Here is a 288,358-nt window from a genome sequence, read left to right as displayed (position 1 = left end):
AAAGGGCCAAGGGCTGTGTATAAATAGTCTAGTTATCATTGCAATAAAAATGATAAATGCACTGTCTGGTAGATGTCCAACACATCGACACTGTACACCAAAACCAACACCCCTCTATTTTAGCGTTGTGCATAAAAAACTAAAATGCACGCTTGAGCCCACGCGCTGTGGTTTTCTGTTCTTCACTGGGATTTGTCCTAATATTATTGAAAACCTGATGATAAACAATAGTAACAACAAAACGATGATACCGATTACTATACATTATAAATAGATAACTCATGCTGAAAAAGCAGTATACGACGCACGTCACACGTATTGCCAACAATAGAGGGTAGACACATTCACAAACAGAGTCCTACCACTCCTCTATTAACCTAGGATTCTTTTATCTTAGTTCTAGATTCTACTTCTAATAAACAGTTGCAGTTAGACCAGTTAGCACTAGAGTATCGGTCTGTCCCGAGGAGTCTTTTAGTTTTATTTCTCTTTTTTTTTACGTTATCCCTCTCCTCCGTAAAGTTCAATTGCACAATCTGAGAAAGTCACCCCAAATATTGCTGCATAATGTGCCATGACATTTCAAATTTGTTTGAATGTAAAAAAGCTGTATGAGATTGGGTTTATCGTTTTACATTTGGACCATATTTTATTTGATCTGTATATGCGACCACCCACACTGCTGCACTGGCAAAGCATCAATTAATTACAGGAACCAGTTGCACTAGGATAGCCTTCGGTCTGTAGGCCTACAGGAGGGGATTCCGTGAAGCCAGATGCAGTCTCCGCGGAACATATCCCCGACGACCAGATAGATACAGACCGATCTTTCGGGCAATTATTAATACTAGACCACCTAACTGCTAAGCTTGGTTAACCTGGTAATTTACAGTATTCAAAGGAGACCTCCGGATGATTTTCAGATTTCTACATTTGAACATCTATAAATTAGTTATAAACTGAGGACAGAGTTTCAGAATTTATGATAATTGGGATGTAAATAAGAATATTTTCAAAATTTAGAACAAATTGCATTGAACAAGGATGATGACATGGCAGAGTCACCATAAGCATGATAAGAATGCATGAGTTGGGGCTCATGGAAGCAGAACAAAAGAAAAGGCATGCATAGATTATACACAGGTGAACTCGCAAGCAAGCGGTATTGTAATGAAATTACACTGCTACATTTCTGAAATACATGTATGTGAACCTCCGCCTCCTATGTTATCATCCTTGTTCAGAGTAATTTGTTTAAGGTTTTTCAAAGTATTGTTTCTCTACTCAAGAACCATAATAAATTCCACAAATCTATACATGGAGTTGTCGATTTATGTACTAGTCTACATCACATGATGTGAAATTATGAAAATCGTCTGGAATGTCCCTTTAATAGGCAGGCAAGCAAAGTTGCTAACATGCAATTGGATATATGGGACTACTTGTACTGTCGCCGTTGCCATATCAAGACCAAGATCGCGAAAAGACGCAATGACAAAACACCATTTTGCCCCATCAATTCGCCTACGCCCTGAAGAAATTGTTATCAAGAATTCTTCTTCTACTTACACGAAACGTTTCAGACTTCGGAGCTACGATCCTTCTATTTCATTCGACCGAATATCCAGAGGCCTTATTTCCTTGTCGTCGGCTTCGCTTGTGTATTTTCAGTGGCACTGAATCTGAAGGGAAAACGTACACAAAAACTGTGATGACGTCATTGGAACTTCGTTACAACATGACGTACAATCGACCATGAAAAATGTTGCAATACTCAATGGACAATCTATGCGATTGTTCCGCATGTACTACGATTTGAAAAGAAGCAGGAGAATTGGAAAAGGAAGATATGAAGGAAAATAAAGGGGAAAAAACATGATTTTATTCATTCGTCTGTTTTCTGCCATCAAGTGGCTGCAATATATAGGGTCTACAGATAACTTAAATCAGTCGTCCCTAATCCATGGCATGACTATGAGAGTAATAGAAGCAAGAGATTGTGCCAACAAGATTAACTTCGGTTAATCTAATCGAATATTTTGAGGAAGATAAGGGGGTTTTCCTCTTTCCATTGCTATTGGAAATACCAAATGCCAAATGCCTAAACGGAACAAATTACACCCTTCGCTCATCATAATAAACCAACACGCACGTTGAGTTCTGAGATATAACAGGCCTACTCACCAACTCGTTTGTGCACCCCTTTCAAATTGAGAATCAGTTTCTTTATCATTTTCTTATTATCATTGAACTGACACTATCTGAATACTGCATACGCCGAATACTTCGCGAGGTATTTATTTTTGTGAATTTCGCGAGTCAGGTGCCATTCGCGAAATTAAAGACACGCGAAAATAATTATTGACTCTGATCCCGATGTGAATATGTGACGTACGTGTGTTCAGGACAAGACTCCACGATCGAAAATTTAAAAGGACTGTCACAGTACTGGTTGAGGTAGGGATTCATGTTTTGGACATTCCTAAGTGAGATAATGAGAAATATCTAATGAAATATGAAAGAGCATGTAATTTTATGAAGGATTCAACATTTATTTGATGAAAATAGGTTTTCAAATGGCTGAGATATCCAAAAAAGTGAAAAGGCGACAGGCCACGCCTATATTAGGACCTCTTTGTTTCGCCTTGTTTTTAGATATCTCAGCCAATTCAAAACCGATTTTCATCAATTAAACTTTTGATACCCCTTAAGATTGCATGCTCTTTGACATCTCATAGAGTGGTTTCTGAATATCTCGCAAAACGTTAAATGCTAAATCCTCACGTCGACCAGAACTGTACACACCCTTTAACCACTCGCGAAATCGTCGGGAATCCCCGGCCGATTCTCGAAAATTTAGACTCGCGAAATATTATGGCGTATACAGCATCACTGTATAGGCCTATATCTTACGTTGAACTTGAATTCAGCTATCTCTGTAATATCTGCGCAAAATCAGACAGAAATTAACACGAAAAGGGTGAGAGAAACATATGCAGGTATTTTGATCTTCTGAGTGTTGCCCAATTAAGAATCAGGTCCCCCAGCCTGCCCTTTTATAAACTTTTGCAACTTGCCAGTACTTCGTATCAAGAACCGATTCATGAAAGGTTCTGGGACTAATTACGATAGGAGTATAATTTTGGTAGAGGTCAGTGATAGGCCCTTTATAAACAAACAAACAAACAAACAAACAAACAGAATAATACACGTTTCATCCAAATCGAACATAATTGGAACAATCAAGTTCGAGTTACATAATTTCATAGTTTCTCATGTTTAAATTTGTCCCAGTAGGAGTTGCAGCTTCATGCAGAAATTAAAAAGGATCGATCGTGTCGTGTAATCACAGGTTTTTCTCGTTAATTTTGCACAGAATTATATCACAAAACAGTGATGTTTTGCGTCAATGATTTTAGCCCCCTAGAATTGGTCATCTATAGGCTGGTTGAAACAACATAGAGCAACAGCAACAACAACAAAAACAAAAATTCGCGTGAACACACACACACACACACAAACACACACACACACACACACACACAAACACACACAAAACACACAAAAAGTTTTAGGTAATCACACTGATTTCATGTCAAGAAGTAAAATATAGTAAAGAGAGGTTCAATTAGGAACGCAAGGGCATAACACCACCACCTCAACTTATTGCAATGTAATTTGGTATAACTACAGTGTATACTGTGATTAAACATCACTGCTTTGTAGGCACCTATATGAACATGTCAAAACTTCAAGCTAATCATAACTTTTTAATTTTAGGCCCGCTTTTGATGACAGCTCAACGATACCACTTCATTGATTTTGATGAGTCAATTAATAGTTCGAGTCAGGATGCAAAATTTTACTTTGGTGAAGGTTTTTAAATGTCGAGATTCATGAAAGTCGTTTGGATCATTAAGTCATAGGGGTCCCTTCTATACTTTGTCCCTGCTTCTAGGTCCCTTTTAAATACCAATATGCAATTTCAATATAATTCTACATTTCCTACTACCTACAGGGGCGGATCCAAGAATTCTATGAAGAGGGGGGGGGGGGCAAACAATATTTCTGGTGCTACTTCCGGGTTTTATTTCATTTTTCTAAAGAGGGGGTGCGCACCTGGTGTGCCCCCTCTGGATCCGCCACCGACCTATACTGGGGATGATTCCATTTGAATATTTTGTTTCTGTGTTTCTTTGTACGAGGATAGGAAAATAGAAACTTAAAAAGAAGTCGGACCCCTCCCCAGCTTGTATCTGTCACGTTTATGATTTCCCATCATGGAGCCAGTACCCACTAAGTGCTTTGCGACCTAGAGTGTGCCATTTCATATTCAATCTAAAGATACACTTATTGTAGGCCTACGATCTTCACCTCTGTGCAGATTCAAATACGATATGACTCGAATGTACTACTTTTGAATGTGGAGAGAATGTAACTTGGGAAGTAAACTTGCTTAAATTGTGACCCTCTGCATGGCCTGCGGGCCAAGTGGGTGGGGAGGGCTCAAGGGCCAGTGTCTAATGTAAACCTTTAGGGTGTCAATCCCCTCCCCACCCTCCCCCCCCCCCCCCCCCTTGGAAGGGAAGGAATTACACACATATAATGGTCACCATGGTCAGATTGATATATTGCTATATTTACACAAATGGGGGGGATGATCCATTTCTTATAAACTCAGTCATTAATTTGGATTTTTCCCCATTCTGGTTGCAAACTGTTACTTTTAGTCTCATTCCTCATTTTCTCATTTTCATGAAATACTGTTCTGTTCTGCTTGATGTATTAAATTATGTTAATGTCATTTGTTATGATTGTTATCTTGCATGTATGTGTTTACAGGGCCCTCTGGAAAACCATGCTTGATTACTGACGGGGTCACCCTGTATAAATAAAACGAAATAATAATAATGATAATAATAATCGGGTGCTGTTCGTTATTCCGAAGGTTCGCTATTCCGAAGGTTTGTTATTCCGAAGGTTCGTTAATCCTAAACACACAAATGTCCTATACCTAGAGGTTCGTTAATCCGAAAATGAAATTCGGAATAACGAATCTTTCAGAATAACAACCGGCGCACGCCCCCCCCCCCTTTATTTTTTGTTAAAAACAAAAGAAATAAAAAGAAAAAAATAAATGAAACCCGGAAGTGGCACCAGAAATATTAGTCACGCCCCCCTTTACAGAAATCCTGGATCAGCCCCTGCTAAAGAGCCTTTGGAGTAACGAACCTTCAGAATAACGAGCTGTAACCTAACAATCGTGCATGCGTCTTACTGTTCATCCATGGCAGTCTCATGAAAGTTACTGTAATATTGCATCAATTCCATCGATTTACTCTTTCCATTTCTAAAAATTGCTTATGCAGAATTTGGATATATCTTTGTTCTCTTCATCAGATTGGCATTGCACAATCTATCAACCACAGTTGAATAATGGAATAGTGCTTCATTTTGAGACATATGTAAAAAGAAGAAGTACTGGCATGAAAATAACTTATAAAAGTTACAAGTACAACATGTACGAGTCCGAGTACCAGTAGTACGATGTACCAGTTGGACAATCATTGTACACGACTATTAGGGTCCAAGGAAGTCTAACAACATTTTGTTATAGCGCCATCTAGTGACAAGCCTTTTATTCTGATGGTCATAGCCCAACTGATCATAATTCTGTGTAAATAGAGCTATGTGTCAATGAGAAAGGATGTTTCGTAGTTCCAGGGGTCGCAGAACGTTTGTTTGTTTGTTTGTTTGTTTGTTTATTTGTTTATTTGTTTGTTTGTTTGTTGTTTGATTTTAGATTCTTTATCTTAGGGTGGGTGGACTGAGGGCAATGTATAATGTGCTGGAAAGGGGTTTTTAGGTGCTAAAGATAAGGCTTTTGTGATAATTCTGTGTCCAAACCCAGGGATGCCAACCTTGTAAAGAACATTGCAGTTATTTTGAGGACTAAAAAGGCATATTTTGGTGGGAAAACAGTACTTCCCCTTTCCTGCAAAATATGTGTGTAATAATACAATTTTTGGGGAAACAGTATTTTTTTCTGAATCCCACAGATTTTTTTGTTTTTGGACAAAAAATAAGTACAAGCTACTGCCAAAAAAAAAAGAAAAAAGGTAACAGCATGGAGTTCTGAGGCGATGACATCATTATCTCTTGTCATTATTTCTCTTTATTTGGGAGCAATATCATTGTTCAATGAAAACATGTGAAATTTTGCAACTCCGTAACTTTGCAAGTTCTGTCCAATATCCTTATTATTTTGTAATAAAAGTCAACATTAACACGTTGAATTGTACTGACACAATGATGAAATTTCTAATGGTGTTTTGTCATGCATGTATCACCCTCATAAATAAAATATTGCAAAATTTGAGCACGCCTGAAGGATTTTTTTTTTTCATGTCAGCTTTATGGAAATAAAAAGATTGTTTACTAGCCATATGCCTAAGCAACTTCTTGAATATGAACTATTTACACATTCACTGTTGATAGACAAAAAATGACATTGTAAAAGTGTGAATATTTTTTATTTGTTATGAAAAGTCATGACTGTGTTTGATTTGTGATGTTTGTGCAAAATGTCTTTAGTCATTTTTGCTCTTACTCAAAATTCCTACAGGCTCTTCGAGTACAGTCACACATCATGTCACTCACCAAATCTTGACTTACTTTTCTACCGCACTGCAACAGACCTCACATACTGTTACCTTTCATTCCACCATATGGACCTACTTGGGTCTATGATTCCACCAACTCACTGGTACGTTGCATCTCATAGCAAAAACCACCACTCATACTGAACTGCATTCATCTAGAAGATTTCACCAAGACTGGCTGATTGATCAACAGAACAACATGACTACAACAAGAGATGTTCAGTGACTACTATAATCAATGAAGCTTGAAATGTCACAGTGTCTACCTTTGCTTTCTCTCATTCCATTTATAGCTTCTAAACTCTTCCATTTCTTACATAAAACTCCTGCACACAGTTAAAACTTTCACAGTTGTGTGAAAGTCAAGACAAAAAGGGACACACACATACAAGTTCTTTTCTCTCCTGTAATGCCATAAAAGAACATTTCGTTTATTGCCATAAAAATATGCAGTACTTCCCTCCTGGAAGTGCTGTTTGCTCAGTTTTTAACTCTTTTAACGATTCTGAACAAGTATACATCAAGTCTGCTTTAAATGTAACATACATGCATTGCTTTTTGAGTTAGAGTACATAGAGTCACATATTATACCACATACCAATAAATTGAACCCTTTTGTGTGTGGTGTGAGTGCCACTTGGCACAGAGAACAAAAAAACAAAACAAAACAAAGCTTTGTACACACTGTCCAAAGTCTCTACCACAAGAAAGACGTATGTTCCTTGGACAAGATAATACGTGGCATGAGGTGTGAAAAAATGTGAGCAAATGAAGTTGTTGCATTCAGACAAATGATGCAAACGCTATTGTATTTATAATGATGACATCTTTCATACAATACTGAATCCACATGAAATCATTCCGTTATAGAAATTACTGTCATTGAATATTTATGCTGAAGCCGACAATCATGCTTAACCCCACACACATTCTGTGCGTAGACAAATTTCTCGGCACCAGCGAATGCTAGTCCCAGGAAACGAGGCTGATCGACTTTGGAAGACAGGTTAGGAAACTGATATTTCTCCACTCTGAATTTTCGTTACACATGAAATTTGTACACATTCAGATTGAGAAAGAGTGGACTCATGTGGTAGTCGCATGGATAGCAAATTTGAATAGCGCCCTCCTGCAACCTTTGGGGTTGGAGGCTTTAAAAAAACCTTTGAATGATTTTATGGACAGGTCAGCTTACATGACTGCACTTGTTAATGACGGAGATAAAAATTCCTTCCATATCTTTTCGAAATGGACCCATTGGGAATCTTTATTACTCACTCTACTGGCAATCATCAAAGTGAGGTAACACAAACACTACTTTACCATCAATAGGGTAAGTAACAAACAAAGGCAGTTAGAGTCAGCCAAATAAAGATACCCTCCAATCCAAACCAAGCAAACATTAGCAAAACAACAACGCAAAACTTCTGATGAAGTGGCAACTACCGGTACTGGGAGATCCTCTTAAAAACAAAAACACAATAACATGTTACATTAACATCCCATACACCATTCACATAACAAAAATATTTTGAAAGGTCAATGAGTTTTCCCCAAGTGCCAAAACCGTAAAAACAAAAACTTAAGGCATACATTGTACAAATGACCACACCAGCCATTGCCAGAGTAGTTTACGGAATACATGTTACATGTACAATGAAAACATCTCAGCTCTTAATGAAACTATGCGTAAGAAGTTCTGTACAAACATGCACATTGCAAAATATACAAACTGGCACATATGACTTACTGTATATTCCGTACGAAACATTGAGATGAATCTGTGCAAAATGCCTTCACAATTTCTCTTCCCAATGGGGCGCACGGCTTGTTGATAATATAGCAGCAGTATGCATCCACTAAATACCAATGGTTAATTTTACAACTTAAAAACAACATTTGGATGAGGATATCCCCGGTCCCAGCAGAGGAATCGTTGTGTTATGGCAATCGGGGTGTCTGGGAAAAATTATTGGGGAGAATTCTGCTAGTTCCATACACAAAGAGCCAACTCGATATGACTCAAGACACTGATGATGGGCAGACATGCACCCAGGCAATGAATGATTTCAGTGAACCAATAGATGACACAGATTCCCTCCGACTTGATTTAACCCAGGTGCAGACCCATCCCTCCATGAAGCCTAGTCTGAACTTTTAAAGTGTAAAAAACGTAGAACTGTGGTATGACATTCATATTGGCAAGTAGCACAAGCTGCTTATTTAACATACCTAGGAATTTTGTATTCTCTCTAATGAATGATCCTAAGGGAATACTATAATCTGAGGAAAATTTGGTTGAAAAGCTAGAGCACTCGATGGTTGGTGAAGCTCATTGTGGGAAAAAAAACAATCTGAAACTTCTGAAAGATTTCTGATGCAACACACACAATATTTTGCATCAGAAAGTGTTTGAATTGAATTGGATTGAATTGGTCAAATATGTATCAAGTATAGGGACAGCACTTCACAATCTGTTTCCCTTCTTTTTTGGTGAATTTTTTGCATACATATTCCAGTTGATGAACTTCAATTTTGGCGATGAAGAAAGTCATGACATATCCTCAGTTTTAATATGTTTCACCTACTATCATCATTCACAAAATTGTGTGAACAAAATGGAAATGTTGTATAAGTTCTAGTTTAAAACTGTAGATGAATGATTTACAATAATTCCAGCCCTGGGGTCTGCATCACAGGCTTCAGGTAAACTGTTTCCCGTTAGTTCGGAACTGATCAATCCCAGCCAGTGCAGAATATCGACCACAACAGTGCTATCCCCTCTGTACAAATCATCACAATCTTGGGCAAGGCTTGAATGAATGCCTGGGAGTAAAGTCTACATGTGGCTCTTGAAGTTTCAATACAGTGAGCCTATTTGAGTCTGAGGGGTTTTACATCCATGTACCTGCACCCCTCACTAATTTTACATTGCAAGGGGTCAGAAACACATGACTTAACTCACTGCTATTTGAAGAGACAACAAACTCCAAATACTGACCTCACAACACTTCAACTTTAGCATTGTGACCCTACTGTCCCTATTGACCTGAGTTTTTTAAGACCCCTTTAAGCATGAGTGAGTGAACTTGGTAAGTACTGAACCAAAAACAGAGAAGGGAATTTCAAGAATGCTTTACAACTTGAAAAGCAGTTTTGATTTTATGCACTGTAATAGAAATATGTGGTTAAGATAGGTAAGCTTGCAAAGGAGAGCTTGTGCCTTGAACACGCATAAGATTCCAGCCATATTTTTGAGCTCAAGCCAAAGGCTACCTGGCACTCAGGTTATTCAATATCATGTGATGTGATCAGGATAAGCACGATTGAAGTGGAGTGTCAGGAGATTAGATATACCCAGACTGTATGAAACATAAATGCAAGGCTATACAACTTGCTAGTTATACATAAAAGTCCACAGAATTAAACTGAGGGATCATGGGATTACATCAGATGGGTTGGGCCCAGTTTATCAGTTGCTGGGGACTTGCATCCAATCACCTAATCGCTTTTGCTAGGGTGACTTTTTGATACAGGAAATGACGTTATCATACTGGGCAGGTAGATCTTGTGTGTGCTAACACACTGTACTGGGGATTGATGCTGTTGTCATTGTTAGTAGGACACTATCACTGCCACAAATACCCTGACAATTTGGAACGCAACATGCACCAAGTTCGTGTCAGCCTGCCGCGACTTTTGTAATGATGCTCTCGGCGTGATATTGAGCTTGTATCATTCCCATGCAGGAAGTGTTTGTGCAAAGTAGGATATTCAAGATGTGAATCCATGTACATTTATATCCTTTTAATACCTATTTTACCACCTGTTATCACATAATAGCAGGAAGAGGGTAAGTTGCATGCCCCCCCCCCCCCAATTCCTATCCTATTTTATCTCCCTACATGCCAGTATCTGTGGGAAGTTCCGCGTGGTTCATGTATAAAACTGCATTTACTTCTGATGTTCAGAAAGGAAGCCATGGTCTCATGGAGGGGAGCCTAATCTTCAATCAAAGGGCAAATTTGATATCAAAAACATCTTCCTAGTTGACAATATCCATTAAACATCACTATATTATCACGATCACAGGCAAAAATCCCCTAAAAGTGGGTTCCAGCTGACAAAAAGGGACTGCACATTTATTACTTCAAAGTCATGAGTTAAACTGAGCTTTCAACTATCATACACTTTCATCAGCTGCCATATTTTGTATTTTTCATTTTTTTGGTACTTTTCACATTCATGCTGCTATCACAAGACTAATTTGGTTGCATTGCTGCTTCTCCAGTAAGTACACTATGTTACACTGTCCCCAACACCTTTCAAAATACACCATGCTGGACCGACAAATTTTGTAGCTAAGGAACAGCATACTAAATATACTACAAGGACACTGAATACCAGTACTTTTGCAAGCATCATTCATGCAACATGCCAGTTATTCATTCGCTTTCTTGCTTGTGCTTGTTGCTGTTGTTTACTGTATGCATGTCGTGCGGAGATATGTTTATTTCAGACTATTGCACAGAAAACTTTATTTGCTTTTTAACATGTAAGGTGCAAGAGTAGAGCTACAGAACCAACGGACTATGATGACCACCGTTGTTGTTCTTATCATTGTTACAGACAAAGAGTATGTTTAAAAAGTCACTGAGCAGGGTGTAACAACCCACTAGCCTGCTTGCCACGGGCAACTAAACCTTCATGCCGGGCAAGTAAAATAAATGAGCACTTGCTTATGCACAGTATGTAAACCTTGCCCAAATACCCACTTGGGCAAGAAGAGGATTTTACTGTTGTTGGTGTTTAGTAATATCCTGTTTAGTAAGTACTGCTCATACCATCTTAACCACTACTCGTGTATTATGATACGATATAAATTCTGCGTCACACCACCTTTACACATATGGACAATTCTGACTGACGATTAATCATTCGGATGACATGTTTAATATTCATGACATAAAACGACAGATGTCTCAACTTGATAGCTTCCATAAAGTGCACACATGTGTTAAAATGCCCAGGTAACAAGCTGTTGTTTGACTGCATCATTTGTTTTGGGCACTGTCTGCACTTGGGCTGTGCAGAACAGGCGATGCAACTGGTTGCTCTCGTACCATCAGTCATAATCACCCACCACTGCAGTTCTCTCACTTTAAAAGTCACATGGAAGACAACAATTTTGAGCTTTGACTTGACGACAGCGGGTGCATCGACTGTTTCACGCAATCGTTTTGAGCAGAGAGGCAGGAATGACCCTGGAGCTGTTGCATGCACCTCTTGTACACACATAGACATACAATCACTACACAATGTGGTTGTCCGCGTCACAATACAGTCAGGCAGTCATGGTAACGACTCCCTCTTTGACAGAGTTCTCACGAAAGCACAGGGAGTGCTATGCGCAGACACACACACACGACAAACGATCACCACATGAAAAGTGTCCTCGGCGTCGTGTGTCACTCGCCAGACTGACGACTCAGCGTCCCACATCAGCTCTGCCTCGGTGGTCGCACTCTTGTCAGGAACTCTCTGGAGCTCCTTTTAAACTTCTTGACAAAATTCTCTTCACTGCTGCTATCTCTTTGACGACAAAAGGTAATGATGCTAATGATGAACCTCTCAAACGCATTTGACGGTAGGTGTCATTCCTCCAGCCAACAAGGGAGCTTACAGAGGCGCGATCGTGCTGCCCTTCCATCAGATTTTAGATGCATGTGACATCCGGCGGTCATCATCCGGACGTACACCCCATCTGGTCAAGGGTGGATGGGGGGTCCACTAGCACCAAAGTGTGTCCATTCCATCATGTCCAAAAACAGCGTCTGTGGGGAAATGGCCCGCCACAGCAATGTTGCCCGGCAGTTTTGGAAAGTGGACAAGTGTCCTCAATTGCCATTCAGCTGCTCAGCACTTGTTAAAGAGGTAGACGACCAGCTCGTACGTTGCCATGATGATTGCGGTGTTTGGGATCTGCCGAACAAGATGCGTCCCGAGACCCCCGTACAGGCCCCTGTAGCCCTCCTCTCGGAAAATGGTGAAAAGCGTCTGGAAGAATCCACGGTACTTGTCGCCCTCCTGCCGTAACCTTGTCCTTGCAACCTCTGTGGGGTGAAAAAAGAAAGTCACGATTTCAACAGTCGGAGATGGATGCCAGGCTTTCATAACTACACACTCACTCTTCTGAGAACACAGATTACCATTTTCAAAAATGATGGCTGAATCTAAAAGTAAGGTTATGTCATTGATAATTAGTAAACCTTCATTTGTAAATAAAAGAAGAGGTTTTTGTTCATTACCACAAAACCTTTCCCTAAATAACAAAGAGAATCCAAAAAGTGTCTCTTTCTGAGCATAATGTGATCTCAAAGTAACAAAGATTCCCCCTGCCTTCTCTATCCTAAAATCATAAAAGTTACAGAAGATGGGTCATAACTGAGCAAGAGCAGATAGAGCGAGAGAAAAAAAAGATATAAAGACAGGAAAGAGATAACAAATGACAATCACCATGTGGGTAGGCGAGAGTTGACGCGATGCTCTTCGACGTCGCTGCGGCAGCCATGAAGGCGAGGAAGTCCCAGGCGCTCTTGCGATCAGGCGCGCTGTAGCGGACCTCCTGGATGGACTGCTTGATCTTCTCGTAGATGACGAAGTGGATCATGGTCTCCGACAGCCCCGCGTACGAGGCGGTCACGCCCCTGTAGAACCCCCTCAGCCCCTCCGTCCTGTACACGTGCCTTGCACACTTGAACATGTTGCTGCTCTTCCCCTTCCTGCGATACGCAAATGAATGAGAAAAGAACATGAGGGGAAAACATTACCCACCGTATCCTGATAACATTTCACACATCTGCTCGTTCGGTTTCAAACACTCTTTTTCTTGTCAGCATCTTACTAATGTTTCAAGATGCACATGTCACACCTCTCATCAACAATGCATAAATTGTGAGCAGTTCGTTTGTGTTGTGCACAAAGGAAGTACATGTATCTCCTCAATGCATCCAATGATAAACAGCACAGACAGACAGCCAGAAACACACACACATCCACATAGTGTTGCAAACCTAAAACTGCCTCATCAGAAATTATACTTCTATCATAGAGACACAGGTTGGGGTAGGGACCGTAGGGAAAAGAGTTGATAATTTAAAAGCAATGGCATGATAAGAAAGTTGTGACCACCACATCTAGAGAGAGAGGGTGGCAGAGGGCGCCCTTACCTGTCATCGAGCTGCATGCGCGTCTTCACCATCCAGATGGGATTGGTTAAGGAACATGAGATGAACCCTGCAGAGAGGGGGAAAGATCAGGATGGAGAGTTCATCAACATTTCATCGTCCCATACTAGTTAGGAAGGGGCTTGTTTACCACATGGCTACATGAATTCTACCTATTTGTTTGTTTTTGTTTTCCATCTGAGAAGATGGCTGGAAAGCCCACATTCAGTTGCACTAGCTGGGTCCTGTTTCATAAAACTTGTGTTATCAGTGACAACTGCCACATTTCTGTGACAAATTAGCTCTTAGCCAATCAGATGCAAGGATTTCAGTAGCTTATAACAACTATTACAACTTGTCACTAGTAACAAGTTTTATGAAAAGGGGCCCTGGTCTTCCATCGGGTTCAGTTGTACGTACTTGGGGGGAGGGGGACTATTTCACCAAGTTACAATGTATGCACTCTAGTAGTGATGCAGCACAAACAACTGAAGGCTTATCGATGCACACAAAACATGAAGTTACTGCCACTAGAGAAAAATAATGCCTTCAGAACACTTTGTGGCGGAGGGATAATAAAACAGGCGAATATCAAAACATCAATCACTGTCCACTTTATCCTTTACCCTACAAGATCTACTGTATAAACCAATACCCATGCCACATGGCTCTATACAGAACCAACAAATTTTGCCTGCAGACAGTTGTCCCCAAGTTTGTACTTTGTTGTTGGTTTGGTAGACCCCAAGATCTTGAACATGCTGGCATCTGTGTCATCGACCACATTCATACTTACCCCCTCCCCAAATACACCAACGTCATAAACTTGGACTGTGGCCAACCAAGTGTATCATGACTGACAGGATATGATTCAACTGCCCTCGCCAAGGTCTTTACTCACTACAACTGTCTGGTAGTTCTTGAACGTTAACCACTTTCACACTGCATTGTAGAATAACATTTACACAGAGAGGCAAGCTTCCAAAAATATCAATATTTGCCCTACAACCCCCCTCCCTCCCCCTCCCCGCCTCTAAATAAAAATTTGCCATTATCGTGAGAACGCATTACTCCATAATGACAAAAAAGGCGTCTTGCACATCTACCCATGATAGCGGTCATACATGCCAAATTTTAAGTCAATTGCTAAAAAAATGCAAGAGTAGTTTGAGCCACAAGTTTTGCAACAGACCGACCGCCCGACCACCCAACCGACAGCTAAACCGACCGCCCGGCCACCCGACCTAAGAGGGATTCCTACATGTATATACGTATACCCCAATACACACTATGTGTGGGTGGGGGTATAACAACAACAACAACATAACTTAGACTGGCCATATAGGTGACAAGAGGTACTGGTTTTGCAACAAGCACCTCACAAGGGCATGTCACTATTTGCACATCATGTGATGGGCAGACCACTGTGAATGGTAGTTTTGTGCCCAGCTTTTCATACCTGCCGATCCGGCCGAGAGGAGATGAACAAGGGAAGATTCCGGCGACAACTTGGTGTTCAGGAAGTTCTTTGTGTTGGCGTAGGCGCCGAAGTAGATTGCCCTGCAACGACACATATTCAAAAAAATCACAAGATGTATTCAGAAGTCACGAGTCATATTGCTGCCCCATCAAAAGCACACATGAATACAAAATCCAATATCCACAAGGGGAAAAAAAAATCATTAAAAAATATGAATTTGGCTTGAAGTCACATGTGAAGGGGGGAGGGGTGTAAAAGAAGTAGACCATTAGTTTACTCTCTGATCAACCATAAAAGTTGAAGTTCCACTATATTCAGCTCTACATATTTGACAGACTTTGCCTGGAGCACCATTTTTTTTTTTCTGTGAGTGTCCTACAGTTTGTAGTAATCCGGGTTATACTTGCCAACCAAATTTCAAATTAATTGAATGAACAGTGGCTTGTCAACATACACTATAGCACTGGAATTCATGCACATATAAATACATCTGACAAAAAACACGCAGAAACCAAACTTAAATTTCTTGATTGTCAGTAACAAGTGAACTCACTTTGCATGGTACAGACTAGACATAAGTGTAGTATCCACAATTTTATGTTACAGATGAATATGTGCACACCTGACCACATCTACTCAGTAGCTACATTTGTAGGAATCAAATTCCAGTATCAACTACTGTGGCTTTTATCAAGGTTTACTTTAATTTTTCTTCTTCTTTTTTTTCAAGCTACAGGGGATACAAAATCCTCACTTCATTGTGCCGGCGTTATCTCAAAATAGCACATTGTATTCACTTCCTAATTGTTTTACGACACAGGAAAGACATGGCAAAGTTTGCAGGAAAAGTTGGTTCATATCTCCGCGAGGCACACTTCACTTTGCACTCCAAACTCCCAATACTGCTTGATAAGGATAACCACCAACAAAACAACTCTACTCTTTCAATCTTGTAATCATGGAAGGATAACAAATATCTGTCCTTCATGGATAAAAATCATACAACAAAGGTTCTCGTGATTGTTGTTTGCGATACACTGTACAGCTGTATCTATAATATGGGGGTATGGTGGGACTTCTGTCGAGAGACCAGTTCGTGTTCATCAAATTCAAGGTATCACAAGACCACAAGATGAAACAAATTCACTTCCATTCAATATTAACTACCACAGAAAAACTGAATACAAGGCTACACACATCTCTTGCAATTTTATAGACAGAGACCACAATGCACTGTATCTGACTTAAAGTGCTGTCACAAAATACCTGTACATACCGAGTTTTGTTTTTGGTATTTTGGTCAATTAGCTTAAACAAGCTGTAAGCACATTTTGTATACAAGTGCATGAGTGCTTGCGTGTTTGTTTGCATTATGTACATGTGTTGTACATGGACTAGTCTGTGAAAAGATCTGATCGTCCCAGTGTTTTGCAAACTTTTATTTTTCATTTTCATCACAAGCATCCATGGAAAACAATTAAGGAGTGTAACATTCACACCGACTTTGAAAACTGATCAATGAGAGTAAACAGTACAAGTAAGCAATGCTTCTATTCTTCAGCGCACAGGCCAAGAGTTCAGGGTCCCCACCTGGCAATCACAGGCCAACTGGCTAGCAGTGCTCTTTAATAGTCTTACATGTATCTTGATATACTTTGGTGCACCTTGATACACTGAGATATGGAGTATTTCATACACATGTTAGAGCTGTACCACTTAGGTAAACATTATGCATGCTCGCCCTCCTAAGAAGAACTGCAAAGAGATACCTGTGGAAATGTTACTAACAGCAACTATCTGACCCTCTGAAACCTGGATACATATTTTACCAGAAAATAATAAGACAAGACAGGATAAGTAAGAGAAAGGGAGACAGACAAACAAACAGGAACACACACACACACACACACACACACCAACCTAAACTGCAGCTAGACAAGTCCTGTTCAACACAGAGCCGGGGTTCTGCACTGTTTACAAGTGTTCTACCCATCTCTGATTCTCAGTTACTGGCACAGACAAGGTGATATTGACGAAGTGGCGGGTAAGCACCACCACCAGCATGCCTAGTGTGCATGCCGTAGGACAATAACACTCAACTGACCCAACTACTCAACCGTCACACTGTGTTCACCCGATTATCAAATCAATTGTATTTCTGCCATCAACTCAACAGCAGTTCCGCACAAAAATTTGTGTCATTGAGACCTACATTGTATTATTCTCTTGTGACCTGAGGCAGCCAACCATGATCCCAAACAAACCATGTGAAAACATGCATAGAAGAGAGCCAGTTTTATCTGGATTTTCCATGTATGGCCTAGGCACCCGTGCATAGGTTTCTCTTTGATGTGGCTCTTGAATAAGAATTTGGATGTTTGAACTTCCCTATGTACAACCTGTACATGTAGCTGTTGTTACACAAATTTAAGCCCCTTCAGTGCATGTAGAGGTGATAATGATGATCATCATACTCAAGTTAACATCAGTCTTCATAAATCCCACAACTACTGACTGTATGTGCACTTGCCAGCAAATGTTTTTGATGTAAAGTGTGCTATCATGCTTCAACATGATAGTTAACACTGCCCTCATGGAAAATGAACAGTTCCACTGGTCAGTGTTGAGCATGTAAACCTGCAATGCCTCCTGTAAAGCTATCAAAGAGACTATTATGTCACCTCCTGATGTGAATACACAGTAAAATAAATGCTGCATGCCGCAACGCTCCCATCAAAACTAAATTTATCGCACTTTGTTGTAAACTATTCCCTCCTCGACTACGCAAGGTCTTTGCCGCAGCACCTCCATGGTAGGAATCACGCACGACAAGTAAACCATGTTTACAAGCAATTTCCTGCTTGAGAGGGAGGGGAGTGTACACTTGCAATCTCTCTTAGGCCAAAGATCCCAAAGGCAGTTTAAACTCCTACGAGACTGCTGACTAAACAAATTTTGTCAATGGAAAAGTGTGCAACAGGTCGCTTAGCACCGACAAATGTCTAAAAATGAATGCATACTGAACCCACATGTGAAGAATTTGTTTAGCTTGTGCGCTGATTTTCAGTTTATAGAATACAAATTGCACATTAAGATCATGAATTTGATCTTTAACCATATATTGTACGTCCGTAAAATTTGGGTCTTCCAAAGAAGTGAAAGCATTTCAGCATTGTCAGCTGTTTATAAACTTTCCAACTGAAATAGAACAGGATCCAAGCCTTTATCAGGGTCAAGCATAAACATGCAAGAGACCAGCAGTCATGCTTTCATTGTATAGGGCCTACATGATGAGCTCTCCTTTGACCTTTCCATTGCATGACGTAAATTTTCAACTGTCCTTTCCTGTGATACTAGGACTGGACAGCAATCTTGCTAATGATAGCAATGCTGTCATTTGGAATCTAGATTGTTTTTCTTTTCCTGATGTATAATGTTGGGTAATTGGACAGTTTTGTTACATCAAGAACTCACACCCACGCTGCGTATCACTACAGTAGTACTGCAGGAAGCCTCGTACACACATGTACACATCATTCATGCACGTGCATACAGCAATGAAACAATCAACTAGAACTGCATATTGATCTTCCCCCCCCCCCCAAAACCACAACTTAGCTGAATAGAACGCCCTACGTAAAAATCCATATTAATCCCAAAATATATACAGACTCCCTCCCCCACCCCATAGATCACACAGGGGCACACAGTGTCAAGGGTCAATACACAATCATTCCCTCTCTATTGGCCGTACATTAAAACAGCTTTGTAGGTCGGTTCACTGTCAGCCACCAGGCACTGTGTTGATACGGAAAAAATACCAGTCATGTGACCAGAGTGCTGTAAACCGAAGCCCGCCGTTCCTCGCTCCAAGTGCAAGGGCGGGCGTAACAGAAGGGAAAAGTATGTGAGACCTACGTTGGTAGCTTTTTTATACCACACCCTACACCTGCTGAAACCTGATGTGCGCAAATATGAAACTTAACCTTTTCCCTACAGAAGACAATGCAAGGTGGATTCTCTTCATAGACAACACTTTTTCAGATGTTGATATGACTTCCAAAATTTCTCACTTGCTCATTACAGGGATAAGAATATTGTAAATAAAAGAATGTCTCATTACAGGAGCCAAATCAAAGCCTAAATGCACAGACTAGCAGGCAAGAACACGCTCTGAGGAAATGGTCGTAGAACTCCAAGTTGGAACATAGCCAGCGCCAAGCTATCACTTCCACCCCAGGAAGCTATTTTGCAGGAACACTATATATCCCTGGGAAATAAAACGTGGGGTTCTAAGGTACCATGATGTGCACAGATATTTTCAGTGTGAGGTCTTGGCTCCTGCTGTTTTGGTTCTTTCCTTCATATTACTTTCCTAATGCTGAACATTCTATTGCAGTGGTCAAAACAAAACAAAACAAACTCTAAACAAAAACAAACACAAAACTAAAGGGGGAGAAATAACTTTGTGAGAAGAACTTGTCACATCTGCCACTGAGTTAAGTAACAAAAGGTATTCAGACAAGGAGAACTCAGTCTTGACAGTTGATGTAAAAAAAAAAAACAACAGCAACAAACTGAACTGGCAAAGCAATGAAAAACTAACAAACTATGGCCTTGCAATGCAGTTTTGTAAGGTTTAATTTCATGCATGCACAATCGCTACGATATCAACTTAGTACCTGGATGGGGCTACTCCAACAAGGGTAGGTCCAAGACCTTTGAAGAGTGCTGTCCCTCCCTCTGCTTCAATGATTTGCCTGGGTTGGACACAGAAGGAAATAACAACCATGACAAGAAGATAATAGCTGTATGAGTTCATCATAAAAATCTGGACAATTATAAAATCAACATCTTCTTAAATTATGAAATGTGCCTATTCATCTCGGTAGTGTGACATGAAAAGGGACATAAAAGAAAAGAAACAGACTACAGTAGGTTGTGGATGTACTGTGCAACAGTTGGCTACAAACTCATAAGGGGACACAAAATAAACATACATTGAAAACTTTTTATACGCATTCTCCAGCATTTCTACAATTTAACTGCTGTCACTAGCAGAGAAAAACTTTCACTTTCAAGTCAGTTGGCTTAGAATTTTGCAGTGCATTCGAGGGGAGTGATGCAAAACAAGACCATTTTCACACGACTTCTAGTCTGCTGAATGCGTTTCGGTTCAAGCAGTGGTTCAATTCGTTCCACATGCACGCATTCTTAATAGCTATCTGGGAAATTTATTTGAAAAAATTTCTGCATCACTTTTAAAACACCTTCACGTCTGATTGATACAGAATCAGATCATGCACACTGATGAGATATTCAAAGTCTACCATTTACTGTAAAACAAGGAATGTTCGTGTGCATTTTAATTTCGGGAGAGCAAAGATTCGCAAAAGTAAAGTGCACATGAATGTTCTTGTCTACACTGTACACATTGAATGTTAGAGGCAATTCGCTAAAACTTCATGCAGCAAAAGGCTGTCGCCTCCAATTCACGAAAATTTCATGCTGTGAAAATATTGTGTTTGCCAGCATGAGCAGGCAACTTCTTTGAGCAAGCTGCCAGTGGCATCTTTACGTAGTTCAGCGAGGACAACTTTAAAAACACTCTCGCGCAACTCACTTGATGCATTTGGCAATGCTGAGGGTTCTCCTCCCACAATCCTCCAGGTGGACCACGGTGCTTCCTCCTGACGAGACGGAGATGACCTGGAGCGGCTTGAAGGTCGTCGTCGACGACTGGAGGCGGGTCTTGACTATTTCCAGCGGGCACGTTATCACTGCTCCTACTGTACCACCCACACTGCAAATATGAGAAAACAGATAACGACAATTAATAAAAGAAACCAATTGCGCATTTTTATAACAGTAGAAACAATCAGCGCTTGACATTTTATAATGGGGGCCAAGTGGTCACTAAAATTTGATGTCAGGTCACCACTGATCTCTAAAAAGGTTATCTTTTGCAGGCTTGATCGGGCAACGAAGATCCAAAATGGACTGATCATTACGTTTCCTTTTGTTTGAGGCCAATATACAACGTTGTATTTCTTTTTCAGGTCATCAGAATTTCAGATTTAAAGATCTTCAAGACCAGAATAGACCACCAGAGTGTCAAGCCCTGCAAACGTATCAAAAACAAACCCTGACATAATATCATTTCTCACGCCGTAAAATCAGGACTTGCAAAAAATCCTGTGGCACATGAATTCAGGCTCAGCTGCTGGCACTGCACAAAGTTCATGAACTTTGACAATCATTACTTGATCCACAGCAGCCTACTACAAATCATGATCCCGTATCTCCACATCCTGTCAAATGTGTACGTGTCTATAAGCTCGTACAAGAACTGCATGCAATGACAAGTTGTTGGTACATAATGTATTTTTTTATTTGTCACTCATGTTAATTAATGACAGTGCGCTTTCATTTCATAATGCTTTGAAAATGACATCAGTTCAGAAAGGCAGTGTCAGTATTTGGGTATCCCTGCAAACTTGAACGGTAGCGGGATATGCTTTTAATATGCATGGTTTATGCATGAGCCATACAATACTTTATAAAGCTACATGTACATATTGTACTCTGTACATACACATTCTGAGTTAAACCGTAATCCTGTTAATTACTTAGGTCTTTCACATGCATGATACAGTTACAATTGTAGTTCAGTTAATCTGGCAAACCATTGTTGTGCAACACAAGTTTGTCCATGATCTACATGTAGTTCCAAAGTTTGCACCATCCAATACTGACTGATAAGATAGTCAGGATACACAGGTACTGTACATTGTATATCAGGGAGGTGGGCCCTGGGTATACTGAAGTGTGTGCACTGCAGCATGCTGGTAGTGTATTGCAAACATTCCACTGATGGTGATCACCAGAAATGGCCAATCAATATTCTCCCAGAATACGTCTGTCGTCACACAGGGTGAACATTGCACAGCAACTCTTTGGAACCTTGCTGTATCCATTATACACTGATGCAACATGCAGTGGCATTACATGTAAGACTGACTGTATTGTATGATTTATTCTATAACATGCTTGGACTGTCCAAGGAGTTGGACTGTCCCAACAAAATCTACAAACTACCTCAATTCCCACATTTCCAAAGCCACAGGCCCTGTGTTGATGCACAGTCACCATTTTTTGTCATCATTTACCTAGATACATGTAGGCAGTCCACTGGATGTAATTCATGATCATACTGGTATTTGAACTCACAGCTGCTTCTGGCCAAGAAGTAAGGTTCTGTTTTTGTTTTTTTTTTTTGTTATTCCTGTATTCATCTCTACTCTGAAAACTGGGATTAGATACATCTTGTATGACAAAAATTTGAAGCTGCTGTTGGGTCAAACCACGATGTTGTCATTTGTGAAGGAATTACCCCTAATGTTAAAACATGTGCAAGTCTTTATATTCTCAAAACTGGTCCCCCGAAGCAAAATCTTGGTTTTTCAGCTCAGCAAAGTATGATTTAGAAAAGGCCAATGTGTTTGAAGGATTCCTTCTTTCTTTGTTTCAGTGTTGCTACATTTACCTAATGATGTAACTTGTTAAAGTCTTTTTTCAAAACAAAATTTTTGTTCATGCACTGGCAGTCATGAGTTGGAAGGTGTCCCTACAATAATCTTACAGGCTTTTAACAATAGGCATCAGAGTGCATTTCATGTTAATGAAGGTCTGTGTATACTCTTGGCTCATTCCACCCACTGTCAAAGGGCTTCTCTCCAAATAAGTATTCAAACTAGATTTTCTGCAGACTGATAGCATATTCCCATCAATGTCCTCACTAAAAGACAATGAAGTTTGTGTAACCTCACTGTTTCCTGTTTCCCTTTATTTCACCCCAGACATCCATACTGGCACAATACATCACTGTAGATTATAGCTAGCTAATGAATCTCACACCATTTTCACTGCGCAGTGTGTTTCCAGAGGAAGATATTATAGTCAGGACAAGTTGGCATCTACAACCAGTATGTTAGACGGATAGATCCGTCTGTCCGGAGGAGTCTTTTATATTTTTTGCGTTATGGCTCTCCTCCGTAGACACAAGAGGGGATCCGTGAAGCCAGACACAGTCTCCGCGGAACATTCCCCAATGACCAGATACAGACCGATCTTTCGGTCAACCAGTATGTATACTATTATATTTATTCTGCACAGTGAAATGCATATCACATATGTGGTAATCTTCCTTCGGTGGGTTGTTATTCGTTTGTGCTCTCCTTCATTATTTCAATCTCTCGATCAGAGAGACAGAGAGGGAAAGACTGAAGAGAACAAAAACAAACGACAAATGAGAGCCATCTAGACGAAAGTGGTGCATTCATCCCATTATAGACCCTATGCTGAATATTCATCACAGTTAATGGTGCAGAGCCTGAGGTCTAACGTTTGTTACTGATGTTTGTACGTTGTAGATCCTAGGTCAGGAGTCTACTGCAGCTGCTGGGGTAGGCTCAAGATTTTACCGAAAGATCGGTCTGTATCTGGTTGTCAGGGCCAGGGATATGTTCCGCAGAGACTGCATCTGGCTTCATGGAGGAGAGCTGATAGGTATCAAAAAAATAATAATAATAAAATACTCTGCCAGACAGACAGCTTTTCCTGTAAGATGTAGATTTTCTACTGTGATAGACTCCACATTTTTCATTTTGGTTTGTTTTTCAGCTGATTTGTTGATCAACTGGGCTAAAAATCAAACAAACTGAAGACTTCAAAATTTATTTAGAATCTATTTGTTTTATTCACCTTTTCATTCTTTTTTTTTTTTTGGGGGGGGGGGGCTTGTCACATGATTTTGGGAGAGAACCTGAGGCAGCCACAATTGTGAGAACCTCTTATTTGTTGTTGATTTTTTTTTTTTTTTTTGGGGGGGGGGGGGTTAGGCCTACTTAAACAAAAAACAACACTAGCCCCTACATATAGAGTAAGTGTTAAAGACAATTTGTTGTCTTAGTGATTTTGTGAGAGAATTAGAAGCAAAAAAAAATATATATATATGCTCCCTGGACTCTGGAGTACAATTGTACAAATACAATGTCAATGTACGTCTGGCTTCACCTTCAGGCATGGAATAACCTCCTAACATCCTAACGTTAATTGCATCCGAGGAGGACCATTCCAGCGGGAAAAAAAAAATGTAAATCCCTCCTCCTAGCTCCAGTCACACTTATTTTTGTGTCTATTAGTATAAGTAGTAGGCTCTATTAAGTTTAAAACTCTATCACTGATCATGCATGTCATGTGACAATTTTTGTTTTAAACTTTTGAAGCTGTTGCAAAGCTAATCAGTGACATCACTTGCATTAAATAATGTTTGAAGAGCATGAGCCCGACCAGACGTTGTCTGATCGTTAGTTATTGGATATGAAAAAGGGATTCCCTTCGCCCTCTCTCTCTCCCGCCTCCAGTCCCTGTAGCTCCCGCTCCAAGATCCTCCCAGCTCCCGATCCCGCCTTCGATATCAACACCGAGGTGCCCGGTCGGTGCAAGCTCGGCAGCAAGGCCAGGCAATGCAAGGCCGACCAGGTCCACCAGGGGGTGTTTCACCAGGGGGTGTTTCACAAAGAACTTTTTTATTTTCAATTCAGTCGAATTTAACATTTATTGCTGTGTGTCTTTAATTTTGACCAACTTTCTAATGAAAATGAAGCTTTCGAAGATTTTCATGTAGCCACTGGTCTCGTATACAACCAACCGCTCAGCCTTGATAATAATATCAGCACTGATCAGTGATATAGCTAGTAATTTACTGTACTCACTCACTCAAGGCTTGGGAACACATTAACCTGTGTGTGGAAGACTTACCCGCCTGCGACTACGTGAGTCATGTGCGGTGATAATGTTGGTCGATGCATTGCTCTGTGGATTGGCTCTCCAGTATTATCCTCAGTATTCTCCAGTTCACTATTCCGATGTATCCAAACGCATATGTAGACATCAAAGTGTGCTCAAATCGGTCTCGACGTCGAAGAACCAAAATATATTTTAAATGTGGTGAAAGAAGGCACTAGCTAGTCGATAGTCCCAACAAAACGGCACAAGTGAAGTGCATTAGGATTTCCGTTCGTTTGCGCTCCACGCACGATTTACATGAATGGAAATTACTCGTGTGAAATTTCAGTATGCCGTTTGCACAACCGACAAGCGCAGGCACACCACACACAAGCCAGCCAGCCATGCAACGCAACGGCGCACCCGCTTGCGTTGCGCAGTGTCTATGCATGAGTGCTTTTTTTGTGTGTTATGGTAAGGCTGGGAGCACGTGTACCGTGTGGAAAATAATGCAATGCCTTGATTGGTCAATGTGAGAAGACATTGACCAGCATGCAGAAGGTCGAGAGTTTCACGTGCTCGCTGTTCTTTGATTGGTTGATTGACAAAAGCAAACAAATATTATGCGCGCTACGCTATTACGGGCAAATTTAGGTCATGTTTACAAACATCAACGAACTTTCTAAATAAACTTGTGGGAAATTATGAAGGGGAGGAAAAATTGATACATTTTCATTTCGAAGAATCGCTGTGATACAAACTGTTGGTTTTACGAGTACAGTATTGTTTTGTAACTTGCGTACAAGTATAATGTGGTACAAACAATAGCAACGGTGGGCACACCATTTCTGAGGTACTTTATTATTTGGGAGTGATACAGTATTTCGTACCTCGTTGGGGGCTCATTACCTGAAATCTTGGGGTGTAGTTTTGCATCTTTTTGTTTTGCGATCTCCAAGTTAAAGCTAAAAGGTTTTTTTCGCGCAGAAAAAAAGAACACATAGGCAGCAGCGCAGGTATCCATTGATTTTTTTTTTTCCAGTCTATCCTCTTGAGGATCTGGCATGAAAAATGTTAATGAGGCGTATTTAAAAAAAAAAAAAAAAACACACACACACAGACATACTTTTTGTTCAAAAAAAAAAAAGGGAGGAGAAAATTAACAAAACCTGTGAGGGCCCCGTTGCTAGAAACTTCGCAGGACTTTTTGAAATGTTTTAAAAGTTGGAATCTCTTATTTTTATTTTCTTGGGAAACAAACCAGTCCTTATGGATATTCAAATGAGAGAGTTGATGTCATGCCCTCAAAATGTTATATAAAATATTAAAAATATATATTTCAGCTACGGGTACACATTCCCGTAACAAAACATATCAAAGATGGCATTGCTCTTTTTTATTTTATGGTTTCACCGGGCAATTTTGATAGTTGGAGTAATATGAAGTTTTTGTAATTTCTATTTGAAATGAATAAGACATTGCGAGAGCATGACATCTACAACTTGCGAACTTCCATATCGAATGGTCTAGAAGTGGGTTTTTTTTTCGAAACTTACAGACAATTGAGAATGTTATAACTTTCAAATTTCTTATCCGATTTTGATCATCTTTGCACTGTTCTCCATTGATTTTTTCTTTTGAAATTGATGAGACCAATGAGGAAGGAATTTCACGATGTAACGATTTCAATGATTGGAAGTACCGCGGTGGATGCCTCATTCATCATACAGGGGGTTACCCAGAAGCAAGTCAATTGTTTGTTTGCTTGTTTGTCTTTACAAAACCGTCTTAACTGGAGGGTCAGCTTTAAAAATGATAAAGATCTTTTCACTTCAGGGAAATGCTGCATTTCCGGACAGATCTTTTATAAAATTCTGGATAAAGTCATCTCTATTCCCACCTCGTTTTCACTCGCTGAGAAACGGATTAATTCCTAATTCACGCTGAATTCTCCGTAGACTGATTCCCGTTAACTGGTTTTGTTCGTTGGGTCCATTTTACCGTTACGGTGCTCTCTTGAGTTGTTTCCTTTCGCCTTACTCCTTTGTGAAAAGCTGTTCCATGGACAAACTGAAACTCAACGAGATTCATCATACGGATAACGACACAATGCCTATATCGATTTCCAAGGATTCAAGTTGCGTAATCTAACTTCTTGAAGAATGAGCGAGCATTAGTCCGCTCTTCTCCCTCTTCTATCAAATTCCCTGTTCCCTGTTTGTAACTTATAGTCCTTAGTAATAGTCTATTATATCTTGACGACTCCTAATACGGTCTATTACATCTATACCTGTCTATTATCGGTCTATCTATTTGTATGTCTGTCCGTCTGTCTATAGATATGTATCTTTCAATCATAATACTCATATCCTTATCGAAACTGCTGTATACAGGTGGATGCTGCATGCATGCCATGGTTTCTTTAGTATCCTGCAGCATAAGCAAATCCTCTTTTTTTTATGTAAAACACGATCTATCCAACCCATAAGTGCATCTATCTATCTATCTACCTATATTTCAATCTACTCTCTAAAAAAAATCGAGTGAAAATTTTCACTCTAAAAGAGTGAATACAAAAAAGAGTGAATTTCGAGTGAAATTGGAGTGAATTTGGAGTGAAAATGCTCATTTTCACTCATTTTGGAGTGACGTCAGGGATCACTCGAAGATTTTGGAGTGATCCCTGACGTCACTCCATAATGAGTGAAAATGAACATTTTCACTCAAAATTCACTCCAATTTCACTCGAAATTCACTCTTTTTTGTATTCACTCTTTTAAGAGTGAATATTTTCACTCGATTTTTTTTAGAGAGTATATAATTAAGTTTATCAGTGCAAAGATATTGAGTCTCAATTGAACCTGCGAGTGAATATGAATCGACAGCCGTCGTGAAACAAATTCAACGTCTAATACAGTATACGTTGAACTGAGAAAAAAAAATATATATATATATCATATATGTTTATATATGAACATGATAAATACGTATCTTGTGTTGTTTAAATCCATAATTAAGGGTTATAATCTTGTGCACCTTTGGTCATCATTATATGCACATATTATTTCATCATGACAAGTGTAACGAGTGTAACATGCTCTTAAGAAAAAGAAAAAAACTGATACCCGCTTCTTGAAGTAAGGCTATTGTCCGGTTAACATCACGTGGATCGAATCGATGTGGACACGTGCGAGACAAGCGTGATTTCCATTGTACCAAGGAGGTACTAGGCGAGCTCGCCTAGTACTTGATTGTACCAGGTAAGTGTGGAAACAGAGGTCAGGTCCACCTCCCTGGTGATCGATACCATAGGCCTACAATGGTGCTTTCTTGTTAAATTTTTTGGGTAGAGATGATTAAGTTTCAGGAGGCAGACGAGGCCCAAAGTTTGAACCATTGCAGAAAACTTGATATTGGGCTGAATATATTTGTCTTATATTTTTGTATTTTTTAACAAGAGAAGGGGTAAATTACTTTAGAAAAAAAAAACCATGCCAACATTGTGAAATAGTCGAAAATAATATGCATAACCCTATAACCTATCATGTGAAGCTCTTTCAACCGATCACATTGTTTTGAGGATATCATAAATTTCCTTTTGATCTAAAGTATAATCAAAAGATCAGAATGCATTTGGGTATACAAAGCTATAGGGAGGTGAGACGAAAATTTTGATACCTGACTACATAGACCTGAAGATGAAGAGGTATTACAACATGCACCTCTTTGACTAAACTGTAATTTCTAATTCAAAAGGATGATTATAGTATTGGATATAATATGTGTGTGGTAAACGTGTGTACGAGTGTGTTGTCCTTGTCATATTTTCCCGGTATACATGTGGTTCAGTGAACAGTGTCCGGGCATTAGCATTGATATTCTATTCTTTTTTTTTTCCGGACCTGCATTATCTCAATATAACTACATGAATATCTTTACAAATGACTTAAATAATCTATATCAAATATAATTGCTATAAAAAAACCTCGAATAATATATTATCTACTCATTATTTATCTTACGATCCACGTCCCACAAGCTTTGCTTTTTCAGTGGATGACTATTTTCCATAATGGAATCTATTTTCCGCACGCCCACGAAGTATATGTATTGTTACTCCTAATTATAGTATATATAATATGTTATATAATTTATCTCGGATACTATACATTAATCTTTTGCAAATGTTTGAACAATATTATTTAATGACATGTATACTTTGTACTATATGTTTTGATTTTCGTTGACTGGAAATAAACTATGATTGTATGATTGATTGATTGATTGATTGATTGATTGATTGATTGATTGATTGATTAATTGATTGATTGATTGATTGATTGATTGATTGAATGGATAATTTAGCATTTAACTTTTTCGAGATAATCTAGAAACTATACTCTATGAAATGTTAAAGAGATATTATGGTTTTGGTTGAAGTTAAAATTCAACTTTTAACTTTTGTTTTGCGAGATACTTAGAAACCACTGTATCGAATGTCTACAAAAGCATCACAAGTCTGAGAGGAATTCAACTGAGAGCATCACAAGTCTGAGAGGAATTCAACTGATTTGTTGAAAATCAGCTTTAAGTATTGTCGCTTTGTGTTTTATTCCTCATCCAGTTCAAAAACTATTTCCTTCACATAAACTTTGAATTCCTCTATACGCCCGGTTCAGATTTCAAGAGATTTCTCATTATTTAAAAAATAATAATATTCATTAAAAAAAAAACGTTGGAAACCTCAAGCCCCAACTCAGCCAAAACTGTACCATGACATGCCTTTACGAAGTCTACAATTCTATATAGTATAAAGAGGAAATCAAAGTTTATTTGATGAAAATCGGTTTTGAAATAGCTAAGACATCAAAAAACAAAGTAAAAAAAGCGATATTATAAGGTGGGTCCTATAAGTCTATCATTAGAATTATATTGCATTGTTTTTGATATCTCAGTCGTTTCAAAACCGAGTTTCATCAAATAAACTTTGAATTCCCGTCTTAGAATCTATACGCTCTTTCAGGTTTCATAAGAGGTTTCTCAGTATCTAAAAGAATGATCATCAAAAAACTTCGGAAACCTCAAGCCCAATCTCAACCAAAACTGTCCCATAGCATGCCTTTACGAAGTCTACAATAATTCTAAGAGGAATTTAAAGTTTATTTGAAGAAAATCGGTTTTGAAATGGACGACATATCCCCCCCCCAAAAAAAAAATAAATAAATAAATAAAATAAAAACGTAAAACAAGACAATCCCAATAAAAGGTCGGTCGTAAACATCTTTTATTTAGTTTTCGATATCTCTGTCATTTCAAATCTAATTTTCATCAAATAAACTTTGAATACTTTGAATTCCTCTCTGAATTTGATTCTCTTTCATATTTTATACAAGAGGTTTTTCATTACAAAAATGAAAATATTCATCAAAAAGCATTGGAAACCTCAAACCCCGTCTCAACTGAAAATTTACCATTTTTGCAGATGAAACAAAAGCAAAGCTTTGAAATAGTGCTTCGAAATAGTTCTTAAATGTGAGTTAGGGATAGAGACAACCAATATAAAAATTTCAAACAGTATCATTAATGTTCAACATTGTTTATATACAAAATGTGAACAATAGTTGTAACATAAATGTTTCCAGACTGAACCGTCTACACATATGATTTATTGAGAAAAATATACCTCCATACATTTTAGCCATTATTGCGAATTTTTTACATGGTCAGAGATGTTTTGTCATACAACTGACCTATACCAGGGCTCGACACTAACGGTGGCCCGGTGGCCCGGGGCCACCAAAATTGAAAGTCGGGCCACCAAATTTCAAAAAAGGGCAAATTTGGTGGCCCGCCTCGGGCCACCAAATTTTTTTTGAAAAGTACGTCAATTAATTCGTAACTTTTTGCGCCGGAAATTAGCAGTTATATTTGTTTAAAGGATGGATGAAAAGGACTGAATGAGTGCCTGAGAGTGACTGTTGCGAGTTTGTTGAGGTTTATTTATGAGTAGAGTTATGTCCAACTTCCAATTCTTAATATGACTGGATAAAACTTAGATATTTGACTCATTAAAAAAAAAACAGGACTTTTAATGTTTTTTTATATTTTTTTTCGGGGCCACCAAATTTTTCTCTCGGGCCACCAAAAATTTGAAATTGAGGATTTTGGTGGCCCCATCGGGCCACCAAACAAAAAAGTTAGTGTCGAGCCCTGCCTATACACATTATATATGCATCAAATTCATGAATGTGATGTCTCGGACATTTTCAAATCATTGTTCCCCATGGCAAACAGTACCGTTAAGTCAAGATAATGTGCGTGTCACCATGGTGCTCCATGGTTTGACCAGTGTCTTGCACGACAGCTAATCAGCGACTTGCTGTGATAATTATCTGTTTGTAAACGATTTAGGTCCTTGGCAAATGCCCTTGGGTAATCGGAAAAGTGGTCTCCTTGACATTTTAATGGTATATTACGATTCTTTTCGGCGTGGAGGTTATCTCTTTGTGGATCCTCACTCGCGACCGTACCTCACACGTGCTTTCGGCAGATAACTACTATACGTGTATAGCAATGTGTATTGTATAAGCACAAACAGGATCACACATGCACATCCATCGCATCTGGCATGTATACTCGGTGTTCAGCTTTGAAATACATACACTCCATTAAAAAGAAAAATCAGCATTTTAAATGTCACTTTTCCAACCATTTGATAAAATGTGGTGAACTTACATTTTGTCATAAATGGTAACTCCAATTAACGTTTTGAGTGTCAAATTTAATATTTAAAAACAAGGGATTGAGGAGTGACAACATTTAAAACGTTGATATACCATTACAATTTTCATTTTAGAATATATTCATATTATATATATATATATATATATATATATATATATATATATATATTGTTGTTGTTTAAAGACCCTTAAATGCAGGCAAAGATAGAGAAATATGAAAGAGAGATCAAACTAAGTTTATTCCAATATACAACCGGGAAATAGAGCACATGGAATAACCCTGTGTATCAATCATTCATTCATCGACAATATTTTATGTATAATGAGATGGATGTCACACCATGTCACAGTCATCATCAATATACATGAAATATTGACTGATCATCGAATATAGTTATATGGGCACCTGCAACAGGTAGAATGTCCATAACTGCATGATGACACGATATCATACTCATATAAGTAGTATTGATCTCAATTTCAGCTGCTATTTAGCAAACATAATGCTATCACCTCATCCAACCGTTAAAAGGCCTACATTATTAGTTCATAAAGGAAACACAGAAAGAACAACATTCAAGTTACATCAATTCAACATTGAATGTATACAGATAGCCAGAATACACGAAAGCCAATACCACTATATTACTATATCATACTTGACGTGATATTGATCTCAAAGAGACATGTGATGATATATATGCAATGATAATGATAACAATAGTAATGATAAAAATCATCATCTTCATCATTATCATCTTCATCATCATCCTCAACTATATCATGGTAACAAATTCTATTCATCCAGCGTTTGCTTGCTTTATCTATCACAGTCTTATTCTGTTTAACTTTGTTTTGATATTAATATATACTGGACAGCAAAAGAAAGTACCCACTTCTGTCAAATAAATATTCACTCCATAGAAATAAACAATTTCTGTGCACAGGTTTGCTGCAATATCCATCAGTATACCCAAATAGCGATTGATTAGAAAGAAAAAAAAAATGACATGCACAGCATCTTGGTCACTGAATCAAAAAATTATTTCTAGGGGGTGAATTTTTGTGCGCATGCATTTGACAGAAGTGGGTACTTTCTTTTGCTGTCCAGTTTAGATAATCTTATATAAGTCATTACCTGTAATCTGTGTAATGGTAGAAAATATAATAGAAACGGTGTTACAACCATTACTATCAATTCTTGCAATATCACAGTCATCTGGAATAGTGTTGTTTTATTTTTTTGATTATCTGTCATCATCAAATCACACAATCAAACTTCCCATAGTTGGTGAAATGCAACAAAGGGAAAAATCGACGATACCTTACAGGACGACTGGGTTACTCTAGAATCTGAAGAAACTGTTATTAATTACTCTTTGCTGTGAAACGCACTCCTTTTCGCAGCATAACGTGATAGCATGAAGTTATTGGGAATTTTTAGACGCTGCACACGATATGTCATCTGCTAATCAGGTCCTCCTGATCGGACCACGTATAGAGGATCACACTTTATACGAGAATAAACAACAGTAGTGATAACAATGATCAAACAGTGTAATATCAGGGAGGTGGGAAGACCACCTCCCTGCATGGTAATAATTACAGCAATAAACGTCAGCAGGTTATACTTATTTGGACCTCAGTCCGTCTTGGCAAGGGGCGACATGAATATGGGGGGGGGGGGGGGACATTTATACGGGCGTTGTAGGGTGTTATCTTTCGCAGTATAGGCCTAACATTTTTATAAAGGTTGGGTCAAGGGTATCATCACTTCACCTCCCTTCATGTCATGGCTTCAATGGAAAAAAAAATATCTGGGTGAAGTCCTCCTATCCGAAGTCATGGTTTGATTGTATACATGTTTTCCATTGATAATGTCTAATACCCTGCAGTTCGTCTAGTTATCAGTCCATTGTCACCTGAGGGGTGTTTCATAAAGCTGTTCGTAAAGTTACGAACGACTTATGAGCGACTGGTGATTAGTTCTTACGCTGAATTATGGAAATTCTGATAAGTATAGCACATCAGAACTGATCACCAGTCGCTCGTAAGTTGTTCGTAACTTTACGAGCAGCTTTATGAAACACCCCCCTGGTCTCATTGCCAACCGGTCTACTTCCAGATGGGCTATACAAATGCCCACTTCGTCTATAATACCTACAGTTTATTAAAAAAAAAAAAGAAATGGGGAAAATAATATCCAAGGAGGAAAAATTTTAATCAGATCATCTGGTCATTATTCGAAACAACAATTAGGCATTTAGTGGGAATTGGACCAAACGGACATTAGATAATAGTAGAAAGACTAAAGTGGAGTCGTTTAGTGGTGTTGGACCAGGGAGGTGAAAAGGAGCCTATAGGCCTACCACAAAGTAATCCCTAGTCACGGGCATTATAATCTCTTTGTCTCAAGCTATATTCGTTCTATAGACCGAGAGATGCAATCCCTTTGTCTTCAACCACCTCTCTGCTCCAAGCTGTGTTCGTTCGATGCGGAGACAGTCTCGAATTCATCAGTGCGTGCATCCTTATCGCACCCTCCTGCACAAGGAACACAATGGAAAGTTTGAGCTCACGTGTGGACCAGTGCACGTGAGACAGGTTTATACGGGCGGGAGAAGTGGGACGCGGCAGTACAATCAATAGCGGGACGGGACCCTATATCTGGCCGTTCAACTTTCACTTTTTGCGTCTGTTGCAACTGCGCGTCTGTGTGAGCTCGAGATAGCATCCCATTGTATTGCGGAATCCCAACAAGGGAGTCTGGCCTTGAGTCAAGTCGCCTGGGAACGTATACGACCGGGGCACGGGGGGGGGGGGGGGGGGGGTCAGGCTCAGGTTTGGGCGTGGTCTTGGGCCCAATTTGGACTGAATTTCGGGTCCCAAATGTATTTAGCTTATACGTTTTAATATTCGCGGATACTGTCAATGACTATGATAATAAAAGCCTTTCGATTTACGTGAGTCACCGCCATCTATAGTTACAAAGACCAAAAGTATTACACTTTGTTTATTTTGGCTGTAATTATACCCAGGGAGGTGATCACCTCCCTGTTTTACCACATCGTCACCATCATATCGCAGGAACTCGTGAATGAAATACACTGCATGAATTCTCCCTCTGGACAAAGGCCTGTGAAGGCCGCACTGATGGCTCTTCTTTCTGAACATAATTATTGTCAGTGACGCAGGGGATCCCTTCCGGATGATTACCGGTATTCCATATCAGTATCTCCTAAACTGATAAGCTGTGCTGCTCTTGTCTGTACTTTGTGGAGCAGTGATTTAAAAATGTTCGAGTTATCACATTGGTGTTTTGATGTATAATGTGTAGGTCAGCTGTATCACAAAACACCCTACAATATAATACATTTCGCATTAAAGCCCAAAATATTAGGAGATATCACTATACAATTTTTCTCAACAAACCATAACAGTAGACAGATTATTCTAGTAACGGGGCCTAACTTTCAACCATTTTATCACAACTATTGACGACATTTTGTATATTCAACAATTCTTAAAATTAGTTAGTAAGTATACTGATTGAAATTTTTACATTGTTGTTTCTGTCTCTAACTCACATTTTATAACTATTGAAGCACTAAACCTGGGATTTTGTTTCATCTGCATATGGCAAATAATGTCTTTAACATCATTGGACTGTTCAGTCGCTAACTGTATACAATCCCATGTACTCCCAAGAGTGACACAGGATCGAGTCTCTAAACTGGAACATCGCTGCATTGATTACCACTCCAATGTATTTGAAGTGTGTGCCAAGATAATGTTTATCGTACAAACTAGGAAGACAATATTCAATTATCAATTCATCTTTCAAAATGACATGCAAATCTATCGTCAAGGAAGATAATGTATTTGTATGATAATACTTACTTTTCGCCATATTCTGATCTGATAGACTTATACATGCATGAAAAGATGAGCGGAGCTTAAAGGGTTAGTACACTATTGGTGGAGACGAGATACCAAGAAAACACTTATGAAATAGTATATGGAGCATACCATTTTAAGAGGAATTCAAAGTTTATTTGATAAAAATCGGGATTTGAATATCTGAAACATCCAAAAACAAGGTAAAACAAAACGATCGTAATATAGTGTGGGTCCCACACTTATTAGGATCGCTCTGTTTTGGATGTCTCGGCCATTTCAAAACCAATTTTCATCAAATAAACATTGAATCCCTCTTGGAATTACATACTCTTTCATATTTCATAAAAGGTTTCTCACTATCTCGCCAAAAAAAAAAAAATGATAAAAACCTGAAGTTAAGGCTCAACCAAAACTAGACGATCCCTTTAATGGTGAGGACATGTGGATGCACAATGTAATAACTGCGCAAGAAACAACTGGACATGATTTATTGTCTGATGAGCACTAAAATAATCGAAAGAAGGATACTTACAGTTTATACCACATTAGTTTTATTGGTAGGAATTAATGGAAAAATCTCAGGGAGAAAAAACAAAATCAGTTTGGGGGCGGTTATAATTTCATAAACATGCATCTCTGATTTACCTTTCCATTTTGTAAGGTGTTTCCGGATTAACTCGTGTTTTGTTTTATTTCATCATTCCCTACACAATATAGCATGCCAGACATGCACTACAATCAGATTGCACAGCAAACCCCGTTCATCATCATAGGTACCAAAATGCATGCACCTGTGCAGATTTTGTGAATTAAAAAAAACTGACAGGGGTTTCAATGTCTCTGGAACTTCGCATTATGAATAGCGCAGTAGATAATATAGCAAAGGTACAATGTTGTTCACGATCATGCAGCACTCGTGTGATCTTTGAGTCCCGACATCGTGCAATTCTTCGCAAAAAACAATACAAATAAAAAAGAACAGTTTGAATGGTCATCCAATGCTCATCATGTGGACATTATCTCGTGATGATGATAATCCAGAACAAATTACATAATGGGTTCTTGCGACGATAATCCCAACAACGTGTATGAGAAAAGCATGGCGGTAAACAACAATCCAACGAAAGAACTTGTTTTAGTTTTTTTCTCTCCTCCATTCACCCAGTAAAAGATGAAAGCATTTTCAGTGAGGTCGTGATTTGAATTAAAAGAATATGAACAAAAAAAATATATACTCATTAGAAATATCGCCACACACCTGATGTCCCAAATTAACAACACTAATGGTGTGGTTTTTTTTTTTTTTGAGGAAATAAAGCCGATCTTCTGTCTAATTTCCTTCAGTTACTACCACGATGATGAACAGCTTCCATATCATACTCTTAACATTGTTTTTGGTTGGTCTGTTTTGTTTTCAACAATAATCGCAGCGGTGGGCGAAAAAATGACGGTTTAGACCTACAACAAGCCAACGAAATATATATATATATATATATATATATATATATATATATATATATATATATATATATATGAGATTAAAACCTAAAATGGCATTAAAACGCTTTATCCTGGCGAGGAAAGCGCATGTTTTTGAAACAAGACACCAAACAGGTTAGTCATCGCATTCTTCATCAGCGACCAGGATGCGATGTGATGCTAGATTAAAAATCCGTTTCTGAAGCAGAACATACACACAAGGGTATGATTGTGAATATAAATATATATATATATATATATATATGTGTGTGTGTGTGTGTGTGTGTGTGTGTGTGTGTGTCAATATATATCTGACTTTCGTTTTCAGTTTTCACGCTGTATTTTGGGAACGTATTATTTGCGATCGTTGCCATCAGTGACATGGCATAGAAGTACCAACCCTCATTTTTTTTTTGTGCATCAACATGCCTACTATTGAAAGCGGAAGAGTACCCTCTGATTTGTTTTATCAAATTATCTGTAGGCCCTAATAACATTGGATGTCTATACATGCGTAATGCGTCGAGCTGACACGATTCTTATGACCTCTTATAAATCCACTGATACGGGGTGCATGCACATAAACATGCATGCATATTATGTATGATATACCTGTAAGAGAGAATGTTTGCCTGATTCATTGAATTGCCCCCTTGTACTGCTTTCAATTATTTCTGCATGAAGGTCTGTAGAATAGGCTCTTGTAGCCGGCAAGGTCTACAGAAATAATTCTGTTTTTGTCCCTTCCCTTTAATATAGCTGCTTTCAGAATACACTCTTCATAGCATGGGCGGTGAGTGCTCAACCTCCTCCTAAAAGAAAATTTAACTTTCACATTTCTTTTACCGACATTCTTTGAAAGACATTTGAAGACATGCAGCCTTTGGTAGGAGTAAATTATAAAGGTCACAGAACCATTATTACCATGCCGCTCTATACGAATGCCCCTGCATTGGGATGATTTTCCTATTAGCGTAAAATCGTACGAACCATAATTCTACCATTTTTATCAAACCCTGACATGATTGGCTGTATTATAGATTCGAGATCTTAGAATCACAAAAACTTCCTCTGAATAGTATGCAAAATCACGAAAGTGAATGAGAAAATCACATTCATCTAAAGATTCTTCCAAAATGACACTTGCCATATCAAATCATAGAGATCGGTGTTATTGTTGATTCTCGACACCTGGGCCCTGTCTTATAAAACTTGTGATAGAAATCAATCAATCACAAATCTCTTGAAAGCTGCAATCAATCGCAACCTGTGATTGGAATTTCAATCATAACTTTTTTGTAAGATGGATTTGCATTCAATCGTAAAGTTGTGATTGATTTGAATCAATAAGAAGGTGCCCTGGCCCAATCCTTCGCTAAGCAAGTTTGCTGTGAACTGTAGTGTTTAGATGGCGCTGTTTCGCCCTTTGTCAGAATTTTTCGGCTGCAGTGGTGGGACCGGAAGCGTCACGTCAGTTGTCTTTGTTGTCAGAAAAATCGGAAATTGCTCTCTGCTGATATTCTCACGCTAAATTTGAAGACTCTTCGTCTTTAAGAAGTGACGGTAAGCTATTCGTACACTTTCATTCATGTGATCAGATCCATCTTCCATTCAATTTTTAACCCTTTTTGAACCAGCGATATGCAAGTTTCACGTGTAGTCCCATGTACTGTATTTCATGTTTTGCAATATTGACTTTGTGTTGCATTCCCACGGCGTTGGATTGCCATTCATTGCATTGTTTACCCCACCTGTGAAATTAATTTAGACTCTACTACTACCGTAACCCCAACCCTAACCCTAACCCTAACCATAACCATAACCAAAAACCCTAACCCAACGTTTTTCCCATAGGTTTAACACGCGCCATGCCCCAATCTGTGCCGTCTTAAAAAAAAAAAAAAGCTACCGGTACTAGTCTATACGTCTTCAGGTTGTATATGGCGATTTGCGCAAGGGCAAGGCTTCCCCTGAATGTATTGTCTCGATCCGGATCCTGGGAGATGTTTGCCACTGAAGTGAAGAAAAGCGTTTGTAAACTTACTCAACAAATGAATTATAAATTTACTAAATTTGATTAAAATTTAGATAGTTATTTCCAAATCCATCAATGTTTGGTAAATTTATTCTAAGTTAATAAGGTAAATGTCTTAACTACTCTATAGATTTTCCTGGTTTTGGAAGACTTGAAAAAGCTCCAAGTTGACTTTCAAAAAGATGGCGATAATTTTCGTGAGGGTTGTTTAAAAAATGGGGCGAGGCATTTTTTTTTTTTTTTTTTTTGGGGGGGGGGGGGGTATTTCTAAAAACAACAACAAAGAATAGAATGTTTTCTTTCCTCTTGTGGGCCCTTCCTTCTCTCTCTCTCCCTCCCTCTCTCTCTCTCTTTCCCTTTCTCCTTCTTTCTGTCTCTCCTTTTGAAGGTCGCCATCTCCAGTGAAATTCCGGCAATGTAGCTGTAAAGACAAACATGACATTATACTTTAATAGTAGATAAGGAAACATTTTGATGAAACATACTGTCGGGTCCGGGTCTCGAACTCACTATCAATCATGAGTATCTGAGCCCAGTGCGCTTATCATGATCGTGCTGCATGATGAGTAGCAAGGCAGAGGTAATTCATATTGAAATATAAATATACAATACATCAACTGTACTATCTATGCTCGTCATAGATGGCTCTATTTACATGGATACTTTCCTCCGAGTCGTCTGCCCTGTAATGCTTTGCAACATAAGTGCAGCCTCGGCAAATGAAGTTTCACCCCAGAACAGACTGACCTCAGACTTCTTCTAGTTTTTACTGTTTTTTCAGGCAGTTGAAGCAGTATGTGCATTTGAATACTATAATAGAAGTTTTATAGGTGTATAAAAGTCTATATCACAGGGAATTGCATAACCAAGGGGTCTGCGTCACCCTAGGACACCAGGGTCCACGTCACCCTAGGTGTAGGATGCCAGGGTCCGCGTCACCTGAGGACACTGGGGTCCATGTCGCCCTAGGACACCGGGGTCAACGTTACCCTAACTAACCCTGTCCCTAACCGTAGGACACCGGGTCTGCATATCCCTAGGACTGCAGGATCAACGTTACCCCAACACTAACCCTGACCCTAACCCTATACCCTAACCCTAATCGTGAGCTGTAATGTTAACATAACCATCAAAATAAAATTTTTCCATCCTGACTTTGGACCTGTACATGTATCTTGACTACAATTTGTACTGGCATTCTTCGTGTTCATTTCCATTTTGGTCATGCCCGCATTGTCTACTAATTGTGGCTAGTTAAATAAGGGCAAGTTACCTTCAACCGAGCGACGGACGTGCGAACGTGTACACACAGCAAAGTGCGGTGTCCATCCATCGCATCAGTCTTTGAACTGTACATTTCGCTATCAATTAGTATATCTAGTAACATCAGAATTCATCTTTTTTACAACTACACCAGGAGCTTAGTTCAGAACGAAATGATGTGGCATTATCACTCAAACGTTACGGCAAACAATTCGCTGTAAAGTACGCACAGAAATTAGGATTAATCGCTAGCAGCGTAATGTTAGTTCCACGTACGTGAAATAAAGTTGGTGAGTAAATGTTCTCTATTATCACATTTTTATAGGTTTTTATTAATTTCTGCCACTATTTCTACCTATAGACATAGATATAAATTTATATCATGAGATATATTTTCTTCTTTTTTTTTATTTTAGCAGGGGGTACATACGGAAGTCTAGCCCTGGTGTGGCTTATTTGCCACTTGTCTTATTTTGAAATTGCACATTGGAAACAGTACATCAACTGTCACTATTCAACCTGCTGAACAATACTGAGCAAAAAACATGATGCTCTTTCTTCTGATACCTTTACAAAGTCTTACCGCACTTTTGAAGGCTGAAACGGAATGCCAAAGAACTCATTATATTTTACTTTTAAAATGCCAGTTATAGCCAACGGCCTTACTTTGTACATCAACTAGAATCAGAGGAGCATAGGACTTTTCCCATTTTGACATGTGTATTGATCACCAAGGCACCCAGGGGACACATATTTCAATAAGTAGAGTGCAGATGTGCCACTCCAACTGTTAAACTTTGATTCTACAAAGGGTTTTCAAATCTGGGCAAGCAAAACGTTTTGAAGCCACCCGTTTTTCATTCCCCTCTCCCCTCTTCAAACTCATGAAGTCAACCATACATTCAATTACAGAAGCTCAAAGATAATGACTCTTCAGTGATGCTGTGCACTTTAACTTCATTTCAGCAACTTTCATTTAAATACTTAATCGAAGAAATACCAATTGATGCAATGCAACACAAACACTTGATCATACCAAGTTTGTTACTCTAATGTGTTTAAAGCATGTGAATCAGTGTGTGCTGTTTATTCAAATGATTGTGTGAATATTAAGCCCTTGATTTACATGGGAATTTCTATATCATTTTCTCATCCCTTTGGACTTCCTTTTTTGGCAAGTATAATTCATGTTTGGGCAAGTGTTCTACAAAAATGTGAAAATCTACTTGCCCGACTGGGCAAATGGTAAAGAAAAAAAAATTATGTAGCACCCTGCTGAGGGGTATAACCAGAGTGAAATAAAACCACAGACTCAGTGCCTGCAGCCACACATCAGACATACTGAGTGAGTCATCCTTCACCTCACCTCATCTTGTGATAACACACTACAACAAATTCAGCACGTCCCAAAGTCTGTTGACACTGAAGTAGAGCTACGGTGCAACAAGAAAAAAAAAGAAGAAACATCTGCAAATTATATCTCATAGTAGAAGACAACTTTCTATGCATCAGTGTCGATGGTATGAGAATGAGTCATTGACATATTCACATACACACAACATCACCCTCTCCCTGCCATTAGTGCCAAGTCTAAAAGTCCCTCCCATCAGTAAACATTGTACCGTATACTCCTCCATTAAATTGAACTGTAAAAGTGGAAATTATTTCATTGTAACTTTAATCTCATAGCTAGCTAGAACCTTGGAAACATGTACCGGTATATAATTTTGTAGTGCAAATCTGAATGGGTGTAGATAATACTTGTAGTGCTACAATGTATTTCATAAAACAATGTTCAAAATATTGTATAAAAATGACAAAAAAAGGGGTAGATATATCATTGCTCATCTTTCATTTTTCTCTGATAAGAATCTTACCATAAACCCTTCTTTTATGGTGATAGGGTAAGAACTGATTGGAGAGATGATACCATGTTTTAGCAATTTTCAGAGCTTTGTCAATTCGAGTATCATGGATTCAAGATATTCTAAGGTGAGATTATTACAGGCAAGGGGTTTTCATCTATGGTGGCATAATAGTATCACATGCATAGAATTCTTTATCTACAAATTTGTAGGACATGTCTGTGGAACTGATTTTAGAGTGATGGCTTGAATAAAACATTAAAGGAAAGAATACCAATGAGGGGCTAACAAAATGCCTGTCATGGGAAGATTGTGCAGCACAATTGAGAAGTCAAGACATTTTCCAATGTATAGATACGCTGTGCCAAGCAAACACAAAAGGTGGTTGAAAAGTGCCCCCCCCCCCCATCTTTCATTTATCAACCGCTTCCTGGAGCTGTGTCATGCACGGCTCGCTGGCGTCTTTTGAAATTTAAAAAAGAAAAAAGATGGTTTTGTGCTCTCCTCATTGAATTGAAGGGAATGTAAATCTTGCCAACCAGCAATCTCTGGCCTGGTGCAATATACCAGGTACTATGTGTGACTCTAGGAAGCCTTGTATTGATATGTAAAGTTTGGGGGATAATCACTCATCAACTGTGCAGAGAGTCCAATGTGATTTGTTCTTGTGGGTTTTGTTTTCCCTACATTTGTCTCTTCTTGATAATTCTGTAGAAAGTCTCAAAGATGGTGAGATAGGAAAGAAGTTAACTATACAAACCAGTTACTGAGCTATACTTAGAACAAAACAAAGCGAAACAAATCAAGAGCAGATGTGTTCTGCTTATCTTTTGCCTGTAAATACAGACAGTAATGTTGACAATTATGAGAGATACAATGTATTTTCTGCAGCTTCAGCAGTGATGCTACTATTTCAGACAGTATCTCTACAGGTGTTCTTCCCAAGCCGACACTAAAATATTTCATGCCCTTTAGGCTTTATTATAGATGGTAGGTATCATCTGCTAAGCATTGTTGGTGATGCATAGCAAAAACAAGTATATACTCTCTATGACTGCATAGGTGACTCATTGGAGGTGACTCATTGGAGTAAAAATAAAAATGGAATTCAGGTCTAAACTGACTGTAATAAGAATAGTGAATCCAAACAACCAAAGCAGTGAAAGCTGTACAACAGAACTAGAAGAAACAAAGGTTGTGGAGTTAAGATGTCTGATATAAACCCTGAGAATGGAGAAAGTGGCCTCAGTCACATTGGAATTCAAAAAAATGTTGTTTAGGTTCAAATTTGATACATTGTAATCGGTGTGAAAGGAAAAAAACACTGTAAATTGACTTTACCCATTGAAGACAAGTCCGGAGTGTACCTGGGCAGGTGTCCAAAGGAAATGAATGCTTTAACAATATTTGCTGATCCCCAGTGGGTTTACATTTTACATTGAAATTAACTCAAATTGTGTTCAAAATTGCTGCTGCAGTGGAACTTCATTTTTTAAAGAAAAGCCCTTCAAAGAATAGTAGCATTAAATATAATTCAAACCATTTGCCTGACATTTAAAACCAATGCAAAACTCACAAACCCTTGCTGTAGATCTCCTACTCTGGAATATCAGTCACATGGATATCACTTTGTGGGAGCACAATAATTGTAAGTGTGCCAACAATAACTGTGAGTTGTTGAGCTTTCAATGCAATAATTGCTGTCTGATAAACAGATGAACTATCATTAGATTCTCTCACATTTTGAAGAAATGTGAAGCCACATCCAAAAATTTTCAATCAAGTTTTCTGTTTGAACTTACAGTATTACCCTTCATTTGGTACAATACTAACAACATCAAAAGGCCCATTTACAGTGGTGGGCCACCCCGGGGCTCACCTACATTGTGGTACCCTACCCTGCATTTTTGTGCATTTATGCTGCTTTGATGAGCCGCACCTTATTCTTATTTCTTTCTTTTCCTTTCTTTTGGGGGGGGGGGGGGAGGGAGGGTGTGTTGGCACTTTAAATACATGTCAACATTTTTTTCTTTTTTAGATGTGATCACTATGTACAACACAGCTGATTGGGTTAAAGTGAAAACATACTAGGTAGTTCTCGTATTAGGGTTTGAGAACCCGTCTGGCACCATTTCATATGTGCTTGCAATATATCGAAAGAGTCTACCACTTGAGGAACTTACCTGGCTAATGCGATTTGCTGGGATGATGGGTTGTTTTGGAGTATTTTTAGATCGAAAGTGTAGTTGCTATACCAACTTTTATTCCAGAAGGATCCAGACTAACTTGGTCTCAGGGAAAACTCTATCCTATTTCAGACAATTTACATGCAGTTCGAGATCGCCATATTCTATACATAGGTGCCCGTAGGCACACATTAATTTTGCATGCATGCCAAAGAAGTTCTTTGATGCATGCATTATATCAACTCGGCTCATAACGCCAAGCGCTCCCATAGTACAACACTGTACAATCCAAAGGGACAACTTGGCTCCGCCGTCAAGTTGTCCCCAAGTCCGAGTTAGCATGACCTCGATCGGATAAGTTCTTAGATTGCAACCCTGTTAACCCTTTTTGGCTAATATTTTGCGTTTCCATCATTATTCAACGAATATCTTATTATTACAGTGTTATTCCACACATTTCTTAGGCAAACATATACATTTGGGGAGCATTTGACAATTTTTGCAGGCGTACTGTTTTGTATTTGGATCCAGTTTGCATTGACGTTTTAAAAAAGTGGCCTTGGGCCAGCCCAAGACTTCCTAGAGGTGGTATCAGATTGGCCCAACATTCACTTTCATTTTTCACTGCCATGCAAATTTCCTTGAAGGGAAAATCCACTTAGGTACACCTGATATTAATTAATGACTGTCAGTATGCCTTCCTGGAGTGTGATTTATAAAACAGATGACTCCTCTAACTTGATGTTAGTCATGTGATTGGTATCACACTAGGCTGAATACAGATAACACCTGAGTTAACTAGCAACATTCGAATGGACAATAAAGGCAATGATCTACTTCTCAAGACCCTTTGGTGACTTGAAGAAAATATTTATCTTTCCTATAACCTCAAGGATGAAGATAAACACTACCACTGAAGGGCAACTGCAATTTGTTGAGTGTCGGAGTCTTTAAAGGGACTGTATGGTTCTGGTTGAGGTGAGGATTTAGTTTGTAATGTTTTTGCACGATATTCTATTATTCAGAAACCACCCTATGAGATGTCAAAGAGCATACAATTCCAAGGGAATAAAAAGTTTATTTGATAAAAATCGGTTTTGAAATGACTGAGATATCCAAAAACAAAGAAAAAACGAAAGAGATCCTAATAAAAGTGTGTGACCTGTTGCCTTTCATTTTTATCGCTGTTTTGATATCTCTGCCATTTGAAAACCAATTTTTCATCAAATAAACATTGAATTCCTTTAAGAATATATGCTCTTTTATATTTCATAAGAGGTTTCTCATTATCTCACTTAGGAATGTTGTAAACCTGAATCTTCCCCTCAACCAGTACTGTACAATCCCTTTAAGGGATTGTTATTTTGTCCTCGAAAAGAAAATGATGATGATAGGGGAGAGATATTCAGACCTCACAGACTAGCATTTAATGTCCCCTATTGTGATGCAAAAAGTTTTGAACAAAACTGACTTTGTGGCAGCACTTCATGCAGTTCAAGTCCAGTGCACACTTGATCTGTGCCTTGGTAATTCAATTCATGGAGATTTGCTGGGGGGGGGGGGGGGGGGGGGGGGACAAACAAACAAAACAATATTAACGAAGAAAGCCGAGATAAGCCATTGTTTGAGTTAAACGTGCAATCCTTGCACAAGCTGGAAGTAGACGACGGCCAATGGCACGTGAGCTCCAACCGAAGGCTGTGGGCAAAGGGCAAGTTCCTCAGCTTCCTCAAGCTTCCTTCAGTGTGTGTGTTTGTGTGTGTGTGTGTGTGTGTGTGTGTGTGTGTGTGTGTTAGAAAGAGAGTCAAGGCAAAGGGCAAGCCATCAGTGTTCTATCACATGGTCATGTCTACTCTGACGTACCCCTACCACCAACCCCCCCACCCCACCTCTTTTTCCTGGGGAGCTACACGTGATCCCGGGATCACGTTTTGTCTTGAGCACTGACGTGAATTAGGCTTAGCTCAAGCCTGTCCCGTGCTTTCTTCATTGTATTTGGATGTCCCTCACCCAAGGCAAATATGTGAGCTACAAAACGTACTTAGCTTCTGCAATTTGTTAACAGCTTGACCTTGAGGGTTATCGGTAGAATGTTACAGGAAATCTTCCAGAGTACTGAAGTACTATAAAATTGTATGACTTTCATACTCGTCCAATTTCAGTGAACTCCTCGTCCCTGTACAACAATGTAACTTCCTCAGTGAGAGTAATTCTCCACATATTTCAAGATGTCCAAAAATATTTGTGTAACTTATTGGAAGTGACTAATGCTACTTGACCCCTGAAATACAAAATTTGTTAGCAAGCCATTGGATGGATTGAATCTCAGGTGTTGACCCCCCCCCCCCCCCCCCCCGAAAAAAAAAGAAGATGTTATTCACTGTCTTTATGGTTTAGCCACCCGGTATGTCATTCCAGTTGAGACAGGTAATACAGAGTGAGGTCAAAACCCTCTTACTCTATTTCAACTATGAGTATGAAAATGAGTGCTCTGATCAATTGTCACAATTACCACCACTGCCACATAAAAAGAAGTGATGGTCACATTTGTGGCTTTCTGCTACAATGTCGTTCATGTGAATATCTTCGAGTGCTACTTTGGAAGTTAGTATGGCAAGGGTTTGCTTTCCCTAAGCTTCTGATTATTTGCAAATCAGTAGCAATGGTCGCATTATTCACCTTTTCAGACAATATGGCATAGCATCCATGTGCAGAGTCTACGGGGACAGTATTTCTGTGGTGTCGTCTCTGTAGAATATTCAACAAGACATCACATCTGGCTCAGCTTTTACCTGAGAGGACCCAACATGGGGCCATGCGTATTGTCGCATTGGCATCAGCTAGCGCTGACCTTTGGGACCGTCTAGGTCATGGGTGCAAAACTTCTTCAGCTGATGAGTTCTCAGCACGTGATTTGCACTCGCAGTGTACGTGGAGCTGGAATCCATAGTGCTGACATTGATCCCTTATGTTGCAATGTACTTTACTGTAATCTGATTAAAGGGGTGGATGACAGCGAAGCAGTTTGCAATACCATTATCATCGTTCATTTTTCCGTAGTGTCAATATCTTGTGTGTCTGATAGTTTATTATACAGTGCTCAGAGAATCTTTTGTCTCATTTAATGCCCTTCTGCTTGTCAATCATGAATCAGATTCTTTTAGAATCAGAAAGACCAAAACAGGTAACCAAGTCGATGGTATCAACATGCATATAACATATGCCCTTTTGCCTCCTGAAGGATCATATTGTGTGCTTGAGACTCCCTCCAAATTACCTTCTACAACTAGTCTACATAAAACCTGCAGTATCAACCTGCAACCTTCTGACCCAGTTCTAAATCCATTATTACATGATATGTTTCGGAACAGAAAAGTGATAACTGTGCAAACATTATGTACATGCAAAGTCTCATTCATTGAATGTCTTTCTGGTCCTTGGTGCACTATTATAAGAATCAGGATGTCATTTATGAGACATTATGGACATATTGGAATGGAAATGATGAGAAATCAAATATTTGTTGTGCGTTATCTTAATTGCATGTATATCAAGGTGTGCTACTCATAAAGGAATATCTTGATCAATGACTCTGTAATTGTTTCAGGAAATACATGTATATATGGAAAAGTTACGTACCTGGGAGTATGCGCGTCAGCTTCGCACCGTATGCTAATATTTACATCTATTGATATGCTACTGATGTCATACTTGGAGTGCAAGTCCCTTGTAAAATAGCAATGTGCCTTGATGATAAGTTTATTTAGGAGGCACAGGTGGCATCAAAGGTACAGCTCAGCACAGTTTTTATAAAATGAGAGACAAGGTGTAAAGCATGCTAATGACAATGAGAATGGCTGTAGGCTATCCAAGAGAGTACACATATGCTGAGACCTCACTGTAAGATCTCCAATTATTCACATTCATGAAATTCTTTCGTTGAGATGTTTTCATTGCAACTGATTGACAGATTGCCCTACATCAATGTAAATAAGCACAGAATTTATCAGTGTTTTAGTAGTAGCCATGATGCTCGAGTATATTGTGCGCCCATGTTTTTTTATATCATGTGAGCAGGGCCCCTCGGTAGAACAGTCAACCAACTGAAAGGGCTACCCTGCTAAAATGATATTGAAATAAATAGATAAATAGATTTAAATTAGATTAGATTCATCTAACATTCCTCCATCACCTGACACACAAATCCTAACTAATTTGGATTTTTTTTTTAAAACAAATTTTGAAAGTACCTACTGGGTTTTTGCGGTGTTTAAATTTTCACGCATTTTGAGCAACCAGAAACTAGCACAAAAAAAAAAAAAAAAATTATAGCATGCAAATACGTTGCTTGCCATATGTTCAAGTAGTTGATGTTTTGATTCTGTAGAATTAAAAACAAGCGAAACTCATTTTACCCGGCGGAACCAAAAAATTACTTGTGCAAAGATATCCACTTTTACAGTAAGAAAATGTATCCTTAAAATCAAAACTGTGCGGAGGTGAAGTGATTGAGCAATGATACTTTGTAGCTCTTCCACATTGGCAAGTTACAGAAGCTGAATCTGTGAAAGGTAGGGCCTATAATGTTTTTGACTCATTTGTATCATCTACCAAACTAATGAGGGAGTTGTGAGGCAGTAACATTATCTCATCCGAGTGACATATGATCATAACCAAATGGGTTGTATCATGCTGCTTCATGAGAGTATTATAAACCTATGAACTATATGGCATGATTTGTAGTGCAACAACATTGGTTCTGTACAGTATGTTTCATTTCACTGTTAAATTCAAGGCAATGAAATGGAGCCTCTCTTTAAAATCACTTGCACCAGTGGATCATATTGTGTTGCATGGCCGAGTTCAGTGCTTGACCTGACTAACATTATCAGAGAGAGAACACGTGAAGGGAAGCGGGGAACAGTCATGAAATGTGGATGATGGCTACTGGCCGCATCACTGGCAAAGTTCAGTGCAGGCAGGCTCCCTTGGCCTACATTACATTACTGCCTTGTGTGAGGAGCCACTCGCTGAGGTGAATCACCTTGTTTACTGTGTGTGGGAATGGCTAAACTCTTCCTGTTTTGGTGACCTCATTCACATTTTGGGAAAAGCCGTGAATAACTGCCAGGAATGTAGGCCTAATGCTTGTGCAGGTGAACTTCTACAGTCTTCACAGGTCACTAGCCTGATCTAGATGATTACCGATCTAGATGTTTGCTGGTCCTTAAACATAAAAACAGAGATAAATATACAAATGATCTGACAAAATTATAGCCAGCACAAAATATGAAACAGTGTAATGAGTGGTAAATGGTTTACAATTGATTCACAGCTATGCGAGGTGTGATTGTGGGAGCATGCAAAGCTGCGCATCAATGTATCTTGTCTTTCAAATGATGTGTTTATACTGCATGAGACAAAAAAAGAGTAATATGATACACTGGCTGCTGCATGCTGACAGAAAGAATCTGGGGGGAAAAATCTGGGTAAAAATTTGAAATGTTGAAATAATGTAGATTCTATACAAGTGAAGGAAATACCACATTGTTGTATCAGTCCCTTGGGCAGAAGCAGAAATAAGTCCCACACATTAACACACTAGACCACAGTAGTTACTAGTATTGTAATCAATCTATTTGGTTTCATAACACTATAAACTTATGCCAGCCATAACTGGGGGGATTCCAAATTACCAAGTAAGAAGAAAAGATGATTCCTTGAGTTATGACATGAGCAGTACATGAAGTAACCATTGTTAGACATACTGAAACCCACCCCAGTATGGATGAAATACTGTAGAGTGCAGAACTTTTGGCATATTTTGCTTTACATCTGGCTAGCACAAATTCTAAAACCTGCAAAAATATCTTTACAATTTTCTCGGCACTTTTTGAACGGGTTGACAATTGCGCACTGCAAATTCAAGAATCCACAAATATGTTTTTGAGCAGCTCAGCGCGAAAAATAAATCTCGCAAAAATATGGACGTTAACAGTAGACAATAACATTAAAAAACAGCGGCCAAATTGAGCAGTCCACAGATTCCCCTCCCAGCATCTGTCTCAAACATGATTAATCTCTCCAACATATTGTGATGTCCAGACAGTGTACAACTTCACACCGTTTGTTTCTAATGGAGTACTCATTCAGTTTGACATTAACATTGCATCAATTCTCGTGAGAGATGTGACCGTATGGTGGTTACCAGACACTAAAATGTGGTTACTTCAAAGAGAAAGAGAGAGAGAGAAAAAAAAAAAAATTGTGAGTTCGATGCACTTAAATTCCCATGAAGTTCAGAGAGGGTAAAATTCTATATCATGTAGGTTTGAGCTCTATTGTGAGATTTAAGTGTTTTCATCAGATAAGAATGCATCTTTTCTTTTTTTCTTTTTACATAACTGCAATGTAATTTTCAAAATGTTGGGAAACAGCTTGTGTCATTCCCGGTAATGGCCTTTTCCATGGCAACTTGATAAATATCTTGAAATTGTGCTATGAAAGATTTTTACCAGTTGTATCCCTCTTCACAAACGTATTTGTAAGATCGCAGAGCTCTGCTGATCTATATTTTCAACAAACATGTCGCGGAAAAGGAACCAGTAGGAATTGAACCTGTTATCTACTGCTTTCTGGGCAGTGACACTACCACCAGGCTATCCCTGGTTGCCAGCAGTGGCATGATGAACTTGGAACAAATCCCCGAGCTCTGAAATTCTGACATTGTTGTTGAATAGTCCATAAAGCAGTGTACGACAGTTTTGAATCTCACTGGGTCCTTTTTCCAACATGTTTGTTAAAAACATAGATTAGCAGTTGTGATCTTTACAAATACCTCTTTTTTCACTTGGAAAGGGTATTTATATCTTTTTTAAATGAAAAATATGATTTTTCTGAAATATTTGACAGATCCTGTTTAATGTAGCATGTAGCATGCTTTGTGTGTACCATTTTCCCATTTTTGAACAAAAACACATGACCTTATGACCTTTTGCCCACAGAATTATTGTTGTTTTTTAATTGTGCATCAATATCTTTTGTTTGTTTGTTTTTCTGAAGAGGTTGGCAGCTCTGTTATTGTCATCTCTCATTATATTTCCACTCTGTTTCTCATGTAGGTCCATTCTCTGGGACAGTAACATTGATTGGAAGGCTACAGCATCATGACTGAGTAATCCAGAGGGCGCTGTTTGGGAGAAAATCGCCGCCGGCGATGACATGTCATCGGTGCAGACCCAGCAGAAGCAGGCGCAGCGGTACTCTGGCCCGACAGCTGCCATCATGAGGGTGTTGCTACGGAAACGCATCATCTGCAGCCTCCTCCTGCTGTGCTGCCTGGGTGTCTTGGCGTGTGAGTTTTTAAAGGAGGACCGTGTGTCTTCAGGCATTCACAGATCATGATCGTGTTTAAAATTTTGCTGTGTAAGATGCAGGTAGCCTGTAAATGTTTATAGCTGCGCTGTGGTTTCATGGACATACTCTTGTATTCAATTCTCAAGTTTTCTATTTCAGTTCTCAACCGAGCACCAAATATGATGACATCTATATGTACACACACACACATACACACACACAGACATGCACACAATTTGTATGTCAGTACGTCTGACAGAATAAATGTGTTCTGTGGGAAATGGAGGAATCTACTGGAAAGGGTCCTCATATAAATAGATGTTAATTGTGGAAGTGGAATTTCTCATGTGTGTGTGTGTGTGTGTGACCACAGGTTTTGACTTAAATACCCTAAAGTCATCTTTATCTCATAGCATCCTGTGCAATAGAGATCTTTCACTTTACAATGTGTTTTGAAAAGGATTCCGTAGTATACCTTGACAATATCAACTGCAGTGAAATTTGTTAATATGTTTATGTGGAATATAACCAAAGTTTCTGTTCAAATTCTTTTGAGAAGTATGTGCTGCCATCATATGTCCTGTCTCTTATAAATATGTCCACTAAAGGTAAGTAGCTAGTAATTTGTTGAAAATATCAGATTTATGCAGACTTAATTATTGCATTCACTCTGCCAATCTAAGCATGATTTCTATATGATTTTCTCTGTCAGTGATTGTTAAAGGTCATATACCTTATGCAAATGTTGCACAATTTTGCATGGTTGAATAATGTCTCCCAACATCATGTGTGAAATCTTTCGGGAATACACCTCAGACTTTTAAACGAACAAAGATATTAAAAACTAACCACATGTCACTCGAGAATAATGGATCAATTTTTTGTTTTATTTATTTATTCATTTATTTTTATTTTTTTTTATTTATTTTACATTTTATTTTATTTATTTATTTATTTATTTATTTATTTTTTTTTGGGGGGGGGGTCTGAATAAATTTCCTGGAAATCTATAGTATTGTTTCCCCCTCCATCATAAAGAAGTTTGCACTTGTATTATTCTGAGGAAATGTCTGAATTACTTACCTGTATAATATACTAGCTTACAAAAGGAATCTAATTTTCAGGGCTGCAGAAAGACACACAAACTTTAAGATGTGAACAGGTCCACAGAATTGTTTTTTGAATTACATTTCTCCTGCTAACCAGGGCTGACCTACGAGCAGGGCAGAGCCGACCGAGACTCCGCTGAGACCAGACAGCGCCTCCCGAACGTCCCCCCAGAGGTCAACCCAAGAGGGCAGCACCACTCGGGCGAGGTCGTCGTCAAGCAAGAGGAATCCTGGGAGCCCCAAGATGGCTTAAGGCAAAGGCAGGGCCCCCAGGCCGGTGGAGACCCTGTTGCCACAAGGAAGAAAGGTATACCATTATTACCAAGGAAGGAGGTTATGCTTTCATCGATGTTGGCTTGTTTGCTTGTCTGTGTGCAAAATAACTCAAAAAGTTGTCAATCAATCTGAATGAAACTTGCAAAAAAGTCAATAATGTCACAAGGAAGAGGTGATTAAATTTTGGTAGAAATCTGGGAATTTTTGTGGATTTTTGAAGGATATTGTAATCTTTTGGCATAAAGTGTCAATGAACTTGGGATTTTAAGCTGCGCGTACTGGAGGTTTACATATGCGCACTAAAGCACATGCTCTGCTCGGTCGAGGTACTGTGCAGCTGGAAGCTGATGACATACTGAGTAAATTAGAGACTTCTATAATGGGACATTGCATGCATGCATGGGTGGAAATAAGCTGTTGGCTTGGCGGCGGTATGTGCTCACGGAGTGCTTCTCTAGTTTCTTGTGGCATTTAAAAATATCTCTGTAGAGTACTGAAGTATGACGTCGTAGCCATTCATCTCCATAGAGAGTGGTTCTAGACAACCTCATGGTACTCAAATATCTGTGAACCCAATGTTCGCTAACCATGCTCGTGTCTGGTTCCAACCCTTGGCCCGAAACCTCGTGCAAAGGTATTTTGTGTGGAACCAGCACTAAGCTCTGTCAAAAAGACTGTGACATCATCACTTTGGTCCTCTGTAGAGTAGCAGCAGTACACATAACTTACAAAGTGTCTGTTTGAGCATCCGCAAATATCATTTAGCTTTGTATGTGTGCATATGTTGTTTCTTATCTTTTCCTTAATATTTTTTTTTATGTTGTAACATTTCTCTTCACATTAAAAACCCAGGAAAGAAAACCTGTCATCGTCTTCACCAGATACTATTCCATTAAAATAAGATATATCTATTTATACAAGATTTTCAGAAAAAAAGATGAATTGTTGCAAGTATTCAGCAAGCATAAGTCCTTGGCTTGAATATTCAAATTAGATGACAATGTCACTTACAACAACCACAACAACAACAACAAGATTTATGCAGGATGTATATTAAAGGTCCAGTTTACCTTTGGGAGCAGTGCTTTAAAAAATGTTCAAGATATCGCATAAGATGCATATGTATAGGTCTGTTGTATCACAAAATATCCTACCATACAAAATTTTGCAATAAAGCCTAAAATATGAGGAGATATCAGTATTTTTCTCAATAAACCATAACTGTAGACGGTTTAGTCTGGAAGCATTCTTATCATAACTTTAGTTCACATTTTGTGTATCTAACAATACTTAACATCGATTGTATGGATTCAAATTTATACGGTGGTTGTTTCTATCCCTTACTCACATTTTAGAACTATTTTAAAGCACTAATGCTGGGTTTTTGTTTCGTCTGCTAATGGTAAATTATGGATGTTAACCCTTTTCCCCACAGCAGATTCCCAAGACCACAAAGAGCATGATCGCCAGGGCAATGGAGAGGGGAAGAAGAAGAAGAAGAAGCCGGTGAAGAAGAAAAAAGGGGAGGAGAGACGGAGGAAGATGGGGAAGGCCGGGGAGGAGCGGGGCGCGGGGGATCTGGGAATGACGCAGCAGGAGGCGGAGCGCTGGATCCAGGAGAAGATCAAGCAGGAATACTGCAATCCACCCGACAAGAGGATATCTGGGGAGGAAGGTAACGGAATATTCCAAAACATGACGGGCTAGAGCTTAGTTTCACAAAATCACAGAAGGTGTATGCAGAACCCAGTAGGCTCCTGTGGAGATAATGGTCCATTTGCCATAGCAATGCAGACAGAGGAAAAACCACAGATATGAAATCACCAAATTAGGCTGGTATCACTCCATGAAACGTTGTGCCAAAGATCTAGTGGAAGCCTGAATGACAATGCAATAAGTAAAAAAAATCTTGAAAAATGTGAAAGTGTAAGACTATCAAATGAAGGAAGAATGAGGAGCTCTAAACACAGGCCGCCACAAAGCGCTTGGCAAGGTAAACAGTGATTTTTTTTTTCTTTTTCTTTTTCTTCCACTTGAAAACTCAAGGAGAAAAGCCTCCCATCTTCCCACCAAGCTAGACTTGGTCCATTGACAAATCGGAGGGGGGAACCAATGTCTCGGGGGTGATCAGCATTTTATAGATATGAGCATGCACACAATATGTAATGTTTGAAGTACTGCCCTCACCAGTTTTGGTTTGGAGGAAAAATAGGAACACTCTGCTGTGTTTGATAGATCATTGCCCTGACCATCTCATTGACTTGGAGACAAATGTGAATGCAGGTTGTAACTGACAGCTCATTGGCTGAAGAGGTTGCCACATTCCATTCATAAAGGATAAAAAAGAGCACAGGAATGCAGAACACAAATCTGACACATATTCTGAGCACAGAATATCCTGTTTCATATTCTTTTTTTTTTAATTTTGGTTTTGTTAGATGACAGCCAATAACAAGTGTTTTCACGGTTTTAAATCCATTTTAATAAGAATCCTGCTTGAGTAGCTGTGAATCAAAGTAATGATATTTGTCAATCATATTCATCTTTATTGTTTGCCTTGTCAAAACAATGATATTGTGATTTTAACCACAGAAAAAACAAAGATTTTACTGACTATTAGTGATGTTCCCCAAAATGCGCAGTAGTTGCAAAGCAAAAGAAATGAGTAGTGAAGATGTGCATTAATGTGTTGAAACCATTAATTATATCATGTAGCATTTCATATGTTTCTCTTGCAGGAAAATTTAAACCAGGCTACGAATTAAAAGCAGTGTATGTCGTGGCTCGACACGGAGATCGCACACCCATGACCGAATTTGTAAACATTCCGAACAGCACGTGGCACCCCCAGTGGAACTGCGACCTCCGCGAGATGAGCAACACGATGTGGAAGTCGACGATGCTGCGGGACTTCATCCAGGTGATGGAGGAGGAGCTGGAGTCGCGGCGAGGCAACATGGCGGGCGTATCGCCAAACTTTAGAACGCTCCCCATTGGGCGGAGCGGGAGGTGCTCAAAGTCTCAGCTGACTCCTGTGGGCTGGCTGCAACACATGAGGCTGGGGAAGTTCTTGCGGGGCGCGTACGGACGGACATTGGTATCCCAGGTGGAGCTTCTCACCAACGTCAGCACCTTTCGCAGTACGGTCAACTCACGCACCCAGCAGAGCGCCCTCGCCTTCATGTTCGGCTTCCTCAAGACGATAGGGCTCCGCGACACGGCGAGGATCAAATCCGTGCCCAATGTCAATTTCTGCCCCCTGGACATGTGCGCCTGTCCCGCCCTGGAGCGTCTGGTGAAAGCGAAAGAGGCGCAGCACTCCAAGACCATGCGGGGTAACGCAGGCTTCATGCGGGCCATGCAAAGCATCGCAGAGACGCTCTACGGGTCATCAAAGACCGCTCTTCTGCCGGGCATAAATGCCGTTGCAGAGATTCTTGCCACGCTGGTGTGCCACGAAAAGCCGTATCCATGCGGTTCAGGTGGCTGTGTCACTTCCATCCAGCATGCTGCCTATGCTAAGCACATTGACGAGGTGCTGGTAGCACAATCCCAAGTGGTGGACGGCATGTATGAGAAGCTGGGACGGATGTTCAGCGAACCGTTTCTCACAGAAATGACCAAAGCCATGTACAGGGTCAGCCGGGGTCAGAGCAAGCCACTCTTCGTCTTTAATTCAGGCCACGACATCACAATACGCCCCCTTATGGACGCCCTGGGGCTCGCTGGCCCCGGCTGGCCCAGCTACGCCGGCCGCGTCGTCTTCGAGATGTGGGAGCAGCCGTCCTTCAAGGAGCACGTGGTCAGGGTTCTGGCCTACGGTCATGACCAGACTGAGCGTGTGCGGTTCTGCCGGGACAAGCTGGACGAAGACGGCCTCTGTCCACTGGACGCTCTGCTGAAGTTTGTTGAGACGGAGAACATGGAGCACTTCTATGCCTCCTCCTTCCAGGAGGCGTGCAGGCAACATCCGTCCACCAAGTAGCCTGTTGTCATGGTTTCCGTCTGCATCCCGGAGGAGGCCATCAGAGAGGGGACAACTAGATTGCAGAAATGCGCATTCCTACATTCCTACCGGAGTTTGCTTGTTAAACTAGTGCACAAATTGGTGTATGGCACATCACAATGAACATCTCAGATTTGGTCTGTGCTGCACGAACGTGTTAATCTTCTGATACCTTGTCAAGAAAGAGAGAGTGGAGGAGGAAAAGTCAAACATTTTAAATCTCTTAAGATGTGCAATGTCAGTGTTTCACATCAGACATGAAAGTTGTGTGTGATTGTTATCTATTTCTGGCGACTCTGCTCATACAATCAACCAAGCTGTGTGTGCAGGTAACTGGGAAATAAGTATATGTGGCTCTGTTTGTGTGTGTGTGTGTGTGTGTATGCTCATTTCTGTTTAAATGTCAAGTACAAGACTGCACATCACACACACACACACACATGCATGCATGCATCAACCTGTGAAAGCTTATTTGTGAGGACAGTTTTTGTCTGCTTGTTAGAGAGACTAAGTTATGTGCATCAAAACAGGGTCAGCACTTCGTTAGAGTATTTGATGTGGGGGTGGGGGGTGGGGAAGGGGGTGTCCAGTGGGTTAGTAGAAAGTTCTAGCCCACATTTTAAACCACTGCAGACGACTACCAAGTCTCTGATTCACAAGGAGGCTCCCTTAAAACTTGGATGTCTCTTCATGCCTGGATAGAGAACAAGCAAGCAAATATGGTCCTGCATGTAATGTTCATGACTTTCTGTCTTTAATGTAATTCTTGCCAAAAAAGCACACCTAAATATTGTGGAAATAACTTTGTACATGGCGTGCCTTGATGTCCGGACATAAGCTTTTTAAAAGAGAACACAGAATCGTAATTATATGATGCTTTTTATCAAAAGCTTTTAAATATTTCTAAAACTCCAGCAAATGACAGCCATGTTTGTCTTGATAAACAACTCTGTGTAGTGTTGGAACAAAATGCTGTTTATCTTGTCACGAATTGGCTGATGTGTGAATCTCAAGGCTGACGGAGTACTATTCACTTGGTAGTTCATGTCTTGGACAACATTAAGCATCCGCACAAATGAGCCGCTTTGTGCTTTTTGCTCGTGTAAATATTGAATCGATATCACAGGGTAAACTCATCTGTAGTGTGGAAAGGAGTTATTCACCACATTTCATTCTCCTTCCAAAAATGTTGAGGTGCTCGAGGGCAAAGATTTCAGATGTACTGTAAATACAAAGATGCTTCCTGCCAATTGTAAGATAGACATAGAGCATTGCACCTGCGCAAACAGCTTTGTTTCCTGACCGTGAGTTAGTTTTCATGTGCTTTAATGAAATTCCAGTCCCATACATGGGTGTGATTGGATGTTTTTGCCAGTTCTCAACTGTACCTAAAACTACTGTAAAGTGGAAAATTTCATGCGTTTTGCGCAACAAGAAACTAGTGCAAAAATAAAAGCATGCAAAGTTTTTTTTTGCTTCGTAAATGTTACAATGTTTTATGCTTTGATCTGGTTGAAATCAAAAATATGCAAAATTCATCTTACCTGGCTGTGCATGAAAAATTGTACCTGCGCAAAAATTTTTCCACTTTTGCAGTATTTAGAATTGATTGAATTTGCCCACTCTTGTGAATGTATTATGTATGTCTCTACAAATATTTATGGCATATATCTGAAATTCCAACAGGGTTTTCCTGTCACCAATAATCTTATATGAACATCTCATATTCTGCTTTGCAAGCTGGTATATTTCCTGGCTTGTCCACAAAATCCCTAATCTGAAACAAAAGGCCAAAACCCTGCACTTCAGTTAATCTGCGGTTTGTGGTGTTTTTGATTTTGTGTGCTTGTTTGTTACTTTTTTCCTAGGTCGAAACAGCTCAAAATTTGATGCCATGATGACAGTATTTATGCCTACAATTCCAACTTGCTTTTGTTGTGTTCCCCACCCCCCCTGTTTGTGTGTGTATTTTTTATTTTTTATTTTTTATTTTTTATTTTTTATTTTTTATTTTTTGGGGGGGGTTATCAGAGGGGGGAAGGAGTTTGATATAGAGTACTGTTACAATTTTGACATTTGTGTGTGTGTTCTGGTACTTTTATGGTTTAGTAAGGTCGGAAGTTTGTTTTTGTTTGGTGCTATTTGCACCTTCTTCCTCTCAATAGTACCATTTCTGTCAATTTGGAACAAACAGTTTTCAGGGTGAAGGTAATATCTTACTACAGTGTGCTGCACTTCAAGTGATATGAAATTCATTGAAATCCAGAGAGACAAAAATGATCTCAAGAAAGGTGGACATGTGTCACAGTGTGATGTAAGAAATCACTTGTTTGTATGTTTGTTTGTTTGTTTGTTTTTTGTTGAATATCTTTTACAAACAGACAAGCAAGGATTATGAGGTAATATCATTTGTGAATAATTCATGAAGTTAACACTGACACGAGATAAAGAGATAGGGAACAATCTGTGTTACAATTTTGTATGTGGCTTAGTGGTTTCATGATACATTTTATTTGTTAGAAATTCCTTGAGTAACTTATTCTCTTTTCTTTTCAATGTTGTAATCTTTTTTTTTTTTTTTGGGGGGGGGGGGGGATGGTTCATATTGAGTGCAATCCAGTCAGCTTTTGCTGCCATTCTTATACTTAATTGTGAAAGCAATTATTCTTGTACTGAATTGACGCAAAACAACATTAATTTTAATAAATATGCAGTACCTGTTGCTACGAGGGATCAGAAACGTCACTGGCTATCAGGTGGAAGCTTGGTAGTCTAGTGGCTATCAGGGGCCATGGAACATTTTCTAGGGTGGCAGGCCAGAGGGGGATCGGAGGGGGGAAGAAGTTCTTCTCATAATTCATTGCCTTCTTTTCAACTCAAGCACCGAATGATTCATGTTCAGGAATGATTAAAGGGTGCCTGTAAATGATATTGCCAGCTGGGATCTGGGATTAAGTGTATTGTTTGTGAAATTTGCTTGAAAGAGTTTATTTTGTCTTTTCTCTATCCATAATTGATAGGAAATATGATTGGGGTGTTATTTAATTGCAAATTTGCCATAATGACTATATCTGAAATAGGCATCGATGCATTAGTACTACTCGTGTTTCTTGCTTGTGCATGCCAGAAGATGAAGATTGATTGTTGTGTTAAGTCTGCTGCTTACATGTTTTTGTGTGGTGCTCTGCTTTTGTGATTTAGAATTAGAATTAGACCCCGTTCACATGAGTGAAATAATAGCATAGTCTGAGAAACAGAGAGAGAGAAAGAGATCTCTAAAAAATATATATATATGCTCCATCCATAGACTTTGCCATCTAAATCTCTGCATCTCTCTCAACTTTAGTTGATGGATCCAAGATTGGCTTGTTGCCATGGGAATGCTTGCCAACTTTTTGAGTTTGAAACCCATTTCAGAACCCTTTCATCTGCTACGTTGCAAAAGAGCATCTGATCGCACAGCCAGGGGCAGCTCCCGTCCTCCCGTGGAGCATTTTTCCCCTGCTTTGCTTACGTGGAACAGAATTATATTTTCTGCTGGCCCAACACCCCTTACACAGTGCTGAGGAATATTCTTGCAGAACGCTGCCTGATGTTGTTGTGTTTCACACCCTACTTTTATGTTAAGATGCCTATCCTATCCTAGGGCCTGTTTCATAAAGATTGAGCAAAAGTTGTAATCAATCTCAAATTGCGTTTCACAAACAGCTTTCCGATCGATCACAAGTAACGCTCGATCTACTGAAAGTTACGTTTGATTTTTCTTGAAATCAAGCATAAATGTCTGTATAAAACAGGACTTCGACTCAATATTGAACTTGCGCTTGGTTCAATGAGTTACGCTCAATAAATCAAGTGTAAGATCAATTGCAACTCTTTATGAAACAGGTCGTTAAGTCTGGTACTGTAGCAGTACATGTATAATGATTTTTACTTGGAAGATGTGAATTGGCTCTCTTTGTCTTCCTCAAAGAGTTAATTGGTCCCCTGCATGCTTTCAGACTGTAACATTTCTTGAACATACTGAATGGACTTCCAAGTATCCAAACTTTGTTTTGTATTGTCAACATGGATTAGCGCTGTGCAATTCTTGTGCATAATTCCTGCCTATACATTTTGATGGAGTGCTGATTTTTATGGAATATTTTCAACAAAATGACTGCCAACTATCCCCCAGAGAGCTGTTAATACTGTATTTGCAGAATATATCACAGTGTGGACATTTTTACAAATTTCACGCGTGACTGAAGTAGCAGAAAAAAAAAACCAGTATGAGATGTTGTTGATAGATGTATGTATACATATCTGGGATATGTATATATTGAGAGCAGTTGAAAAATGGAGATATGAATCATAGAAATTCGTCCATGTTTCCATGGAGACTGAATTGATGAATCAAATCCCTCAGGATCATAAACTTTGATACACGTTTTACGCATTGTGCGGTGTAGCTGCTGTTTATAGTAAAAGGGTTGATATTGATGTGAAGAAATTTCACTGTGATTGCATTGTTAGGACTGACACATGTATTACTTGCTTGGCTTCCATTTCCAGCTGTTACCATAAAGTAAGAAATGTTTGGGATGTACATGCTTGCCAATTCCAAATGCTCATTATTACTGCCTGTCATTGTAGACTGGGGGTGGTCCAGGGCTTTATCTGTCGTCACTTATAAAACAGAAATTGAAATCTGCCAAAAAAATTCCAACAGTATAATCATCATTGCCAGGGATAGCTGAATATGAATACAGTATTGTATCGTGCGACACAAGTGTTTGCATTAGTGGCCATCTTTCTACTTAATATACTCTTATGGGTTTGTTTTGACAAATTCTCGTAATACACTATAAAATGTTTTGAGAGAAATTTATGATATACTCACGGTGCTAGCAAATAATACGTAAAAAAGGCAGGTCTACGTCAAACAAATGACCGAAGTCCTTTGTAGGGAACTTCAAGCTGTTTGTCCTTGGGTTACATGCTTGCCAGTATATATTGCTTCCTTTAAAACACAGACCAAACAAAACCATCATACCGTAAAAGTGGATGTTTTTGCACGACTAATGTTTCGTGATCGGCCGGGCAAGAAGAGTTTCACACGTTTTTAATTCCGCAGAATCAAGACATCAACTACTGGAACAAACAGCAAGCAAAAATATTCGTGTGCTTGTACTTTTGCGCTAGTTTCTGGTAGTGCGAAATGCATGAAAATTTCAACACAGCGGAAATTTCCACTTTTGCAGTAATACGTGTTGTACACGTTTGGTGGATATGAATGAAATGGCTTATGACATCCTGAATATACTGAAAATCAACATTCTCTATTGTGTATGACCACAAGTGTATGCATAGTGTACAGTAGTTGAGAAGTATCGTGTACAATGTGTCTGTATGTATTTATATGCTCATTTGTGAAATTCTGAAACCGCTCATCTTCAACGAATTTACTTGCCTTCACACAATGATGAAATGCTTTTGTATGATTCTAAATCATTTTGTTTTTCCTGCAATAAAGTGAATAGTAATGTGACTACTGTTCATTTGTCCAGTGATGAGTTTTCTGGTGTGTATGTAGGCCATATTGCGTCCAATCCAGCTCAGGTATTAGCCATACTAAGGCAAGTCTTGGAGGGCGGGGGTCTACCCCCCCCCCCCCCAAAAAAAAAAAAAAAACCAAACAAACAAACAAACAAACAAACAAACAAAGAAACAAACAAAACATAACAAAACTCAACAGAAAATGAGTGATGTAAACAGAACCTTGTTATAACAAGGACCTTAGAGCCATGACAATCATCTTGTACCAGGTTTCTCACTATATCAAGGGTACACACACACCAAAGAGACTTTTCTCCTCTCCACCACTAGAGGGCGAACTATATAATGGTGTCTGAGATTTCATGGGGGCTGCCATTACCCACTTAGTAATGGCGGACTTTGCGTACTGAAGTAACATTTTACAGCGCGTATTTGAACTTTTACGCGAGTATGCACTTCTTGATTTGGCTGCTCCTCGGTTGCTCGTTTGCTAGCGTTTTAGCACAAGGGGTGAGCCTACCGCCTCGTTGTCATTCAGTGCTCCCCTTGCGCTCACAAAACAATAGTACAGTAATAATACAATAGTATGAAGAGTCCTCACTCCAGTACTTACTGGGGAAAAGCTCTTTGACACACACGCACACACCCACACACACACACGCACAAGAAATGTAAAGAGTTGGGGCCTGCAAAATTTGACCTTGTTATTGGAGGGTTTTGTTTCATTTGACCTCTGTGTTCATAAAGAGGTTCCAACGTACGTGCAACAAATGATATAGGAGAAAACTGATATAACACAAGATTTGAATTAATGGTAGTGATTGGACATCTACAGATAGGATTTCATCAGGAAAACCATCCTGAGAAAGTTGCAGTGTCCAGCAGCAATGAAGGATTTGCTTTTAATTGCTGGAAACAGCTGTTGTGAAGAGCTGCTATCTATTGTGTTTTCATCTTGTCATGTCTTCATCCAGTGGCCAGCATCATCTGATACTGGGGTGTATTCAGAGATGCAAATTTGTTTTGTAACAAGTTTGTTCCATTGTGGTACAGTGTGTTTCTATGCCTTATATCACACCTATGATTGGTAATGTCGGTGGATGAAATATGCAGGCTGTCCTCTTTGTAAAGAGAGCTGTAGAAGATTATTCATAAGTTTGTGTTACATCTAAAGTGTAGAAAACAACAACAGCAACAACAACAGCAGCAGCAGCAGCAGCAACAACTAAAGCAACCCCCCAAAACCCTCAGAAAATATAACACTGCAAAGACATAGGATCTTGAATGGGAACTACTTGCTCCAAAGACAGTAATATTTGACATACAGACAGCAAACTTGGGATTTGAATTGTAAAAGTTTTGAGTGGGAGTCTTGTCTAAGAATCTCATTGAGTGAATTCCGATGGTAGTTGGCTTCTGAGTGTGTATGAATGTGTATATGATAGTGTGTCTTTGTGATATCAAAGGGATTCCAGGAAACAAATGAGTATATGAATATAAGAACGACCCAAGTCCATGAAAGACCATTCGAGTAAACTAAAAAAAACTTCATATCTTTTTTATTTGTCCAACTATATTCTATTTAACTGTGATGGGAAGGCAACATTGTATATACATATTAGAACATATATTATTATGACAATTAACATTTACATTAATTGTGGAGAGGCCATTTTGTGTGGTGGACTTGGGTCATTCTTTGATTCATATGGACTTGGGTCGTTCTTTGATTCATATACATGATATTCTGCTATAGAGATGAGAGAAGGATGAGAGAGGGCGCTATAATATGAATGTAAGAATGACCCAAGTCCTTCATTCTTACATTAATATAAGATTTAACTCATTCATTTCAGGCACTTCCGGGGGTAATTAGGATTTATCATTTATACACAAGATGAGTCCATGCATAAGCTACAATTTTCCATGTCAAACTGAATTTGGCCAAAAATTGGACTTGGGTCGTTCTTATATTCAGGTCTTCAAATGTTTTCTATTTTTCTCTGTCAGGTGTGCCATCGTGTCCACTTTCAAAGATCTCAAACCACACCACATTCTGTCAAACGATCACGCTCACAAGTCGTTCAGTCATTCCTTCGACAAACCAAATACATACAAACTTTGTGGATTCACATTATGTTGGTGTAGATAAGTTTAGATTTTATTTGACTACTGCGGCAAAATGCATTATCTTCAATCCCAGATTCTTTTTTTGTCGAGATGTACTGTACAATATTGACCCTGATATATACTCCATATGCAGTCAAATAAATGATAGGTTTTCCAAACGTACGAAAATTACTCAACGTTCAATTTTTTTTTTTGTCGAGAATCATATTAATATGCTAAAAATCTTTTCATATTTACATGTACATGGACACTCTGATAACAAAGGCTTCACGTCCTACCCTTTCTTTCAACATCGAAATCTTTCTACCGAACTTCTTTTTTTTTTCGCTCGCTACCTACAAATCCAACCTTGTTCTCCATCATATAAAGCAATGCTTACACTTTTTGCAAACTTCTTTTTACTTTTGATTGTCATACACAAGGTAGTCTGGAATTGTACAAGCTAAATTCTTTCCCAATAAATTGTCTATAAAGCACCTGAATCTCTTCACGAGGGAGGGAAAGAGAGGTGACGAATAATTCTGGATGTGAATCGGTTTCATATATATTAGTTTTCCATAAATTCAGAGATATGTGTGATTTCTGTCCATTGCAAATTGAGGGCAGGATAATTTGGCAGTACAATCCTGGCTGAACTAACTCGGACATATTGAATACACATCTTTTTTTTTCTCTCTCATTTTACTTCTAAATGTTCATATTCCAAAACAGATTCATCATCACCCGCCGTGAAATCATAGCAACAAAATCTGTACAGCATCCTTTCCAATGACAGTTACCAGTTTACGATCCCACTCGCATAAAACATTTTAATATGCAGTCCCATTCGTTTTCACCTTCCATTTTTTTTTCTTCTTTTCCACTGCGTAAGAACATGTACATGAAAATTTGAATGAAAAAGAGAGCGTACGGGATGAAGATTTTAATGGGAGCACTTATGTAAATTGATATCGACTTTTGCCTGTGTTTAATCCCCCTTAACATTGCACCAATTGTAGTGTTCTCTGGCACGAGTACAAATATTTCAAAGTTTATCTTCATACTTTTACATTTCTCTTTCAGTCAGAGAAAGTAGCCTATGCACGACTAAACAAATTTATTGATTTCATAAACTACATTGATATTTCTTTCATTGGAGATTTTTCTATTTAAATGATGATAGCGATTCAAGATGTTCCAAAAGTGGTTAATTCTGTGTATGACCATATTGACAATGCCTGATGAAATGTAGATTTTTATTATTCGTGAGGTGGTTATAAAATGCATGAGTGGTGAAAAAACAAAACAAACAACAATAAATGGATGAGCTTGACTATGAATTTGAAGAGGAATCACAGCCAGTGACATCATTTTACTGTAATTTATTATATTAATGCTGTATTTGGACCAAGGGAAGGAGTACAGATGTTACGCTTTTACTGTTTTATCATTCTGATCCCATATTAAAGCAAATTGCTGTGAAGTGTTAATCCTCTTTTTGTGTTTTTGTTTTTTTCTTATGAAAGCACTGAATAATCACAAAAGCACTGATAAAACCATCCACAACAAAGTAGAAATAAACACAAAACTGAAAAACCATTTTGCTATATGCATCAAATGTGAATCAGGCATCTGAACCCCCAACCTCCCGTAACTATCCCTGCCTTGCACAGACTGTTTGCACCTCAACCGAATTTTTCCCTCTTCGCCCGCTAGTTTACACTGGCTGCATGAAAAATACATTTGCCCCTTTTCACTCTCCACAAATCTCAAAATAGTGACTGCATTCCAAACGGCAGATATCCTGCTCTTTTATGTTTCTCTAGATCTGATTTTATAGTGAGAATTTTCTGTGCAACCTACAGACAACTATCTATGGACACATACTGAATATGTTTGTTTTTTTCTTATGTACAATTGACCAATATCACAATTTTAGCACTCTTCCTCTTTTTTTTTCTTAAACCAAATTTACACAGTGAATATTCATTCATATACATAATCATAGATACTTTACATAGAAACATGTGCTGTGAAATGCTGCAAAAAACAAACAAACAATAAAAAAAGTTGAGTCCCTTTGACAAGGATCAGAATTCCGTAGAGTTGAGAATTAAAGTGGATTCTCAATGCATTCGTATTGTCTTTTAGACATTGTTTGGTCTATACTGTTAACTTGTAGCTCTGTGAATCTGCATAGAAACCCTGCTCCCTCTTTCATCACTTTCCCACCTTGACTCGACCAGACTATTTTTCCCACAATCTTTCACTCTTGATATTGGTAGTTATCCAAAGTACATTGGACTGGACTGTGCGATCTCAATCCCCCCCCCCCCAAAAAAAAAAATAAACAAACAAACCCAACAACACAACAACCCCCAAACCTCAAAAACATTACAATCCAAAACTTGATGCCCAACTCAGATGCAGCATGGAAGAAAAATGACAAAATTCTTTCCTAATGTGGTTGTTTGAAACTCAACGTCTGTCGACACCAACAGATTCTTCGAAATGTTTTGCAGTACAGTACTTTTCTAAAAAAATGCCTGCATTGGTTTACTCTTACAAGATGGTGGCAGACACGTGGTACGGAAACAAGATGCGAGTGTCATCGCTCTGAAATGACGAGTCAGAATTTCGTCAAATTTGGCTATGAAGTCTGTTACCTGCGTGATTTAATTTCACACATTTGACTATCAATGAGTGATTTGGATTATGGCTAAAATCTCTCTCGTGCCATCAGGGCTACACAAGTGTTCTACTGTGTGCTAAGAAATAAACGACAGGAGGTGTCACTTAATAACAATCTGCCACATTTTTTCCCACACAGAGTAGGAACAGTGAAAAATATCAACACGTGTGAAACCCATCAGAACATCAAAACAATACACAAAACCAAGCAAACTCCCAAACAGCATATATAGACAAACTTGGCTATTCATCTACAATAGCTCTATCAACTCTTTTCATCTTTGAACACACAAACAAAATGGCTAAGATAGCTGGAAAAATAGGATCAACAGAAAATGTAATCCAGAACAGTTATTTCTTTCTTTTTATAGCAAATTCTCCACGTAATAATAATAATACTTTCTGTTCAACTTTCCAAATATATTCCACTCATTTATTCTCCGGAGAATGTGTAAAGACCAAACCATGAACAGTGGGTGACAATACAACGGGATGGAGGGTGGGCACGGAAACAAAAATATTCACCACAGACTGCACCAGAAACAAACAAACAAAGCGGCGGCAATGACGACTAATCACAAGTCTGAACGATGAGTGAACACGAAATGAAGGGACAGACATACAGACAGACCAGTGTAGCATTCTTTACTGGGTTAAACACAAGACACAGCAAATTGATTTTTTTTGCCGCCTTCCATCACGTTTCGCAAATCGCAGATAAATGGTCACGGGAGGGTCTGTATGCATCGTACAATTTTAAACATATACCCTATATATCTTCACGTCCATTTCACTCAAACGACCTACACAGAATTAAAAAAAAAAAAATTAAGTGTCCCTTCAGAGGTGGATACGATTGATATTTTTGAGACTATTTATGAGCTGGCTACCACAGCTGAATCAAGTATGCAACATTAGTTTCGACAAATCAACATCTCAGCACTGCTACAGTAGACCAGTCACTATGTCAATATATTACGCTAACAGCTTTTCTTTCTTTTTTAATACGGTAAGAACATACACTGCACCAGCTCTCTTACTCTGGCTTCTGATCGCTTCATCATTTTAATTCCTTCTTATTGCATTATATTTTGTAAGACCCTTAGCTACGGAATATCATACACTTTTATCATATAACAATAGAAATGCTTTTTTTTTTTCTCTCCCTTACATGTTTGTAGTACAGCATAATTTACAAAGAGAATAAGATAAAATAAAACAACATCATCTCATCCATACTCTTCTTTGAAGAAAAATAAAAGAAAATAATGTTGATACAGAAGAATCGGTCAAAAATTGATTTACAGTCTTTAAAAAATCGCCAAAGAATCGAATTTCATGGCATTGGTACATGGCTGCCTAGACATAGGTTTAAAACGTGAACAAAATTGTCTGAGATGCACGGGGAAAAAAAAGTAGCTACTTCTCGCTAGCCACATATGAGGTATACTGAAAAGATAACAGGTCATAGAAATCACCACCATCGCTAAACATATTATTTGCCCCAGAATGAAAACTAGCAAAAAGGGGTCTAATGAAGGAAAATCACATCTAACTTCAGTCAGTTAACGTGGTATAGCTGATTTCTTCTTTGGATAAAACCTCTATTCAGCCAGTACAGCAGCTCCAACATTGTTATAAAAACACATTTCAAAAAACTCGTAGCACAGTCAGAGTTGTTGTTTTTTATTTAAAACACAGAAATCACTCGTCTCTGCAAAAATCACTGCGTGTACTCGAGAACATGAAACACACACACACACGCACAAATTTATGCAATAGTAAAATAATATCGATAAGTAGCAATTTTATCTTACAAAGATATACTGAGCTCTTTTGAATGCCTTTTTTTTATGTGCAAAAAAAAAAATGTAGATTTCACCACATCCACATCAACTTACATACATAATTTATGAACTGGACACACGCAGATTCGAAAAAAGTTTTCATAATTCAAGTGGACTGTCACCATAAAAGGGGTAACAGATGTCAGGCAGACTTGAAAAGAAGGAAAGGAAAGAATCAAGAATATCTTCAAAAAAAAAAAGAAAGAAGAGAGACAATTTTCTGATTGTATGAGTGGATTGGAGGGGAGGGGCAAGGAAATGGAGTGGTGGGGATGGGATTGGGGAATACACACAGAAAGAAAGTTAATCTCAGAATTTCAGGGTGGAATCGTCCCATTCTAGTGGTGTTCCTTTAACTTCCACCTCCACCTCCTCCTCCTCCTCTTCTGAACTCGAGCTTTCGTCTTCCAGACTATCCTCGTCGTCGTCTTCGCTAGATTCGTCTGTATCGCCCGTGGCAACAGGCTGCAGGTAGATTTTAAAAAAAAAAGCAAGATAGAGAAACATCAAGATTAGTTGGCTAGAATGGTATCTCGACTGTTATGGCGAATTTACAATTTCACTCAGACATTCTCACAAACTGAATGCACATGAAGTGTAAGAACTACATGCTAATGGTTTGCATGAGTCTGTCTTAAGTCAATTTGTATTCTCTGCCGACAGGCCACCTATGACATCGCATAAGTCAGTCCATTAAGACATGAATCACTCACATATACGTCCATAGAGCCAGAAATTTGGATTCTTTTGTTTTTCTCAAATGACTGATGCTCCATGATTAAAAACAAACAATACAAAGTAAAACACTTAGCACAGCATCCCTTTGATCATCTTCATTCACCTCTTCCATAGGATTGACTGTGATGTTAGGGGATATTCATCCATCCCCACCTCGACTCTCCCCCCCAAAAAAAAAAAAATCTTCCAACAAGGTCACCCTCAACAACTAAACCCTTCCTTCTGCAAAAACACCTGCTGCAAACTCCAGGGTCATTTGTTAACCCCCTACAACCCCAAACCACACCAATCCCTACTTGTCATCCTCACCACTCACCCCTTCCACAGGATTGATTATGATGTTAAGGGCCATTAATTTATCATCCCCCTTCTAACAAGGCCACCATCTACCACCTCACCCCTTCCTTCTCCAGAATCACCTGCAAACTAAATGATCCTTCAGTCACCCCAAACCCCAAACCCCCCAAACTAAACCAATCCCCCATCCACCTGTCACCCCCACCACTCACCCCTTCTATAAGATTGTCGGTGATGTTAACGGCCATTCATTCATCATCCACCCTCCCCACCCCCCCCCCAACCCAAATCTTCAAACAAGGTCAACCTCTACCACTCGCCCCTTCCTTCTACAGGATCACCTGCAAAATCATTCAAGTTACCCCTACACCACCAATCAAACTAATCCCCCCCCTCCCCCACACCACCTGTCACCCTCCACCACTCACCCCTTCTAAGGGATTAACTGTGATATTAAGGGCCATTCATTGAACATTCCTCCTTATTCCCCCAACAAGGTCACCCCCTACACCCCCAACCCAAACCAGTCCCTCATGTCACCCTTCACCTACAAAAAAACAATCAAAAAATCAACCCTTCGGAATGACTGTGATGTTTAGGCCATCATCCATTCCCCCATTAAGATCACCCCATGCACCCCAAAACAACCCCTCCTTCATTTGTCACCCTCCACTAACTCACCCCTTCCATAGGAATGACTGTAATGTTATGTGCCATTCATCCATCATCCATTCTCCCATGCCTCCTACAAAGTCACCCCCTACACCCCAAAACTACCCCCTCCCCAATCTGTCACCCTCCACTAACTCACCCCTTCCATAGGATTGACTGTGATGTTTAGGGCGGAGTCGTCCCAGTCCATGTCCTGCCCATCGAAGTTCCGGCTGGCTTTGTGCGCTGCGTAGATGCGGAAGACGCCAAGCACGATCATGAAGAGGAGGAAGCCGACACAGAGCACGACCACGATGGCCATGGCAGTACCTAAGGGTGGGGCAAAGACAGGTAATTAAAAATATCATCAGTAACCTCTTTCACACTGATGAACTTAGCCTTAAACTACAGACTAGTTTTCTTCTGTTTCTCCCAATTTCATGAGCTGAATTTGGTCAGGGCCCTGTTGCATAAAAAAAAAAAGAAAGATGCAATTGAGCATAACTCAGAAAATCTACCATTATTCTGGTATCAGCCAATCAGAACTGAATACTGTACGAGCTGAAATTTTCGCAGTGATTTTATTTTCGCAAATTTCGAGAATCGCCTTTGAAGCGCGAAAATTATAATGCGTGATTAAGTAAGTTCAGTTAGACCCTCGCAACTGCGAAATGAACAACACGCGAAAATGTCCTCCAAGTAGCAATTCGCGAAAATATCTGTACTCGCAAATTTCAGCTCGTACAGTATTCAGAGACAAATGTTTGATTTTCTGACTTACGTTTGATCTCAACTTTTATGAAACAGGGCCATGGTCTTTTATGAAATTATTCTAACATTTTACACCACTTTGTTGGAACACTTTAAAACAGTATTTTCCACTCACTGGGGTAACAATGTCAGGTTTATCACAAAAATTATCATCTTATTGGCTGTAACCCTCTATGGACTAAATCTAAATCCTAGCAACATTGTATGCAAACAAGTTTTCAACCATACTGACAAGGTTAACCACAGGAGCTTAAATCTCTGGACAGCAACCCTTTCTTTGAAAATCCATATATTTTGCTTTTATATCTCTGAAAAAAAAAATTGGCTTCAATTCCATTCAATTCAATTCAATATAAAACAATTCAATTCAATCCAGTCCAATCCAATCTCATCCATTTTGATTCGATTCGATTGATTCAGTTCAATTAAATATAAATTAAATTAAATTATATTAAATTGAATTGAATTGAATTGAATTCAATACATACAGCAGAAAAAAAAGCTCAACAGCTGAAACCAACGATCATCAACAAACAAGTGGTTCATTATAACAAATAAATAATAGGACAATGGATAGTTGCACTGCTGATATACATGGCCACATCACTTTCCCGATGCAAAGCTATATACACGAGTCTCGCCCTTACTTGAAACTGCGCTCTTCGATGCGATGTGTTTGGGCGAATTCTCCTTCAGTTTGTCGTGCACTCTGACGTTGCTGTGACTGAAAACGACTGACTGCTTGGCGTGGCTTGGCTTGTTTGGAGCTCGTACGGCCTGGTGAAGGACCTGAATCTGCAATGGTAAATTCATCCCAATCCAGATAAAAAGTTACATAAAGTATTTAGACTTAACACACAGTTGGCTCGGCAAACTAGAATATTTATCCATTCACGTTGAACTAGTTTAAAACTTCTGAATACATACTGAATCAGACTCATATAAGAATAGTACTGCAAAAAGCGGCCAAGTAGAAGTAAGAATCATTCCCATATTCAATGAAGTTCATTTAATTCGTAAATAAAAGGAGTGTGGAAATTTCAGTCATTCCTTATACAAGACATAGTGACACGTAGCATTCCATCCATTTAAATATGCAATGCATGACATACAATATAATCCCTAACCTTTGAAGCAATAATGTGGGATGTTAATGAAATGCAGTAAAGATTCAGTCTTTATCAAAAAAAAAATATTCCATGTAACCATCATGTAACCATCATATAACCATCATGAAACAGAGAATACATAGTTACGTAAGTAATAATTTCACTCCAAACCTGTTGCATAAATGGCTACTTCAATGGAAGTTGAAACAGCTGTTACATAATAGATGAAAGAAATAAGAAAACCTGGAAACATTGCAATTTGAAACTCAAAACCATTTTAGATTAATGAGCTGGAGCAAGTGCACAAGGATCAGATTAGAAAATCTGAAAATCTGAGCTGAAAACTTGGGATAACCTTTTGACCCTGTACAACCATGATATGAAGAGGGCCCTCAATGTTAGTGACTGTCCCAACCCAACAGGGATCTTACCCGGAAGTCAAAGTCGTTGCTGACGAATCTTCCATTGAGCTCTGTGCAGTGCAGTGTGAGGGTCTGCTCGGTGAACTTGCTGTTGCTGGGTCTGATGTATGTCACCTGGTGTAGAATCGACTCGTATGTCTTTAATTCCCCAATACCTGTACAGAAAGAGAGGAATAGAGTGAAGACTCGCATTACATGTACCCGGTAGTTCCCAATCCAATGCTCTGTTCCACTCTACCTCTACCCCGCCCTTCCCTGCCTTATCCCATCCTACCCCACCTAAACCTGTTTCCAACAAAGCTTGCTGGAACTCACAAGTTCTGAGCAAATTGCACTCAATCACTCCAAACCTCAACTTCAACATTCACACATCGCGGATTACAGATTTTCTTTTTTTTTTAATTAATTGATTATCATTATTCTCCTTTTTATCTTTTTTTTTTTTTTTTGCTTTTGGTTTCATTTTTATATCACATATTGCATTGCTTGGCCCCACATAAATTATTTAGTCCCGTAGTTGGTCTCACATACTGAATTTCATGTTTCCAAATGCTCTAACTCACATTGATGAAAAGTTTCAACAGGTGCAGGTACTATCATGACCTGACTGCGTCACATCGCACTAAAAATAAAATGCAAATCATTAAATCATTCAATAAAAAAATTGATAAATGACCTCGTACAAAGCAGTCTGTCTATACCTTTGATGACCATTCCCTTCGGTGAGTGTACGACAGTGAGCTGGTACTGGTCAAGGATGGCCTGAGGAATGGTCAGCAGTTCCCCGGAAGCCAGTGGGCCGTTCTTACTCAGCAAGCTGCAGGAGTCCAGGTTGTGGGTCAGCAGGGTGGGGGCATCTTCACCAGTCATTTCCTGTTGCTCTGTTGTTGTTGTGGTTTTTTTTTTTCAAATTAAGTTAAAACAAACAAAAAATGACAATTGCCAATCTCATATATCCCACTGCAGATCCATTATGCATCACATACAGTATACATTGTATGTTGGTTCATGTTCATACGCAAGTTTGATCATGAGAATCGTAACTGATTCTCATTCACGAGATACAACCTGACGCCTGTCTGCCTGAAGTATGCTATTATAAGAAATTTGAGTGTAGTGGATTACAATAGCATACAGTACTTTAGACAGACAGGTGGCCGATTCTATGGGTAGTAGATCTCAGATAAAAGAATTTAATGGCATAAAAGCACTGACAAAAGAGGAATTTGCGAGGAATCTTTTCTTTTCAGTATACCACTATCATTACTGTTGTCATCATTATGAGCACTACCAATATCATCAATATGGTTGATGTTGTTGGTGTTATTAAAATCATCATTTTCATCACCATCATTGCTTTTATTATCATCTCCATCAATATCACCATCATTGCCACTATCATAACTAGTAGCAATAATGTCACTGTCATCATTTTAATCTCTACTGTTATCAATATTATGATTATGATTATTATTATTATTATTGTCATCACATCATCATCACCATCATCCTCATACTCATCGTCATCCTCATCCTCATCGTCATCCTCCTCATCATCCTCATCCTCCTCCTCATCCTCCTCATCCTCATCATCATCCTCATCCTCATCATCATCATCATCACTATGACAACAATCATCATTACTTTTATATTACTTTTACACTGGCATTATTATCATCATCATCATCATCATAGTCCCAAGTACCAGTATTCCCCTCTTTACCTGCTCCGAGCTCCTCCTCCTCCTCCTCTGACATGACGCTGACGATGGTGACCGTCTTGAAGGGCTGGATGCCAGTGCTGAGGGTGGCGGCCGTCTGGGACGTTGCCTGGGAACCAGTGATGCTGATGGTGGGCTCGTGGGGCTGGAGGACCATGACGTAGGAGGAGACGTCCGGGATGCTGATGTCGACACCGTTGCAGCTGATGGATGCAGGGGATGACGGAGACAGTGAGGCAGAAATTTTTAATGCAAATTGCTGTGTTGCTTTTCAGTCTTTGTTTTTGTTTTGCTATTGTTTTGTTTTGTTATTGTTTTGCTTTGTTTTGTTTTTTGTGGGAGGACTGTGTCGACAAACTTGTCACAATCATTCATACCAGCTCGAATGTGGATCTCATTGCAAATACCATCTGATTTTAGTTATCACCACAATGATCACATTCTGATTTTTCCATTTGAGGTCAGGGGAGAATAGAGAGCTGAAAGAAGAACTTTTGGCATGCAAAATGAAGCATTGTGGCAGACTGATCTAAAACAAAGGATATCCACAAAAGAAACAGAAATCCTGCTTTTGGGAGCTTTTTGATGTTATTCTTTTATGCCTGACAGGGGTGGGAAGGCAATGATTGCAGAATTGTAAAAATTTATGACAACACACTGAATGTGGAAATCATGATATATTTAGCACAACTTGTGGGTATACCAGGGTCATGGGGGGGGGGGGGGGGTGGGCAGTGATGAATAACCTCTCTTAGAGCCCATATAACATATTGTAACTATCTGCAGGCAATTCTGTTATAACTATCACACAATAATCAGTTACATCACTTTACGTAAAGTGCATGTTATCTCTTCCTTATCCATTTCCTGTAGAACTAGATAAAGTGTGAGAGTGAAAATGATTCAACACCACATTGAACATCCGAATTGTGGGGGGGGGGGGGGGGGAGAAGAAATCCTCAACACATTCCACAATCAGATGGATCTGATACAGAAGTGAAGGTCTTAAACAGAAAAGATAAATATCCAGCCATTGAAAGATGTGAAATATATGGCTTTGATTATACTCGGCACTCTTAATACTTGATAACTGTCAAAAGGAAAGCCAGAACCCAACATTATTTAAAGTTGCAAGATGAATTGTAAAATTTGAAGGGGATGGTGAAGGGGGGGGGGGGGGGCATGTTCCATAGCCTGAATGTGAGAGACTAGGCTGCTGGCTGAGGTCTTGCTTTAACCCATGGAGGATGAATTGATTTTGCTATATAACATGCATTTCCCATAGACACATGCCTGAATATACTCAAGACTAGTGTTCAACAGGTTAATACACACCTTGCTTTGGATGAGATGGTAAGAGGTCGACGACCTGGGGTGGGGAATGTCCTGGCGTTGAAGTAGGCCACCTGCTGAAGGACGCTGGAAAACTCTACCGTCAGCTTGCCCTGGAAACGAGACGAAAAAGGGGTGAAAAATGAATACAAAGTTCGAGAACAAGAATGTCTCCTGGGGCTGACTCTCAGCACCACTACCAACTTGTTTGCCCATGGCAGCCTCTTCCATAATAATGCCCCTTCTATCTTCTACCAGGGCCCTGCTATTATCATTCTCACCCAAGCATTGCCAAGCATCCATCTGAACATTTCGATCACAGGGGTCGGTAAGTCAGGCGAGCTGTTTTGCCACTGGATCATAGATATATGCATCAGTCAAAGTTTAAATTCTGTTGAAGCTTAAATTCTTTATGATAAGTGTGAATTTATCTTACATAATATTCTACGGGATATTGTGTCATCTTCGCATTGCTTTAATATAAAACTCTTTAACTATTCAATGTTTTGATATGAATATCACGACTTGATAATATGTGACCGTGCACCTCAAAACGAACATAAAGTCGCACACACTGATTTTGCGTGAGGACTGAAAATAAGTGAAATGGGTCAACCTAGCCGAACTTGACTTTTTCATATTTTCTGAAAGAGCGGGTCTTCTTTTACATTATGCTGAAATTTGGTATCATAAAACGGGCAGGAAAGTGTGTTTTTTAGCAGTTTATCTCGAACATTTTTGGTAGAATACTGTGATTATGTGTGTCTTTAGAATCCTTTTTTCATTTCTGAAAAACCTTGTCCACACTCTTCACTTTCAACTCTAGTAACTTTTGAAAGGATAGTGCTACTGCTGTGAAAGTTGGCATTGATTATGGACAGAATGTGTTGATGAGGCATGCTCAATTTCAATTCAATTTGATAATCCCTTCATTGTTGTTACTCTGGTGGTTTACTTCCTGTTTTTTGTCCCATTCATCGCACAGCCAGCACGGTTTAGTAAAGATTAAGTGCTTGAATAGACACTGTACTTCAGAGCCTCTTTTCTCAGTTCACACTTTTCCTGAGTTTGTGCTTTCTTTCCAATATTTAGATAGGTTAGGAGAGTCCATTTGATTTGAGTTATACATCATTTTAAAGCTTAAAGTCTGCTCTTTCAGAATATGGACTTAACTAAAAATTCATGTCTGGCGACTTTTTGTTTGTTTTCAGGTGCACTGTCACATATATTGATTGCATAGAAGAAAATAAATCTGCATTTCACACTATTGTGAGCCATTATATGCCTTGCTTGATTACGACATTTGTTGTGACGGTACACGTACAGCGTCCTGCAAACAACGACTCCCATCTCTCAGGGGAGGATGGGGGCAGAGGATATTTAGTAACATAATCCACTCACAGTGAGAGTGAGGTTGGTGTGGGCAGTATTGATGCTGGCGACGTTGACGGGCAGGTTGCCGACCTGGAAGGACAGGCCCTCCTTGCAGCGCACCATACAGGAGACCACCTCCGGGGCCTCCACCTGGCCCGGTAGGATGCTCAGGCCCGCCAGGTAGCCGGTGAAAAACTGGGCAAACTTGCTTTGGGCTCCTGGGAGAATAATTAAGACAAAACATCATCACATGAATATAATAATATGCTACTGCTCTTTATTTGTATTTGTGTTTTTAATCCATCAGGTTTAAGACAAGAGAGAGGTGATTCCCCATGCCCACAAAATAATAAAACACAGATGATAAACACAGATAGATTTGCATTCCTGAATACGCCTTGATAGAACATCAGCAAATTTTCTCTGACCTCCTGTAAGAGAAACTTTGGCAAGGTTAAACATCACATGCATATGACTTTCAATGTCTCCCCATCCCTTCCCCCCTCCCAATCCCCTCCCTGTTACACATGAAAGGAACAGATAATTTACCAAATGCATTTTCAAATCGACAGAGGGGGAAATATGCTGAGAATATTGAAAGAATCAATACAAATTTGATCCAGCCTACAAGTAAAAAAGATGAAAAACATCATTCACTTTTTTTTTCACTTAGGTTTTCTTCTGAAGAAAAGAAAGTTATTATATTCATCTAGTGGTGGCATTCCTCTGAGATGTAATGAAGTACCTTCACCTGCAAAAGGTAGCCAATAATTTTCCACTGGATAAAGAATGCTTGCCTCCATATTTATCTCCATTTCCTTGCATTTCATTTTACTCAATGAGCAGGATACATTCTAATCGATTCTCACCTTTATAGCATGCTCCAACGGTGATGGCTGTAGGGTTGTTTGAATGGTGGAGTGGCCAGTCCTCACTGACCCGTGGATCGACCTGGGCCTCACCATCAATGTAAAGGGTCGCCTGTAGGTCAGAGAAAGTTTAAAGTTCAGTCGGCTTCTTCTGATATGACAGACTGTATGTGTACATGCATATTCTAACATTAAGCTGTCATAATGCAGTTATACTCTAGTATGCAAGACCAAAAGCTCTTTTTTGTGTTGAGAATAAGTTTTATGCTGTTTACATGTACTTGCTGGCATGCTTAATCAATAATCAGAGACAATGTTAAAAAATATCTGCAAGTTTATCACTGAAAACGAAGCATAATTTAACAATAGCTCTCAAGGTAATTTTAATTCTTTATGAATTCTTCAAAGTGATCATACACATATATTCATATTGCAACAATCTGTAAAAGAGGTGAGGCTTCTTTTTGGATCAGAATTGTTCAAATATCACAATTTTGTAAAACATAGTCACTTTGTGCAAAGTCTCCACATCTAAAAGATCTGCAAGAAAATATCTTAATCACATGAAAAAAAAGGGGGGCAACCACCCACCCAACGTCCAACCCCGTAAAAAAAGAACAAATATCAATGTCATGCAAAAAAAAAAAAAAATCGCAGTATCATATTTTGTGTGGTTCTTTATCCTTTTATTTCAAATTCCTAAACTGTAATCAAAATTTGAAAAATAAGAAAGAAAGAAAAATATATGACAAAAGGAGATCTATACAAGTAGGCTGAAAGAGTATTTTGGAAAACCCCCAGAGGGACACCACAAGGGGTACACAGCCACGCCCAACCCTCCTTTACCTGGAATGAGTCCATGTTGAGGGTATAGCGATGCCACTCCTGGTCGCACACCTGTCTCAGCTTCCAGCGGTACTGGGAGGGGAAGAATCCGTCGCCCCCCTCCTGGTGGAAGGTGAAGACCAGCCGGCAGTTGTGGATGTAGATGCCGTAATGGTGTCGGTTTGACCCTGGAAGGAGGACATTGATTGCAGGAGATGGAAAAAAGGAGTTGCTTTAAAGGTAAAACTGTGATTCTCAGAACTCCTCAAAATTCATCTCCCATCATTTGGAATTTGCTTGCAACATATTGAAAGGGTCTACCAAGAAACTTGTCTGGCTGATGTGATCTGCCAGGATAATGAGTTGCATTGGAGTATTTTTAGATAAAAAGTGTAAAACTACTCAGATCAGAGTACCCAACTTTTATTCCTCAAGAGCCCTCCCCATTCAGTAGTGGGTAAGTAGAATGTTACGTGATGATTAATCATGCCCTAGCAATCATATTTCCCACTGCACGCGATTCATTCTCCCACAGAAGATGGATAGATACTGCTATGGTCCGATTTGTTGATTATCAATAATTGATTATAAAACAAGCAACCATGATCAAATATGTTCTCAGATTACAATACTGCTGGTGTACCTTTTTGGCTCATATTCTGGATTTTCGTCAATACCCAACTGAAATCAGGCTATCACAGCATTATTTCAGACCTTTCTTGTGGAAATGCGTCCATCTTAGGGCAAAAATTGACAATTTCTGCAGACATACAGAAACTATGTTTTACCTTTAAAGGTAGGGGATACCTTTTACAGACCTCCCAAAATGCAGCAAAACATTAAATATGAACCTCAGGGGACTTGCTTAGGCCACTGCTTCGAAATTTAGAAGTCAACCGTTATCTAAAATTTGAATAATGCACAAAACTCAACTACTCAGTAGTTCTGTGTGTCAGCCACACTTAAGCCTTTTTGTTGCATTCTTCTGTATTTGTGATCTATAAACACAAATCTAAAAGTACTAGAGTTGATGTAGTAATTAATAGAGTGTGTGGTAAGAATGTATATAGAAATGTTTGTAAGTGTTGACGAACTTTTTTCACAAAATATACATGATGGACACACATGCAGTACATGGGTCTGCAAAGGTAGCCTAGTAATGTCCTGGAATTTACGGTGAGCCCCGAAAACAATTCAATTCAAAATCTAACCGTCAAAAAAATGTACTAAATGTTACCTTCCACTTTCAATACTTTATGGGAGTTTCGAAAATGATATTCTCTTCAACATACCACTGTATTAATACAACTCTTCATTTAAGGCGTGCAAATGGGATTCCCTACCTTTAAGATGTGATGGCTGCCTTTACGATCTGATGGCAATGGATCCATCCATTGTTAATGACAATAACAGGACGAGAAGCCCTCTTCAGCATGTAATCTTTCAGTTTCCACAAAAATATACAAATGTAATTTTATTGGATATGAGGCAAGTATGTCTCCATTTTCTTTGGGGGGGGGGGGGCATATAAGTTTTGTGAAATTGAAACATGATTGTCATTCTGTTCTCATTTCCTATCCATGCCCAGGGCATTTTTTTCTTCTTCTTGTGGTCAATGCTCGGAAGAGTGGAGGCATTTGATTCCTGATGTTAATGCAGAGTCTGCGGTTAGTGACTATATCAGACAGGTGTTTGCAGTAATTGCATATAGAGAAACGCTGGTAGCGAGATTCCAATGTGAAATATCAAGAGCCAATTTACAATGACAAAAAAAAAAATGGTTTCTGCTGCTGTTACTAAGTGTTAGAATTTCCAACAAGGCCAGTATGTCTTGTTGAAGTGGGTTTGTTTCATTCCACATATCGGAAGTAGGGCAACATTATCATAATCGCGCATGCTGATTGTATGGTATGTTTAATGCCCAATCATCATTTACACTGTCTTTACCACCAGTGGGACAGAGTGCAAACTACTGCAAAATACTATAATACAACTTGTAAATTTCTCGATGTATCAGTCTATCTTGGCCTCAGCTGGGTTCTCATAATTTTTCTTCTTGTTTCTTCATACAGTTGCCTTCATTTGCATATCATGTGGGGGGGGGGGGTATGGGAGGACTTTGTGTCTGGAAGAAAGGTATTGCTTTACTTTAGCTTCATATGACTTCAAGTCCAAAAACAATGAATATGAGGTAAAAAATATTACAAGATTCAATACATGGTACTGGATTGTATACCTCAAGTGACAAATCTATCAGTTTACTCAATATGAATTCTATCAACTCCCCTCAAACCATACAGAGTTTGTCATCAGAACTTGATGTATCTTTTCTAGATACTGTCTGCCATGTATACAGGTAAGATTTAGCAGAAATGATGATGGAGTGGGGGGGGGGGGGTTAGGTTGGTGAAGGGCAGAAGCCTGAAAGGTTGGATTTTTCCTTTAAGAAATCGAGAGATGGGAGAAGAAGCTCATTTGCTTGGCAAACCGTCAGGTCTTTGTCATTATCGCTCAATTAATTGACGGGGAGAAGGTTAATTACAGTGCAACGAGGAAGCAGCTACTGTGTCTTTATCGCTGCCTTTGAGGGAGAGAAAAAATTTTTGCTGTCGTTAAGAGACGGTTATCGCATCGCTTTCGACCTTCAACACTGACAATCTTGTCATCCGTGTCTAGAAGAGCTGCGTTATATTGTCTAAAAGCTGCATATGTGCAGAAGACGCATCATCGCGGCTGCTAATCTCTCCACACAGGGACGTGCGTACAGCTGACTGCGACGAACTCAAACGGCATTTTATCTATGAGGTCAATGGTGCTTGTCACATGATACAACATCTGCTTCTGTCGCTGTCCCTCTTCACTTTGTCATGTAGTAAAATCTATCAACCACATTTGCAGTGGGTGTGTTGAGTGCATGAATGTGAGTGTAAGCTTGATTATACACTTGTCTTACGTGGGAAAACAACTTTCCACACTAGGTCTAAGAATCTAGCCACTGTGACACATGGAGGCCGCTAGTTTTTCCTTGGACTGCAGTGGGGGGGGGGGGGAAGAAGCTGAGTGGGCAGCTGAAACACTGTAAGATCAAGTCTGAAGGACAGTGGGTAACCGCACAAAAATTTCTTGCATGACTACCGTGCATGTAACTTTGGGCTGATGCAATAGGCTCTTAACTATCCCCTTCCCCCTTCCAGTATATCCCCTTCCCTTGACACACGTCAAAAGAATTAGGACGGTGGCAACGCGAAAGTCTGTGTATTACGAAAATCCTAAGTGGGCGTGCAAATGGCTCGGAACAGATTTGATATTGCCGCACACAAAAACATTTAATCTGCAAACGGCTCCCATGTGCAAAGGAAGCGTTACAAATCAAGCACTTTTTACTTTCGTTCTGGCAAGAAAAATACAGACGGGGAAATCAAACGTTAATGCACGCTCATGAATAGAGATTGTCACTCCACCACCCCCCTTTCTATTTACAGAATACCAAGGTATGAGACAATGCACTGATTTTAGTTGTGCTTGAATTGAAATTGAAAGCTTTTCTGTCTGTGGAAGTGTTTCTGTGTATGGGGAATTCCAAGCATTCATTTACGTCACATTAGTCTTTAGGGCATGATTACACATTGCTGATTTCCTCGAACCTAAAATCCACTCCTTTTAGAGTTGCAACAAAGCAGAAAGTGCATTCATTAATGATAGATTCCCACACTTCATGACTTTTCATCTTCAACTAGGGAAATGAGATGGAAATGACATTTGTGAAGTTTGTTCTGTCTGTTTGCTAGCTTGGATTTTTCTAAAAGAAAATCTTGTTGACAAGCTTTCATTCATTCATTTATTTTCCATGTCCAACAGAACTTGTAAATTATACATCTTTTTCCACATAAAACATTAGTACATGTATGTATCAACATTACAAAATATTAAATTATATTTATGGATAAACAAATGATAGGGTGAGAAAAAAAAACACAAAAAACATTCAGAAGTTTAGAAAATGCAGGAGATAGGGAGGAATGCTGAAGAAGCAAAGCTTTGTAGAGTGCATTCCCCTCAAACATAGTAAGCTTTCTCATCTACCAATAGGAAAGCAAGATTAAAATGACACTTGTCAAGTTTGTTGTTTGTTTTCTTGTTTGATATTTCTTTCTCTGGATAAAATCTTGTAGACAACCTGCAGGTTTACTGGTAACAGAAAATAACATTCAAATAACAGAGATCCCTTCACGTTGTTGATCTCAAGTTTTGACAACTCAACACAGAGCAAAGTTAATAAGGCCCCTATATGTCCATGGCTAAAAATCCCACATGCCTACAGTGAACATATAGTTAAAGTTCATAGATAATCGATTAGCTACACATTCTTCTCTGACCACTCTCACTGGTCCGTTCCTGACATATAAAAGTTGTTACCCTCACTACGACCCTCTGCCTTTCCATGACAATTATAAAATACCTACTCAAGACCCCAGGAGATACAAATAACGTGAATAATGATCTACCAATGAGATCTACTTCCTGTTGAGATCTACTGGATGGAACTTAAAGACAGCAAAAGAAAAAAAAAAGCAGAGCACTTGGTGTGAGAAAAGGCTGCAAAGCTTCGACATCTTGTAATGGGGAAGCTTGTTAATATTTCAGAACAGCTGCTCCGTCATCGGTGCTGATCGCATCAAGATGTACTTGAGATGCTGAGTGGATGCTGGGGTTGGTAGCTATGATGGAAGAACACACTCTAAGGATTTTGGAAGCAGATGGTTGGTGACTTAAAACACACACACACACACACACACACACACAGAAATAGAGGTCAAGGGTGACATCATTAAAGGAGAATTCACCCGTGAGCATCAGTCATTTTGAATAATTGTAGCAGAATAGGGGGCTTGAGCAGCTGACATGGAAAACTGTAGCAAAATTAGACACAGATAACAAAGTTCTGACCATCTTCATTTTACAGTATGTGCTATATTTTGATTACCTACAAAAGACATATCATTGGCATTGGACTGTTAACTATTTTAAGTCTTTTTTGTTGTTGTTGTGATGTTTGCTGCACAAGAGTTATATCCAACATGTAACATAGATGACTTTTCCATAGCAGCACATAGCATGCTGATCTACATGTCTGAAATATCAATCTATAATCTAAAATGTTCAGAAGTATGCTGCATTTTTATCTCCCATCACCCACAGTACAGCCAGATTTATTCATGTCATTACCTTTTTTTTAAAAAAAAACAAACTTTCTTTCTGAGAGCACAATTACAAGGAGAAGGTGTGATTAAACGTCTATCGTTGCAACGATTTGTTTAAGTGTTATTGCTCTATTACAGCAAAGCGTCAAAACAACATCGTTCTCGAATGCAGCAAACAGCTTGTCGATACAGCATTGCCAGCAAAACTGATGGAAAATGATAAGGTTAATGCTTGTGAAGTGAGGTTAGCATCACGAAACAATGTGAAATGGATGTCGACGGCGAAATCACACGCTGCAGGCAAAATGGATGAATTCATCAAACACATGGGCTTAATTGATGATCACATGACTACAGATAATTGCAGAAGGCGGCAGTAGATGGTTGGAAGACCCAAAGAAACTCAGGAAAGATACATTCAGGACTGCCATGAATGAAAGACAATGACAATTAATTTCTGACAAACAGTTTTAACTATCATCATGAGATGTCATCTGAATTGAAAATAGGACCATGAAAAACAGGAATTGAGTGATCGAACACAACCCCATCCCCCCTCCCCCCACAAAGAAAGACAACACATTTCTACCAAGCAAGAAATTTCAGAAGAGGTAAAGAAAAAAAAAACCCGCAACAACAACAACAAAACCTGTGCATTGAAGCAGAGCCTGTCTTGTGAATATACTGTGATTCCAATTGTTGAGATCGACGCAAATAACTGTCTCTCATAAATTCTTCCACAAATAAGGAAACAAGGGAATAAAAAAAACAACTAGGAGGCACGAGACAAGCTATTGACAGACTTTTCTACACAATACAAAAAAAGAGACTGGCACTCGCCCATCACCGCCGGATGAACTCTCCCAGCTAAACGCATCACTTCCTTAAAAGTGACAGAAACCAGCCTGCTGGTATGCTGGTTACGTAATACGAGGTTGAGGCACTTTTGGGTCATGTGAATACCTCGCAGATATTCAGAGAATCAAAGAAGATGAAAAGTCTGGCAGGTTGAAAATGTGCTTTGCTTTGTTTTGTTGTTCTACAGCACCGAATTTATCCCAGGAAATAAAAACAAACCACCTCTTCTTTCTACGGTGTATACACTTTTCATCACAAATCCTACACCATACCTTCTTTACAACTAGAAAAAGAATAACAGCAAGCATTACAGATTTCGCTTGCGATTTTACGATACACCTGAATCAGAAAAATATTGAAGTAGCTCAATTCTTTCTTTTTAGGATAAACCGTTTCAATTTCCATGAAATTTCACTGCAACTGCTTTAGTACTGTACAGCCTCTTGGTGAGGCCAGGACTGAGCAAGTTAGAAGGAGATTAGTCTTTATTCGTTCCAACACATTGTTCATTGCAGATTGATGAATTCTGAAGGTTTGTCACGACAGTAAACCTTTGAGATGACGTATTGGAACTTCAGTTCTCGGGAAGAAAAAAATGTGAATTGAGATTTACTGTTGATATTTGATTACTGGGAGTCAAGTATCAAGATCTGAGTGTTGAGTTCTGAGTACAGTAATGTCAGTTGAACACTGTGGGCACTCACTGTAGTATGAAGAACTCTTGACATAAGTCAAGAAGGAACGTTCTCCTGTGTTATTCAAGAATTGGTCAGAGAGTATACTGCATATTTTTGCCAAATATACAGCCGTGTTGAGATTTTTTTTCTATAATTTTTGAAGTCAAAGTGAAAGTGAAACGTCACTGTGCCAACGTACGAATCTATTTCACACACTTCTCCAACTGCATTCTAGAGAGAAGAAAAGTGACAACTTGAAAACTTCCTTGTCGCATTGTTGCAAATTTTTCTGACGTTGCGGATGGTCCTGAGTCACCGTGATGAAAATACAGGAAATCAAACATGGCAGATGAAGAGCACGGAACATTTAACTGGCACTGTTGTTGGTGCAAACCACAATGTTTACTGCCAAATGATAAACTTGTATATTGGGGTCGGTGTACTTCACTACCTATTGTGACACGAACTGTCGGTAGCTAAATATCATGAGTGGTGTGAGGTGAAGCAGTGTGTGTATTACCTCCAACAGTAATCTCTCTCAAAAACGCATCCACCAGAAGACTTTTTTTTTTTTTTTGGCCCTATAAGATTAGAGAAGAAATGGCAGGAAAATTGTAGGGCAAATATTGTGGGTGTAATGCCAAAAGGGGTTGTTTGTTTGCTCCGTTGGGGCATGTAAATGTTTTTAAGGGCCTTCTGCCGATGACAATATCATGTTGGCAGTGTAGGGAGGGGGGATTACAAGATTACAGGCACTCTGCGTCTGGTCGGAATCCTCGGAAATCCCGTTCCCATGGACACAACATCCCCTCCCCGGTGAATGTGAAGTCAACAGACCATGGTAAATTCTTCCCATCTGCGCGCTTACCCATCCCCCATTTTGGGAGCTGGTGCTTAGAAAGAGGCGAGCGTGAAAAGAAAGGAGAAAGAAGAGGATAATGAGTAGGAGGAGGAGGAGGAGGGGAGGTGGTGGAGGAGGGGAAGAGGGGAGGAGGAGGAGTGGGGGAGGAATTACAAAACAGTTTTATGCAACTGAAAAGTGGGCCAACCAGATGTGATTATATGCTGGCTAACATGTGTGACAAAGCTCTGGTTGGGTGGGGGTTCATCTCCCCTTCCCTTCCCTTTCCCTTCCCCCTCCCCCCCCCCCCCCCTCCCAATTAAGGAAAAGTAGAACAAAGAGTCTAAGAACTTCATTTGGTCCAGGTGAGCACCATATGTTGAGGCTTACTCTGTGGTTTGACTGTAACAAAAAAAAAACAACACTCCTGAAAACGACCTAACATACAGAGCCAGGTTTCGTCAGTGTCACGGGAGCAAAACAATGCAGGAAGTTGGGATGTTTCTCAAAGTGGCAACTCGGGTCAAGATGGCCTTAAAGCCTGACAGCTGATGAAAAATGATTAGAACAAGAAAGACGTATCTATTCACTACCTTTCAATTGCATGACAGCTGACGGAAAATGATTAGAGCAAGAAAGAAGTATATTCACATCCTTTCAATTGCAGTCAGTCTTTAGAAGACAATGTTAATGGAAACACTCCACATGTGGGTAAAATATGCACACACACGAAAAAAAATAGTAAAAAGAAAAAGAATGAAATCAAGCGAGACAGAGAATACTGGATTATTTTAAATCTCTGGGCATAAAGAAACAAATGAGTGGAATTAAAAAAAGATACAAAAATAAAACCATAAGAGTGGGTAATGGGTAGTGCACAAAAAAAAAAAAATTATATGAGCCTTGATGTCAGACTATTCCACACCTGACAGACATCGGTCTTTCATTGGGCGGAAGCTTGTGGGGGAAATGACTGGCTTTTTTTAATGCCAAAACTGTGTCGCCCATCTCATTAAACAAAAACTACACTACACCAAACATGCAACTGAAAAGACAACACACATGTGAACATTTGTGTGTGTGTGTTTATGTGTGTGTCATGCATGTTTGCGTAGACAATTTATATCCCTTCTATTCATCAAGTTTTCAACATGGGAGACATGTTTCTGCACAAACCAAATATGATCTGATTCAGAGGACGACCCAACGTGTTTCAGGAAGTGACAAATTGCCACGATGCACGGTGGGCAGATTGCGGGAATCCCTTTAGAGCTAAAAGCTAAAAGCACGAACACGTTTTTCTTGTCGATATCCGGCTGATTTACAGCTCCCCTCCAAGAGAGCAACACCCTGTGAAGTAATGCACAAGTCAGTATGGCCTCACCCCACCCCCCTCCGACGTGGCAGGATCTCACTAGCTGTAAATCACAACAGAGATTTCATCGGCACTCGAATGTGCTCGAAAGTTTTACAGCTTAATTGCCCGCTGCATTGATTCGGTAAATGTCACCTGTAGACAGACACAAGTCTAGGAAGTGATTCGTTTACATTGGTAGCTTTACCCCTGCTGTACGGCAGACGAGTCAATTTCTTATTCAAAAGGGCCCCCCCCTCCCAAAGATCCTTATTACAATTCAACCCCCCCTCACCGACCACTTTGCGCACTCCGCATTTCCGACATTTTCGGGGGAGATTTGGGGATGTCCACACCCAGACACTGACGTCGCCAAAAATAGCGTAGGGCCGACGAGTTGACAGCTGGGCGAAGTCACATTGGACGTGCGTAACTTGCGAGTCACGTTTGAACCAAACTTTGTGGCGTAGTTGCCTACCCGAGGGGCAGGAGTCAGCAATACTGTATTGCCTTTTCATCCACTTATATCAACTTATATTAATCTATGAAGCGCAAAATATATGTGCATTTATACTGCTGTGCTGCAAGAGCTCCTAATTTAACCTGTGAGGTACAAGTAAATAAAAGGAGCTGTTTGGTTTATCTTTTAAAGTCTTAATTCAAATTTTGCTATGGCCGGGAATTTCGTACTACAGGCATAGGAGTGGATTTTGTTTTCTATTTGGGTATGTGTGTGAGTGTGTTATGTGTTTGCTACTTTGGTGTATTGTAAAATTGGAAAGAGTTTGGAAAGATGACAATCTAAGACTTTTGAAGACCAACTCCACTTCAAAGCATCCCAAGGATATTTATCATTATGAGGGCCTACCACTTGTTAGACATATTTTTCCTGCCCCTCCCATGCATCCCTCTTTCCCATTACAATAGTCCCACACATGCCATTTGACGTTGCCTGATGTTGGGAGCCAGTCTACTTTCTCACCTTTGCTGTCGGTCTTGCAGAGGATGTACTCCTGCTCGCCGCCGATCACGTTGTGGTGTTTCATCCAGAAGGAGATAGAGAAGCGGTCCGTCAGGTTGTCGGGCGGGGCAAACTGGGAGGGAACGATGACCGCATCCTGCACCCCGTCAAACTGGTAGATTTGGTCGCTCTCATTGCCCGTGTCCGTGGTCAGCTTCTTGGTCCACTGCTCGCCAGCGTTGGGGCGGGGAAGAAGATCGTAGCTACCCGCCTCAGCATCTGGGTATCAAAATGATTAATTTCATACAATGAAAGATCAGCGGATAATACCAAGCAAATAGTTAATGTTGTTGTTGGGGTTTTTTTTGCTCTAAAATTTCAATGTTTAAATGATTAGAAACATTGCTTCTATGTTTGAATTCCTTTTGCTTCACATTCACTTGCCCAATTTCAAAGTAACCTGCTGGTGTCTGGCCACTCCTAACATTTGCTAGTAATGCTCACTTTCAATCTGATCATGACAGTCCTGCATTAGAACCATAACGGAATCATCAAAAACCTTTTGCAAGCTCAGGTGTTATACAAATTATGAGCAACACACAAAATCTTACTGGTAATTTGTTAGACTTTGTTCATATCACATCTCATCTCTCAGCATTTCTAGCCAGTGTCAAAACACTGCCCAGTTGACAATTGATAGCCTGTCCAACCGAGCAATACACTATGATAAAAAAAAGAAGATTCATTCTTCCTTTGTAACTCAATCTTCTTTTACTTTTTTTCAAACAGTCATGACATATTGATGCATTAATGCAACTGAGTCCATGCCAACATTCAGACATTCCACAGCCAACTTGATACCAGTTACAAGAATTGCACTTTTACACATCAAAAAAGGAAGAATCATTATCATCATAATCAATCAAATTTCATCTGCAAATGGGAATGGCCTTTTCAAGAGCTTATCAGTGTCTGGCTTGCCAAATCCCTTCACTTCCACAAAGTTGAAACGGTCATTCATGGTCAGCGAGGTTATGGCCAGACAACGTTCAACAACCTGCGGATTCGTCCGTCAGGAAAATGCACATCTGATAAAGATTTCTTTACTGTTCGAGTCTCACTGACAAAATTTCGAAAAGAAAAATCCATCTCAATTTAACAACATCTCAATCTGCCCTCTTCTAGTCATTCACCTGTTTGTACACATATTTCCATGAGTTTGATTCATATAAAAATAGCTTTCAAAAAGTTACACACAAAAACATATATGTGTCATTTCAATAGGGGGTGGGGTGATGTTTTACAAAATAATAAAAAAAAAAGGTATGCAACTGATTTTCCCATTAAGTTTTATTCAATGTCCAAAAAAAAAAAATCACTAAGAGTTGTATTCAAAATTGAAAGAAAAATTCCTTTGTCACTTATCTTACTTGCATATCAATGGCTACTTGAAAATGTCTGCCACAAGTTTCATTTTCATTTTTCAGTACTCACTGCATAATGTGCGCTGGGACTGGGTGGAGTACGTCTCTCGGTCGCAGCCAAACCCGATGTGGTCAGTCTGCAGCGCCACGGTGGTCATCAGCGAGGAGCTGTTGCAGGCGAGGCGGCCGCACATGTCCAGGTAGGCCCTGGGTGCCAGCTGGACGGACCGCGAGCCTGGCGGGTACTCCATGCGCTTGGGCACCCCCTTCCATCCGGGCTGGCACTCTTGCGACACGTGGATGTTGACGGGCACCGTGTCGCTGCACAGGCCGCTGCAGTCGCATGACTGAACGTGGAGGGTGTAGGTGGGGCCGCCCTCTGATGTCAGTGGCTCAACGGCAGAAAGACGACCTGCAAGAACAACAAAAACATCACGCTGATTAACTCTTCTTACCAAGCAAAACTGAATTTCATAATCACAAGCATTTTCTGACCTCAGAAAAAAAAAAGTTACAGTGTAAAGGCCATGTTCACATTTGTAACAACTATTTGTGAATTCATACACACGTCTTCAAAAAGTTTTGAGTGTTGCCCTGCCTGACAGGTGTCTAATCAGTGTAGCAGAAGGATTCACAGGTTTCTAGACCATGGGTGAAGGGAAGGAGAGATTCATTGTTATAAAAGAAAAATATGCCAGTCACTCCTTCAAATTCCTAGACATCAGCAAAAGAGCGAATCATCCATGCAAACTAAGAGATGTCTTGCTAGTCGGCTTATCAGGTTGGAAAAGATGGTTACAAAAACACAGTATCGACTACATAACTGGAGGAAATATTTCAGAAAGCCAGGAAGAGGCTTAATTCTTCTTCTTCTTCTTTTTTTCACCATGTTTGCATAATTGAGATGAATACACATGTTTCCACCTCATTCGGTTGACAGCGTGGGTTGACACATTAAGCGCACCGACTATCAAATAAAAAACGGTGACAAACTTTTTTTTTTGGATGATTTCGACACCTGAGGATGGCCAGGAATTGACCAAGATGATGTCCCCATCTCCATGACAGCACATCAAAATGACATCCCCCCCCCCCCCTCTCTATCTCAGGAAGGGTAGCACTGACAAGGCAATTTTTAGACATTGTAGCAGAGCTCTATATATACAGCATCATCATTAGTGAGATGATTCTGAGAGCAAATTTTGCTCCGAGGATGCGGACAAACTTGATACCGGAAAGAGAATGCTCTCCCTTGATGAGCCAAGATGAAGATGGATGATGGTGGTTTGGGGGTAGAGAAATCTTTCTCATGTATCATTTAAGTAACTCATCCATGACAACTCATACCATACCTTTCAAAGTACAGAATATTCTCTCATGAGCCCAGAAAAATATATATATTATAAGATGGCAAACAAATAGATGAGTATATTACATTTGACTCCTCCTTGTTTAGCATGAATACATTTTTTGTTCTTCATCACGTTTTATCTAGGACTCTGCCTTTGAACAAAACATCATCCTTACCAAATCACAGTGGTCTCTCACATGAGACTGCTCTAAGTTAATGCACATCAGTGCCTTGGATGTTGATGCTAATTCATGCCTGTGCTTTTAATCAAAAAATGTAAATGTTTCTTCCTTTTTAATGCACAGAGAAATACACATTAAAACTAGTTTCATGTGGAATGACTAAAGACCATTCTGAATGATTTAGAGGCCTGTATATGTCACTGATATACACTAGCATAGATTAATGTCTTTTCCTTTGTGCTGTAACTTCACATAAAGGAAGAATTTTTTTACAGATTCAATATTTCACGATAAATCAATTTACCGAAGCTCCAACGGTTTTCAACTTGCTATGCAGTGATTCATCACCAACAATATGATAGGTCTATATCCATAAAACCATGGACCTAAAGAGGTTCATGATAAAACCAAGTAGAGAAACTATTCACACATTTTCTATTTCAAGTCAGAAACTCCCATTCCACAAATGCACTAAAATGTTTCATACTCCAAGTTGTCTGTTTTCAATTTCTTGCAATGACTTTGTTTAATGGTTTGCCCTTTTTTTTTGCATATTCTCACGAGCATATTCTTGCAGCTGGTGAACGCATCTCTTTTTTTCCATCTTCCAAAAGGTACCATCAATGGCATAAATCCCAGCGATTAATCAAACAATTCAATCAATTGTGGTATTTGATAGTTCTTCAACCACCTCTCTCAAAGGGCCCGGGAGAATTAACCCTAACAGGTTTAAGAAATTGAATCCTTCCAATAAAATACAGCACAAGTTCTCCACTGCTCTTTTCACCACAGACTAATTTAGATTAGCCTTAGGTCAAGCCTCCACACAGTATGCGACTAATGAAAACTGACTTTGGGCAAACTTCAACACAGTCTCAACATTCAGACCTAAGCTTCTTGTTGCAGTTGTTAAAAAGATCTTGAATACATCAAATAAAAGAAAAAAATAGTTGTTTGCATTTCATATAAAGCAGCTAGTATACAAATTTAGTCTGATGCAATATTGGGTTGATACTGATCTAACTGAAAATAATTGATTGGGATTGACTTTATTATGAAATTACTAAATGGCAGCTGGCAAATGAGATGAATAAAAAAAAAGACAATACACAACACACAGGCTATGACTAAGACTACTTGTCATGACAACAATGTGGATTCAGATGACACCTTTAATGCAATGGGACATATTCCAACTCAAAATTTGATTGGATACCACAGATTTTGAATGGTCTACTTAATATCCAATCACATTTCTGAAACAAAACAGTTTGCTTACTAGAAGGTGAAATGGAACTTCAAGTAAAGAGCCACTTCTTGGTTAAAGTGAAGTGGTTGTTAAAGTGAAGAAGAATGTAATTTGATAAGCAAGAAAGAAAACAGAAAGGAAGAATTTAGCTTGGATGATAAAAGTAAGAAATCAGTGAATAAATACCATTTAACATATTTTCATGAAACACAATAATGGGTATAACCACATATGCAAATTAGATAAGGGTGTGATGTCATATGTTAATAATTCTGTCATGGGTTTGTGAAACCAATAGAGTTCACATTTTGGATCAATAACTGTAACTAATAACCATTTATCCTCACTAAGTCATCATCCATATCACTGTAACTCTCTACTAGGCTGATGTAAAAGTTACAATTACTTCTCTCTTATTTCTTCTTCTCTAGTTACAAATATTATCCAAGAAGAATTCAAAGAACTGTTCAATATTTTGATAGTAATTACTGAAAAGACAGAGAAAACTCCGGTAGGGTGAAAAAAGGACTGACACTGGAGGCTGCCTGGGGAGGGGGGGGGGGGGGGGTTAAGTACTGTTAGTATCTCCACATAAATGAATGTGGATAAATCATGTGTCATACCAAAGGAATGCACAGAATTGTTTCACGATGTACATGTGACTTTTTGCCTCAGACAAAAATACATGCATACTACTTATAACTGTAATTACACATCCTTCCAGAGATGGAACCTTCTTGGCTAATCTCTTAATCTAAGTTCTATGTACTGCTAATGCTCCTCCAACACACTTTGGACTGTCAGTGAGTTATCAAGGTATCATTCTCATGACTGTTCTGGCAAGGGTACAGCTGCTTTATGCCAAAGGCCCAATCAACTGGCACCTTGACAGGGCAAGTCTGTAATCTCTCGTACATGTCGAATCCACCCATTATCTCTCTAGTAGCAGTCATTAACAAATTACAACTCTTTGGCAATGCCTGGTATACATTGCCAAGTGGAAGGAGGGTGAAGCATCTGACAGTTAGTCTTGACAAACTAGATGCATTAATGCACCGCGAGATTAACTAGGATGTTTATTGAGAGAGAAACTACTTGGCATGTGAACTGGAAGGTATCCCACAAGCATTTTTACCTCAACTGGAACTAACCATGACAAATCCACTTCCATGAATTTTTAGAAAAAAATGTCACATCGTACCCACTTCTGCTCCTACTTTTACACTTCCTCACACACAATTTTGTTTCCTTTCAAGTTATCATTACAAATCATCAAATACAGTCAAAGTAAATATCTTGATATAATCTTGTCAAACAGTAATAACACAGACAAAGTCAGTGCTCTGCCATTAAAAGCAACAATATACAGGACTTGAGTGACACTGGAGCACTAAAAGGGTCTGCATAATAAAGACTATTCACAAGAACAGACTTAGTCAACACAATTTCCATCTCAACTTCATCTGATGGGGAAGATACGGTCCTCTTACCGGACCTAAAAGCAACAAGTTCAACCTACAAGGAGGATGCAAACATCGCCACGACAACAAGCCACGAAGAGGGGTGGGGGGAGGGGATGGGAGGGGAAGGGTAGGAACAAACTCGCCATACATCTAAAGACACGTTGTTTGGGCAAAGACCCACTTTCTGTCCAAGTACCCCAACGTCTCTTTGCGTATCAGCCACTAAGTAAATATCACGCTCCCACTTCAAGTCCGGTGGCTAGACGATTTTCTCCTTCGATATTTTGTTTTTTTTTTTCTTCATTACTGCATCTTCCCCCCTCCAGCGTCCATTTACTTGTCAATCTTCAAACTCTTCTGTCTCTATACAATCTGATGATATGCTCGCATTAGAAAATAAAGAGAGGAGTGTTAGGAAGTTGGTGTTTGATCTTATGCATTCTCTCTTGATAGATGCATAAAACACTGTACTATGTGTATGTGTATGTGTATATATGTGAGTGTGCATATATATATATATATATATATATATATGCTATTGGTATATATATACTCACATATATGGAAGTCAGATCCAAGATATACTTTTATACAAACAATGCTTCCACGAATACTTCCCTCAACACATCAAAGTAAGATTTCAATGACAGCAGTTTCTTTTGCCTCTTCCATTTGTTCCTCTACTAAAGCACACAAACAAATTTTGTCACAAGGAACTTGCTCTATTATAGGCTCACTTTCATAGCTGGATTGCTGTACTTGAATTTCTAGTTGTCATTATGTTTTCCTACCACCATACTTCCTTCTTCCGTTTATTCCCTGCATAACAATTTTAACTGTCAGACTCACATGCTCTGCCACGCACGACCTTTCCAAGTTTTTTTTTTTTTTTTTCATGAGTTGCAGATATTAACTCTGCATGCAGATACGTAAGTGTAGAGATGCATGTGTGGTAAGTGCATGTGTGTGTGTGTGTGTGTGTGTGTGTGTGTGTGTGTGTTGCATATATGTGCATGTGTATATGGATGTGGATATATATGTGCATTTATGTATGTGTGTGTGTGTGTGTATGTATGTACATTATATGTGTGACTATGTGAGTGTGTGTGTGTATATATATAGATATATATATATATATATATATATATATATATATATATATATATATATATATATATATATTTGTCTGTGTGTGCGTGTGTATGTGTGTATCCAAAATGTCTACCCTCCCCAAGTGTTTGTCCGTCACAGCCAATTTCTGAATCAATGACTCTACCCCCGAACCTGTCCTTGACTAGAACAGGACACTACGGCCGACCTTCCCTGTACCCGACCTCTCTCCTCTCCCCCGAAACACAGCTCCTCGGTGTCACAATCAATCAACGAATCGTCTGCACCACGATCGGCGCAATTACTCGAGAGCATCATTTTTTTTTTTCTCCATATGCCTTCGCGGAAGCAGGATACTTTAATTGGCCAGTTCTGCACCTTCTTTCTTTGAAAATCTTGTGATAACACCAAAGGATTATATGAAATACATTATAAAACATATATTTGTACTTCATTTATCATAATCTATAAAAATTCATTTATTCCTGCATATTTGTATACTATGTTCCTATCTACCCATGCTGTTACAATACATTGACATTCATCATCGCATCGTTATCTAGATCTATCCATCAATTGCTGCAGCCCGTGTTTACAGGCTAATATGCTGTTTTATCCATTCAAGCTCATCGAATTCGTGGTTGATGCAGTCATACTTCACTTACTTGTAAATTTTGATTATTCAGTGAAAAGTTACTCTTATTCTGAAGAGTTATTTTGACATTGCTCTCACATTTAGTTGACTGTCTTACACAATAAATGTTATGATAAAAAAGATTGAACCAGAATATCTCTGAGCCGGTGCAAACAACCTGTAAAAGTTGTGTAATGTCCAGATTGCTATTAAAATCAAGAGTCAATTCCATGAAAATATATCATTAACTGAGAAATTCACTGGAAAACAAAATCTTTCATATATTGAGACGGATTGAGTCCTCAAAATAAAGAAGGCAAGAAAAAAACAGATGATTCAAAACTATTGGGCCTCAAGTTAATCACTGAGAACAACTCCTTTGAGTGCAAACAACCGTTCCCATGGCAACCATCAACGAGCAAGAGGACCTGGCAGAAGGACTCTCGTACGAGAGGCGAAGAGTTCATTGCCCTTGTGGAGAAGGCATTCCTTTCGAAAAGTGCACACAAAGGTGTGTTTAAATGCATCCGCGGCTCTTGGTTGGGGAGTTTGTTCTGTCTCCTAAACGCTTCTCCGAGGCCCGTATCTGGTCCACTTCGGCTCCGGTTACACGGGCAATGTCGCAAAGAATGCACGCCTGCGATCTGTCAACATCAACACCACGCCTATCACGGGTCCGACGTGAGCCCCGACTTTACGCTTATCACATAACATACACCTCATGTGAGATGTCAATGGGATGTGTGTGTCAATTTTCCCCGCAAATCAGGCAAATGGAAGTCCGTGATATTTGCCTTTCTACTGGTTGCAAGCATCCATGGCATGAAAAAGAAAGAAGGGAAATGAATGGGAATGAAGGAATATTCTTAAATTAATTCTGCTACTGCAAGCTACAAAAATCTGCTGGGGAAATTATGCTGTAATTGCAACCTGAGTAGTGATGCTGTAATCTTATTTACATTGACTATTCTACATTAAAAAAATAAGAGGCACTGTTCCCTTCCCGTAGGGTTGATGGCATAGAAACAAGTGTCTCGATGTAATGAAGAGTATCGCCCATGGGGAAGCGCTCTGCTTGCATGGCGGAGCTTAAAGCCTCTGTGTGCAAGGGTGTCACATTACACTGTCAGTACATGACAACATGCTAGTCACGAATAATTTGCTTGGCATGCAGTTAAGACACCTCTCTGTGAGCATTGTGGGCAAAATCTGAGCTTCATATCACATAATCGCTCAGAAAATTATAATATTTTTTTTTTAAAGTGAATATATATTAAATATTTAAGTTCATCATATACTCTATCATAATCTTACACATTCATCTCTCTCCTTTGACCATTCATCATATACTCTATCATAATCTTACACATTCATCTCTCTCCTTTGACCATTAGACAAGGGATCTCTATGCCTTATAGCAGCTGTATTGTGGGTGGTATAAAAAAACGTAAAATTGAGCGGCATTTATGTCGCAAATGGTTTTAATCCCCTTGTACTGGCATGAAATTCTTGTTTTGTATTTGGTTACATAAGATTTTGCACTGAACAGAACTGAAATTCCATAAAGCAAAGCTTGCTTGTTACATGCATCCCATTACGCAAATAAAATTTCAAAAGCAGGGATGCTGTAGTATTCTTTAGTGAGGTAATGAAGAGATTTGTATTTGATATTAGTTACGTTCAGACGGTCGTCCTTAACTTTGAGGATAAGCTCATAGTAAGTATGGGGCACCAAATGTCACATGCTCTTTTTCATCACAAAATGGCTGTTTCGTGACAAAATTGTCTTTTTGATGACACGTGACAGCATCAAATTTCATCAACAAGACAATTTTTTGACGAAATTGTCATTTTGTAAACATTTTGTGATGAGACTGATGCCGTCACTTGCCAACAAAAAAAAACAATTTCGTCACGAAAATTTCATTTTGTTAAAAAAAAAGAGACCATGTGACACTTGGCACCCCATACTCAACTACGAGCTTAAATCCTCGAAGGATCACCGTCTGAACGTAACTATTTTCAGGGAGTCGCCTGTAGAATCAGGGAAACTTGGAAGCTGTGCTATATATCTATTACGAAAATTTCTACCTTATTTGTGTCTCTGTCTGTGGGTGATGATACATACAAGGAGTAAGAAAATGATTTATTGCACTCAAGGTGAATGCCCCTCTGTGTTTAAGTTCAAATCACGCTCCTCACCGCTTTAAGTGAATTTTTTTACCCCCACCTTTTTCAATTCAAGGTTGATATATATTTTCATATTTTTGACAGCCGCTTGTAGCAAAATGAATGATTTCTGCAGCTCCTAACTTGATTACTGCAAATTTCTCTGCGCAGGCAAAAGCGTTGCGGAGTGGCAGCTTCACCCTTTATCTGTACCTGATGCTCCTGGGGGAGCACGGAGAGAGAGCAACGTTGGGCTAAGCGAGATTTCATAAAGCCCAATAAATTCAAACACACGACTTGTGACAACTCTTGATCCCGAGGAAAATTACGGCGATTCGCCCCGTTCTGACATCGAATTGATGAAGGAAGAGACCCAAGTGGCATTATGTATACAATCTACAGAGGAGCAAGCACTAGGCACCGGGGACATGAGAGAAAGACAAAATATTGTGACTCACTGAAAAGGCCAAAATCCAAATTTAAACTACACATAGAATAATGCCACTGGCACCCTTTAGAGAGGAGGCTTTAAAAAAATCATACTTATGATGAATCACTGTTGCCCGTTAGGGCATGTACTATGACTATGTGTAGGACCACAACAACAACAAAAAGAAGAAAATGGATATGATGTTTTTCTAAAGAATTGCGGTATAATCATGCACTATTTCCTGAACAACAGCACTCCCCCCCAAAAAAATACTTTCCCCTAAAACAGAAAGTAAAGGTTAAAGAAAATAAAATTATCCCACTGCCCGAGCGAACAAATCAAAATAAGTGTCAATGGTGGAAGTGTATAATCTGGTCTCTTCGGAGATCCTTACACAATTCAAAAGCACTCTGCTAAAGTTCACATTTCGTGTGTGTAATGAGTCAAATGCATTCTGACAAAAGATTTATTAATGTCCACGACATTTCAGAGAGTTTTCTTACACCCCACATAAAGTAATCTTTTTCATCATGAATTATATATTTCTCTTTTTGACTGCAATATTGATGGATTACTGCTACTTTGCCAGGAGTTATGTTGACTAAAAAACAGATTAATTAACTCTTGAGAATAAGCTAGGCCCATGTCTAGAAAATAGAAAATCAAGATGAATTATTGATACAGTATTCCAAATAACACAAGGTGACCATATAAGTGAACAAAAACTAGCAATGAAATAGGTTATATGGGACTACTTAGCATGTTTTTCATTTACCAACAAAACATCATCATTTAGTTCGTAAAACCTCCTTGGTGACACTCTTCAGTTCCACTGGACTTTCCTTTTTCATGCCTTGGTTACATGTAGATACGTGTGGAAAAATGTGTCAAATTATCTGATTGTAAAAAGAAAAGCATTTCCAGAAGTTCTGTCATTTTACCCATCAATATATGTTACTTCAGCTTTTATTACATGATGTATGGGGTACAGCACAACAGCTCTGTGTATCTACTTTTAAATGGTCTGACTACCTGTTCAAAGCCCCTCCAGGGCTTGGTCCCCATTGGATAAGAGTAAAAGTTCAGCAAACCTTGTGAGAGATGATCCCAAACCCCATGAGTGTAGCAGCTGCCAGCAGGTGATTAATGCCCCTTGAGGGAATTTCCCTGGATTTTTTCTTTTGTTGTTCTCTATTCCCCCACCCACCTCATATTAAGTATTCATATTCATTTCTTATATATTCATTCCAGCTTCATCATATTGTGTCTTTATTTCCTCTTACTCTCTTCCGTTGCTGATTTTTTTTTTCTCTTCGTCGATCTTCTTTAAATTTTTTCTGTCTTGGCTGAGCAGTTTAGACAATGCAGGTAAGACCATGCACAGGCCTCCACACATGCAGGCCCATGCAAGTATGAGGTTAGAGTCCCAGCCCATGGTCGACATGAACAACTATAACTACTGTAAACGTCACTATTTTCGCGTGATTGATTGTTCGCGCTGAGAGGCTAACAAACATTGGCGGGTTCTTGAATTCATGCTGTGCAATTGTCAACCAATTTAAAATGTGCAAAGAAAACTATGACGATAATTTCACAGGTTTTAGAATTTGCGCTAGCCAGAAGTAAACTGAAAGGGGATGGCTAGTAACTGATCAGTGGGAATCTGTGGGAATGCTGGAGGATGATTTTTCCAATCTTTGTGGGATTAATGTTTCCAGGTTAGCATGCCTGGTCAGTGACGGGGCATTAATCTGCACATTACTTGAATATGAGACCATTCTGAAGCAAATAATTTTCACACAACAGTAGATATATAATGTACTCTTAAATGAATCCCACAAGGATTGGAACAATCATCCTTCAGCATTCCCACTGATCGGTTACTAGCCATCCCCTTTAATGTACCACAAAATTTCTACGTTTACAGTAACATTTTTGGTGGGGTGAAATACTCCTGGAGTTGGAGAGAATCATCAAAATGTTGGCTTATAATCATGATTATACTTTTCTCGCATAAACCTTGCCTGAACAAAATGTTTCTTCATGCCCCACTCAATATGTCATTTTGATGTCATGCAAAGCTCCAGGAAACTCCAGGCCTAAAAACACCCAGGTCTTGTTCAACTCCTTCCCTAAAAAAACTAGAAATATCACTTAAGTTGATTAATACCCCCGCCCCGTGACGACAGTCTTACCCAAGGAATGATCTTTCCTTGATCTTCTGCCATTTAAATGCCGTTACCATGGCAACGCAGCTTCCGACACGTCCGAAAAATATGTCTTGCACATCTTCCCACCAAGACTATTGTGTGTGCCACATTTCATAAGCTTTTGTCAAAAACTGAGGAAGTAGTTCAATCCACAAGATCTTTCCTTGATCTTCCGCCATTAATATGCCGTTACCATGGCAACGCAGCTTCCGACACGTCCAAAAAATATGTCTTGCACATCTTCCCACCAAGACCAATGTGTGTGCCACATTTCATGAGCTTCAGTCGAATACAGAGGAAGTAGTTCAATCCGCAAGATCTTTCCTTGATCTTCTGCCATTTATATGCCGTTACCATGGCAACGCAGCTTCCGACACGTCCGAAAAATATGTCTTCCACATCTTCCCACCAAGATCAAGGTGTGTGCCACATTTCATAAGTTTTGGTCAAAAAACTGAGGAAGTAGTTAAATCCGCAAGATCTTTCCTTGATCTTCTGCCATTAATATGCCATTACCATGGCAACGTACTTTCGGGTACTGTCAAAAAATGCGTCTTGCACATCTACAACCAAAGGCACACATCTGTACCAAGTTTCATGGAAATTGGGCAAAAACTGAGGAAGTAGTTTGCAACACAAAATTTTCCATCATTTTGGCTCATAATATGTGAGCTGTTACCATGGCAACATACTTTTTGTCACTGTCAAGAAATGTGTCATGCTGACCTATATCCTAAGACAAACATTCAATATGAATTCCATGAGAATTGGAAGAACACTGATGAAGCAGTTTTGCCATGAAGCATTTTGCCCTATATTTTACCAATAACATGCCGTTACCATGGCAATGCACTTTTTGCCACTGCGGAAATATGTGTCTTGCACATTAACATATTCAGATGAACATCTGTACCTAATTTCATAAAAATTGATCAAAAACTGTGGGAGGAGTTCGCGACGCAAGATTTGTACCCATTTTTGCCCATAATATGCTGTTACCATGGCAACATACTTTTGGGTACTGTCAAAAAATACGTCTTGCACATCTACAACCCAAGGCACACATCTGTACCAAGTTTTATGGGAATCGGTTGAAAACTGAGGAAGTAGTTCGCGACGCAAGATTTGCAACGGACCGACCGCCCGATCGCCCGACCGCCCGACCGACCGCCCGACCGACCGACCGCCCGCCCGACCGACCGCCCGACCGACCGCCCGACCGACCGCCCGACCGACCGCCCGACCGTCCGCCCGACCGTCCGCTGATTCCTATATACCCCCTTCAAACTTCGTTTGGCGGGGGTATAAAAAAACAAAACAAAACAAAACAAAACAAAAAAATACACACACAACAGAAGGTGTCTACGCTGGGTAGGAAAGTCAAAACAAAATGGTTCCCTCCTCCCCCTCCCCCCACCACCATCTCTCGACCTTTTGACCCCGATTGACTAAGTATTGCATCATGTGATTGATCAGTCCAGTCCGGGGACTCCTCTGATACATATACAATGCTTGATATCGCAATGGCCGAGGCGTGCATAACATGAGGCTGGTGCCCCCCCCCCCCCCCCGAGAACTGAACCGAAGAACAGCAGCGATCATTCCCACACAAAGGAGGAGATGTACAGCACAAGTGGGCTGCCCCAGCTCACGACGACGCATTCCGGCACATGTTTCACGTGGCTTGCAGCCGGCGATACATGAATCAAATCCGACTCTCAGGGAGGCCCTTCGCAAGGTGGGTAGCCTCTTCTATCCGACGACGAGGGGAGAGATTGTGCATCCATCGCAGTACATCCTCTCTCTAGCAAGCAGCCTATAAATAATCATTCTGAGAAGTATTTTCATTTCTTGGTTGTAAATCAGCTCCGCCATGGAAAAGCTTGCGACCATCACAATCTTTACCTCTCTGGCTGTAATACTGATATACACTGACTGCAGCAAATTTCTCCCTCTCTCTCTCTCACACGTCTGTCTCGCTCACTCACACTCAACACTCACACACACATACACTCATACAAACACACACACATACAGACAGAAATAGTGTGATGCTATCACACTCAGACCTTGCTCACTTCGAATCTACCTGTTTTTTCCTCCTTTGAAAAACAGTGTACCTGCATTTAAGAGCAATCTCCATCTACCACATGTACTTACTGAAAAACAAAAAAAAAATCATGATCCATATTCACTACAGAAGAAGCACCTTAATGACAGGCTTGTTAAGATAGATTAGATAATCATACGGAAAGAAATAGATTCGCTGTATTGGTGCTCTACAACTTTCTAACACTTGTTTTGCAAGAAGCAACCAAATTCAGTACTGGGTAAGAAAAGCACCGTGACACTTGCCCTGATGGGCAACCACAATTTCTTTCTATGGTCCTCGTACTCTATTGAAGGGGTAACTTAAATTTATTAGGGGAAATACTTAGATTTATTAGGGGGAAATAAATTTTTGCATAAATAGCTCCAGACCAGACCATCATATTACTGGCAGTGTAAATTTACCTCTACAAAATATAAAATGAATATAATCAGCACGATAAGTACTATAATATAGCGATATTTCAACTTCCACATTTTGTGGCTCGTGTTTAGAGAGTGGAGCTTTCATCCATTGGGATACAACTTTAACTGACTGGTGTTGCCAGCAAAGGTGAAGGGACAACATCTGTAGTGCCCTTCATCTGATACCTCCTCTTCTTAAAATATCAGACACATTTACTGTAAACAGACATTACGACTCCACAATCACTTATTTAAAAAGTATAGATTTTTAAATCTTGCTGGTGCACTGGATGTTTACATGAAGGTCTGTGTCTCCTTATCAATTCGAAAAAAAAAAAATAATGGGTCCCACAAGACATATCTGCCTCCAGTGATGTAGACTTGGCATATGCATGACGAGTTATTTGTTTTATGAGTGACAATATTTTTTTTTCCTGAAAAGAGGGGTGCAATCAATGTTTGTCATGATTGCTGGAGGCCAGAAATCAATTCCTACGCTCTCCAGGTGTCATGCAAAAACATCAATGGGAGCTCTGCGAATCAACTTCAATATCTGTTATTGCTCATATTGCTTACATCTGATGTATTATTGCCAACATTCTGACAGGTTGATAGGCTCTTATAAGACTGCAACGAGTCCTCTCTCTCCCCTTCCCTCAATGCTCGTATGAATGTTGCCAGTTTGAAGAGTAGCATTTGCACATTGCAGCTCCATGTATGTTTATGTATATGCATGTATTGCCATCAAGGGTGATGCGTTCGTCATCTGTGCTAAAAGCATGGGGCCATCTGCGTTTCCCGTAATTTACGAGTGCAGTCAATTTCGATAGCTGCATACGAACAGGTTCAGGCAGTAAATTTAGAATGCGGTGGCACTGTTTAATGGCTCGCATCATTTATGACATGCGGGTAATTCTGCACGAAAGAAACTCCATTCTGTAGATTCTAAGATTATGATCACTGATACAAATCTTTGCAAAAGTCAAGTTTACTCTACTGGACTATCAACAGGAGTTGATATGTACAGCAAATTGGCAATGTTGATGTTAATACATGTATGAATGGGAGAATGAATATATCTCATAGATCAACCAAAAAAATAAATATAAGATATCTATTCCTGGTGGCATAGGAACATTTATTATTTCCTATTTGTAGAATGATCAAGCTTTCATATAATGAATTCCAAAATGTAATCATAATGCCCAAAACTAATCCTAATATTTCATGCCTTGATAAGCCATGAAAAAATTGGTACAGATAATGGATGACTATGAACAGTAAAACATAAAGACAAACAGCTATGTGCACTCAAACACACACACATACACACATACAAGACTTACAGAAATGAGGTACTTTACGGTCAAGCAGATAATTCCCTTCTTTTCCGCTGCGATATTTCACCGAATCTACATGTACCTTCATATCTTCCTAAGATAACCCAGGGGGATGCCAATACGATGTTCTAGCATCAATACCTTCCAGGCAATTTGTCAGAGCGACAACCAAAACGGGGACAGTAGATACAAGAACCTAAATTTTTCCATTTCTGGTGAAATGATCCGTTATCATCATCATCGAGGGATGCCTGAGGAGGCGGGAGAGAGAGATGTGAGATCGGGAAGGATGATGGGGATGCACTCTCCACTTTCATCCAGTGCACATTTTCATTATCTCACCCCAATTCAAATTGGCAATCCCCTCAAAAAGTAGAAACCCAAAGAATACGTCTGGGACTGCCCCAATGAGCAGCAAAAACAAAATTTTGCAGGAATGGCTGACCTATATCTACCATCTTTATGGCATTTCTTCTTGTCCCTCCTCCATGTTGCTCAGACACTCCCCCAACCCTCTCGAACATAATTTCTCGAACAAGGAACCTTGGTGGCGATGCAACCGTCTGCGACATTATTTGCATCCAGCAGTGGCTAAAATGCACAGTATCACCGTACACTCGGCACCAGGAGTCTAGTCTCCGCTAAGGACACAAACTCAATAGATCAAAAGTTTGATGACCGAGACAGATAGATTTCGGTGGCTCGAGTGCAGTACTTTGGTATCCTAACTCTGTCGTTACTGCCGGCAACCTGATTGTACGTAATGCTTGGCGGTATTTTGAGATGATGGCAGTGATGGCGTTAGGTCATTTGATATACCTTATTGATTTCTTTTGGTTGTGACAGACATGTAAGCTAATTTGATAAATTGATCATACTAACTGTCTATGAAATACATGTAATGACGATGTCTGTGAATGTATTTATAGACTCCGCATTATACGATTCACCTTATGCAGAACACAACTGAATACAGAATGCGACGCTAATTGATAAGGGAACAAAAGTCAATACTTTCTCAGCTACGGAAGAATCACGTCTTCAATGCCAAGTCCTGACAAAACAATCCTATTTTTTTTTTCTTGCTGCTATCTTTTGTTTCATGAATAAAACATCAATCCAAAAAGCCTGAGTGACAAGACTAGCTCGGACCTCCATCGCATCCGGCCAGATTTCGGCTGGAGTGCATATGAATGTGACTGCCCACCTCAAAACAAATAAGAAAAAAAGAAAGCCGCGAGGAGGTTATCATGATCGCCCACAACACGACGGTGCCCCCGCTTGCGGACAACCGAGTTTGACGGCGCTCTTAAGAAGTGTAACTTACACCCACAGGAAGTCGGGGGGAGGGATCTCGATACTGTACTTTAAAGGCGCCACATAGTATTTTACATGATTCCTTCAAAATAAAACTGGGATCCACTTGTGTAGACCTAACCGCTGCAATTGTTTCATTCAATTATCACTTGTAAAGAAGAGGACAAACGCATACAAAGAACAACAGTCAATTTCTAGAGATGTGATTGTATTCACTGAGAGAGGAAATGAAGCTTGGACTTTTCTTTCTTAAATATCCTTGGATTTCAATGAATACAGGGCTCTGGCAGGAATTTAAATGCTATGACAAGATGACTTAGAGTGCAGATATTTGGTAACAATATCTGCCTTCAAGAGTAGACTGACTTACTTCTTCACAATGTTTGATCACGCATCTCTTTTATGATTGCTATTACAGATCATTCCTTATGTGCTTATCACAGGGTGGTCCATGGGGGGTTTCAGCATCAAACTACCTGGTACTTAGATATTTGTGTGCAAAACATGAGAGAGAACATTGAAAGAGAGATAGAGATAAGTTGCAAAATACTGCATACTATGTGCTCCTGATGTGCACTCCTTGCACATACAATTTCTGCAATATTCTCAGATTTTGAGCTTACAACATGCTCGAATTTCAAGTTGTGGACCACCCTGTATCATTTTGTAAACTTACAGTTATGAATTGCATAGAATCAAACTGAATCCAAATTAACGGATGTGATTTCAATATCACTTACTGATTTTTATGACCTCAATATCTTTCATTTTAATTGCTGCTTTTAAAAAAAAAAGTATTTTCCCCTTTCCTCCCTCTCTTGCACTCACTGTTTCTTTCTCCTGGTCACTCTGCTTTCTCTGAAGCATTACTTAAGTCTTTTTGTCTCTGTCACTTTCTCAAATATCTCACACCCTTCTCTCACACTATGATGCTTTCTTCCCATCCTCCTATATCACTTTCTCTCCACCCCCCCCCCTCTCTCTTTCCCTCTGAATGTGTCTCTATTTGTTTAATATCTCTTTCGCTGTTGCAATCCCACATTTCATCATACCTTTATCATCAGTGGATGTACCGTATATCGCCGTATGCTACGTCTGCATCTAACGGAGAATGAAAATCGATGCCGGTGAACTAGAGCAGAAATCTCCACGGAATCAGACCCCCCCCCCCCCCTTCCCTGACTCTCTCTCTCTCTATTCCTCATGCACACAAATACAAACACACACACACACACACACACACACGCATGCACACACATACACACACACACACACACACACACACACACACACACACACACACACACATTTACACACAAACGCACTCTCGTTCATACTCAGTAACATACCTAAGCTCAGTCAACACTTTAAAAAAATAAATACATAAAATAAAATACGCTGCATCTTCTCATAACTAATCTCAACAATGACAACAACTTTCAGGGCAAACGTACCAACACAAAAGCACAGCTTACGCCCCAGCAAAAATTATGTTCAGATTTCTAGTTTCTAGTCATTGAAACTGGTTACGCATTCTGCTTCCACTTGAGCATGCTCTCAAAAGCAGTCTCAAGGAGACTTGTGAGCACTTAACAACTTGTCTTGACACAGATATAATCTCATACGAAACCCAGTCAAGAGTAAGTCTTGTTGGAGAAAGAGAAAAGTGGAGGGTATATTATACACATAAAAGTATACTACTACCGGAAGATCTTCAAAATCACTCTTAACTGATACTCTTCGAGATATTGCAGTTACCCTTAAAAGAATTGACACGCGCATGCATGCCCAGTTCTCACATGAAAATTGGCATGCACCGTAATATGGGGTGCCAATGTATTTTGTGGATGTGAATGGGGGAAGTAAATGCATGAAAAGATATGCATGGAGATGTGACCCCTGATCTCTTTTACACCTTGTGTCATGGAATGCATAACAGTAGTCTTCATTCAAGCCTTATAACCAATTATAGCAAACTCAATAGAATACAGATGCCTGCATGAAATGCTATGACTGAGAGATACCTCACATAGTACCACAAAACACCATCATCTGAATACTCTCTAATTAAGAAAATATACACAATTCTTGTAAAGCAAATACTACTTGCAAACTGACTAGATATAGACTGATAATGTTCTTGCATGGGGCTTTGTGCAGTGGGCTGGCTGCAGGTACAAGCAAGGTTTGAATAGCAACCATTTAGCAACACATTCTTGGGGTACTGAGTACGATAGATTAATAAGAGTATAAAGCAATACCACCATGATTTTTTTTTTCATAATGACGAGCATTTGCAGTAAGCTGAGGCTGCACAATTCAAACCGCACTGGTGAGACGGCATCTTAAGGGGGAAATCGAACCAGACATTGACAGGAAACCCTCCTGCGGTCATTCAGAGCACCTTCCAGCTTTTGGTGGATGATTTTGACCAAACACCCTTTCTTTCTTTCTTTCTTTTTTTTTTTTGTTGAAGACTGATGATATGGAAGTCAAAGGTTGGTCTCAGCAGAAAGCGGAACAAGAAGGCTCTTCCAATTTTCTTGAATCCCTGCAAAAGAGATCATGATCGCTCTAGCTGCTTTCCACCACCCCACAAAACCGTGACCCCTTTCCTCTTGGGGGATGCCGGAGTCAGCCTTTCGAATCGGCAGATAGCTCTCTGCCTTTCGATGCTACACTCAATCTGAATGACGCATCGTGTGTGAAAGTAGTTCAGTCGGCACAGAATACCTGGCAAGTAACTCATTCTGAAAGCATGGCGGAGCTTCACATCAATTCCTCTTGTGGCTACTGCAAACTTTGAGCATGGTCTCACAGTACGAAACAATGATTTGAAGCTGTAGAGAAGTCCAACGAATGATACTGTAAAACATGGAATGTTCGCATGCATTTTAATTTCGCGAATTTCACGTGCGCCAAGATTCGCGAAATAAAAATGCACGCGAAAGTTCTTGTCTACGCTATATGCATTGAATGCCAGTGGCAATCCGCGAAAATTTCATGCCGCGAATATACCTTGTTTTACAGTACTTTAATGGTGCAAATACCATGCTCTCCATGCATTGCTGCATGTCTCAACATGTAACATTTTGAGTGATGATTGTAGTGATAACTAAGTGGTGAGGCTTAAATCACCACACAACCTGTAAGCCATGTGAACAAGTCAAAACCAGCAGTCCTAATGGTGTGTTCCATCCAATTTTGTCTTCTTTTATCCATCAATTATCCCCCAAATTTGGTTCTGCTTCAATGATGCCCTTCTTAAAGGCATAATTTACCATTTGCAGAAGAAACGATAACCAGGCATTATAAGTGCTTTAAAATAGTACTAAAACGTGAGTTACGGACAAAAAACAACCACTGTAAAAATTTGAATCCGTATAATCGATGTTAAGTATTGTGAAATACACAAAATGTGAACAATAGTTATAATAAAAATGTTTCAAGACTAAACCGTTTACAGTTATGGTTTAATGAGAAAAATACTGATATCCCCTTATATTTTAGGCTTTATTGCAAAATTTTATATGGTAGGATGTTTTGTGATACAACAGACCTACACATATGCATCAAATATGATATCTTGAACATTTTTTAAATCACTGCTCCCAAAGGTTAACAGGACCTTAAACTACCACTGCCTGGAGACATGCACTCTGGTTGTTACTCCAGTATAACATTCAGCTAAGGGATCCCTCACCGAGCAATGCACTTCCCTTTGCATCGCCAAGTGTTCTAGGTGCAACTTCAGCAGTTTGACTCTCTTTTCAACCCATGGACGTTATGAGGAGATGGTTTGAGCGATGCAGCAGGCGCGAGGTTCAAGGCCACGGAGTCACTCACATGGCACCTAAAATTTGGACTGTGAGGTTTGTTTCTAACAATGCTATCAATCTACAGATCACCAGGTGTGCAAAAAGAGAGTTCTCCAATTCTATATACCAGCAGCACTCTCACTAAGACTTTTCCGATTCTTCCTCCATTGAAGGCATTACAATATCACAATCTGTTACATACTAGTACAAATATTTCCCTTTCTCACTCACTTCTTACCCCTCTGAACATCACTCAAGTCTAAACCGTCATGACTGAAAAACAACAACAACAAAAATCCAACCTCTAGCTCTTTCATTACTTTCAAAGTATTAACTTGTTAATAGTTACGTTCAGACGACAGGCCCTAACCTCGAGGTTAGGAAACCTCGAGGTTTAGCTCTTGCCCCCTAACTACGACGTGTGTCCACACGACGAATCTTAACCTCGAGGTTACGAAACCTCGAGGTTAAGCTTCTGCCCCCCGTAACTACGAGTGGGTCCCACTCGATGTTAAAACCACAAAACCGGAAGTTTCAGCCCACACTGCTAACAAGGCGTCTATTTATTCTTTAGTCCAACCCTGTCGGACTCGCTTACAGGTACTCTTTTCTCTGTCATGGTATGCAGAGATAGCACTGCACTGATGACTTTATGCCTCTATGAAGATATTCGTCGAAAACATTTTTTAGCGTCGGAGAAGAATATAGAATACAGTATCGAGTTCGATGTGTTCAGTTTCAGAGATCAAGCGCATGGGAAGAAAAGATGATGTTGTTGTGTCGTACGTCATAGGTTTTTCACATGTAGTGTATTTGTGGTGTACGTTTGGGAGGTTGACCCGGAAGCAGAGGGAAATTGTGGGGGCTGGAGTTTACGGCGAGGTCACTCTTAACTTCGAGTTCGTTGTTTTTTGTGTCCACACGGTGCTTAACTACGAGTGGGGACCCCCCGCGGCTCGTGGTTAGAGCGCTAACCATAAGATTTCTCGTGGCTCGAAACATCGAGCAAACCTCGAGGTTTGCTAACTACGAGTGCGTCTTCACGGTCCCTAACTACAAGCTCTAACCTCGAAGTTTCTTAACTTCGAGGTTAAGGGCTCCCGTCTGAACGTAACTATAGTTGTTTATGTTAATTCCTCTGCTTTCGTTATCTTTCCTTATCAACACAACATTCAATTTCCATCCATCTCAAAGCACAGGGAAGCACTTCAAGACTAGTCTCTATTCTCAGCACGAGCAGCAGGAAAAACCAAATTGTTATTTTCTCAACTTCCTATGCACCCGGTCCCATCTGCATCAGTGAATATTCCTTAATTGCGAAAAAATTTTGTCATCATTTTCCCCTTCATCCACACCTTCCTCCATTTTCACACAGGATGCACATCAACGCAATTCACAAGCAAGTGTTTGGAAAATGAAGACACACACACACACACACACACACACACACACACTCACACACACACACACACACAGTAGTACTGGTCTCTGTCTGTGTTTCTCTCATCCAAGAAATGCCCATTTCTCATCCCCTTTCCCCCATCCCCAATCCCCCCCCCCCCCCCCCCCCCCCCGAAAAAAAAAAGAGACACTGGCTAACAAACAAGCAGCCTGTATGAGATGACTCTTCGAAATTGATAGATTGATCAAATTTTCCTCCATAGGTCTGGACATCCTGCCAGGCAGGGCAAGGGGGACGATATAGTCGCCTTTCACTCCCTTAATTTGCAGGACTGTGGAGGAGAAAATGGTACAAAGGAGAGATACCAGGTGCTTTATATATTAGTCTAGCACAGTTATATTACATTCTGCTACCTAATGCATGGGAGGCCTGATGATAAAGCATGTTTATCGGTATATAAGCATAGAAAGTGATAGAGATAGATGAGGCAAGCTCAAAATGAATAGACATATAGCTAGAGAGATAGATTGAGACATAGGCAAAAAAAAAGTAATACTAGGTTGCTGAAAAGATAGATTGATAGACACATAGAGAGAGAAATAGGCACAAAAGTAATAAACAGGTGGACGAATATATAGGTAGAGACAGATAGTGTGAAAGGCAAACACAAAAGTAATAGATAGATAAAAAGAGAGAGAGATAGGAAGGTACAAAATGAATGTGACAGAGGCAGACAAAAAGAGAAGTAGGCACAAAAGGAATAGATAAGAAGATGGATAGATAGGTGTGAAAGTAGTATAAGAGATGGTGAGAGAGAGAGAGAGAGAGAAAGAAAGATACAAATGTGATAGAGATGTAGATATACAGAGGCAGATATATAGAGAAGTAGGTTCGGAGGTGATAGATACCTCAAGTACAGAGATATATACAAGCAGACAGGAAAGACATAGATAGATAGATTTAGAGATAGGCCTATAGATAGATAGGTAGATAGATAGATAGATAGATAGATATATAGATTTAAAGATAGGCCTATAGATAGATAGGTAGATAGATAGATAGATAGATAGATTTAGAGATAGGTCTATAGATAGATAGGTAGATAGATAGATAGATAGATAGATAGATAGATAGATAGACAGACAGATGGATGGAGAGATTGATAGATTTAGATACATAAATAGATCTATAGATAGATAGATATTTAGATAGATATGATAGATAGATAGATAGATAGATAGATAGATAGATAGATAGATAGATAGATAGATAGATAAACAGAGATACAGAGGGAGAGAGAGAGGGAAAGAGAGAGATAAACAGAGGGGGGCAGAATGAAATTGGGATAATGAAAGAGAAACTCATTGCAAACCTGCCAAACTGCCTACGAGAGCTGAGCACTCTACACTGGTCTCGCTGTTCATTACCACGCAAACACACCGATCATTCCAATATTCGTGGCAATCAACAATAGGCACACGTCACCTTCTACTTGATGACTTGGACGTGAGCTGTTTTCAGATGGCAAGCACAAGTGATGTGCATATATGTATATGTACTTATATATATTGACACATAGGCCCTATAAACATATGAAATATATATTGACACATATAAACGTATAAACATATCAGTAATGGCACATCTCGAAAGATATGTCCTAGCTGGTCGTGAATATGAAGTAGATCAGAAGGCTTACATTAAATAAGTCGATTATCTTCTATCAACCCAGAGTACTGTCACATAGCCTCAAATGCTTCCTAATCACTCAGAAGATATCGGTGTAAGAATTAAGGGGGGGAAAATGGAAAAATATATCACTTTTGGCATCACCTCAAAATGAAATGCCAAGGGTGAGTTTTGAATAATGAAGAGCTTGCACAAGGTTACATGATCAATGTTCCTAAACATCACACACAACAGCTTTCGACTTCAGAATGTATGCCAGTGCTCTACTTTCTGAACACGCAAGCAATTAACTCACAAATCTACTTGCCTGACAGTATATTCATTTTCATACCCATCTTTAATACTAAGAGTATCAATCTCTTCCTTGAATTCTACATTATGTATCAGCAAGAAATCTTAAATGTTCAGTATGTAAGGGAAAGCATATCCACTTTCCAGAGGAATAAAAGGCATCTGGTATAGATAGAATGTAATGAAACAATTCGTCAATTGCTTGAATTATTAGAAAAGAACTTTTATCTGCACCTATTTTTTTCTTTCATCCACAAAATTGACAACAAAAGAGGGAAGTGTAAACAGAAATTTTCTCTCCTTCCTGAACCAAAAACCTCAATGTGAAAGAATCTGAGGCTGAGTTGAGCACCATCTTATTGAGTTGGGTCCCCTGGTGGTGTGTAGCCGGCGGCGGCAACAATGACAGTTATCGCTCATTTTAGGCGAGGGCTTCCTTCTGTGTCCTACATTTTCCCCCCTGTCTACCTGCTCCCCGCCATTTTCCAGTATTTTTCACCAAAAGACGATCACGAAGAAAAAAGAAGAAGACATCGGGAGGTAAGTGGAAATGATGAATTACTCTCTCAGAGAAGACAAAACCACAGACAAAGAAAAGAAAAACTTCAGCATTCGGAGAAAAAGCGACAGAAGCCATCAACGTCTCGGGTAACACAGGTCGTGTTTGCAAAGATGCATCAAGTTTGGACCCTGAGAAAGAGAAGAGCATTTAAGTCCACAAGGAGTTTTTGGAAAACTGTAGGAAATCTTATACAATACCCTTAAAGAAACCCATCACATATTTCATACATATATGGCACTAATACAAAATAAATGATCAAAATCACTCAAATTGACCAAAACATTAACAATTTTTCATCATCATTTACTTCTAAAACTAATCTTGATTGCTATCAACAATATGATTCTAACCTCTTTTCCATTGCCAAAACAGAGGAACAAACATTATCATCAAAGATTCTATTCCATTCTGTCATTACAATCATATTTCCATGTTCATAATTACATTAAGTAGATAGCTTTAAATGTCTACAAATTTGCCTCCCTTGCCCCTCCCCCCCCCCCCCCCCCCCCCCCCAAAAAAAAAAAGAAGAAGAAGAAGAAGAAAAGCTATATCTTACAAAAAGAATACTCCAAGAATTATTCACAAAATCTGTCTGGATACAGGTCTCTGAATGTTACAACATCAATTTCCAATACAGGGAATGGTCAACACAGAATTATCTGTGTGTATAAAGACCTCCCCCCCCCCCCCCCCTTACCACTCTTGTCTTTTCCAACTAGACAGACTTCATTCAATTAGAATTAGACTACTAGTGGCACATTGGCTGTGTCTACTGGAACGGTATAAAACTGAATAATTTCAGAGCCATTTTTCACAAGTTCTTGAGAAACAAAACCTTTTAAGATTTGAACAAAAACCAGCAAGACAAGACACACAACAAATTATCTAACAGTGGTGACGAGATACTGGCAGAGGTAAAATCATATCAGAGACTCCAACCCAAAGCACCTTCTGATCTGGAGATTCTCCCGCCTGAAACCCCTAGCAAACGGGAGACTCACAGTTGATGAGTGCGAAGCGCGGAGTTCCTAGGGTTCTAGATGCTCTCTGGTGCTATCTAAGGCTTATTTTTTCAACATACAATAGAAATAAGTAAGAAATCCTTTCCAACAGGAGACACAGAGCCAGGGCGGGAGAAATTAAATCTCAAGCGGGAGAATGGGAGATTTTGCAAAAATGAGTTTTCGGCGGGAGATCTCCCGTCGAAAACGGGAGAGTTGGAGTCTCTGTCATATCCAACCTCCACAGAGTAATCGACCTTAATGAGTTGTGGACATAAATCTAGTCATTCCAATGCCAGACAATATTGATTTATGGGAGGACAATGGCTAACATAGATACAGCTTAATCATGACGTCAAAGGATTAAGGCTGCGTTTATCTAACTCAAGAAAGAGAGAGAGGGAGAGAATCATATTTCAAAAGACGTATGAAATGGCGTTTGCAAACGCAGCTCAGAGATATAAACGCATTTCAAAATGGCATTGCATTTATCTACACTCCGAAAGGCAATCGTGGTCTCAAACATGTTTCAAAATGGCTTTTGAATAGTGTTTCAAATCGGCATTTCTAAATGCGATTGAAAACGCGGTTGCGTTTATCTATCACCCCAAAATGTCTCAAAGGCATTTGGGATCACGATTCTGCCTCAGAAAATTTTTAGATAAACGCACCCTTACTGTTCTCCACTATCTTCTACTGGTATCTACACATTAGCCCTTTCTGTCCTTTCAGACATTTTGGACAGAGTATATGATGCTATGGGGTTTTCTGTACCCAACAGCACTCAAAACACACAAAAGGATTTTAAAAGATAAGGCAGAAATTCAGTATCGTCCTAATTATATACCAAGCATATGAATAAAGGAATTAATGAATAGTCAACATAATAAATCCCTATAGGCAGATGTAAATGCATCAAATAAGTGATTTTTCATTCGTGGGGAAAGTACAGAAACTTGCACGGTGGCATTAATGTAATATGGCAGCAGGATAATTTAAGTTTTATGCATTGAACAATGTATATAGATTCAGTGGCATCATATTCCAACAGCGCAAGCTGAAGTTATACACATAAACACAGATATCAAATCTAGGTTACATGGATTACTATTGAACAAACTAATTCTAATACACTGCATGGTCACAGACTATATTGATCACACAGTTCTTCTAATTTATGAGCGATTTCTTTTGCCTAATTGTTTTTTTTTTTTAAATCTTCATTTCCCTTCTTCAATTCAGTTTAGTTCAATTTGTCCTTGCATAATTCTACAACGTATTGATGGGATAGCAGAGGCAAAATACATCTATGTTTTAAACAAAGAGTTGGATGTCACTGCACTACGCACATATAGTCAAATGCTCGGATGAATAAAAAGCTCATGTTCTGTCTAGTTAATTTCACGCTGCGCACACAAACATCTTTAACCGGCTCAATTTCCAATGCACTCAGTACTACACGGAGCCCTCCCCTCTGCTCTCTAAATGTCAAGGAGTATTCAACGTAATATCTAATTATCAGTTTCACAGGAAACCCCCGGAGAACAAATCAACAGAGGCAATATATGGCAGTAATCAAAATTCAAACTCTGAATTGCTATCTCGGTCCCTCACACAATCGAGAAAGCTCATCTCTCTCCTTCTCTATTATGCGTTTTGTCAAAACACATCAGACGTGGCAGCGGAATTTTATACGGGAAATATTGCGGCAGTACGCCTTGCAGACTTCGCATCTGTTGACTTTAGGAGCGAAGAATAGCAATCTGTTTCACAGTTGTTTTTTGGCAGTTTTCGTTTCAGGGACGATGATACATATATCACTGGAATACTAGAGCGACGGCCTCCGTAGATAGCAAAACTATCAAGCAAATTAAAAGTGAGGACTTTGTGTGTCGCTTTTTAACCGTGGCCGAAGATTTTTTACACCACTGCTACCAAACTAACTTTCGTGTAGCAGTTTTATTCCATAGAAGTGTACAGGATACCATTCAAAATATTGTTCATCAGCTGAAATTGCTAATCAAATATAAGTCGGAAAATTATCCCCTGTGATGATACATTGCCTACTAATTTTGTGGGTCTTCTTCTTTTTGTTAGTTTGTTGTTGCTGTTCTTTTCTTTAAGTGTGTGTGTGTGTGTGTTTTGTAAAAAAATACACTGTCTCTTAGATTAATAGGACACTGCAGTATGCTAGAACTTTGAATGTAGCAAATGTTTTGATAATTTTACTAAGCTGAAATGATTATTCCCTCTCCTTTCCTTTCCAATTCAGGCACTGGCTGGCTGGCAGAAATACATCGAACTAAGTTCTTTCCTCCTGAAAATTCAGGTATTGTTTCGCAACAAACCTTGTTGCAATATTTGTTGCCAAAAGCTTTGAGTAAAAGGAACATTATTATACATGCTTAAGCAGTTCATCGAACCATCACTGTTTTCTGATTATGGCTATGTTTTCTTGCCAGACATGCTAAACAATTCATACATAAAAAAGTTTTGTAATACCATAGCTATAACAAGAAACTTCAACTACAGCAACAAAATGCCTACCAGCATTTACAACAGCAGTTATTCACATTGCCATGGCAACCATACCTTTATGGTCTACCATAAAATACAGGGGAACAATGACAATTTCACTTTCTAATGGGCTGAGAAGAAAATCCATACAGGTTTTTTACCCTTTCATTGCCATTAAAACCATATTTTACGAGATGTTCATGGTAATACGTCTATCCTTTAGCATTGGTCCCAAAAGAGTTGAATTAATGGGGATATCTTTCATAACCCTCATGGTCCAATCACATCTTAGCACCTTTGTTTTCGTGCAGACATCATGCAGTGTAGACACATGTATGAGCACTGTGAGCCACATCTCGATATTTTTTCGAAAATGCGAACGTCAAAAGCCTCCTGGTTTCCAGCAGTGGAAATATGCATCGGTTTCTCTGGCCTGTTGCCACGGCAACTGATCACCGCATCTTTGTGGCATTTTGAGATGGATTACCAGCTTGTCACTCCCGTTGCGTTGGTCGCAAGGGCTGCATTTCTGCTCAAATGCTGGTGATTGTTACAACGCCAGGCCAGCTTCCACGTCATGACAAAGAGCCTACATGAGCGCACTGATTTTCTCTCCACGTATCTTCTTCCTTTTTTTTTCATATTGAGAAAGGCTTTATAGGATTTGAATGCTAACTCCCTTGTTTTCCGATACCTCTTTCCAATGAAAAACAGGGGTTCAGGGGGTACCTGCTTATTCTCTTGTCTTGTTCCTTTCTCATTTCCACTTTTACAAAGAAGGACCCACACATTTCTGAAAAGCCCTCTTAGCATTCCTTTCTGTTTTGTGTTTGTGCATCATCGTTACCGTCATTATATTTATCATCATCGTTATCATCAACATCATTATTATTATCATCAACATCATCTTCATAATTAATCCTGATCTTTTTAATGTTCATTTTCACTGAAAAAGTGAACCATCACACTCAATGCTTAGTCCCACATATGATAAAAAGGCCTGGTCAGGCATAAGTATACCGGATCTTTCCTATGTTTTGTAAGTTTCTTTAAGTTTGAAATGGTCCAAATGATACACACACAAGGGTATTTTGAGAAGTTAATCATTTCAAGTCATAATTCAGGGCCCTGTTTTATGAAGATTTAAATTGATTACATAGTTGATTGAATTTCAACTGCAAGTCTATGGCAGCTTGTGTGGTAAGGAAATTCACAATCAATTCTATCTTTTGATAAAACGGGGCCCAGGTCATTTCTCTTGAAAGGCAATTCCCAAAAACCTTCATAATCTCAAGAATTATGACAACTGTAACTATAGGACACTGTACTCAACTCATTCTACACCCTTTAATATATCTACAAAAACGAAAATACAGGACACATCTCCTGAATCAAATACAACATCACACTCACGCTTCTGCCAAGACACAACCACACTTTTCTGGAGCAAAAATGAGGCTCTCTGCAAACTAATTTGCAGCCCCCCGAAAACCCAGCACTTTCAATCTGCGTGCCGTCTTGCGTCTCCCGAGACTCCGAACACGAGTAAAATGGGCTGCAATCTCCGCTTCCTACTCATGCAGAAATGAGACTGCTTTCTCACCCCTGGACATCCCGTAAGAAATTCTGACGTAGAGCGAAGGGTGCGAACTAACCATCGCAAAAAACAAATATGCACTTAAGGTGGGGCTGGCATTCTACAATTTGATCCAATAACCACTCTGCAAAATGCACCAACACTGATTTTCCTTCTCTTTTTTTATTGATTTTACATATGTCCAAATTCCTTTTTTCTGCCATCCTAACTCAGGATTACAACTTTTATTTACTGCAACAAACATGTACTTTCTTGGATGTCACCCGACAGAGTATTCCTTGTCACAGCAGTAATGTCTGATTACCCCCCCCCCCCCCAAAAAAAAAAAAAGAATCCCTGAATACACCACTTTATAACATGTCAGTATTTGTTCCACAAGCTTGCATTTTCATATTCACACTAAACAGTTGTTACGACCAGATTCGCAATTGTAGGTTGTGCTGCAAGACAAATAATAGTTTATACCAACCATATATTTTCTATTGCACAAGACTGCAAAAATGAGGTTATAGGAAGATTGTTATCAAAATACTGAAGGCTTTGCATTTCTGTGAAATTTGCCTTTCAAAGGATGGGTTAGCTTGATATCACTTGTAAGAAAAAGATTTCAGGTCATAAGAAACAACAACAACACTAACCCATTTCCACTTTCACATGCCATAATAGAGACCAGCTTGTAAGAACACCAGCTATCATTTGGTACTTCCCAGAATTACAGCAGAATACATTGCAAACAAGTGCATTCCTGGTTCCTGTGAAAACTATTGTCACTATAGGCACTTGACTTAAATTTCAAGCCATCTGCCGTCGCCATGGCAACTTCAATAAGGGCCATTCACGTGAGCTGTCAGGGTATATACATCACAAAATATATAGGCACTGAGCTGTTTCTCACAAACTTGTTTTCGCCAAGTTAGTGCTCAACAAACATCGCGCAGAAAGTCTGTTCTCAGATAGAGGGAAACGAAGCAAAATATAGTGATACGCCCCATTGGGCACATTGTCGTGAACTGCCAAACCCTCATTCGTGGTCGTCACGGGTACACGAATCTCGTTCTTCATGAGTGCCATCAATGTCTCTGCGGGACCGCAAGTTCACATGGGAGGGGATTCGGAATGTGACACGTCTACACTCTACCACTCATCATCCACTCTTTTGGTTATGAAATGCAGGGGAAAATTAAGAATCTCTATTGTCATACCTACGATACTTGATAAGTGCAGAATTCCTCCTATAGCATCGCAAGAAGTGTGACGTTGATGTTGCCTGGTTTCTATTATATCTTGAGGTCCGTGCTATTCACCTGACATCGAGATCACAACTCACTATCTTGATGAGGAGGGGGAAAATAGCTTCATGTCTTCAGCAGCACCATCTCGTCCAAACAAAGAGATAAGTGCCACGATAATGACGGACAGCCACTTAAGAGCAGGTGTTTGTGGCAAAACTTTGTAGCAACTCATCTACGTCAGTCGTTAAGGATAAGGTCCGATATAACTCCAGACCAATTTTAGCCAGAGGGAAAGTCGTTGAAACAAAAATATTCTTTTCTATCAAAGGTCAACACTTCTTAAAACCAACTACTCATTATCTTTGACTTTAAGTTAACGATATTTAAAAAGTGTGGATCTGAAGTTTTCTTTTCAAAACACAGCATCACTATTATTGATACGTAGGTGTGAAGAATGTAATTTACGTCATCCAAATCTCCAGTACCACTTGAAAAGAAAAGTAAAATTCATACTCTTTTAAGTTTGAAATGAAATGTTTACATGAACCAACAAATGTACTTTGCATCGTCTACAATATTGACAGCATCAGAAAAGCTTGCATATGTGGATGGAAATGAAAGAAGAGGAAGATATATTTGCACAGACGCGAGACGGCTGTAGAAGCAACATTTTCTGGCCATCTTTAATCAAACTGCACTCTTCGTACAATCAGCATCGTTATCTCCAAATAGCCGTACACGGTCCGCGTGCATCTGACCACTAATGATGTTTGCTTTCGGTTGCGCACATGTTCGTGATGTTGGCGATAAGCAAATACGGGCAGATAAGTCGGGAACAGCGAAAAGGACTTCATGAAATACATAGACATTAATATTTCAACACCTGTTCCTCTCTCGCACCGGGTTGTTGAACTCATAAAATGGACTTAAATGCATTTTCGCTCGTCAGTCACATGTTGCACAACGTGAGGGAAACTACATTGTCCTGCAAGCAAAGTACGAAGGCATTCCCATGGATAATAATCACTGCATCAGCAGTAATTATGATCAAAAGATCTCATAAATCGTTCATCAAAAGTCATGGGAAAAAAAACTGTCACAAAAAAGATGCTTACAGTATCTAGTTCCATGTACCCATATCAGTATCAAAAGGCTTAAAGAGCACATGTCATTAGGTCTTTGACAAGCTTTTGAAATGGCCTTAACCCCTACACAACCACTACTTCAAAATACTACTCGCACCTTGTGCAGTTTGGTCATCAGTAACCATGACAGGGTTAAAAACTCTGGCTGAGTCCTTGCACGATCCACAATTTTTGTACAGAATTCAGCAAACACTCATCGCAAAGGATGGTTTATTTTTCCTCAGAGCAGGTTTTTCTCCTACTGGTACAGTTTTGTCACAGTTGGTACTCAAGTCTCATTCATCACCCTGCTTGGTGCAAACTCCACACTCTCTCGTGGCACTAGATACCACCTGACCAAGCACAAAGCTGGACTTTTGGTTTCATCCAGATGGTCAAAACTCACATCATCTCTCTCACTCTTTCGAGTAGTCACAGTAGGAAGTTCATCTGGACAGAATTTATTCCATATCTATGAAAATAAACTATTAGAGACAGAAACTCTCACAGAGCTTAGACCATGTACTCAAATGTTGATGTGTCATGTAGTTGTGTCATTCCTCGGCAAACCCAGATGTGTTTGCTGAGCTATCCATCAAGCTGCACCTGTGATTACACCAACTACGATTGCCTGTGTACTTTGTACAAAGCTCTCCAAAGTACACCTGCCAACCCCCCCCCCCCCAAAAAAAAAAAAAAATCTGTAAGCCTTGGTGTTGTAATTACAAAACAAATTCTGTCAAGGATTATCGCTAAATTATCATATCTATCTTTTCTATTCCATAAAAATATATGCACCCAACAAACAAAAAGAAACATGACTTTCTCACAAAATTCTTTGCTCATAGTCAATTAAAAATATTTCATACTCGACAAATAAATCATGGTTCACCAATAAAGCAAATCCTTGCTTTTATGGACAGCTAATAAGTTACATATTTGAACTACCATGAGACATCACTTTACAAAAAAAAAATATAGAAGAATACAAATTGCTCTGGCCAGAGTCGAGGCACAACTCCTTCACAACACTCGAAACACATGATTGACAACTAGCATCATTATGCAGATGAAAAGGTAGCTGCAAAGAGTAGTATTATACCACTGTTTCCCCTTTCTCTCCCCCCCCCCCCCTTCATTTCTTCCGCATTGAACAGCCTACCAAAGTGAATAAATTAGGGCAATTTACAACTAAATCATTTTAAGCAATTTAGAATGATTTACAACTAAATATAATTATCCAATCATATCTATCCTCATTCATTTCTGAAAATTCTGATCAGAAATCTGCATTTGAAGTGAAGTCCACCCATGCTTGTAAAGTACTCTCAGCTAAAGATAACGACAAATCATTTTCCAGATGAGGATTACGGGGAAATCTCAACATTGAAGCTTTACCTCCCACCCACCAACAAGAGTCCCTGAATCAGTAGTCCTAATCCCCTGACTATATCCTCCAATATCTGACTTAATCTTAAGATGGCTTCCACGTTTCTCTCCCTCTATTCATCTTCCTCATTAGTAACTAGTCAGATGCAAAAAAATTATACTAGAACGGTATAGCTATACCAAAACCGTATAGATATACCATGAATTTATACATCTGAACGCTGACTAACGAAACGACGTATAACGACATGACGTATAATGAAACGACGGTTAGAGCATCGTTTCGAACTAGAACTCGATAACCAATCAGCATTCCGTGTGCGTCTGAATGTATGGCGACCATAGAACGGTATAACTGGGCAGGGCTTAATGGGAGCGCGCACGGAAGGTGACCCCACAGCTGTCACTCATGACTATAACAGCATGTGCGTGGGAAACTGCACATCTATACGACGTTTCCCAGAACGGTCGAAATTAGTGTCTGAACGGTCTGTCGGCTATACGATGATTCTTTATACGTCGTTTCGTTATCGAGTTTTGGTATAAAATGGCATGCGTCTGAATAGGGGGCACGCCTAACTGCTGATTAATGTAACATGCACGCTGTAACACAACTGTTTCATGTAAAAGCAATTCTTCGACAAGATGTACGAAATTCCATCTTCTACAGATGACAGCCCACAAAAACAGACAGACAGACAGAAAAACACACAAATACACATGTACATATACACCACACAGAACATTACATACACACAAACCCCTTATATTTTCATTCCATTTCTAACACTAAAGGTTTGATCTTAGTGCCTTGTTCTTCCTACTTTGTCATAAAAATATATAAAGATCCTGATCAGTTCTGCCACCAAGGGAGCACATTCCATCCAAGAAAGGGGGTAAACATCACCCCCCTATTTCTAATATCCTTGGTCACTGAAAGCTGATCGGAGAGGAAGAGAAAAGAAAGGGGATGGGTGGACACACACGTCATGGGGCTGCTGCGAGAGATATTGGCCCTAGCAGTACTTGGCGGAGTTCATGCGAATACACAAGCCACTTGCTGATGGTCACCGCAAATGTGATTGGTTTCATCATCTCGTCCTACGACACTGTGTGAGCGTGAGAGGGATGGTGATGATGATGAGGTTTGTGTGGGGGTAGGTGAAGGGGGCTGAGGAAAAAGAAAATACAATTAGATTGGCATCACCGGTAACACACATCAAGGCATCTATTGTGCAGAAGGTGAACTGATGCACAACCACTGAGGATGAACTATAAAGGGGGGAAGGGGGGCAGATCTTCACTTTATTTTTGGAGGGGGTGTGGTGAAGATGTCAAGAAATGATGCATATTCACTGTGCATCCATCTAAAAAAATTTGCTAGTCAGTATTACATTTTTGACACTGCCTTACTTTCTTTAAGTCCTACAACTGCATCTAATATCATTTAAATCCCTCCAAATCCAATTTTCAAAACAGACTAAGAGCAGATAATGATGAATGTAAGCAGAGCACTTGGGAGAGAATTGCGATTGCACGTATTGCCATGACAATAAAATGTAGGGGGGGGGGGGAGATAGTCACAAAGAGAAGGCACAGAAGTCAAGTGGTAGGGGACAGGAGCCAGTGGATGGGGTGAGGGTTCAAGCCCCTTCCACAAATAACTTGGGATAGATTAATCTGATAGAGTGGGAAGGCTGACCAGTCTCGACATATTCGAAAATCTCCAAATTGGATTGTATGTACACCTTTATCACTGATCTCTATGCAAGTACAGCTGTACGTACGCACACAGCTGGAGAAACTCGACTGTACTCAACCGTTACCGATAAGCATTTACTTTAACGTATATAGTCACATGCACTATTCATAGTTTTCAAATGTACCCTTGTAGGCAGTGGATGAAGAATGATTCAGTACAACCACCCATGTTTCCCCAAGCTACTACATGTAGGTCTTTAACCTACACACACACACACACACACACACACACACACACACACACACACACACACACACACACACACACACACACACACACACACACACACACATCACCCCACGACTGTGCAGGAAAGGGAAGGAGGGGGGTGGGGCACTCTTCTCAAATGATAGTCACATGACATGACAGACATCCCTTTGGATCAGATAACAAGCCCTGGCACAAGGAAGACGGGACAGTCCAAATCTTCAACACAAAATTGAACATAAGACAAACTTTTTAAAAAAGATGCCTTCAAGAAATCAAGCTAGCCAGCCTGCCAGAGGACCATATCCCTAATTTCTTCCCTTTCCCCCCAGAATGACACATCACATATGCTAACAAAAATATTCACCTGCAAACTGCTAACTGAATTTCCTCCACATTACTAGTATGTGATCATTATCTCTGACACCTCAACTGTCGATGTCAAAAGTGATGGTCTCATTTCAAGCCGGCTGTCACATTTTTTTTTTCCTGAAAGCTCACCTGAAACAGATGCATACATGCAGAAGGAGCCCATACAAGCAGTCCAATAAACTTCCCCTTGTCCCCGGCGTAATGCAATTTTGATGAAAAGCCAGACGAACTCACCTGGCCGTACGCAAAGTAAGGAAGGAAAGGGAGGGGTCAAACGCTGGACTGAACGCTGCGCTGAAATTTCCTTGCTCCGTTTCTCCTTCCCTTTCGGACAAACACACTCAACGGTGGCTGGGAATTTGCATCCATATTAAAAAACAGAGGAACGAGGATCAATTACTGCCACACAGAGTTCGCAGCAAATTCGGCAAAAGAAGGGGAAAATTCGGACAGCCGCTATCTCAGGTCTGAATTTGGAGTCACCTCGTACACTGAACACCAAGATATACAAGATTAATGTAGATAAAAAAAAAATTTGATAATAAATGCCAACATTGTGAAAAACAACTTATTTCCCTGGCCAAAACTTTTGTCACATCCTGTGGAATGCTCCAGGCAAAAAAAAAAAAAAAGAAGAGAGAGAGAAAAAAATGTGTCAATGACTACGAATAAATTAAAGTTTTGACAGAACTTCAAGGATTTTATTTTTCATTGTCAGACAAATCCTGATAAATCATAATCACGTTGATACTGAGGAGTTTCCTAGAACTAGCATCTACAAATTATCTCCATAAAGAATTATCATAGCACATTTCTAGACCATCATGAGGCCAGTTTTAGGATTTCATAGAAATACTAACCTTACAACAATATAGAATTTTCTTTCCGATGCGAATAGGGCAATCTAATTTGAGTGAGCATTGTTGATTGACTATTGACTCCTAATCTATAGCCACGGGACATTACAGACTGCAAGATGTGTCAACAATAGAAACGGTGTTTATTCTGAGGTTGCCAATGGGAATGAAATTCCTTCTTTTTAGAATCTCCTTCCCTTATCACAGGGTTTCTCCCTCCCCCTTCTAGACACAGAGGAGTAATGTAGACCCATGTTTCTATAAACATATCTATCTCTCCATAATTCACACACATACACACACATAAAAAACTGCAATCTCATGTACAGAAATATGCACACATGTAAATCTTCGCAGATCAAATATTTCATTTCACATTTGATATTACTGTACATAGAGTTACACTCCACAATTCTTACGAGGCCTGAAGAGTTTATGGAGAGCAGATTTCGGCTTGATACTTGTCCTTTAAAAAGTATTCGTTACCAAGAATCTGCACCTAATACACCCTTGTTCTAAACCTGCCTTATCTAATGAAGATAACCTTGTTACAAAATCATATGTTATGAGAAGCAGGTGGTAAAAGATACAATAAAGAAGATGTAGCAGATCAAATATTGCTTCGTATCACCACTGCTGGAAAGGTATTTCGTGAAATGAGGTGACCTGGCACTCCGCATGAAGGAAAAAGGGTCACAAGGTATGACTCATCACTTACATGGAAGTCTAGGCATGGGACTATCGAGCTCTTCAAGCATAATCCAATTTTGCCCACACATAGGATAAAACCGGATCACACTTCTCAATCAAGCGATGCCAATTAAGACAGTGAGGGGGCATGGGCAGAATTTACGAGGAGATTAGATCCAGGCAGACGTTTTCTAAACACGTCAGCAAACATTTGAAATTCCATGCATCATGATCCCACGAAAAGAACGTCCAAAAGTTGATGCTTGGGATCTAAACATGTGATGACAGACACATGAAGGGGATTTCACTCCAAGCACAGTTTTATGTTTAGTAGCCACGGGGGTGAGACTGAATACACAGTCTCTATGAAAATTGCAATTGAATTCATATCAAGGGTTCAGCAGACATAATCATTCCAGAACTGAGTATGCCCTACATTTTTCTGTAATCTGTTTCCATCACAAGATATTCCTCATTCGTTATTTTAATCAGTTGAACAACAATTGAACTACCATACAGAGCAGAGACGAAGACGTTTCCTGCCTCATAAATCAATAGACTATGACATCAATGGTTATTACTAATAATCTTTTGAAATATTAATCAATTCCACTAAATTTGCAGAGCAACTTCCCAAACTTTGGCCAAGTTGACAGTTACGGTACTCAAATTATTAAATGCATGAATTCAAAACACGTTAACTTACACATGTATCTATGTAGAGCAAGTAAGGATGCGTATGCAAATTTTCTGCTACAAAAGTGACACATCTCATTTACTTTTGTATTTCTCTCATAAAACAGCGCCCTCATGAATATGTTCTCATTGCTATTCCTACCAACTTGAGGGAATTATGTGTAATTGCTCAAGCTTGTGCAATCCCCAGTCCTATGAATGCAGCACCTCCAAAATGGTCTTGCCAGTGAAGCGTGGCTGCTTTCGGTATATTAAATATCATCACGGTCTGCATCAATTCCTCAATACACTGATGCTCACCGAAAGGGGCGCGACCTCATTCAAGTTCTTATTTAATAATCTAAGCTGAATATACTTACTTCTTCCTATTCAATTTGCATTTCTTGTAAAAACATCTTCAGTCAAACAGTATTTCTTACTTGATTATATTTTCTCTCTCCCCCATCTCTTTTCCTGAGAAGAAAAAAAAAAGGATTTGATCCTATTCAAACTGCCTTTCTCGCTTCTTCACTGTAACAGTGTTTCTTATTGTATTATCCTTTCTCTATATATCTCGCCCTCATTCTCTCACACTCTCTCTCTCTTTCTGCTCCTATGTCTAATCTTAACCCACTGAAGACTAGCCCTGGGTACAGTCAGGCAGCTGTTTAGAGGAAATGCAATTGTATGGCCAAATAAATAATAACAATAATAAAAATAGCAACAATCAGCTAATCCTCAATGGGTTAACACCAAAGCATCTATCGACTCCCATCTCCAGGAATCTCTTACATCTTCCCTTCCCCTCTGCACCTCTTCCTCCCCTTTCATTTCCCCTCCTCCCCTCCGCTTCTCCTTTGGCTGAGCACTGCCGAATCCGGTCATTGATCACGGCTCGCTTGGCTGCATGAATTTCCCCGTATCTGAGGCTGCTAATACGGGGGAGAGGGGGCACTTCACAGGGCTGAGAAATCTTTTTGGCCGTGTTGCCGGGGGAAACAAACAAGGTCAACCTGTCAGCTGGGCCAGAACTTCTCCTTCTAGTGTCCGGAAATTGTTAGTCGGCATTACCAAACATCACCTCTCCGCATCATCCCACAGCATCTGTATCTGTTTGATGCTTTTTTGTCTCTTCCCTTTCTACCCCCCCCCCCCCCCCCCCAAAAAGAAAAAGAAAAAAAAGAGCAAAAACAAATATCATGTTATAAAACTTCTAGAAGAAATATCTCAGACTCGTGCAATGAGACTATTCCTGTGAAGAGATCCATGTCATCCTCAAAATGACAGACAGTTGACACAACATGCTACCAGCACCTATGAATTTCAAAGTCTTTGAGGATTGTCAATTCAGTGAAATTGTTTTCAGTACAGTTCTCTTTAAAAAATGACATACATAGCTGTTACACTATAGCCACGAATCTCAACAAAAAGCGACAACTGATGGAATCTTTCTTGCATTTCACAAGTTGGGTGGAGAGATTTGACAAATTTCTTGGTTTTACATTTCTGATGAACAAGTAACATACAGAAGGAAAGACATTATTCAACTATCTACTACATGCCAATAAATTCATATTTGTCATTCCCCACTGCCAATTTCATGCTAATTTCTCCCTCATATTGCACTGCACATTCAACACCATGCACCGCCGATGAAAGATACTCTTCTCTCTCTCCCCGATATTCCTCTGCGAGTGAGGTGCGAAAGGAGAACAGCTTTTGAGAGCGAATAACCATCTGAAGTGGCCCTTTAAGTGCCATCCACTGGACCCCCAAGATGTCTCCATATCTATTTCACTCCTCCAAGAATAACAGAAAAATCACGAGTGGGAAGGCAGAAAATTGTATCCAACTGACCTGCATTGCCGACCGCATATCTCTCTCTCTGTGCCATATAATGTTTCCAAAATCCTATTTTCATGCCTGAAAAATCCCTTTTAGAAATCTCAGCGGACTGTCTTTATGGACGCCCTATTCTGGATGCAGAATTTGAAATAGTTTATGTTCACACGACCAATTTTCATTAAAGAAAAACATAACAAAAACAACCAAAAGGAAAAAACACTAAAAGCATATATTCAAAAATTTTTCCCCTTCTCTCTGATGTTTTTAAACTGAAAAAGTCACATTTGGTAAAAGGCTATTTGCATTCAGGTGTGCAAAATAGCATGAAAATGTCACGAACAGACCATTTCACACTGAAATTTTGAGACAAAGAGAAGTAAAGCATTGGCAAGCACAAATGTGTGAGGCATCACCACTAAATTTCATCCCTCTAACTCTTGTTATTCAGCATGTTTACTGAACAACCCATGAACATATTCATATTGATGCACACATGTCAACATTCAAACATGATTTTATGAATAAATCTTATCATTTTTTTTCTGTATAATTTTACTAATAAGTGCTTCTAATTTGTAAACACATACACAAATAGACACAAAAACACACTCTTTTGCTAACATTCCCATTCCACAAAATTTCACCAATTTTGACAAGTGAAACCAGATAGGCACTCCCAAAAAAAGTGCAGAAAAGGTTTATAACAAAGCGGGACATGTTCTATTGCCAGGGGCGACAGATTGTACATTCCCGATTTAAACGTATGCAGCAAGGCGGAGAGGTAACAATTAGACAACTTCACTCAGAACGCCAAGGAGGCCGTGTCGGGCAAATTTAGTCGGCCATCAAAACACCACTCCGCTCTCAGATCCTACATCCTCTGCACCATGTTTTTCTGGTTGCCGTTTGTTACTTGTATTTTGATTAGGCGCAGGGGTATTCGTGACAGATGTCACTGGGGCTGAAAGATTCGGAATTCAACCTCGGCACTCGGAAGGAAGTTCACATTTGGTTTCTGATTTTACCCTGTGGACGAGAAGAGCCCTACTGGACCGAAAATGTACTCAAGTTTATAGCTGCGATAATGTAAACTTTCCAGCTTCAAGTAGTATATCTATACATGTAGGTCTATGCAACTGGTGATCTATTGATATGTATACACATGTAGGTCAAGCGCAAGAGCCTATGCATGTGGTTTCATCAATGCAACTGGTGTTCAATCGTATTGAAATTTCCCAAGGTTATCACCATCATTCACTTTTCTGTAACGCTGCACTTTCCAAACCACAGGAGCTGCCATACACACAATAAATCCAGATGTAACGATCCAAAGATGGTAGAAGAAGTCATCTTGACACTATTCATTAAGGACGCGGTCATTTCTTATCTTTTATGCATCTCTCTTTCTCGCCATGGCAACGGTGGGGACTTGCCACCAGGAAAGCGAGATGGACGCCGACGAATTCAGGTCACGGGAATCGGCAGCGACGAAAGTCGATATATTGACGGCCTGAAGAGCTGCTCTTAGCACTCCCATGCCCAAGACAAGAGTGCGGTTTCCTTCTCTTTCTGCGCGATTTGCCGGTGCACGTTGCCAAGCAAAGATATTTATTGCAAATACAGCTCTGCATAATTATTTCATCTACAAGTGGGGAAACACAAGCTGCAGTTTGACGTGCACAATAATAATGACACTAATTATGTCATGCTTTGGTGCAAAAAACAACCTTTCTGTTGAACACCTTCAGTTAATTTTACTCGTGAGTTTCCAACGTAACAAAACAACCACTTCAAATCATGGCTAATTTGAAGTTATTTCACCTATTTACACTTGAAATATATCACTTTTTTATGATACCACACAATAGATTAGAAGGCTGGTGAGATGTGGTCGGGTTTTTTTTCTACGTAAATAGACTTGTCTGTAAAGTGACATGTTGAGGATAAAATCAAAGATAAATAATTTCACATAAGGTCTATTATACAGTTTTGATGTGGATTGGTGGAGGGGGACAAAAATAGTTTTTACTGCCTACACCTGTACTACTTTTGGCACAATTCTCTACAATATGCAATCATATAATGCTAAGTAGCCCACTTTATGATTACTTTTGTTTTTGTTTTCTTTAGGCTGTCATTTACTATCAAGCACCTGTTTAAGATGACAGACTAACACATTTTCCCCCTCTCAAAATGGACTAAATTGTACAATTAATTTTTTTTACTTCAATGTATTTGTTCAAATATTTTGAAAATTACTGTGACTTATAATTATAAACTGCACATTAATTTTGCAGATTTGTTAAAATATATGTACTATTAATGCACTGTGTATGATTTTCACTGAAAAATGCAGACAAAAAAATATCAAACTGAACTGAATATGTACTAGTACATGGATCTAACGAATGAAGCTGGATTTCTTGGCCACTCCTCCTGGTCACTTCCAAAGGCCTCTCACACACCTACATCAACCCCTCTAAACGTCCCCAAAACTCTGACCTACAAAAGACAGATGGTATGACATGTGTAGCTGCGCATCACATATCGCTGCCATCGTCCATTAATTTCCACTCAAAGAGGGGCCATCCCTATTTCTTGAGAGTCAGTGCGGACACTCTAAACCACTGACCGGTGAGTGCAGGATTCTAGTGGACAACTGCGTATCACTCAATGCACACGCCAAATTTAAGTTGGGGTAAAACTTTGGGCAAAATCGAACGAGGGGCCCCCGGAAGGACATTTCCAGATTTGTTTATCCAAACTGACAAATTTGTCAAATAAAGTACATCTATCTTGCTTTGACAAGAGTACGGGTGTTGAGCTTTGGTAAAGATTTCCGATTAATGCACAAACCCTATGCAGACAACTTCTTTTTTCCTAAAGTTAGTTTTCCCCTAAAAAAGGTTCTAAGTACAACCATAGTTTGGGGAAAACCACCTGACAAAATAGTATGATTTTTACATGAGCTTCACCTAAAGAGGTAAACCATACTTTCTCAAATAAATGTACAGTGCTCAAGGATATGAAATGTAATTTTCAAGATTAAGATGGATCATTGTTGCATAAAAAGACTAAATTCTCTTGCGTTGCCTTGGAGATGATCACTATTACCTTCATACCCTCAGCAAACGAGGAACAGAAATCTATTTCTGTACTCAATGCCGGGAGGAAGACTTCCGTAACATTAATACGCATTTTCCCCCCAGGAACTCCTCCTCTGCAACAATTGTATAGGGGTACAGTCCCAAATAATCACAGCGAAAATGAAACTGTTCACATGCCTTGCTTCTTCCCGTAGCAGCACTGACAGGAAACCATTTGAACACTTGTCAGGGAATCTAAAAATACTCCTCAGGGCAACATTTCTTTTTCTGAACTCTGAAACAAAAGATGAAGAGTGGGAATGTTCAAACCCAGAATAGTTTGGCCAATCACCATGCTTCGTCTAATACCACCACAAGCAAGAAGAACATTTCACAGAGAATAAAAGATAAAGTGCATTACTTCTAAGAGCAATATATTTGTGGGGTATTTATTTTCTATTCACATAAAAAAGGGAATGTTTGAACCCCAGTTGGCAAATCACCTGCAGAAATGATATCAGCTTTCAACTTTTCTGAACTAATCACACAACAAAGAACTCTGAACATTTCAGCACGTCAAATCCACAATACAATAAAGCTGCTGGACTAGCAATCCACTGATAATCAAAGTTCTGAACAAATAATGTTTAGCACAGTAAAATTGTTGTACTTCTTCAATAAAACCTGTAAGTGTTTCAACGTTTTTCATTGAACATGGTATTCATTCTGCTTCCAATTTGCAAGTCCATGTGACAATATATAATTAGAAGTGAACTTGCATGATTAAGACATGAAGGCCAGTATTCGCTCAGTTTCCCTAAATAAACTGTTACAATCGAATTATGCTGAAGGTTTTGAGAGTCAATGACCAATTCAATGATGTTTCACGGTTGTGGGAAAGTGCAACATCAACAAGCAGATAATAACAGGAAGCTACTGGGGAATTTCTCACCATTATATCCAAAACAGGTTTTTAATCTTATTTATAATTTGGTGGAAAACCAACTGTGCGATCAAATGTTCAACAGGATATTTTGCAACTTTGGTGAAAGGCTTGTCAAAAAAGAGCGAGCAAATATGACAGCACTATTAGTAAGAACTGGCAGTAGTTCTATTTAGGACAGCAAGGCACCATAACCAATACATGGGCATAGGCATTACACAGGAAGACTTCATTAAAAAAAAAGTGTAACACTTCATATCTGGAGTATTAAAGATGAGTTTGCATCTGCCCAGTAATATCAGTCAGCAAAAAATAAGACAAAACTTTGTAAAAGTGCTTTCAATTTGGCAAAACCCTGAACTACAGGCAGTACACTTAAATGACCACCATACAATTCATCTTTCAGATTTTGATGAGCGTAATAGTCTACAAAGCCAAGGTGTTTATCACGGAAATTTTGCAAAAATGGACATGACTTGTCAGTGATCAAATTTTGTATTGAGGTGGCTGAGGCACACGTTATAACTCAATTAAATGAGACTGCGAAAATATGCGTGATGCAGGGCAGTTATTCCCAGTTGCATCTGACCTGTTCGCGAAAACAAAACAATGGCGTCGTCACATTTGCACCTCGCCTCCACACTCTTAGCTCATTTCATCTCACGCCTCGTCGCCTCAGCCCTGTACTGACGTGTGAAGGAGCGGGAATAAAAATCAATGTTTTGAATTGCGCAACACCTGCCAGATTCCCAGACGAATGGAAATTAGTCAAACATGGGAGACTCTGCCTCTCTCCTGGATAAAAATTTATAATTGGGAAAAATGACGACATAGCCGGCCATTGTGTAATACCTCAAGACCATCATCACTCTCTAATCCTTTGTTCAGTTCTGCTCAAAAATAGGGAACAATGATTTTGCATGTTGTATGTGGGCTTCTGTCCATAAGCATCCTCAAAGCATCAGTACAGGTAGTCATTACTTGTGCACCCTCAGAAATAGACAAATAAAAACCCACCACAAATTAAGGCTAAGTTTTAGAATCTCATCATCAAACATGATAAGATGGCATTTAGAAGTGCCACCACTCTATACAAATACATTCCACCCTAAAATATACCATGACACTGGAAAAAAGAATGAAGTCATAAAACAGCATTTTCTAGAAAATAATCTGACCACCGAGGAAGATAACACAAGTCAACTTCGCAGCTCTCTTTCCTAATGTGAAAAGGTTCCTAGACTCCTGGTACATTTGGTGCCCAACCAGTTACCATGGTAACCCCTCCAGAGTTTCCCTTGATATGTGTTACTAACTGCATAAAACCTCCACTATTAACATGCAGAGAAGAAAGTGTGAGTCATGCTAGTTTTACAACTACCTCTCTCCATCTCTCTCTTATTTTTTTTTTTTGTGGGGGGGGGGGGGGGGAGGAGGGGGAGGGTCGTTGTAGAAGGGATAAGGATGTATCAAATTCCTTGTGCTCGGGAGCAGCACAGCATCAAATGATTCATATTTGCAGAAATTGTATTGTACAGTTCAACTCCATTGTACCTTAGATCTTATTCAAACAACCCTCAGTCCCACATATTGACATTGAATGACCCTACTGGGAAATTTGCGGTCGGCAGAATGCTAAATGAACTCCTGTCTTTATTGGTTAGCCCTGATTACACAGTCAAGGTGATACACAGTATATTGACTCAATGTATGCTCCAATGGGGCATATCATTCAAATATGACTTCTTCTTGCCAAATCTGAAGGTTTCAGACTCAACAGAGAGAACTAAAAGTATGGAAAAAAGTCTTGGCTGCTGCTGTTAACCTAAATCAGAGGAAACATGAGACAAACAACTTAAATACCAAGCTGCCTAAAGTTGCAAAACTAGCACAGAGTTCTACTTTGAGGACAGCAATCAAACTAAAATCAATAAAATGTACAGAAAAAAAATGAGAGTCAGCATCTTCTGCTGAAATTGATCAAAATGGCAGTAAGTTTAGCGACAAAATTCTGCGGGTGTTTCTTGGATGATCATCCCATGATTCAAATGATCCCAAGAGAGAGACGAAAACCTAACGTCTAGATGTGGATCTGCATAGGAACCGAGATAGGATGGTGATCCGTGACAATTCACGTGAACCGTCAAGATCGTCACCGCCCGTACATACCTCTGGGCTCCCAACCGCAAGCAGTGAAGTAATGTTGCTTTGCATTCTATTCACTACAACAAGATTTGGCGGATCCACTGCACTCCCTGCGTAGGCGCATGTTTGTCCACCCACATATTTGCCACTCTCTGCGATAATGTGATCATGCCAAACTGTCATCGCATGCTATTAACATCGGCTGATTGCTCACCGAGATTTTCGGGCTTAAACATCCTGATCTATGTTACATTTTTATCTGCCTTAGCCAGGAAAGGTTACAACTCAGGCACAGGGCTTCTTCACTGCTCCATTTGACGCTCACAAATATTTTCCATATTTAGAAATGACTTCCAGATCTAACTAAGATTTCAATCTTTTCTTCTCATTATTTTTTTGAATATCTATCAGAGATAATTCTACTTGTGGCTTTTTTACTTTTCAGCAGTTACCAATAAAATCATTTTCAACTTGTACAGAAGCAGCTCGGCTTCTGTCCATACTGACTGTCTTTTAAAGTGTGTAAGTATGAACAGTTAAGGGCTGTTGAGGTGTTTATACACATAATTTCATAAAATCGGCTCAAATGTAATGTTAAAACCTACAGAATTGGTAGATATCGAATGGCTGCCAAATTCAGCTTGTTGGTGTAGTCTTTGGAGAGAGGCACATGTAAATATACAAAGGACATACCCGGTATTGATTATACAAATGACATGTATCGCCCAGAGATGGAAAAATGTCTAGAATTACAAACATCTGAAGACAAGGCTAGAAGCTAGAATGTCAGGTGGTGTTTTATCATGCATTTGGCCAATGCCAACTCTGCACGGTAAATCTTTGGTCCTACAGCAGGCAATATCTTCAACATTTCTGTGACAGAGTATGTAATTTGTTTCAAATCTTGCAGCTATCATCTGGGGCGGCAGAAAACTGAAGCCTAAATCAACTGGAAGATATCACAGAATGCAAAAATAAAACCAAGACCATGAAAATTGCAGAGTGCTAAATGTGTTTGAAATAGCTCTCCACTTTTCGAATGATGAATGCATGTAGGCAAGTATGAGAAGTGATACGTGGATAGATATTGGGTGACAATAGACTTTTGGCCCCCACGACGCATGTGTTCTCCCCCACCCCCCCCCCCCCCCAAGCTTTGATTACCCCGACCAACTTCATGACTTCTGACATGTAGATGAAAATACATTGCGATCGCCCCATTTCTTTCGCCGAGGAATATCGGCACAGTATTTTTAGAGCATCAAATTCAAGACTTCCTTTCCTCTCCGAAGGAGCAAGGGCAAACTGTCTCAGGACGCACATTGATGATTCCACCCACTTCCTAAAATGTAATTAAAGCCAGCAACATAACCCTAGCCCCACCCCACCCCCGACAAGCACCGTAGACACAGAAAGCTTCAACCTCTTCCAGACCTCACATTTCAAAGAAACATCCACGATGCAATACTACATGGAAATTTAGGCCACCAGGCCTTGAGCTAAGACTAGGCATGAGATGAATTCTTCTTCGTAGCCATCTCCCAATAACTCTTGCTTGGAAATGCAAAGAAAAAAAATGATCACATTTCATTTTGATGAAACCTTCCTCATAAGATATCAATATATTCCTTTGCCCTGCAAAAGTCAAGAATGCTGTAATTTTCTCTGGCCCATGACTGGAACGGTTTGTGCTTGTTCCTCAATAACCAGCTACAAGATTTATGTCATTAAGGTGAGAGGTCCAATGTTTCCATGACAACCAAACATCTGTTTCTTCGAATACACATACATCATAATCATGTGCCATGACCATAATTTGAAAGAAACAGAGTATGGTACTACATACATTAACAACACAAACTCCAAATGTAAAGGTACTATCTCACTGTGACGTGTAATGATTCTGTCTGAAAAACACAGGCATATTATACACATTTAATAGACTTTTCCATTTGTTTTTCAGCTGGTTGATAAACACTGCTAGTCATTCCAAACTTTGGACATGTTAAAGTTTGGAAAATTAGCATGATTTTTCTCCATGAACCCCATTCCCCTTTCGCTTCCACGTCAACCTTCAGGACATAAATACAGCATGCATGCATGCAGTACACTACACTATCACGGCACATTATCGAGTTTGTCAGTAACTCTGTATACATATTTTTTCATGGCTTCTGTAATGTGGTTTAATCATCGAGTGGGACTTTCATTCAAAAGTTGAATCTTTATGATTAATCTTTACACGAACGATCATCATAGTGAAGAGGGTAAGCTCTCATCATGGATGATTAGCCTCCATTTAAGCATGTAACCACTGAGCAGAGTACTGAGGATGTGTCTGGTACTGTCACAATGCACAAGGGAAGTAGACTTCATGCCTGTATCTCCTGTCCTCTAGGCCAGACACGTTGGCCGGCACCCAAGGGGGGGTCCTTTTAGTTGTCAGCTGAGTCTAGACAGCATATCAAATCTCCACTGGGGCTGCCCCTGTAGGAAACGTACTCTGTTTGCACAATCCAATCATGAAAGCAACAAATATTTCACAACATGGAATCTACATGCACTTTCTGCTAATCTTTTTATTTCTCTGTTTTGTAAAACATGATAACATACATGTGGGACTACACAAGATCTAGAGTACACAATGGACCTACCAAAAGAAGCTGATAATTAATTTGAAAATATGAACACCCTACATATTACTACCACAAAAGTTGTCACTCAAAATTATGACTACTGTGACAAAAACCACAAGCATGATATCAGCAATTTGCATACCACATAATAATACAGTTATTCAAACTAGATCCTACTATAAATTTTTTAAAGAATGAAGTTGCAAGGAATGAAATTGGAAGGGATGACCTGTATTTCTTCCTGAAAGAAATCGAGTATTTAAAAAAAAAGAAGAAGAAAACAAGCATACACACAGTAAAAAGGGAGAAGGATCTTAGCTGCCGAGACTTTCGATGGTTACAACACTATTTGGGCCTCATTTCTGACCATCTCTCTTTTTAAAAACAAACAAACAAACAAACAAAAAACCTACAACAAAAATTCACTCTATGGTTTGTTTACTTCACAACAAGCAGGCTAAGAGTGTATTCATGCCTATCCCAAGCCAGAAAAAACTCTAGCATGTGATGCCAGCCGAAGATATTTCACGGCGGGCTCAAATTGTTTTCGACTCTCGTCACAGCGAGTTTTGCCAGCTGTTTCCTTGCTCAATGACATCATTCTTTACGCTCTTCAAAACATATATGAACATGGAGGCACACATAACAGAATCTATATGGCACAGAGACAATGGTGCCCATGTACCAGTTAAAGGTCCTGTTTATCTTTGGGAGCAGTGATTTTAAAAAAATGTTCAAGATATCACTTTTGATGCATATGTGTAAGTCAGTTGTATCACAAAACATCCTACCATACAAAATTTTTGCAATAAAGCCTAAAATATACTTGGAGATATCACTATTTTTCTCATTAAACCATAACTGTCGATGGTTTAGTCTGGAAACATTTTTATTATAACTATTGTTCACATTTTGTATATTTAACAATACTTAACATCAATTATATTGGTTCAAATTTTTACATTGGTTGTTTCTATCCCTAACTCACATTTTAGAACTATTTTGAAGCAGTAATGCTGGGTTTATGTTTCATCTGCAAATGGTAAATAATGCCTTTAAGAGTCCATGCATGCAGCTCAGAGGTTGGCATATCATTTTAAGTCAAAGCCGATGATAAAATCGTGGCAAGAAACAAGTATCACAGGAGAAGCTGGCGGAAATTCACTCTGAACGGTTGATCAAGCAGGTGAGGGTAAAATCCTTGCACTTCTCCAAAATTTACAACAGAATAAACAATTCTTCTAAAATATAAATAGAATAAACCAGGGCTGCACACTAACCCATTTTCCTACTGGTCTAACCTGTCTGTTGGACCAGTGGGTGCCCAGTTTTTTCCATTTTTTACTAGTTTATTCCTAAAAAAAGTTACTGGTCCAAAAGTGATTTTTACTGGTCAGGGACCGTCGCACCAGGGCCAGTGTGCAGTATTGAATAAACAATCTTACAAAAAAACATTGGTGAAGATAAACCTATTTCAAGCAAGGGTGTTGATATTGGGTATTGTGGTTTGAGATGTGGCTCAATTTTTGCATCTTCTTACAAAAACAAAGCTTCATTTCAATATACTTGTCAAAGTTTCAATGGAAAAATATGCTTTTGTGCACACCTCAATTGCAAACAGATGAAACTTTATCACTTCTTTTACTTGGTTCACACAAAGGCAAAACTTGACACTCATTTCTCTGGTGAGTTATTAAAAAAAACGATGGAGAAAAACTCATGGCATCTGTGGCTCTTTCCATCACGAAATCTACCACGTACTTGGTTAGACCCCCCCCCCCCCCCCCTCCCAACCTCTTTTGGCTTCATAAGACTGTCTACGTGTGAACTATAAAACAATGCTATAAATACTTCTCTCCTTTTTTTTTTCTTTACATGTTCTCATACAAAAACCGCAGCAGCACGGTTAGGTTAATACCAAGCTTACCGGTATCCTTACTCCCTTTCCTGACCTCAGACAGAGTCAGTCTCAAGCCGATATCCTCCAGCTCAGCAGGTTTTGGTGCTGTCCCAGACAGTTCTTCCCCACCCATCCCCCACCTCCCAATATTCTCCATTCCACATGTCTTGTAGAAAAAGAAAAGAAAAGGCTGGAGTAGAGGCTTCTGCCCCCCACCCCTCCCCCCATCCCAAATCCTGTATTCACCCCCTCCGGCTGTTTGACAACATCACAGCAGCACCACTTTCATATCATATTCATAACTTAATCAGTGGTTCCTGTCTAGTCTATCCTGATTCAGACACATTTCATGTTTCTACCCCAAGAGTCCTGATGATCTTTACTTCAGCAACAACAACAACAAAACCCACTGCCTTCTTGTTTTCATATTTTTACAAACAATTTTAACTGCTCACTGCCCCAGTAGCTACTCCAAGGATTATCTTGTAATGCTGTTAGCAGGTAGTGCTGCCACTCGTTAGAACGAAACAAAGTCGGAGGGGCTGGGGGATAAGACTATGAATAACTCGCAATTTGTCCTTAATTAGATCTCTCTCAATGGTAGCAACCATGTGATTGTTGAGCGTAAATATGATCATGTGATTCAGAGACATATTGGGTAAACGTTTTCAACCTTTCTTTCAGGTGCCCTGCTGAGAGGTGTCTCGCAAAGAGACGCCCGAACTCGCTGCGAGGGATTTTTCTTACCCTCGAAAAAGTATATCAACGTCGCCTGTTACCACTTCAAATCTTGATCTTTGGTTCACTCACTGCTGATCCTATGATGACGACAGAGTAGCCGCCGACTGCGTCGAGTATTTTGTGCTCCTCCTTTCACAACATTGGCTTTATCTTAGTCTAGCTCCAATACCATGGGCTATTTTTCATTGTATTTAGTTTGCCCATCACCATATGAATTGGTAGTTACCATGGGAGGTACGCAAGTATGTGTCCTGAAAATTTGTGCTTGGATTTCCCAGAAAATGAAGTTCACAGAACTGTGTGTATAAGCCACATTGAGTGTTCAAATGATAAAAAACAGCAGGAGCAAAGTTACAGCTAGCTTCTCCTAAAATGATTGGATGTAATCTTAACATCCATGGCAGTACCATGGCAGTACCTTTTAATCAATAACACAGAACAAAGTTCAAATCTGCATTAGATCCTGAGTTGAAAACAAAAGCATATCACTTTAAAAGTCAACATTTAAACTTTGATCGTGTCATACAAAGCGAAAACTAGTCCTACATGGTGATGCTGATAACGAATTCATTAACAAATTCATTTTGGTGAGCATCATCTTCTGTGAACATTATTTTAACACATGCTGCAGTCTTGAGCACAGACTAATCTTCATACCATTAGGACGGACATACAAGGGGGGAGATGATCTCTCCACTGACCGTTATTGTCCTAAATTGGACAGCTCTCGGGGAGATAAAATCAAATTATCCCGCCATGGCACACCTTTCAGTGAGGCTAAAGCTAGGTCAGTCTATTCCACTAATTTCTCCTCTTTTTTGCTAACCTCCTCCACAAAAACAGAGAGAAAAATATGGGGTCGGGTTCTGGATGCAGGACCTTCTTCTTCTTCTTCTTCTTCTTCATACCATTACAGCGCATGCCCTGGAAAGACGGCGATACATGTCATCCCACTCATCAAATTATTGAATCTCTAACAGTCAGACTCTTGCGAGCCCTCTTCAACCTTCCCTAAAAATACCTTGGCCTTCTCGTAAACAGAGTTCCAGACTGCTGTTGCCCGTAGATGAGACATGCTAATGTTTCCTCATTTCCCGCTAATGATGCAAGATTGGCTTCAATTAGAAAGTTAGAAGCTTTTGCTGTCAGATACGAGCCACTTTCTCTTTTCGTGCCTAATATACGACCTCCTGTGCAAATGCTTTGAGACTCTAATATGTTTGTCTTGTTTTTTTGCAATCACACAAGTGAGGTGCATATGAATAGAAACAAAATAAATATTATAAACCAAAAGAAAAAGATACTCCATCCTTTCACCCCTCAAGGCCCTGTCACACTGGAGTGTGGAGCCCTGTCTTGTGCACACTGGTAGTTCTTGTCGTCAAGACTGGTATGTCATATCCAGCATTATCACTCACATAATGCATGCCTACCTCCAACTACCAAGAAATGGTCACCAGCTCACATCCTTCTGCAAACTACAGGTCTCAGAATAACAGATAGATAAACCAGCTAAATTGAAATACAACACATACACAAGCATACAACAATGTCAAAAGCCGCTCTAACTTGCGCAAATGGTGGCTTGACCGCGATAATCTCTATGCGACTTGGGACTCAAAAAGAGTTATCTGCCCCGACCACGCAAGTGGGAAGGGGCTGATTTCTGTATGATCCCTAACACCTAAAATATACACATGTACGTCATCAGGCCGGGCAGGGAAGGGGGGCGGGGTCCATTCACGTCCCATCTCACGCATCATCACACTGTTGATTTGTGGGCTAAGAGTGCACTGACAGGAAATGGAGGTTTTACTTCTGTAGAAGCTGGAAATTAACTTGACCCTCTGGAGAAATTTAGAGAGCGTGCGATTAGAGAAAACAGAAGGAGGGTAGATTGTTTGGTGGAAGGGGGAGAGCAACATTTCAGAAATCTGGTTCAGGTCTTTGCCAAACAAAATGCAAGTGCAGATGAATAAAAAAAAACCTGAAAAAAAAACAATGAAAGTGAAAGAATACACACAAGGCAGACACAACTGAACAAGAAAAATGTAGCTCCAAATTTTACAACACAGAAATAACATGAAAGAACTTTGGAACAAATGAATGACAAATATGAACAACTCAGGACTACAGAAACTCTCCATAGTATTAAAGCAAATGAGGAATATAAAGCGCAAAGTATGCTCAAAATAGAGGAAAAAAGGCAGGCTGACTCACATCAACACTTATCCAAAATAAAAACCATTCAACTTTTAGGCAGAGCAGTTTATGGGCTAACATAATCTAGGAATTAGACTGGGAGTTGTAGAACACAACACAGAAATTTAGAAAGCTTATATGAAGTGAAATTAAAAAGGTAATAATTGAGAACAAGAACTTCTTCCTCCAGTAAACATTTTAGCCACAATTCCATCACAGTGTGCTCACATTTTGATTATCCACAAAGGATTGGAAGACAAGACTACCCGTAATCCTCAACAGACTGGAGGAAAACAACCTGAAAATGCCATGACTGATACTAAGAATGATATAAATCAAATTATGATGTCTGGAATCATGAGCTGCAGGGGAAATAACTGGCAAACAATTCTTGGTATAAGGAGGCGAATCAGATCAGGCCTAAAAAAGAAGGCAAGAGAAAAGAAAAACAAACACAAAACACAACAGGTGTCTACAAGTCCTGAGAACTTCACTTTGAGTGAGTGGAAGTAGCAGTTGACAAATGCCTCCATTTCTTTCTCTTTCTCTCTTATCTACCTATCCCTCTCTTACTCTCTCTTCTGTCCTTCCTTCTCTCTCTCCTCTCCGCTGAGTATCTCTTCTTTGTGTCTTGGAGTGAAGCAAGCTTGTTACATGGAACATGAATCGCTGGCGTCAGCAGACACGAGGTCCCGTCTCTCGAGGGATGTGACAGGAGAGATATCGGGTTATCCCCGTTGATGTTACAATGTCGCCAGGGTGAACAGACGTGGGATGATAGCAACAGATACGCAAGGCTGGACGTCATCGGAGCCAGCGAGCAAGTGAGCAAGTGGCGATACCAAGATTAGGGGCGATTCCTCGCTGGTCTCCCATCGATCACGGGAGGGAAGGAGGGAGAGGAGTGGGGGTGGGGGGGGGTGGGTGAAGGGGAACCCAATTACTCCAGCTATTTCTCTTCCCAAACTGGCAGAGCATGTGTCACTGAGTACATCACTCATTCATGAAAGCTTTGTCCATGGGGAAACACATAGGTACCACATCATACATCTACTCTAAACTTCAGAAATACCAGTATGCAAAACTTTGCCCCAATCTTGCTGGTACTATAAATACTTGCTGCATCGATACTGCAAGTTCCTTTATGATAGAAAAATACAACCAGCAATCTCCAAGAAACAACCTAATCTGATTTGATTATGGGCAAAAAATGCTGAACTCCACATCAAGTGCAGTGTTAATACTGCCAAGCTTTGAAAACTTGGATTTGCAGTTTACTTGCAGTATGTCATCAACAACAAAAAATATTATCTGAGTAACAGATTTGCACAATTTCTTCCAAATTGACAGAAACAAACACAAATTGAGGGGGACTTTGAAGTTGGTCTCCAATTTCATGAAAACATGCAGGAGGAATTCAACTCCAGCACTGCACTCTGAAAGTTTTTCCACCTCTGAGGTCCAAAAACTGAGTCATCCATAAACCACCAGCTTGCTTTACCAGTACAAGGCTGAAGTCGACACCGGCCTCCTTCCTATTCATGTCCCGTCTGCTATGAGACCATGTTTTCGGAAACATTAGACCCACTCGAAACCAGTACCATCCACTGCCATAACACGCAGCCGCCCTCACTTTCACCGTGAATGCCCCCCAGTGGTGGGGAAGTTATTCATAAACACACCTTGTGATATAGGCCCCTAATTGCCAATGTAGTCAGAAATGCAATCGGCAATCTTTTGTTGGATACATGTTACAGACCCAATGCAAATTGTATTTGGGCTCTTTGTCAAAATAGGCATCAGAACATGCTCGAATACAAAGCCTGTTGGGTAGCCGAATCCTCTTTCTTCTGAAACATCAGGATGCTTTTCCCCTAAGGAAGGATTTGGTGACATACATTTTGTAGTTTGCCTCAAAACACCTGCTGTGCCCCAGTTTCAGTTTCATATACTTCCTCAACTGTTTTGGAAATATATCAGTGATGAAAAAAAAAAAAAAAAAAACCAACAACTTCATAAGGTATGGGAGAACCCATCTAGCTCCTTAACAAGATCTGCAATTGTACAGATAGCTTGAAGGAACAACATGTACATGTACATTGTAAATACCATATATGATCATCTGAGATTAAGAAGGGCATAACTCCATATGTGTCTCTGCACCTCGAAACAAACAAAAAGTCGCCAGACATGAATTTTTAGTTAAGACCATATTCTGAAAGAACAGACTTTAAGCTTTAAAATGATGTATAACTCAAATCAAATGGACTCTCCTAACCTATCTAAATATTGGAAAGAAAGCACAAACTCAGGAAAAGTGTGAACAGAGAAAAGAGGCTCTGAAGTACAGTGTCTATTCAAGCGCTTAATCTTTACCAAACCGTGCTGGCTGTGCCATGAATGGGACAAAAAACAGGAAGTAAACCACCAGGGTAACAACAATGAAGAGATTATCAGATTAAACTGAAATTAAGCATGCCTCATTAACACATTCTGTCCATAATTAATGCCAACTTTCAAAGCAGTAGCATTATCCTTTCAAAAGTTATTAGAGTTGAAAGTGAACAGTGTGGACAAGGTTTTTCAGAAATGAAAAGGGGATTCTAAAGACACACCTAATCACACTATTCTACCAAAAATGTTCGAGATAAACTGCTAAAAAAACACACTTTCCTGCCCGTTTTATGATACCAAATTTTAGCATTCTGTAAAAGAAGACCCGCTCTTTCAGAAAATATGAAAAAGTCAAGTTCGGCTACGTTGACCCATTTCACTTATTTTCAGTCCTTACGCAAAATCAGTGTGTGCGACTTTATGTTCGTTTTGAGGTGCACGGTCACATATGTTCTCAAGAGTACTTATGCCCTTTTGGTACTCCACTAACAAAATTCCAGGTGTCTCCATTGTGGTCTCTATTTTGACAAAGAAATGACTTTATTCCTGTACATTTCATCTCCCCCTCCAAAAAAAGAAAAGAAAAAAAAAGCAAGAAACATTTCAGAAATCTGGGTACTTCTACAGCGGAAATTTCTGTCAAACAAATGGGACATCAGAAAAGGAAGCACAACATAAAGGACACATCTGTGAGGACAGTATGTGACTATCAAATTTGGTCATCAAAGCACTGAGAGTATATTTATCCAAGAAAAAAAAAACAAAAGACACACAGGATTCATCTTTTGTTTATCTTCATGTCATCTTTCCTCTAAAGAGCATTTGCAAGTTATGGGTAAAAATATTTCTGTTTCCTTGTTGACATTTACAACAAGCTGACAAAGCAGAGATAAAACAGATTTGGATAGCTTCTTCCATCACACCTAGATGCTAATGAAACTCAATGTGCTTGCTGAAATAATCTGTAACATCCGAGACTTTAATTTCCTGGGTAGAGGTCACCGACACATCACAATGTTGACAAGACACACAACACACAAAAACAGAACCATTAAAAACTTTATCACTTTACCTTTGATGTCAATTTTGAACGGCATTCCCGGTGACATGATGTCATAGCTGCAGATCGTGGAGAAGCCTGGCGAGCAGTCGTCGTCGACCGCCTGAATCTGCAGAAATTTGTGCGGCATGCTGCCCTCCTCCACGCGGGCCTCGTATGATTTTTGTACGAAGCGCGGTTTGTTATTATTTGGATCTCTTACAACTATGTGAACTTGTGCTCTGTCAATAAGAGAAACAACACAAAACAAAACATAGGAAATGGCTTGATTACTGATCTGCTCCAAAACACCATCAAAATATGTACTGTACCAGTGTGTCATGGCAATCCATGTTAAAAACTTTTTTAATATGTCATACATTTTGAGAAATATACCAAGATAGGTTTTTAATGCAGATGGGGCTGACTTGTGTGGTTGGGGAAATTTTTTTGAAGAGTAAAAAACTGATGTTTTTGTTAAAAAAATGCTTCATCAAGAAAAAAAATTAAAAACTTAATTTGCAAGTTCCTACATGATCTCTTATACATTTTAAGTATGAATCTTCAAACAAATTTGTTTGAAAATGGTTACTGAATGCTTTACAAAAATCAGAAAAATTTGGGAGACTAGATTTGTCTTAAACTCTCAATATGACAGCTGCATTTGGATATAGACCAGTTCAAAAGAGGTTAAACATCTTTGTCCTTTCTATTCATCAGAAATCTTCAAACTGACAATAATAAAATCTTCATTCAGACTTCTGTGGGCCTGAATGCTCATCATGCATTTATCTTCACTGTACAGCTCAGTCATAATAAAATTTGACAATTTCTTGAATTGTGCCATCACAATTCAAAACAGTGTCTTCAAGCCTTATCACTACACTCAGAGCTAAGACACAACTCCTTATCTCTGTATGCTTCCTTTACTCTGCGGGTGGATAGCATCTTCAATCCAAAGAACGATTTGTCAAGATTCCAATCAGAACTAAATGTTCTCCAATCAGCAACGCTCTCTGTTCTCTTTTCTTCAAGTAACTAGGAATATTGTCCTCCCTCTATCTCCCTTACTCTCTTGAAATGGGATGCAAACTTCTGTCACAAACTATAAACATGTACTCTCAGTGCTTTTTGTATGATATATATTCTCAAACAATCACACTCCACAAATATCTGATAGAAAGGACCTAAAGTTTATAGTAAGGCATGGATACTGTGTGGTTAGAATCTTTTCAGAGGCCCTCATTAATTCATATTCCATAAGTCTAAAAAGAAAGACAGTTTGTTTGTTTAAACTCATGTTGATTATTATTCATCCAGTCCAGTGTAATCTCAAAAGTTCTTAGTTTCCAATCCAGTTTTGTGATTTATAAGAATTTTGGAGTTTGTTTGTTTGTGTGTATAATAATAGTTTCAAAATAGCACAGATTTTATTTTGATCTTAATGTTGATTTATATTTACATCATTATATCTATTTTTTTCATCAGTGTCGACTTCGTAAGCTTAATCATCTGCATCGTAATCTACATCATATACACTGACTCAATGTTGTATGTGCGTTTTTTTAGGTGATTTGAGTATCCTCTGGATCACCTTCTGTATTTGGGGTTTTTTTAATGTATGGCAGAGACACATTTGAAAATCAGCCCTAGCTATGGTTGAAAAGGCAATTCATCCCATGAGTGGAAAATGAATAAATAAAACTAAAATAAACAAGAAAAAAATTTATAACCAGGCACACTCACTTTGGAGAGGAGAGGTGGGGTTTGCCACAGTCAGTGGCCTGAATGTGAAATAACCACTCGCGATTTTCGTCGCAGTCCTTCACGGCGGCGTTGATGGCGCCGCTGACTGCCTGGATGGCCCCCGTTCCGGCCGCCTGGTCGACCACGTTGATGACGAAGGGCACGCTCTCTTCGATGCTGAAGGAGCAGATGCGGCCGTTGGTGCCCTCGTCCATGTCGTGGGCGACCAGGGCGGGCGAGAGCATCTCTAGTTTGCCGTGTTCGTTGATCTCCCCTCGGAAGATCTCCTCTTCCCAGAATGGTGCATGATTTGATGTGTCTGTGGATAACAAATAAGAAGAGAAAAAACACATGCTATAATCATCTTGATGCTGAAGCGGTTGTCATGCCATACACCTTACAATGTACACAAAATGTTACCGTTTAATGAGCTCCTTTCATTGTTCTGTCATATATGCTTGGAGCTAATTTGCATCAAAAGATGGATGCATAAAATGATTGTATGATTAACATGAAAGGGCAGTCATCTCCACAAATACATTGTGAGATTATTCAAAACATACACACAGACTCAAACATGCATTTACACAAACTTTTATTTTGTTACTTCAATGAAGTTCCTTTCAATGCTATTGAAATCATATTCACAATGAAACAATTGCACATAAAAAGTACAGCATGTATTTCATTCATGACCGCTGTCTGACCATATACAACATGCCCACACACACTGACGTCACCATCCTCAACTTTGATCACTTCATCTATACTACGAGCAAATTCACAAATGCCCGTCTGAATAATGAATGCAAAACAACCAGACTTTCCTCTCACACTTTCTGTATTACTTGGTCTACATAGGCCATGGGGTGAGGCTGAAAAAGAGGCTTAGAAAATGGGTTTCGTTCCAGCAACACTGGCACTACTTTCTGAATACGGAAATGTGATGTTTTGTACATCCTAAATATACTGTAAAAAGTTCTCCTCGAAATATCCTGTAGTTTTTGCGAAAATCCATATTTTATAAACTGCGACCAGCAGCCCAATACACATATCGTAATGGGGCTGTGAACTGTAGCATACAGGATCATGACGGAAGTTTTATCGCGGACAAATATCAACTTAAAATCGGAAAAAAATCTTCAATTTGAAGACTTATTGATAAATTTGAAGTATTGATAACAGAGTTCGTGCAAGGTTTGCTTCTGCAAATAGTTCCTTTCTGTTCAAATTGATGACTAAATGTGACTCGGTCGAGAGGAAACTGGGAGAACTACGCTGAATTGACGGTCAGCGCAGGCGCACACATCACTGCGCACAAATTTCGAATCCATTGACTGGATATTAAGCTGTCTGTGTGTGCATGCGCTGGCCGTCAATTCAGTGTAGTTCTCCCAGTTTCCTCTCGACCGAGTCACATTTAGTCATCAATTTGAACAGAAAGGAACTATTTGCAGAAGCAACCCTTGCACGAACTCTGTTATCAATACTTTAAATTTATTAATAAGTCTTCAAATTGAAGATTTGTTCCCGATTTTAAGTTGATATTTGTCCGCGATAAGACTTCCGTCATGATCCTGTATGCTACAGTTCACAGCCCCATGACGCTATGCGTATGGGGCTGCTGGCCGCAGTTATGCGTATGGGGATGCTAGCCGCAGTATAGTTCCCATGGTGTTTCTAAGCTGAAATACATACAGTGTATACACATTTGTAAAGCACTGCTTTTAGCCATATACCTAGAAAAAAAAAGTGAAGTTTTGGCTTAATAGTTGCATTATATCTCATGTTTCAGCTTTTCCTGATGCTGGCTATGCAAAGGAAGACAAGAGCAAAGTGGTTCGAGACCATAAGAGAGAGAGCACTGACTGACCCTCAGAGGTCAAGGCAAATGCCTTATATTCTGTTCAAAGACATGTTATTAATCAAATGACTAATCATTCAAGGCAAAAAAAAGAAGAAAAAATTCAGTGCGTTTGTTTGTGTGTGTGTCCGCGTGCATGTGGGAGAATCTTATTGTAAACACACACACACACACCCTCACATGCACACACACACACCCTCACATGCACACACACATACGCACACACATAGTTATGAAGATTCAATATACCCAAGTGTATTAAAATATTATTCTACGTGCCTTGGCCATTTATCACATCAGCATCATAAAAAAGATGATCATAAACATGAACACACACAATGATATAATACATGTATTGATCAGTGCATTACACATACACAGGTGCATAAAAACGCTGACATATTATATACACTCACACGCACACATACAAACTCATTTACACACATGAGACATTACTATTAAACAGATCATATTGTTTATCAGTAAACATGTTTTTCTTTTCTTCTTCTTCTTCTTCTTCTTAAGAAGCTTTAATATACTTAGATCACATAGCAGTCATGTTGTTCATGAAATATTATACAGTACTTTAGAAAATTTAATCTTCATAAAATTTCTTGAAGTTTTCATTGCTGTCATTAGGTTACAGCATGGTGGGACACTACCTCCTTTCATGTAAGATAGCTCAAAATGATAATCAGTCAAATTTTCTAGTTTTAATAAATTTCCTGAAACATTCCATGGTCCAAATATCCTTGAAAGGGTGTAAAAGTTTTGAAAAATGCCAATATATAAAATAAAGGCAAAATTATAGTTTACCCATTCATGAGTGAACACTGTTGGATTCTGTATTGGAGGCAATGTGTACCTGAAAATCTTGGAGAGAATAAAACAGGTTTGGCATTAAAAATTATGATAACATTGCAATTAACTTCCAATATCAGAGGATCTGTGCAAACCTGACTAAACTTATGCACAATTTTCATTTGGCTGGTGTGTATTAGTTTTAGCAAACTGATTTTGTACTCACACCTACATTGTACTGACCTTTCTACATGAACATTCTGTTTCAGTATTAATAATATTTACATATTCTTTTTCCCAGAGTGGGAGAAACAAATTTTAATTGTAGTCATTCAGTTTTATGAAAAAAAACACTTAGGAAAACATCTTTGTTCTTAGAATAATTCAACCCTAATCAAATCATAATAGTGGGCAGAAATGTTTGCTAAAGGGCGAACAATCACATACTGAGGCAAGGAGTCAAAACATGTTGCATAAACATTGGCATTCAAAATACAGGAAGCAATCTGTATTACAAAGACATTTTATCATGCACAACTTTGGTAAGATGTCAATTCTTGAATATCAATCACATTGACCAAAGAACTGGTGCATATACAGTACATTCTGTTGTTTCTGAACTTTGCACTGAAGTTCTTTGTGTATGTGTGTGAATGTTTCAGTGGTGTATATATATTGCTCCATTTTATCAAGGACAACTTATAGTAACATGACAATGTTTTCATGCTTCAATATCAATCATATTAACCTATTTCCCTTGGCAAGTAATGAGCAGGTTGACTCTGTTGCAAATGATGCATTTTACAGGCAACACAGCAGAACCTGAAGAGCTTCCAGAAGAAAATCTTGATCTTGATGTGAGCGTCTTAGGGGAGGAAACAGATGCTCCTGCTGACGGACCAGGCTCCTCCTTCAGCTTTCGTTTCCTAGCGAGATTCAGGCGTTTGCTATCTATAAACCTCTTGTAGCACGTTTCATGGAATCCTATTCAATACAATGGAGAAATGAACAGCAATGATTAGCCATTGGATTTTGTTAGGGGGAAAAAAAGGCTAAACGCTAGAGGGAGGGGTTGAACATTACACTCAATATATCATTAAATGTACGGTAGACTATTGACTGCCAATATTTGAATCTTGTAATTACCAATAGGCCCTAGTACTATGCCAGGTATTCATTAACACCTCATGATCATTGTCATCATCAACTACTTCAACTTGTACTTGCAGTCCAATTACTGATTTTAAATTACATCTACAGCTTTCAGCACCTGATCACATGCAATATCAATTATCATAATTATGAATACAACTGCCTTATCATCATTAATACTAGTAATCCTTGGCCTTTCACTATCGCCACCACCCACTGCTTTATAGTTTGGCACAACATAATGGCAATCATATGTTTTAGGGAGTTTAATTGTTGAAATTATGTTCTTGTCATTGTTGGTTTTTTAGACCTATTTATATCAAATATTAATAAGTTAATTTAATGAGATGCTAAATGTGTGTTTTGAGGGGGGATTCGCCAATTTCGGGGTGAGAGAAACAGGATGGATTTTTAATATTAATACTCCATGGCCACGATTATGAAAATATAAATTTACATGCAGTTTAGACCTTTTTCAATCCACTCTATCCAGTCCTGTGTGTCAAGATTTTCACAAAACAATATCACCGATCAGCCACATCAACCTAACCTGGGCTGTATAGAACAACATGTGAAATTACATCTAGGCTACATTATAACGGCGCTATGCCATGCCAAGGTGAAATTCAAGATAATTTATCTAAAATGTAACAGACACGCTAATGGCTAAGCTACTGCATTAGCGCCCATTATAACATACACAAGCAACGTTCATAACATAGCTAACGTTGTACTTGTAGTCATCATGGTCATTAACATTACGCATATAACATGAGAGAGACTGCACTGCAGTGTCGACTGCTACGACTGTACGCACGTAAACTAACCTGTACATTATCCTACGTAGGTTGCAGTCAGTCCCCCGAGCAGCTGAATCACTTCGTTCTAATTCTGGTCTGCGATTTCACGGTCTCCCCCACTCAATTTGATCCACTCTTTGGCACACAAAATAGGTGTCGTCTATCTTAGGTTTGTCATGGCCGTGAAATTTTCAAACTTCATCGATGTTACATGCATAATAACGCATCTTAAAAGTTTCGGCAGAGCAGACGACGTAGACGCATCGACAGGCTCACAGGGGGCGGCCATTTTGACTCGTAAACGATAATTCTCGATTCGGATTGGATAACATACATCACATGATCGTTCGCGAATGAATATCGTACACGGCAAAGTGTACATATTCAGCTCCTCAGTGACAAAAAAGTTCATTGTTTCCCCCTAAATTACCAAAATACTACAGGAGGGTTTGTGTCGAACTTTTTCCTGTAGCCTTTTTGGTTATTTGTTTACACGTAGCTGTGGAGAAATTTTAGTGCCGCAGTTGTCGGAACGAAACAAGCGAAAAAACCAGCTCACCCCATGGCCTAACAATTCACATCATGACTGTACTAGATAGAAAAGTTTATATCAATTACAAGAGGCTAAAATTGAGCTTACACAGCTCTTTACGGTACGCAATGACCTCATCCATTATCATACCATGAGGGTGTGGGTATACACATGCATACAGTGGTGTGTATGTGAATATCTGAATATCTCCACACACGTGTATCGCTCTATCCATACGTGTTCACTAAGTATATTTTTTGTTGCTCATATATGGAAATATGTACAGAGTGATGGCTGGACATGTAATACCAGATAGCATTTCTACAGCGCAACAGGAACCGAATGAAGTCAGTCTTCTACTGAACAAATCCATTAGTTACTACTCATCCCCATGACATTATATGCAGACATTGGACATCCATGAATTACGTGGGAGTTGATTAGAAACGCTGCCCAGTGTGATTGCCTTATTGATTTTTTATGGCGAGATCTATGACACATACTGCTTATGAAAATATGGTGAATCACCTTCTCTCCCTGGTTAACATTACCTCTTCCAAATGAAACTATACTGCACACAAGTAATTTGTACGTGCCCATCTTTAATAAGTATTGCATCTTCCTGCAAACTCAAAACAACACACCCAAATATTTTACCAATATTTGTTTTACAGATACATACACCTGTAAGATGCATACAAGCACATGTACACACACACACACACACACAACAAACAAACACATACAGGGGAGAAAAAAAAATCATAGAAATGCATATCAAACAAACCAACACACACACACACACACACAAAATATACAGTTTAAGCACAAACATACAAAGTTGTACACTGAACAAGACTTCCACATCTAGACTGGAATTTACACTACACAGAGGCAATGTGCATCCTCTCATTGGTTGGCGCCCGTGTACAGCTCCGATATAGTATGGACTCAGCACACACACACACACACAAACACACACAATGCCATTTCACACTCTTAACGCAATTCTCTAGTAAACCACCACCCCCCCCCCCCCCCCCCACAGTCGATGAGATCGTATGACTAACGATGTACGCTCAAATAGCTGCAGCGCAGACCAGGACAGCGTTAGGTAATATGCTGTCCCCGCGGAGTTCACGTTTCCAGCGAAAATTACCTCACAGTTTTGTAATCTAATCACCTATGCCCACACCACCACAGAATGCCTTTCCAAGATAATTCAATTTGATCTCAAGGAGAATATCACTGTCATCACAATTGTCTGCCCAATAAAATAAAGGACACAAAATAATGCTTGTCTGCCTCACATGGAAGGTTCTCTTCACACTTCAATACTCAATCAGTATTATATTCAAATTTCTTTCTCATAAACACAAGTCAAGATAACTATAATTGCACTATGAATCTGATGCTCAAATTAGATCATACCTATTTCAGAACTTAATACTCATTTTTCATTCATTTTTGATATACAGCTCATAATTTTTCTAATGCGTCAAATTAACACACTTCACCATTCACTATCACCTAATATACATAACCAGAAGCACATTTTTGCAGATACACAGAGTTCTATTTTCTTTTCCTCTTTTCTAGATCTTTCTCTTTCTCTATCTTGTTATTTTCCATTCCCTTCTTTTCTGGTACAATCCTAGTAGTTCTATTCCATTTGTGTATCAATAAAACCACCGTAGAAACTCAAACTGTCACATATATCAAAACCCATCACTCAGGGTAGCAATATATACAAACAATAGATATGGAAATCACATATGTACATGACTCAGAGCTGTTGACCTCTGCACTTTTGACCATCTTAGCCTCCTTTCCAGGCTGTTGCTTGTTTGTCTGCATCAACACCCACCTGTCATGAGGTGCCCCCTGAAAACGGTCTCCCCCAACGAAAAGCCTGTGAGAGCAAGTCTACACGTGAATCAGCCCCACTCTCATCTCATCTTTCTACCTTTTCTCCCTCCCTTCCCGTCCTCCCCTCTCTCTCTCTCCTCCAGCTCTCTCCTCCGTTGCCGTGGATGCATGCACGGAAGATGAGTCATCATCCAGTATCTCTCTCGCTCTCTCCCTCTCTTGTTGCGCGGATGACCTCCCCCTGCTAATGGAACAACCTGCCGCGGTCGTTATGGTCGGGGCGTAGGGAGATGCACTGCTTAGCATCGGCAGAGAACGTCTATATGGCCGGCCACACATATACGCAGTATAAACAGGCGGCACGTCATCGCAGAAGTAGAGGCCTCACACGCAAGGTTAGGAGGCAGAAATGATGGAGGACATCTTCTTTTGCCATTCTGCACGACCTGTCAATATCCATGAATCAATGCTGCTCAATTTTTTGTTTTTATTATTATGAAACAGATAAAGTGTACGGCTCCCTATCAGTCGTGGCATTGCTTTGCTGTTGTTGATGGTTTTCGTTTTTGTTTTGTTTTTTGGTGGGGATGATGTTTTGCTTCCATACACAGGCAGCTTTAAATAGGTGCGAATGGATATTTCTTGGTTGTCGATAATTCATTTTGATTTCTGTGGCTATCGCTTTCACCTTTTCATTCTTCTCACAGCACGATGTTGTGTCAACGTGGGGGGCATGTTACAACATCTTTATTATAGATAGGTCTTGGTTCATTCGGTATACAGGCTATGTTATCTTCGGCAAACAGGTTTCATAAATTCTGAGAGCATTAAGCCTTGTTTGGATGCAAATTGGTAATCATATATTACCCATTACGGTGAAACCACCAAGATAATCAAATTGGGCACCATTATAGCACGGTGTTTTCGTGGACCCATACTCATGGTCTCTCTTCTCATGTACACACTTTGTTCTACACTGTACAAACAAACACATCACAAAAGAAAGCATGCAGAAGACTTAAACTTGGTAATATTTGAAGAATGCTAACAGAGGGATAGTTGTAAATATTTATTTGAAAAATTTAAATCATCAATCAATCGAGTTGACACAATATTCTAATGAAACCACTTCTTCCTCCATCAACCCCCCCCCCATCAATATATTGACGATGCACACCAACCATTCACGCATCCACAACCTGCCAACAAGCTAATTGAATTATCTCCATGGCGATGCCCAATGTGGGACCCTAATGAGCTCCACCAGTGACCCATTTCCACCAGAGATAGCATCTCTCCCTGCAGATACTCTCCCTCCGTGAGAGATGTTTCTATTTCATCTGAAGAGAGAGAGCGATTTATACAATTTATGAGCAATAATGGATGTAAACAAATAGCCCCATTTTTTAACTCCACTTTAAAAAGGTCACTAGGCTGGAAATATAACTTTTCCTCAATTTAATTTTTTGTTTTCAGTATTTTAGTATTCACAGCTGCTCTATATGTTTCACTGTGTTAATATACCTAATTCAAGTGGGGCAGAAATATATATCTTTCAAATGTAATGTCATCATTCTCTCCACTCACACATCTATTATTTTTCTCTTTCTCTCTTTCTACTTCTTTCTCTTTCAATGTATCTATTCATGCATTTGTTCCTTTCTACATCTATATTTATCACATTTTTTACATCTTGCTCCATGATCATTTTATTTTCTTGAAAAAAAAAAAGCAAAATTAACTATTGAAAAACATGCACATAGGGCAAAAAAAAGAAGAAAAGCAATGCAAAATTAACTGTTGATAAACTAGCAGGTTGGCCATTTCTAGCTTTTGGCTCTTGATTCAGAGTTTACAAATGACTCAGTAGGATTATGTCCTTTTTTAGTCCTGTGTTTTCCAGAATCAAACTCGGTCCGGGATGAGCAGACTACGGTTTACTGTCAGATAAGCTTCAGCCCCATGCGAATTCAGTCCAAAGGTTATCACCTATCTCATTCTTCACTCGCAAACCAGCAAACTCGCCACGGTGTGCGTCTGAAATATAAACACATATTTTGCAGAATTTCTCCTCATTTTCTCCCCTCCTCCTCCTCCTCCACAGAGTCAAATGTCAGAGAATGTTATTCTTTTAGGGACAACGGGAGCTCCAGAAATCAGATCGGCACAAGGTATCCCACCCCCCCCCTCTCTCCCCCTCCCCCCCCCCCCCCCCATCTTCCTCTATACGTCAACAACTCTATCTTCATGCAAGTCTTGAAATATCAATGTGATGCTACTGAATATCACGCAGGGGACCAAAAAGGTCAAATTGATAATAATATCCATTGAAAACCCAAGAATACTGACTGTTCTATCACGCTACGGCAAAGGTATACACACTGCCTCAGGTTTTGTGTCTAAACTGTAACCCACATTTTGCAGCTCAGATATTTCATTTCTCTCTGCAACTGGTCTTGACTTTGCAAGGATTGATACTTTAATCTCCTGAAAAATAAGTAATGTTGTAACAAATACACTCAACACTGAGTGCAATATGACTAAAAAGCATTCAAAGAACAAATAAAATTAGACATAGGTTTCTGTAAAACTATAATAAAAGAGAAAGAACTGTATTTACACCTGTACACATATTGATTATGAGAAACTAGTGATTTTTTTTTTTTCAGCCAACCTATTTGTGTGCACAGTTATGCTTTTAGTTTAAAATGTGATTTATAGATTTGGCTAGGTCCTACCTATTCCAAAGGGATTGAATGAAAAAATATGTACGCTATGTGTGAAAAGAACAATCAAGAGAATATAGAATAAAAAAACAATACATAATGTTTGACACATGAAATCTACAGTGAATGGATTTTGAATGTACTGCAGGAATATTTGTCCAGCTGCATCTTGCATGATCCACTTTTTAGCTCCACGTAGAGCAGGGGGAAAAAAATAAACAAAATCGAGTTTGGGCCAGATATAATGCATGCTGGCTACAAACAAACAGGAGCTGAAATACTCTGCTACAGGATGAAACAAATACATAATTGCATTTCTTGCGGGGTGTGCACAGTTTTCTCGCTGTGTAATCGATCCAGACAACTTTCAGAGAGATTGTTACTGGCCGCACAAACAACACCCGCAGCTCGGAAGACGAACGTCCAGCTCCGCAGTTTAATTATGCGCGGTACCCTGCCGAGGAAATAGATGAAATTTGGGACGCATGCCAGCGGCATTTTCTGGCGGTTTTGGTGGCTACTCGGTCACCCACTGTTCTTAAAACTAACAGAGACTCTGCATGACGACAATGGCCAATCAAACAGTCTACATTTACCGTCTTAAGTCAGAGACAGTTAAGAAAACAAAGCGCTAGGCTGCTGGGAAAGTAAGAGTCTGCATTACTTACAAACAAAATAAAACAAAGAAATGGAATCAGCAATTACAGTATCAGACTGCCAGTATCTGCAGAAAGTCATTCACAAGGAAATGGGCTACGAATTATCAGTTTTGCCAATTGTCCATAATTTTCTGACACACACAAGGCTTTTTGTCTCATTCTATGTGATTCCAAAGTTAAACCCTCCAAAGATTTCTCACTCAGAAGTATAACTCTCAATGTCTTTTTCGAGATCACAGGACTACTACTTCCCATAGTCTACATCAGGCTAGAGTAATAGTTCATCAGACCTCATATACTGCTTGCCTCTGCTAGAAAGAACTTACAATAAAAAATTTTCAAAGTTTCTGTATGTATAGTACATGCATTGGTCTCCTTCACTTGAATTATACAAGCAATGTCCATATTCTCTCAATGCATTATAGATTCAAGGGTTTTGTTTTGAGGTTTCTCTCTGACGCACGGAATAATTTCAGTAGCCCGTAATGTGCACCTGTATATTAACGTTGGGTGGAAAAAAAAGAAGTAATTAGACAGCCAAGGTTTATCACACGCATGCAGGCATGCCGCAGTTTGTCAGGAAACATTTACAGCCGCGACGCTTAATTTGGTACCATTGCCAAACATTTCAGCTTCAGTCACGGAGTGGTCTGAATTAGAATAAAGAGGAAAGCTTGATTAGTCGGAAGGCTATCATGATAAATGTGCGATAAGGTGGCTGGTGATTCGAATATAGCACAGATACTGCTGTTAAGCATTCTCTGCAGTGAATTTCTCCACAAGTTGCAATCCCTTTCTCTTTCGAAACTGCACTCTTTCTTTTTTCATCTTGAAGCTTGAGTGCGGGTTCAGAAAAGTACTTCAACACTGCTTTTTTTTTTAAATGCTTTGCATACATATACCCTCACAACCACTGTGAGCCAGCATTCTATCCTTCTTGCAGTCTTGGGGGCTAGAGAAGAAAGTCAGTCTAAATGTCAAGTATCCAATCTCTTCCCTACTTTCATAAATGACCAAAAAATGAAATACTTTTCCTTCTCTTACATTCTCATACCAATGATGGTACATCACTGTCAATATTGTCCCACACAGAGTTTTGCCTATCGAAAATTTTAAGGGACAAATAAATATAGTATGAACATTTGTATAACAAAATATTCAGCCCTAGATTCAGGTAGTTTTTTCTAGGTACAGTTCTTGTTAGAGTGTGTGCTTTTATGTGATTTTCAGATTTTTTTTATTATTGGGGAGGGGTGGTATCAGAGATACACTGGTAATTTCAGTCCAAGTCAATATTATCTTTCTTGCCTCATTCAGTACTTCTAGTCTCCGTATCTATACATTTGTCCCAAGCAAATCCATTCATCATGTGGCTTGGTGTGCTGAAGGTGCATTCATGCACTTCTCAGTGGAATATAGAAAGAGAAAATCTTAGCCTGGAAACAGAGACTACTCATGAGCATTCATCAGTGATATATGAAATGGCCTCTAAGACCTACACAATGCCTGTCGGAAGTCGGTATTCAGGGCTCTGCCATTCAAGTCAATATTTGAGGCAGAGACATTTGATTTCATTCATATTTCATCATCTCTCATGCTCCACTTTTTCTCTTTCTCAATCTCTCCTCTATTTCTCTCAAAACCTCTTTCATATTATATATTCTTCAGAATATATTTATATATATCTATATATTTCTCTTCCTCTCCCCCATCTCCCTTTTCTTGTTATCACTTCCAAGCCCAATCGTCTGCTTCTCCTGATCTGTCTCTTTTCATTTGGCTTTGCATTGATGGATTGCATCTACAAGCCTCTGCAAAAGTCAGATGATTGTGGGAATGCCTTTGCTCATTAACTCTATAAATCTCTCCCTCTCTATATATCTCTATCTCTCTCTCTCTCCTTATATTTCTCTACATACACATCATCCTTTCTCAATCATGAGAGTGTGAGGAGAGATTATCGCCCCCAAAAAGGGTGACTCATGCACCATCTCTTCTCATCCTCCATGTGATTCAGAGGTGATGCCCGCCAAACAGACGACTCATTCTCGGGCCCCCAACCCCAAAATGATCCTTTTGTTCCTGATGATGTTGATGACAATACCAAGGGAAAAGTCTTAGCACCAGGGTAAAAGAGAAAAGATTTGGATCCACTTAACATTGCAGGCCCATCCTCTTCGTCGAGATGGGCGCACGAAGCATTGATGTCGCTACCTGCCGACATCCGCACAGCCATTACACCGCTTGGTATGCATGTCATCTGAGGGCACACCATTCTTTCAAAGTCCTCCCACCTTAACCCTTTCTACACCAAGGACTTGAGACAGAGTGTACATCACTATGGACTTCTTTTTTTTTTTTTTTTCTTTGGGGGGGGGGGGGGGAATTGGCACTCCAAGGGTTAAGACTCTGGTTGGAAGCTAGGGTGGGGATGGGGGAGGGGGGTAGTCGTGATCACATGATGTATCAAACCAATTTCAGAGACAAAGGGTATCCTGGGGAAACATCCAGGTGACCCCCTGCTGGATGGCAGTCTGCCTCAAGTTTGTTGTCGTTTCACAAGTCTGTGTTCTGTCAAGCTCTACTGAAGCAAATCCACACTACATGCACCTATAAATCATCTTCAGACTAATTCAAAAGCTGGAGGGGGGGGGGGGGGACTATGATGGGTAAGGTGGTAAAAAAAGAACGATACTGATCCATAGAGCTCTTCATGTCTGCAGGTTCGCTCAGCATAATTTTCATGAATTGAATGTTTGCCACCCAGCTCAGGTAGGGCCCGCCGACATGCCATCCAAGGCTAGCTTTCCTTCAAGTCATCACTGATAATCTAAATCTTTAAAAGGGCTGGGAAGTCTAGCCTCACTACAAGAATGATGTACACTGCCCATTCATCTCGAATACAAAGCCATATGATAGACAAATAAGGGTTTAAAGTGCGCAAGCACTGAAGAAGTGTCCTTCTCTTCCTAGTCATCTTCAGAAGATGTTAACGTAGTGAATACAATTGCATAGTCTCAATTCCAGTCACATACAGGGAAAAAAAATCAATGCACACAAACAGTTTAGACAAATTTAATACCTAAGATAACTGTCTTCTAATAATACCAGTTAAGAAATTTGTGGGTTCAAAATTATTGGTGATCTTGCCACAATCATATGCTTATGTCAAATGGCACACGACAAATTAGGTAGAAATGTACAAATCATACATTTCTACCAAGATGATTTAATGTGGTGGCATCTTGATGGTTTAGTACTCAAGATTCCATGTGTGTTCCCTCTTTGCCTTTCCTACAAAGCCTCCACAAAGAGCATGACGCATACAAAACCATGCTGGGATGCAGCGCATGAATGTGTCTGTGTGTTTGGTTTTGGTGGGGGGTTTTCTGTGAGTGTGTGTGTCAGTCACCACATCTTACAAATGCATCTCCTGGCCACTCAATGCTCTATAGACACTGCTTGCCATCTACTTTGCATAGATGCAGCAGGGAAGGTCTCAGGAGGAAGGAGGTTTAGTCATCACGCGGAGAGAGCGGGATGCTTAGGATACCGCTGGGAAGAAGGTGGAGAATCACTTGTCTCCAATTTACAGCATCTCATCTTAACCCGGGAGAGGTTTGTGTGCATTCTGGGGGCAATGCAAGACTAAAGAAATGTCACGCACTCCTTGAAGGATTGGGGGGGGGGGGGGGGGGGGGGGGGTAGAGATGAAGCTCGCGAGGTCAAAAGTTTTTCTGCAGTGATGCAAGAAAGAGATAGGTATGTATGTATGTATGATGCAGTCTGTTGTGACAGTGAGTGCCCCACAGTGAACATCGTTCCAGTGATGGGGGCGATACATGTCAGTCCATATACAATGTAGCATGTCAATGCAGTCTGTCCCTATCTGTCATACAAGTGTGAAGGAGATTCACACATACAGAGACTCAGTGTGTATGGTGTGAATGACAGTTGTCATGACAGTGATGGCTGTAATGACGATGATGATGAGTTACCATGGCAATGAACGTCAAAATAATGATGATGAAGCTGATGATGATAAAGATGATGATGATGATGATGATGAGTTACCATGGCAATGAATGTCAAAATAATGATGAAGCTGATGATAAAGATGATGATGATGATGATGATAATGATGATGATGATGAGTTATCATGGCATTGATGACTAATATCATGATCGTGATGAGTTACCATGGCAATGATGTTCAAACTAATGATAATGATAATGATGATGATGAATCTGATGATTGTGATTATGATGATGATGATAATGATGAGTTACCATGCCACTGAGGGCTAAAATGATGATAATGATGAGTTACCATGGCAATAGTGGCTATAATATGGATGATGATGATGATGATGATGATGATGATGATCGCAATGACCGATACAAAACAGATGGCATGGCTAATAAAGCAGAAAAAGAAAAGCATAAAATGATAAAATGGTTTACAATGCAATCATGGATGTGTGCGATAGCTATCAAAGTCAGGACAAAGAAGATTGTGAAAGAAGAAATCAGCATTCTTACTCATATCATCAGAGTCACAAATTATGGAGGAGTTTGTGATATAACTGTCATTTCCTCCTTCATTATCTACCTTTTAGCAGCACAAACACCCTTGATAATAAAACTACGATACCTGCGAGACTGCAACACTTTTTATAAAGGTGTTTTTATTGCAGTGAGAGTGGGGCTTTTATCAATCCCTGATAAGCAGATTGGGAACTCATTGAATAATGATGCCATCCTAGTTTAGCTGATGATCATCCAATAAAGAAGCGGTCAAAATCCCTGCCCAAGCCACTGTATACAAAAAAACAAAAAACAAAAACATGAACGATATAAGAAATGCACCAATGATGCCATGCACGGACAATTCCACCTAATGGGTGAGTCAGGGCCGTTATGAAAGACCAATCAAATACTGATTACTGGTCATTTATTCCACTAATTTGCCTTCCACTCCCTATTGTGACCCAGTTCAGCCATTCCTGCCCTCATCCTCATCCATAAAAACATTGCCTTTGATATTGGCCCTTTCTTTCTCTTGTCCTCCTTCTGATCCTTTCCTTCCGCCTTTCCATCCCTCTCTCCATCCTAATCTCTGTTCTCCTCTTCATTATCATCTCCGTTCTCCTGCATCCCTTCTTTTCTTCCTTGATTTTTTTTCTTTGTTTATCCTGTATTATTTCTTCTTCATCGTTGTACCATCCTTCCACTCCTTGTTTCCTTCAATTTTTCTTCTGTCTCTCTATCCCCATCTCAATTCTCCTACGCAATCTCATTTCTTCCTTCTTTTCCATTTTTTTCTCATCCTGTACACTGTATATGACATATATTTCATGAGGTTTCTATTTTTTGCAAAATTCGCAAGTCAGGTGCCATTTGCAAATTTAACAACACGCATTGTATCAACTCTGATCTCAACAAGAACGTGATGTGCATGCATGCATTTCTCCATTCATTACTATACTCCCTAATCATGTATCAAACAAGTTTGGAAATTGTCCGGAAGTCCCAATCCGCAAAAAGATAGATAATTAGACTGGCTTGATATATGGCGTACACAGCATTATCTTTTTCAATCATCTTTTCCTTTATCCTTTCATTCCTTCTTTCCATATTTCCATTCTTCTATTCATCCATTCTTCTCCCCCCCCCCCCTTCCTCCTTCTACCTATCCCTTTCCCACGCCCTTATTTCATTGTTCCATTTAGGAGTCTAACCACTCGGTACTCCAGCTCATTTTCATAGAGGATTCGCATGAGCAGCACGCATAGCTTAGATCCATTCATTGGGTTTGATTGCAACAAAACCAAAAATACAAACACGGAAAACAATGGCTGGTACAATGGGGTCTTGAGGCTAGAATTTGTGCACTCTCCCGTGATATCTAATGGCTCACGCCTCATTAGGCAATAACTGACAATAATAACATGTTCGACACAGACACTTTTGGTCCTTAAACACTCAATTTAACCAGTTCCTGCCCTGGAAATGAAAAAAAAAAAAAGATTTGTGAAACCATAGAGCTACTATTCAGTAGCTCCATGGTGAAACTGTTCTAAAGCTGTGCTGTAACCATTTTGTGTACCCTTGCTTTGACTCATTAAACTTTTTTGTTTCTGCATTAACAGTGCCTCTTTTTCAGTTCACTGTTTGGGTGTCAGTGTTTCTGATTATTATTGTTTCTTTTTTTATGCATGTGTTTACTAGCAGCATGGTTTCAATTTCTGTTATCAATAAATGTTAAATTGTTATAATCAAGAACAAAGGTACTTCTCTTTTTGGTGAACACCTGTCCACACTATGGCAGGGAGTACATAAACCTGAAAGAATTTACTTGGTCCCGACCCATTCAATTTTCTGTTGGTTGTAAACTGTACTGCCTAGATGGAAATCCATTTCAATTTCCCTTCATCTCACCAGTGAAGGGTTGTCATGCATGGTTATTAATTGCTTCTCTTTGGCAGCCACAATTAAAAGAGACTGTTTTTCTCTTTCTTGTGCCAGGTGAAACCTCCTACAGATGGTCGCCGTGGCGACACTACAAAACTAGACCAAATCTGGCGAGGCATGAGACGATGACGTCGATAGAAGCACAGGGAGACATGTTGTAGTCAGCTCTCGGCTTATTTATGTACATCATTGAAAATCTGCGATAGAGGAAGGTGTTAATTACAGTTTGATCTACGACCTCGTTCATCTCCTACGGCTAAGAGTACGTCATCTAAATTGTGACCCTAAATACTGACCAGAGCTGAGTCTTGGAGAAATGCACTTTAAATGAGGCATAACTGGCTGATGCTTCCCCCCCCCCCATTATTCTGACTCTGTTCAATTATTTCTAGTAGTTGTAGTACCAACATTTACAACATCACCTTGTCTTGTCTCTGAAAGTGCAATACACCTTCTTCTTTTTTTCCTACGGTGACAGTTTCTGAGATCTTGTGAGAGCACAACAATGAAAATCTGCATTTCTGTGATAAATTGACAGCATCTCAAAGAAATCTTTGGACTGTATGGTAAGTCTGAAATGTAGAAGTTATCAAAGGTATTTGTGAAATTAAGATGATTTTCTCATTTTAAAAGCAATACATTTAAATATCTCACTGGTCATTCAGGATAGCAGGAATGAACGACAAATTAACAACTGAAACACTTTGATGATGATGATGATGATGATGATAATAATAATAATAATAATAATAATAATAATAATAATAATAATAACAATACTACTACTATTACAACTACTACTACTACTACTAACAATAATAATGATAATAATAATAATGATAATAACAGAGACACTCTTATTTCTATAAAGCACTCATTCTACCGAAAAAAGATACTCATGGCACTGTTGCACAGAATATTATGTCACAACAGAGTATCACAGAAGATATAGCATGAGAAAAAGCAAATTATTTTGAACAATAAGGACACATCCGTCTTTATGCAAGGCAATCACCTGTGCCTAATATACAAGTGACACATACATTGAAGAAGACTTGCAAAACATGTCTAGCTGTGTGTGTGTGTGCGTGTGTGTGTGTGTGTGTGTGCGTGTGTCATTTAACCCTTTGACAATAGCGGGCCCACAGTTCCAATGAATGTATGCAAGCACAAATCACAAATGGTATAAAACGGGTGAATCTGAAGATTTACAAACATACCACACTTCTTGCCTTCATCTGATTTCAGTTGTAAGACTTGAAGAAGGAGAATAAAAAAACACACACAAAAGAAAACAGTAGCCTGCCCCCATCATCAACTCCTATCTGAAATGGCATCTCCTTTGATAGCATTACCCTCCCTACCCCGGTATCCACTCCCAATAACACAGCTCCTGGTATCGTTATTGGTCTCTTATCATGCGCCCAATACAATCTATTACGGCAAAATTAGCGATAATTATGCTATTATCTTCCGCCATTTAGTAAATTAATTCTCATTTCATTCCAGGAATGGATCATTAGGCTTTAACGTTGATTAAATGTATCAACTCCAGTACCCTCAACAGCAGCTCCGCCGAGAGCCATTTAATACCGAAAGGTCAAAGTTGACTAGTAACTGTGCCATATCATACACAATGTACATGGCTTTCGTAGGCATCTTCTGTGAATCTCTGTAAACACATCATAGTAGAATCATGGACCTACTAGTAGGATGCGAACTACATTAGGATGTTTACCTTTATAATGCTCCCCCCTGAAAAATCGGATACATAGAAGGTCCCCTTTCACACTGAGAATGAAGAATTACGCAGAAACTGTAACAGCACCAACTCTCCATGCCCCGTTCATACTGAACCACTCCTACTTCAAGATGGTCAGGGCTTGCACCTCCTATTGAGGCTCGGGCTAGCTCCGGATTGAGCTTAATCCCGGTTTTATTTCAGTGTTTCATAAGCTCTGAGAAATACAAATGTATTTCAACAGTGCCTGCGATTCCAGATGAGCGCTTATACCACAAAATCTGTAATGAAACAGGAGCCCTCCGGCTGTGTTCGAGACTCAATTTCACAAAACGTTCTTTCAAATGTGAATTGCATCGACAAGCCATCTATGCTTTCAGATAGATCTCCTGGCATATTAAGAATGTGTTTACAGACATTTGTCTGTTGTATACGGGCCTTATAAAATCTTAATTTTCGGCAAAGAAACCGCTTACCAGCACTATCGTGTACACCATCCCATAGAATGTTCAACATATAAATAGACAATGATATCTGTTCAAAATGATCAAAACAAGAAAGTTCATCAGCTGTAGAATTCTCAAGATACAAAATAGACATTGATATCTATTCAAAAATGATCAAAACAAGATGTTTATAAGTTTCATACCTTCACTTCTTAACATGGATACAGATAGATAGGTAAAAATGATATTTAGCACCTTCTTAGAAAGTTAACGAACGGGGGAAAAATGCAGTTTCAGATGCCATCCTTGTTGACAAACAGGACCACCTGTAAGGGAAGGGCTACGGAGTACGGGCACAGGGGAAATGAAATGGGGTGTGTGCCCGAAGGTGGTTTAACAGATAATACTCCACTCGGGAGCCCTCGAATGGTGCCCCACTCATTCACATTCATGCGATCAATTTGCGGAGGCTCGAAGCCGAGTGATCTCACCCGTTTGGCGTACCACGAATAAAACGGTACGCTGCTTGCGCTCTTTGTCCCCCCCCCCCCCCCCCCCCCCCTTGCTTTCTTTTTCCTTCATTAGAATATTGTCGCTTAGCCCACATGAATCTAATTATCTACATATCATGGATATTATCTTCATTCTTACTTCTAAATTTCCATAACTATGTGGCTTTTTCCACAATTCTTGCACAAAATTGCAAATTTTATCTTAACTGTATTTCCAGGTTCTTCTTTTTTTACTTGTTTCCCTCTCTTCATTTTCTGGTTTGACTTTCTCTATCTTTCTCTCTTTTTCTCTTTATTGATTTATAGATCCTCAATTACATCATCTGTTCTTCATTACGACTTTTCTGTCATTATGTTTTCTTTGTTTGTTTGTTTTTTTCTCCACTGTTCCTTCTTGTTTTTATTTCCTTCTGTATTCCAATGACCTGTCTATACTTCTTATATACATCGCTCCCTCCCTTTTTTGAAACATCTGAATTATATTCAATTCAATCTGCCCCATATACCTCCTTCCTTCCTCGCCGTATCCTCTCGTCTCTCCAAATTTCCCTCTTACCATATGTTTTCCTCTCCCTCGCTCTCTCTGTCTGTCTGTCTGTCTGTCTGTCTGTCTGTCTGTCTGTCTGTCTGTCTCTATATACATGCAGTATCATGTCTGGGTGTGTATGTGTGTTATGTATATAAATGTCATATGATGTATTTTTCTTCCTGTCTGTCACTATATGCAATATCATGTTTGTGTGCGTATGTGTGTAATGTATGTCTTGCAATGCATTTTTGTCTGTCTGTCTGTCTGTCTGTCTGTCTATCTACCCATCTCTCTCTCTCTCTCTCTCTCTGCCCTATGCTCACATGGATGCGGAGACTACACCCACCTTCACTTGATTCTTTCCGAGGCAATTACACGAATGTGTGCATGTGTGGATGGCAATCAGGGCTTATTCTCGTCCCTATCACATTAGTGAAGACGAGCAATTTATCTCCTGAATCCTATTTCCCGTTTCCTTTTCTCTCTATTCCCCCGTCCTCTTAATTTGCCCCTATTGCTACCCAAACTCAATCCTATTCGGTTCATTCAGGAGTCAGTGACATTAAATATGCCACATATTTCACAGGGTAATTTCATCGATTTTGCAAGTCAGGTGCTATTCCTGATCTTAACAATACACAAAAATATTACCTCTGGTGAATGCAATGTGCACATGCACATTTCTCTGTTAATTACTGTTCTCCATGATCGCAAATTTAGCCACCCTCGAAATTGTTGGGAAGACCAGAATCACAAAAAATTAGACTCACTAAACACAGTTCTAACCCATCTGGGCTGTATAATAAATTATTGCTTCATAACACATAGACTGTATCAAGCTTAACACTTGCATTCATAACCATGGAGGCCACGCTACAAGACATTACACTAGAAACAATTACAGATCTGCATAAAATGATGATAAAATCAAACCGATTTGATTCATGAAAATCTGTCATAAGTGTTAAATCACACTGCTTCCTGAAAAACTACATGTATTATAAACTGAGTATAACTGAGTGAACGTATGTCATAGTCTACCTCACCATACCCTACAAAACACAACACTACATGCACAAGATGATACCATGCCTCTCTCTCGGTGCACTGTACTGTACGCGGGCAACGATGTGAAAGTGACAACAAACACGTCATCTTGCTGCTGTACACACAGCTCCGATGAAATGTGTATTGATACTTGCATACTGACATGTACACTTCTCCTTCATTACACACCCAATGTCACTGAAACACACCCTTAATACACGATCACTCTGATGAGCTCCACATAGTGCTTTTAATTAACTCTGGATATTAACAGAGTCAAACTTAACCTGACTATAGGGCCTTCTTTTTCTCTTTTTTTTTTTTCTTATTTGCCCTAGCGGACAGGAAATAATATAGGCATTATGGGAGACCAACTACAAAAAGTTGGTCAACAGTGCCTTTTCTACTATCATAAGAAATAAAACTGCACACACATCATATTCATTGCAGTTGCTGTTGCAAACTTGTATAGCAGAGCTCTGGATCATGTTCAGAAATGGGGCGAAACAACTGGTTAAAGCCTACACAGTCAGTCTGCATTACGACAACCATACACTAGTATTCTAAAGGCTTACAATGTATCCATATAGGCCTACCCATCTACACATAATTAATTGCAGCAAAAGCACTTTAATGGTAAGACAACATAAAACAGTTTTTTATCACTATACGCTACAGTACACTTATACCTGTCCCCAGTACCACTGTATGCACAGCTCTAGACAGACATACATGACAGTTTGTCAATACATGGGGATGGGAGTACTCATCATGAACTACATGGGTTTCCTATGGTATGTATACATGAGGGAGGGGCAGAGGTAGGGGGCCTAGGACATCCATGAGTGTGTTTACTGAAGGATGGGGGGGGGGGGGGGGGGGGGGGGCAATGGTATGTCATGTTGGTACATCGCAAACTCTGCTTCACTGACAGAGAAGAACCCGCATGGCAACATTCAGTGTGTCGAACGAATTGCTACCGAGCCGGATCGTCCCTTCGCATGTTATTACATAGCACCATCAAGATACAGACGGCTTTCTCATACAGTACACTCTGTAGCATGGCTAACATTCAAATACATGCACCAGTAGCTAAGATTCCAGTACAGCTGTGATTGTGTAGTGTGTGTACGCAGTGTGCGCAAACTAATTGGCAAAAATCAAGATTTATGGCCATTACATTTGAGGGCATAAAGAAACATTCTAGATGATTAATATAATTTCACATCAGGCAGTACTAATTCCCAACAGGAATAGAAGACTGACTTGCAACGATCCAGACCAAAATGCCAAACATCCGAACAAATGTCGCCACTTTAAAGGGACATTCCAGATGATTTTCATAATTTCACATCATGTAGTACATAAATCGACAACTCCATGTACAGATTTGTGGAATTTATTGTGGTTCTTGAGTAGAGAAACAATACTCTGAAAAACCTTAACCAAATTACACTGAACAAGGATGATGACATCTATAGGAGGTTCACATATTTCAGAAATGTAGCAGTGTAATTTCATTACAATACCGCTTGCTTGCGAGTTCACCTGTGTATAATCTATGCATGCCTTCTTCTTTTGTTCTGCTTCCACGAGCCCCAACTCATGCATTTTTATGGTGACTCTGCCATGTCATCATCCTTGTTCATTACAATTTGTTCTAAATTTTGAAAATATTCTTATTCTTCATCCCAATTATCACAAATTCTAAAACTCTGTCCTCAGTATAACTAATTCATAGTTGTTCAAATGTAAAAATCTGAAAATCATCCGGAGGTCTCCTTTAAGGGATTCAAATACTTCTAGGTCTACAACTATCTAGATACCCACATACAATTCTATGCATATTTAATCCTTTGAATGCCTTAGCATGTCGATTTGTCACTGAAAACCCCATAGCATTGCACACACTGTCCAAAGTCCCTGGCACAGATAGGGGTAAGTTGTATTAATCAATGGCAAGAATGCAATGACATAATCAAGTCTATCACATAGCAAGTTCTCCCCCCCCCCTTACACTATCTATATCTGTCTATACCTATCTATCTATGTCTATCTATCTATCTATCTACCTATCTATCAATTTTCAATCAATCTATCAAACTACCTATCTTTCAATCTTTCTATAGATCTATCTATCCATCTATTAATCTATCTGTCTATCTATCTATCTATCTATCTATCTATCACTCTACCTATCTATCTATCTATATATATATATATATATATATCTATCCATCTATTTGTATATCTGTATATCTCTATTTCTATCTTTCTCTCATGTTACTGGACCAAATATAAATGATGAAACCTTGGAATTCCCTTGTAATATGATTTCCAGGAAATGCAGAGCAAATGGAATCATTAGTCAGAAATGTGGGCGTGTTTTATTGGAAGCTCGCTCCTGGTTACAGTTCTTGAAATCTCTCATGTACAACTGGAATGATATTGTATTACTATCATACCGGAAACTGTAAAGTGTTTAGAGATGCAGTGCTGTTCATTAGACACTCTATGAATATCAATATTCATAATAATTCAATTTGCGTCATTAGAGTATTTTGATACAGTATCGGTATCTGATGAAGACGCACTGTAATTTTTACTTTCACATCTTATTCTCTGCATATCTTTTTTGTATATATTACTCACACTGAGTATGTTTTCCTCTACACTGCAGGGAATTTTCATAATGACAAAACATGAACCCTTTATGCTCCTGGGCTTATTACCAATTTTACGCCATGACATCACGAACCACATAAGCTGTATTAATGCGCAGAAATGGCAGCGGAAATCACACACCATCACGCCATGAGTACTCGACGCACCAAAACAGCCTGACAACTTTCGCACAAACACGCTCTCTCTCTCATCTTCCCCGCTCCATAAAACCCAAGCATAACATCTTGCAGGGGGGCTTGTGTCTTCGGAGGAGCTCGGATCATGCACATACGGAATTTCATAAGTGACGCTCCAGTGCACAGACTGGGAGGCTCCAAAACTCCTTTAACAGAGAGACGCACACATGTAATACCAACTGCTGATACCATCTTAACTCCACCCCCCCCCATGCCACCCCACCCTCCGTGGGGAAAGGGAATGCTGCTACACACTTATACAGATGGATGAATATATCTTAAAAACACAGCTTCCATTACTAAACAACCGCTCAAAAAACTTCAAATTGTATGTGTTTGGCACCAAACTTTGGTGTAATGGAAAAAAAAATGGGGGGGGGGGGGGGTGAGAGCAAAAAGCGAAGAGGATCAGTGCTGAAAATATTGAGAAATAGATATGATGAGAAGGAACAAACAAAAACTGCAAAGGAAGGATATCTAGGTACTTTGTAGACACAGAGGAGAGACAATGGCATATATGATTGCTGGCAGGAATATGAGCCAAACAGGACAGAAATTTGAGAGAAATAGACCAAAGTACATCGGAAACACAATGTTGCTCCAAGAAACAATGTAGAGAAAAAAAAAAAACAGAATAAAAAAAATTTAACAAAATTGATGTATAGTGTAGATATAGAGACAGCATTGCACTTTCACAGGCTACATGTACACTCAGGCTATGGTTGTGATATGTAGCAGAAGTGATTAAATATGAACAGGAATGAATCACTAGGTTTAACTTCATGCTATTTGTGTAAAACAACAAATATACTACGTGGCATCTGATTATGGTTGGAGAGGTGCTCGAGTCCCTGATTTGTCATGCTTTGGTAATTAGCACTTCAAAATCGACTGCAATTCTTCATTACGGATGGCTGATCATTCATATAAATTATTGTTGTGGATCTGTTGGAAGAACAAGCAAGAAATAACAAAAAACAAATATTTTTGGCTCCTTAAAAGGTGTTCTCCAAGTTTGTAAATCCAAATCTGTAAAAGTGTTGTCCAATGCATTCTTTTTTCTACATCTTGATATGAGAGCAAAGATTCCCTGTACATGTTGTGTGTAGTCTGATTTAGTCCCAATATTGTTAATGTTTGTATTGTGGGAAAGTTACATGATACAACATAACCACTTCAGAGATTCACCAAGAACTAGAACATTTATTCACGACCGGACTGTCGTTTCTTCAAATATTTTGGAGGCAGTTTCAACTGGCTCCACAAACGTTGCCTCCGTTTTACTCCATAATGAGTGGATAAGCAAGGGGCCCCCAATGGTCGCATCAATTCAGTCGTGTCCCCCACCCCTCTCCCTCTCCCTCCCTCCCCCCCCCCCCCCCCCCATACCATCTGTCGAGCACTTGAATGTAGTACACTTGGATTGCCTTTTGGAGCAAGCAATAACGCCAACTTTCTTTGGCCGGGGGTGGAGCAGTGTACGAACAGCGGCTCAGAAAGGCACATTGCGTGCATTATTCATTGCGCGTCTCATGATGCGGAGGGGCACGACGCAAATCGGGGAGAGATCATACGCACTGTCGAAACGTCTTCTCACGCATGGCAGTCATAAAATCTCGGCATCAAACCACACCATCTCTTACATGATCTCTCTCTCTCTCTGGTTTCAAGCACACAATTTAGCTGAGGTTTTGGGGGACTGAGGGATTTTCTCAAATGGTGATTAACCAAAGCCACTGTCAATAGTCAGTACCAAATGTGTTCACACATATAATTTTCTGCTTTGATCAAAATAACTGCAGTGGATTGAACAATTAGTGCCATTTTAACTGCGAAACAACTTGTTATTTATAATATAACATTCTTGGAAGCTCTAAACAGTGATTTCAAATGATTTTAATAAAAGTTTATTCTACAGCAAAACAATTCTAAAAGACACAAATGATCCAACTACCATACACACAAAATAATAATTTATAGTTTGTCATTCAGCTTTGCAGCAAATGAATTACAAAGACAAGCACACACAAGTGCATTTGCATGGAATTTTATCTTCATGTTTTGCTCGAGTTTTAAAGACACATTTTACTGCACGTTGCTGACATGAAAAGAAGGTAGTGTTTAGCAAAAAGTAAAAAAGACAAACAAACAACAAACCAACCAAAACAAAATCCAAAATCCAAAATCCAAAATCCAAAATCCAAAATCCAAAATCAGGCCTAAACAGAGTTGACTGGATAGAAATCAAACCACCAAAATGCTGCCATGACTGATAAAGATGAGATGATGAATGGAAAGAGAGAGAGGACCAAGGGAAAATGATGGGAAAGAGGAGGAGGAGGAGGAGGAGGAGGAATTATGATTTCTAGCAAAGGAGATAACTGTAGCCTAAGTGGAATTGCTACGCATGAATTATAAATGTCTTGTTGGGCTCTGAGACAGATGGATATTGCCGACGATATAGAGGCAGCTGGAGGGGAGGAGGTCACTTATGGCATGGCATGGCATACAGATCATGTCTAACTGTCCATTTCTTTTCCATCATCTTGGTCAATGGTCTCTAAACCTTTGAAAGTTATTACTCTTTAATACCAGAGAAGGAGTTTGGTGGGGTTTTTTTTAAATCATCTTCATTAAATAAGGGTTAAGACTTGCAAATATTGGTAAATTGCTTGTTACTTGTACTTCCTACAGTGTTGGTACACTGTAGGTATATCACGTGTACATCATCGCAATGACATGATGTTCATTAGAAAAATAACAGTAAAAATTTCCTTCACTTTCTATAACATTTTTTTTTTGAAATCCACATGCAGCACAAGGGAATATCAATAAATAATATCAGAAATAATCATATTCCTTGACAAACGCAACTTGATGGAAGGATGACTAGAAGACAAATTTTGATTACAAATGTCTAAAAGTATGATAAGTACAGCAGAACTAAAATGTGTAATAGACTTGTTCCCTGACCATTCTTTTAGTCTCTTAAATAAAACAAAAGAAACATTAGCACTGTATAAGACTTACAGGACTTTTTCCTCCAAAAAAAACAACAACAACAACAAAAAACAGCGCATGCTGGAAGCTGTCTGCACTCTGGCTTTGCCCCGTTTGTGCCTCAAACCATCTATGAATAAAATGCATCCAGTCTAACATAATTTCCCGTGCTTTATTCTGTTCATGTGTTGTACTGATAACTAATTCATGTTGGACCCAATCCCATTTGTCGTCGGCTGAATATTTCAGCAAATAACAAAACCATATTGTGCACATTTGGCCATACAAGCTCAGTAATGGTCACATTTGGAAATAATTGCTGTGTTGCCACAAATTCTGAATTGCACAGCAAGACAAGGCCCTTTCTGCACCAAAACTACTAAATTAATTTTATACTGTTTATTCCATGACACCAGAGACGCAAATATCTACAAACTATCTTCAAACACAGAAAACTTTGCCCTCAAAATAATTCAGTAAAAATGGAGCTTACCAAGGAATGATACAGTCTTGGTTAAGATGGGATTCAGGTTTTAACTTTTATTGGGATTATTATAATCCACTTACATTGTATATGAAATCATAAATAACATACAATTCTACAAGGAATTAAAGTTTATTTGATGAAAATTTGTTTTGAAATGGATGAAATATCCATAAACAAAGCAAAACAAAATTGGTCCTCATAAAAGGTGGGTTCATATTTTACCAACATTATGTGTTTGTTTGCTTGTTGGGTTGATTTTTTTTTCCCCATTTTTGTGATGTCAAGGCATTTTATTTGGTAAAAGGTTGGCATCCTTTTCGAGTCGCAACTGACAATGGAAGAGGATTCAAAATCAAGAAATTAATACAATGGATGGTTAGCATTCTAAATTAGATAATGCTTTTGAGTCGCAACTGATGATTGAGCAGGATCTAAACTCAAGAAATTCACACTAAACTACTCACTCCTATTAAGGACTAGATATCTCAATACCTTACATGTTGTTACTGGGGTGTTGTTGTTGTTATTGTTGCTGGTTTTTTTTATATATTTCTTATATATACATTTTTTAATGACCATGCATTTCATGCAGTGAATGGGGTTAGCATCCTAAACTGGATATTGCTTTTGAGTCGCAATTGACGATACATAATGCTATCCCGGTAAGCGCCAATTTCCTATCTACTGATGATTTCCATTCTTATGCATTGATAGCACTTGAAAAGGAACAACAAAAAAATACAGTAGCTGGGGACAACTATAGAAGACAGCAAAAACTGGAGCAACTGGATGTTGATATGTATCAATATATTCATTTATTATATTTTTTATATTTGATGGTGAGATGAATGAGTTCATATCTTGCAGAATTGTGCAAGGCGACTCGGCCTCGTGTGAAGGGGCCATCCATATTTGTAAATATTTGACACATACAAGAATCCAGTTATGAATCCATCAATCTAATCAAATGCCCGTCAGCTTCCTTTCATTCTGGAGAGCAGTGTATATATTTATATATTCACGAGGAGCACTCCTGGGGACTAGCATTTCTCATAAACCATCTTTTTATTGCACAGCTCATGGTGGTCGCAGAAAAAAAAAAGAAAACTGAAATCTGCGGCAGGAATGCCTGAATACAAAAGAACACTGCTTGAATAAGACAATTAACTGCACCCTGCCTATCTAAAAACAAACTGAGAAGCCATCCTGCAAATCATGTTTGTTGGAAATAATTGTCGCACAAGAGCTCGTGTGGGGCTTAAATGCGTACAGTCTATCAAAGTCTGTTCCTCTACCTTAAAACTGCTAATTCCTCACCGCATTGTGCATTTCATGCGGTATACACGACTCAACACATGTTATTAAAATGAGTGTCATATTTCTTCACCCCCTTTTCCATGTTAATAGCCTCTCACCAAACAAAATATCAGCATGTCTTTGACAGAACGGAAGAAGTGACTTTGAAATGTCGGTCCATGGAAAAGCCATCACGACACAAATTACACCAAGCCACAGCTATATACCCATACTATTACGAGATTCATAGGACTTGTTTACAACCAGTTAAGGGCTAAGTGATTACCCATATGAGAATATTTTCCTCTTGCCTTGCTCTTTTTTTTTCCCTCCTCTTCTCTCGTAATTTGTAACGGCCTGCAATATGTATCACTGACTAGGCAAGTTTGCGACAGAAGAATGGGTGCAAATTAACGAAAATTATTGGCCATTTCAGCGTATTTCTATGGTTTTGTCAACAAGAATTAGTGGTGGGGGGGGGGGAGATTAAAAGGCAAGGTGAATGCTTTGTGAGTTGGGAAATGGACATCACTCATCACAATAAGTCGCTCTGTCAGATCACGTATACCAGATGCATTTCGCCGTTTTTCCCCCAGCAAATGTTAAAAACCAAAAGATGAGATACACAAGACACATGAATTAATTATCTTCAATGTTTACTGTACTGAGTGAACAATGTTGACAACATGAACCCCCCCCCAAAAAAAAAACCAAACAAACAAACAAACAAAAAGAAGAAGAAATGAACACATGATTACTGACGTCTTGTTGGAGAGGGGACTAATGCAAGGTGTAAACATGTGCATACAACTTTCATTATCAACTCTTTGAAATACTTTTACATTGTGCAAGCCTTTTTGCTCCATTTGCGGATATTGTTAAACTTCTGTGCACATCTAGTTCTATTACAACAAATAAACTAGTTTACAGCTTTGTGTGTTCATATCACATGGAATGTTCCTTTCATAACAATGGGCAAATGAAGTATTTCTGTCTATATAAAGCCAGTGGTTCAGCAATAAGATGAATATAGACTGCACATTAAATCTATCAGGCATTAACCCCTTGCAAAACATTATTTGTATGATTTTCCAGTATAGTAATCACTATTATTTTGATGGAATGTAATTATCTCCGTAAATCACGTAATGGTGCACAATGTAATACAACTTCATGTTCCTCTGCTTTTTGTGCTAATCATACCAGCTAACCTCTGACTCTAGTTTGAAATCCTGTATTGGACTGTATACAGTAGGAGATATCCTGACAGCTACACTGTAATTCAAATCACATGCCTGAAGGCTTCATGTACGTCACAAAGAAGTTCTATGACCAATATGATCCCGCAATGAGTTGCACGCGCGATGCGAACGAAGGCAGAACTTACGAACGCACATGATGGATCCACATTCCCACCAGTAGATTGCACGTCTGCTAGCATTTCTGTTTATTTCCTTGACGTGATCCGCCCCGGCGGAACAATCTCCGTATACATCGCAGAGTTTCTTCATCATGGCCATCCACGAGTTCCACCACTCCCATCCTCATCCCAATTCTCCATTCCTCCATAGGACGCAAAACAACGTTGCTGCGACAATGTGATCACATTTCCAATTCCGCAGATTACAATTGCACTCCTGCAGTGTTTATCTTGGAACAAGAAGGTTACCCCATTCCATTCTACCCCCCCCCCCCCTCACTAAAAAAAAAGTAAATAGAATCTCTGAAAAGAGACAGGTTTCACCAATTTTTTTTTTCTTCCTAGTTTCATCCTTTTCACCTTCGTCCCACTTGTAAAATGATACCAACCTTCCACCCACTACTAATAAAGTTCAGCATTGGATGTCCCTGAGGCAAACATATGCATGATACAGGTATCTTCCCAGATATAATATATCACTATCTTGCCTTTCACTCATTGTGCCAGAGTAAGAATGCACCAGTGAGAATACATCGGTATACTGCACACCCAGCCCCTTTTGTTGTCTAGCAAATATAAGGGTGACATACACACCTTGTAATTTACTTCATTTGAACTTCCAAGTTTTGTTGCTCTGGATAGTCTTCTACATTCAGACCCGACACACTATCAATCATGCACCCAAAACATAAGATATATCTTAAGTCATTTTCTTCCGCTTTCATACCTTACAATACAATGGGAGCCAGGAAATCATCTTTTGTAGAATGTTCACTGTCTAACACATGCCCTGCATTTCAAAGTCTGGTCCAACAGACTACTTGCAATTTCTGCAGCTACTAAGGTGACAGTAAGAAACACTGAAAAGTTATTGGCTACCAGTCTGGTAGGGTACTGTAGCAGTCACTACTGTAGTGGCTATTACCTTCAAATTCTTGGGTCGACTATTTTGTGGGAAAGGGCCAATAGCACTTACATTAATTTTAGTGTAGCTTCAGGGTGTTGCAGATCTTGCAAGGCTGCTGAAGATGTGTTAACATTTCAAAGAACTCTCTCTCCTCAAGGGACAAAATTCTGCCAACCTTCAATCTCACTCTAACTGCATTCTCTTCCCTTTTATCTTTAAGTGTGTTTTGAGTGCCTCTTTGGGTGCAATTAACATAGAGCCCTTCCCTGCCCCCCCCCCAAAAAAAAGTATACATTGTCCAAAGTCCCCTGGCATAGAAAGGGTTAAATGAGATGAAAAGGGATTCTCAATACAGCAGGGCTGCACCAACTGATGTCTGCTTCCCCCTGCAGACTGCTGAACTCCACATATCAAGAGCAGTTGTATGAGTGATTAATTCCACGTAACCACCTCATTTAGGTGGCTTAACGACAGTCCTCTATATTACAGATGCTTGCTTGCATAGCCACATTTTCACACTCGCCCCAAAGAGGGTTTTCACTTTTAACAGCGAAAAAAAAACATAATCCACCTCAGACCGCACTTACTTTCTAAGTGTGAATGGGGTGGTTCTGGTCGATTTAAATTATTCGCACTGATCCTTTCCCCCAACGACTCATCACAGTCTCTGATGGGAATTGCTTACAGTCCTCACAGCGGCGGTCGGACTGCATTATGGAAATATCATGCATGAGATTCTGCTCATGCTATTGACTCGCCCTGTTCGCACACCATTGCCGCGCATCTAACATACAACGTACATGTGTGCGGGTGAAGATTAAAAAAAAAAACAACAACACCAACAGCAATGAAGAGATAATAAACGTGTGAATCACAGAAAGAGCAGGCCGAATAGAAAATGCGATTCATGATTTCCTTACACTGAACGTGTACTGCAACTTTTCAGAGGCAATCAAGTTTGAACGAATGAAATTGAAAATGCCTGAAGCCACTCTAAGACTGAGGCCCTAAGTTGATATCCCACATTTGTGCTAAGGATGAGGCAAAAAAAATTGACACTCTGTAAGACTTTATACACTCAGAGAAAGGGCTATTCACATCCAAACAGACACCAACAGAAAAAGCTCATGCAATACTAACAAAAGCATGAAAGCTAATCATCTTTCAGCAACAACATACAAGGTCAGACTGAATATGTCAACAGAGAACTGCAAAATACTACAATGTACACTGTATGAATGCTCCATCAATGATTCATAGCATCACCCAACCACACGTACCCCATGCCTAAGGAAAAGGTTGCCACATTTCACTTTTTCCCCCAAGCCGTCTTGTAATACATGCATGTTCTTTCAAATAAAGTTCATCTAAAGTTGATGTAATCGCTACTTCTACATGTACATGTATTATGTCAAATTAAACAAGAGGGCACAGAGCTGAAAAATAGTAATAATAATAATAAAATCCTTGCAATTGAAACAGAATTATAAGATCACAGTAAACATATAAAGTTGCATTATTGGGGTACATAAAGATTAATCTAATAAATATGAACATTTTTAAACCTCTAATCACTGCAAAGGTGTTCGTGACATTACAGAGACTGTCTGCTGCCAAATCACTGCATTTTCCTCCCTTGCTTTTAATATCAAAGATTTATTCAGGATCTAAAAGATGTTCACTTGTGTGGGAAAACAGCTTCCTTGAGCCGCATCGTTTTTGAGGCACACAGGTAAGAAATCATCCACTGAGTCACCTGCATCACAGATTATGACATTATCCACTGTTGCCATGACGATGCACGGAAAATGGCATTTGATTGCACACAGCAAGTTCTGCTTCAGCCCAAACCAATATTGCACTGCTGGATTCATCTCAAGGACCATTTCTATTGTATTTGTCTAAAGGGCAGAAAAGAGCCTTCGATCCAAGTCGAGCGATATTGGGATTGTCGCATTTCGTTGCCGTTTCGTTCTCCTCATCTGCGGACCGGCTGGCTTGATAAACAAACGTGCACTCCTGACATGCACCTGTGATTGGAATGCACTGATAATGTACAACTGTATGTTTACAGAATAACAACTTCAGACAAGCAAAAGGACAAAACAGAACAAACCCCTGCTTTTTAGGACTGTTCTTTCATTATGGGAATGCAACAAACATGCCTATACTAAGTTTTTTATATTTTTGAATGTTTCTTCAGTACTTAAGCCATTAACTGTAAATGGTGAAAATTACATAATAAAATTCATTATTGTACGTGCATGTAGCTGTTGTGTATCTAGTATTTCTATTCAATTCCATCAATTTCATCAATATATGAATAAAACTGCATAAAAGAGCATTTACTGCAATGACATAAATTATAATTACACTAAAGAACATCCTTTATACTAACAAATTACAACAAACCTGCTGTATCAAGTGAAAGAAGAAAAAGACAAAATTTAAACAGGTAACTTTTGGGGCTACATGCTGTGAACCTTCTTTTCTTCCAATCATATCAAAATGATACTACAGTATTACAGTATTTTGCAGAGAATATGAAGAGTGACTTGGCATCCCTAAAGCAAGCGGGGAAAAGATTCCGATCATCTGCAAAATTCCCCAGAATTACCACACATTGTCAGCTCCTCACTAGCACTATGCAGATAATTTGTATGGTGTATGACTATAGGCCTATATGTTGTATCTGGTTGCGCTCATGACGGAAGTGAACAGCAGTTACACAAATACATCACTCGAGTCTCATAACATTGCAGGTCAATTTTGCTTCCCTTTCCTTGTTTTTTTTTCTTAATAATAGATTGACAACATAAGAGGTTACTAGCCACGACCTGAGGAATGAAGGGTCATCGAGAAGAAAGACATGAACATGTACACAAAATGTCCCACTAGGTTATACTTGCACTTATGACATCTATCACAGTATTCTCCCTCATTTACATACAGCGATACTGGTATTTGATAACGCAGCTCTCCTGCTCACTTTAGAAACATAACATAAAAGCTATAAATTGACAATGCACTGAAGAAAATTAATGTGGGGGTTGGGGATGAGTTGCCTACCATATATCACAAACAGTCTGAATCAGAAGACTACCACATACACATCCCACCTCTGACATTCGTCTTTCTTGGAAAGGAGAATAAACTTTGCTACCATGTACAATACATTTCTCTGTATAGGAATGTTTCCTTGTTCTGTATTTTGCTGTTGTTGTTATTATTGGGTGGTCTGCCCTCTGTGTTTGTTTGTTTTCTTTGTTTTTATAAATCAGAGGAAGCGTTCTTACAGTTATCTAGCATGTGCTACTCCATATTAGATGATGCCACTATGAAATGAGCAACTGCTAAGGATTTGTGTCTATTACATTTGATATTGCATAATCCTATAGGAACTTTGGTACTGGCACTGTGAATATGGCCAATGGCTACAATAAAACTTTCATCATTACATAATTTGTAGGCTGTATGCCACACACACGTGCAACATACCTGAGCACCTTGCCAGAAGTCATGATACATGTACCTGCACTATCGCAATCCTGTTTGAGGTGCATAAGGTTAGTGGAACCACCCTCTACTTGGAAACGTGGAGATTCTTTACTGTACCTATCCTAAATATATGGAGCAGAGTCATATGTCATGGCATGCAAGACAAATTGATATTGAGAGAATTAAACATTCTTTCCAACCCTCAGCTCATAGAAACAATAAAAAATCCTCGTGAGTGCATTTGATAGAGGCTTGGTGCACATTAATAAAATAATAAAATCTTGATAGATGAGGGACTCTGCTCTTACATTGTCCCTGCAGCATTTCATAACAAATATTAGATTGAAACTTCTCCCTGTGTTAGACCTACATGTATTCATTCCCTTTTTCCATATTTGCCTAGCGAGGCTCACACGGAATCAGTTTGAATATCCCGGATACTACGTGAACATTACTCCATCCATCAAATACTTATAGCTGTAGCACAGAAACAGCAGCAGGAGCAGCACTTTATGGTTTCATACACAAGCACATTTCCCAAGAAAATTCTACAAGAATTGATTTGACTCTCTCTCGAGCGATATTTTCGCTTGCCTCGCTGCCCCGAGGCCCCCATACTGAAACAACAAACGCCTTGCAGCCAGGAAGAATGTCTGACATGGTTCTTTTCACTCAACCTGGGGACAAAAAAAAAAAATCAAAACAAAAACATAAAATGTCTGTAATCACAAGGAGTTCAGATGTCCATGCCGTCTGGGCAGCCAATCAATTAGCACCGTTTCCTTGTCATGTGACTCCTCCCCCTCATTCTTTCAACGATTCATTTAACTCTCAGACTGCCACAAGAGATGATTTCCCTCTGTCCTTCCCTCTGCCATCTCAGCTAGATTTGGTTCTGGACTTACTACAGTTTAAAGGGATCGTATAGTTTTGGTTGAGATCTATTTCAGGTTTCTAACATTTTTTTGGTGAAATAATGAGAAACCTCTTATGAAATGTGAAAGATCATGTAATTCCATGAGGAATTCAACATTTATTTGATGAAAATTGGTTTTGAAATGGCTGAGATATCCAAAACAGAGCGATTCTAATAAAGTGTGGGACCCACCTTTTATTACGATCGCTTTGTTTTACCTTGTTTTTGGATGTTTCAGTCATTCCACACCTGATTTTCATCAAATAAACTTTGAATTCCTCTAAAAAATGGTATGCTCTGTACTATTTCTTAAGTGTTTTCTTGGTATCTCGCAAAAAGTTAAAAGCCCAATTCTCATCTCCACCAATACTGTACCATCCCTTTAAATATTGCATTCAAATGCACAGGTGCACTCAAATTGAATGGAACAGTACAACAAGGAGCAGTCACATTGGAATTACAACTTATATTAAATGCCATGGTTAATCGTTGACATCATTCATCATCACTCGCGAAAATATCGTGATAAGAAGATATCGTGTTAATGCACTTTTCATCGTTCTCATTCACAAAATACTAAGGTGTTTCTGGTAATCACTGCGCGTGCCCATACATGTATCTCCAGTGATAAAAGACACAAAGTGTGTCAGGTACAAAATGTACGTCACACCACTGGTGGTGTATAATGAGACAATTCAGACTGAAATCTTGCATACGTGTACTTCTTGTGAAGTTTGAATTACCACCCTAAATACCCCATTATTTTGCAATACATACGTGTATGTACATTGTATTTTGCGGTGTATTTCAGCAATATCTTGCATTCACATGAAGAAATACTGTAGTATTTCACCCTCAACAGTTTCAGCTTGTAACATAAATCTTTCAGGACTCCCTTGCACGAACACAAAAGAGATAGATGGATGGTTGATATCAAGAGAATCTCAGATTGAACTGACATTCAAAATCAAAAGCCCACTGAAGATTTATGGATTTATACTCAAAAGTACATGCAGACACTGATGATTGTTAAAGAAGGATGAAAAACGAGCCTCATACATTGGCTGGCCGCTACTAACATTAACTGCCCTACCTCGGCTCATGTATGCATTCCAGCAAAATTGCCCACTGTACGCCAATCACAATGTATAGAAGATGAGCCAAGCGTGTGCCATACATTCATAAACAGGCAAATACATGATCCCTTACTATGGTCATGAAAGCCAACATGTATGAGAGGAGCTCATGCAACGAAGGTACATGTAAGATGACTTGCTAAGTTTGTGCGCCATTTTAGATTTTTCTTCCGTTCTGACCAGCATACCTTTTTGTCGGTAGGCATCATCATGTCTACCACAGGGAAATGGGATGTGTTGACAGCTAATTATTTTGACAGGAACATGAGTCAACAAAAAATTGGGGAAAAAATTGCAGCTGTCATAATTCATGTCAGCATGGATTGCTTGGCATCTTGTTTATAACTCAGCAGATGGCAGGATGTTTAAAGATTTTTGCTCATCCTTGCCCCCGCCTCCCCCCCCCCCCCAAAAAAAAAGTGTGCAACATGCACTACAGGTGGCTGTGGTTTCACCACCACCATCACCGCCTGTCTCCACCAAAGCCGCTACGCATGGCTGCCACGAGCAGACAGACAGGTACATATGACTGCCAGTCCAGGCCCTGCACAAGAGTGACTACCGATCCGTTTCATCGCGCCTTGTCGTGGTCCCTCATTCGTGGATCAATGGAACGCAAAGGGGGTCTACAAGGGTGAGTCTGGGGCCATGGCCATGGCTGGACTGCAGTCGGAGGGACGGGGCGGGGGGGAAGGGGGGGGGTCCTTCTCTACATGAGACAAGAACCACAATGTAATCAACCATTTTTTTCTCACACACTGATTTCATTCATTCACTGTCTGTCAAAACATGTGAGGTTGTATCACCATTAAGTATATGTGGTAATGTAGTATCACCGTGGAGCTACGACTTCTACAGTATCACAGATAGCTACTGTAGCTGTTGGAATCCAACTATAGTGCAGCAATGGGAAACCACACCTTGATTGATCCCTTTTGACCTTCCTGTTTTTCTCATGATGCAAGAAGATGCACACATCACAGATAATGATAATGCACTTCTTTACAAGTTCATGGGACATCAATAGGAATGCCAACATTCACACAACAATATCGATAGGTTTCGACGAGAGGTATTTGTGTGTTAAATGCATTCCAATAAAGTAATGATCATTCCCAAATCAAGGAGTCTTCTATAATTCTTTCTGTCAGAAGTTGAAGAAATTATTTTTTTTTTTTTGAGAGAGGGGGGGGGGGGGCAGAGCCTCTGCAGAATCAGGGAGACTCAGTACATTGTGTAGCTCTTCATCTGAATTATATGAGTATGCACCTAATCCTTCATTTCATTCAAAGCCTTTTGGGAAACTACACATTTATCAAGCCCCCACTGGCACTTTTTCAAAGGAAAATCCATTTAACATTCTTCAAAAGCAACTATCAAAACTGCTGACACAAACAAATCATCCTGACATGGCCTTAGGCTTAGGGCAATAAAGAGCAATAAGCAGAAAAAAATATGTTTTGCTTCTTAGACTTAGTTAACTTTTGTAAGAACCTAGTATAATGCCAATTCTCACATACTACAAAAATATGTACATGTGTGCTTCTGAAGCTAACATGTTCTTCAATAAAAAAATATTAAATAAATGAGTACGGGCCTATAATACATCAGCTAAAGTTGTGGGTGATTATTCTTCTTCAACTGGTTTCTTCCAGAAAGTTAATTCAATTTAAATGCCATGATATTTTTCTCTCTTCAAGTTGAGGTTTGTCTGGTCTACAAGAGTTCATGAACATGTTTTCTGTGGTTTTGATTTAGGCTCTATTCAAAGCACAGGGAAATCATGAAAGCTGAAAAAAAAGCTGGGAAAAAATACAACATAGGAAAAGACAACAAACAGGTCTCTCATATTTCCCAAAGCTTGAACACAAGTGCCTCTCATGAGCATCATTGAACATTATTTGAAATGCATGCATCACCAAAGATTGACCTTCAATTTTTTTATTTTATTTTATTTTATTTTTTTTTTTTTTTGGGGGGGGAGGAAGCAGAAGGCCATTATTGCCATCATAAACTCAATGATGATGGGTCTCTCTTTGTTCCCTTCTTCCTGTCTGCCTGGAAAGGTTCATAACAAAAGACCACAGACAGGGGAGGGGAAGGGGGGGGGGTTAGGGGGTTAACAAAACCCATTTGCTGTTTGTCATTATAGTGTGAAACCACATTACAAGCTGGCTTTAATAGAGTCCCCTCCCCTACCCCCCCCCCCCTCTTTAACCATTGTCTACCAGACAGGGTGATTCCCACAGATTTTACCCCATGCTACTCCTGAATCCCACAGGCAATGGCGTTGAATAAAGGATGGGATATTTCATGCTTACTGTTCAAAGGGAAGAGGATTAGGTGGGGGTCTGAGACGATGGGATTGAATACAAAGATGAACATCCTGTCTAGCCAGTAAATGGCAGCCACTTCTAATCTAAATTGTCTGCAGAGAAGGGGAAAATAGTGAGTAAGCAAGGCTTTATTGCTGGTACAATATTGCTGGGAAAACATAAAGCTCACCAGCTCACAATGCACAATGACAAACTGTAAGAGGTTGAATCTCGCTGCAAAATTCTGACTTTAGTCTGACAATATCCATTATTATTCTTCATCCTTTCATTTTGAGAAAAAAAAAGGAGAAAAAAAAAACATACACACGATTGACACATACACCCAAAAAAACTCACTTCTTCACCAACTTACCAAGATGCAAAGACTTCCTTTATTAAGTCACAGGAACGTACTGTACAGAATGCATGTATCCTGTTCTGTGTGGGAGCAATGGACAGTCCCAGCCAGTGGGGGCTAAGGGGGGAGGGGGGCATTTGCTTAAACCCTTTGTGTTCTTTAAGCACCAATTTGTACAGAAAATCACATAGCATTGTACATACTGTCCATAGTCACTGGCACACAAAGGCTTATAGAGCTATTGTACACTTGTTAAGACTGGACTATTAACCCAAACCACAGAGTGAACAGACAGGGATGTGCTGTTCTCTGAGCAACTGACACCCCCCCCCCCCCCCCCCAGTCTAATTGTACACTCACCTCGAGTGTAAAAGATGTAATCCTTTAATTGTTGTCTGTATACAGTACACTGATTGACATTGTATTTGATGTCTGGTCTTTAGGGATCCCCATAAAGCGCTTCAGACTTCCTTTCTATTCAGGGTCAATAATTTCAGTGGGCCACCAAGCTAGCTGGGAAGAATTTAAGACAGCTTTCACACTACCGCTATGACTTTCAGGGTCTATGTTGCAAGGAAGCGTCTCTACGATCCATGGATGACCAAAACCGATGGCGCTTAGCTACGGATGAGTCATCCCATGATGAGCCTATTACAATAAAAGTCATGCTGGGTCGTAAAGATAGTATGTTTCGCTTCAGTGTGCAATATTCACTCCCTCTCCTAAATACAGCATGATCTGAAATGTGAAGTCCAACATCCATACAATGACTGCACTATGAATAATATGCATTTATAGCTGGATATCATGTATCATTTTATTTTGTTATATTTGATGCATTTTTCATTGAGAAATATCAAAATAAATTAAAATTGAAATGGAAATAGAATTGAATTCATGTCTAGCATATGTTCGTAAATATATAATCCATTATATAATCAGAATTTTACGCTATGGATGAATTTGGTCCCTGAGTCCATGAGAGTAAATGGAAAATGAAACTGGCTTCAAGTGTCAAATAAGTAACTGGACAAGATTCTCAAATGAATAAGAAACACAAGAGACAAGGACTATTTCATGCACTTTATACACATTCTTTGAAGTTCTCAACAGAAGTCTCCATTAAAATAAATATCCAGTGTGAGACATGTCGCGCTTATTACCACAGTCAGTCAGACAAGTTTGAAAGCGGTTCCTGGCACCAGACTGGCTTGACTTGACAGTGACTGACACACTGCTTTGACAGAGGAATGATTTTTTTTTCCTTTTTTTTTCTTTTTTTTTTTTGACCTGTTGGATACTTCCTGCACCCTTCAAAGTTGACATTTTCTACAAATATGTCTTTTCCTGCCAAATTTCCCTCCTAGTAACCTTTTGAGTACAAAACAGATCAGATAGGGAGCAGGGGAGTCAATGGACCATACTCTACACTTATATGATCACTTTCATTGTTTGTAACTCCTTTTGTTACAAGTGTACAACATTTTTTTTTTTTCATTTTAGGTCTGTCACATTAAAAGGAAATATCAACATACATAAATATCATTTGTTTCATATTTATACACATTTCTTTGAATAGACACGAAAGTGCATAAAGCCTCTTGTAATAGGTGTTATGACATGTGCATTTTATACTTTTAAAACACCATCAAAACTATTTCAATATGTATTTACAGCATATGTAACTAGGATATCTTTCTAAAATAATTTTCTTGGCAACCAAAAAGTAATGAGGTGTATCATTCAAAAGACAGGACTTTGTAGCCTTGTAGCCATGAAAACTTCTGAATAACAGTTTATCACATCCTGTTTGGTAAAATGAAATAATTTCAAAAAAGGAGTGAAACAGTTGCAACATTGCAGTGTCATTAAGATCACACATATTTAGTTGTTGCTGACAAATTAGCATTCTAAACACCTACAGACAAGTGAGAACTGAGTAAGAAGGGGAAGACAGTGAGTATAAAAGGACAGGGTGCCGCTTCCTGTGTTACACAGTGTACATTCTGGCTCTCCAACCATCGAAGCTGAGCCATTAGTCACGCTGCTTCGTATCTCTGTGTCATGTCATGTTATTGATTCACTTCCCTCCTGCATTCTTCATAGGACATCATCCCCCATGCCTCCCCACCCCCAGCCGCCCATCCCCAACTCTCCGGTCATCGCAATATCTTTTACCTCTGCAGCACCACCAAGCGAGTTCCTTGGTACCACCTATTGAAAACTGCATTGTTATCCTACGCAGCATATCAGTGATAGCTGTCATGGCAGAGTCAAGCAAAATGTGATGACATTTTCATGCAACCTTCAGACTTACAATGTACATTGTATTTCTGCCCTACAATGTGTAAGTACAGTCATTGAATGTCAAAGTTTGGCTCATGGAAAAGCAATATCCTGTATGATACACAGAATGTCAACAGCATCATAATCTACCAGTACCGACAGTGGTACAATTACCATTGTAAAAGGTTGGTCTCCTCTCTAAAACTCAACTGTTCTCAACATCTAAACTGAATAGAAGGACACTTTTTTGACAATGGAATGCGCAAGAAAGGGCAACTTCACACATTCATTTATTGCAACTATGGCAAATTAATTAATTTTTATCCCAATGTGTATTAATCTGATAAAATGCTAGTGTCATACTACTACTCATTAATATTTTTCTTTTTAGGCAAGAAACAATTTGTGCTTTCAAATGATGCACACATACAATTGTACATGTACACTGTACATGTAGTGTGTGATAGTTTACACACAGGCGAACAACAAAACATACACTGTAGATGCTTTAATTGTGTTTTCTCTTTCTTTCTTTCTTTTGTGGAAAAAAAAGCATAAGCTAAGAAAACAGAAAATCTAGAGAACTTGACATTCATCATCACCACATGTGGGCAATTAAAACTTTCTGTACAGCTCAAGGCCACTGGGACAGGTTTTTTTTTTTTTTTTTTTTAATGGTGGGTATACATCTGTAATTTATGTAATATGAGCATTTTACTGACATTTTGCAGTTGTATTTATAACAAATTTTGTCCCCACTTACAATATGTGGCCCATATGTTTTTGTCTAGCTAGGGGGGGGGGGGGAAATGGTCTCTGAAAACAAATATGGCTTTTATTTTGAAACACCATGTGTTCCATCCCTTGCATATGAGAGCAGGATGTCTGTGGAACATTTTTTTTTTCACCAGAAATAATTAAATCAGCACAAAGAGAACCATATGGTCGCCACTCATTCAATAATGGGCAGTCCTTATAGAATATAAACTCAGCACTTACAGCACTTCTCACATAATGCAGCCAGAAACAACTGGAAATGGTGGAGATAGTGTCTACGTTTAAATTTTATCTTTTTGTCATTAAATCTTGAATATCCCTCAGATTGGCAAATTACTGGCATATTTTGACTGGCCATTAAAGATTTAAATGTTGAAAAGAAGGATTACAATATTTAGCTTCATTTCCTTAGCAACGATTTTTTGCACAGTGGCATTACATTTGTAGATAGGCTTCTAATGACACCATGCTCGGTGCTAACGAACATACAACATATTTACGTAACACACAATAATTTGTACGTAGGTGTACATTGAACATACTACAACGTGTACATGTACCACACAAAACAAGCCCATTTGTACTTTTTACAAAACTTCCAGGTACGGTGTGTGTATGTTTCACGAAAACATTTCTTTCTTTTTTTTTTCATTGAGTTTTTATTGATCAAAGAAAAACATTTCTGATGAGATAGTGTCATATTTGCATTTTGCAATGAATTGTTAACTTTTCCTACAGTTATAGATTTCTATTCATTTCCTTTCATCCTTCTCTAGATATGCTGTATACCCCTAAACCTGACTTTGTTCCTTTATTGCAGGTGCAAAGAGAAAAAAAAAAGGTGAATGATTAAAGAAAACAAAGGAAGTAATAACTGCATTGAATAATCATTACATCACAGATTGTCAATCCCAGTGAATTTAAGAACCCTCCTGCCTGTTATGGCAAATTATACCTCTTTTGCTCAAGCATGAAATGGAAGTACAGTATGGCCTATATTCCACTGTACATGACAGTGGCGGATCCAGAGGGGGGCGCATTGGGCGCACGCCCCCACTTTATTTTTTTTAAAAACAAAATAAAAAGAAAAAATGGGGGGGGGGGGAGGGGATGAGCGCTCCCCCATTAATTTTGCAAAGGCGCCTCCCCTTTACGTAATTCCTGGATCCGCCCCTGCATGATGAGGGTGTGGATGCATACAGAACTAGCAGCTTCCTTTATCACACAGCATATAATCAGTGTGTATGCATCCCGCCATGACTTGTTCATAATTTGTTTCTCTGCTCGTCTTAATAAGTTTTTTTGTTTTATAATTTTGTCTGATAGCAATCACTGGTTCAATGGAGGAGCATCTATACGGACACTGTACCCATGAATAAATATCACCTTATTTATTCCTGAAAATAGCAACAGCATCATGAGTCAATGGCCGCAGAGCAAATTTGAAATGGCAAAGCTCTCTTTTTCCCTTCCTATTCCCCCCCCCCCCCAAGAGCTTGTGCACAGCCAAAACATTTTCAAACCGTGTTCTTAGAGTTGGCAATCGTAGATGATTAGGACTGGGCCGTGATGTCGATTTCATCATCTGCCCCATTACGGCAGGCTCCACGGAGTCGTTTCGACGTCCACCCTCCCTCATGCATACTGATCAGGCCAAATCTACCCTGTCCCTTCCTTAGCAGACCAATCTATTTTCAATATCCGCTACCAAACCAATGATGATACAAATTGTTAAGTCACAAGAATTAAAGAAAAACAGACAATCTCCAACTCAGAGCTCCACGCGCGCAACTTCGCTTTAGGGATGCATTCCATCGGAATCAAAGAATGAAGGAGCAGAGTTTTATCATTAGAGACATCCTGATTATTCATTCCTCCTGTGATGAAACTACCTTAGCTCAGTCGTCGTGGAGCCGAAGATGATGGCATGGAACAGCAATTTAAGTGCAGATACACACTGCATGACTGAAATCTTTAATATTCCATAATTATTGCTAGATCTGGGAATCTAGTTCTGGCAGGCAGAGATCAAACACTGTGAATTACAACTGAAATTTTCAATTAATTTTGGTGCGATGGGGGGGGGGGGGAAGGGGGAATCTAATCTGTTATCACAACCTAGGGCTTCATTAAACTTCTACAATTTCTGTAATACTACAGTTCCAAATGTGAGAAATCAATCTACACAATACCATCTGACTAATGCTCATTTCTTCCTTCTTTGATAAAATGATAATACCATTTTGGGCATGTTTCAGCTCAGTATGAAGTATCAATATTTCAGATCACAGCAATTTCTATCTCCACAGATTACCCTTGCACAAGTGATAAAATGTTTTTCAAATACTGTAAAACGAGGAATGTTCGGGTGCATTTTAATTTCGCAAATTTCGCGAGCGCCAAGATTCACGAAATTAAAATGCACGCGAAAGTTCTTGTCTACACTATGTGCATTGAATGCCAGTGGCAGTTCGCGAAAATTTCGTGCCGCAAAAAAGGCCGTCGGCTCCAATTCGCGAAAAATTCATGCCGCGAATATATCATGTTTTACAGTAAGTAATTACAAAAGTTTGGACCTACAATTGTACGGTACTGAAACAATCATGGATAAAAATTACATGGTTCACATGACTGTTTGATAGAATGTGTACATATTCACTGTAATTGTTACAGACATTTTATGTAAACGAGTATTATGTATGTGCATTGTTCACAAAATGTACAGTTTGTATGTGTATATGTACATTCTGTCTACTCTGTGAGTTGTACAATTTATAGAAAAGCCTATTCTGACAATATTGTGTAAATCATCCGCCATGTTACTCATTTGTAGATAGGCCGAGAAAAGAAAATATTGTCAGGCAAAATACTCTATACGTACAAGTAGCTTGGATCCAATATGCACGACATTGTGTGCCTTTGTGTTAGTACATACAACATTGGGTATCAGACAATAATTAATCTAGCTGTACTGACTAATGAAAATATGACATCATCATCCACTTTTAGCATCGCAGCTCATTTGCATACAAACCGACTGGCAATGCAAGGATAGTAGCATACAGACCAGTTTGACCGATATCACTGCCGTTATTATGAACTGTCAATGTGACTTTCAGACGAATCTACAATCATCCCCAACCCCACCCCCCCCCCCCCCCCCCACCATCATGCCCCAAACTCCATTGTATTTCTTTCTCCTGTTTAAGCAGTGTTTACAAGTTTTCCTAGCAAATATTTACAGTTAGCCTGGGATTGTGGTCTTGTGTTATCAGAGACCTTAAATCTGAGGACAACTTAAATAGCTTGGACATCCTTTGAATAACATCTTCAGTTCCTGGATTTTGTGTAATCATTTCAAATAGTAATCAATCGTCTTTAATTCTCATTGAGTAATCACACTTGCATAATTTTGTACTACATGTAACAAAGCTGTAAATACACACACATGCAAAGATATGTAAACATTCATTTCAAATTACAGAAAACCAGGCATACAGCTGTACTTGCAGTCTGTCACACATACATGTACAGGTTGTACATGTAGGTTGTACATCACGAATAACTGTACTGTGCAACTGATACAATAATATGTACAGTACTAGTACTTCAAGCTATTCAATCGATTTGTCTTTTTTCTACTTAATATATTTAATGTCTTGTCAAAACACAGACCAGACGTACACGTTGTACAGTGTACATCACTTCAGATAGACAAGCTTTCATGACTGCATATTTCAAGCTCTCTTTTCGGTCGGAGCATGGATGTAGCTCCATGGTTGGAGAAACAGAAAAGGGACAGAAAACATCTCTACGATGAGCCGTGAATTAACATAATTCTTGTTTGGGGGGGGGGGGGGTTGTTTTGCCAAAGCGTCCACCTCACGGTGACTCATTCGCTGAAAGGCAGAGCTACTGTATGGAAGAGCGCACACGCATGCATACCCTTGAAGAGTCTGCTCAAGAGAGAGAGAGGACGTTTTTCAACTGTTTTGCGGGATTCGTTCGGCAGACAAAAGCCACAGAACAACTGTCAAAACATACTGCAATCAGAACCATCCTCAATTTTTTTCGGCATGCCTGGCCGACTCTTTAACATCTCCGATGCTGAGATTTCTCAGATTATATGTAAAGTGCCCAAAATCATGACTCTGCATCAGGAATTGGAATAAACCTTCAGCAACATAGACCTTGCCTTCGTACAACAGAGAATACATCTGAAATACGAAGTATACAAAAAGTGGTAATTTGTAGATAACATTGCATCTATGACATTAGAATTAGTGGGGGGGGGGGGGTGGGGATGAGCAGAAAAGAGAGAAAAAAAATATCTCACACAAACCAATTCCACTGACATGCAGATCTGAGTTACAACCAACCAATGTCGCTCTGTATGGCCATTAAAGAACATGGCATGATCAAACAGTTTACTGCCCTGTACATAAACCCTTCATGTCATCTCATATCATAAAAAAGACAAATATTTGCTTTTCTTATTTTTCAGCAGTGATGTATCAGAGACCCATTTTGTGAAGTACTTGTACAAAGGTCCAATCCATATCTGGGTTGCTTCTGTTTTATAATCGTTGAATATTATGATTCTCGGGCAACCTTATGTCCTTCCACAAAATGACCTTCAGAAGAGAAACTCTGCAGAAGAAAACACAATATTAGCACTGATGACCTATTCACATAAAGTCAATATTTTGATTGACAGCAATAAATTGGATTACACATCAGTTCTACGAAAAAAAAAACCTCATGGAGTGCAACTGTACTGTATGTAATGGACATTTAAAGCGTGCCACACTTTGTTCTGTTTTTGCTTTGGTTTGTAATGCTTGCTTGATTTTTTTTTTTTTTTTTTTTTTTTTGGGGGGGGGGGGGGTTGTAGATGGATTAGTATATTTGTATATTAATGATGGCCCCACTACCCCGGTTTTTATGATGTCCATGTACACTGATAGTGTAACCTGTATTGATACGCCTCTTGTAATAGGTTTTACAGAATCCACTTAGCTGTCATTGGCTGTTCAACACTTGTACAAATCCATGTGCAAAATGTCATCCTCACATTCTGCTGGCACTACATGTAACTCACTCATCAAGGTTGTTTTTCTTTTTTAATTTTACAAAACATGCACTCTACATTAGTAGGATTATGGTGATCACGTTAAAACCAAGTCTACTCTTCACGGGATACAAATTTTGCGCTACCAGCATTAAATCCAATCATTAAAATGTGTTGTTTAATATCCCAAATGGGAAAATTTGTGATCATTCAAAAGTGTGGCCATTACAAAACATGAAAAAATAACTACAAGTTATAAAGTTGTTGTTGCTGGTGGTGGTGGGGGGGGGGGGGTGCTCATCTAAGAATGAAGGGTACAAAGTGTGAAATTCACAAGCTTCACTCAGCAGCATTCAGAAAGGGACAAATCTGCTTTCCTTTGTCTACTGAGCTGGTATTGCTAGCTGCTTTTGTCACAAATTATTGCTATCAGTCACACAGGATAGCTATCCACTGATACAATGAGTACGGTATTGATTTGTTGTGCTGTGTGTACTGTTTTGTGTCAAGTTACCAGTGTAACAAGAGAACTATACCACCAGTGAATGTATTGATTTATTGATCTAGCCATCAAGTGTCACTAAAGCAGTCAAGCAGTGTGAAGAGGAATGCATTCCAAAGCAAGGAATGTTGTTTCTGACATACACAAAGGACATTTAAATTTAAACAAACAAGCAAAATCTGTACAGTAATCCTTTGTTATATGTATGGAAATATCAGAATTTATCTTATACCTCACCATGATTACATAAAGTTATCAAATCCACTTCCACAGCAAGAGCTAACAGGTGAAATCTACTGAAATTTTATCAAGATATCAGGGTGTAATGTAGATCTCCGGAAGCACGAAGCATTATCAAGTTGTTCGCACACGAGTGAACCATTCACAGCACACAATATAAAGCATCATACTACAGTACTTGGAGTCACCACCCACTGCATGAATGAATGGCATAGTACTGGCAACTATTCTAGAGCAAAATCCCCCAAATCCCACACAAAACCGCAACATATTATGGTATGCGTCAGATGTCCTCATTTAAGTTTGCCGTACGTGGTAATCCTACGCCGCACAAGATGATGATACAACGTTTCCTACTCGATCTATTTATGGTGTAATGTGTCCGTGTAAAACAAAGGCTGGATTTGCCGAGTAATCCTCCTAGTTTACCATCACAGACCTCACAGTCATGGTGAGCATCATCTTACAAGGCAATAATAATTGTGTTTAATTGATATATCATTATTCAGAAGCAATACACACTGGAACGGAAATGCGTCAACAGCCCCACTGATACAGTCTTTGTAATCCCATTCAAAAGTCTTTAGCATTGTTGTTGCCCATCATATACATGTATGACCACATGTAGATCCCATTGCATCTGATAGAATTACAGAAACAAGAATTAAACGCTAATAATACGCGAGAAAACTCTATTTTAACTACAGCCCCATCTCTCCCTTTAAATGTAATAATTGATCGGCTACAACAACAAAGAATACATTGATATTGGGAATACAAATTATTTCACATACATGTAAAAAAAGAGAACTTTGGTGAACATGTGTGCAGGTCAATGGGGGACTTACAAAGCAATTACTTTATCACTTCAACAACTTGTATGACTTGTATCTTGGATTTTCTGTGGCTTTCAAAGAATAATTTTGCTGTTTTGTGAAAGCACTGTTTTATGACTTCCAATTATAAACAAACTCTACAACATCTTCATTCTGCGGTAGATTTAAAAAAAAGCTCCTACCATGTCAGTTGTACTATGTCAGTCTGATATTACTTCTTTTTCAACAGCCAACTTGGAATGGAAATTCACATCATAGGTAGAGTCTAGCAATCAGAACAAGATGTCCAAAGCAAATGTCAAACTTTTGGGGATATCTCAACTTAAACTGAACCTGTCTGCTTAAAATGCAATAACTGATTTGTATTCTGCTGAATTAAGAAGCCCAATAGACTATACAATTCATCATGGTTTACCACAAACTAAATATTGCATGTCAGGATAGTGACTTCACTGTGGTCAGCCTACAACTTAATATTATAATGTTAGAATACTAAGTGAAGTCTTGCACATGATTTGATCAAAGGCAGTAAAGACCAAAGAAAAGCCCTGAATCCTTGGATCTGCAATTCACTAATTGCAATGGAAATGAGTTTGTGGCATGGCTTGTTGCCATGGAGATATCGACGCTGTCTATGATGTCACTTCCCAGGTAAAATCCTTCCATCGCCACTTCTGGAGCGGAAAAGAGCACTGAGATTACAGACCTCTGCCAGGAACAACAACAAAAAGAAGTGGGCAGATTTCCCGTTGTCCTGCTACAACCATTGTGTGTAGCAACGTTAGTACGTGTGGCACACATATCATGTATCTCACATTTCACAGGAATGCAAGTCACTTTTATGATAAATCTGCACAACCTTCTTTCTGTTAAACATGATTTACAGAGAGGGGTCATCACTGTTGAGTCATGGTTGAGTGCCTTTAATAGCATAAGATGAAAAAGTCAAAAGCACTGGATTTGGTACTGCACATGCAAGACAATGTCTTTCCACGTGCCAAGAAACATGATTATTCCATGTGTATCAGTGACGGCAATTAACTGTAACTGAAGATGTACACTAAACAGAAGTTGAAACTGGTAGGGCCTATCTACTTACATTTCTACTTTATTTCAATGATCAGACAAAATGGTATAGGAAGTGGAATATACATTTTTAAATGCATGCATCCTTTTGCACATTATTTTTTTTTTTCAGTACTGCAAGTTGAAATGTCTTCATACATTGACAGTAGTATACATACATGAAGACAGTGTTCTTTCATCATGGCACTGGGTATTTATATCTTTGAAAGTATAAACAGAATACATGGAAGCAAACACACACACACACACACACAAACAAACATACACCAGCAAACACATCACGACAATGTAGAGCATTCATCCAAAGTTTCATCCCCATAATGCTCGAAGAAGACAAATCTATGATGTGCAATAACATTAGAATTTTTGAAGCTAAGGTTCAGTCATTGGCTATCAACATTTACTGACATTTAGAGAATAACTGATGAATATCTGTCATGAAAAACTGAAGCTCTTGGATAATAATCACACGTCAGTCCTCTCGTAAAAACAACAAGATCTGTCAATCAATCTCTCATGCCTCATTATCAGATCAAGTGTTGCGCATAAACAAAATTTGTACATGTACATGTATGAACAATATCAACTAAAGTCACAATTCTGTAAAAACATGGAGGATACTCTTTATACTAGAATTGCACAATACTTTATGTGTGAACAGTAAACAGAAAATGGTTAAAAAGTCTGCACAGACTTGGAACCATTTGTACTTGGGGTTTTGTAGAGGAACTTCATGTCAAAAGTATAACTTGTGACTGTAATCAAATCAACCAATAGAGTGGAATCTGCACAACTACATTTGTCTTCCAAGGGACTTTGGATCTAGTCCAGACCATGGCATTAGTGAAGTAAGCTAAAGGCATTTGGTTTGTTAGTATACTGTATGCTGGCTTTATAACAATGATATTTTGTCTATTTATCTGGCTTTAAAATCAAGATCAGCTTGCCTTAGTGCAATAAAGATTTAAACTCAAATGATTCATTAAAAAAATATTTTCCCTTTAGTTTGGCTTCTATTTGACTTCTGTTGCTATTCCCACTCCACATACTATTACTATGCTATATGTCCTAATTATGGTATCATCCACAACCTGTGGGTTGTTTAACCACATATAACATTTGCCCTGTAGATAGGGGGACTACAAGTACAACTTGACTTGCACATTGTTGATCAAACTTGTTACAATTCTGTTGTAATTTAACAAAATATTTGCATTTCTAAACTAAAAATCAAGCCAAGCATATTGCGAATGCTGGCATTCCATAATTGTCACTGACTGGTATTGTTGGATTTCATACACCAACATATGGCTCTATATATCTATTCTATATGCATCTCTAATATCTCGCGATGTGTTGAAAGCATTTTCCCCATCTTTCTTTAGACGATCAACAAGTTTCTAAACACAAGTTTTGATATTGTCGTGAATATGTTACATAGTGTCAGTGAGCTACAGTTGTACATGGACACATGATGCACTAATTAGTCTTATTTACTATAAATTTTACTTGTACTGTTGTAGTTGTAGGACAGGTATATTCACATGTAGACCACTACCGACCGGCTACTGCACTAGTACTGTAGTAGTAATGTGTATTGTGGTGTAAATTATGGGCTAGCCAATTTATGTGTAATGTCAATGTAGTGGAACATCGAAGTCTAACATCACCGACACTGTTTATTCCACAGTTGGACTGTGATTTTATCACGGCAGTCCAATGTATATATGTCACAAATTAGTGTACGGTATATTCTGTGAATAAAATACGTATTACTTGTATCACTTTCACACGTCTTCAACATATCACTACGATCGGGCTTCTCTAAGAAGACATTCTTAGACGTAAAATCAATGGACCATTCACAACACACACAAAAGCCAGAGCTGCAGTGGTACGTAGTCAGTGTCCGAGATTCATTCTCGCAGCGGCTTGCGATGGTATGCGATGGACTTACCTTTGCAATGAATACTCCCTAAACAGACGATATAAACCAGTAGAAGTCCTTCCCAGGACCTCCCTAACCTAAGCAACATCTCGGCAATTAGTAGTAGATCCGTTCGCAATGAATTTTGTGCTGTTTCAACGTTTATCCGATAGAATTTTTGAGTCGTTGGGCCAATATGGCCGATATATTTCCCGTGAGTAGAGCGTAGAGTAGCTAGTTTGACATTCGTAAGCTGTATCCGAGAATAAATGTATGATGATGATGTCGCGAGGACTGTATGGACGCGTCGACTTACCAGAGGGGTGTTTAATTGGCCATGCGTTATGATGCGGCTTTTAAAAGTATGTACTACGTCCAACAACTTGATAATTACTATAAAATTCTCACAGATTTAGAAACACAAGCAATATTCATTCTGTGATGTGTCAATCTCTTATATCTCATCTCTTTTCTTAGTTTCAACTATTTTCGGACGAATTAAATCTGGCCATTCGACTATAATATACCTATGAAAATATCGACGAGTCTTCATCTTAATGACAAGCCATTCCCCGTATAGTACATCCGCTTTACTTTCCTACGATCCGATGGTGTCATAAAAATGTAAGGTGTATTATTATTTTACACTCAGTGGCACATATTTATATCATACAAGTCGTGCCTCTTTCGGTAAATTGATTTTCTTGGTTACTAATTGGTCAAAGCAGTGTGACCAGATATATATCCACACATACTGCTGCTAATCTTCATTGTAACATGTTTCTTTTTAGGCAGTCCCCATAGCATGCATTTCATCTGCTACGCGCTGTTCCGAGCATAATTATCCAATCTTTGTTGTCTTCTAAATCCAATTTCGCAACACACGCAATTGTCCAAATATAGCACATAATAGGCAGTGATGGTAAAGTACACCGGATCTATCAAATGCTAATCTAAACGAAGGAAACTGAACTGAAGAATCATAATGAACAATTTTTTCTATATGAGGATGAAACATCAATGGAAATTTAAACCCTATGGCTATAATATGTTTGTTTTTGTTGTTTTGCTCTCACCCCCTTTAGCTATCCTTTCTCATCTCCACCCTCCCTCTCCCAGTCTCCATGTTTCCATTGCCGGCGTGTGTGTAAGTTCATAATTATCTCTTTTTCTTTCTTTCTTTTTTGCGTCATGGGGGATATCCTCATGTCATTAATCAGCGTATAACTTGATTTTAAAAAGATTTTGACTTATGTGATCTCATCAAACTATCTTATTTGATTTCGTATGAAGTCATTCTCACTAGGTTATTTCATGTTTGCTTTATATGTTTAATTGTCATTGGGTATGCCAAGGTTGAACTGATTTCTTGGTCTCTACACATAACACCATGTGCATGTAAAGAACAGGAGAGGTTTCCGATAGGTAGGCTCCCTAGTAGCTTGATATACCTGTACTGTTGATAAGATATAAAATTGATGAAGAGAACGACTTGCGTCATGATACAAAAAGCTATAAAAAAGAGATGTAGAATAGCCTATATTGATGTAACAAAAATATATATATCGCAAGAAATAATGATTATAAACAAAATGGCGTGTATCATTATGACACCCAGTCCGATTAGATACAATTTTCAAGTACAATTATGTGTATTACAATAAGACCATGCTGCTCCCTTTTTGCACAGACACAATTTATGTATATGATTATATGTATGTATGTATATATAGAGAGAGAGTGTGTGCGTGTGTGTTTGTGTGTGTGTACTGATTATTTTTCGTTTTCTGAATCATCGTTGATTGAATACTGTTGCATACTTGCATACATGCAAGCTGAATGTAATCTGTTATGTTACATTATAGAAATCCAATTAAGATTACTGAAAACCAAAAAAAAAAAACCCAAATATGTGTATCTAAACTATGTTATGGGATATAGCTAATGATACTCATACAAAAGCTTGACTATTATAACTATTGAACAGAATGACATTTTTCTTACATTACGTCCGACGTATAAGACAGATAGAGGGGAGGGTAATGTCGAGGACTTCGATAAATTTTGCGTCTGCGAAATGTCAATGATATGATTTTTATTTAGAACTGCACAAGCGCTTCATCATCGCGTGTAGACGATATTGACGTAGGGGGCCTACTCTCTACGTGTCAAATTCTTTACAGTCGTCATATTTTCACTGCTGTCTTTTCTTGTTAATTTATGAATATTAATCTTTAATGACTATTTTCTGCATGCTAGGATTAATCAATGCTTTAATAACATGTATCCTAGACCAACCTTTTTCTTTCGAGATGTACGTAGTCTCACTGCGCATACGAAATGTAGAGGTAGCTACATACGAAACACCTTCGTGTCATCAAATTCAGTGTTCAGTAAACTGTTCGATAGAGGCAGAGAATAAGAAGCACGCCCTCTGCCAGTCGGACTGATGCAAGTCTATGTAAAGTCATGATCATCGCTTTATGACCCCGGAATATGGATAATTTTGATGGTGTTGAATTGTGTACGCAGCTGGCTGAAGCATTTTGATCACGTTTCAGTTCAATTCATTTCAATTCAATTCAATTCAATTCAATTCAATTCAATTCAATTCAATTCAATTCAATTCAATTCAATTCAATTTCTTTCTTTCGAAAGAAACGCAAGAAGACGGTGGTCATGCAGATACGTGGTTGAAGACGGAGGGGGTCATATCAAAGTCTGTCTGTTATAGAGAAAACAGACAAACGTGACACCTACCTTAGCAAACTTATGAAATTTTGCAATGCTACATGTTACATGTATATATTTCTACAAAATAGTGATGTTATCGTAGTTGCAACATCATATGCAAGTTTGGGGACGTCATTATTTCATAAGTATCCGCTTGACCTGTACATTAATCTCCATTAATTCCTCCTTTGACTTTAAATCAACTGGAATGAGATACATTCTTGCATCAAAATATCTTGTAATGTCCTTATCCAATCATGAAATTTGATAAACGCTGGTTGCATAGTTGTTTTTGATTATCCATCTGAATTTTGATCTTTCTTTATGTACAAACCAGTTGAAGGGTTGCCAAATATTGACTTCCTCGATTTCTGTGTAGTGTTCCGACCATCATCACCACTGATAGCTTTGAGAGAACTAATTTTCTGTCCAATCAAAAGAAATCGACAAGTTTTTTTTTTTCGTCTGATATTGTTAACTTCTTCAATCTGGAACTGCATTAGCAAAAATTCAAAACTGACTTGAAAAACGTGCACGTTTATAAAAATGTTGCATTCACTTTGTTTGTTTCTATGTAACAAATCTGCAGCGTTCTTACTTGTGTTGCACTTTTTACCCATCCTCTGACTTCAAACGGAAAGAGACATTGCCGAATGTGGTGAATTTAGGAACGGTTTATCATGATTATCATCATCATCATTCAAAATGATAAAAGAAAAAAACTAAATTTCTGCATTACAATCTTTGTAGAATTATTTCTCAATGATATACTTGTATAGAGATCAATCCAAGAGTTACAGTATAAGCGATTGACATATTATAAATTATGTAATTTTTAACTACTCATGGACATGGAGTCGGCTAAGTTCTCAAAAATTGTACTCATTTCGCTGATGAGATCAAAGTGTAATATATTACTATTTTCTCAGACAGGAAGGTGGGCAGAATGACGTCACTGCAAACCGCGACGGAGTCGACGGGGATGAGGGAGGAAAAGATACAGCCCATGAGAGAATCACAACAGATCAGTTTAATCTGTTGGTTTCCATAGTAACTAATCATAGGCCCCCGGATATTTAGTGAGATTGTGCCATCCGGGCGTTTCATATACAGATATAAGAATCGCGTTTATTTTTCCTTATAGTATCATATATAATTATGTATATATATATATGTATATATATATATATATATATATATATATATATATATATATATATATATATATATATATATATATATATATATAAGTCAGGAGAGGAGCCTTAGGAAGACAATGACCTGGACAACTAAAACGGCTATTTCTAAACAAAGTAATACCGCAGGTGAAAAGAGGTGTCTGATCATTCTAAGTTCGACTAAAGTTATACAGGCCCTTCAGTGGTTATCAAAGTCAAGACTCTGAACGTCAACACCACGTAAATGATGTTCTTAAGGAAACTGTAAAAAAAAAAAAACAGAAGAAAAAAAGTTGCCCTGGTCACATGAGTGTAACGTTGCTGTCATCAAACTCAATATTTCTTAATCATTGAAAACGAAAACGACTAATCAGTTTACTTGACTTCATATCGAGGGGTCAAATCTTTATCCAGGATGTTGTGAAATGTTGATGTTCACAATTCACAAATATGCTGGCGTGGAGGAAAAACAAAACACCCAATAGGATCATAATTATCTTTAAGACAGTGACATTTCAAGTGGCATTGGAGAGAACAAAATATCAGGAGTTTATCGTACCCTCTTTAACATTTTCTGTGCCAATGAATAAAATGTGCACTTATATTACACACATAAACCTGTGAACAGGAAATCAATGATTATTGTGGCAGTCAGGGGGTTAAGATGGATACGTCACAGTCACTTGACAATTACGACTGTTTCGATATATCATTATATTGAGCTCCACGCTATACATAGATATCGATTCAGTCAAGATTGTCATTTTACTTTATCTGTTTGTCTTTATTTGTATTACAGTTTCGTAATTTCGCTTTTATTTTTTGTTTTGTTTTGTTTGATCAATTTCCGGCGTACGGTCCGAGACCGAATGTGGTCGTAGTTCCTGCTGTGTAAACTATTAGGTTACCCATTATTGTGTCTCGGTTTCCTGAAAACTTCTTTTTATGGACTTCTCAGAAGGATTTCCCCGTCCATTAAGTGACGTCAGCCCACTTCTTTCTCTGCTTGCTTCTTTTTCTACTTGCTGTCCTTCAAGTTCACTTAAAGAGGAAATACACCACAGAGTAAATAAATTTCAAAAGAAAAAGAAAAATATTCCCTACAGACAATAAAAAATGAAAAAAATCGGATAAGAAATAAGGAAGATATGGCATTTTGAAATTTCACACTTTTTTTGAAAACATTTCTTGACCAGTCCTTATGAATATTCAAATGAGCGAGTTGTTGATGTCATACCCTCACAATTTTTCATGTATGTCATGATGAAATTCGGAAAAATTGTTATTTCTAGGTAATACAAGTAAAAGCAGTGATATTATGTTCTCATACCAAGATGATATCAGAGTTCACATTTGTTATTTGGTTTTTTTGGTGATATAAGGCAAGTTTTATACTTATACAGCTGAAATATGAGATTTTTTTTTTTCATTTTTATGCCTCCGCCACGAAGCGTCGCCGGAGGTATTATGTTTTCGGGTTGTCCGTCCGTAATCAATTTTGTGCACAGCATAACTAAAAAACAATTTGAGGTACCCTATAATGAAACTTGGCATGTATTATGTATGAGTGGGCGAAGTTATGCCTATCAATTTTTGAGCACACATGTTCAAGGTCAAAGGTCAAAAGGTCAAGGTTAAATGCATAAAAATTTTCTTGAAACTTAGTGTATGCATGTATTACCCGATAGCCAGAAATTCTCTTGGAAGTTTCTTGCCATAAGGTCATATAGGTCAAAAGGTCAAAGGTCAAGTGAAAGTGCTAAATTTCACATTTTCCTCAAACTCATGAAAGGGTCAAAAGTCAAGTAAAAATCCTCAAATCCCCAAATACCTGCACTCTTAGACAATGCAGCCATTCATCCAATCAAATATAGGTCAAGGAAAGTGAACATTCGACACATTTGTGACAAATCTGTCATTTTAATATTTTGCCAATTATGTGAAACTGTCATCATTGTACTATACACCTATTAGGAGAACCATGCATTATGGCGGAGGCATACCAGTCACCATAGCGACATCTCTAGTTGTATATGAAATGAAAAAGAAATTGTGAGAGCATGACATCGTCAACTTGCTCATTTGAATATTCATTGAAAATGGTCAAGATATGTTTTCCGAAAAAAAAACCACACATTTTGAAATGTCATATCTTCCTTCTTTCTTATCCATTTTTTTTTGGGGGGGGGTCGTTTATGTATCGTTCTGTAGGGGATATTTTTCTCTTTCTTTTGAAGTTCTCTATTCTTGGGGTGTAAGTTTGTACAATTTTATTCATACAAAAACCTGCGAAAAATCTATGCATGCGCATGCAATACAAGTCACGATAAATTTAAAAATGTTTAAACAAATGCATTCGAGATGCATGACACATGCAGGAGTATGCCAGCAAACAAGTTTAGTGCTTGATAGCTGATGGCAGCCTAAAACACACACGCACACACACACACACACACACACACACACACACACACACACACACACACACACACACATACACACACATTAGTGGGGAACTTGCAATTGCACAAGGAATCTATAGACCCAAGTCCATTAGAGAGAATTAAAAACAAACAAACAAACAAACAAACAAATAAACCCCTCACACACATACACACACACACACACACACACACACACACACAGGAATAACATTCTGATATTTTTGATATTTCAGTTGGAGGAATGTTATGCAGACAACTGTAAATGATGTAAACAATCATTTTAATAATTACCTGTATTTACATTACTTTGCAAGGGGTCCTAGGACCTGGGATGATAGCCATTAATTTTGGACTTGCCGTTCCACTATTCAGGTAATCAATGTTTGTCTGTTCATGGGTTGGTGCCCTGTTCGATAAATGGCAGTGGAAGAGTTGTTTGCTCTGGTAACTGAATGTGTGGTCATACCATTTCCATTTCCGTTTCATATGCTCACTGAGTACAAAATGTATGCAATGATTGTACATAGATAAATAAATTAAAAGTGGCATAAAAATCAAACAACACAACAACAACAACAACAACAACAACAGAAGCAGCAGTCATCTAACAACGAAGACGACAAAGCACTCTATAGATGTCATGGTATTTTCAGGGCAACATTAAAGGGAACGTATAATTTTGGCTGAGACCTAACTTCTGGTTTCTAATAATTTTTTGGTGAGATAATGAGAAACCTCTCATGTAGCGCATGCTGTAATTCCAAGAGGGATTCAACGTTGATTTGATGAAAATCGGTTTTAAAATGGCTGAGATATCCAAAAAATAGCATTCCTAGAAAGCAGACACACCTTTTATTAGGATCGCTTTGTTTTACTTTGTTTTTGGATGTCTCAGTGATTCCGAAACCGATTTTCATCTAATAAACTTTGAATTCCTCTTAAAATGGTATGCTCTGTACTATTAAGTGGTTTCTTGGTGTCTCACAAAAAGTTAAAAGCCAAATTCTCATCTCCACCAATACTATACAATCCCTTTAATCGTTCTGTAATTGTGATACGAGAAGAAAATACAGTCAAAGCAGAAGCTGTGGAACCTGTGACTTGACATGATATGAAAATGATATAAAATCTCAAACAATGTGTTCGCCGTCTGAAAACTGAAATATGCAATACGCAACAGAGTTGTTGGAAATCACTTGTTGCTTTTCTTCAGCACTATTCATTTTAGAGTAGCTAATGCTGAGTAAACAGAAATATGGATGCGATTAAGAAGAAGAACATATATAGATAAATACGATGCAGTACTGAAGAAACAATTCATATCCCATAGTCTATATTGGTGAGCTGTATAATTTATAAGGCGCAATTTTTTGTTTTGTTTTACGCTTATATTTCGATAGCGCCATCGACGACGATATATTTATATCAATACTATATTGCGAAACGACATCCAAAGAATTTTACGCATTCGTGCACAACCGTTGAACTTTCTACGTTGATTCTTTTCCCATATGACGTTGAACTTGTTGACACTTGACGTTTGATTAGTCACAAATGAACGGTGTGGAATTAGGAGAAGACCATGCAATCAAATCCGTAAAGTATAATGTACATAGACAAAAGTCGCATTGATCCATGTCCGCAGTGCAACACATTTATATTTCATGAAAAATTATCAGTGGAATTTTTTAGGTTGAAAAGATATTGAAGTAAAGACAGACGTCTCACAAGCGTGGAAAGTAAAATTCCCAGTATTCGTCTTCTACTTCTCCTTTCTTTTTTTTTTTGTGTGTGGGATGGGTTTTATTTTAGATTTAACGTACTTTCTTGTTTGTTTGTTTGTGGTTTTTTTGTGGTAATTGCTGTACTATCACTGACTATTGCCATTTCTATTCATTACATTGTAACATGAAAATTTATAATTGTTGTACAGTAATACCAAAGTGAATTGATGCTTCTTGTATTATTTGATTGCAAGTAAATAAATACTATTTGGGAAAAATGGTGTGTGACTATGCGGCTGCTTCTGCTACATGTATTCGCCATTCCTACTGACACGATATGAAGGGTTTGTTTGCAAAAACCGATAAGTCCATTTTTGAAGATTTTGAAGTACGATCCCTGTCAAAAAGTACAAAATAATACCTTTTAGATGACATATTGGTCACTACATGTAAAGGGATATTTTTGAAGTTATGGTCAAAAGAATAAAAAAAAATCTTATTATTCTCTTTATTTTTCTTCAACTTTAATCGCAAATATCTCCATTTGGCAAATATGGACTTATCGGTTTTTTGCAAACAAACTCTTCGTATGCACATCTTCGTTCGTTGTTCCCTTTGGCTGCAGTTTAAACAAATGAGGCAAATGCAAGACAGTGCGTTGTATTATCTGACCAAAAACCCATAAACTTCAAGTAGCAATAGTTTTGGTATAAAGTGTAGTTGGAAGATTAGGTAACTCTCATAGGAATTCAAGACACAAAGTGAAATCTCGATTAAGACAGTAATGTTTGTGGAACATCAAGTAAGACATTCAAAGATCACGTAACTACAGTTTACAATAGGCCTACACACATCAAAACCCTACCAAGTTTCTAAAAATACTGAGAAAAACATAATTTTCAATTTTGAAAAGAAATCAGGAAAAGAGCTAAATAATATACGAACGAACGATGAAAGACTGGCATGCATTAGCTTCATAACGTTATTTGATTGTGGCTATCAATGTCAAGATTGGACAAGAGGGCAATGTGAAACATAATCCAGAATTTATGCATTTAATGATTAAAAAGTTCAGTGCACTATCTAGAACCATGGACCCTACCACAATAGGGTCCATGCTAGAACAATCCAAGAGGGAGGGAGAGAGAGAGAGAGAGAGAGAGAGAGAGAGAGAGAGAGAGAGAGAGAGAAAGAATGAGAGATAAGAGGGAATGGATGAGATCACGAAGTTGAGAAGAGAGGGGAAAGAAGAGATGAAGAGAGGAGAGGATATCAAACATTTCCGCTGCACTATAATACCACCCGGTCCGGCAGCGTATTGATCCAGATCCAGGAGGATTTCAAACAGAATATCTTTGTAATACTGTAGTTCATTCCTATAGGCCTAAACTGAGGGAGTATTGAGACGGCGTGTCGAATGTTGATGGATCAAACTCTTCTTAATCAAAGACATGATTTCTAGCAAAGTGCAAAGCTAAATACAAATATGAGGGCGAAGCATATTTCTATTCTTATATCCCCCCCCCCATCTCGATGTCACTGTTGCAATTCAGCACAATTTAGAAAAGAAAGAACCAGAACGTTGCAAATGCGCCTATTGTATTAAATTTCCTGTCAAAATTGCTCGTCACGACCCATCGAATTTCGAATGCAGGGTGTTTATAGAAGAATTATATTACGAATCAAGGACTGAACTTGTTGAATTACAGCGCACGTGAAAAGGCAGCGAAAATCTGATCCGTACCGTGATATACTCGGGTGAAAATTAAAGGACAAGTTCACCTTCATAAACATAAGGATTGAGAGAATGTAGCAATATTAGTAGAACACATCATTGAAAGTTTGAGGAAAATCGGACAATCCGTTCAAAAGTTATGAATTTTTGAAGTTTTTGTGCAGTAACCGCTGGATGAGAAGACTGCTGCAGTGTGTGAATAATTTAGATGTCACATGCGTACAACAATATAAGGAAAATATAAAGAGAATTTCACAAAATTTCATCTTATGAAAAAAGTTCACATTCCCCCGACTCGTTACCGACAAATGTTATGGGTAATATTATCCCCCCTGCCTTTAGAAAGAGCCAAGTCAAGTGCTCTTTTATTATGTGAAAAAAGTGAAAATATGTTGAATTTTCTTTATATTTTCTTTATACTGTTGTACGCATATGACTCACAAGCTGTAGTAGTCTCCTCATCCAGCGGTTCCAACACAAAAATTTTAAAAATTCATAACTTTTGCATCGATTGTCCAATTTTCCTCAAACTTTCACTGATGTGTTCTACTAACATTGTTGCATTCTCTCAATCCTTATGTTTATGAAGGTGAACTTGTCCTTTAACGATAACAATATAGAGGGCGTGGTCTACAAATTCATTTAATCACTTGAGCTTGCGTTGTATATGTTGTGACGCTATAGATCCATTCGCATGCTGGAAGGAGGAAAAGAACTTGGTATGCCATACTACAACTTATGGCACTGATTGGTTTGTATACAACAAATTGAGTTGAGTTGCACTGTATGTCCTCCTCCGTCTGTGGTGCTGTGGTATTTCAGCAGAAAATGTCGAAGCTGATACCCCTTTTTTCACTGCATTTCGAAAAGTACATCGTCTCATGACAAGCAAATGTTTGAAGGAACGTGATTCTGCGTGAGTAGATCAGCATATTCTTTTAATTAATTATAATGTTTACTGTCCATCCTGGTCCATTCGCTCCGTTTTAGCTCCCGCCTTCCATTGGCATTGCCAGTGCCAGTGCAGTGGCAGTGCAGGAGGTACTAGTATTGGAAGTTCCAATGAAGTTGGAGGTGTCGTGTGTGCGTTTGCATTTGCAGCATCAATGCAGCAGACTGCTGCTGAGACAGAGTGAAGAGTATTGAGTTGGTCTAGCAACTCTCTAAAAGCAGTTTTCAACTGGTGTGAATTTAGATCTACTGCATTACTGGTGGTAGACCCTAACTCGTTTGTGGTAGATTTCTAGTTGCAGTAGGGGCAGGGAGAGACCACTTGACCGAAGATTGGTCTGTATCTGGTCGTCAGGGATATGTTCCGCGGAGACTGCGTCTGGCTCCACGGGAGGAGAGCGGTAACATAAAAAAATACTAGATCTAGAGTCTAGTAAAAGACTCCTCAGGACAGACGGATCTTTCTGTCTAGGAGACCAGGCACTATCTCCTGATCCTGGCCTGTACGTACTACTACTACTAGTAAAGGCCGCCGTATTCCCGAAGGTGGTTTGAATTTAGTCCATATTTTCTGCAAATTTCTTGTGCGTAAATGCAGGTTGCATACACCGACAGTCTCCTGTCATGCAGTCCGGGAAACCCGCTCATGAGGACCGCCCCCGCGTACGAGGATGGTCCCTCCTCATGAGGACCTCCCCCCGCCTCATGAGGCCCCCCGGGGAACGCCTCATGAGGCCCCCCATTCACTTCTTATTCATCTCACATCTGACGTATAAATTGTCGCAACTTTGCACGGTGATTTTTTGTTACACACACATGTCCACTATCCATGATGAAAAGAAGAAAAAAATCCTGTCTGTTTTTTTTTTTTAAATCGAGTTTTAATCACCCGATGCAGAGCGCCCATCAAAACACGGGCGCCAGCGCGTTCGCACAATGCAAGACTGCCGCACCTAGCGGCCTGATCCGTCTAAATATTTTCGATGCTTTTTTCTGCGGCTCTCACCTCTCCGCGCACGAATCAGCCTCGTGAAGCTGAAGTCTGACATCTTTTTACACAAATTCGTAACGAGAAAAATTAAATCAGTACTAACCTGATCTTGTCCATATATTCCAAATTACTATTCCACACTGATAGAGTAGGTGGGTAGATGACATACTCCAGTTTGTTAGCAAAATAATCACTTTGTAGGTATGACGAGTTCACTTTCTTCGTCAATTCCGCCCACGATTCCGCCGCCCGCTTACCGTTTGGGCGCTTTCTCTGGAATCATCCCGCGACGCGACGTACGTCGCATCACATCACGCATCCAGCACATACCAGTCTGGTACTTAGTATGTGCTGGATGCGTGATGTGATGCGACGTACGTCGCGTCGCGGGATGATTCCAGAAAAAGCGCCCAAACGGCGGAATCGTGGGCGGAATTGACGAAGAAAGTGAACTCGTCATACCTGCAAAGTGATTATTTTGCTAACAAACTGGAGTATGTCATCTACCCACCTACTCTATCAGTGTGGAATAGTAATTTGGAATATATGGACAAGATCAGGTTAGTACTGATTTAATTTTTCTCGTTACGAATTTGTGTAAAAAGATGTCAGACTTCAGCTTCACGAGGCTGATTCGTGCGCGGAGAGGTGAGAGCCGCAGAAAAAAGCATCGAAAATATTTAGTCGGATCAGGCCGCTAGGTGCGGCAGTCTTGCATTGTGCGAACGCGCTGGCGCCCGTGTTTTGATGGGCGCTCTGCATCGGGTGATTAAAACTCGATTAAAAAAAAAAAAAACAGACAGGATTTTTTCTTCTTTTCATCATGGATAGTGGACATGTGTGTGTAACAAAAAATCACCGTGCAAAGTTGCGACAATTTATACGTCAGATGTGAGATGAATAAGAAGTGAATGGGGGGCCTCATGAGGCGTTCCCCGGGGGGCCTCATGAGGCGGGGGGAGGTCCTCATGAGGAGGGACCATCCTCGTACGCGGGGGCGGTCCTCATGAGTACATGTACTACATGTACTCAGTCGCCACGTCTGCACTCGAGCATTGCCGCGCCGCCGCGCCTGGCGACACTCACGCCAGTAATCGCTCGCATTTCAGCATTCGCATGGGTCGTTTGACATCGCATTTAAATCCATGATTTTAGATATGATGTCTCGAACCGATTTTGCTCAAATTTCGTGAGTAACTAGGAAACTTGTGAAGCTTTATGGACATAATCAAGCGAATTGCCGCAGTCCTTTCATTTTCGCGTTGCATTGCAAAAAAGCGTGGAGTCTCCTTATAAGGGGTGCCCCGGGGGTTACTTATAAGGGGGACGGGGTTACTTATAAGGGAGACGGGTTACTTATAAGGAGGGGCCCCCCTTGTGAGTGGGTTTCCCGAACTGAGCTATGGTACCCTGTATAAAGTTGTTTGACTTGATCCATATATTTGGTGAAAGATTTACACATTCTCCCATTTTTTGATTGATCAATGATGATTTATTCTCCGGCTTTATCAACAGGCTTTCCTAAAAGGCATATGATATGATGACAGATGACCACACCCGACGTTAGAGAGTGTTCCACAGTTGGATATACAGCTGTAGGCCTACTGTGTGATGTGCCTCATTTCAAATCGTGCCTTTTTGACATCTCCAAGTGAATAATGCCATAATGCACGAACTCTTCAACCAAGTGCTGTCGCGGCGGGACCTCTCGCGTGCGGGAGACCTCTTCTCTATCCCAGACTCGGAAATCGTCCATGACTTGTCTGGCGCACTCTACTGCATACAGGAGATCGCCTCGTGCGAGAACTATGTTCGCAGCGACAACGACCAGGCAGTTGTGGAAATATGCATCACTCGTGTCACTACTGCCATCAGGTATTGTAAATGCATTTGTTTTCTCATTCAAATGCAAAGCGATAAGCTCATTCGACTTTTGCTGTATTTATTCGCAAAATTTGCAGTATTAAAGCAAACGATGGCCTTTTATAATTACTAGAAATTGGATTGCGCAAATGGTAGAAGTCTGCATCAAATGTGAAGTCCTCAGTTTCAAAGTCTCATTGGGACTTGCTAAGAATTCTGGCTTTGTCTACTTAAAGGGATGGTACAGTATACAAATAGTGAATGGTCACGAGTGCAATGGTACGAGATTTCGCACGAGGTGAAAGGTAGAGGCGCTCTATTCAACGAGGCGAAGCCGAGTTGAATAGTGCGCCTCATCTTTCACCGAGTGCGAAATCTCATTCCATTGCATGAGTAAAGACCATACACTATTTGATTTATACAACGTCCAAGTAGATCTTTTTGGTCTAAGTAGGCCTAGAAGTCTATATGTATGAAAAATATAGCCATACTTACATGTGGATCCACTGTGATTCTCTTTCTGGCTTGTGCAATCAGTGTAGATATTACTAGTAGCAGGTCACAGCTATACTAGCGCTCATACACATACACTAGCACTACGTAGGCCTAGGCTACGTACGTGCATACATGTACCGCACACGTACACTGCGCTAGCTGCATGCGATCCTCAATATGCAACACACGGTACACGCAGTACCGTACAATTTCTCGAACCGTGGAATAGAACGAAAAAATAGAACCAAGTTGCACGCAAAAATGGAACCAAAATTGCACGGCGCGTTGAATGGAGTACTTATTGAATATCACGTCACCAACCATCCTCCAATCAAATTACAAGGATCTACTTGGACGTTGTATAATATTGGTGGAGATGAGAATTGGGCTTCTAAGTTTTTGCGAGATACCAAGAAAACACTTATGAAATAGTACAGAGCATACCATTTTAAGAGGAATTCAAAGTTTATTTGATGAAAATCGGGTTTGGAATGACTGAAACATCCTAAAACAAAGTAAAACAAAGCTATCGTAATAGAATGTGGGTCCCACACTTTATCAGAATCGCTCTGTTTTGGATATTTCATCTATTTCAAAACCAATTTTCATCAAATAAACATTGAATTCATTGTGGAATTACATGCTCTTTCATATTTCATAAGAGGTTTCTCATTATCTCACCAAAAAATGTTAGAAACCTGAAATTAGGTCTCGACCAAAACTATACGATCCCTTTAAATGTATCTTTTCTTCTATGAGATGCAAAACCGTTTTTTCTTCCACATGTCTAGAAGAATGTTTGATGATAACACATGGCTGAACACAATACCCATTTTTTTCCCTACTGATCCAACAGATAGGTCAGACCAGTAGGTAACCAGTTTTTCCATGTTTTACTGGTCCATTCCTGAAAAATTTTCTTGTCCAACAGTGATTTTTACTGGTCAGGGACCATCAGACCAGTGCCAATGTGCAGCATTGGATAAAAGTAAGTTTGAGTTCTTACCAGAAATTGGGATGCTTCTTTTTTAAAATGAAAAATTATTGCATAGGGCATTCACTGAAAGCATGAAAAGGTCTTTTAATATTGTATGATTTCATAACATGATACTTCAATGCCATCAAATTAGTCATGTTCCATACATGATCTGGAGTGATTTCTAAAAAGAGGATCAAAGTGAATTGCTTCCTAAATGTTGCGGGTGGGGGGGGGGGGGGGGGGGGGGGGGGGGGGGGGGGGGGGGGGGGATGGGGGGCAAAACAAGAAAGGAGCTCATTGTATTTAACATTAAGGTCAACTCTGATTTTAGTGATCTTTTCTCATTTATGTGACATAAAAATGTCTAGTGGAAGACATTCACTGACTTTGAACAGTCCCATGTGGTAAACCACAAGGGTATATTATGAATCACCTTTTTCTTTAATGTGCCTGACATAAACTCGCTTCACAGGTTTCCCACTCTGCCCCGCCCCCGCAAAAAGTAAGGTGATATACTTCTACAATATGGGCATGTTTTATGACCCTCCCACACATACTGTATACAAGTAGGATTCTGGTTGCATGCTGTACGACCTGTTCTAGCAAATTAATGTTAAGGCCCGGTCCCACTGCACTTACGGATGCAAAGAGGATGTAAAACGTTAAAAAATCTTGCCATCCGTTGGAAAACGCTACGCATCCGCTGTGTACTCATTGCATACATGTTTCATACGCTCTATCCATCGAGCATCCGTCCACTGTGATTTCATCGGCGCAAAAAGTTTTAAGCTGCTTAAAACTTTTAGAACGGATGAACTTTCCGCCATGTACGATGTAAATCCGCGACATACGAGCAACAAACGTTGTATGTCCGTTATCATCCCTTAAAGGACAAGTTCACCTTCATAAACATAAGGATTGAGAAAATGCAACAATATTAGTAGAACACATCAGTGAAAGTTTGAGGAAAATTGGACAATCGATGCAAAAGTTATGAATTTTCTAATTTTTTGTGTTGGAACCGCTGGATGAGGAGACTACTACAGCTTGTGAGTCATATGCGTACAACAGTATAAAGAAAATGTAAAAGAAAATTCAACATATTTTCACTTTTTTCGCATAATAAAAGAGCACTTGACTTGCCTCTTTCTTAAGGCAGGGGGAATAATATTACCCATAACATTTGTCGGTAACGAGTCAGAGGAATGTGTACTTTTTTTCAAAAGATGGAATTTTGTGAAATTCTCTTTATATTTTCCTTATATTGTTGTACGCATGTGACATCTAAGTTATTCATACACTGCAGTAGTCTTCTCATCCAGCGAGTACTGCACAAAAACTTCAAAAATTCATAACTTTTGAACGGATTGTCTGATTTTCCTCAAACTTTCAATGATGTGTTCTACTAATATTGCTACATTCTCTGAATCCTTATGTTTATGAAGGTGAACTTGTCCTTTAAACATCCGCTGTATCCTCTGTGCATCCTCTGGGCATCCTCGCAACTCACATCCACTGCAGCTGAAAACGGAAAGAGGGAGGAAAGATATGGTACATAGAACGTCTATACATCGTTAATAGCACGGAAATAGAAAGGATGCAAGCGTATGCATCTCGTATATAAAGTATTTAGAACGGACAAAGCGTTTGTTTCCGTTAGGCGTATGTGATGCATCCGCTTCATCCGCTCTGCATCCGCTCTTTCCGCTATGCGTCCGTTTCGCAATTATCTCCGGTAACCCCTTCGGAGCTGTCATCAACTTCCATCCGCTTTCATCCGCTAGACTTCCGATGAACATCCGTTTTCATCTGCTAGGCTTCCGATGAACATCCGTTTTTATCTGCTAGGCTTCCGATGAACATCTGTTTAACATCACCACTACATACTATTACTACACACGTCCGTTCTTTTTCCGTTCTGTTTTCCCCAGTTTTCGCCACTTTTGTCAATTTCTGGAGCGGATGAAAGCGGATGGAGCCATTCCCGAAATTTTGCTTGTCCGCTGTGTCCTTTCTGCATACGTTTTGTGTCCATCGGCCAGTGGGACCGGGCCTCTAAAGGTTGCCTGTGAATACAAGGGAAAAAATGATAACAAGTAGTGTTTGCTTCAGCTTCTGAGATCTACAGTGTAGGTGGTCATACTTGGAACCTAGAGCTGGTTTACATCCAATCACCTTGTAAGTCCCAAGAACACATTAAGTCTGTTGCTGATTTTCTGCTTTTCTGCTACCTAATTTGCCTGCCAACTCCCTTACAAAGATATTTTAAATGCAAATTATACACCCATCAGTCTCAAGAAGCTCTTCAACATCATATGACGTATCAGTATATTACTTTCTACTAGCTCTCTGTACATGTTTGATTGATGTATGATCTTAGTTATTAATTCATGATTTGTAAAGAAAAGCTTTTAAAATACTAGTATCACTCCACTGTATATAACTTATGGTATGAAGGCAGTATTTGCTTCTAACTCCGCTTGCTCTACAGTTATTTTTATGAAATTTCTGTGTGGTATTTTATGTCATAAAACTGTATGCTTCACTAGTTATCAGTTTTGTTTACACAAGTAGGAAAATTCAAAAAGTTGAAAATTTGATTGAACAGCACATTTTGACTTGGTCATAAGATTTTTTTTTTTAAATACTTTTCCTATGACTATTTAAGAAGACAACAACTTCAAACACATACAGTGTATTCTTTTCCTACCTGTAATGAAAAAGAGGAATAAGTGAAAACAAAAAAATTAAAAATGCCAGTATATGATAAATATGTATGGTCCGATTACACTGTTTTGGTGCTAATGTAGAACTTCTCCCCTGAGTAAAGCATGTTTTTTATAAAGTAACTTTTCATACACTTCCCACACATTTTATTTGATGAATGTTCACATATGGCATCGATCTGTTTATGTACATATCAATTTTGAAGTGCACCATGATTATTAATGGTGGGTGGATATGGGTAAAGAGGAATTTTGAGAGTTGAAAATTTGCACAAAAAAGGTAATTAAATCCTAAATCCCAAGTGCATTACTATGGCAAAAATAGACAAATGGCTAAAATTTGATATATGGCATTCTGGCTGAATGAATTGCTAAAAGGGTCAAACTACCTTAACCTTTCTCTCTGAAATGATAATGACAACAATGACAGTCTATGCATTTCTTCTGCAACTGTGTCCATAAATACTTATAGATGAGGGTTTTTTTTTTTCCTAAACTCATGCAAATTGAGTACTGTATACGCTATATATTTCGCGGGGGTTTTATTTTCGCGAATTTCGCGAGTCGGGAGCTATTCGCGAAATTAACAACACGCGAAAATATTACCTTCCAAAATGAATCCTTTGCCTTGATGATACGAATATGTCAGTACTAGTATAGGCTACCATGTCACGGCTTACTTACCGAACAGACCATACTGGCTAAGCTTGTTTAAGCACGTCCACGTCTACTTACGAATACTGTAGAGAGCCAATCCATTATCGCAAGGGGACCACTCGTCAGAAATCTAGCGCGATGGACTTGACCACTTCAAAAATGTTGAATTCTAACTTACTAGTTCGCAGAGTTTGGCAAGTCTTTTTCATGCAGTGTATAACTAGTATCATTCTTATTTGCTAGTAAGTTGAAAATTCACACTTTCTTTGCCACTTCATACTAGTATTTTCTCTGGTCCCCCAATCGCGAATTTAACCACTCGCGAAAATGTGTGACAGCGGCAATTCGCGAAAATTTATGTACGCGAAAATTATAGCGTATACAGTATGTAATTTACTGTTTCCTTCTTTGATTAGAGGTTCACATTGCATACACACCCTCTGAGGTTCTAGGGTTAAAGGAAAATTCCATCCTACTTTGTAATATGTTGCTTTGTTTGAAAACGGAAAAATCAGAGAAGTTGATCAGCAAAAATTTTAGAACAAAATCAGACCCACGAAAAAAAGTTATCAGTAATTTGTAATAGTTTAGAGAATAAGACAAATTAGTAACTGTGTGTGATGTAGGTGTGGAGTAGCTCTCCATTTGTTTTACACACAGAATTTAAGGAGGACATGCACAAAATGTAACACTTACAAAATATAACAAGAATGCGTCTGGGGAAAATTTTTCTTGAAAGAAAAATTAAGGTTTAATTGGTCATTTTTTGTGTACAGGCTACATGAAGAGCTGCTCAACACCTTTGTCACACAGATTTGCCATTTTGCTTTACTCTTTAAACTTTTACTGTTCATAAGTATTTGTGTGTGTGTGTGTGTGTGTGTGTGTGTGTGTGTGTGTGTGTATGTGTGCCTGATTTTTTTTTTCATTGAACTTTCACTGTCTACTTCTCTAATTTTTTCTGGTTTCTTTCAAAGCAGCATAATATTGTGATCAATGGAATTTCCCTTTGAATAGAGTAGACTGATTACTTCTTCATGATGTGATAGACTTCGTGCTTATTATGTCGTTGCTTCTATTCTCAGGGATACTGGCTCAATAGAGCAGCATGTAGGAGCTCTGGTGTCCCTGTGGGAGTCGTGTCTGCACCACAACCTCAAGCTCTCGCACCGAGACGAGGACCCGCCCCACGCCAAGATTGCTTCTGATGTCATGAGCTGCCTCTTCATGGTAAGTTTCCCGTACCTCCTCCCCCCACCACTGTCTTTCCCTCCCCCACTCCATTCACATCACCTCCTCAGCCCCTCTCCACCAACCAGCAACAATTAAACCTATTGCAAGCTCTTTCAGTATCTATGGAACTTCATTTGATACAGTTAGAACACTAAATTTCCGGTTATATGACATGTACAGTAGCACACTGTGTGTGGAAAACATACATTGTAGTAGACTACAGCATTTTGTAAACATTTACTTTCAATTGTCAGAAAACTTCACCTCCATTTAGAACACAGGAAATTCCTCCTTCATGGAGATGTCAGATGAAAGCATGCTAAAATGTCACATTACCCAAAATACCATGAAAACCTTGGGCAAGATTTCTCATGCTGGCAAAACCCCCATAACCCAAGTATAATTGGATGTGATGGTCGTTGCGTGTCAGTGTGTTCATGAGTAAACATATAAGATCTGTTTACTATGCAGCCTATTAATCCATCAATAGTGCTTCCATGCAGCCAGGATTCGTTAGCTGATATCTATTCTTGTATGCAGACATTCTGATTGATGGCTATATTCCAAAATAGATGGAACTAACGACTGCTTCATCAAAGAATGGTTGCCATCGCCAATAATATGCCCCCCGGCCCTCCACTGATCCAGATTAACTATGAAATATCTGTATGATCAGGACATTTATGATTTCTTAAGAGCCAATAAGTTACTTGATTTAATGATCTACACATAGCTAGAAATATCATCATGGACATGTTGTGTTGTCATGTATTGTACATAAAATCTACTACAGATGGTAAAAAGCCTACATGTAAAGTCGTGAGAGAAACCCAAATCCAAACCTGTTTTCTTCGGATTTGTTTGTTTTATGAAGAGTGAGAAGAACAAACAGGCTCTTTGATGTGCAGTGCCAGTATGAAATGTAAATGGTCTGTATTATAGTAGCTAATTCATGCAGCTTGTGTGTGTGTGTGTGTTTTTCACAGTCAATATTAAAATTAATTGGGCGTTTTGTTTTTGACCATCAAAACGATACACAGTTGATTTAAGAAATGTCAAAATTTGCAGACCTGTAAGAAAGCTTTAGGTTTGGAAAGTCAACCGAAAAATCTGATTGATTATTATCATGTTCCAGTGTGCATTTTTTTAATTCAGCTGTGCATGATAGTCCATGTGATTGATTAGCATGCACAGAGTTTGCATTTATGATAAGCATGGTCTATACATAAAACCTGGCGAGTTTGCATATTAATGTAAACATGGTCTATGTGAAACCTGGCTTTCAAAGGAGACAACAGTAAAGCATTGATGTTTGTTATTCAAATTAACCATTCATGATTGCAAATAATGTCGAATTCTAATCTCTTTTCGTACAGGAAATGAGTTAAAAGATATTTTTGATGTACATCTGTATGCTCACATCTTATGCTGTACATGTACTGTACATCATAAAGATAACAATTGATGAATTTTAATAAGCAGACTTTGTACAAAGCCATGCTTTTTTTTATTCATCTAAAAAATATTCCCATTGTAGTATACTAACCACAGAGGAGGCAAGTTTACTCGGCTCAATATTATAAACTTTTGATCAAACTTGACAGGTTAGCATGCAAAAATATCTTTACCAATGTGAGTCAAATGATGACATTGAAATGTTAGATGCTGTACATGATTTCATGTGGGCTGTGAGCCTCATATCATGTTCAACGATCAATTGTATGTGACAGAAACATTTTTGCTTGGGAGGGAGGTACTGTAAACATGCAAAAGTGCTAATTTGAGGACTGAGTAATCCTCAGTCACGATGTTATCAGAAATTTTGATCCTCTTAAGCCAAATCCTCCTACAGCCATATCTCTGTAAAATGATTTATGATTTAAACGGTTGAGTAGAGATAATTTTGATTTAAGTGCACGTGCCACACTCTTTGGACATACCTTCTGGCTTATGAACTGACATGAATGTTTAAAAATTGCATTTCAGCTTGTGCCTATCCTTAGCTGCATTTTGATATTGATTCTGACTGGTATGATGAAAAAGCGAAATGCTTTGAGTTAAAGTCCATATTTACCTTTGGGAGCAGTGATTTAAAAATGTTCAAGATATCATGTTTGATGCATATGTAGGTCTGTTGTATCATAAAACATCCTACCATATAAGATTTTGCGATAAAGCCTAAAATATAAGGGGATATCAGTATTTTTCTCATTAAACCGTAACTGTAGATGGTTTAGTCTGGAAACATTTTTATTATAACTATTGTTTACATTTTGTGTATTTAACATATTCAAATTTTTACAGTGGTTGTTTCTATCCCTAACTCACATTTTAGAACTATTTTCAAGCACTAATGCTGGGTTTTTGTTTCTTCTGCAAATGGTAAATTATGCCTTTAAGGTGTGTGTCCATGTGATGGTGATGGAAAAAAAAAGGAAAGAAATGGATTTTGATTAGATGGAAAAAGCAGCCTCAGAAAGTAAACTTTTCTGTCTCTTGTAGCTCCTTGAAATGAGACTACGTACAGGGAATCACATCCCACGTTTATTGGCTCAAAAAGTTGTGGAAGACTTCAAAGACTTATGCATACATATGAAGTTGAATTCTGTATCGTAATGTCCTCTCCTTTGTGTGTGTGTACATTCATAACCTTTTTGTGTATTTTGTGGACATATTGAGTTTGACATACACTATGAGGGTATATTGACAAGGTCGTATGAATTTGACTGTGGAATGTTGATGCACATTGTATTTAACAAGCATTGTCCCTTTTAATCAGTGCCATGTCTTGCTTGATACAATCTACAGTGAGATAATCTCTCAGGATTGAATTATCTTTCTGCACAGTCTGGAATTGAAGAGAGAATCCATACCATACTTTACTTTACTTCCTTTGCTTTTCTGGAACAATGCTCTCGGTCAGAGCCTGTTCATCGATCAGGATTGTATCCTCGGCTGCTCTTGATCCTTCCAATGTATAGCCTGGGCTAATTTAATCTCAATCAAACATACCTTCGGTGATATTCCAAAAATCTGTGAGACATGTTACATATTGCAAGGAGTTGTAAAAACTGCTTGAGACCAAGGACCAAATGTACTGTAAAAGTGGAAATTTTTTGCGGTGTTGAAATTTTCGCGCATTTCGCGTAATCCGAAATCAGTGTGAAAATAAAAACACGCGAATATTTTTGCTTGCCATATGTTCCAGTAGTTGATGTCTGGATTCCGCGGAATGAAAAACATGCGAAACTCTTCTTACCCAGCCGAACGCGAAAAATTAGTCGCGCGAAAATATCCACTTTTACAGCAGTAGTTACTCGTAGTCAAATACACAATTCTTCCAATGCTCGTCCAGCCTATTCTTAAAGGCATACCATGGTCAAGTTGACTTGGATAAATAAGGTTGAAAATTAAACAAATATAATAGTGAAGTTTCATTAAGATTTGGGCAAAAAATAAGGGTACAATATTCAAAGTTTCACATGTATTTTTTTTGCAGAATAGTGATTATGCTTTACATTTATCTGCACATAGATGAGGTGATATCATGGCCGTGCAAGGCTCCTACTTGTAGTTTTGTACCCACCGAGATTGTTTAGATTATCATTTTTAATACCGTAAACTGGGGGGACATTGGACAGGCGGGTGACTTTGGACAGTTCAGAAAAAAAAGATTGTTTCACTTACATTTGTTTTGCTGTTGGTTTTTCTGAAAATATTTTTGTAGGTTATGAAAGGGGGATATGTGAATATTTGAATGACTGCACTTCTCTTGTATATTGCATTACCTTATATGTTTTTTTGGCTTTTCTTTGTAGGGTCAATGGAATGCTTGAATTTTGTGGCCGTCGAACTTTTGGTACTCTAGAAATACAGAACTATGGAAGCTCAAGCCTATTTGTTGGATAGTGAACATGAAGTGGTCATGAACCCACCTGTATACTCAGGATACCTGACCACCCTTACAAATTTCAAAATAGGTCATGTCCAATTTCACCCCAGGATTTGGGGTCACTTAGGGGTGACTTTGGACACCACAAAAGTACCAAATGTTCGACGGCTATGCAATGTTTTTTCTTTCTTTTACAGATGAAATAGGTAGTCAGGATGGGGAGATCATGTAAAAGATGATCTAGGTCAAGAGACTATAGAAACTCTTCAGAAGAAAGCATGAAAGATGCTGTGAAAGCTTGCAAAAATGGAATGTCGATCAGGAAAGCATGCGCAGAATTTAACGTTAAAAGAGGGACTTTGTGTAACAGACTGAACAATTGGCACACAGGCACACAAGATTTCCAGTAGACATTGGTTTTCATTTTGTGAACCTAGGTCCAAGAATTTGAGCAAATATTTCCTGTATTTGGTTTTACTTTTGTGATTCCTAGGGCGAGGAAAACCTTGTATTTCCAGTAGACATTGGTTTTAAACTTGTGATAACTAGGGCGGCCAATAAAAACCTTGTGTTTCTAGTAGACAATTTTGTTCTTTCTGTCCAAAGGCATTTAAAAAAAATAAAAGTGTGTTATTTTGCAAACATTTCAAACTGACCTAAAGTTACAATGAACAACATTCAAAGAAAATCACAAAATTTTCTTGTAGAACTACAGAGTACCCCGGTACTTGAATCTGGCCAACCTCATGTGTACATGCATTTCTTGGGGTAAAACCCCAAATTATTCTTTAAAATGACATGAAAATGATCCATGACCCATTTAAATAGTAGTTTACCTTATTAACATCTGTAGAATTTGACAACTCAATGATGGTACATGTACATTGTACAATACATGTACCTCACTTTGTATCCATGTGATCAAAGTTGCTTACTATCCTACATTGTAATTGCAAGAAAATTCATGCAGTGCCTTGTTTAAGTAGCATCCTTTTTCATTTTTGTTCTAAACTATAATGAATATTCAGGTTTTTTGAAAATTCAGATTTTCAAATGTAGGGGTACCAGTAATTCTAGTATTAGTATCTTGAAAAAATTGTGCAAGTAAATATCTGTGAATGCCTCTTTAAACTGAAATTCTTCACATGTTCATTACTGCAGAATTTTGCTTCTAAAAACCACCATACACAATGTATAATTCATTAATGTGTATTTTGTAAATCATATTTGCTGGTTGTTATGAAACATTTCAACATATTAGAGTTGTAAAAACTTTCTTAAAAACTTGTTAGTAGTCAAAACAACCCCCATAGGGAGTTTATCCTTGGACACTCAACAATCCTGCAGGGTATATTGACAAGGTGTCTATGGTTGTCCAAAGTTGCCCCGAACCCCGGGGGCACTTTGGACAAACTTTGACCAAAAAAAATTAACATAAAATAGAATAAACTGAAGAAGTCTCTATATGGCATGATATCCTCTTTATTAGTACTTGTTAACCCCCACATTAACCCCAGAATTCCTTTGTTCTTAATGAAGATATTAATAAAGATAGTTCAAATTTGTCCAAAGCCACCCCGGTTTACGGTATATAAATTGAAGGAGAAGAAATCATATCCCTCACTGGCATTCAGTGATGATGAATTTGCTAGGAAAATGGGTTATATTTGCCGAACTACTGATTAAAAAAAAATGATATCAGATTTGTTATGAACAAATTAATATGACAGTTGTGAAGGAATGAAATCATCGCCATGTTTAAAGTTGCATATATGTATTCCTGACTGATATTTACTTTCTTGCAGAAACTTGTTTGGCACACATTTCCATGACTTTTTGTTATTTTCTTTCTTTTTTTCCCAAGGAAATTTGAATTATCTGTTTGACTTTTTCTTTTTAAAAAAGTCAAGACAAACACAGAGTCGGGTTTCCCTTTATCATTGTAAAAGCCTCGATATGTATAGAGGTTCGGAGGAGGAGGTCTTAAAGGAAAAGTTCACCTTCATAGACATGTTGGTTGAGTGAATGCGGCACTATTAGTAGAGCACATCATTGAGAGTTTGAGGAAAATCAGACAATCCGTTCAAAAGTTATGAATTTTTGAAGTTTCTGTTCACTCAAGGCTGGATGAGAAGACTACTATAGCTTGTGATGTCACATGAGTACAACGATATAAAGAAAGAATAAAGAAAATTCAACATATTCTCACATTTCTCGCAAACAAAAGAACACTTGACTTCTCTCTTTCAGAAGGCAGGGGGAATAATATTACCCTTCACATCATGTCAGTAACAAGTCGAAGAAATGTGCACTTTATTCAAAAAGTAAAGTTTTGTGAAATTCTCTTTTTATTTTCTTTATATGGTTGTACGCATATGACATCATACACTACAGTAGTCTTCTCATCCAGCAGTGACTACGCAGATACTTTAAAAATTCATAACTTTTGAACAGATTGTTCGATTTTCCCCAAACTTTCACTGATGTGTTCTACTAATATTGCTGCATGCACTCAATCCACATGTATATGAAGATGGACTTGTCCTTTAAAGAAAAATTGCTGTGGGCAAGCTTCACAGAGCCCTAAACACTTTAAAGAAAGAGACAGAGAGAGGGGGAGAAGGATAATTCTCTTATCACATCTTCGATCTATTCGACTTGCAGCAAAATTATGGCAAGCGCAGTGTAATGGAGCTGGCTCTACCTGTAGCTGTGCGATTCCTTCACCATGGCAACCGCGATCTGATACGCAACGTCTCCAGCTACCTGGCCCTGGCAGCGATCGAGAACGCTCATCTTCTAGCAGTATACTGCCACCAGATTATCCAGAGCATCACGCAAGGTTTGTGCCATCATGAAGGGGTCAAATTTTTTCAAGGAAGATTGGTAGCTTTTGGGAAATACCAAGTGTCATCCCATTGTGAATCGGTTTGGATTTCTTCGAATTCTACCATGTGAAATAGATATGATGCAAAAATCTGTTTCATCATGAAAACCTGTAATGAAATTTGATTGAATTTCATGACTTGAGGAGTTATGTTACAAGGTAGTTATTTTCATAAAACACATTGCTGTGAGAATGAATGCTTCATCAAGTGGAACTTGAAAAACTGCATTTCAAGACATGTTTGACAATATTTACCATGTTTTAGCTGTGTGAGATTGTAGTAAGTGGTTATTAGTTACTTAGAAAGTCATAATATGGATGGTGAACCAATTTCCCAGGTCTTGTTTAGACCTAAACTTCATTTCTATACTATGTGGAATTCACATCTAAATTGAGAATTTTTGGTACATATGTTCCACCCCCAGGTAACCGATCCCTGACACGCATCCTACCCCAGATCTACACAGAGGATCCCGGCCCGATAGAGAACTGCCTCTCAGAGTTGGTCTCCATCCTCCCAGAATGTGACGAGAATGAGAAGTCAAACATACTGCAGCTTATTGCTCTTGTGGCAAAGAGGAAACCAGCGGTAAGATGTACCATATATCACATGCACTCTAATTGATTATGTGTCCCCATGAAGGCATAATTGCCCCCATTTGCTGCACTGTGGCCTTCAGCCATGTTGAAGTAGATGTGCAAAAGAGCTAATTATGCATGAGGATGTGGGATGCAAATAGTATACAGATATAGGCCCCATTTCATAAACAAAAATAAAGTTATGATAGCAACTCTTACTGCAATGTTTAAGTTTCATGGTGATGACAAGAATCCTGCTTCTTGATGGGCTGTTGCTATGTGAAATTCCTATTCTAGCTAGATTTGCTATCTGTACATCATTTCTGAAGTGGGACCATGGACTGACTACTTTCCAAGGCATTATTGACATTATTGCCCCAAGGGATCTCGATTGAATGACCTGAGGAGCTTGCTTTGAGGGTCATAGCATGGAGTTGAAATCCCGAGAGGCAGTTGTATCAACAATGCCCTGGATAAAAACAGTCCAAATCTGTTTAATATAAGGAATAAAATTAAATGAAATTTTACAAGGCCTCACAAATTGCAAAATGTCATGTTGCACCAACAAGTGGCAATATTTAACCTTCCAATTCCAAATTGACCAGTTCACACATTATTACATTGTGGACAAATTGTTGTCTGCACTGTCATAGATGTTGAATAGAGGTCACATTATTGGACAAGGGTCATTTTTCATGCTCCATGAAAGCAAAGCATTTACAGTACGTGTATATGGTAGTCAAAAGAGGGTGGTTTTGGTAATATAGGGCATTTTAGTACTATGGGGTGGTTTAATACTATGGGACAGTTTAGTACTATTTTTTAGCTATTGAAGTCAATTGTTGACTTTATTTCCCCAATTTCAGCCGATCAGAATTGAGGATTTGTCAAGTGAGGTATATAATGGAGAATAGTGCATGGCAGACCATGTACCATTTGTTTGAGTACATACAGACTACCTTGTATAATATTGATCTTCCAGGCAAGGTTGTAGTTCTCTGATGCACATTATTATGACAACAGTGAATGTCACACGGTCCCTATTCAAGCAGTAACAAAACTATTTTGAAAGACAGATAAAGATAAATTCCCCCCATAGCTATAGTATATTTGCTGATCACTCAGTGGGAAAATGTAACCTTGGGGAAATTCATTTTTCCCATAAATAAGAAGTAAGCACGGATCTGCTAAAGTAGGTCAGCATTTAGCTTGACTGCAGCATGTAGTAAAACATTGTCATAGTTCATCACTTCACAGCAATAAATGAGGGCAGTTTATCTATTCTGATGATCAGTTGGCTTATAAAGCAACCAGCTTTCCTGTAAAATCAATATATTTTTCCCCATTCAAATTAGATGCATTCAGGTAAATCTGTCGTGCAGCATGTAGTAAATAATAGTTGGATGGGATATTCTCCTTTTCTAGCATTTGTGACTTTCAGTGAATTTTAAGATCTGATGGAAATATAAAAACAGCCATTAAATGTGCATTTGAAATTGGGTTCTATTTTTTTTTTTTTTTGCTGTTCGTTTTGTTTTCACTGTCACAATGTCAACAGACTACATGTTGATAAAACCACCTATCTCATGCATATCTGAAATGAGGTTCAAATTTTTGCCTTTTGTTTTATTTCCACTGCCAGATTTTGACAGACTATGTGTTAGTAAACCCACCCTCTTAATGCTCAAATCTGAAATAGGGTTCTATTTTTTTGCCGTTCCTCTTTGCAGATTTTGACGGACTACGTGTCGGTGCTGGTGGACAACCTGAACAATGCGGCCACCTCGCAGACGGTTCTCTCTGCCCTGCTGGACATAGCGTCCATAGACACAGTTCCCTTCACCCACTGCCTCGCTGAGCTCCAGGACGCCATCAAGCGCCAGCCCGCCCTCCTCTCCATGGCCGGCAAGATTTTCGGCGCTGTCGGCAAACTCAACTATGTGAGTGACGTGTATCACAATAGATACTGGAAAACCAGAAATTTCAGCATGCATGAAACTTTCACAAATTTTGTTAGGAGCAAAGATTCGCAAAAGTAAAATGCACGTGAAAGGTTTTGTGTGCAATACCCTTTGAATGCCAGTAGGAATTGGCAAAAGTTTCACTGCGAAAAAGGCCGTCGGCTCCAATTAGTGAAAGTTTTACGCTGCGTATGTTTCTGGTTTTACATTACTGCCAGTGGACCTTTGCCGTGCAAGGCCCGCTCAAATGAAATTTTTATTTCAATAAAGACCAAACACAGCATGTGTACACAATGTGTTTTCCTTTCTGACCTCAGTTGGCGGTGAGGGACCTCCTTGAAGAAAGTCAAGCTCATCATGACTTGTGCACATTGATGGCTCATTGATGCTTTGGATTTATGGTCATGATATGAAGTCTGCATACAATAGATTGTCCTTTTCCTCTTCCAGGCAACATTGATTTCTTGAAACTGTAAATAAAAGTGGAAAGTAAAATTGGATTTCCATCGGCAAGGTAGATGATGTTTTGCACTGAGTATGTATAATGGTATATATTTTGTATGTCTTGCAATTTCTTTTTCAATACAGTTATACAAGGCAGTAGGCGCTCATAACTAGAGATATTAGTATATCGTGATAGCTTTGATAAAGTACCATTGAAGGGAAAAAACACAGTTGAACTAGCAATATGCTTCCTGGAAAAAAAAACCCAAACATTTAGTAAATTGTATCAATGCTCATATGATAGAGATACGGTAACCTCCATGCCATTTTCAATTAGAGCTTTGTCAAAACTCGTCGTAGGTCTTAGCACAATTATTTTCATTTTATTATCATTTTGTTTTTCCTTTTCTAACTTTGGAGAAGTATGCACCCAAGCATATACAAATGCATGAAATCAAATGGAATATTGTCGTAGATCATTTCCTAGGACTTTTGCAGGATTTTGATGATGATGTGCAATGTGCACCTTCTCTCCCTCCGCATGATCCCAGGAAACGGGAGAGGCCTGCGTGCAGTTCCTGGTCCAGCTGCTGGCCTGTGTGGACCAGTCGGCCCTGCCGGCCATCCTGATAGAGATCAAGAGCATCGGGGACCACTACAAGGGTCTCCTGGCCCCCTACATCCAGCAGATTTCACAGCAGGGCCAGAGTCCCTCCACTGCGGCCCGCATGATTGTCCAGCAGCTGCAGAGGGACACGGTGGGCAGGTGAGTGAGTGGGTGGAGTTGGTGTCCTTGGGGGTCTTCCGCAAAGTACCTATGTTGATCGTATGATCAACTTAGGATGGCATATTAACTTTTAAAGGCGCATAGTCCCGGTAGTGTAGAGGGCGCTATTGATGATACTGCCGATCACCGTTAGCATTGATATGAAGATTGCCGAAGTTGAGCTGTCATCAAGAGTAAAGCGCGTAGATGTTGCTAGGTAATGTTGCCTTTGTAGTCTTCTCTGCGCATCACGCAGTCTGTAGTAATGCCAGGGTGCGTGCATATGTGCTTCTTATTATGACATCACAAAAGAAGTTTGCTAAAACTTTCATCCCCCTCAGCCGAATCATGAGCCGAACTGTGATCGGACCACTAATTACAGTGGATCAGACTTCTTCGGACTCGGGGAAATGGGTCACAGTGTAAGCGCTAAAGAGGAGTTGTTAGCGTAGGTCTCTGTAGGAAACTTGCGCCGTGCGCCCATGTACGCATTTGACTAAACCACTGGGACCATGTGCCTTTAAGATCAACTTAGATTCTTTGTGAAACACCCAACTGGTGTCTTTTGGCTTGGACTCGCCACTGCCCCCCCCCCCCCCCCCCCATGTATGCACTTTCTCTTTATAATGAATTATTGCATCGAGTGTGAGGCACATTTTATGTGGTATATGTACTATGAATATACTTCCAGGTTGGTTTTGATGCTGACAGTATATGATACACTTGGGACTGGGTAAGCATTTTAATCTTTTAATCTTTTAATCTTTTTTATTCAAGCAAGATCAAATCGTAATCACTAACCATCACAAAGTCTACTTTTGTGGAACCCTTGCAATTGATTGATGCTTAAAGTATAAAAATTGTATAAAATTTTTAGAAAAGTTTCCAGATTAATTCCTAGAAGACCAGTAGCATGTGGATAACATGGAGTGGGAAGGCTGACCTGGCTCGGATATATTGGAGAATCCCCATAAGGAATTGTTTATAGCTTTATCACTGATCTCTATGTAAGTACACACTTGGCCGAAGAATTTTGGCTGGAGTTGCCCCTTGCCACAGACAGTTTAAAGGATAAAGAATGACTGTAAATTTTTTATTTTCCTCCTGTGTTTTACTGCCAGTGAGCATCTCCTGCACAGACCAGTGAGTATGATTGAACCCCGCCATCTCACTCGGGACCACAAACCCTTCAGTACCACCAATATCTCAGACCAGGACAGGAGAAAGTACCGGAAAGGGCGCCCTCACACGCGGATGGGCGCCGAAATGTCTGGCGGCATCCAGCCACTTCGGCACCCAGGACACTCGTTCTCCGAGCAAGCATTACATCTCCACTCGCCGCTTGGCGCTGGGCGGTCCAACTCAAATAGCTTGGGTGTCCTGGAGCTGGCCGGGCGCTCAGACAGCAGGGGGAGTGTGCAATCTGGCGGTGCCACGGCGCCGCAGTCGGCGGCCAGGAAGCAGGCCACCTCTCCCACCAGGAAGTCGGAGGTGGAGCGGAAGATCAACCGGCAGCAAAGGGGGAGCAAGGGGAGCCTACACGGTGCGGCGGTGCAAGAGAGTGAGGTTCCTTTAGCAGGGGGTACACCTTCGGCGCCAAAAACGGCACCTGGGTTCCCTGAGACTGTTGTGCACAGCAATGGAAGCGGCGCACACTCGAGCACAAACGTGCAAGGGCATTCGCCCGATTACATGTCACACTCGCCGATGTCGACACTCTCCCCCGGCAGCGAGGTTGCCTCCCTGGGCACAGGGGTTTCCTTGGCGAGCGGGGGCAGCAACCGCGACAGCAGCTTGCAGACCTACATCGTTAAGCGGCAGCGGGAGATCATCAGCTACATGGAGTCCATCAAGGACAGGATACCGGTTCCAGAGGAGTGCACAGTGCAGGGTAAGAGATTTCTAAATCTGGCCTTGAACATTTGCCTGAATCCTCTGACCTACCTGTTTGTTTGTTTGTTTATCTGTTTGCTTGTATTGCCAAATGGAAAGATTAAATTTCTATTACATCACCAGACAAAAAGATGTCGCAGGCCTGTAGGTTGAGTACTGTATATCATGATCAATTTTTTTGCACTTTCAAAACACAAGCACAGAATTTGTGAGTAGATCCCATTTCTCTCTTGATATTTGTCGTATTCAGCATGCCTTTTGAATTGATATGACTCTACCCCATTTCTTTTCCAGTTGTGACTGTAAATGGGTCATAGATTTGTAGTTTCAGTCCTTTGAGATTATGTCTGTATTCTTCTGCACAATGTACACAATAGAGCTGCATTTGGTACGGCAGCATCACATTTTCTTTTACTTGCACCTCTAAAGACAACAGCAGCAATGACTAAAGTGACCAAGTCTCAGAGTTTTGTCAAAATTGCAACCAGTATTTCGCTACAGCAAAATAGCCCGAGATAACTTTCTTCAACAACACCAAGGAAATTGAGGTTTAGAGTAGAATAATGATCTAAGATTATTTTCTTCTTGTTATGTTGACATTGACCTTGACATTCGTGACCCCCTCCCCCCCCCCCTAAAAAAACAAAAACAAAAATATGTATCAAAAACAGAAGATGACCGCAGCAGGCCTGTCGGCAGAATAGACTTCTACTGTGCCATGAAAGGTCCCCACTGTCTCTATAGCAACGTGCCTTTTTCCATGGAGACGAAGCAGATGGTGCCCTGGATACATCTCAAATACTTACATCTCCAAGTGAGTACATTAAGATTCTTACAAAAAGAAAAAAATGACCATGGTCATAACTATGTGTAAGAATATCGTGTATGTAAGTTTGTATGTACATGTTTGTGTATGTGTGTGTGTATGTATGTATGTATGTTTGTTAGTGTTTGGGTATATTATGGTTTACATGGTCATTGTTGAACTTTGCTAACAGTTAATATCAACTTTACTAACAATAATTTATATACTTCATTTCAATGATGTGTATGGCACAACAGTATCGATGATTAGTTTGTACTTAATATGGAATCTTGCGATATTGCAACAGGTGTACATAAAATACATTCAAATATGCTGAAAGACATTTCACAAACTGGAACTGAAACATATTGACATAAAATACAACATATACCATCACAACATAATACTTTAAACCGACATTCACAACTTAAAACCAATACTATTAACTTTGTGTGATATTTGTACAATTATCCAGCCTGTAGCAGAATTCATTAATCATATTTTTTGAGATTTTCAACAAAAAAAAATGATGTAGAAAAAAATGAGGTGTATGATATCTGTTTTTGCATCTCTCCAACCTCCCGTTGCCAAGGCCAACTCGCCCACTCCGGTCTCCCATGAGGACAAGGCGGTGCAGAGCCTCAAGAAGAGCCTGGAGAAGCAGAAGACAGTGGGAGGGAACATGACCTTCCTCAAACTCATCATCCAAAACTTCCCCCATGCCAAGGTAGGCATGCAGACACATACCCGTGACGCCCCAGCCTTTAAGCAGTGATCATCTAATCTTCATTCAGTCTGGGGGAAATATTTCATGGAGTTTTCTGTGGATTTTATTTAAAATGATATTACCTTAAACATGGCTCGACACTAACTTTTTTGTTTGGTGGCCCGATGGGGCCACCAAAATCCTAAATTTCACATTTTTGGTGGCCCGAGAGAAAAATTTGGTGTCCCGAAAAAAAAACCAATAAAAAACATTAAAAGTCCTTTTTTTTTTTAATGAGTCAAATATTTAAGATTTATGATAGTAAGAATTAGAAGTTGGACATAATCTACTCATAAACTTCAACAAACTTGCAACACTCACTCTCAGGCACTCATTCAGTCCTTTTCATCCATCCTTTGAACAAATTTAACTGCTAATTTCCGGCGCAAAAAGTTACAAATTTATTGACATACTTTTCAAAAAATTTTGGTGGCCCGAGGCGGGCCACCAAATTTGCCCTTGTTTGAAATTTGGTGGCCCGACTTTCATTTTTGGTGGCCCCGGGCCACCGGGCCACCGTTAGTGTCGAGCCCTGCCTTAAATATAATTGTTAGGGCCATCTGATGTTTGAGTATGTCATCTGAAGTATGTTAATGCAAACTTGTGTAGATCTCTGTCATTTTGCTCTTGTGATGGTACAAATGGTCTGTGCCTGCTCTCAATCTTCCCTTTCCTCATCACTTTAATGCTTTTTTTTTAGTTAGAGGATACCTTTACACTTTTACTCACCTGCTCAATTTTGCATTCATACTGTCTGTAATTGTCTTGACCAGAGATGGAAAGAGAAACAAAACTTCTTGACACCCAATAATGAAATAAAAATGATAGATATCAATACTGCCAAGTATTGTTATTCAAGGTTCTAGTCTGCTTTGCTGTAAGTTCATCTGCCATATAGACCTAAAATCTGCCAAATGTTTTATATTCCTCTGACCCTTGTGCTTTGCTAGAATCCTTTCTTCTGTGATCGGCACATACATCTGGAAATTAAATTTGTCAAGTAATAAAGATTACCAAATCCCCCTTATCCCTATTGTGTCATGGCTTTCTTGTTGGACAGAGCCGTGTTGCTACACATTAGTGGCTTAGCTGGCTTGCAACAAGGTCAAGTTGGGAAGGATTACCAAATTCTTACAGAAAAAAAAGCTTGGCAAGCTAAGCTAGATGTCTGGACATGTAAGGGGTTAATCAAGTGTTCTTTCATCCCCAGGTGCAGCAGAGTCTGATCCGGCAGCTGTGCCAGGCCAGCTACTACGACATGTTCACCTTTAACCCCCAGCTGTCCCAGTGGGCGTGCTTTCTGTGCAGTAATCCAAGGAGAATGGGTGAGAATCTTGGGGAGACATGTGTGTCAATCCACTGCCAGGAATAACAACACACGCACACACACACAACTTCAAGACATATGATAACAACATGTGCTACATATAAACTCTGTGGACTCCATTTAATGCACAAAATCATATTCCAAATTATTAGGTGATACGCTATCAGCGTATCACCTATTGTGATTGTCAAAATTTCTCTTTTTTTTTATTCTTCTTTCTTTCTGCCACATTTTGTGTCGTCAATATCTCAACAATGACATTACGGAATGACATGACATTTTCAGTCAACATGTCTCATAACAATATCTGGGCACAATAAGGTTTTCATGACAGTAACATATCTATGACGTCATCTAGGCGCCATTTTGTGATTTTCGGACCTTGTCACATGATCGATCATAACTTCATAACTAGATATCACTTCTGTATCATTTTCGGTGGACATAAAGTTCAGGTCACGATCTATCTCACTTTTTAACGCTAGTTACCCAGGTCATCATTATGCGCGCGTTTGCGCGCGTCAAAATTTTAAAAGGCTCAAAACGACTTCCCAATGGGAAATCTCGAAGTTTCAGACAATTTTAAGCGTTTCAAACATTTTCTCGCGTGCGCGTCCGTCCGCGCAATTTTGCGCGCAGAGGGCGTAACCAACATGAAAATGCAATTTTTTTGACTGATTTGGATTTCTGATACTTTGAGTAACAATATCCATTGATTTCCGATCGATTTTGACCTATAACAAAGGAATGCACTGGCGTCAAAGTTGAAATTCCGCGCGCGCGTCTTTCTGCAAATATAGTGAAAAAACATGTTTTTGTTTATGTCGCCATAGCTCTTTAAAACGTCTGGTGACCCTATATTTCTATTGCATATTACAAAAGCATATGAATTGGAAATAACGTTTCAAGTACCAATATTGCCAGGAAAACTCATGACGTCATCATATCATCATCTGAAATCAAAAAAGTGGAATTAATTTTTTTGAGGTACTGTTTCTGACATTCATTTACTCGTATCTCTATTGTTTAAGCTTGATATTACCCCAAATTCAGATATGTTTTACTTTGAACATTTGCCTTTCAAGTCCATGTCATGGTTTTGAAATTTGATGACGTCATCATACTCTAAATATATATATATATGTGTGTGTGTGTGTGTGTGTGTGTGTGTGTGTGTGTGTGTGTGTGTGTAAAGTGGCGTACGGTGGGTCGAAACATGGGGGGAACCATAAAGTAATTTTGACGGTCTGTATGCTTGTGCGTGTGTGCGTGAGCAATAATGGGACTACAATACATTACGGAATGTGATACATTCAACAACGCAGTCATTGAGGAACATTGTAAGTTTTCCTTACATGGATTATGGAATGACGGTGTGAAACGATCGACAAATTATATACTGTCAGCAACATAAGGTGAATGGCATAACAATAAAATGCGAGCGAGCGAAGCGAGCGAGCTTGAAAATTTTGATATTCTACAGTTCCAAAACTGGAGTTTTAATTGTAGCTACATATTTCGCTTTGAAATAAATGGGGGCGCATCGGGCGCAACTGCTGGCAATTATTGGCAGCAACGTTAGGAGAATGGCATAACGATTCAATGCGAGCGAGCGAAGCGAGCAAGCTTGAAAATTTTGACATTCTACAGTCCCAAAACTGGGGTTTGTAGCTTTATCTTTCACTTTGGAAATTAATGGGGCGGCACATCAGGCGCAACTGCTGGCAATTACTGGCTGCAACATTAGGAGAATGGCATAACGATTCAATTGGAGCGAGCTTGAGAATTTTGACATTTTACAGTCCAAAAACTCCCGTTTGTAGCTATATCTTTCGCTTTGGAAATTAAGGGGGCGGCATCGGACGCAACTGCTGGCAATTACTGGCAGCAACATTAGGAGAGTGGCATAACGATTCAATGCGAGCGAGCGAAGCGAGCAAGCTTGAAAATTTTGACATTTTACAGTCCCAAAACTCCCGTTTGTAGCTATATTCATCTTTCGCTTTGGAAATTAAGGGATGGGGGCATCGGGCGCAACTACTGGCAATTACTGTCAGCAACATTAGGAGAATGGTATAACGATTCAATGCGAGCGAGCGAGCTTGAAAATTTTGACATTTTACAGTCCCAAAACTCCCGTTTGTAGCTATATTCATCTTTCGCTTTGGAAATTAAGGGGTGGGGGCATCGGGTGCAACTACTGGCAATTACTGTCAGTAACATTAGGAGAATGGTATAACGATTCAATGCGAGCGAGCGAAGCGAGCGAGCTTGAAAATTTTGACATTCTAGAGTCCAACAACTGCCGTCGTAGCTATGTTTTTCGCTTTAGAAATTAAGGGGGAGGCGCACCGGGCTCTACTGCTGGATGCGAGCGAGCGAAGCGAGCGAGCTTGAAAATTTTGACATTTTACAGTCCAAAAGCTGCCGTTTGTAGCCATATTTTTTCCCTTTTATTCATATATATACATTTTTATTTTCTTTTCTTTGTTTATTCATTTGTTTTTGTTATCATTATTATTATTATTTTTTTTTTTTTTGGGGGGGGGGGGGGGCTTTTTGGGGGGGCAAAAATGCATTTTGCCCCCCCCCCCCCACTTTTTGGATTGGGGGGGCGGCCGCCCCCCCTGCCCCCCCACTTCCGGCGCCTATGTTCCAGGTTGTTATTGTTTGACCCAATAACGGAATTGTAGACAGGTTTTATGTTGCTATAGAAGTATCTTGTGCCACATGAGTAGAAGGCATCACTGTTTAGTAGTAGTAATGAACTTTTTCATGTCCCTCCTTGTCAATTATAGTGTGTTCAAAGGGGTTGTGTGTCTATCTGCCAAAGAAAAGGAAAACCTTATTTTCGTCATGGCTATTTCTCTATACGTAACCATAGGTGATGAGTATTGTTGGTTTCTGAGCAGTGAATAACACAGCATCAGGCTAAAATCCCCCTTAGTTATACGCGCTAAGCGTTCAATTTGATATATCTTTATTTATGTAGTCAATCACTGCTAATGGAGTTACAGAATTATGTTATGACACCTTTCACTGAAAGTTTGTAAAGCAAAGTTTATGGACAAGGCAAGCAATTGTACATGAATAATACCAATGATTTCAGAGGGAAATTATGGTATACCTAAATGTAAGGGTATCATTGCTTTGGAATTGCTGAGACAATATCTTGGCACGAGGGCTTCCACCTCTAATAACTGATCCCTTTGAAGATGTGTCGGTCACGGGTGATCGTCATGATTCATCTTTCACGTAGAAGCTTCCGTTCCACACTCTTAGTTCAAAAAGACTTACCATCATACTTCAAATTGTGATTAAAGGTAAAGACTCAAAATCAGACAAGTTGACATGTTATGTCTATGGGAGGTGATTTTTTTTTTTTTTAAAAAACATGCATTGACTTGACAACGTTTAAGCACCTTTATTTCAGCTGATTTTGCTCCATTTCCTCTCAAACTTAAGTATGTGGTAGCTCAGACAATAAGCTGCAGTAAACATGCATTTTTTTTTCAAATCTCCTCATCAGGTTGACAATTTTGCAGTTTAAAACTGAAAATGAAAATGGAATGTGGACAAAACGATTCCTCATTTATCTTTCACATACATAAGTTTACGTTCCCCATATTTTCTCGTCGAGACGTATGGCCGAGTGGATAAAGGCGACGTCTCAGAGACTTGAGGTTGCGGGTTCGAACCCCACAAGATCACGAAACAAAATACTTAGCTATTTTACTTTTTTTTCTTCAATTTTGTATTACATATTCGTCCATGTAGAAATCACGTTCGTATATAAACGCACCTATACACACACACAGACACACACACACGCCATATCCCTCTTTTTTGTGTGTTGGAGACCACATTGCTTCGACTGCAGCAAAATTTTGCAGGTTGACTTTGTCAAACCGATCATAGTATGTAATGACGACGACTGAGGTGTTGTACTTTGAACAATTGTCTTTCAAGACGATGTCATTGTTTTGTAATTTGATGACGTCATTACACTGAAAATTGTGATTAAAGGCAAGGTATGAAAACCAGCCGATTATAGGTTTTATGTCTGCGGGACGTATTTTTCCCAAGTTGCCAGAAATGGCATACAACTCTGTAGCGACCTCAGTCGTTACAAGGCCGCTTTTCCGTCTAGCAATGCAATAGATGTTCACACGGCCACGTTAGTTGAGTGGGCATTGACTTTCCCCCTGTTATATCTATACATTGTTGTTTTTATTTGTCTAACCATTTCCGTTCATGACCCGTGGCCGAGTGGTTACAGAAACGGTTTCCCATGCACGCTCAATATAACTTCAAGGTGCCTATATCACATTCTTTTCTTTGTCGATCACAGATGACTGTCATCTGATGACCCCAAGCGTATCACCTAACTCGTCCTCAATGTGACGAGTTTTCATGTCTCGTTCTTAAATTGTTTTTCCTCTTTGAATGATAAATTCAGTCTCAGCCAATAAAGAAAAGCCTTAAAATACATAAAAATAAGGATATATCCTGTTTTAATAGCTCCACATACCACATATTCTAAGGATGTCTGTGTGTCTCAATGCCATATGATCAGGATGCACCATTTAATCCCTTGCATGGAATGAATGCCTATGACTGTCCTATCAGGTAGATGTTTTTGCTCGAGGGACATGAAAGTTAACCCGTTGCGTACGGGAACCTGGTGGCCTGTGTATTGAGTCTATGGGCATTTCAGAATTCAGTATGGAACGGGTTAAACAATCTTCTATTGATGTTGGCTATACTCTTTCTTGACCTTTGACCCTTTGACCTTTGACTCAGATCTCATCGCTGGAGGGAAACCTCTCATTGAGGGCCAACTCAAGGAGAAGAAAGTGCGATGGAAGCTGTTCAGACGCTGGAAAACTCGCTACTTCACGCTGGCTGGTGAAAGGCTCCTCTACAGCAAGAATAAGTCGGTGAGTGGAGATCCCAAGCTCTACATCCTTGCTGTTCTCATAGCCCTTTGAAATACATGCACATATAATTCACAAAGGTAGCTTAAAGGTAGTCCATGGATTATGCAAATCGGTTTGATGTGCACGACAAGTCATAAATGCTAACAAATATGCAGTCATGAACATATCCTGACTCTTGTATGTGCATGGAAAACTTTGTTCGCCTGTGTTTTTTAGCCCATTGACTAAATTTAAACCATGGACTTTTACTCGAAGTACACTCATGGATTTCAGACTTTGTTTTTGACTTCCCATTTGGGATGCGACAGAGCAGTCATACTGTGACCAACACAGTAATTGATGTATTTCCTATCTTCAAAATATATGTGCAAACCCCCAGTTTTGTTTTAAATTTAAAACATTTTCAAAATATGAAATACATGATATCTGGTGCAAGTCTATCAAAAGAAGACCATTATAGTTGATTGTTGGTCAAAGTCCTACACTAGGGGGTCATGATAGCTGGACCAAGTCCTGCATTAGAAGATGACGATTGCTGGTCCATGTCCTACATTAGAAGACCATAATTGCTGGTCCAAGGACTTATCAGAAGATCACGATTGCTGAGCCAAGTCCTGCATTGGAAGACCATGATTGCTTGTCCAAGTCCTCTATCAGAAGACCACAATTGTTGGTCCAAGTCCTACATTAAATGATCATGATTGCTGGTCCAAGTCATTTATCTGAAGATAATCATGGTTTCAGAAAAATGTGTCATAAGTAAGTCCTGAAAAAACTTTGTAGATATGATCATTGACAAACATGATATTGGAAATAACACAGGGATAATTTTTTTGTGTTTATGCTTTCTTTGCCGTCCCCACAGCAAATGACTGGAACCCTCCCCTTTGAGCTGAGCAAGGTGCAGAGTGTCAAGACGCTGAGACGGCGGGACCGCAGCATCCCCAAAGCCTTTGAGATCTTCACGGATGACCACAAGACGTACGTCTTCAAGACACGCGATGGCACCAATGCCGAGCAGTGGGTCCAGTGCCTGACGCTGGCCATGAGGCAGCGCCAGAGTAGTTTCCATGGCGACAACGAGTCCACCACATGATGGCTACGATGATGATGATGACAAGAATCCTCCAAGTCCAGATCTTATGCTCCCTTTGTGGGGTCAGGTACGCCAGTGAGTCATACCAGAGTGCTACTGCACCCGAAAGTTCAAGAATTAGTTTATTTCCCTTGACCCATCGATATTGAAACCATGGCAACCACGAAACTGACACCAGAGAGTGCATCCCTGTTTGGATGCCAACAGGCCTTATGCTGAAACCTTGAAATGGAGTGTCTTGTCTTGTATACAACAAATTACACATGCACAGTACGAGTCTCATCTTTTGGAGAAACTGTTCAAACAACACCCTCTGTGTCTTTTTACTCATAGGAACTGTCTTTTCTTAAAGCTGAATTTCATACATTGTCGCCATCTGGCCTTCTCTTGTGATGATGGTCGTGAAACTGAAGATATTTTGCCTCTTGTTCTTTCTGTGCATGAACAAGTAAATTATATGCCTCCCTTCTTTTCACATGATATCTGCCCAGCAGACAGCTCCCAGAGGCATTTCTCCTCATAGAAGTAATATGTGCCATGGTGGAATTTGTAGACGTGTAGTGCAGAGTGCCCTTGTTCGCACATGTGACACATATGTCATGTCAGAAGCGATTTTGCTTATTCGAACGAAATAGAACTTTGTTGTATCCCATTTTCTTTTTTTAGTGTCTCGTTCTAGCAGGAAGCAGCATAGGTACTTAAGAAAAATCCCTGCAAGTACTGACAGACTAGTAATAGGAGAGATAGCACAATCGAGGAGCTTTGCAATGTATTTGGTATTCTGTTGCATGATTGTATTCATATTTTTTTTCAAATGTTGAAATAAAAACCAGCACCTGTAATCAATGTACTTAATGCTAATGGCTCATTCCATTCCTCAAAGCTGTTATTAATTCCTTCAGTCTGATTTGTAAATGTCAATTAATTTTTTTTCCCATGTATGTTATGAGGTAGTATTGAGAATTAGAGAATGGAAAGGATTGTTACAAGATACACAAAGGCTTGAGGATAAAAGATTAGAATAGGGAAATTACAATAATCTCATTAAGTGTCTCATTCACTGCCATTACCCAAAGTGAAAGAAACGAAACTTCCAAAATATCAGAGGCTCTAACTTGTAATTCAATCCCAGAAATAGAAATAAACATTGACTCTCACTATTGAAATCTACTCTTGAATTACCCTATAATTGAAACAAAAGAAAACAAATTGTCCTCTTCTTGATAATAAGAAAAATTCCAGGTCGTGGTTGAAAATGAGAATACTATGGGTTTAGTGGCAACTTACCACCCTTCTCATTCTCACCTGACAAAGTGTTAGTGCTCAACTCAGTGGATTCTTTCCATGTTTTATTATTATGCACATGTGTGCTTATATTCGTGTATTTGAGGTTGTACATTTTTGTATTGCACTGTCGAATGTAAAGCGACTTAATTCGTTTGTTTGGTTTTGTTTTGTTTTTTCAATGTGCTCTGATGCCATCACTGCGTAATTGTAAGCATATTGCAAGCCATTCCATAGATGTGTTCGTAGTTGTTTTAAAAAAAGAATTTGAGAAAACAGACAAAATAAAAAAACAAAGATAGTGGTGTTTAACACTGTTTATACAAAACTCGCGCAACGCAACAGAGATGATGATTTAAAACATCAAGAGTAGTCTAGCTGTCAGAAGTTTTATGTTAACCCATCTATGCCTCTAACATCTACAACTGTGTAAGGAGGATGTTATCTTTGTTATTTTTTTTTGTTGCCCAGTTCATACTGAAAAGAAAAACTTCTGAAGTTGTGTAGGTGAACTGTGTATGTTAGCTATGATTTCACATGTAAGATGAACTCTGCCCTTCCATAATGCAAATATAAGTTTGCATTGTCATAAGTTTGCACTAGCTGACATGTTACATGGATCGGAGAAGTCCTGTTCATAACACAAAGATCATTAGTTTGCAAAAGGAAGAGGGGAAATTTAAACCACAGGGTTTTTCGCCGCACTTGCAATGTTGTCCCCTTTCTACTTAATCATAGCCGCTTGCAATTTGTGTTTGTGTGTGTTTATATCTGCGTTTGTGTGTGTTTATATCTGCATTGTCAGCATCAATGTGAGGCCGTGATTGTGGGAGGGTGAAAGAAACTGCATGGTCCACATGTTGGCAGCTCTGGATTCGCTTCACCAAAGACTTTGTGTGTGGCGTCAGTTTCGCAGTAGAACAGTAATTGCCCAGTCTCTATTCCATGTGTTGCCCTTTTGTATTCACTTTGATCAAATCAGTTATCAGTGTTCACCAATTCAAATTTACTTTCAGTAAACCTTGTAAAGCAAGTTTATTGTTTACTGTTGTTTTGTACCATAATGTTGTATATATCACAAACTCTATAAGAGGCCTGTCAAGTTGTATATTTTGTGTCAAGTGTGTTCATATTTATCCAAAAAACAACAATTGTATTCAAATTTTAAGCCAACCTCACAAAACAGTAGGGACAGGTATTTGCAGGGGTCAGTCATGGCCTTATATAGGGGTCGTTAATGATCGAGTTAATGCTAGCATGAAAATATTGTCTGAAATAGAACTCCTGCTTCCTTAGTCTGTCAATGCACTTCTGCTTTATTCAAATCAGTCATTTTTGCGTTGGGTTTTTGCTTCGACTGGTTGACAAATTGCCCTTCATCGACGTTAATTAATACTCCTCTCTCTTCTGTTGTCTTCATCTTCAGAATCTTCTTTTGTCTTTGTCTTCTTCTTATTTCCGTTTAAATTTATTGTAACCTTCATCGTTTTACTCTGTTTCATTCGTCTTATCTCACAGTCTTCTTCCTTTCCTCAGTCTCTCGTCACTTTTCATTTAGTACATTTTTTTTTCTTTTTTGTTGTTGTTGCCACCCCTGTCACCTTTATTTTTTTCTGTGTCTCCATATTGTCTTTTAACTCAATTGTCATCTTCTTCACTTCATCATTTTTCATTATCTGAAAGTCTTCTTCCTTCACGTTATTTTCATCATGGTGTTCTTTCAATTCTTTTATCGATCTCTCCTGCAAGCTTTACTTCCTCTCTGTCTTCATCTTCATTGCCTTCTCCTCCTCCTCCTCCTCCTCCTCCTCCTCCTTCTCCTCCTCTTAGTCTTGGATATTGATAGTGTTGCTGTATTCTAGACGCAAAATACTTTAAAGACCTGGGCACCTTGTCATGAAAATTATCAGCTCTAGTAAGTTGTCAGTCTCCAACAATTTCAGTACATGCCTTGGTTTTGATTGGCTGAGAAGCTCTGGTACCTGAATGTATCTACGGTAAATGTCAGAGACTGACAACTTGTCAGGGCTGACAACTTTCATGAAACAGTGCCCTTGTAGTGTGGGGAGACTGTATCGTGAAGGTTGGCCTGACTTGGATATATTCAGGAATCGCTCTAATGAATTGTGAACAGCTGCATACACAGCACACATGCAATCACAGAAACTCGAAAGGAGTTGAACGTTACTGATGAGCTTACGCATAGGTGCACGTATATTCACTGACGGGCAATTCTATTCTAGCAGGCCTGTGCTAGTTTCGGTTTTCGAATGTACCCTAACAAGTGGCAAATCAAGATTGGACGAGTCGGGCCAGCTTTCCCATTACTTACAGTGTAGTTTCCCCCAAGCTATTTGATCTTCTAGGGGTGAGATATGAATTTTGCAGCAGCATGTCTTCTTCTCATCATGCTCTCATTCCGATTAAGGGTCAAAGGTCATCTGCAAATGCCTGTCCACTCCGTCAGAGACTGAAAAAAAAAAGTCTTTTTGCAGAAAATATTGAATGATGCAGTACTGTGCCCAGTAATAGATTGTGCAGCTAAAGATGTAGGTGGTATGTTTGTCTTTATTCTGAGAAATTGAAATTTGTTCATATATTACACATGATTTTATATATATATTTGTGAAGTATGGAAAGTAGATTAAGAGCATGTTTTGTTCTGCAAATGATAAATGCATTGTCGATATTAAGCGTAAAATCAAAGTTCTAGCAATAAAAGAAGAATATGAGATTATTTCTTGCTATGTCAGTAATTGTATGTTTTGTAACCCTGACAAGACAATGGGGAAGAGATGGTAACATAAGGCCAATTCATACCGAAAAAGATATATGTAATGTTTTGATGATCCTATGGCTCATATTTATGTCTGCGCTGCAAAATATTTGATTTTGGAAATAGTCATTGCACGAAGAAACACCTTAGCTGTTAAAGCATTTCTTTAAAAAAGAAATAGTAGTATTTTGTTTTTGTTTTTACCAAAATGTTTATACATGTACTCCAAATACATGTGAAGTAAGTCCAAGTATATTTATGAAAATGGATTATGAAGTGATTGTCGAGTTTGCAGTCATTTATTTACATGCACAAATGTACTGGTGGTCAGACCAGGAATTTATCTATTTACCTTTGCATGTCTCTCTGTTAATGCTAGCATTATCTAGACACAATTAGAGCAATGATATCCCTCTGTGTTTTGCCAACATACAGTAATCTTCACTTTAGGAATATTTTCTGAAGAAAGTTTTTAATCTTTCTGTTCTTTTTTTTTCATAGACCTATTTTCGCTCAGAGTCAATCATGCATATAAAGTAGCTTTGTAATAGCTGAAGATAATTTATAAGTGTACTAGATAAATGTCTTATATCATTGCAATGCTTGGGACTTAATAGCAAGTTTAAATTGTGTTAATTTTGCCACAAAATGCAATGCTGTTGCGTGATCTTTTGTAAGGATATGATGATGTTAGCGGTAATGTGCTTCAAATTAATTTCAGAAATCTCAGAGAATTTTATAAATCCACTCAGCAAGTGAAATACTAGTGCCCGTAATAATGATGTATGTCCATGGTTTTTCTGTATTTCTTCAGTTTATCCCCAGCTGATTGCAGGCTCTCACAAACCAACCATGTACTCTCTAGAATCAGGAATCGGTAGTCCTCTCGTTAACATTGGCAACCTATTTATACACAGTGGAGAAGGCATTTTTGTAGGAACACTTTTCATTGTGACTCATGAAAACAGGAAAATGTTCGTCTTCTTTTCATTCTTCATTACAGTTACTATCGATGTAATACTGGCCAAAAAAGATTGAATTGGCCACTAAACTGTCCTTAGTGGTAACCTGCCTATAAAGGCCATTTTTTACGTTTTCCTGTAATGTCTGCTATATATGTGCAGGTCTGACTGCAGTCTTAAAGGTTTGTTCTTCCATTAGAGTCCTCTTTTCTAATATAACTTGCCACTGCTTTGTGAAGACGAAGATGTTGAAGTGAGGGATCTTTTCTCTCATTCTCCCCTTCTAACATTCTTTGCGTGTCCTCCTTGTTAGTTAGGAGGAAAAAAGAAATCTTAAAGAGATATTTGAAATCAACATGTTCAGTACTAACTTTTTATACGTTTATTTGTTTATTTTTGTATGCATCTTTGACAAGTTTTTTTGCTAAGCTTTCGTCTTGGGTCTCGTGTGCTCAAAGTCAGCATCTGAAGTGTCTATGGTAGGATTGCAGTGTGCACAGGATTACGTTAAAATACATGTAATTCCAAACTGCCGTGATATTATTCGATTTATCAAGCATTCATGTACAAATCCACAGTGGGCACAATCACTGTTTATTCTGCTTACATTGGATGCAGAAAATCTACCCTGGTGAGAGTAATTCATATTTGTCATGTCAAAGTTGATGTTTGAGTAGAACTAAAAAATTATGATGAATTATTCATGTCAAAGGTGATGTTTGAATAGAGTTAACAAATTATGACCAAAAAGTCACGAAAGCATTTGCATAATCATGTCAGCTAAGTAACAGAAGGGAGTTAACATTGGACAAAGTCATTTTCTGTCATGATTTCATTTCCTCTTCTGAGTGCAAGAACAGCGTTATTTTGTATTTTGAGAAAAGATGCTACATTCCGACCTGAAATTTCAATATTGTGGTATAAGACTTTCGATACAAAAGATATCAGAATTGTGATCTCTCAGTTTTCGTGCATGAGGGCGCTGTTTGCCAAAAGATTTTGAAAATAAAATTGTAGATTTTGTGAGGAGAATGTACTGCCAGAAAAATTGCAGGAATTTATACCTTTTTTGCAGATTCCAGCAAATTGTTATTGTGGATGAGCTTTCAGCAAAGCCAAACTGGCCAAAGACCATGTGCCCATTTAGTAGAAAATTTAAGTACCAATTAATAGTTTGTTGGGTGTTTTTTTTTCCCCAATCATTTCCCATCCCCTGTACTGTCCTCTGTTGTAATCCTGAATGAGTATGTGTATAATGCATATCACTTGTTTGTTGTTGTTTTTTAAGATAACCGTAAAACTAATGGCCAGTCAGTTGTGTGCCCCATAGATTTGAGCTGACAGTACCATCAACTTAGATGTTTAAATATTGAACACCTGGTGTAAAAAGGAAGCAAAATTTGATGAAGCCAATATACTGGGTTAGAGAACATTTTAAGAACTTGCCGGTTCATCGAGGTGCATGATGTTTCATGATTCAAAATGTGCGACGTAAAAATGAATGTAGTGAAAGGAAATTCTTAGAAAAGAATGCTTGCCTACAAAGCTAAGTATGTTTTGCAAAACTTTGTACAATTTATACCAACAAAACATCATAATCCAGTGTGAAATGTTGCAAGTAAAACTGTAAAGCTTGCAAAGATATAGTTGAGACCTACCGAGTTATTTTACAATTGATAAAAAAAACACACACACAAAAGCATGTGCGCTGCAGACTGCTTAGTATAGTATTGCATCTGGCTTACAAATGAAATTGCCCTATACCTGAAGCTGTCGAAGTCCCAACGAATTAAAGTAGTGTATCAGCAGAAGCTTTACAGTAGATTATTCTAAAAATCTGTGATGTTATTTCTAATCAATGACTATCAAGAAAATGATTGTAAAATGGATATTTGTTACAAGCATTTGCATTACCTCTGGTTTTGAAAATGCATTCTTCATGAATGTTCCCTTTTTTCCATTTTTGATATCTTAATCAGCTGAAATATCGCCAAGTAATTTGACACTTCTGAGAAGGAATGGTGGAAGTATGTAAGTGACAATCTAGTCGTATGGAGTATTAGTATGTGTTTTCCTGTCCTAAGATTTCTGAAGCAAGATCCTGCAGGTCATTGTACTTTACAGGTCAAGGAAATTATTTTTTTATGCTGCAACAATAATAGAAATGTATTTGTATAACACTAACACAAATATTTATAATAATTAAGTTTGATGATGTATTTGAATTATTTCACCAATGTTAGATGTTTACGATGAATTTCTTCTCTTCTCTGTTTTTCACTCTTTATGCTTAACCAATAGCTTTAATGTAAAACTCACAGTCCATCTGTATACATTGTTATATAAATAGCATCTCCATTTCTCTAAGTGCGTTGAAATACTCCCAGTACAACCCAATATCTGGGCTAGTATAGGGGTAAGAATACTTATATTGACCAAAATGTCTGCTCATGTGATCTTTGTATTTTCCAGAAATGTGGCATTTGATTTTCTGAATTGTAAATACAGCATATAAAGCAGTCACAGGTATGAAAGTCTTGACCATACAGCCCACTGAAACCAAAATGATTTCACATTCATCCAATTTTTTGTGTTGTCGGAAGAGAAACACCCTTAGACTTGTTTAAATTGAAAAGAAAAAATACATGTGTGTTGCTATACTTTGTAGAATTTTGTAAGATGCATTCTAAGATTGGCAAGTAAGTGTCATCAATTTGTCATTCTTTTCCACCTGGAAATTGCACGAATTTCGTCGTAAACGTCTTTCGACTAGCTTAGAGAACATGACTTTTATATTTTGGATTGACACTTTGAATGCCCATTATCGTTTTACATAAATAGATCCCAAACCCCGCCTCCATAGGTTTTGCCAACGACATACTAATCAATTTCACACAGGCGTAGCTAGATCGCACCAGTTCGTAGGGCATTACAATGGTTTGTTGATCACTGCCGCAATTCTTTATGTATTCATGCACTGGACGTCACGTGACAGTCGCAAATGTTGCATCATACGATAGGATACAGTAATCAACATAATTTGTCATTCTACTGTGCAAATCTAAACACTTGCAGCATTTGAAAAGATTATTCAACATTGGAGGAAAAAAATGTTTGAATAGAGATCTCGCGTCCACATACCTTTCAGTAGACCGGCTACAATTCACAGTGGAGGAGTTGCCCTTGACTATGACGTCATAATCGACCACCAGTTCTCAAGTTTATTGGATGTTCAATCACCCACAAAATGAATTCATCAAATATGTGTATTACTCCTTCGCTTGAAAAGCGCTTGAAAAGCAAACTATGCGTATACATCGATACGTTCTTACGAGAGGATCATTTTTCTCCTTGAATGTCAATATTTTCCTGTTTTGTAAAAACTGGATAATTAAATCGTGTAATTATTGCCTGCGCCTCATAAACTTGTCAACTGACATAAATGTAGGAATAAAAATGATAATGACTGGTATTTAATTTTGAAGGACATTAGAAATATTTTTCCTCTCATTACCTGCCAATGAAAGTGTCACTTGAAAATGATATCGTATGAGTATGTAATACCATGTGTTATGATGTATTCGTACCATACGGATACATGTACGTCCCTTCTGCGCACATTTGCTGGACCTTTTAATAAGCACAGCCTTCCTTATAATTTTCCTTCTCTTACTCCATTGTGGATGTGTTGAGACGTTTCAATGTTACATGTACAAATTTAGTGTCATAAGCAGTGGTATAACAGAAATAAGAAGATAACCTATTAATATAGATGAATCCATATTATGCTTCCGCAGCGGAAGTTTGCGGTATATAAATCATGTCTTGTCAGACTGTGCGTTCTGTCAATTGGATGTGGTTTGATATTCTGTAAAATAATTCCATTGGACCAAAACTGCTGTAGTTTATCCATGTAGAGAGAGAGAAAAAAAAAACAACCCTCAGACATGTTTGTTTTATTCCTCTTACGAGTACGTTTGTAGTATGTTTTCATACACATATTTGTGTTTGTACCGCAAAACTTTGACGCTGGATTGTTAGCACCCAACTTTTGTGCGGCAGCCGGTTGTTGTACAGGTGAACCCCATTATAGCGCGATAGTCGGAGCGCAAAAAGGGACCAATTAAATCAGGGGCTCTTCTGTATACCGGAAATGCAGTATCGTCCTGTATGCTTCTCCCCCGTAACACTGAACCAAAATTGTCATCTTTTTAAGTTATCAGAAAAAGAGGCTGATGTTTAAGTAGAGAATAGCAAATTTTCTGCTTTTTGGATGAGAATTGACAAATTTCTTGTCCAGAGATTATGGCTTTCTTACCCTCGCTCTTATATATGCTGCATGTTCCTTCAACGTAGACTCTGTCAAACAATTCTTTTATTTTACAAGTATTTCTGGAATTTATAAATACAGTGTGTGTATTAAATCAAAGCACATATGCAACAAGGAAAGGGACCCCCTGTGTTGACTTATTTGCATATCAACGATGACCCTAATGACCACAGTTGCTTATTAAAATGCTAATGTGTTCTTTAAGCTTTGTCATTTGAAGAATGTGTGCGAGGGTCGGTTCTGACATTTACACCCTCAGACGTCCGAGAGAGGACAGACGAAAATACCATGCGTCATTACAATTTAGTGAAAAAGAAATAAAACTATCGTCTATTTCGTAGTCTGTCAAGCAACGAGTCGCAAATAAAATGTCACTAATATTTTACTAATTTTTCACACTGTGCGAGAAGACTTTCCCTTGATACCCTGTTATGGAGTGTGTGTGTGTGTGTGCATATATATATATATATCAAGACAGAAAGAAATAGTACGGTCTGCTATATCGAAATATTGGATCCCGTGAGATTTTCGTGCCAAAATTGATTTTTTTAGCTAACTTGGTCAATTTGGGGGTGCTGAATCCAAAAAACTTTGGGTCCATTTTTTTCGACCACGTCTTCAGCCGCCATTTTGAATTTCAAAATGGCCGCCATAGCAAACTGTATTTTGACCCAGTTCTCATAATGTGAGCATCATGGAAGGTTCAAATTTGATGCAAAAAGCATGTTTATGATGTCAGACATTGTGATACACCATTTCCTGATATTGTAGATTGTTTTAATACAATTTGAGGGCTGCCATCTTGAAATTCAAAATGGCTGCCATAGTTAAATGTATTTTTACCTGTATCTCAGCTTGTAAGAATTATGGAAAGTATAAATTTGGGGCAAAAAGCATGCTTATGATGTCAGATATGCTAATATATACATTTTTGTTTTAAATGATGGATAATTTTTGTTGGCGGCCATCTTGAAATTCAAAATGGCCACCATAGCAAATGTAAATTGGCCTATATCTCATATCATATGCATTGTGTAAGGTTTTAACTTGGGGCAAAGAGCATGCGTTTGCTATCAGACTTTCTGAAACATCTTTATCTTAAATGATGGTCCATTTTGATATTATAGGTGGCCATTTTGAAATTCAAAATGGCCGACATACCAGAATGTATATTTTGACCCATATTTCATGTTTTAAACAACACAGAAAGTTCACATTTTGGGCATAAACCGGGCTCATGATGTTGAACAGTCAGATGTACTTTGATCCCCTCCCTAAAATTGGAGATCATTTTTAGGCTGCCATTTTATCATTCAAAATGGCAACTTTTCAGCTGATATCTGTGGTTACAAGCAACTTTTAGGCATATTGTACATTCTTTTACAAACACAGACACACACACATAATTGTATACATTCTGTAATAGTGGATTATTTGCAATGGCTGCCACTCTTGAAATTCAAGATGGATTTCGACCCATATTTGGGGCTGTAAAATCTTTACCCTGCAAACTCAAGCATATGGAGCACTTTCATGTAGGAACTATGTGTAAGTCAATCACTTCAATAAATATTATTATTATTGCATAGGAGGGACTGCTTCCTGTAGGTACACTGTCATGTTGAAATGCAAAATGGCTGCCATGGGAAACATTCCTTTAAGAGCATTGCATTCGGGTAAAACTTGTGTGAATGGGAAATCATGTGATTCTGGTGTCAAAGCAAATGACTTTCAAAAGTGCCTCAATAACTGTGTCTGAGTGACTATAAATGCCCCCATTTTGACGATTTAGTTGTAGAGTTTAAATAAACAATATTAGCCGTGTACTAGAAAATTTATTGGAAATTTACTTAGTTAATGTCTTCTAGGCTCATTCCCTGCATGTGTTTTTAAAGTCACAGCATTTGTATATAGGGCTGTACACAGGGGAGAATTGGTTCTAAATTCTTCCAGAAACAATGACTTTTGCATTTCTTGCCATTATTATGAACATGATAATGAATTCTGCGGCTACCGTTGGTGTAGGAAGCTCAAAGCATTAAATGCACAGTTTACGTATATCCGCTGGAAATAACTACAATGTACCGTAATTCCCCTGTAAGTAAAGGCACAAAATAGGTTGTGAAGGTTTACAAGTTTGTTCTCTGGATGTGTTGTATCAAGACTTTACGAGAGCAAAGCGGGAGATTGTCCAGGCTGAAGTCATCCACGCCCAACTTCTGGAAGGCATGGACTGTGTCATTGCACATTCTGCATGATTCAAGGCTTAGAGAATTCTTGATCCATCTGCTCTTTGAGACATCCTCAAATTTTCAACTTCAGCCTGTGCCATGAAAGGCATGACCAAGCAGACCTTTGTTTTTCGCAACAATTTGCAGAACATAATCTCTCAACAATGTCAATGTACTTAATCATCTCCCTTTTTCCAGTGATGAAGCAGACAACATGCGATGCAGTATTAAAAGTAAAGCAAACATCCATTCGGAGAATGAAAATGTCAGTGTCTATACTAACCGGAGGGCCAAACCCCAAAAAGTCGCTTACTTAACGAGTGAGTTGCACTCTCTCTACAAACTAAGTAGACCATGCTTATTTTCAAGTTTTTATTGTAACAAAAAACATTCCACTGGTCTACCTCAAAAAATTTGTTGCGAAAGCCTCCAAATCCAAGATGGCGTCCAAGATGGCCGCCATATTTACTGAATTTGTTATTTGAAAGATAAAATTTGATTGAAACATCAGATTTCAACAAATTTGATGTCATATGAAAGAGAATAAGATTTTCTACAAGTTGATACCATTTTTGTGGGTTATTGTGATAACTGGATTAAGATTTTAAGGAAAAAACACTCATTTTTTGATATTTTTCTGAAAAAAGGAAAATCATGAAAATGCTTGATTCATCATAAATCAAATAAACACCGAAGTATTATCTTGAAACATCTTAAGAATTTTGTTTGACATATAATTAATACTTGGAGAAAATTAGGGGTCAGTACCATTTTTGGTTCAGGAGTTATAATGTCTCAAACTTGAAAACTCACTATGTAAAAATGGCCACTTTAGTTGTGACAAGACTTCGTTGGTCGTAAAAAAAGCCTGCGCGCGTCAAGACTACTACACGCACCACTGGCACTGGCGGTTGTAGCAGTGCCAGTGGTGCGTGTAGTAGTCTTGGCAAATGCAGACTTTATCTTTGACAAACAAGGGTTTGTGCCTGCAAACTAACTTTTCATACCAAGTGGTAGCTCAGGTGACGCTGATTGCTATTATTTCAAAGTAGATCGTTCTGAAGCAGATGAGATGAAGCAAAAAATATCTTTCAAATAGAGGTAGAAGCTTGAAATAACCTTGCTATAGAAAGTTTAAAACAAAATTTGGATCAATCACTCAAAAAATTCAAGATTGCAGGTCATCAAAGCTGACATGGTGTATTGCGCCAAAGTAAAGGTATCATTTCGATTTTTATACAATTTTGTCTGTTTTGGTGTATATTTATATGGCTTTTATATATTCTGAACATTTTAATGCTATTTCAAACCATCTTAGGTTTTTATGGAGACATTTTTCAGAATGCACCATGAATATTTCTCTAAAAAGTTACAAAAGATTAAATTAAAAATGTTTATGAAAACCATGCAGAAATCAAAATCTTTCCCATATAATCAATATTTGGAGGTCAGTATTGTATTTGGTTCAGGAATTATAATGTCTCAAACTTGAAATCCCATTTTAAATAATATGTATTTGCACGCATCTGTTCCCAAAGACGTCACAGAGGGTCAAATCCAAGATCGTGCTTACTTTTCGAGTTCAACTCTCTCTATAAACAAAACCATACATAATATTAAGCATACTAAGCAATGTTCCGTAAGTACACCTCAGTAGATTTGTTGCAAAAACCTCCAAAGTACAGATGCGGTCCAATAGGGCCGCCATTTTTATTGAATTTAACATTTCAAACATAAAATTTGATAGAGACATTGGATTGCAACAAATTTGATGTCATATGAAGGAGAGCAAATCTTCCTAAATGTTGATACCACTTTAGCTGTGTATTGTGATAAATTGGGGGGGGGGTTGTTTGCTTCTCTCTTTTTTTGGGGGGGGGGAATCCATATTTTTATATTCTTTTGAAGAAAGGAAGAAATGTAAAAATGCATGATTTAGTATTTATGAAAGAAGAACTGAAGAATTATTTTGAAACCTGCGATTGAGATTGAGATTTACTGAGATTGAGACATAATTCATATTTCTGGAATTACAGGCAATATCATACACTGTTGACAAGTTAACATCTAAAACTTGAAAAAAAAAATATATTCATGCATTATAAATTTTGCATACAATGTGTTTACCTGATGGTCACATATAATACTGTAATGGTCTAGTGACTTGCAAGTACCTGCATGCAAACTAACTTTTCATGCCAAGTGGTAGGTGACGCTGGTCGCTATTACTGTAGCATTTCATTATAGTAGATTGTTCTGAGGCAGATAAGATTGAACAGAAAGAGATAGGAGCTTGGAATTTGGCACAAATTTTTCCAATGTGTAATAATTAGCGATAAAAACAGTATCAACATAAAATTCAAGATGGCGGTAATTAATCGACGTTGTCTTTCAAGGCATTATTTACCATTAGTGCACGTAAAACGAAAAGCCAGCTTTAATTAACTCCTCAAACTAGTTCTAAACTGTGAGTTAGGGATAGAACAACTAATGTACAAACTTAAATCAGTATATTTAATGCTAAATATTGTTAGATGTACTAAATAGATCTGATAAGAATGTTTTTTTTTTATATAATTCAAATTCAAATTCAAATTCAAATTCAAATACTAAATTGTTAACAGTTATCATGGTTATGGTTTCTTGAAAAGAAATGGTGATATCTCCGTATGTTTTAGGCTTTATTATGATTTTTTTACATAGTAGAATGTTTTGTAATACAACTAACCTGCACATATAAATCGAATGTGATATCTCTCCCAATGGCAAAAAAATACCTTAAGTGTGTTGCGTCAAAGTTAAATCTCAACTTATAACTTATAATTTGATATATATTTTTAATCTTCTTATCTTTCTGTCTATTACATGTTTCTATACATCCGAACGATATTGTACTAGTGTAAACCATATTAAGGGTCTTTTTTTGGGGGGGGGGGGGGTGGAGCTCATTCCAGTGTTTGGGTAAGGCCCAATCTTAAGAGAAATGCTTCTGTATCAAAGATACTATATGCTTTTTTACTTGTATGTTACTCTGCTGTTGTAGAAACGTGAATGATGATAGTACTGTATATGTGTAATAATGTCTGATCCGTAGATGTCCTTGAAAGCCCTTCTGATCCGAACCCCCCTCCCCCCCCCCAACAAAACAAAAAAAAAATCCGACATGGCGGCAATTTCTCTACTTTGCTCTTAAATGTGTTGTGCGAAATTACTTTTCAGTATATTGTTCGAATACAATTTTCCAAATTGATTACTCGTGCTGTATATTCACATTTACAAATAAGCATGCTGAAACTGTATTTACTGTTATCAGATTTTTCTTACATTGTTTTTGGGCTGACTTCATGTGGGTTATAGTGTCACAATTGATCTGAACTTATGCCATTGGTAGATGCTTTCCCCATATTAGATATCAGGATCACTCGAGAGTGAAAATATTCATTTTCATTCATTTTAGAGTGACCTCGGGGATCACTCGAAGAGTGACGAGTGATCCCTATTCAAAGGCAGGGCTCGACACTAACGTTGGTCCGGTGGCCCGGGGCCACCAAAAACGCATGTTGGGCCACCAAAATGTCAGAAATGAAGAATTTGGTGGCCTGATCGGGCCACCAAAAAAGGTCAGATATTTGCCTTTGGGCCACCAAAAATAAAAGTTAGTGTGGAGCCCTGCCTAAGGTCACTCTAAAATGAGTGAAAATGAACATTTTCACTCAAAAGTCACTCCAATTTCACTCTAAATTCACCGTTTTCTGTTATTCACTCCTCACATCAAAAGTAAAAACTTCCACTCGATTTGTTTTTTCTTTTTCAGAGAGTAGAATATCACTGCTTTTAAAAATGTGTCCATAAAAACCTAAGACGGTTTAAGATATCACAACAGACAAAATTGTATCAAAATCGAAATACAAACCATGTAATACATTTACTTTGGCGCAATACACTAGATCTATGTCAACTTTGATGGCTGTCATCTTGATTTTTTTTTTTTGAGCGGTTGATCTAAATTGTGTCTTAAACTATCTATAACAAGATTGGTGCCCAGTTTCAAGCTATTACCTCTATTTGAAATTTTGTTTGCTTCATCTCATCTGCTTCAGAATAATCTACTTTGAAATGATAGCGATCAGTATCACCTGAGCTACCACTTGATATGAAAAGTTAGTTTGCAGGCACAAACCCTTGTTTGTCAAAGATAAAGTCTGCATTTGCCAAGACTACTACACGCACTACTGGCGCTGCTACCAGCGCCAGTGCCAGTGGTGCGTGTAGTAGTCTTGGCGCGCGCAGACTTTTTTATGACCAACAAGGTCTTGGTCACAACTAAAATGGCCATTCTTACGTAGTGAGTTTTTAAGTTTGAGACATTATAACTCCTGAACCAAAAATGGTACTGACCCCTAATTTTCTCCAAATATTAATTATATGTCAAACAAAATTCTTGAGATGTTTCAAGATAATCCTTCAGTCTTTCTCTGATTTATGCTGAATCAAGTATTTTCATGATTTTCCTTTTTTCAGAAAAATATCAAAAAATGAGTGTTTTTTCCTTAAAATCTCAATCCAGTTATCACAATAACCCACAAAAATGGTATCAACCTGTAGAGATTTTTTTCTCTTTCATATGACATCACATTTGTTGAAATTTGATGTTTCTATCAAATTCTATCTTTCAAATAACAAATTCAGTGAATATGGCGGCCATCTTGGACGCCATCTTGGATTTGGAGGCTTTCGCAACAAATTTTTTGAGGTAGACCAGTGGAATGTTGTTTGTTACAATAAAAACTTGAAAATAAGCATGGTCTACTTAGTTTGTATAGAGAGTGCAACTCGACCTCTGTTTTCAGCTTTTGGCCCCCCGGTTATACGTAATAATCATCAATACCTCTTCTGAAATTCCTGTTGCTCTTTAAGTAACATCTAATACATGCAATGGAATGAGGATATCTGCTTCCTCATTGTGACGGGTGACAGCCCCCATGGAATCTTTGATGAACCCTTTGTTTGTTTGTTTTCCCCGTTCTATGTCAGATGGAATTGACTGATCGGTATTTCAACTTTCAGGCTGATTATTTGGCTCAGTTTTGTGGGTTTCTAAGGCATGGGTATGAAATATGAACCTTTGTTAGTGAGAATGAGGAGAAGGCCACAATATTGTAAGATGAAGAGTGATTGTGGAATTATGTAATAGAACAGTAGAACTTATAACTTCCGAAAATTGTAACGTCCAGTAATGACTGGATAATGACAGGTCTATCAGACTGTTGTACCGGTAGAAGTGTTATAAGAAGGTAGTGGTCCTCTCTTAAGCTTAATGACTTTTGATCCAATCTTACATGGTGTATTTCAATTGCAAGAGCTGAATGTCTGGCCTTTCTCATATTATCCCAGACAGATTTTTTTTATTTTTTTTTTAAATTCTTTCAGATCAATTCTTAGTACTGAATTAGCACACATAAAATCTTCCCTTTTCATCTCTTTCTAGAATATCCTCCTTGAATGTTTCCGATACCTGATTGCCAAACACCACATTCATCAGTTTCAATGCAATGACAATTTTTGAGATGGCCACAGAACTAAGCTATTATTGCTCCTTTGTAGTTTTACAGTCATTGGTGGTACAGCAGTAAGCATCTTGGAAGTCTTGATAATTTGAGGATGACCCACCAAGGGCAATCAGGAAAAACTTACTCCTTGGCATTCCTTATTCATTCTGTGTTATTCCAGAAATACATCCAGCAATTATGAGCTCCCTGATGAGTTGTTTCACTTTGTGGTCAACAAACAAGCTTGTGAATGGGATGCCTGGTAGGGTGACCATGGCATTTCTTGCCATTGCGAGACTTTTCCTTGTTTGTCTTCATTCTCTCGAGGCAGCATCAAGTTTTTGAAGATCACCTTTAATCGTATCAATGCTTACTTTTGTACAAATATTCAATAACTGGGATTAAATATAACTATTAACGAGGTTCCACGACACCAAATAATGTTTTGCCTGAGAGGCAAAAACAAATCACGTGTAAGCGAACCACATACCCGCTTGGCGCTATTATGGGACGTGGGATGTAACGCGTACATACTTGCCCACACTTATGGGAAGTGGTATGGGACCCCTCCCCCCCCCCCCCCCCCACACACACACACACAGTTTTTGCCCCTCAGGATGGCTTGATGACGTCATTGGAACCTCGTCCTTACAGTCTGAATTTATGGCGGCAATTTTGAATTAAGAGATGGCTGTCGTTCTGCGTGACCTGAAAATGAATTCGGTCTAACTAAGACAATTTTGAATTTCAAGATGGTGGCCTATCTAATGATCAACAATAGGAAACAGCTGTACTGGAACGTTGGACACCACAAGCATGTGCATTATTGAAAATTTGATGCTCCTACAATAATTGCAACATGAGATATGGGTAAAAACGCTATGGCGGCCATTTTGAATTTCAAGATGGCACCCTATAAATTGTATCAAAACAAGCCACAATAACAGAAAATGATATATCAGAGTGTCTGACATCACAAACCATGCATTTTGCACCAAATTTGAAGCTTCTACAATGCTCACTGTATGAGATATGGTTCAAAATACTGTTTGCTATGGCGGCCATTTTGAAATTCAAGATGGCAGCCTACAAATTGTATCAAAACAATCCACAATATCAGAAAAAGAAATACCAGAGTGTCTGACATCACAACCATACATTTTGCACCAAATTTGAAGCTTCTACAATGCTCACTTAATGAGATATGGATGAAAATACAGTTTGCTATGGCGGCCATTTTGAAATTCAAAATGGCGGCTAAAGACGTGGTCGGAAAAAATGGAACCAAAGTTTTTTGGATTCAGCACCCCCAAATTGACAAAGTTAGCTAAAAAAATCAATTTTGGCACAAAAATCTCACGGGATTACATAGTAGCCTCTACTAAAAAGAGAAGTATCACATGTAGTGGTGTTTGTTGGGAGTACTTGTGTTTGGTCGTAAGATAAAGGAAATAAGTCAAATTGCTTTTCTTTGGTGCAGTATTAAAACGTACGTTTATTGCATACATCGTTATAGAATGTATTGATAATCCGTATTGTTCACATCATTATATTCACGATTAATTACATTCTCATATTTAAATACAGTATGTTTTAGCATTGGTTAAGCTGATGAGGGGAATTTTAGACCACTAAAAAGTTACTCTGATAAGAAAGATTATTTTTTGTAAGCATAACAGTGAAAAATTGATCAAAATCGGGTGAAAATTAAGGTTGTAGAATTACTAAGTTTTGCAAATTTTTATAAAAAAACTGCACCACCAGTCTTTGAAAACACGTAACAGTTCAATTGCATTTCTGAAATTACAAGAAACAAAACATAGCGAAACACCACGGAATTACAGACTTCCTGGTACATTTCGTTTCTAATGGGCATTCTAACTGATTTATACAATTTCATGTCATGCAGTACATAAATCGATAGTGCCATGTAGAGATTTGAGGGATTTATCGTGGTCCTTGACCAGATAAGCCAATACTCTGAAAACCACATATCGTAATACACGGAACAAGGATGAAGACAATTTTATAGGAGGCTCACATATTCCAGTAATGTTACAATACCACTTGCCTAGCAACTTCACCTGTGTAGAATCTATGCACCGCATCCTTTCTTCCTATGTTCTGCTTCCCTAAACACCCAATCATGCATTTTTTTTAAATGCAATGTGAGGCTGCTATGTCTTCATCCTTGTTCATTGTGATTTGTTTAGAATCTTGAAAAAAAAATAAATCTTTTTCCTCATCCTATCAATATAAATTCTGAAACTCTGCACCCATGCTGTGTAACCAATTTATGGTTGTGCGAATGCAAAACTCTGAATATCAACCGGACGTCTTCTTTATTCAAAGTTGCATATCCTATCCCGTGTGTGCTTCAAATGGCATCCATGTTCAGTTTAAATTCCCATAGTGATCTCGATAATGATAAGAAAACAAGTTTGTATCAAATTATACTGCTAACAAAGATATCATAATGTACTCTACTGCTGATATGGTTGATAATGATACCAAAATCATAATACTGATGTTAAAAATGATAATGAGCATTACAGTGGTAGCAGAGTATATAGTAGTAATGATAATTATATATAAAAAAATAATGGCAAAAGTAAAAAAAAAAATACGTTGTTTATTAAGGTAGCCTCTTTGGGCCCTAGCTGCCATTATTATTACGCCATCACTGGCCTCATTTATCACTGGGTCACTAGGAAGAGATCATCATGCAATAATTCACTCTTGCACAAAACAAACTTACGCGGCGTTTGTTTTCCACCCTTAAGAACAGTTTGATATTTACATACATCATCATTCATGGAACAAGTACAAATCAAAAGCAGTATTTATTCATAAAAAGGTATAGATAGATTGATATACATAAAGTTACACAAACAATGTTCACAATCAATATCTGAGTCAACTGCACGAGCAATTGTTACAGGGAGCACCTTATGACAACAGTATGTTACACATTTGTGATATTAATAATAATGATAATAGTAATGATAAGGTTTTCTTTATGCAGGGTAACCTGTACTCACTGTTGCTACTGCTCTATCGGGGGGGGGGGGGGGGGGGCTGCCATTATTATCACCCTAGCGTTGCCAGGTACCCACTTATATACACCTGGGTCGAGAAGGACGTGGTGGGTAAAAAACATCTTGTCCAAGGACGTAAGCACTGGGCGGGAATCCAACTCGGGTCCTCCGATGGGGAGTAGGGAGTCTTATCCATGATGCCACAACGCTCCCACATGAATGCACTTCTAGGGACAGAACGAGAGGTGTTGTCAAGGCTCAATGGATTAGATCACGGATAGTCAATCGCGAGGTCCTTGGTTCGAATTCCCTGCCTGCAGAGGTTGTGCTCCAAGGCAAGGCACTATCCTTGTTGCCGAGTCCTCCTGAGGGCACTGTAAGCCGTTGGTCTCGTGGTTGGTTGCTGATAAACACTTATTTGATTGCTTCCTTCGCGGCCACTAAGGACAAATCAATTGAAATCAACTTCAAATCAGTTTTAATGATATTATCCAACATGGAATCATAGAATCGACTCTGTGGGATGATAGAGAACACGTGAAGCCTGTTATCGTCAGGATTAAAGCTACAGAACACGAGATGTCTACAAGGGTGCTGTTCTTTATTCCGAAGGTTCGCTATTCCGAAGGTTCGTTTTTCCGAAGGGTCGTTAATCCGACACACACAAATTCCCTATACCTAGAGGTTCGTTTTTCCGAAAATGAAAAAGGGTTCATTAATCCGAACATGAGTGGCGTTATTCCGAAGGTTCGTTATTCCGAAGATCGGTTAATCCGAGAATGAAATTCGGAACAATGAACCTTCGGAATAACGAATCTTCGGACTAAAGAGCCTTCGGAATAACGAACCTTCGGAATAACGAGCTGTAACCGTTTAGAAAGTGTCTCAGCTTGTTTCACGTGTATCCACCTGCCTTCACGTAAGTTACGAAAATTGTCTCCAAAAGATATAAAACCCCCAAACCAACAAACACAAAGAATGTGACGGCTATAAATGCGTTTTGGAATCAAACCGGAAATGTGATTAACATAATTGTTATCTCACATATTTCGGGCCACATCCCAAGTATGCGATGGAAGTGTATCAACTATATAGTCAAGTTGGGTATGGTACTGACAGACTCAATTCCAAATACGCTAATGTCGATACCTTGGTTGGACAGAATGTGAGCGAGTCCGGTGTTTTGTCATAAGACCGTCCAGATTCAAGTACAAATCATAGCATTTGTATTTGTATCATAGCAAATACACCGGGTCTCCCGATGATTGCCTATCACAGATTATTCCCATCATTGGTGATGATGTCATCACCATTCGTCTTTTGCGTGTCGCCTCAAAAAAGTGTATGAAGAGGGCAGGGCATGAAACAAAGCATGGGAAGTCCAACAAAGCATTTGGCGTGCTGCAGGCAGTGTATCATCTTTGAAGATGGCAAATATACTTTACCAAGAAGTCAAAGGTTGCGAGCAACGTCCACAAGCATTAGAGCTACGCATGTTCATTTCAGGGGAAGTTTTCGCGAAAGTTAGCCTGGCTCCATGGGACAAAACTGTGAGGGGCTGGGTTTGGAAGGGAAAGGAAGAAAACAACAGGCAATTCATTGGGGACACATCCTGTTATTGTATAACAAGATGTCGGCTGATGTTTCATGCAGACTCATTCATTGCTGCACGTTCGTAGCGTGTTCTTCGGCACATGAAGAACAGTATTACCACGCCCACGATCGCAACGAGTACCAGACTTGCTAGTACCTGGAGATTGTGAGAATGAACGAAGAAGAAAAAGAAAACCCATAGATGCCAAGTTCAACAATTTTTATGAGTAAGATTTTTATGACTCCGCATCTCGGCGCGCGTGCATGTGCGTGAGCGAGGGAGCGGAACGACTGAGCGAGGCGGAAGGGTGCACGTGGGACGGGGTGTCCGCCCTCCCACGGTAGGGAGCTTTTTCAATTTTCAGCTCTTGCCTTAAGGGTGCAAACTGGTGCATACTTAAGTGGCTTTTTTTTTTACTCATTTTGAAAGACAAAAGGGAAATATGCCTTCAATTGCAACTCTCACTTTAATCCTTTAAGCTATATGCTCCCGATGTGTGAGAAAAATGTGTGCCATGCATGAAATCGTGAGACAGACCATAAATGCTTGAGCCTCACTTACAATGAGACTTGGTAGCTCTGAAAACCCAAGGATCACCTTAACAGGAGAGACTGCGTAGCGATGGGATCAAAGAGATTATAAGATTTATGAATGGGAGGCATTGCGCATAAACACCAAGAAATACACATTCATAATCCCATATACACGTGCGCACACAGCTTTGTGTGCCTATGTAGCATCAGTGAAGATGATTGTCGAGATTGTGCGCCATCGCATGTAGGACCTATGCATTTTATGCATATTTACTCATTCTATGATAAAACATCTACTGGCGTTCAGTTTTCATTAACATATTTTCTATTAGAGTGGGAATCGGGGTACAAAAAAAAAAGGATTTCCACATCGATAGTACATTAATTGATTGATTCGACTAATTGCCATGTGTAGATTTGTTGACTTTATTGTGATCCTTGCGCAGATAAACGGTATAATGCGGAAAACGGTTGATCCCTTGCTTAGTGAAATGCTAAATGTTCTTCAACATCAATATCATTTTACGTTAATTCGAAGTACAGTGAACATATTACCGATCCTGTGCCGGATGACGTACCCTGTCACAACTGTCACGAACCTCCTTATTTCCATCATACCATGGTACGCGGTTTTAAGGACTCTTCATACTAGTAACTTACCTACGGAGTGATTTTGACGAGTTTTTCTCCGTGTCGTTTATCTAAAAAAGAAAAAAGAAAAAAAAAGATAAAATGAAGGCGTAACTTCAATAGATTAAAACTTCATCTGCATTGGTACTTCATCTGAAATTGATGTTAGACTTTAATTTTCAATAGGTAGGATTTATAGCCGGAATTGTGAATGCTGCAGCCTTCTTCATTCACCTTCATCACGTGACAATCGATAAGTATAGGTCGCATGTCCTGGACTTTCCGACTGTGTCGGAAGTTCATGTATAGCAACCTTGTCTGAATGGTTGCTATAGTGACGACAGCTGAAAATTCCGCACGCAAATTGTGCGAGTTGAGATCAAAATTTTGATACCGTCTTCAAAGGGCAAAACTTCCTTCAGTATTTCGAGAAGACAAACACTATTTAACAAGCTTCTGCTTTAAAAACAAACACCTCTCGTTGCAAATAATGACAAAATGTCCTACCTCGACGTAAAATGAATTGCAATTTATTAGTTGCAATCATGCAATGAAAATATCTCGACGGAAGAATTTCATGAATGTGAATAAACACCTTTCGTTTACCTGTTTACCGTTTTAAAGGTATAGCTAGCTTACGTTTAGTAGTTTCCATGCACTGATACATTTCTTTGTTATTTTGTAGTGAGGGGGCGGAGTTGCAGTATGCCATACTTTGGCTTTGTATCAAATCAACTTTTCAATAAACGCTGTTACTGTAACTTGATATCACAAATCATCGTGCAATACATTTAATTTGCCATTCTATTGATATTGGACCCAATGAAAAGGAAGACAGGCGCGTTCTGTCGACACCGCAGCTGAATGGCTGGCCCATCCAGCCATATCCATTTGATTATATTTGGCTTTTGATGTAGATGATAGTCATGTATTGGTTAAGAATAAAAAAAGTGAATACAAGTGTTGTAGATAAAAAGAACAACAGCAGATATAAAACAATTTCTTAATAGGGATACCAAGTTTCGAATATCAAATACTAAAATGACTTTTAGACTAGCAATGGAAAGACTAATTTTATCATGACAATCTATTGCGAAGGCTGCAGAAGTATGTATGATGTTTATGTGTGTATGTGTGTGTGTGTGTGGGGGGGGGGGGGTAATATAAAGGTGGTGGGGAATCCCCTTCGCCTCATCCGGCTCCATAGAACATTTATGATGGCTTTCACTTTCATGGCACGCTGTTTGCAACATATTTCCCAGGCAGTATTTTAGTAAAATCAATGTTCGATGAAAGGAACTGCGAAACCTTGTCTTATTTGGTTCAAGTGTAAGCAAATAACAGGATATACAGGAAGTGTTCGACATTTTTCCTGTCGAAGACTCGCACGCAAGAAAGCTCTCTTATGGGGTTACAGGACAAAAACTAAATACATACACACACACACACGCACACACACACACACACACCAACTCAAGTATAGATGTATAGAAGTACTATAAACTATAGCATAGTTTGGTCACATTGATTATATTATTTGAAGATCTAGAAAAGCACAAGGATTCCATGTTCCCACAATATAACACAATAAAATCAATTATTGAATGTGTGCCATACCAGATACTAGTAGTATTAATCTCTTTAAAAAAAATGAGTGAAAATATTCACTCTTGAAGGAGTGAATACAAAAAAGGAGTAAATTTAGAGTGAAATTGGAGTGAATTTAGGGTGAAAACGTTCATTTTCACTCGTTTTGGAGTGACCTCAGGGATCACTCGAAGATTGATTTAGAGTGTATCTCCGTGGTCTTTGTCCATATAGTTTAAACCATGGTTTCATTTGTACCGTCTTCGTGTATTCGGGCCAAAGGGTTTAAGTGGATTGTCTTCCATACAACAAAGCAAAGAAATGCATGCGCAGAACAACATTGTGCGGGAAAGGAGGATATTAGAGGGTCTTGCTACAAACTTACGAACTAGTTGTCTTTTATCTGATATGTGTCTGCTTCATGCACTGCTTCTGTTGTTGTACCTGCAAAGAAAAGAGAATGTGTAGCTTGGGACTGTCAATATTCTCTATTCAATGCAATACAATTCTGCGAATTTTATTTCTAATCACAATATGAAGACAACATCATGCACAATAACTGATAATTGAACAGAGCGGCATTCATAATTATTTTAATCACTAAAACAATATCAAAGGCAACCTCCAGGCTTTGGAGGGCTTATGTTTATCTGATGATTGACAGTTCTGACGATCATAAATAAGACAAATACAAAACAAAGGGATGCTGACCAGAAATACATACAATGCATACATACTGAACTGGATATAGACAGCCCTGGTACGATATTCGTCCAAAACCCTTGTATTATCTATACTCGTATGAACAGAAACTCATGGAAGAATAAAATCAACTTGGGATAAATGCAAGGGATCACCGAATTGATGCAAGTTTTTGAATATCATAATAAATAAATGAAAACAAAAAACAGAAATATATATAATTCATAAATGAAAAATTAAGAACAAAGAAAACAAGATTCCATCGGGATTCGAACCTCACAGATCTCCGGATAGCCAGACCGGTGATATTATACGTATACCACCTAAGCTAATTGGAAAGGCCGAGTATACGGTGTACATGATACATTACGTGGGATTCCTATATGGCAGTAATCTGTATATACGTGACTTTCCGATTTGACGAGGCGATTGAACAGAGTAACATCGTAACATCAGAATTCCTAGGAAAGAAAGGCTTAAAATCTAAAAATTTCCATTAACTACTTGTCGTGCGCCTCATTACCTGAGTTCCAGAAAAACAACGCTAATGATAAGATGTGAAAAATATCATTCATGAAATTAAATCTATTTGAATTGGTATGGTCAAGAATAATAGTATAATACTTATAATCTAGTATAAAAGAAGCCTTAAATTTAAATATTTTATCCTTAAAGTTAAAGAATTTTTTAAAAACAAATCTTATGCAACACTGTAAGATACTCTTTTGTTACTTTTGATTTTCAAATTTGTTGTTACTTCGGTTTAATTATGCTATTTTCGCGAACGATCACTTATATTCCATGCATATTTCGCGCATTGTCCGCCTAAGACCTACGCACACTACGCAAAAATTACGTAAAACAGCGCAATACTGCGTAACTCTTACGGGAAGCCGAATTTTGAGCGGCTCAAAACCTGCAATCGCGTAAAGGCCTGATTTCGCGGAGCACGCATATTTGCGAAAGGTAAAATCTAACATTCCGAAAAGATTTTCTCCGAATATGTTCCGACAATGAAGCCGAAAACCATTCTGGTGCAATTTGTGCGAAGTTCTTACGACGTAACTATGTGTGAATGTCGTGTGTACCATTATTTACCATAGCTTAAGTACAGCATGTTACGCACACGAAGAACACTCGACGGAAATGCGAACGCAAATTTTTCAGTTATCATGGGAGAAATGTTTCCCAAGGAGAGATGAGAGCTGTCTTGAGTTGAAGTTTTTTTCTTCTTTCCTGTATTTCTCCTCTCTTTTTCTCTGTTGTGTGTGTACCTACAGTTTTTTTTTGTTTTTTTGTTGTTTTTTTTTGCTGAAGACCTACCTCCACTAGGAAAGCATTTGATTTTTTTTTCAGTTTCTCCCACATAATAATCTCTAGTTTCAAATGTAATTTTGGCATACTTTAGAATCATTCTAAGTGTACTGGTATTCTGCGATTTTTTTGTACATCAAACAATTTGTTCTCTTTGCAGGTCTATAATTTCTTTTTTACTATATAGTTGTTAATAGTTGTTTGATGTGTATAGATGTATGCTACGATTTTGATTTGTCAAATTTTGTAGAAAACGTAGAACTTTACAGAGGTCATGCATCCCCAAACATGCTCTAAACGTTCGTGAGAACGTCTCAAAACTTCCTCTATATAACCTTCCTCTAACTTTCCTCTAACTTCGGACTCGATAATAGAGCACCCGTAGCAGAACACTCAGCCATGACTAGACAGGACATTATAGCCCAACACAGAAGGTGAGCACACGGTGCTGTGATACAGGACATCACGTCAAATTATACATGTCCCAGATCCTGATGAAGGCCTGATGACAGGCCAGAAGCTCGACTGATCAAGAACAAGATCGAGAGCAACGTCCGTCTCAGTCTAATCGCTTTCAGTATATCATATAATGCATATGATAATAAGAAGAATGAGTCTCAAATGCGCAATCTGTAGATCCAACCTTCTTGTTGGACAGTGTTGGATCCGCAAATTGCGTATTTGAGACTCATTCTTCTTATGATTATAACATTGGAAATCCAACACGTGGAAAATTCCAAGATGAACATATTGTTATATATAATTATATACAGGTACAATCGTATATATATATATATATATATATATATATATATATATATAACTCAATACAAAATTCGAATGGACTTTCCTAACTTTCCTAATCTAAATAATAGAAAGACTGTACACGTTCTTTTATTCCCACCTCCTTGCTCTAAGAACATGGAAGAAAGTGTGTTGTGAGAAAAGAGCCTCTAATAGGAAATGTGGGGTCAAATCAACATGTTTCGGTACTTTAGCTTGAATAACAAGCTGTGCTCCGTGCGATAAATGGGACAAAGATGGGAAATGCAACTGAATAGCAAGAACAAAGAAGGGATTATTCTACCAGCTAGAAAAAAATGCAAGAAACCCCCACCCCCCCCCCCCCCCCCACAATTTGCCACTTCGTTCCATGATGCAACCTTAAAGGCATAATTTACCATTTGCAGATGAAACAAAAACCCAGCTTTAGTGCTGCAAAATAGTTCTGAAATGTGAGTTAGGGATAGAAACAACCACTGTAAAAAAAAATGAATCAGTAAAAATCGATGTTAAGTATTGTTAGATATACAAAATGTGAACAATAGGTATAATAAAAATGTTTCCAGACTACAGTTACCGTTTACTGAAAAAAATGCTGACATCTCCTTATATTTTAGGCTTTATTGCACACATTTTATATGGGAGGGTGTTCTGTGGTACAACAGACCTACACATATGCATGAAAAGCAATATCATGAACATTTTTCAAATCACTGTTCCCAAAGGTAAAATGGACCTTTGATAATAATGTAGAAGAAGAAAATTGCTCTTTCGTAAAATATAAAAACTTACGACTGACTTCATAGGTTGATTCATTTCGCCTATTTGGTTCTCAAGTAATATCTTGCCGTGCGATTTTTTGTTGGTTCTTGTGGTGCACTATTACATACTAGCTGTTATATATCATATGTTATATCATTTTGTTTACCATTTATGCTGTACGAGATATGAAATACTTCAAATAATTATGATAACCAATACGATGGCATCAAACTTACGACTTGAGGGTGATTCAGAGAGTGACTCGGGTGTTGTTTTACCTGTTGCTGGAAGTGGACAAGTATTTGACGAGTTTCTTGTGACTTGGTCGTAGGTGATGTTGCATCTTTAATTATTTTCATTTATGTACCCTGCAAGACGTTGAAAGAAGAAGCGAGGTATATAACCCAGAAGGACCGGGCAAAGGTATGAAACAGTGGTGATTTTTTTACATTTCTTTTCTTCGTCCTCCTTTGACACAATGCTACGCTGAAGTGCTAAAAAGCGTCATTACCACAGTTTGCAATTCTGCAACTTATATCACTTAAAGCACAATTCCACAAAAAGTTCAGGCAGCCAGTATCATTCACATTGTGTCTCATCTTAATTCTCCTGTTCATCTGTTCAGAGCTAACCTTACTCACCACTAATACCCACAATATTAATCCCCAAACACACAACCATCATCAGTTTACCCGCGCCCGTCTTGACAACCAGTACTTGTGCTTTTATTTTCAATTATACAGTGTAACAGGAGTTGGATAAAGAGTGTATGTGTTACTCACAGGCATCGAGATAGGTCTCGTGGACATTCTTGCATCTAGGTGAATCTTCTGAGAAATCCAACTGACAGAGAAAATATTCTCCGACATCTTCTTCTTGCACGTCTGCAATTTCAATGTCGCAGCTCCAAGATCTATCATTAATCTTCTCGGACAGGACCACCTGGGTACGATTATTGTGTGTGCAGGCACCCGTGGGCGTCGTACAGTTATATAATCCACTGTCCAGTGAGCACTTGATCTCGTCCGGAACCTCGAATGGCCTAATGCCGTGGACAAAATACTCCAGTGATGCCGAAGACCCAATTTCACTGGACTCCAACCATGTCATATTTATAACCAAACCTGAAATCCGAGAAATCAAAATAGATTATCACCGGGGCTTAGTATTGCCGTTTTGATTTCTGATAACCTTAGCACTATTAATCTTTATCTATTCAGTTGGTTTTTTTTTTTATTTCCAACGGAAACCTAAATACAAACAACAACAAAAACAATAACAAACAAAGAAACGGCCAAGACGGCATGTGTTGCAGTAAATGAAATGCATGGACGTTATGAATATCGACCCTTATTTGGAGGTGTCCATATTTTACATGCATGGAGTTTCAATATAGGCTCCTCCATTTTCGCCAAAGATAATTACATTGTCACACTGATGTAAATTTCATTTTGATTCAAATAATTTAGATTGCGTTGTCTGCGAAATACTTGAATTCTATCTTACGAGAGTAAAATATCGTGATCAATGTTTTCATACCCCTCAGAGGAATTAAAAAAAAAAAGATTCTTGTTTGCTGACATGGATCTAAAGTAGTGCTTAGGAATAGTGTACGCAGGAAGGCCTTCCTAGCACACACACAACACCTCACCTCAGCAGGCCTAACTCCAACCACCATCACAAATATTTCGGTTCCCCACAACCGGCTGCCAATATTGACTGCCGGCATGTAACCGTGCCAAATGTGAACTGTGCATCTCACATCATCTCTCTTGACAAAGGGCAGAGCCCGAAGGCTCGAAGTAAAAATTAAATTGTGAGGACTCAAAAGCAACGTCTACGGCCTCTTCTTTACTCTCGTTATATATACACGTATATGTATATGTATATATATATATATATATATATATATATATATATATATATACAAGTGTATATGTTTATATATATATATATGTATATATGTTTATATGTTAGTATATATATATATATATATATATACATATATAATTTACATGTATTCATAATAATAAGCCAGTTTACATAAAACTAGTCTGCAATGACCTTTATCTGCAAATGCTCAGATTGGAACCGTGAAATGGCTTATTTATGCAAAAACTTTGTCACCAACCTGCAGATATTTGCACGGTCAAGAAAAATGACACGAACGGGAACCATACGCTGTGCATGCTTTTGTGATCAGTCAACGCCATAACTTTCCCTAAGAACTGCTGAAAGAACCCAGGTGTAATCCCTTTGCTAGCAGGTGGCACAAAATCACTCGCACAACGCTTGAACCATGCGGGCCAGGCCCCGTTCGAGTGTGCCTCGTTTTGTCGGCCTCTGTAGCTGCGTCTTCAGAGCTCCCTAGGTAGATACGGCACGAGGACGAGTTTAGATGCTTCCATGAGCTGCTAGTAAGTCCTTAACATGACAAATGTTCTGAATCCTGTCACTGGGGCAACTTGCAAATAACTGCTATCTATCACTCGAAGTCGAAGGTGTGACTCTGCCAAGCGCCAGGTGCTGAAGTGAGGGGCACGTCACAACATACATCGTAATTATGTTCGACTGCAAGGGAACGGCGGGAATTCCCCAATGACGCCAACTTTCCACGGTAATGTCATCATTTAATGATATTGTCATGTTAAACCAAAGAGTTACTAGCTCTTTGGTTAAACCAAAGAAAAAAACAACAACAAAAAGGATCAGAGCCTTCGTTCGTTGAGAGAGAGAGAGGGAGAGAGAGACAGTTAACGGCCAATCAGAAAGCTCATCGCTCAAGATGGCCACATTCTGTAACTTCACTACATAAGAAAGAAAGAAAAAACATGGCGTTTCGTGATAGTAAAAACGCTCTTTTTGACCCTGTCACAATACAGCATGCCTAACGTACACCATTTTCAGGAAAAAATTGGAAAAATCCAGACACACTCGAATACCCTAAAATTTTTGCGAAAAAACCCCCAAAACAAACGTATTGTCAGACGTACGCCCAATAGTACGCCGTCTTATTTGCCATACAATGTGTAATATGGCTACTAACTCATTTACCACATTGAATTTGGTAAGCAATTATATATATATATATATATATATATAATATATATGTATATATATATATATATATATATATATAATGCAACATATGAAAAAATATGCAAAATGGCAGAGGTGAGATGACAAAATGTAACAAAATATATCTGCAGAAATCTTTTAGCACTAAAATTTTGATAGTCATAATTACAAGGGCCGACAAAGTGAAAGGTCAGGGTCTGATACAACAGAACGCCACACACAACAAACCAACCTCTCCATGCAGTCACAATCAAATAGTTTTCTTCGCTTTGCACCACGCATACACGAAACCAACTTCCCATAATGCAACAACTTCCGGTGTCTTGCCATGGACATAATTGTTTTAGATATTTTCCATTAATGTGAGTTTTAGTGTTAAAAAAAATATATACAACCTGTAGTGTACAAAATCAATGATATAGTACAGTCATTATGTAATAATGCTGCTCTAGTCAATATGCTATCTGATCACAAAATGTTGCTATTTTCACCAAAGTCTCTGCAATATAAAGTCATTAGGACGTTCGTCTACCTTCAATATGATTATTATGGTAGGCCTACCTCCAAAATATTTCGTGTTTGTTCACGAAAATAATGTTCAAAGAAGAGATCACCATTGAAACAGAAATCATTATCAATTAAACAACCTTTTAATCAATTATATTCACAGATTATTTTCTAAGGCAGTGGGTATACGCTTGAGTTTACAGTCCTATAACTACGGATACTAGCAGTATATTATTTAGCCACTTTGCTGAAGGGGAAAAAATCCTATCAGAAGGAGTAAACTGACTCAAATAATTATACAATTGTTGTTCATGTTTGTGTTTGGTGCTGAGCTGAAGGAGCTACTCAACAGGAGAGACTAAACAGACAAAAAGGCTATTCCTCTGCTGCACATGATTACTCTATCGGTTGACAAGCGTTAAATGCGTTGATGGCGGCCTTGCGAAAGTTGGAGTATGGGATGGAATATGTCGTGTATGCACTGACCATTTTTTAGCATTTTGTCCCATTAACGCTGTGTATTATACGTTACGCATTCGTTTCAGCAAAGTTCTAGATGGGATGGACGCCGAAACCTATTTGGGCGAAGGGCGGACGAATAGGGAACGTACATCCAGCGTGCAAAACGTTCAAACAACGAATGTTCGACATTTGCACGGCGCATATTAATTGCTACGTTGTCATACGTTCAAGATTTCGAAAATAAAAATCAGAACCAGCGTATGTATCTCTTCGAACCCTTATGAACTTTTCGCAACTTATGCGACGTAGAAAGGGAGACCTTAAGAGTGAAGTACAGAACTGTGGGGCAGGGAAGTTTAACATATTGGCGAGGTGGAGTGGAGAGAAAAGTGCAATGTAACTAAGAGAAATGAACCAAAGTCTAGTGTTTCACGATTTAACAAAGATACACAATATTCAATACAATTTTCACAGAATAAGCATCGGTTAATATCATTGTCCCACGCGCTATCATCGCAAAGTTTGTGTGCATGCGAGATCGTAATAGAATAAATGAGATCATGATGACGCTATTCATGGTTTTCTCGTAGACTCTAACTAACAACAAAGATGAGATCAATAGTATTGCAGAGTTCAATTGTTCCACACAGTAAGTAGTCTCGCTCTCTTTGAATTACTGAGTAACCAGGAAAGCACCTCGTACGTTGGTTCGATCAGGAGCTCTTCGATGATTGGCTGTTCAAATTGCGCGGCGTAATGATGACTTCGTACGGAGGAGGGCTGTACGTCAGTCCGAAGTTACCTTCGTTGACATTCGGCAAGGCTCGGCCGTCGTCGGGAAAGCGAAATTCAAACCAGCGAAAGATGTTGCTGAAGTACGAGAAGAGCATGGTTTCTGCCAAGTTTCGGCCGAGGCACTTTCGTCTGCCTGTATCATAAAAGAAACACAATGCATACAAATTGAAAGGAAAAGAAAAACACAAAGAGAACTGCTGAGGTGTCACCATTCTGCGGATTTAGGTTACCCTTTGGTGCTGCGACAGATAGAGTTTATTCAAACATTATAATGCCTGCTGTGACGTATTCGTTAAATGTGTATCCTGACCCACAAGCGTGATATTGCGGATGCCAGTGGTTTATTGATACATTCAAATTTACAGATCTTTCTGATGTACACAAAAAAAGTATGAAATAATTATGTCCCGACAACGATCTGCCAACCTGTTCAAAACGTCAAAACCATCTTTCCTCTCTTAAGCAGGGTTGTTACTTTTAATATATACATAGATACGGACTTTTTTCTAATATACAATCCTCTTCCCATGCATCTTGCATTTCTTCTCGTTAGTCGTACTGTTCAAAACGACGAAACCATCTTTCTTCTCACCACACCATTCACTCGTCTTTTTCTGTACATGCAATCCTCCTTACCAGCGTCTTGTATTTCTTCTCCGTAGTCGTACTACCTTCGCGTTACCTCATGCTGCTGGTCCCTTTATTCTATACTACCTTCATCTGCATTATTTTCTACTCGTATACTGCCGGCTTAATACCCTTGTATCATTCCCTGTTCCCTGTACATACACACCATTGCGTCTGCATTCCTCCTCTTACTATACCGTCGCGAAAACTCTCGCTGCTCTCCTCTGTCAGATCCAGGGGTCAGATTCTCTCACAATACCCTCTCTGAGGTCTTTTTTCCCAGAACTACCGCTTTGATTGTACACCGCAAACTTAATTACAACAAGGAATATCTTATGCGGATAGAAATAATTTTTCATGCATCAGTTACTCCTACCAACTTAGGTTGTCGCAGGTATGTTATAGCGTTGACGTCTGGAACCATCGGCCAACCACCAATAAGAACTGCCTTACAAACATCTCATTTTGCCGGCGTGATAAAACATCAGTAAACTGATCTAATAGCTGCATGAGGCTTGTCGACCGCCAATTAAAGTAATATTAAAATTATTGTATGCCATGTTCATAAGCCGCAAAGTCTCACGAATCTATAGCTTACCGTAAGAATCGTTTATTTCCCACATTAAATTCAGTCACCATATCAGGCTGCAATCTCAAACAATCTCACTTTTGAGAGGAGAAAAATCCTGACACTTAAATTTATGAATACAATACCTATAAAAATCAGAGTTTGATTTTTTTTTTTTATATACAGCCCTCAAAGGATTATACTTTGATTTAGCTCCCTTGGATAATTCCGAATGAAATAAATTGAATGGCGTTTATAAGACCGAAATACGTCTTTGAGATGTGTCAGGTAAAAATGTTCATTCATGCATGCACTAAATATGAGAAAACTTCTGTCGAAAATTAGAGAAGCTTCTTATGTACGCACACATACATTACATGAGCATCTCTCTTTCTTCCTCCACCCCCCCCCCCCCTCTCCTTTCGGAATGTCTCATTCTCACTTCTTGTTCATTGTTGGCCGCCACGCATGGGGTGTAAAATGGAAGTGTGATAACATTGAGTGGAGCAGGTGGTTCCGACATGGAGAGTGGGAAGAGGAGAAGTTTGGAGGTTACCGAAATTTGATGATTTTGCTGTAATCTTTCCTCAATCCGTGTAGGCAACGCGTTGATAGTATATCCTCCCACGTGTCTCAATACGCATACGGGATGATCAGTACATGTAATGACTTAACCCAGGAACCTCTTCTACAAACATGAGTCTTTTTGTTTGTTTCTGCATTCACTATCATTATGCGGCAACATTAAAGTTAATATTTGTCAATTTACAGAACAGCAGTTGAAACAAATTTAATTTGTAGAGGGAGACAAAGTGAAGAAACTCGCATCTGAACGTTAAAGCTATTTCCATTTTATTTTTCACCTCAAGGAATGCTCACCGTCGCCAAATACCATGATCGCATCTCTGCTTCCGCGATCAACTTTTCCCGCATCGTCTAGGAATCTGTCTGGTTTGAACTCGTCCGGATCCGTCCAAACGTTTGGGTCTCTATTTATGGCCCACTCGTTCACCCACACCTCTGTCCCACTTGGAATGGTATAGTCCATCAAGGTGACGTCACGGGAAGTCACGCGCGGAAGGGAGAGCGGAGCGACGCACGAGCAGCGCAGAAGCTCAAGAACAGCAGCGTGTGTGAACGGTAGCGACGCACGTCTATCGAGTAGTATGACGTCATTGGGATCGTCCGAGACTGTGTGGCTATCAAGTTCTTCTTGGACCTTTTAACATGAAATCGAGAAAAAGTAAGCAAAAATGTCATTGGAGCAAGGAAATAAACTCAAATACAATCATGACACTATGCGCCAAGTTCAGATGATTAGTATAATATTCAGTATTATGTTACTTTAAGTCTGTCACCGTACTTTGGTCTCTATAGTATATTACCAAAACTTTTCTCCATAAAGTTATAAAGGCCGTTTCGCTGAACAACACAGTGTGAAAAATGTGTGTTGTATTCCACAGCTGCTGGGTGACATTGCAGAGTGCAAAGCGAGTGCGCTGCATGCGAAATACACTTGCCCCATCAGCTCATGCATGGTATACACGTATGCGGCAAGTTAGGAAATCGGATATTATCGATCGCTTCAACCGATACACTTATTTTTCGGTCATATATAGCCAACAATGCGGAGAGTACTGTAAAACGTATACGCTAAATTCGGTTAGGTCTCCTATAGAGAAATATAGGCACATCTCTTTTTTACTATAACTCGTGAGATAAATGTGACAACAATAAGCAAATCGTGCTCCCAAATCGTGCTCCCATTCATAATAACATACTTAGTAATTAGGAAGGAAACATACTCACTTTCTTGAAAACATTGATTTATGCCTCGGTCAAAATAAATTAAAGAAAGAAGACTTGAGATGAGTTCTTTCTTTACAGGAAAAAGTCAAAATCTATTTGAGCTATACATGATATTCTTATTACTTTCCATGTCTATTTGCGATGTCAGAGACCCTTCAACATAATCAGGGGTGAGAAGAAGAAAGCATGAATGACTGATAACACGTATGAAATTAACCTTTTCTGCAGTACAATTAAAATGCCATAACACATTTTCGGCTTTGCTTGTAGACATTCTTCAAAAATTTATCCTTCCTAAAAGCTATATCCTCCGCCTCACCATCTATCACATCAGGGCAGGACAAATCATTATGAAATACATTGTATATCAATTTCTGACGCTCTCCACAGTTTGTTTGTTTGTTTTTTGGTCGCAGATTCTATAGTGATGAAAACATTTTTCTGATGTTGATGTCAACTTCACCAAAGCCTATGTCATTTGAGAGCCGGATTGATTTGATTCCTTAACAGCTTCAAGACATGGAATTATTTTTCTCCTCTTTATGTACGAGCATTCGCCGAATTACGTTTTTCGAAACAACTTATTTTGACATCCTTATTGATCTGACAGTATAGGTTATATCAATGATTGCGATTGAGAAGAAAAAATATACCCGTTTCTGGATGCTTGGGTTCAAACACATGAAGAGAATTCCCCACATCAGCGTCTCCGAAGTTGTCCCTGTTCCCGCGCCCAATAGATCAAACATCGCCCTCCAAATGTCGTCTGCGTCAAATTCGCTTTTCGGGACATTTTCGTACCTTCGAGATGTTTCTTTCAGGTACAGGTCCACAATGTCCTCCTGAATGGGTTCATCATCTCTCATTTGATTCTGATGACTGCCAACGATTGCTTTCAGTATGCTCTTGAATTTGTCGATATCACGTCGTAGCTTGCTGTACAGGGGCGTATAAAAAAGACGCGGAAATATGTGTGCGAGGGATACTCCCGACAAACCCCTGGATATGTTCTCCACGGCGGCGAGTGCTTCGGCGATGTCCGCATTTGTTCGGACGTCGAGGCAGTGGCCGAAACACAACGAAGAGACGATTTCGGCGATAGCAGCGCTGATTTCGGCACTCGGCTGGCACTGTTGGTTCTCTCGGAGCATGAGTTGATGACGTAGGTGAATTAGGGAGCTCCTCAAGGTGGTGTTAAAGGCCGAGGAACTACTCAGACCTTTGCGGAAACCGCCGAGGGTTATTCTCCTATGAGTCTTCCACGTTGTTCCGTTTTCAAAAATCACGCTTCCTTTTTTTGTGTGTGTGCATAAAAACAAAGAAATAGAAATATTCATGACTGATGGGTTAGTAGATACGGCGAGACTCTTAAGGAAAATGGTGTGCAGCTTTGTCGAGGTATGTAGGCCTATATACAACTACCATGCACCGAGAGGCTCTAGTTGCAATTATGAATTCCAGGTGGAAAGGAATAACACTTTTTTTTTTTCTGAGGGCGCAACTCCCGAGAAAATAGCGCAATTTCTGTCACCAAGGAATCTATAATTTCATCAGTAGCTCGAAACAGTGCCTGACTTAATATTTGCTTTATATCCCTCCATCGAATCTCGAAATAAAAGAGACATAAACTTGTTAGGAATATATGTTTACTTATGTAGCCCAGACGAACATCTAACAGTGCACCGCTGATGTGGATGCGTTACACAGATTAAGTCTACAAAGCCGATGTCGTTAGCACCGATAGCACCAATCAAAAGTAGTGATGAAAAAAAAAAACACCCTATCGCCTATCTACGACGTCATATTCATGGTATAGTGCACTATACAATGGACATGACGTCACGGTAAATAGCACATTTTCTCCATCGACATTTTTCATTTAACATCATCAGCATCATAAATTTTCTGTTTGGTAAAATGACGCAGGATTTCATCAATGAAGGATGTAAAGCTCAATAAGTCATATTAAATCCAACCAGAACAGTTTGTGAGCCTTGCATGTTCTTACTTCGTGTTATGATGAAGTAAAACGGAGCACAATGTGGGCTTCCACAATAATTGTGTAGGCCTAAATTAATTCCCCATCCGTATTTAGCATCCAGCTAGAAATAATGAAATGGTAAATCCAACATTTTAGTGCTAAATTTAACATTTTCATGAGGTTGGCAGAGTGACAAAATAAAAAATGTGGATTTATATGTCATCTTATATTAAATCACCAATAGGCCCTACACTTGAACAATACAGCCCTATCCTTTCTGGAGGGGCAAGTCCATGAATCCCGTGAGGGGCGTCTTTACAAAATTAAAGGGGGTGCAACAAAAAAGAAAAGGGGGGCGCCCAGTGCGCGGGCGCCTGGATCCGCCACTGGAAAATTTAATGGAATATCCGGCGTACGTGCCTACCGTTCTGCCCAACATCAACAGGGCAAAGTGTTGCACCTTTTTTGGACACAAGTATCCTTTTATTGCAACGTAAATTACAGGTCATGATTTTAGACACACCCTACCCTTTGTGGAGAACGCCAACTCAAGTAAAGGAGGTATTCGACGATCGGACGTAAATTCTGCATTTTCGACCAAAACATTCTTCACGACAGGTGCACTGCTCAGTACCACCACCTTGCTGCTTGGCCCCACACTGACAGTCATCAGAGGACCATACTTGACGGCTAGACCAGCGAGAGCCCGATGGGGCTGCCCGCCGTAGAGTATGGCCGGAAGATTCCCAACGACGGGCCAGGCCCATGGTCCTGGTGGTAGCTTCCCCGAACTCTTGGTTGTTTTCGTCAACACCAGGCGCGCCACCACACACGTCACTACAAACACGAGAAGAGTTGTACTCGAGAAGAAATCCCACATTTTGAGGTCTTTATTGCTTCTGTAGTGTGAGACTACACTTCCGCATTTGCTTCTGGACTAGTACTCGACCGACAGAGACATGCACATGCAGCCACTTTCTATGCTCCTTCCCTTATGATTTCCGCTGCCGAAAATTCTGCCTTCGGTTTATGCAGTATGCCTTTGTAAACGATTTAGCACGTAGATCAATAGTCTCTCTGTAGTTCTATGAGTGATCTTCGAATGAATGAGTTTTGTATACAAGAGTGCATTCACAGAATAGACGAACCCTAGGCTCCTAAGGGTGGGATTTCACGGAGCACGCGAACGATTTGCGAAGGACGCGAATGACAAAATCCAACATTCGAAAAAGTTTTTAGAATGTTTTCCGACAATGAAGCCGAAAACTATTCTTGCGCAATTTGTGCGAAGTTTCCACGACGTATGTGCGAATGTCGTGGGTATCATTGCTAAAGTACAGCATATTACGTACACGAAGAACACGCGACGGAAATGCGAACAACGAAAAATTTTCAATAATTATGGGAGAACATGTACCCAAGGAGAGGTGGAAGCTGTCTTGAGTTGAATTTTTTTCTTTCCTCTATTTCTCCTTTCTTTTTCTCTCATTTCTCTATCGTGTGCTTGCCTACATTTTTTTTCCTAGGACGTATCTCCACTAGTAAAGCATTTGATCTTTTTTTTTTTGCAGTTCCTCCAACACATAATCTCTATACTTCAAATAAAATTTTACATACTTTAGATTAATTTTAAGTGTATTCTGCGATTTTTTTTTTTTTTTTGGTATATCAAACATTTCTTTCTCTTTGCTGGTCTTTAATTTCTTTTGTTACTATAGTTGTTAATAATTGTTTGATGTTTAGGTGTATGCTAAGATTTTTATTTGTAGAAAATGTATAGGTCATACATCCCCCAAACGTGCGCTAAACGTTCGCGAGAATGTCTCAAAAGGTACGCGAACAGTTTGCGATTACGTCGTAAAATGATCGGAAAAACTTTGCAGATTTCGCGTAACATACGCGAGACATTCTCCAAAGTTTCGGAGTCTGTTTGGGGTTTCAGGAACATTTTGCGAACATCGCGCGTGTCTTGCGAAGGTCTTGCGCATATGACGAGGCTTTAAAGACACTTTCGAGAACAATTCACGAGCAAATCACGACCAAGTGTGCGGAAAAGGTTCGCAGAAAATTTCAAACTTTTTTGAAATTCTCGCCGAAGTAAAAACGAAATTCGCGAACAATTGACGACGCTTCCGAACCCTCACGTTCGTTTGGCGATCTTTTGCAGACCAAAATACGAATGCTGGATTTTGTCATTCGCGTCCTTCGCAAATTGTTCGCGTGCTCCGTGAAATCCCACCCTTAGGGTCTTTGCTTTATAAGAGGTATTTACCATTCAGTACACCTTCTATCATGTTATCAATAGCTGATAGTGGGATAGTTTGTGGTATACAAACAAAGTAAAGTGTTAGAGGTCACAAACACAAATGACATTTGTATCGTGATGTGTCCAAAAGGAGACTGAATACTCCAGATATTTTGCAAGAACTGCATCAAGGGAGACAAAACAAGCAGGGAGACCAATCCAGTGACAATATTATGACTCTAGGCAGTAGATACGGAAGCAAAATGTGTGTACAGATTCTGGCATATTCCTGATGCAAATTTCACATTGCAAAGTAAGGATATTAATCAAGTGAGAATGTCTGAGATATCAAAATTAATTTGTCCTTTTTTTAAGCAACAACTTGTGTAGGCATTTTTATCCTTACAATTTCTGCTTGTTTTATTTGCATTTATGAAGCAAATTAGTGAACAATCATTAGAATTATTAAAATTGGTGTCATTTTTGCATTTCATGATCTGTTATATATAGCACGTGTCTCTTCTCTCAGTTCTGTATCTGGTTGTCCTCGACCGTTGACTACATCACATTGTAGTTGACATTTTTATCACTTTTGTACATTCTTAGTGTGTTCTCTTCCCCCTTTCTCTCATCATGAATAAAACTTCTGATCTGTCCTTGATTTAATCATCCCTCTTCTCTCCACTTTTCTCTTGCAGTTGTTTTTCAATTGCTATACCACTTCCCTCCTTTTCTCAAACCAGGGGTCCGTTTCATGGATGTCTTATAATTAGAGACCTTTTGCACATATAAGACACTTGTAAGAGACTTCATGAAACAGATTTGAAAGTCTTATATAACTACATATGAGTGACTTTGGCCATTCTGAGATTTATGTAAAGACTTTAATGTGATGACTTCATGAAACAGATTCCAGGAATGTATTTTCCCCCTTTTCTCTTCTACCCCTCTCTGCAGTTTTAATTTTTTTTTTTCATCTGTCTCTCTTTGGCAGCACACATTTTACCTTGACCAGCTGGGGTCCATTTCATGAAGTCATCACGTAAAAGTCTTTACATCTTAGAATGGTCAAAGTCGCTCATATGTAGTACAAGTACTAGTACATTATAATGAGAGACTTTCAAAGACTTTATTCAAAGAGAAGTAAAATCCACTTCATGAAGTCTCTCATAAGTGTGCCTTATGACCGAAATGTCTCTCATAAGACTTATATGAAACAAACCCCATGAGTAAAAAGTACATGGCATGACTTGTTTGGAAGGAAATGTTTAACAGACACATCCACACATGACTGAACGAAAAGATACAAGCACACAACTGCATACAGAAAACACATTACATTTTCTCGTAATAAATTTTCAAAGCAATATATATTATGCTCTCTTAATATGGCTTTACAGTCATATACAGTGTATATCATGCTTACAATGTTGAAATATACATATATGTAAAACAAGGTAATGCGTAGTGCATGTAATAACACTTGATGGAAAAGCACAAGGTAAAAGAATATCATCACTGAAAATAACATGGCTCAATAAAAGAATTAAAAAACGAGCTACAATGTAACACATCAAGGCAATTCAAGATGTCGGTTATGTACCCATTGCAGGGAGGTGGGTAGAAATAAAAAGTACAGTCTTTGATTGAAACCCTAGATTTACACAGCCTTTCCAAATGTACATCAAATTTAATTTTCATAGTGATTAAGACATCACATGTTACATAGTTGACAATAAAACTCATAAGTATGAAATTATTTAAGGCCCATTTTTAGTCTCTCACTAATACAGTAAAAGATGTTTTGAAATACAGTGCACTCCCATTATAAACACAGTTATAAGAAAATTTTCATTACAACAAAACCCAAATTCACGTCCCCAAATTATCATCTACATATCTTTACACACTATACTGTTCGGCCATGACGTAATTTTGATACATGTATAACAAAAGAAACCACTGGTCTGAGGGCTTCGCTATAGTGAGATTACATTGTATTTATCAAAATTCCTCCAATTATACATCACTTACTTAATCCTTGCCTGGAGTTTTTGGAATATTGAACTATATACCTCTATTTCCAAATACAATGTAAGTCCCCATCACTTATCCACAAAAGGCAAGCAATATTTGAGCATTAAAAATACATGTACTGTAAAAGTGGATATTTTCGTGCGAGAAATTTTTCGCACTCGGCTGGATAAGCTGGATTTCGCATGTTTTTACTTTTGCGGAATCAGGATATTAACTACTGGAACATGTGGCATGCAAAAATATTTGAGTGCTTTTATTTTCACGCTAGCATCTGGTTGCATGAAATGCGCTAAAATTTCCACTTTTACAGTAGTGCAAAATTTATGTAAAGAAATTAATACAAATAATGCCTCTTAACAATCCAATCCAACACTCACAGAAATGCACACACACACACACACACACACACACATCTTCAACTGCCAACTCTATGGTGCATTCACAGTATCTAGGCGATGGTGTTTATTTCTCCTTTCTTCATAAAATGTAAAATATTCAGCTCTATGAGATGCAGCAGGTATAACAAATACGAAAAATCTTTCATGTATAAGAGTGTTTGGACAGATTTTCTGTGCCATCACATACTGAACTTCCTGTCAGTAGACAAAGCTTTTGAGATACACCCATAAGTTCACTTACATTACGTTCACTTTTGATCAAAACAAATACTCTTGACTTATATGGAGTGTCAACTTGGGGAAAGTAATCAAATGGTGAATAGTATCATTACCACTGGTGATCAGAGCAACAATATATGATCTATATTTCTGATAAAATGACCATTAAAAAAAATTGATGACTGCCAAGAACAAGCATGCAGTTCACCTCAATTGCACTTAACTGAATCCAAGCTGACAGGAATTCCTGCATTGTACATTGAACATTTACTTCACAGGTTACCTTTAATATCGATTCTCTGAATTACCTTGTGATCTGTTACAGTCACCTTCATTTGCTATGAGCTCCATCTAAAATAAACTGATGAACTATACTGATATGAATGCATTGGCAGTGACTTTTAGAAGAAATATCATAACACTTGACAATGAAAACTCCATACACAGTTGAAAACAGCAGATATTCTCTCTCTACATCCCATCCCCCACGCGTTCAAGTGTCTTCGGAGAAGACAAAAGAGATACTAGGCAGCATTTATAGTTTCAACACCGACTACAAAAGGCAGAGCTCTTGACATTGCAAAACTTTCACAGTTCAAGAAGCATACAAACACCTAGGGTGGTATTCTGAAATCCTTCCTGGGAAGAAATTTCTTCCTCAGTCAGGATTTTTTCCTAAGTGGTATCTGAAAATCTTCCTAAGTTTCTTCCTAAGTGTCTTCCAAACTTTAGGAAGAAACTTGGGAAGATGTGCAAATGAGGATGAGATATACAAATTTCTGACTAAGGAAGAAGTTGGTATGCTAGAATGCACTTAGGAAAGAATTTTAGGAAGATATTTAGGAAAGCCCCACCCCTGCCCTAAATACGTTGTTAAGATATAGCAAGCTGCAAAACATCATGATAGGCGCTTGTACCATTCACTGCACGCAAGATGTACTTTGATGCGCGAAATAGGCATGAGAAAGGGGACATGCCATGCACATGTGTAACCCTACTTCATTATAATGTGCGATTGCCAATGGTTGGTTCCTAATAGATTCTTATTGGCTTAAGAAAGGACATGGGTGGGGATAAGGATGGCCTAATTTGCATTAAGAAGTTAGTAGGAAGAAATTTCAGAATACCAATTCTGTTTTCCCCAGGCATTTCCTAACTTTCTGACTTATGAAGAAACTCAGGAAGACTTTCAGAATACCACCCCTACTCTCCAGGGAAGCCTTTGTTGACAAGGGCAGGAAGTGAAACTTACCGATAATAGAATATATGTCACAAAATTTCTCCATAAATCACATAAAAATACATCTTTCAAGGGCTACATTATAGGCAAATGGACACTGCAGAACTCCAAACAGGACAATTCAAAAAGCAAGAGGGCACTGCCACTGGTTAAGAACAATATTTATGCAAGTGTAATGCACAGAAAACAATGGAGACAGTAAGAGTTCTCACCAACATTATCACCATCTGGGATCTGTTAAACAGCTGTTGGGTTCATATACATGTGTACCGGCATGTGCTTCATTCACAGCATTTACTAACCTGTAATTTAAGAGAATACAAATTGAATCCTGTCTACACAGAGGACAAACTGCGGAGTACCACATTTTTCTGGCAAATATAGTGATGAAAATGCCTTTACATTGTACTAAGTACTGTTTCATAGACTTGTAAAAACACAGTCAACCTCACATACCTCAAATCAGTCGGAACTAAAGGAAATGGTTACACTTATTAAAATGAACTTTACTTGCCGTGTATGTTGAATTTGCAGTGATTATTCGACATTTCATGATTTGATGTGTGAAATACCAATTGTTTGCATGTTTGTATCATACGTGAATGAAGTAAAATGTGCATAAATGGCATGGAATTGAACCACCCTCCTTTTAATGAACATTCTTATTCATCTGGTGAAAGATTTTACTGCTAGAGTGACGGGATATGCAAGCTGAACTGTACCTGCATGTGCATATGGCATGTCTGTAGTATGCTAGTTGTACATTAGCTCACCCATTCATGTCATGTGGACAAAAAAGTGAACATTCACTCTTCCAATGCTTTGCGGAACATTGTGCTGCCATTAGCACTGAATGGACAAGAAGTGCTGTGTGCTTACTGTGCACATGTATGTAAACCTTTGTGAGGATATTTTTCTTTTATATGTTGTACATGTATTGTGCTGGAAGCAAGATTGTTTTTACCTCAAAGTATTCAAGATCGACTGTGAGAAGATTTATATCCGAGGATAGCTGAGCAATGTTGAAATTCTGCCTCAAGTACTAGTAATAGGTTGGAATAAAATGTAACTATAGATGGGACTGGGGATTTCCCAACGAGATAATAGAACTTCAAGTAATAAGGCCCAAACTTTCGACTTGTAACATTTGTTTAAAGAAGAGGAAATAACAAGGAAAGATCAGGAATTTTATTTTGCCTCAAGATCAGTGATATTCAGCTGATCTGACGTCGAGGTATGTGAGGTTGTCTGTATCTGTTCTTGACCATCAGGCATGTCATGTTGCCCTTTAAATTGCTGACTGAAGCACTCGCAAACCATTCTCGTGCCCGCCGCCGCTACGATGCCATCTGCTCCTTCTTAACCTCAGCGATTAGGGAGCTGTAGTGGTCGGGCACGATGGCCTGCAGCGCAATGTCCAAGATGTATGCCGTCAGGCCCCAAACCCGGTGCTCGCCCCCTACAAAGACTGGCAAGATGGCAGTGGGTGCCCCCGAGGGTTTGTGGGGCTCAAAGGTAGTGTAAGCCTGGCTGGCACGACTGCACAGGTGGGACAGTGTCATTACGAAGACTGACGATACCTGGAAAATCATCAAATAATGAAAATCACTATTTATGTAAGTTATTTGAACGGTGCATTAAAAATGCATACTTTTGTCCACTTGATTTGCATGTGCAATATCAGAGCATATTCAATGCAACACCAAATTCCTCATAGGCTACTCTAGGAAAGTGGCTGGGCAATACATGTAATTCATCGTTCTCGTCTCGTCTGAATATGCTGGCTACATGTGCAAGCTCTTGCTACAAGCTCAAGTCACAACTTAGTGCAGAGTCTACTTCAAATTCCTGAAACTGCTTTTGACAGGTGTCCATGCTTGCTTGCACTGGGTGGCTTTGTTTTACGGGATACCCAGAAAAACTGCACTCCTAAGACCAATGCATACATGTATTACCCACAATTCCATTCATAAAACATTGGCCCGCCCTTGTACAATATTCCCTGATATTCCACTCAATTTCATTCAACATGATGCATGTTCAGAAAGTACTTCCCATTAGAAAATGGAGGAGATCTGTCAACGAATAACTAAAAACCTACACTCTGCACATATTAAATGCAAATAACAGTGATGCACGAAAAATACTGTGGTATCCACAATAACTATCCATTTCTTTAAATGCATCAAAAAGAGATTGGATCCGGCAAGATCCAGTATAGAACATTAAAAGCAAGTTGGAAGATGAGTCGTTCATCATTATAGAATGGGTAGCGAGAATCCTGCGATCTCATTGGTCGAGAGCTATGTGTTGATTTTTACTGGCCGCACGCTGAGTCACAGTGGTAAACATGTTATCGCGCA

General features: G+C 39.0%; 6 protein-coding genes across 6 annotated transcripts in view; 2 read left to right on the top strand and 4 right to left on the bottom strand.

Moving 5' to 3' along the window:
* Positions 1-12,260: 12,260 nt before the first annotated feature.
* LOC139745486 (solute carrier family 25 member 36-A-like) lies at positions 12,261-25,442 on the bottom strand. Its single transcript, XM_071655879.1, has 7 exons — positions 25,191-25,442; positions 20,992-21,171; positions 20,051-20,128; positions 15,348-15,448; positions 13,892-13,958; positions 13,179-13,444; positions 12,261-12,775 (listed from the first exon to the last, which is right to left on the bottom strand). The coding sequence occupies exons 1-7, from the start codon at positions 25,238-25,240 to the stop codon at positions 12,579-12,581; spliced, it is 939 nt and encodes a 312-aa protein (XP_071511980.1). The 5' UTR covers positions 25,241-25,442; the 3' UTR covers positions 12,261-12,578.
* Positions 25,443-38,738: 13,296 nt separating this feature from the next.
* LOC139745490 (2-phosphoxylose phosphatase 1-like) lies at positions 38,739-57,692 on the top strand. Its single transcript, XM_071655882.1, has 5 exons — positions 38,739-38,842; positions 51,750-51,982; positions 53,191-53,400; positions 54,808-55,044; positions 56,108-57,692. The coding sequence occupies exons 2-5, from the start codon at positions 51,850-51,852 to the stop codon at positions 57,352-57,354; spliced, it is 1,827 nt and encodes a 608-aa protein (XP_071511983.1). The 5' UTR covers positions 38,739-38,842; positions 51,750-51,849; the 3' UTR covers positions 57,355-57,692.
* A 10,842-nt stretch (positions 57,693-68,534) lies between these two features.
* On the bottom strand, positions 68,535-201,131 carry LOC139745491 (calsyntenin-1-like). Its single transcript, XM_071655884.1, has 15 exons — positions 200,920-201,131; positions 148,819-149,137; positions 147,106-147,314; positions 91,055-91,396; positions 89,582-89,839; positions 79,690-79,856; positions 78,844-78,955; positions 78,002-78,192; positions 76,604-76,713; positions 75,272-75,471; positions 74,250-74,429; positions 73,558-73,703; positions 72,665-72,812; positions 71,407-71,576; positions 68,535-70,025 (listed from the first exon to the last, which is right to left on the bottom strand). Exons 1-15 carry the CDS (start codon positions 200,996-200,998, stop codon positions 69,870-69,872), a joined length of 2,787 nt encoding a protein of 928 aa, XP_071511985.1. The 5' UTR covers positions 200,999-201,131; the 3' UTR covers positions 68,535-69,869.
* Positions 201,132-214,166: 13,035 nt separating this feature from the next.
* LOC139745489 (ventricular zone-expressed PH domain-containing protein homolog 1-like) lies at positions 214,167-241,954 on the top strand. The gene is made up of 12 exons (XM_071655881.1): positions 214,167-214,520; positions 220,451-220,595; positions 227,155-227,332; positions 227,803-227,966; positions 229,687-229,896; positions 230,913-231,127; positions 232,249-233,018; positions 233,692-233,834; positions 234,418-234,552; positions 235,802-235,916; positions 240,722-240,858; positions 241,724-241,954. The coding sequence occupies exons 1-12, from the start codon at positions 214,312-214,314 to the stop codon at positions 241,952-241,954; spliced, it is 2,652 nt and encodes an 883-aa protein (XP_071511982.1). The 5' UTR covers positions 214,167-214,311.
* A 32,835-nt stretch (positions 241,955-274,789) lies between these two features.
* LOC139745484 (cytochrome P450 2U1-like) lies at positions 274,790-280,736 on the bottom strand. Its single transcript, XM_071655877.1, has 4 exons — positions 280,385-280,736; positions 278,529-279,166; positions 276,946-277,285; positions 274,790-275,004 (listed from the first exon to the last, which is right to left on the bottom strand). The coding sequence occupies exons 1-4, from the start codon at positions 280,734-280,736 to the stop codon at positions 274,790-274,792; spliced, it is 1,545 nt and encodes a 514-aa protein (XP_071511978.1).
* A 6,488-nt stretch (positions 280,737-287,224) lies between these two features.
* LOC139745485 (uncharacterized) overlaps positions 287,225-288,358 on the bottom strand; it is a 10,052-nt gene continuing 8,918 nt past the window's right edge. The window contains exon 5 of the mRNA XM_071655878.1: positions 287,225-287,575. Within this exon, the coding sequence (XP_071511979.1) occupies positions 287,333-287,575 (243 nt within the window). The 3' untranslated portion in view covers positions 287,225-287,332. The remainder of the gene's footprint in view (positions 287,576-288,358) is intronic.

Source organism: Diadema antillarum, unplaced genomic scaffold (genome assembly GCF_040938485.1).
Source record: "Diadema antillarum isolate AM-2024a unplaced genomic scaffold, OU_Dant_1.0 seq00001270_RagTag, whole genome shotgun sequence".
Taxonomy (NCBI): Eukaryota; Metazoa; Echinodermata; class Echinoidea; order Diadematoida; family Diadematidae; genus Diadema; species Diadema antillarum.
This window is presented reverse-complemented; position numbering and strand designations above follow the sequence as displayed.

What these genes read in the sequence shown, in the direction of transcription:
- LOC139745486 (XM_071655879.1), bottom strand. Translation starts at nt 25,240, where the DNA reads ATGCATCGACCAACATTATCACCGCACATGACTCACGTAGTCGCAGGC. An exon ending in ACTCACGTAGTCGCAGGCGG is followed by an intron (nt 21,172 to 25,190) that starts GTAAGTCTTCCA and finishes TCATATTTGCAG; the next exon opens with TGTGGGTGGTACAGTAGGAG. An exon ending in CGCATGCAGCTCGATGACAG is followed by an intron (nt 13,445 to 13,891) that starts GTAAGGGCGCCC and finishes TGCGTATCGCAG; the next exon opens with GAAGGGGAAGAGCAGCAACA.
- LOC139745490 (XM_071655882.1), top strand. Translation starts at nt 51,850, where the DNA reads ATGTCATCGGTGCAGACCCAGCAGAAGCAGGCGCAGCGGTACTCTGGC. An exon ending in CTGCCTGGGTGTCTTGGCGT is followed by an intron (nt 51,983 to 53,190) that starts GTGAGTTTTTAA and finishes CCTGCTAACCAG; the next exon opens with GGCTGACCTACGAGCAGGGC. An exon ending in GAGGATATCTGGGGAGGAAG is followed by an intron (nt 55,045 to 56,107) that starts GTAACGGAATAT and finishes TTTCTCTTGCAG; the next exon opens with GAAAATTTAAACCAGGCTAC.
- LOC139745491 (XM_071655884.1), bottom strand. Translation starts at nt 200,998, where the DNA reads ATGTTGCTTAGGTTAGGGAGGTCCTGGGAAGGACTTCTACTGGTTTAT. An exon ending in TCAACATGGACTCATTCCAG is followed by an intron (nt 78,956 to 79,689) that starts GTAAAGGAGGGT and finishes TCTGACCTACAG; the next exon opens with GCGACCCTTTACATTGATGG. An exon ending in ACACCAACCTCACTCTCACT is followed by an intron (nt 76,714 to 78,001) that starts GTGAGTGGATTA and finishes TCTCGTTTCCAG; the next exon opens with GGCAAGCTGACGGTAGAGTT.
- LOC139745489 (XM_071655881.1), top strand. Translation starts at nt 214,312, where the DNA reads ATGCACGAACTCTTCAACCAAGTGCTGTCGCGGCGGGACCTCTCGCGT. An exon ending in TCAAATACTTACATCTCCAA is followed by an intron (nt 233,835 to 234,417) that starts GTGAGTACATTA and finishes CCCGTTGCCAAG; the next exon opens with GCCAACTCGCCCACTCCGGT. An exon ending in TCTACAGCAAGAATAAGTCG is followed by an intron (nt 240,859 to 241,723) that starts GTGAGTGGAGAT and finishes CCGTCCCCACAG; the next exon opens with CAAATGACTGGAACCCTCCC.
- LOC139745484 (XM_071655877.1), bottom strand. Translation starts at nt 280,736, where the DNA reads ATGTGGGATTTCTTCTCGAGTACAACTCTTCTCGTGTTTGTAGTGACG. An exon ending in GTTGGCGTTCTCCACAAAGG is followed by an intron (nt 279,167 to 280,384) that starts GTAGGGTGTGTC and finishes ACACAAAAAAAG; the next exon opens with GAAGCGTGATTTTTGAAAAC. An exon ending in ACCCAAGCATCCAGAAACGG is followed by an intron (nt 277,286 to 278,528) that starts GTATATTTTTTC and finishes TCATGTTAAAAG; the next exon opens with GTCCAAGAAGAACTTGATAG.